The following is a 226,780-nucleotide window of genomic DNA, read 5'->3' on the forward strand; positions in this document are numbered from 1 at the left end:
AGGCGGTGACTCATCACTTTCAACGAAACAAAGGTGACCCAGTTGGGAGCAGAAAAGAGACAATGGATCACGTTCATAAAGTATGTCAGTTCTGGGGATTGATCACTTTTGTCCAAGGACTCTCAAATGTTCCTCTTGTTGTTATTGAGGAACATTTTGCACATGGCGTATGCACAATTAAACTTCTTACCCCAAAATGTCTTCAAGTCCTACCAAGAGCGTTTCAGGAGCAGAGCATCTTCAGAGAGTCTTGGCTGCCCGATGTTGTCGACTTGTGTAGTTCAGCCAGTCTGGGACGCTTCAGGGAGTGGAATTTGGGGGTTATCAAAGTTTTCTATTAGTTGCGATCTTAGCTCAAGTGCTTATTGACCAAAGAACGCAGAATGCAGTTTTTCTCGCGTCTCTGTGGTGGTCTAAATTATAGTTCGACACAGGAAGCAAAAAGTCACTTCTCACACTTTGTCTAACATATACTTAGTTAAACCACTAGTAGTTCCTCAAAGCTGATTGGTCCGGTACCACTGTGATTGGACACAAGTGCGTGATTTGAAGCCTGAAGATGTGTTCTTTGGTTGATCTCCTGAGTCCAGCTGCAGTGTGGCTATAAACTGAAATAAAAATGTCCTTATAGAAATGTTGTGTGTCATTGCACGTGTTGTTGGTCCTTGTACATGCAAGACAAATTAAACACTAAATATTCCTATTGTAGTAATGCCCAAATGATGTGACAATCTAGTCAAACGAAGCATGAAACTGATCATAGGCTGACAAGAAATCCACACATTCAGTTCAAATTAAGTGCCATCCTTTCAAACCAAGCATGAAATTGATTGGCCAGAAATACAGGAAGAGGAAAATAATAATGTAACTCTGATGGCTTCCGTTCTGACAATAACAGCACTTATTACATGAGCTGAAATAATGATAGAGCTTTCAAAACAACAATGTCCATCTCTCTTTTTCAGTCAAAATCACACAACTGATGCAGAAATAATTTAGTTCAGTATGGCAGAATTGTGTGGCATTGTCGTCATAGAAAAACCTAGGTGAAAGTTGGTGATGTCTTTCAATTTGCAGTAAAAAGTGTGAAGGAGATTACAAAACTGACTTAATGTCAGCATATCAAACATTTTCAATATTTTTATATTAACAAAGGCTCAAGTGACTATGTGTAATGTGAATGGTGTCACTCACAAGGACAAACCCACAGAGAGTTATCATCAGACTGCTGTGTCACTCAGTTCTACAGAACGTTTTAGCAACTTTCAGCTCATCGTTTTGGTTTTATAACCCAGAACTTTGATGTTTGGTTGACTCTCATAGCTCTCATCAACCGTGTTACCAGCAGCAACAAAAAAGCTCAAAATATCCACTACCTTTCCAGCACCACACTGCAGAAAGACACAGTGAAGCTAGTGAACTTTGTGGAGCATTTAGCAGCTAAAGAAACATATATTTCCCTCAGGAGTTGGTGGAGACCAAAAACAGAGCTAAAATAGATTGGATATTTATGGTATGACAAATACCCCTGACTAGAGGACAGCACTGGAATTGGGATCCTGTGGGTCCCTTGGGACCCAACGCAAATATCATGGGAGCAGGCGATTTTGACTTTGCAGCGGGCAGGAGCAGGCGGTCAAAAAATAAACAGTGTGTCCTGGGATTGAGCTAGCACCCACCAGAGGGATGGAGACAGAGTCAACAAATGAAGTTGAGAAGAAGAATAAAACGTGAATAAAGCAAGGCAAGTCGGGCATTTGGAGACATTTCTCAGTCGTACTGACACAGAAAAATAACAACTTTTCACCTGTGGGACAGGAAAAGACACAAAATCTCTATTGTAAAGGTGTGAATGATCAGAATGTTTACAGGTGCTGGCGGGATTAAGAAAACAGTCGCGTGCAGGGCTCCACCACTGACCCTCATTGTTGCTCTCATTGTCAGTTACATGTCTGGTGAATTAAAGATAATTCCACAGTTGTTCTGCAAGAGAGCCAAAATCTAAATATAAACACGACAAATGAAGTCTGGTGTGTCTTTTTCTGGTATTTTGGAGAGTTATGATAATGAGTGAGTGCTTCTTTTTCTCACAGGATTGAGAAACAGCTTGTGTTGCCTGTTGCTTAGGTACAGCTGAAACCAGTCCTCATCTCTTTTTTTGTCCTCTTTTATCCTAGCTGTGAGCCTAACATGAAGAGGCCAACAGCAAACAAAATGACTTAAAATTAAGAAGAACCTAATGGGTTTGAAGTATACTGTGTCTGAAGTCGGCCATGCAGTAGAGGAATGGGTTTTGGTTGATGTTAATTAAGCAGGGAAGGGTGAGTGTGTCTTTTTTTGTGTGAACATAAAACATGAACCATTAAAATAAATTTTAATTCTAACTACCCTTCTACACTCTGGTGAAGTGATGGGTTCAATCTAAGAATCAAGTGAAACTGTGAGTGGGTATAAAGCCACCTTGTCTGAATGTAGCTCCAATGCCACTGGTTTCCTTTCATACAGCCCTTGATGAACTATAACTGGAATCTTTTGAAGCATTCCCTTTTCAGTGATCATCCTCATGGCTTGACGTGGGTGGCCTTTTTTAGTCACAGTTAAGCAGCCAACTATGCCAGCACTATTTATGACTATTTCCTTGCGAGGCTTCAAGCATGTATGACGTAACTCCAAACAAAAGCTCGCTCTCATTATTCAGACACAGAGTGGGTTAACACTTTTGCTGTGACGTGGGGCAACCTTGATTAGAACTTCATAAAAAAAAGAAATCGCTTAAAATATTACATACCAAATGTGAGTGGGTGGTTTTTGGTAGGTGTAGCTCAGTGGGGAGAGCAAGTCATTAACATTGCCAAGGTTAGAAATTGGATTCCTGCTGGCGCTCCCAACTGGCTATATTTCTCAGACTTGAAAGAAAACACTGCAACAAGGGTCTCATCTTGATATTATTTCTCATAGAGAAAAACTGGAAGTCAAAACTGTTGTCACCTTTACATTAATGAAGATACTTTATTAAGCCTGGTCACAATCACACAAGTTTCTGGAACCAAGAAAATCCTAATTAGACTGTAATGTAACAAGGATAAAATGTATTAACTTCCTCTTCTTGTCATCATCTTTATTATTATTATATAACTCTTAAATTTCTAATTCTCTCATTTTCATGAAATCAAAGCCCATTTAATACTGTTTGTGGTCTGCATTTTTATGCAATAGCCATTCAATGTATTTGCATTCAGTCTCTCTATTATTTTTGGAGTCCGCCATTCCCGCGCTGGATTCAGATACCTTTAGCTAACTATAGCTTTTTTTAGAACAAAAAGGAGCAGTGAAATTGAGTTAAAGCTGAGCAATAAATCAAATAATTTGAATTTTTAAAACGATGGATTGTAAAATTAAGAATTAAACTACAAATGTTATAATGTGGGGACATACAGCTGCTAACGACTCTGTAAAACAAGCCCTAATTAACTCAAGTCACTCTTTCACAAAACATGTAGAACAGACATTACAGATACAGTGGTGTTTCCCATCGACAAGTATATGGTGTCTTTTGTAATTTATTAATTATATTAATATTAATTATAAATAGGGTGTGGTGTGAAGGCCATATAACCCAAAAAAACGAAAACTACTCTTGTTGTCCACAGCATTAAAACAGATTGTGGTTGGATAATTCTTTGCTGACTTCTTTATCAAAACATAGTGTGCTATAAACAAATACACTAGCTCGTCTTTTGCTGTATTTCTGACAAAGCAGCTGCTCAAGGAGTATCAACCAATCAATTAAGGGGAACAACTTTAACTATATTAAAGGGGGCAGTTGAGCCCCAAACCGAAACCTCTTTTTTCCCCCTCTTACCTGTAGTTAACAGAGTTTTGGAGAAATTGGCTTTAGAGATGTCTGCCTTCTCTCCAATATAATAGAACCAGATGGCATGCATCATGAGCTGATACTCAGGATAATCCAAAAGTGGGCAACTCACACCAAAACAATCTAAATGGATACAGCACACCGGCCATTCTGAAGCGGGTTGGTTGTATCTGGCATTTTTCTTTTTTATGCTCTTATAAATGTGAGGTGGTGGGGAGTGTGTGTGCATGAATGTGTGACTGAGCTTCTCGCAGTTATCTAAAGACCACTCACCGTGATCAGCGCTACAATACACATAGGATCACTTCTCTGTGAAAGACGAGCCACACGGATGCAAAAGTGCAGGACAAACGTGTCAATGAATGAAGGCCTTGTCAAGTACACCGAGTGACAGATTGCACCGAGAACACCATTAACTGCCCAATTCAGAGCTGAATGAGGGATCATTTGCATACAAATAGTGTGCCTATATGAATCAATGATGGATGAGCACACCAATATAGACTCCATTGCTGTTTCCACTTTTTCTCTGCTTGAAGGACGCAGCCTCATGGGAGTCCCAAAGCAGAGAAATCTAAAGGAATTGGCAGATTGATACAAATGTTTATCTGAAAAAGAATATTCTAGTGGTTGAGTTACAGTTCTGTGCGTAGAACCAAAGAGCTACATGTTTCCTGGATAAGTAACTTAATTCATGTTGGGTTTAGCATTTTCAGTTTTTAAGTTCTCTTTTATTTTGACCAGATAAGCTTCTTTGCAAATAAAACATTTCTACATTTAACAAATATGAAAATATTCTCTTTTTGGGCTTCGACTGATTTGTTTTTGCTCAATGATAGAAGAACTATATTTAGAGATTTGTGAATGGAGTATGGTGTCAAAAACCGGGCCATACGGCCATGACAAAAGGAGGCACACAACAAAGCCAATTAACAAATTTTATTTATTAAGGAAAGAATATTTAAACTAAACTAACAGTGGAGTGCATGAGTGGAGAAGTTATGAGTGCTGTGTTGTAGTAAGATGCAGCAACACAATCAAACCCAAAAACCAGATAGTTGTCTCAGAGAGACAGAGACAGAGACAGAGAGAGAGAGAGAGAGAGAGAGAGAGAGAGAGAGAGAGTACTGAGCTAATGTGTGTCTAATTTGGTGACGACCCTCTGCCACGCCCACTTAAAGTACCTGCACAGAAAAACAAGACAAGCCACACAACCAGGAACAGGAAGACAAGGTGGAGTGGGTTGTCACAGCTTACAGGCTAGAACGGACTGTGTTAGGACTACATCCTCTCCTGCTAACTGCTAATCCCAGTGAACATGGCTGGACCAGGACCAAGCTCCGCCTCCTAGATGGATGGACGCCCCTTTGATGGTGGGGAATACAGCACCGAGGTTCAGGCGGGGACAGGAGAGGCACGAAGTGGTAGCGGAGTGAAAGGTCAGGTGGCTGTCTCCGGAGGCCTGAGTGAGGTCAGCCCCGGAGGACATCAGAGGGAAAACCAGAAAATAGTTTCTTCATAAAATATGATCCAGTTTCATCAAAACCAGTGAATGAAGTTAGAAACCTGTGTTTCTGTACAGTAATCAGTGAGGCCTGGCCCCCATAAACATTCCACTACATCAGTGTCTATTGTATTTCCAAGTCGATTAGAAAAATGACAGATGCAGACGGACTTCCCTAGATGAAACCTGTTTATTTTTGTGTTTATGTGGACTTGGTGATGTGTAAATGATAGCAGACTCCATTTCCAAGATAACGTTGGTGAGTGTTGCACACTGTTGGTGCTATAGGGAAGCTGAAGAGAGGCAAGGCACGAATAAACGTCACATAATTTGGATCTTCTCAGAAAGACACTGTCCGGAGTCTTTTACATAGAAATCAGTCCACAGTTTTTTAAGTTATGTTACAATTTGTTCACACAATGGCAATATAAAGTGAACAATACATGCCTCACATAAGTCTCAGCAAGTTGATTTTTTAAATAACAATGGGAACAAATGGCCTCTTGGAATGTGGCAAATCAATCAGAAAATTTCTAGGATGTTTTAAAAAAATGACCACAGTAAACTGCATTGATTCAGTGTGATTGTGTGTCCAATTTTGCATCTATCGTCTATTTGAGTGTGTTGAAATTATATCAACGTATTGTTCTGAGCCCCCCCCAGTCCACTGACATCTGTCTTTACAGGTTGCTCCCTGCTAAATGATTTGGCTTGGACCAAGCAGCGGTGTCCTGGAACTGGATGGCTATCTCATTAATCTGCCGGGTGACTTCGCCACCCCTGTCATTCCTCTCTGGCCCTCAGATAATGGGCTTCTACTATGTCGACCCGCGTGTAATCGCCCAGACTCACAGACCACTAGGATTGCTTTGTTCCCATCATGGCCCTGTAATGCTCTATGCACTGCACATGTCTCACATTTGTCTCCCACATCAGTTAGAATATAGGTCGCTGGTAATGCCTACTGTGAGATGGCATGGAAAAGAAAAGTTTGAATTGACTGTGACCTGTAAAATGGTGGCTTTAGTTGGGGTTACGCTATCTTTTTCAATATTTTGTGTTGTTTCTAATGTGCCAAAGTTAAAGGATCAGTCCAGCATTTGAGGAAACAAAATTAGCTCTTAAAGAACCAAAGAGAAGATTGATATTAATTTCCTTTCTGTGTGTTCTGTAGCCTAGCCTGGTGCCAGACATCTTAATCGCACCCTGATTTAAGTAGGTCTGGTGTTCTGCTCACAACTGAGCCAGTCAGAGCTTTGTAGGAATGCTGATGTTATCTTCCTATGCCAGAGCCAGAAAAATGGCGCCAGAATATTGCCACAAAAATGGTTTTCCACCCACATGACAAAGTCAACTACTGCTACAGCAGCTTCCATGTCAACAAAAAATGATGTTGGTGGGACGCGTACATCACCCACTACTAATTAGACAAAACAGAACAAACCAAACAGAAAGATGGCAACATGAACACATTGTCAGACTGAAATGATAAAGTCAAAGGGAAATCACATCTTAGTCTGTTGAACAGGCTACATGGAGCCTAGCAGAGATAGCCTATCTTAGCACTAAGACTGGAAGCAGGGAGAAAGCTGCATCCGCAATAGAAGAATAAGCCTTCAACTCCATACGCCATAACCCAACTCAATAACCTGTCTTATTTTCATGGCAATTCTGACAAAAGCAAAAAGCAAAAAAAAAAAAAAAAAAACCCCCCACAAAAAACACAGTGGTACCTTAGACTACTAATTTCTATTTGAGTTTGAAAAATAATTTACAATGTCATCATTTTAAATTAATTGAAGTTATTATACAAAGGACCATAAATATAGTTGTAGGTTGTGCTATATTATTCTTAATATTGAGTTTACATGCTTTGAGTTACTGGTCCATCCCTTGTCTAGCGAGTTTGTTGTGGGAACCAAGTATCTCGTGGTGTGTGAGAGAAGTACCAATACACAGCCACAGAAAGTGTTTAATGCTATTAGGGATAGTTACTTTAGGCACCTGTAAAGTGTCTAGTTAAGCTGAGGTTGAAACATAATACTCTGTTTACACTGCAAGCCTTAGCATGATTTATTTCTCAGATCTGATGTTTTTTTGTTTGGCTGCTCACATTATCTGTTAAATATGGCCCATATCAAATTCCAGTGTGAACAGGTCCTGAAGTGAGTCACATATGAGCAAAACAAATCAAATTTGGGCCACAGTAGAGAAATAAATAGTAACAACAGCGTTCTTCCTGCATCCTTCCAGCACGGAGATGGTCTGGAGCTAGTTACCAGCTACTAGTCAGTGAAGTAAATTAAAATAGCCTAACTATTAGTCTACATAATCGCCCAACTATGGACCCTTGGAGCCTTGGGTCTGGAAAGGTAACGTATGCAATCATGTTTATCACTGAATAATCTGAATGCAGCCACATACGTATTAAGGAGTTGCAGCAGATGATTGATTGCAGAATTTCTATTTTCTTTTGTGATTTAAAGTTGTTTGTGGTGGAAAAACATTACCAGCAGTGCCCTGTGCCTGCAAGCCATTAAAGCAATACAACCCTGCGGATTATTCTCTGTGGGTTTGTCACAGTAAGGGACTCCTTTTACATTATACAGATGCATTTGATCAATTGTTTATATAAAAATATTGATTAGTGCAGCTTTAAGATATATTTTTCCTGAGATGTGGCAACACTGCATTCCACACTCCACAAATTTCAGCCTTTAAACCAAGTCCAAAATCCATCAGCTGGTGGAGAACAGAGCTTATTGGTGGACCCAGAGAAATCTTTTGTTTTCTCTCAGCTTTCAGCTGAGGTGGTCTGATAAACACATTACAGCAGACGTTCCCAGCAAAAAAGGAAACATCTAAATTTTCATTAAATTATGGGTGTCTTTCAAGCATCAGACCAAGAGATGTGTCCTCTCTCTCCCTGGGCAGATTTAGAGAACAAAGAGGAGAAAACATAATGGGAGGGAAATCTTGTCTGAAAGCTGTGATTGGTCAGGAGTTTGCTGGGAGATATGAGGGATATCGGAGACATGATGATTCCATTTCAGGTTGAACATGATTCCATTACACTAATTGAGTGTACAGTGTGAGCCTGTGTGTCATCATTCAATGACAATGAATTGTAAGGCATCAGAAAGGCAATGGAGAGTCGTTCTTCATCTTGAAAATGGTTGGCAGGCAAAACAGTGCTTTATACTGGACAGTGGGTGAATCCTGACCTACGGTATACGATAGGACTATGTAACCTCTTTATTAGAGCTAGAAATAGGAGATGGGTTCATAGCCACATCTTCATCTCAAACAGTGGATGTGTGGGGAAATTAATAATAAGACCTTATCAAGCAAAGAGCACCATATTGATTGGTTCGGAGTCTGTAATAGGATTCTCCCATGAGCCCTTGGGTTTCTGGTTGGTTTTGTAGCCAGTGTAGAACAGCTAGACCACTAACTTTTGTAGTCAGTAACAATATTTCATATTTGACATTTCAGTTAAGGCTCTAATCATTGCACTCTGAGTGTGAAAGTTCATTATTGACTTTGAGGACAACTGTTTGAATGTAGTTCAACGGCCTTTACTGGTAAATTCAGTTTGCGTTTACAAATTTTGCAGAATATATTGAACATTTTAAATTTTATGCTATTATGTTGTTGGGTTGTCCATTTGTCCCATCCTCAGCAACGCCTACAAATTTGGCACAAAGATCCACTTGGAGTCAAGGATAAACTGATTGGAATTTGATTTTATTAGATTATAAGTGTGGCACTGGGTGTTTGTGAAGACAGTGTAATATAAGGTGTTTGTGAAGACAGCGTAATATTAGTCCCCCCCCTAATTTTTTGTGGTTATTTTCACTGCTAAGAACAATATGGTCAGCAGAGGGCGCTCTCTGCATTCTACTATGGCATCAGTAGCAATCGCCAGTAGAAAAGAAGAAGTCTTTAGTACATGATGAGTTAAGAGTAAGAATGCAAGCGAAGGAGAGCGCTTCTTAATAATACTGTGTTGTTATATTTCCAACAGGAAATTAAATGTGTTGCACAAGAGTGGGTGTCAAGTCATTCTTGTACGTGTAACATAAGCCATTAGGCAAAACTTCCTACAGCAGATGTCTATCTGACAGTGCTGTAGCTAAATTTAAGGAGGAGATTCCATCAGTGTTTAATTCAATGCCATGTCTGAATATAACTGAATATGAGTCCTATAACAACTTTAGTCCCTCCGAAATTGATAATCTTGTTAATAGTTCTGCAGGCTCACTAAGATCAACATTAGATTCTATTGCTCCTATAAAAAGGAAATTATTAAAACACAGGAGATTAGCACCGTGGTATAACCACCAAACCTGCCAATTGAAGCAAAAAGCAAGGAAATCTGAAAGGAAATGGCGCTCTTCCAAATTATTAGAATATCGCTCAATTTGGCAAGATAATCTTAAAACTTATATAAAGGCCCTCCGTAATGCCAGAGGAGCCTATTATTCAGCACTAGTAGAAGAAAATAAGTACAACCCTAGGTTCCTCTTCAGCACTGTAGCCAGGCTAACAGAGAGCCACAGCTCTATTGAGCCACATATCCCCATAACCTTAAGTAGCAACGACTTTATGAGCTTCTTTTATAATAAAAGTATTACTATTAGAGAGAAAATTTGTCACCAAATGCCCTCAAGAGGTATCACTGGCTCTCCAAGTTCAGGAACTGTAACTAATGTAAAATCAGATATATATTTAGAATGTTTTTCTGCTATAGATCTTCATCAGTTAACTTCAATAATTTCTTCATTAAAGCCATCAACCTGTCTGTTGGACCCGATCCCAACTAGGCTGCTTAAAGAAGTCGTACCCTTTATTGGCACTTCTTTACTGGACACAATTAATCTTTCTTTATTATCAGGCTATGTACCACAGTCCTTTAAAGTAGCTGTAATTAAACCCCTTCTTAAAAAACCCACTCTTGACCCAGGGGTTTTAGCCAACTATAGACCAATTTCTAAATTCCTCTCTAAGATTCCGGAGAAAGTAGTCGCCAAACAGTTGTGTGACTTTCTACATAACAATAGTTTATTTGAGGATTTTCAGTCAGGATTTAGAGTTCATCACAGCTCAGAGACAGCACTGGTTAAAGTTAATAATGACCTTTTGATTGCTTCCGACAATGGACTTGTCTCTGTACTTGTATTATTAGATCTTAGTGCTGCATTTGACACCATTGGCCATAATATTCTTTTACAGAGACTTGAGCATCAAATTGGCATTAAAGGAACCGCACTAAGCTGGTTTAAGTCATACTTATCAGATCGTTCGCAGTTTGTACATGTTAACGATTAATCTTCAGTAAATACTACAGTTAGTCATGGAGTTCCACAAGGTTCTGTACTTGGACCAATACTATTTACTTTATATATGCTTCCTTTAGGCAACATTATTCGGAATCACTCCATTAACTTTCACTGTTATGCAGATGATACGCAGTTATATCTATTGATCAAGCCCAATGAAATTAATCAATTATCTAAATTACAAACATGTCTTAAGGACATCAAATCCTGGATGAGCTGCAATTTTCTGATGTTAAACTCAAAAAAACGAAATTCTTGTACTTGGCCCCAAAAATCTTAGAGACTCACTGTCTAAAGATATAGTTACTCTAGATGGCATTACCTTGGCCTCTAGCACCACTGTCAGGAATCTTGGAGTTATCTTTGATCAGGACATGTCATTTAATTCCCACATAAAGCAAATCTCCAGGACTGCCTTCTTTCATTTACGTAATATTACAAAAATTAGACACATCCTATCACAGACAGATGCAGAAAAAATAATCCATGCATTTGTTACTTCTAGGCTGGATTACTGCAACTCTTTATTATTAGGCTGCCCCATTAAGTCCATTAAGATGCTCCAATTAATTCAAAACGCTGCAGCACGAGTACTGACAGGAACTAGAAAAAGAGATCACATCTCTCCTGTACTAGCTTCTCTGCACTGGCTCCCTGTAAAATTTAGAATAGAATTTAAAATACTCCTCCTCACCTACAAAGCTCTTCATGGTCAGGCGCCTTCATATCTTAAAGAGCTCATAGTACCCTATTACCCCACTAGAACACTTCTTTCTCTGAATGCTGGGCTACTTGTGGTTCCTATAGTCTCAAAACGTAGAACAGGAGCCAGAGCCTTCAGTTACCAAGCTCCTCTCCTGTGGAACCAGCTTCCAGTTGTGTTTCGGGAGGCAGACACCCTCTCCACATTTATGAGTAGGCTTAAGACGTTCCTCTTTGATAAAGCTTATAGTTAGGGCTGGATCAGGTGAGTCCTGAACCATCCCTTAGTTATGCTGCTATAGGCCTAGACTATCGGGGGATTTCCCATGGTGCACTGAGCTCCTCTCTTCCCCTCTCTCTCTGCACTCATTCATGTCCCATTAATGCATGTTACTAACTTCACTTCTTCCCCGGAGTTCTTGTGCTTTCTCATCTCGCAGGTTCTCATGGATCCTGGTGGAGCCTCCTGCCATGGTCCTGCTTGACTGCCATTGCTAATATCATTGACATTATTGTTTTTATTATTATTAATATACAGTTACTATTACTATTATTACTATTGTCACTGCTCATTGTCCCCCATCGTTGCTGTTGTCGTCGTCGTCATCATCTTCTTCATGTTCATCATCATCAGTCACTACTATTAGTGTAGTTGTTGCTACTGTTGTTGCTGTGCAACTGTCTGTCTGTCTGTCTGTCTGTCTGTCTGTCTGTCTCTCTCTCTCTCTCTCTCTCTCTCTCTCTCTCCACCCCAACTAGTCGAGGCAGACAACCACCCTCCTAGAGCCGAAGGATCTGTCCTAGGTTTCTGCCTTTTAACAGGCAAAATATCGATCGTTTTTTGATGTATTGATTCTCAAAAACACTACCAACCGCTAGATAGCCGCGTTGTAAATGCAATCTGAGGGCTGTGATGCTACATGTTACTCTCTTCATTTTATCTCTGTGTAGCATAGAGAGGGCTATAACTGCATTTTCAATCCTGTATTGTATATTGACAGTAAAGCTAAACCTTGAACCTATAACTACATCAGGTCAATTAATGTTCTTTTTAACACCGGTATACTGTCCTAGAATTCCACATTTTGTCAAAAGGCACGTTTGTTAAGTTCAGAACTTTGACCATTAAGACCCATGAGGCCAATCAGTATTGTTTCACATGCTTACTGACGGTGCCAGTTTACATCATCTCTGCAAGGTTCATATTTTATGCACAGTCCAATGGTCATCCAAAATAACTGCTCCCTATTAATTCCAGTGAGGGAGAAAAGTGCATAGTACATCTACATGTTCAACACGATTAAGGATTCATTTTTCATATGAATTGCTCCTAATCTGTGCGACTGCTCTGTTTAACATTAATTGGCTCATTAAATCACTGCCAGCAGGCTGACACCAGTGTGAGATTAATAAGCTACATGTCTGTGGTGTGGAGAAATCCTCACAGCTTCAGTCCAGCTGCAGTTCGGCCGTCTCGAAGGGTCGCAAGATAGATGAGGAGCGCAGGTAAGAACGGCTCTAAATTAAACCAACTTTTAAGCACACTCATCCTCAATTAATCTGAAGGAGAAACGCTGAAAGCATGAGGTCAGAGAAATATTGTTCTTTTCTCCAAATTAAACTCTGGCCTGGGCTAAAAATAGCCAGTAGAGCAAGCACATCAGTCTACAAGGAAGCCAGATTAGCTGCTATATTAGTTGCTGGGTCTCCACTACAGTCACACAAGTGCCTCTGATTGCTTTTGTTTCCTCCCCCGGAAAATTACTAAAAGCCCATAACAGTGAGTAGGAACACTATTACTTTACAGGGCTGCAGAGGTTGAGAGAGAGCACTGCTTCACTATCTTAGTTTAACTGTCACTCTTTCCATACAGAGGATAAAATATTAATATTATGATCCTCATTTACTAAAATCTGTCAAGATTGGGAGTACATTTTAAAATTACATTATAAAGACTGCTTTATTGTATTATTTGCCTTCTGACAGTTGAAACCCTTGTTAACAACAGTTTTCTCAGCTTGAGGAGGCTTTCACATCAGGGACCTAGGCCCGGATCTGAGTATATTTGACCCCAAACTCCAGTTGATTAGTGTGAATGCTTTGTACAGTACCTGGCATAGATCAACAAACCATGCCTGGGTCAACTTTAAAAAGTTGGTCTCGAGCATGGTTTGCATCAATAGACCAAAACACGTAAGTGGCCTGCTATTCAGACCATAAATTCTTACCCTTTGTTAATGATTTCTTGTGATCATCATTCACTTAATGAGCCGGAAAATGAAAGTGAAACTTAAGTTCTGCCTGGCATCATTTCCTTGTGTTACCTTACTCCATAATGTGCACTCCATTCTGTTACTTTAGTAGTATTTATTTAATTTGAACTAAACAGTCATTCACCAGAAACATGAGCATGTTCAATGGTCGCACATGAGGCGGCCGAGCTCTTCCTCTGAACTGCACGAACATGGCTGATAAAGCAGGAAGGCAGGCGAGACAATATATGAAGAACAGTGGGCCTATGGGCATGGGATCTTGTGATCTAACCTGACTGTGCCAGATGGTTTGTTACACAGAACCATCTAGGAAGTTGTCTTTGGAAACTGGAAAAGAGCAGGTACTTTTAAAAAATACTTGGCAGATGATTGGACAATCCACCTGTGCCGTTCTTTGCTCATCTTTCAATAAAGAAATACTCTCCAGTCTCCTCTTTAGCAGATGCCATTGTTGTTTTCAAACAAAAAACACACACCTAGAGTTAACCACACCCGTAGCTTATGCCGTAGCTGCCAGTACTTCCCTATAGGACGCTGACTGGTCTGAACCACTGTGGAAAAAGGGCATACTTGAATCCTGGCATGATGGATTCTTGAGTGATCTCGTGATTTTGTGATCTTGTGAGTCGAGCTGCCTCACAAGTTTAGAACTTAACTACTCTGTAGCCACAACATAAATCAGGTAAAGAACAACATTATTAATGTGAAAGCAGCGGGGGAGTGGAGGGGGGGACAATTGTACTCAGACACGGTATAGAGCAATCGTGCCTGGTGTGTTTGATCATACCGCAGGAGTACCTGCATTTACATTTGGGAAGTTAAAGTTTTAAAGATGTGGGCATTTATGAGGAAAAGAAGGTTGAATGAAAGATGCTGTTGGTTGCATTGTGGGACATGTGAGATGCAGCATTTGACAGTTTGACATTGACATTGACATTCCCTGCTTAGTAAACGCCCTTCAAATTTCACATCCTCACATCATAATGAAAAAAATGTCTTTGTCTCAAAAATGTCTGACTCGAGAGCATTGTTTTTTCCCTCAGACTTGACAAAGCTCCACAGAATAAGAGCCACAGACATTATACATCTGCTTTCGAAAGCTGAGTAGTGCTCTGAGGGGCCGATTATGACAAGTAAACTGATATTATGTAATTTTAGTAGAGGCCCCCCGTTAAATTGTAATGTGACACAGAGGTAAAATAAAGAACTGCTTCTGAGAAAAAACATGGCATCATAACTATGTGGTCATTCCCTGTAAGACATTAGCTCCGTAACGCAGTAGATGCTTTTGTCCATCAGGGATAAACAGCTGCTGACCTGACAGCCAGCACTGCTTCAGTGTCAGTGTCCAGAGGAGAATGTGTTGCGTTTGGTCAGACATCAAGTGTCACTGCGCAGTTAGAGTGGAATCACACTGGTAGAAGCATCACCATCATGATTACTATTGCGCTCATAACCAATCCGTTTACTGTGATTGCATTTGCATATTTCCATAATGGAGGCTGCTTTACAAAAACAAGACCACTGGCCATCCAATGCACGGCAAAAATAATGTGGAATAAAATCCATTCATTTCTAGCTTAGCATGAAGCACAATCATGTTTTTGACAAATACTCAAAATCATCGGAAATGTAGCTCTTCGGCGTCTCGTGGGTGCTTTTAAAATCTTCTTTCTGTGGTTCAGTACTGCATACTGCGTACTTCCAGCATTCCACACAGTATATCAACACATTCCAAATGCATAAATTACCATCAAAACACACATCCTGAGGCAAGGAGGGAAAGTTTGGAAGTGAGAAAATGTGAGCGCCTGTTCTGTACGTCAAACAAGCGTGACATTTGCCATTTCCATTCCAAAAAATACACGAAAAAATGATTACTGGGATAAATGTAAAACTGGGAATAATATGAAAATGTTTAGACATGTATGTGTTCGTTTGTGTTTTTAGTTCAAACGTCGTCTTATACACACACAGCCACTCTACATCCAATGTGACTGGAAGGGTTGTGTCAAAATATTGTAGATTTGTGTCACCTCTGCTCAGGACTTTAAGGTTAAGTGAAGCTCAAGACACACTTCAGGAAAACACAGTGATTTTAATTCTGCTTGAAGCAAAAAGTGTGTGTGATTGTATAAGAGCTTTTAATCAGACAGTGACAAACACTTCCTCTGAGGGTTCTCTGACAATTACAGTACACTGCTAAGCCACTTGGACGTTTAGGCAAAACTCACATTGTGAATTTAATATATGTTTAAGAGTAACTTCCTCACTGCAATGTTATTAATGTGAACAGGTTGCTGCCTGTCCAATCCCAGCGAGACTAATGATTCCTTCAGGTTTAATGACTTCAATTGAGTGTTTAATAGGACTGGGTACTCGATACCTTTCAGGTATGGACCAAAACAACATAGTATCGAGTAGTATCGAAACTGCGCCTGTCAAACGATACCTGCAATCGGTTCTTTTTGTACCCACTACCCAGATCAAGAAAAAAATGACTGTTTCTATGGTTTTGTTTTGTATGGCGGTAAAGCGTGCGCGCCTAATAGTCTGTGGCGGAGTTGGCTGCTCCGCATTCCGAGATTTTGTGTCGTGACCTATCAACACATGGCTAATTTCAATGTTCAAATGAGCCATGTGTTTAATTGCCACAACAGGTGCTCACTCACAGTTGCTACCACCAGGCTGTCAATCAAGCTCTCAGCGACAGTGAACGTAACATTAGCTAGCGTTGGTTGTTGGACTGAAATTCTGAAAATGCTCATACTCATATGTAGATAGGCAAAGTCTATACATCTGAAACAGAAGGTGCTGTATTTTGTTTACCCTTTATATATCCAGATAAAAACATTAAGAACAGTTTCTGTATGATGTTTATTAGTGCTATGTAATCTGAATTTGAAGGGCACGTTGTCATGAGCTGTATCTTGTATATTTATTATTAGCTATGTGGTATTTGTATGCACCTTTATGTAATCTGGTGGAAAAACATTCAAATTTAAAACCAGATCATACCAAACAAATATCTGCTTGCGTGTACCTGTGTATGCAAAGTGTCCTCCTTTTTGATGTGAAGGAAATGGGCACCCTAACACAGAGCAACCGTCAACTTCAGGTAATATATATATATATATATATATATATATGTAATTCTTCGTTGTACATGTTTGTATAGTTATTAAATAAATATTTGAGCACTTTAAAAATTTATTTGTGTAAAAATCTTTTGAATGGGGAGGAGTAGTGACATTTACACGACCGGAAAAAAGTATCGAATGAAGTACTCAATTGGTATCGGTATCGTGTTAAGGGTACTGGTATCGGTACTGGTATCGAAAATGTTTAAACGATACCCAGCCCTAGTGCTTAAAGAGAGAATTCCTGAGATTCAATTCAATTCAATTCAATTTTATTTGTATAGTGCCAATTCATAACAAAAGTGATCTCAGGACACTTTTCAAATAGAGCAGGTCTAGACCGAACTCCTTATAACATTTGATTTAAAGAAGTTTATTTGCATCAGATTTTTAGTCGTGCTAGTGGGGTGTCTCACGGGATGACAATGTTGGGCGGTCCAGAGTAAAATATCTATCTGAAAGATACCTATGTATACGGAAGCCCTAAAGGGCCATGTATTCATACATTTTATTTCCTCCGTTTTCCCGTGATAACGAGTTAATTTTCTCGAGATCTCGAGATAATGAAACTTTGTTTTCCCGCGATAACAATATAATTAATTCGAGATCTCGAGATAATGACTGTGATATGATAACTGCGGTGGCATCTTTTCATATATTTGAGGTACAGTAAAAGCAGGTACAAATGTGGAATTTTATTGTTGAATTTCTCCAAATTGGTACAGTAAAAATGCTTGATATTAAGTATACTTGTATTCTTATATGTGTAGAAGTCAAACATACCATCCATAGCCAGGAATTATCGAGCAATGTGTTTTTACAGTACCTCAAATATGAGAAAATATGCCAAAATTAATTAACTCGTTATCACAGGAAAACGGAGGAAATAAAATGTATGAATACATGGCCCTTTAGGGCTTCCGTATATGTAGATCCATTTGAAAACTATTTGATAGATTGTCACACAATTTGGTACAGTCATCCCTGGTTTTAAAGACCCCCCGACTCTTCACCTTTTATCATTTAGGATCTAGTTTTCTACATTTTCACAGTTATACACTGCTGCTGTTGACTGAACTTTCCATTTTTAACAACTCACCCTAAACTCACTGGGTTTCCATCCAAATGCACATTTTGGCAGAATTTCCAGAAATTCTGATTCCAGAATTGGCAAAATAAAATGCAGATTAATGTGTGTTTCCACCCACAGCTGTTACAGGAAAATTTAAAGTTGGGCTGGTTAAGATAAACAGTGGGTGGTGCTAATTCTCCAGTCTGTGCCATTAAAGGTCCAGTGTGTAACATTTAGGAGGATCTATTAGCATAAATGGAATATTTTATCCATAGGTTTGTTTTCATTAGAGTATGATCAGTTTTCGTTACTTTAGAACGAGATGTTTATATCTACAGCAGTGGCGGTCCTTCCTACAGGCGACATAGGCGCTTGCCTAGGGCGCCACCTAGTGAGGGGCGCCAAATATGCGGCGAGAAAAAAAATATAATTATAATTTTAATGTCTATTTATTTTTTCAATAGTTTTTGCCATCCCTCTATCTACAACAATACTTTGACATAAAAAATAAATTAAACTTAAGTAAAAGAAATGACAATTCTGACATGACCTTTAGCTGTTACATGTCACGGTCACAACATGCTAGCGTGCACACTGCTGTCGGTCGGTCGGCTGTGTGTCGACGGGTTACTATGGTTACAGCTACAATCCAGTAGCATAATGTCATCTTACTAGTAAGCTAACGTTAAGTAGCAATGAGGGTGTGTGACGTCCCACTTCGTTCGGCTAGGTTTGGTCGTTATTAACATGCAGGCGGCCCAATATTGTCATAATAAGACTGTCATAAGACTGGTTCAGACTGCTGGCCTGGGTTGACATTGACTGGCTGGCTATATTTCGAGAAAAACACTGTACAAGTTGATGCTAGCTACAGTATATAGCACTTGGCATCTCATTGTGTGCTATGATATTAAAAACTGGGTGGATGTGAAAAGTCTATTATTACTGTCCATTTCAGTTTTGGATTAGTTTTAACTTTACTGTCAAGTTCAAGTACTGTGAAATACAGTTTTACATCTAACCAGAGTGCAAACTAGTAAAGTGCTGAGTGAGTCAGTGCCTCATATGCAGATGAGGATATCAACATGTGGACTTTATAGACAGAGGTGATAAAGATGTTACATACTGATGGAATATTGTATCAAAACAGTTGAGCATAATAATAATAAATGATATATACAGGTAGAGTATGTTTATGCAGAGAGGTGTGCACATTGAGCTGTGAGCATATGAGACTGAGGCTGTGTCCTGTAACACTCACTACTCCCTATATAGTCCACTATGTGTGACTCCCTATGTAGTGACTAGTAGGGAATGAGTGAGTGATTTCAGACACATCCTAAGTGAATTTATATAAAAAGAATGTCAAAATTAAAATGCTTAGCAACTTTATAATAATATCATTTGAAAAATGGAAATTATTTACACCATGTTGATAATACACTTGTTTGTTATATCATTTTAGATTGACTATTAAAATATTTGGGACCACCTGCAGCTGAATCATCAGACCAGGAACAGCCATGCACCTCAACTGCTCCGGTTTCCTCAGGTGAGTTTAATGTGTCAGTGAATGTTTGTGATGATAAAAATGACTTACGTGAAAATAACAATATGTTGTGCCATGTCTCATCCAGTCAATGTATTTGCTCTTGTGTGTTCTCTCTATGTTTATGGACCTAGAGCCACCAGAAGAGACACAACAAGAGCATGTTGCTCTTCCTGCCACTACTGTTAAAAATATGTTTAAAAGTTTATTTTTTGTATATTTATTATTGAACAGGTTTATTCTTTTGCACATATTGTTATATTGTTTGTATTATCATTGTTTAAATAAATGTGCAATTCTTTGGCCATGAGTTCTTTTCTTGTGGGGATGGGGCGCTATCAGTAAAGCTCGCCTAGGGCACCAAATGGTCTAGGACCGCACCCTGATCTAAAGACTCTGTGGGTTACCCTTCGTGGAGTCTGCCAAGTTCCACCATGTTTCTACAGAAGCTCATAAGGGAAAAACCAAACACTGGCTGCAGACAGGGTTGTTAGCAGTTTTCATGACTCTCCGTAGTTTCTCCTTTGCGCTTGAAAGGGAAGTGTGATGTGTTGCGATCTGCAGCTACACCGCTAGATGCCACTAAATCCTACACACTGGACCTTTAAACCACTGCAGAAGAAGAAGGCACAATGAGATGACATAATTAAGAGCTTCAGTCAAACCTCAAACAAATGAAAATGAATGAAAAAATGTAGAAAAAATGATGGAAATATGACATTTCTAAGCGTAAAAAGTTTTTGAATTTCAACTACAAATGTTTTATATGCAAACTGCAGCTTCTCAGGTAGGAGACAGACTTTTACAAAGTTATTTAACCATTTGGCTGTAGATCCCTCCAATTTACACATCAGCTGACGACATTCAAAAGCTATCTGATAAAGTCACACCTGTCGTTCCTATGCTACCCCCAAAACATTACCACAAAGTATTTTAGCAGAAAGGTGAGGACAGATCTGGCTACTGAAGTACTGGTGTGGCCTGGTTTAGGTAGAATGATATCTAAATGATACATCTGGAAGAAAGAGCAACCACACAAAACTTTTATGATCTGCGGTTCCAACGCTGCAGTTCAGAGATGCTTAGGGTTGTGTCTGCTGTCATAATGACATCAAGATAAAAAGACCCATCTGGAGATGACATGCCTGTGTCGTGTCGAGCTGCAGGTCTAAAGCGCTGGTGTGGAGCTGCTGGCACTGCTGCACACAGCAATTGGACGTGCCTCCTTAAACCTGCTTCAGTAATGTAGCTCCCTTAGTCTCGAGGAGCACAGTGGAAAATCCAAAGTGACTGGAATTATGTAAAGTAACACACTACTGGCTTTTTATAGAAAGGAACCGCCTCCCGTCGGCATGGTAACTGGCCGCCGTAATTGGCCCCCCATTTCTGGTGGTGTGAACCGAGGCATTCCTCCCTTTGCTGTCTTGCGTGCGTGGTTCTGGATAATCGAGGTGGTGACAGAGAGGTGAACGAATTCCACTTTGGCTACACTACAATCAACACACACACACATTTGGCTTTCACCTACTCATTGTTAACAGCAGCCTGTCCTTTATCCTCTCCATCAACTGCTCTGACACTCTTCTGTTTCCATGCAGCTTTAGCATTTGGCCTGCTTGTCTGACGGCATCAGCTGTAAACTACCTGTCTTATCAACCTGTGACATGTTTTTATTCCTCCCTGGAACAACACACAACCTCAAAGTGTCCCAAATTTTAGTTTTTGCCCTCACATGTGACACAGGCGTGATATTTTCTAACCGGCATTAAAATGTAGCCACTGTCCCTTTGTCTGTGTGTTGATCTGGGCCAAATCTTGGAAATCCTCATGTTGAAGTGAGTGACCCACATGTGGCGACTTGTATTTTTCCCACTGTGATTGTAATTTGTTTACGTTGCAATGGCATAAATAAATCTTTATTCACCTGAGACGGCTGTTGTAATTTTGGCTCTACGGAGGACGGTGAGACACATGAATGGGAAGAAAAGACAAACGGCAGTTGGATTGGTATTCGGGGAGATGTATTGGCTCAGTAAAACACAGACTGGAATGTGATGGAGACAAGAGGGAGAAGCTGAGTTACAGAAGCAGATGTAATGTATTCTGTTATTGTCACTTGCCTTTAGAACGCCGCTGTCAGCTCAAATTGTTACCAGATATGGGCTCAACAGGGAATAGTCATGAATAAGGATTTTTATTCTTCTTTACATTGCATGTGTCTAACTTTGATTTAAACAAAGGGAGCCTTCTCTCTCTCTCTCTCTCTCACACACACACACACACAGCGCGGTGACAAGGATCTCTCTTGTACATCATGCACCTGAAAATCTCAGACGACGAAGCTGTCAAAACCCTCACCGTCTCTTTAATCCCATCTGCCAGCAGCTCTACACTCATTCATTACTGTTGATAACTCAACACTGATACGCCATGCAGTCTATCTATTTGCACTGACAAGATAATATGCAGGCAAATGAAGCTTCAGTGTCATTCACCATTTAAAAACAACAGCGTGTGAATTGAGATTTCAGACACTCAAGAATTATTGCGCTCCATCACTGAGAGATGCAGTGTTACTGTGAAAATAATGTAAAACCAAGACTTAAATTTATCATTGATTCTCTGTATTACTCTAATCTATAAAATAAGGGGAGTGCATGGGTGGCATCCATAGGGCAAGGGTGTGAAGCTGTACAAGGACCTGTGTGATATATATCTGAACTTGGCATTCAGCCATTGGATGGGACCAGCGGACCATGGACAGAAGCCAATTTAATTTCTGTATGAAAACAGTACATACTGTGAAGTTCCCTTCAGTCAATGTATAAATGTATAAAAAGTTAAAAAGCAAAAAGTTGTTCATTAGAAAGTACTATGCATGCTATAGACAATACTTTCTTTTTGAGGGCATTATGGTATTGTGCATACAGTTCAAGTACATTCAGTATAGTGCACTTGGAAATATGGACAGATTCTTCCTTTGGCCCTTCTGCAAACGGTAGAGTTCTACCTTGACCTGAAGTCAGAACAGTGGGTGGTTCTGTTCGAGTTCAGCATTATTCCAAACACTATATTGAAGATGGATAAAAAAAGAAACAGAAGGAAAGCCGTGGTGCAGATAAACCCCAACAAAACACCTTAGCAGGCTGCAGCCCACTGCTCGATGATAATACATAGATTCTATGCAGGTGTTAAGCAGGGTTGTCAAAACACTAACTTAACTGTCAAGATTATCTCACACTTCAAATGAAGACCTTCTTCATTTTTCATTATACCGCTAGCTGGTTGTTGAGCTATCACACTGTATCAGATAAGTGAGAGCAGGCATTACAGACATATTGTGACAGCTCGTGTTTTAAATAGTCTTGGCTGTGGTTACAGACAGTGTGACTAAAGAGTCCTGTTACTAATTCAGAAGGTTTTTTACAGTTGATTTTCTGTTGTCAAGTTTGTGGTTGCTTAAAGGTCCAGTGTGTAACAATTAGGAGGATTTACTGGCAAAAAATGAATGTAATATTCATAACTATGTTTTATTAGTATTTAAACGCCTTAATGTAGGAATCATTATGTTTTGATTTCCTTAGAATGAACCGTTTTTATCTTATATAAAGATGCACTGCAGAATGATTTCCTGGGTGTATATGTATATATGTATATAAATAACTATTTATATTCTATTTTATTCTATTTAATTTATCTTGTATGTTATTCTATGAATTTCATTATCTGTTTCTATGTGTGTAACATGAAGGAGCTACAAACTTTCATTTCGTTTTACAGCCTTGTGTTGTATAATGATAAATTGACTTCCTTGATTCCTGGATATGTATATAAAGATTTAATAAAATCACAATATGTGTAGTTGTAATAAACATTAACAGTATCTCAAAATAAAAAATGTGTTGGTCCCTGTGTGACAATTGTAAATAAAGTTTTGTTTGAAAGCTCTTATTTGAAAACGTATATGGACTTTCTCGTTCATATTGAAGGTGATAGGAGGAGGAAGAAACATCAGAGGTACGCATGCTGCTGCCACAGCTCGGCATTTTCCGTTCACATGAGACATTGTGTCGCCACTTTCAGACGCTCTGTTTGCCACTTTGCGCAGGCGCAGTGAGAAAAAAGGCTCATCCTTTGGGGACTCAACTCGTGGCTCTGCCGCAACTGTGTGAGAGCCTGACATCGACCAACCAAAATTCCTCAGAATGTCTGATGCTACACTACATGAGAGGTTCTTATGTACATTCAAAGTTAATGCCTTAGCCCTCATTTGTTTTGAGTTTTGTTTTTTGCAAACATGGGTTTATGTCACTTTCCTCAAGGTGTGAGATAATGGACATCTCTCAGGTTCCTCTTGCCTTTTCATGATTGCCTTATCAGACATTCTGCATGTGAATGAGGAGCTGATGGTGTACAGCAGCAGCAGCTGATGCTTGTTGAACAGAGCTCTGTGATAGAGTCATTTGGAGGTTAGCAGAGACAGCGTGGTCACAGTCGACAAGCTCGTCAAAGGCAGAAATGAACTGTGTTGACAAGCTGCTCGCTGTCTTTCAGACTCTGCTGATTTGGAGGAGAGAGAAGAAAACTGAACACAGCAGTTTAAATTTTTGCCAGCAGCACAGCCAAACTGGAGACTTTATTGATAGAAGAAACAGTTTTCACTCCCACTCCTACTAAACAAAGGTCAAAGGTCAGGGTCAGTTTGATTTGCCTTATTTTTGTTTAGTAATCAGATAATATGTAAACAACCTCAACAAAAATCATTACATGGCTTATGAGCAGCTCTTACAGGTAACAGTGCTACAGGGCCTTCTCAGCTTTGTCCTTTGTCCGTCTTGTTGCTAGGAAACATCCGAATAGATTTTTGACCCTGTTCATCACTTTGTTGCTGTGACCGTCTCTGTATTGTCCAAAATATGTCTGTCTGCCTTCGTTAGGCCTGTCTCAAAGACTTCCTGGATCAGTGAAAACTGATCTTCTCCTAAATTGCTCGGTTAACAACTGTGTGATCATCTGATCAGTTGACCTTCCCTGTACTGATATTCTACGTGCTAGGCTCGTGCATGATTTAAAGACAACCACTTTCTTAAAATGGTAGCAAGGGCTAACATTAGGTTTCATCTTACTAGCTAGCTAACATTTCATGCAGATTAGCTAGCTACAATGTGGTTGTCTTTTCAACACAGATTAGCCTAGCATATAGCATATCTAAGTACAGTGTAGTACTAGGCCTCACACGGGGCACCATTTATGTCGGGCTCTACGACGTAGGATGTTAGAGTGGTCTAACTGTATTGGTTTAATCAATTAATGGTTATCAAAAATTATAATTATCAAAAGATAATAGAGAATGACTTTAATTAATATTAAAGTTCCTCGGGGCACCACCCTTAAATAAGGGAACGATAACCAATAATCGATTGATCAGTCTCATAAAAATTACACTAAACTATTAATTCAGAAGTCAGATTAATAATTAAATGAATAATTACAACCAAAATCATTAATAATAGCCAGAGTGGGAGCTTTGGAGTTCTACATAGAAGAGGTTGGTATCACTCACTCTTGCACGAAATTAAATAGGCCAGCATATGTAAACACAAACATTTATTAACCAGATATAATAAAAGCAAACAGCGGAAAAATACACAATATACAATCTAACTTAAAATAACTAAAGGAGTGTGTGTGTGTGTGTGTGTGTGTGTGTGTGTGTGTGTTTACGGGGGTCATAAAAGGTCCTGTGTCCTCCGACCAGATGTTTCAGAGTGTGAAACACGTGCTGGTGAGAGGCAGAGAGAATGAGAGACGGGAGGTTTTGAATCCCTTTCCACGTGTATGTACCTAGACCGAATATGTGTGATTTTTAGATTAACGGTGTCTTAGAAAGGGAGTAAGTGTATGCAAAGACGATGTCTGTGTGAAGCATTCAAACTAACATCACCTTAGCACTGTCTCAAAGACTACAGTTACTACAGTAACCTCAGTTAATCAAATCAACATCACAATACCACAGTAAGCTGAATAAAACACATCAGCAACATTAACAATAATAAAACAGTCCTTGTTTAGCCGTTAACTCTGTTAGGTTGTCTGTCTATGCCCAGTATGTTACCAACATAGGTGCACATTCTAAGATAACAAGACAATTCTTATTTTCAATAGATCCTCGTAAACGTTACACACTGGACCTTTAAAGCACAATATCAACTGAAATGGCGAAAAGTCAAAGCCTGTGTTACCTGGGACATGTTCTTGTAGAGACAATTAATCTAATTTTAAGACATTTATTATTTTACCTTGTGTTTAAAGCTGCATATTCCCAATAGCAAAGAATAATATACATACATGGCAAACCCACTGGCAGGTATTATTCCAGGATAGAAGCAGTGGGGTTCTAAAGGGCTCTAGGTAAAATGTGTTTAACATAATCTACTTAATGAAGATGCTGTATTCTATTGTGTGCACTGCGCCTGATAGATACTTGTAAGTGTATACCTGTCACACACAAAATTAGTTTTGTTCTGTCACCGTTTAATTAACTCGCCTTTATCTGTGTTTATGTTGTTTGTTTTACTGCAAGGATACAAGTGTTGAACAACAAAGAGGACAACACCCGTATGTTAAACATCCTTTTCTATGTGCAGTAATTTAAAATAATGCGTCCTCACCTGGGGCCAGATGCATAAACGATGCACATGTATTTTCATTTCCCACACATTAACTGGTAATTGGAACATATGGTCAGAGAGTGCACACACTCACGCACACACAGCTCTCTACAAGGCGGTCAGTGTGATAATGGTAAAGTGGAAATGAAAAAAAAAAGTGGAGAAGCCCAATCTCATATGCAGTGCGACACTTTTAGGTCAGTAGACACCTTCAGACAGCTACAATAAAAACAGTCTAAAGTTTAGAATGCACATTTGATATTGATGATAAATCGAGACTTTAGACTGTTGTATGATCAGTGTTACTTTCATCTTGTGTTGATTCTGGCGACCTCTGTAGACAAAAGCGGCACGAGCCATCATCTGCTGTCGTAAGGATCTGGCTAGCGCGTGCATTTGTTTTGGAAAACTATTCTCAATAGCCTGGTGCATGATGGTGATCATTCTTATAATCACAAAAAACTTTGCTGTGCAAATGCAGCTAGCGCTTGCTAATATGTTAGCTAACAACGTAAATTCATATATTGATGGAAAGCCACGTCATATTACATTATATAACCTGGTGGCAGGCTTTTAGAGCGACTGAAGAAATAGCCAATCTTCTTGATGACGGTGTTTCTTATTTTCTTATTTAGGTCATGTAGAGCCGTGGTTCCCAACCTGGGGATCGGGACCCCCACTAGGGGTCACCAAACCTTCAAGGGGGTGTCGCATGTGTATGACAACAAAAAAAAATACACAGTAGGCCTGTATCCCAGCATTTCACAGAACAGGAGCCCTCACTCTCTGATCTATTTGGGTTCGCTGTACAGTCAATCAGTTATTGAACTGAATATAATATGAAATATCCATGAAATATGTCGCTTAGTCGAGGTCATCAGTTTAATCAATGATACAAAAGGGGTCCCTAAAGGAAAAAGGTTGGGAACCAGTGATATAGAAGTATCAGTATTACATTGAGAATGTTTTATAACCAGTTAAAAACGTCTTGTAGGGGCATTAACATATTCAAGGTCTTGTTTTGTGTGACCATAACCCATCACAGATAACTAAGAAAACCAACAAATACTTACATTTGAGGAACATTTGTGAAGCTGTTGTACAGTGGGGGTCAATAGGTGACCATCAATACATTTTTGCCCGAGGGCCACCAAACAAATGAATCTGGTGTCCATCTTGTGATTAATGAATTATTCACAATACCATACTATAAATAGTGTCACCAATGCTGGTGGATAAAATGATGCTTATTTACTGTTCTTTTCACTGAGAAACTGCTGAAGCAGACAGAGGTATTCACATGCTAAGCACATATTCACATCCATAGCTGTGGGAGAGGAAATCAGAACCATTCACATGCAACCACTTCCATTTCACAATGAATGAGATTTGTAAAGCATAAGCATGTGTATGTTATTTCCTGTGAATCTTTACAAAAATCTACTGCAGCAGTACTAAACCAACACTTCCACCTACAAACATCAGCACAAGTTAGGATGGTGACCTTGCTTTCCCTTCCCTCCTCCTCAGTCCACTCCTCTCTAGATTGTTTACCTCCTATCAGCACCTTGCAAAACTCAGTTGTAATCTCACTTTTTTTTTTTCATTTCCTATTTTGCTTGAAGGCTGCTGTGGCATGATGAATGTTGACCTGGAGCAGAGCAATAAAGATGCATGATGCAAATGACACGGCTGTTCCGTTATGTTGTGATGTCTTCATGTCTTTACCTCGTGGCATTTTCCCACTTTGACCCGTTTTTGTAATTCTGCATGTATTCGTTTACAGCTGTACATTAATGTTTTTTTAAAGTAATGAATTGCATTCAGGAAAACAGACACTTTTTCACTCCCAAATCCTTCACTGGGATCACTTGTATGATTTCACAGTTGACCTTGAGGAGTAGGCGTGAGGTGTACGGCAGATCCACCTCGGGGCTTTGCACAGGGCTCCATCATAGTCATGTCCATAATTATGGTAAACATCACTCTCTAGTGTAATATCACAACATGACACTCAGTCACATAAGTATTGTATGTATTATCTTTGCATGATGTATGACCTCCAGCCAGCACATTTTTAATGCTTTCACTGAGGAATCCACCTCTGAAGCCGATACAGCCTCTGTATCACGGTCCAACCAGACCTGTAGTGTGAATGAAGTAGGTGATATTTTGTAGATTTAAAATCTTGACTACTGAGATCCCCAAGTTACCACATCTAATGGGTCAAATCAAATAATTTATGATGAATAATGATAAAGTCACAGCTCTGGTAAGCAAGGCGTAGACCCAAAGGCACTTGCAGAAGTTAAAGTTTACTTAATTCCGAGGTACGCTTTGTAGTTTTTGATTACAAGTAGTGCTACAGGGTAGTGATTTTAAGAGTGGATTTTGCAATTGCATAATAAAGGAAATGTATTGAACATGTTTGGCAGATAACAAAGGTACTCACAATGCATTTTGGTCATAAAGACTGAAAATAAATATTACTTCTTCACAAGAAAATTCAAAACAGCAGCTTTAAAGTCAAACTGAAATCATGAAAGTCATCTCCTTTTGCAGTGAAAAAATGTGTTGCATGATTTTTACATTTATTGCTAACTTTTATTATTGAAAGAAGAGGATAGAGATACATCAGCAATGTTCAATAACCACCAAGCATCTGAGTGGGCAGGTCAGTGTACATATTTTCAGCTAAGCTATCAGGGTCCACAAGACACAGTGAAAACACACTTGTGCTGGTAACTGTAGCTTAAAGGCTAAAGACAGACAGTGTTTTGTTAGCAGTGGTGTTGAAGAATAAGGACTATATCACTTTATAGCTAAACAGATTAGTATTGACATTTGTAGGTAAGTTTTTAAACTTTTACACAGTTGTGCTACAGCTGTGTACTTTCACACCAGTGGGTATTTGTTTTGCAGCTCATCTAGCAAGTCAATAGTATACAGTAAACTCGTATGTGCCCAGTTTAGGTGGACTGTGTTACAAAGTCTGTGGCTTAAAAACTTAATGGATGTTTTTGTCTGCCACCATTTTTCCTCTCTCCAGTGGAGCAGAAGCTTCAGTAGATATTAAAATCACATGCTTCATACTTTGTTTTATTTCCTAAGTATATTTTCATTGCATTTTGTTGCATTTTGCTTTTTTTTCACAGCTACATTTCCACCTCAGCCAAGCGTACAAACTTTTTTGCAAAATTCGGGCTTTAAAAATAAATAATCAAGTGTTTCTACTCAGCCTTTTTTTCATGCAAAAGAAATTTAAAATGTGCATAAAAACAGTGGAGGGAAGCACACTCACTGTCACTATAAACCCAGCCTCTTCTGGCATGCTTTTGGGCAGAATTATTGAGAGATTATCTCCCTGAAACACCAGTCCAAATTTTATTCAGAAACGAGATGTATTCAAACTCTGTTAATGCAACTCTGTCGGTCATTGAATAGTTTTCAGATTTTTTTAAAATTACATTTCCAATTCCTCTTTTGTATTCAGTGATTCCAAACCAAGTTTAATTTTGTATGAAACCCTCTGAGCATTTAAACCTCCATGGGATGCTAAAATATTTAATTCCAAACCAGACTAATACAATTCTTTCATGACCAGCAACCATTAAATATACATGACTTACCTTTGAATGACGTTTTTGAGCAGTTAAATCAATAAATGTAATGAGTAAAGATGATCAAATGTAAAAATGTAAAGTACTTGTGGTCAGAGAGGAAGCCATAGAAAGTTATCAATATCAGTTATAATTTCCATTAACACCAGTACTTCATTCTAACCTACTTAATCTGGGTACGACAGCCCCCCTTTCTATAAGCCTGCAGGGAGACTTGAAGCTTTGGGAACGACAGTCGTTGCTCTTTGTGAATTTTAAAGAAGTTGTTGGGCCCGTGGAATCAATCGACATTTGCAAATGCTTTGATTTAACTTTTTGAAGACAGGGTTACTATTTCTTCTTCTAGTCTTCATTTTCCAAATCAGACTACAACTCAAGAGCTCGGTTTCTACTGTGAGGTTTGGACTGGATTCCACTGAGAACCAACTGACCCAAGTGTAACTACACCCTTTGATCCCGTTAGCTCCCTCCCTCTCAGCAAATGTATGCATCAGAAACCTGCAAAGGACAGCCATTTTAGGGGGGGGGGGGGGACGGTCAATGTGTGGGATAAAGTTGCCAGTAGGCCTGCACAACTTATCAAAATATGAAATAAATTGCAATCTGACCACGTGCAATATCTGATTGCGGAAGCTGCAATTGTTTGATCAAGTTAAAATATTTGACAAAACAGCGTTATAATAAAGTTCTGTAGTTCAGAAGAGATGCCCTGGTCTACATCTTGTTCTCCAGATGGAAAAAAAAAAAGATGCTACTGCTCTAGTAAGCCTGTCACTTTTGATTTAAAATTCTGAGTGATGTCGTACATTTGTACTATGTGTTTATTTCTAACCCTAACACCATGAAACCACTCTAAAGCCAGTGCTTGGTTTGTCCCTTCTAGGCTACTGTAGAAACATGGCGGTCCCGCGGCACCTATATAAACAGCTTATTTTAAGGTAACAAAGACACAACCATTCTTATATTTAGGTGATTATACTCTAATGAAAACATACCTATGAATATTATATTCTATTACTGACAACAGATGTTTCTAAATGTTACACACTGGACCTTAAAATAATGTATGTGTCAATCAAATGTCCTTCAGTCTTACCATACTGGGAGAGCTGAAAATGTGATCTAGTGTCAAGGGGCTGCTGCCTTCTCTCTCTTTCTCAGTTCTGTCTCTCCTTTACTACCTCTTTTTTAACACATTTTAGTTTATTATTATTTTATATTCATTTCTATTCTTTAGTGACAATCTGTGTATCTATAAAAACTCTAGATAGAGTCTGGGTCTGCTCCCCATATCCCCCTGTTCCTATTAAACGTTCACCCAGGCCTCACTTGCCAAAGGTCCTTCATCTTCAGCCCAACCAGAACGAGTGAAGGAAAAATGAAATATATCAGATCTGTGGATTCATTGTGTAAGGAATGAGAAACAACAGTCTGCATGTTGAGATCAACCCTGTACTGTGGATGTCCTGCTGCTCTCCTAAACATAATGGTTGGCCTAAGTCACCACGCGCCTGCTGTAATGTGAGAACAGCGAGTGGAGTAATAGTAGAAGCAGCCAGTGGAACGGAGCGGCTGCTAAATGTTGTGAAGCGAACTGTTAGGGATAATAATGATCTATTGGGCTCGGTCGCCACATGGAAGCTCCAGGTAATGAAGTAGAGAGATTTAAAGAAGACCTTCAGATGACTTCCACAGCAGGAGACACGTTGTAATGGAGCTAGATTGAGTAATAAAATGAAAGCGTGTGCGGTGGCGGGGATGGTGGCATTTGCAGTAGGTGTGTTTGTTGATTGTTCTTCAGAGTAATAGCAGCTACTACACACGAAGCCACAACATACAGTACAGAATCAACACTGCCATTACCTGGGGGGGGTTAAGATTGTCTTTAACTGTCTTCGACCCTTCACGGGGAACTGCAGGTGACTTTTACTGCCTGTATACGGGCTATAAAGAAAAGCAGTGATGATAAAAACAATCATGATTGAAAAAAGGGGGGGAAGCACAATAAAGACAAATGGGGCCAATGCATGCATACATGCATTGGGGGGCACCGGGGGGGAGTTAGAAGAAATGAAATTCAGACTGTTTCGACAAGAAAGGAATGGGAGGGGCATTAATAGATCATGGTAAATATTGTATTTCAAGCATTACTTCATCATGTGCTAGGCCTGAACGATAAATTGTTTTAAAATCGAAATCACATTTTGAAAGTGTGATATGTTGAAATTCCAAGAGTCAGGCCTTTAATTAGAACTTACATAATTAACAGTAGCAAATGAAAGTTTAGGCCAGTGACTGTTGATAACTAACTGTCATTATCTTCAGCTAGTTAATTAATGATAATATTGTGAGTTGGCGAAGCAGCAAAAAGGAAACTTCTAGCTGCTGCTGGTTCATTTGCTCTCTGCATGCCGGTGTCTGGGTTGCCAATTTCGAACTAGTTTCATTTGTGAAATTACAGTTAATATAATGAATATGTTAAAAAATGAATATGCCTTTGAATAATAGGGCGGCATGGTGGTTCACTGGTTAGCACTGTAGCCTCACAGCAAGCCCCGGCTGGGTCAGGGCTAGTATTAGGGCTGCATGATATGGCAAAAACATCATATTGTGATTGTGATCACCGTAGCCTCATGTCAGTTTCAGGCTAGCGAGCAGGTAGCCTGGCAGTTGTCCAGTATGGATGACAGACAGCTTGTAAACACAACTGATTGTCAGAACAATCTTCATTTCAGCTTTTACGTAGTTGCTCTTAATCAGGGCCTCCAGGATTCAGAGTTGAGAAGCTGTCTATTTAAAATGAAACAGGTTTACAGAGAAGATGACTAAAACTTGGTTTTACCCGTGGGAGGACATCAACAGCAAGTGACTGAATTATCATCAATTAACCCATTGTGACTATATACTGATACTTACACATCTTATCTAAAAATGGGGCCTGCCATGAGCTGAGATTTCTGACATAAATGTCACTGCAGCTATAGCGAACAGGATAAAGTGAGGAGTTCAGAAATCGCATCATAGGGCGGTTAGAACCTGGATAGATGGTAATCAGGTTATACACACGCAAGGAGAAATGTTTTTGCTCTAATCGCAAACAAAGTCACACTACAAGGTTAGATAATAGCACAATTATCTTGCCAGAGGAAGCTATACACCTATCGAACAGGTTGCTCTCTCTGACCTCTATGTCCTTGTGGAGAGGACGCATTATAATGGGCCTCGTCCTTCCTGGTGACATTTCAAAGAGCCGCTCTTTTTCTCAGCCGCCCAACAACGTTACCCCATGTTTGCAGTCACTGTTTCAATAGTCATCTTGTCTCTCACTGAATCACAGGTCTAATCAGAGGGTAGACTAGTAGTCGCTAGATAAAGCCAATTGTCGACTAGTCGTTGCTAGTTCATAATATTAATTTAATTATTTATTTCTTTATTGATTTTAACAGCCGCCTGTTAAATGATAACTGAAAAAGCGGTAATGATTGCGAATGTGTGAGAACAACCAGCAAGGAGACGGAGCATTTCATGCAATAACTACAACACAGTGTAACATCACACAAGTTGTCACTGTCACTGACATCCACAACTATTTTTATGTATATATTTCTAATCAACTAGTTCAACCTAATTAAGCATTTCTCAATTAACACATGGAATATGCTGATATTATTCAAGTTTTAGGAGCATTTGTGTCATTGTGAATATGCATCTCATATGGGGTTTTTCTAGCAGTTTGCTTGTTTACGGTCAGCTCTGTGGGTTGTAAATAAACCAACTAGCCAACAAGAACAAGTGCAAAGACATTTCCGTCCAGAAGGAGATACAAACTTGCTTTTAAACAATATAAAAGACTTGGATATCAATCAGTTTTTGCATATGCCCAAATATCTCAATTCCTGAACAAATGAAAGAGGAAGGCTGTGTTCACATGGTTGAACAGGCCCACAACTGGTGGAAAACTCTTCATTTGACACAAAAGGAAAAATGGCTCAAGTGGCTACAGCTGTTGCACCATGGAAGCAACATGACTGCAGTTTGAAAAGGACGTACAGTACGTCATTAACAGTTAACAGTTAATCAACAGTTAGTATGCACAGCTGCATGTAAGCAGGACATTAGAATATTCATTTTCATCAGCAATGTAAACAGCTTAGTAGGAATATTGTCTTTTTCGGAATACGGGCAAAAACAGGAATCTATTTTGTGCATGTAAACGTAGTCAGCATTGAACCACCTGTAATCTGAGTATGAATACTTCAGCAATTTAAAGTGCAGTGTCGTGTTTTTCAGTCTCTGTTAAGAAACAATCAAATGAAATCACGGCTAACAGAGTTTGACTGCAACCCGCAAAACTCAAATTCATATTTTAAGCCACTTTGGGGATTCTCTGGTGCCTCCACTTTCAGATCATCTTTCAGATTATCATTAAAGGATAATTTGGCGAAGAGTAAAAACTGATATTGCTACTAGTTGTCAGCGCAATCCAGATTATTTGCCTGGATGTGCTGTAGTTACTCTTTTCTTACATACGTCAGCTTTTCCATCGTGAGGTAAAGATACAAGTGCATCAGTCTTAAACTCTTTAGAAGTTCTTTCATGTGACATCAAAAATACAAAGATAAGACAGTACAGAGATATTACACTTAAACTGAAAATTGCTCCATTTGAAAGCAAAGGACAGTGAGCTCTTTTCCATTCCTGTGACTGGGAGATCTTCATATGATTATTGCTTTACCACTCTACTCAGTCACGAGCGACCCCTGTGATTCTATCTGCTTCCACTGGTCGCTGATAGAGGTCAACAGAGGTCAGACAGATAAGGTGGTGGCTGAATAAATTTGTCATGAATCTGAATGTTAATCCTGAGACAGTATCTTCTGTTCTGATGAGGGCAGGGAGGTCATTCCCGGAGGAAGGGGGCACTACAAAAAAAGCCTCTGCCCCTCAGTCGTCTTCTGATATGGGATGGGAATATCACAGCCCAAACCCGACAGGACACGACTTGAATTAACTGGTTCAGTCTGGGTCAAACATGCGCTTAGTTCCATGGACAAGATATCATTAAATTAATTTAATTTAATTCAGGTTTTTCTTTTGTTCAGCATTAATGTCCATGTCAAATATTGCAGTAATAATCTGAATCTAACAGCATTTTCCTGAAAGGAAAAACAAATAAAATTTCTTACATTTCTTCAAGCGACATTAATTGATATTTTTATTTGAACAATGGATCAAATAGTTGCTTAGTGGTAAGCTTCCAAATAATTTTTGCAATTTTTTGCAGTTCCCCTCAGTGCTACGGAGCATTTTACTATATTTAAGCTCATTGCCCTCATAGCTGCCAAGTTTAAAAAACTATACTGTTGGTCCATGCATCAGCAAGCTGTTATCTATGAAAAATTCTTGTTCATACCCAACTTCTATCTGTGATCAATGCACAGAAAACATAAATCTCCTGTAACAAATGGTTACTCCACCAAAGAGGATAAACTATTTTAGAAAATGTTTATTAAGAGGTTAGAAATACAGTGGGAATTCTGGCTTTGCTTTAGGCTGATTAAATGCTGTAGTAGGTTGGGCTCGATTTTTTTTTTGGTCACATCAAACCTCTAAGACACAGATGGCTAGAATAAGCCAGAGGAAAAGGTCACTGAGGCATTTGGAGTAACACAGAGACGTGTTATTATTTCAGCAAGGAGGGGAGAAATGAAAAACCAGCATCAATGACAGTATTACTGCTACAAACCCAGCCATTATCTCCATTAAATCCTCCCAGTGTGACCCGCTGTGTGTGCTGGTGGTAACCATGCCAGCCACAGCCAGGAGAAGAGAGAGAACGGTGACATCATCAGACCATTTGCCTTCTGGGAAACCCCAGCTACCCTCTCACCAGATCAATTTTGTTGGCCCCTGGAGGCACGGCTCATTGGGCTCACGATGAGCCCACTCCCACTCTCCTGCCTCTACCCGTCATCATTTACATTTTGATAGGTCTCTGCATGTGATGACTACTGATTTCTATCAAGGTCAAAGCTGCAACACCTGAAAGAAGACAGGAAGAGAAGGAATCAGCGCTGATGGTGAGGGAGGAGGATGGGAGCGGACGCAGACCGAGACGCCGGGTGAATGACTGAAAGGACCGTGACGAGTCCGATTGGATGGGCGACATGGAGAATGAACAGAGACAGAGGAAGATGAAACAGAGGGGCAAACGAGTGGGAGGGAGCGTAGCCACTGAACAATGGGTCCACACTGTGTGCAGTATTGTGCCAAATAATGGCATGTGATTGAGAAAAATACACGGTATAATTGCTGCTTTTGATGACTCAGACGATGGAGACACCGATGCTATGTGAGAGGTGTGTGGGTCGTGATCAGGGATGCTGCTTTCCACTTTGCTCCAGTTAGTGAGACGAGAGAAACACAGCAATTTGAAAAAGTAACACCTACTCAAAACAATAAATAAAACAAAATGATTTGCTAATAACTCATATGGATATTTTGAAGAGAAGACAGATGCAACAAACAGATGTCCTTGGATGATAAAATAATAACACTAACAAATCTGGACTCTGTCACCAATATTGAATAATGATCTTAGTAAAACATTCATTTCATTTGTAAGGGACCAACAATATTCACCTGATTTACATTTGTCACAAATAGCTTGAAACCAATGGTTAGATCCTAGTCTGGTCTTTGAGAAATGAACTTCCGACTGTAAACTTTTGTGGCTGAAGTCTAGCATCAATGGAACAGTTTTTGATCCTCCCCATCCCCTCATCCAATGTTTTATTTTATTTAATTTTTTGGCAATTTTACCTCTATTTGATAGCAGACAGCTTAGAGGCAGACAGGAAATGAGGCATGACAGACAGCATGACACACAACATACTCTGAACAAGGTCCTCGGCTGGAATAGGTTCTGTGGTATACCATCCAGTGATCAGGATATCCCACAAATGAAATGCTTTTCTCTGTTTTATAGAATTGTAAACAGAATCTTTTGGTTTTGGACTGTTGGTCAAACAAAACAAGTGATTTGAAGACGTTGCCTGGCTTCTGGGAAATTGTGATGTTTTGTACACTAAAATACTAACTGATTTATTGTGAAAGTAATCAACAGATTGGCCGATGAATTAAATGAAAATGACTATTATTTGCAGCCAAATTCTTTTCACAAAATCGTTCAAACTGATACATGTAAATGCATCAAGCCTTTCAAGTTTTTATACATTTTGCAAAATAAGCTGTCAGTTACTCCATGACACTCCATTGCAGTACACGCTCGACAGCTAGAGCACCCTGCCCCACAAAACGTCTCTCTTTAAATAATTACCAGTCATCATGTATAAGTTTACATTAATAAAGATAAAATATTCATTTGAATGCACTGATTCAACATCGCACTTATGTATTAATGTAAGCCCAACACACGATGTTAGAGCAATGTGACCTGACTGCATCGATTTGTCACTCTTCCTGTGTGAGTAGCAGACATCCCACTCCCAGTTCAAGTGAATGCTTCATTCGTTCTTGTTCAGTGGGAGAGAGAGCAAGACTGTAGCTGCCAGGCTCTGGACTGAGTGCGAGCCTCAACACGAGTCACTGATGGACGTCCTCAATCTACACAATAATTTCCGCTTATTCATTGGCTGTCCCAGTTCCTGCACCACAACCAGAGGGTGTGAGCAGTATAAGTGGAAAAAGTCAGGGATCTATGTCTTTCATGCTAAGTGAGCACTCGGTACATTCGACATGCTGACGCGGTACATAGAACACTAAAAAGAGCCATTCATTTCACCATCCCTATTCTACAACAAATTAGTAGCTAATGTGACATTTTCTAATGTGTGTTGTTACAGCAGTTTCAAATGTTTGTCAATCAACATTTTATATATTAACGATGACTTAAATGACTACATGAAACACGATGGGTTGCTCGTAAAGATGAGCCCAAAGGAAATTAGCACCTAACTCTGTGGCTCTATTGAGCTTTTTAGCATATTTGAGCTTGTTTTGGTTTTACAACCTGTAAATTTATAGTGATGTTCAGTCTTCCTGTTCTCATGAACTGTGACCTCAAGTTAGCAAATTAAGTTTTTCTCAGGAATTGGTGGAAACCAGAGCAGAGGTAAAAAGAGTAATAATTGAGTTACATTTGCCAGGTGGCTACAGTGAGATGATAATGTTGCTCTGTGTCTGCTGTATATGTAAATAAGCTACAGTTTTCTACCAATAGTCAGCTTTTTGTCTGTCAGCTTGTTTTGGAGTTATTCTGCCTCCTAGTGGCCATAAATCTATTGGCATTTGTAGAATTAAAGTGCAATATAATAAGAACTAATTTAAAAACTAATTTTAAAGCAGAGGAAAATCACAAAAGTTGTAAAATGAGAGAGAGATCTGTTAGTGTCATTGGATAACATTGATATAGAGCGAAAGCACTGGAGGAACTGTCAACAGTCGGAGTGAAAGACATCATTCACATCAGACACACATACAGCCACATGCACCCATACATATGTATCTGCCATCACACCCTTCAGCATGTATGTTATGTTATGATGCACTGATGCCAAGAAACACAGTTGTTGGTGTGTATACTCTCTTAAGGATAACACTCACTGCGATGACCAGCACCATAGCATCTGATGTTCATATGCAATAACAAAATGTATTGATCTGACATGTTACTGTTGTTTACTATCCATCTGTTGTCTTTTATAATTGTAGTAATAATCCCATAAGCACGGTGTAAATTAAACAAGTGTCATCTGCATAGGTGATAACTTATATCTGACGTTATTGATCTACTGAAAGTTACTTTTGCTCTGTAGACAACATGATTTAAAAAGTCTGTGTCTTTTGCTCTACTAAAACGATTTCTTTTTTTTTATTTTTAAGAAGTGAGTGATTTTTTAAAATTAAAAGTGTTGAAGAGTGAGCCATTAAAACCACACCCTGTCCCACTCATATATTTTCCCATAGTACCACATACTCTTGTTTTAATGTTCAGTGGTAGCACAATTTACCAACTTTATACCACAAAAAAGTGCATCACTTTTTCATTTTCACCCCACAGTTCTTCTTTGGCAAATAGCCAGTAAAATGTTCAAACTGCTACAGAAAAGGGCACAAAGGCTTTTTTGCTAGACACAAGACTAGACAGTACAGAGCTTAGGACAAGTCACTGAGCATAAGTGATGGTGATGTGTGGTGTCACCCTCTGTCCTGCTGCATCTCAGACAGATGTCAGATAGAAGTAAAAGCAGGGAACCCAGAGCTGACATCTCTGTTTGTACCCACTCACTTGCACAAGAAACAGACGCAATCTCTGCAGAGATACAGTCCATTTGCTTGTGTACGTGTCTACTTAACATTTCAACTGTTACCTAAAAGGCAAATCATAAAGAATTCTATTTTATTACATGTGTACTTTTACAGTGTCAGTCCAAGTTTAGGATGGGCTGCTGGATAATAAACACAATCCACATCAGAAGACATGGATATAACCATTACAGTTTGTAAGGAAACATAGTTATATTGATTAAATTATTTTCTTGTTTTTCTTTATGTGTGTGTCAAGTGATTAGCAGGAGGGATACTGTAAATTACCCCAACACTGAGGTAAAAAAGTCAAATTAATGCACAATCACAAATAAAAGGTCATTGTGTACAATAATAAAGGATTGTCTTGCTCTTGGGAAGCATACTGTAAGCATATTGTGTTTCTCTTGACTAAGACTTAATATTTATTGACAATTCTCACCAAAATTAGTTCTCTTTTCTCAGGAAAGTACCTGCAGGAACATGTGATTTTTCAAACCAGTCTCACTCCCAAGTCTCACTGTTCAAGCCCTGAACATTAATTAGGGCTGCTGCCAACTAAAGATAAAGTAAGTCATCGGTTAAAGCCAATAGTTGATCGGCGAACGTTTATGATATTCATTTAATTATTTAAATATATATATTTTAACAGTTAAAAGACTCTGAATGTGTCATTACAACCAGCAAGGAGACGGAACATTTAGTTAACATCACACAAGTCTCATTGTTCAAAACACATAAATTCACAAAAACTCACTACAAACTCCTCTTTCATCATGCCTTTCCACTTCCAAACAAACCTGTAAAGAAACCCCCCATTTTCTCTGAGTTGACTTTATATCAGGTTTTGCTTTCATTTCAGTTTAGAAATCATCATATTAGGCCTAAGTAAACCAAAAAACACAATAATTTTTAATGATCCCCCAAAGAGCAAAGATTTTATATTAGTCACATTAAAAACAAGTGTAGTTAACAACTTAATTAAAGCAGTAACAGTTAGTCAATTAAACAGGAGAGCACTCAGTCGGCAACTATTGTGATAATCAATTGTGTGAGTACATTTTCAAGTAAATCATCATCACTATAATTTTCTGTTTCCAGCCTCTTAGATGCAAGAATTTGTTGTTTTTCCAAGTATAATAAATAAATAAATTAAATTGAATATTTGAGAAAGTCACCAAATGCGTCAGAAGCTATGTTTCTGTTTAATTTATTGCAAAACCTTCAACCTTCTTCATCATATACAAATTATACAAAGGAAGTACTACATATTAATACATGAACCTTTTTAAAGGCTATTATAAGTGGGGTTCAGGTGAAACTATATGATTTTATGAATGCACAAATCGAGAGTAATAATCTGCCTAAATAATCTCATACTCTTAACTTGGCATAAGATGTTTGTGCAGTGCTCACATGGCTGAACTACAACATTATGCCCAGCATTTTTACTGCTTCAACTTACACACATTTCCTCATATTGCTTGTACTTGCTTAATTCTTGATGATGGGAGAAACCAGCTCAAATTTAAGTTACAGGCCTCGAGGAAAGTTGGAGTAAAGCTCTTAACAGGTTGTTATAGTTGAAGGTCAGCACTAACAGAAAGTTATATTTTGGCTTGTGTGCCAAAAACTGCTAAACAAGTGAGAATAACTTCAGGGCAATTTATTGCTTTCCTCAAATTAAGTGAGCTGGCACAACAAAGTTTTGAGTTGTCACAACTACAACGTAATAATTTGCTTTAGAAACGTAACATTTGTGTAAAGAAGATGCATTACTTACTTAATTCAGATAAATTACATTAAAACATTTGGAGAAATGCTACATATGAGTACAAATAGTTTGAAGTTAAATTAACTGAATGGAATTGACACAATATTATTATTAACTGTATCATTTACCTTAACAATAAATAATTGAGTTACTTGTATTCAGATCAAATATTTTTTCAAGCATTACATTATTTGATTTGATTAACTTAAATGGTTTAAGGCAATTTGTTTCCTCAAACACAGGTTTTAACAGGTTTTACAGTGAAAATGTACAGCCACACTGTTTCCATTAGTTAACACACGCACATATTATGTGAGAACGAGCTGCACATTCTCTCAGGTTGTCCACGTTGGTTTACTGTGTGTTTATTCTGCTATAGCATCTCCGGCGCCGCTGTTTAATCATTTATCATTCCCTGTTGTACTTGATCGGAGACCCGCAATTATGTTTGTCAGTAGTGAATTTTAATACGAAACCCACTTTCATCTAAATATCTCTTACATAATCCTTTTCATATCCTCTGCTGCTTTGTCCTGAGAGTGTGCCCTGTTGCCATGGTGATCTATGAGGGGATGGATGCTGTTTGAAGGGCAAATGGGGGGCAAAGGCCCAGCCTGAATTAAGAACACAGCTGACTGTATCCCTGTGGAGATCGACCCCGCAGCTCTCCTTCTGTCCTCCCCTTCCTCTCTCTCTCTCTCTCTCTCTCTCTCTTTCTTTCTCTCTCACACACGCACACACACACACACACACACACACACACACACACACACACACACACACTGAGTCGTCCAAAACTACTACTTTCATGGTCCTAAAATAGAGACACCTACTTGGGTGATGGAGAAACAAAAAGGCATCTGAGAGCAGGTTTTCACCAAAGACGAATTACCTCCCTCTTTGGAGAAAAAGGAGGACAGGCAAGATAAGGACGAGGTAAGCCCGGTCATCCCTACCCTCCTCCCTCCCCTGTCCTCCCCCAACTCAACTGAGTCTGAAGCTTCTCGATGGTACGCTCAAACTTAACCTCCACTATGGAAAAATACAGCTAGCTAAGTTTGTCCTGCAAAAATATTCTGCAGTTTTAATAAGTCATCTCCTATCATTTACTCTCAGGTTTTGTTTTCCAACTCAACCATTCTTATTTTTCTATTTTTAGTTTTTTGGTTGGGAAAGTAAAAATTCTGTTAATTAAAGAAGACTTGTGCCACCATTCATGTTTGTGTAACCAAAACAACTGCCATCTGATTGCATGACATTTCATCACTACAACCTGAAATGGATAAAGTTATTTTTCAGGACTTAAAGTTGAAAAAACAAACATCACTCATTTTTATCAAAGTACTGGATATAACAAGCACTGTGACACATTTTCAATTTTGTTCCACTCCCAATGTATGCCAGCTATGTTGACACACTTCAGCCATCCATGACATTAAATTACAGACATCAGAGCCCACAAAATGTTGTTTATGTCCTAGTTGTAATTACTTATAGGCCTTGTTTTTTCCCAGTTGGCAGCTCATATTAATGGTAAATTTGCCGTGACTGGCATGCAGCATTAGTACAGAATAACCTGATTGAAGATCCTGATTGGCTGACAGCAACAGGCAATCAGGATCAATTTAAAGGGCAGTAAAGTACAGTACTGTGCGTAGCCTTTAGCCAGCATCATAACTAAAGGTGCCGATCGTAGTCGGCCGATATTGGCTTTACTTAGTTTGATGGGCGATCTCTCAGCCGGTGTGTGTGAGACAGAAGTGTGTGTGCGTGCAATTCATCGAATTACCATAAACAAATTGCCACACAGTGAAACTTGGGCTTTAAGGGCATAAAAGCCCAAGTTTCGGGGTGTGGGCCTTGGGGCAGTGGCCTGGTTGGCAATCCAGCTTTTGTTCAAACTGCAGTTCTTCAAGTCCCTGCCTGCTAGATTCGGATCATTTGATTGGTCAGAATGGCTACAATATAACCAGGTTACACTGCAAGTCACATTGATAGGTACAGCTTTTCAGTTGAACTGCTTCCCTACTTGCCAAAGAAAAGGCATATCAAACACTGTAAACTGATTACAACTAGGCTTTTATCTGAATGTATTTTTGTGCAACTGCTTTACATTTAACCACTCAAACACAATCAAACATCTTAACTTTAAATCTTTAAACAGGGCACTTTTACAATCTGCAGCAGCATGAAGTACAGCTCAGCTGTGCTGGGGAAGACCGGAAAGAACCAGCCATTAAAAACCATCTGCCATGTTTTATTCTTCTCACACTGACCAGGTGTGTGGGCTCTACTCAAAAAGCTCAGTGTTTACTCAGCAGTCATAAACACCAACTGCTAAGCTGGCGCTGATCCTGATTCTTCTCCTGATCAGATAGTGTTTCCATCAATTGACAAAAACTAAACTTTTTTCAATCCATTTGTAAAAACATTTATACAAATATTATATAAATAATAATGACATAAATATAGATATTATACCAACATTTGAGGCAGCTGGCCAAAATAAAGCCAATTCTATCAAGGCAGCACTTTGAGACGGTAATCCACGCCTTTGTTACCACTCGGCTGGATTACTGTAATGCACTGTATGTGGGGGTTAGTGGGTCCTCCATCGCCCGTCTTCAGATGGTACAGAATGCTGCTGCACGCCTTTTAACTGGCACACGTAAACATGAGCACATTTCCCCCATTTTAGCCTCCCTCCACTGGCTGCCTATTCAATTTAGGATCCATTTTAAAATTATTTTATTTGCTTTTAAATCCCTGAATGGTCTTGCCCCGCCCTACCTCTCTGAGCTTCTACACCCCTATATACCCGTCCGCCCCCTCAGGTCAGATGATCAGCTGCTCCTGAGTGTGCCTAAAACTAAGCGGAAGCTCAGAGGGGACCGTGCCTTTGCTGTGTCTGCTCCTAAATTATGGAATGATCTGCCTCTGCACATTAAACAGGCCTCTTCTCTGTCTGTTTTTAAAACCAGTCTTAAAACCCATCTCTTCTCTGTGGCCTTTGACACCTAGTAAGATGTCGACTTTATTTACTTGATTTATTTTTTGTATTTGTTATTTTTACTTTTTGATTGCTTGTTATTGCATGGTTATTATTTTTATTTATGTCTTTTCATTTTATTGTTGTATTATATGTTATTTTGCGCCTCATGTGAGCTGTTATGTCTTTTATTTATGATGTCTTATTTATTCTCCTGCACAGCACTTTGGTCAACTTTGGTTGTTTTAAAGTGCTTAACAAATAAAATTGGATTGGATTGGATTGGAACATTTGTCCTTATATAAATATTCTATTCTATTCTATAAATTCCTTCTTTATGGGTGTAATTTATGGTCTATTTGTGGCAGGTATACACTCAAATATATTTCAGGCATGGTCAACCATGGGTGTAATAGAGGGGCATTGAAGAATTGAGGCCAGCTGAATGAAATAGTGCAGCATGAAGGACAGCCTAACCTCTGCTCACCATTCTTCAACTAGCACGCTGAGGCTCTGTGTGCAGGTGTGTGAGTTTGAGGTAAAAAGCAGAGTGTACTTCTGTAGTGAGTGTTTGTTTGTGATACAAAGCCGTACTTGGATATGAATGGAAGGCAAGACGAGATTAAGACGGGCTCTAGGTAGGGCCTACTGCACAAATTGAAGTTCACACTGTATCAAAGTGAAATCAATGGCTGCCTCGTCCAGCTTACAGGAAGTAGGCAGTGTGTAAAGGCCTGCCATTGGCTGACTATTTCCTCCGCTTCCGCTCTCTTCCAACACTATTGTAAGGGGCAGATCTAGAGAAATATTCATGGGCTGGCCAGAGGATGTCATGGAGACTATAAGGGAGGGGCAGAAATATATGCTGATTTAATCACAAACAATCACATCTATCAATGTTTGAGCTCCTCAAATAATATTTTAACACAAAAACATTACATTATTAATAAAGAATAGAATATAATAGAAATATCTAAAGGTGGTATTAGAAATCAATACATTGTTTTATTTCCAAATCATCAGACATTTTTCCAAATACATTCTTTTATTTCTTTTATTAATTGGAGTCACAGCTGGGGAGGCCAGGCATATTTTAGGCCACCAATCTAGATTCGCAACTGACTATTTTGCGAGGGTATCGTTGCAGCATCCTGGGTTTAGCACCTCCAAAGACAATTGTGATTGGTTTAAACAAGCCAGTATTTTCCCCCCTATACCAGAAAGATAATGGGTTCAGCAAGACATTTCTCCAGCACTAGCATTGTGCTTAGGTGAGGTGTGGAGATACGTCTGCCGATGTGAGACTAATGCTTTACAGGTGAAAAACGCATTAAAATAGTTAGCAGTAATGTACAATGTACATGTACATTATGTAATGTGTACTGAATGGGCTGCTACATCTTCATGCAGGTACAGGTACAGGTATAGGTGGAGTGAAGTGGTCACAGTAAAACATGTTTCCCTAGATATAAAAAGACTGTCTCGTGTGCTGTAAATGTGAAGGCTTGCCAGCAAACATTATGCCAGATGGCTTCCTCCTGAAGCATAGCTTACCCATATGTCAATCCACAGTAATGTCTCCCATCAGGTCAGCAGAAGGAAGAAAGGTTACGCGCTCAGCCATAGGATTCAACCACTACAAAGCTCCCTGCAGAAGCATTCAGATCTAAGAGACACTGCTAAGATTGATATGGGACATTTGGGTCATTATGGCCTGGATTATGGTATTTTAAGTTATTATGCCCTGTAACACTGAAATGTTATTGAAATGAGACATTTGCAGAAAAAATGGCACCACATATAGAAATATATGATTCATATTAACCTGCCTGTTGTCAGATGAGGTGATGAATGATATTTCTTCCTTTTGAATGACAAATTATGAGGAATGATGCTGTCCTTTAATCTGATTGATCAGCTCAGGTCAAATCTTTGATTGTCTCATTCGTCATTCCTAGCGGCAGACAAGGACGGTCATTTGTCCTGTGTCTTATCTCGATCTCTACCTGTCCCACCTAATCTGCCAGCAGTCATTTGGCTTCAAAATGTCCGATTTACACTGTGAGTATGAGGATGACTGAAAGGACTTTCATTGCCAGATGAAAAGACAGCATTTTCTATGGCTGAAGTTCTGCTGAAAACTCCAAGGGCGAATCTTTGTGCTGGAAGAGAAAATCTCAGCACCTTCGACTAAAGGTTAACAACGCAAATTCAATATGTCACGGTCTCCATGGATTCATTTTTTTTATGAAAAGGACTACAGGCTTTTCATCCAGATAGATTGTCAGTTTGAGTAGAAAAGAACTCAGAAACCCTGTATTTATTGTTATGTGATAAGGCTATTTTATTATTATTATTTTTCGAGTAAGTGAATAAAAAATAATCAAAATATGTGATTTTTGATCTGTAGAAGTCAAGAGAAATTGGACTTGCTGTCTTAAAGAATACTTTTTGGTTGGGTCAAAAGAATGTTGGACTACATCCCGAGGTTGTCGTTCATGGTTAGGTAAAATAACATAAAACTTCTCTAACGGTAAAACCTCTATAAAAAAATAAATCATAGATTAAATAGATGCTGGTTAGGCATTAGGCAATCTGGGGACCCACTGACTATCATCTGATAACATTTTAGCCTGGGCAATGTTTTGGGGCTTCCGGTGGATATAAAGATAGCGGATTCCAGATATCCAGGCCAAGACTCCCTCTTTTGTCTGCCAGTCATTGTTTACAGTCTGATTAGCAACTTGAGACGCCAACAATAAACAGATAACTGCATATGAATGCAGATACATGTTTTAAAAAGCACATAAAACGTTGAATCGTCATCAGATGATAGCCGGGATTGCTCCCAATTCTAGTACTCATTACTTTTTAGATTGCATTTTGGCCAGTGCGATCAATATTCAGTCCTCACCTCTACAATACAACAATATATTTAGTGGCCACATGCACATAATGACTTAACTTGGTTCGTCTGTATAAATGTATCATGTATCAAACTTTGGTGTGGTTAATATATTCAAAACTCTCAAGCTGTTCTCATAAATACATGCAGGGCAGATCTGAAACAGCCTCCATCAAGAGTCCAAAGTCTGATTAACAATAAAAAACCCAAATCTCCATCATTCATTTTTCAGTTGTTCTCAAAAGCCAGGGCAATCTTCGTAGTATTTAGAGTGAAACTGCCTCAGTGGTCGGCAGCTACTTGTGTTTCTGTTTTGTCTTTTTCAAATCCTTCTGAGCACAGTCAACATTGCGTACAGAGAGGTTGGCTTCTCTGCTTTTGAGATGCCACCATTTCAGCACTGCAATTCACCTCTGTGCCTGTTGCCAAGCAACTCCTGACACTTTGAGGATGCGGAGTGAATGCAGGAGCTGCATTTCCACGTTGTTTTGCACAGTGCACCTTAGTTTTTCATGGTGTCCACACACGCTCAAACATGCTCAGCCTATAGAAATCCACCCAATCCAAGTCTGTTTTGGGTGTATTTTCCAGATAATGGATGATTAACTAACTGGAGCTGCTGGAACGTGGACTGTAGAGATGATGCAGCAGTTTTTGAGAGTATCTGCCAACTTCAGTAAACAAAGTATTCATCCAATTTACTTACATCACACATTAACTTGAAATAACATTTGTTTTTCCTGCTTCGGATCCAGGTCCATGTTGGTAAAATACCCACATTTACTGAGCTCTGAGGCTTACAAGTGTCTCACCACTCTTTTATATTAGCAAAGGCCAAACATTCAGGTAGCAGGCTTTTCACGTTAGCTGTCACTTTAGCCGTAGCTAACTAACTAATTCCATAAATAACTTGCCCAGTGACTTTTGTATAGGACTAAAACAATTTCTCAAATAACTCAACAACTAAAAACCACCAGTGTCTGTTGTAAAACCGAACTAGCCTAGCACAATAGCATGATGTCAATGCTTCACTGTGAAAATCTAGTTCGCTAGTTAGCAGCTGCAAGTCATTGATTTTCCATGGAATAAATTCACGAGAGAAAACGTGTTCAATTATCTCACTGAATGCGGCTTCCAGTTCCGCAGCTCCGAAAGTTATTTGGGTTTAGGCTATTTTAATTTAGTTTAATCTGAGTCGTAGCTGCTAACTAGCTAACTTAGCTGTCAGCACCAACTCTGCTGTGAGAGTACAAGGAGCTGCTATAGTTATATGTTCCACAAACTGCGACTTTTATTTCTTTTCTGGGAGCAAACCCAACACAAAGCCTGTTTCAGTAACTATTTTACTGCAACTACAGCCCAAATACTGGATTCATCCATACTGATAATACTACATTTGAGAATTTAAACAGGCCGATATATCATCCACTATATTTCACAACACGTGACATTACCAAACATTTTTGATGAGAATGCTTTAAATGAGATTATTTAAGAATTAGAACAACGGTAGTACTGAACAAGATTTGGACAAACTATGGAATAGTGGTTTAATGTAACAACTCTGTAACATTTCTGTACTGTAATTTCTTGTTACTACTTGTTATAACTGCTACTGCTACTGTATACGACAAAGTATTTTCAACAAGCTAATTATCAGCTGCTATATGGGCTTTATTTGAAACTCCACCTCTATTAGTGTTGCTGCTGCAGTCTTTTCTCTGCATATAAAGTTTCTTGGATAGAGACAAACCAGACATTTGATAGAAAAAGGGAGAGAGACAGACAGTAAATTTCCTGGTGGCCACGCGTGGAATTTAAGGATTTTCTAGAATAGCAGGAGTCTCATTCACCTCTGCCAGTCTACTCTGTTATATTAAAGTTTAAAATATTCCAACATCTTGAGTTGCCCAATTCACATTTGACATGTCTCAAGTCTTACATCTCTTTCCAACTAACCTGCTTCTCTTCTCACTACTCTAAGAGTCATTATATTCTGTCCTTCGTGTTTCTGTGTGTGTCTCTCCCTGCACTATGGGATATCTCCCCACTCTGGAGTCACTTGTTGGCCTGGCACAGCTTCACTCTGTAAAACACGGCTGCCTACGAGCTGCGTGCGTAGTGGCTGTATTTACCCTCTCTGGCAGCTTGATGGATGTAGTGGATGTAGCGCGGGCCTGCTGCAGCTTTAAATACTTCAACTACGTCTGCTTGAGAATTCTGCCGGAAAGGATGGACATGCTCCCTGTATAGTGTGCCTGAGGTGGAGGGGGCATTGGTGTGTGTACTACATTTAGGTTAGCTATAGACACACACAGTTCCTTTAGTGGTTTTTTTTTTTTGCTTTCCCTCTCAAATTCTGTCTGCCTGTGAGCTCAGCTGTGTTCAGACAACTGCACTATGCAAGACTTTAACAAGAGATACAAGGGCCATGTAAAGAAAAGCTCACAGAGAACCTGAAAATGAACAATATTTGTTTACAGTAAATGAAAAGCAATGTCAACCATGTTTATTAGGAAGTTTTTTTTGTTCTCTTCCCAAGCTTTTAAAATACAAGACTTCCAAACTCTTTTTTGATAACAAAGCTTGTGAATGCAAACCTGTTCGGCAGTCAACTTTTGAAGGAATAGTTCAACATTTTGAAAAAAATGCTTATTTACTTGCTCACTGAGATGAGTATGGAGAACTGCAACTGCCAAAATAATTTTAAAATAAATCCATAAATTAATATGCTTTTAAATCCACTATAAATAATATTCAAATAAATGCAGGATTCATTAATTGGTAAAATAAGACATTAATTGATATTTCTGTTTTAATTTGCTTCCGTATTTATTTACCCTTAAGAAGCCTATTAAGTGTGTATGATTGTTAAAAATTATAAAAGAAAAGGAAACAGGAAAACTAATCTCTGACCAATATTAACAGGAAATGATCTGCTCAAAATTCATAAACTTCCTGCAGCTATTGTGTTCATTATTTGGGCTAACTGTCATAATTAGTCAGGGGTCGTCAATTTACTCAATGATAGAAAAGGGTTCCCTTAAGAAAAAAGGTAGGGAACCACTGAGCTAGCCTGCCTCTGTCTGGAGGTAAACAAAAACCTGCCTACGAGCACCTTTAACATGTTGTATCTGACATCCGTATAATTTGTTTAAAATGGCTTCAAATTACTGGCCTTTAGCTTCATATTTAGCCTGGAGTTGTATCAATCTTCTCATCAAACTCCTGCCAAGAAAGAATATGCACATTTCCCAAAACGTCAAACTATTCCTTTATATCTCAGGATTTTCTCCACATTACTGCGATGATGCCAAATGAGGGCAAAACTGTCAAAAAAGGTGAAAAGATCTACCTCAACAAAGTGTTGAATCCTTTAATGTTCAAACACAATATCATTCTTTTGCTGCCTCTTGGGTGCCACCGGTTCTTTGAGGAGAAAGGAGAGAAATCCTCCTCACACTTTCTGCTTTTAAACTTTCCAGGATGGTTTAGTGAGGTTAATAGGGAGGTCACTGACTCCATCCTGGGGGCCACAAAGATACTTTTTAAACTGTCTGACAATGTGTGTGTGTGTGTGTGTGTGGGGGGGGTGTATCAATGTGCAGGGTAAGGATTATGGCAAAAAATGATCACGGTAAAATGTTTCATTTCAGTCGATATTGATAGTTTTTCATGACGTATTCTTTACAACAACCAGGTGAAACAAGGTTGAATTTAGCCACTTTATTTATCAAGGCACACAGGTAATAATTTTAATGTTTTGTCATACAGTATTGTTGCGGAGTAGCTCTCCACCGTGGACTGCCTGTGGATTGACTGACTGCCAGGGAGTATTTGTTATGTGCTTTTAATGGTGGTTTGCATTTAATGCCTTTAAGTGAAAATATAATCATGCTTTTGAAAAATATTCTTATTGCTACTGATGAAGTATTTACTGCCAATATATATGGCTATTGTATTATTTGAATACTTGAGAATGCTATGAAGGAATAGCTTTTACTCTGGTGCACCTGATCCTGTGTGATAATCAATAAAAACAGCTATGTTAAACACTTGGCCACAAAGAGATTTTTATTCCTTAGAGACTAAGAGGTTTTGTGCTGCTTATCAGAATCATTTTTTTTCTTTAGACTGAATTATTGAAAAGCCTCCTCAGTTCTGTGGTCATCTTTTAGACTGGATATTTTGAATTGCCTGTTTCTTTTTGCAGAGAGGTTAAAATTACACTCATGGTTCCTCTTTGCATTGCTGTCCATGTTTAGCAGCTGTCATGATTTTTTAAATTGGCCTGTGAAATTATTTTTGTGATAATCCAAAGGGCATTAAATAGGTTTAATTATCTTAAAAAGCAGGATTTTCTCAACCTGTCATGGAGCATTTCATCCTTCAGGGTTTTTTTGAGAACTTAGTCTTTTCAGGTAGGTCAGAGGTCAAATGTGCGACTAGCTCTTTGTCAAATATTGTATGTTTCACCCTAATATAGTGCCAAAATGATGAATTTATTAGAATTGAATAATGTCACTTTTCCTTCAGTCTCAACCAGACAGAAATACATCTGAAAAGGTCTTGGCCCTGAGGAACACCTTTGTGAAAGAGGTGAGGGAAGCTGACAGATTGAATTTAGGATGTCTCTGTATAAACAAGGCCCGTTTGACCCTGAAGGTAACAAGGCAAATTGTCTGTCTCACTGCGGCAGGCAAGCATGCAGAGCAGAAATGATCAGATCAAGTATTAAATGATTCTGTTGAGAACATCCTTAATGACAAAGATGAAAGGAAGGTCAGTGGTGGGGTCGATTAAGGATTCATTCTGTCAGAGATGCTTGCTGTTATTAAACATGGAGCTGCCATTTCCCTTTCACTTGGCTCAGTTTATAAAACCCAGTGTTTTCTACTGAATGAGTTCGTATTTGTGGTGTTTTGCTGTCAGTCTCACCTCGCTCTCCCACAGCAGCATGCGGGCTGCTGTGCTCCTTCCCTACATCTCTCTCTTCATTAGCTACAGCTATCCCTTCCTGACCCTCTCTTGCTGCTTCAGCTGCCACAGCATCCCTGGTTGAAGTCTGGAAATAATCGAAACAAAGGTTTAGCTTTCCCACGTGTGTTTTCTAGGTTCTAGGTTTTGCTAACACACAAACATTTTTCAATATTCATCTAGATTGAGGGAGAAAACATTCAGCATCAGGGTTAAATAATTAATATTAACTTGCACGAGCAGTCAATATTATCAGCTACGTACAGCGTGCTAACCTCGACAACCCAGCTGCATTCTAACATTAACTTATAGCTGTCCTTAGTAGAAAGGCTCCTTACATGCTAGCTAATAATTTATTTGAAGAGTTCGTTCTCTGACACTGACAGTGTTGTGTTAAGAACATGGATAGACTGAAGGTGCCGATACACTGGATCCGCTGACAGATCCTATTGATATTCTATGGAGAGCAGGAGATCCAGACGTGTGGTGCATGATGGATAAGACGTGACGAGTTGAGAGACCATTCGCTGTATCTGTATTTGCATAAACAAATAAAATAAAGTCCATCCAGCGGCATGCACCAGGCTCACCAGACTAGGCAATGCTGATCATATATGAATCAAGATTCTGTTACGGTATTGTCTATTTCTCGTCTCAAATGTTGTCAGAAACATATTTTATTGTTCTGTATACCTGTAATGTAAGAAAGTTCCCGACAATACAACACCAAGCACCGCCCAGCTTGCAGTTATGTCACCTACCAGCTGGCACGTTCAGTGGTCATAACTTATCAGAGTTAACTTGAATGCATCAGTTTTGTACAAATTTATTCAGAGGTGTTCATGATACTAACCATTCGTAAACTCCAGATTGATTTTTCTTCTTAGATTTGGCCAGCTCTCTGCAAGAAAGCCATCAATAATCCTTCCTCCTGAATTATAATGTTTTATTATTCGTTAGTGTGCACATAGAGGGGAAGGAGGGGGTATTTACAGACAGGTCTACTGTCAATGTGTCTGCGGGGCAAGGAGCGGTTCAATTCAGATTTGATCTACCTGGGCGGGTCTTAATCCGCCCATGTAAAGCCTCTGTATGGGCAACGCTGGAGGCTTGCAGTTACATCAGAAATCTCTTAGCAACTATTTCTGGCATTAGGAAGGTTTAACAGACAGCTGACTGTGTGAAAGATAAGACAAATCTTTCAAGGTATGGGCTTTTTCTCACTTTAGTCTTGGTTATGATGTGGATTTAGGATAAAGATTAGGTTGAGGTTATGGTTGACATGAGATGTGTAGAGGAGAGGGTTTGGTTTGAGATTATGACTAATAATAAATCATCCATACTTCCATTTTTCTCTGCGGTTGATCCAAGTCTGTGCACTGCCAGCAGGCTAACTAGGTACTGAGACCAAGAGAAAAGAAAGACATGGGGCTGCTTTGGTGTGGGCATGTCGTTTCAGGTACCTGTGAGAAAATGAAATGGGATCCACCAAGTCCAGTTTGTGGAACACATGAATGAGTCTAAAGGCTTATCAGACACCAAAAAAAACCCTGCAGCGGTTTATAATATGAGACAAAAGTTATGACAAGAGAATTACAAACTGATCCTGAAAACTAGTATTGGGGACAGATTTTAATGGATCAGAATCAGTTAAAATAAAGCTGATCAAAATCCGATCCTTTCTGTACTGTACTCTGCTGCGTTATGTCCACTTCACCGGCTAGTGTTACAACGTTACCCTACTTTGCGTCTTTCTGGTTGCTGGTATCTATAAACTCATTCTTTTGGTCAGAACCTGAGGCTCATGGTCATAGGTTGGGGTTGGAACGTAGATGGACTGGTAACTCAAGAGCTACAAATGCCTGTTACAGATGACACCACAGCAGTTTGCCTGTTGATCTTGCACTTGTGAACTCTCATGTGATCCAGACCCCAAAATACACAAACTCCTTCACTTGGGACTCACACCCTACCTGGACTGAGTAACCTAATGTTTTTGGGAATACCATAGCCTCAGACTCAGAGATGCTCACTCTCTTCCCGAAATTAACAGCTTAAAATGAGAGTGTAGTTTCGTGGTGAGAGCACATGCAGGCTTGAATGTGAATGTTCTCTACTACTGTATTATGCCACTGATGAGTCACATCCCTCCGACTCCAATTTGGTTGATTGCCATGTTTTCATTTCAACTGAACTGTTACATTCTCCTCTTACAAAGCTGATGACCTCTACTCTCAAGCGGCCCTCTCAACCCCTCTCTGGATAACACATAGTTATGTTTCCCTTCGCGCCTTAAAAGCTGACATTTTGGAGATAGGAGCTTTCTCCCTCGACACCGGCGGGATGTGATGCGTGCCGAGATATTTCTGAGTTACATTCCTACCACTGTCATCCCACTCACACTCAGACGGATGCTTTCAGCTGTGAGCGTGATGCCAGAGATACTCGGCACGCTGGTAATCAAATGATGCTAATGAAACAAAGAGGCCTGCGGCGCCTCAGGCCCAGAACCAGCCCGCCTCAGCTGATAACATAGCCAATCACTTCATGGCACTTTGAGCATGCAGAAGCCCTGCAGCCACGACAAGGACGGGAAATGGACCTGTAGCATTGGCAAAGATTTTAGATCTATTTATTGAATATTAATGTTCTTTTTACTACATTTTTAATAAAGAACAAAGATTAAGACTTTTTCTTCCTTGCCCGCACTGGTTATATTACATATTTTATCATGTTACTGGACTTTTGTGTAGGTGACTTAACTAAATCTAAAACTCAAGTTAAACCAGATGAAGCTATGAATCATCTGTTTGAGGGATCTCATTACGCTGGCTGCCACTGCGGTTCAGCTGATTATCATCCAGAAAGGACAAACACTCTGACAGCCATGCTAAGAAGGAACACAACAGGCAGGAATATACTGTGCTCTATGTGTCCAATTTACCCATAAGAGCACTGTGTATCTACATTGTTATCGGCCACATTTGCTTGGTATTTCTTTAATGAAATCTACAATGAGCTTTTGTTTCTGTGGTGGTCACTTGTCTCCAAAAAGATGACTTAAATGTGCAAACTACACTTTGAGGTTACATCCTCTCTGTCTTCCTCCTTTCCTGTCTAACTTCAACTGTCTTATCTAATAAAGGGGAATAGCCCACTGTCACCCTATATCAAGTTATTTAGTTAGTTACTGAACTAGCCAGCTGAGCTGTAAATCAAAACCTACACTGTATGTAGCTATGGCTTGACTCCCATTAACTCCTGGGCCAAGCTTATATTCTATTAGTTGCCAATTCTTACACTTTAAACTTAAACTGACTAACTGGAAACTGATCAAGCTAAAAGTTTTAACGCAGAGTGTTTACATCTTGTCTTGATTTAATGAGGTGTTAAAAGAGCCTTTTACCTCTGAAAGCTACTTCTCTTATTTAATTACATTTAGAAAATTGTTTCCTCTTTTGACTTAAAATGAACACTTTTCCTGGACAGCAGTGGCAATTACATGACATTGGCATATTGAATTTCCCCTTGAGTCAATTGCATTCAAAACATCATCATTAAGGGGGCTGACTGAGAGTGCAATAGGACCACAACAGGACAAAAAACATGTCTTTTGGTATTTACTTTACTTTTGTGGTAAAACCATTGAAACATACTGTATATCTGTGATACACTAAAATATAATTCAACAGCAACAGGTTAAACAGTATCACATTAAAGATTTATTTTAACCTTAAACCTGTCTTGCGTTTAATTGAGTGCATTTATATATATATATATACACACATGGTATGTATATTTTTTGCTCAACATAAAGTGCCTACTAACTGTGTTTTGACATCATTATAATGTTATCATGGCTCTCAAGACCAGATAGCAGCCAACTAATAAAAATTACAAATACAGGTAAAATTACAAGGACATTAAGCTGTGTGTGTGTGTGTGTGTGTGTGTGTGTGTGTGTGTGTGTGTGTGTGTGTGTGTGTGTGTGTGTGTGCGTGCGTGTGAGTCATCCTGCATGTTCTGTAGGTACAGAGCAGAGGGTGCTGTCTAAAACACCTCTAGCTCTTCACAGAAACCCATGTGACAAATCCAGTAAGAGCTTTGAAGCTGAAATACATCAACAGCAAAAATGTTAACTGGATTACCATCGGCTGACAACCATGAGATGTGTAAGACTGCAGGTGTTAGACCTGGCAGCTGCTTTAGCCACACATATGTTAGTGGTCTTGTGTAGCTGAATACACACAGTGAGGGACTAATGCTGCGGGGTCACAGGTTCAGTTTACACCAGAGACACCAATGTTGTGATGCTTCTCTAAGATGCTTTGTGTGTTCTTAGTATCTGATGTTAGAGTGTGTATGTGCCTATGTGTATGAGCAGTGTAAGTTAAAGTGGGTAATGTAGCTTGATTGGGTTTAACAAAGAAAAAAAGAGGAGGACAAATCGGACAACCAATCAAGAGAGTTAGATTAAAGTTGGCTCGTTATTTTATGTTGGACGCCAAGAAGGGATGGAACCTGAGCTGGCCAACCAGAGCTGCACATCACAATATTTTTAGACGTCTGTAATAGTAGCACAGTCAGGTGCTAATATCTGACAGTAAAACATTGACCATCTGGCCAAAGTTTGATAAGCACCAGTTGGACACATTTTAGCCATCAGAGTCAGAGCCACCCTTAGAGTCATTAGTTTTGGGCGTGTCTTGTCCTCAGAAAGTACTTGTCAGGTGATTGGATGAACTGTCTGTCTATCACCAATCTTTAACTAATAAGATCAACAAACCATATAACTCAGGCAAACTCTTACCATCTTTTCCATCAAGAAAAGCCTTCAGCGCCATTCTTTGGTCTTCTTTCAGTGAAGAAATACTCTTCTGTTTTGATAGAACTGATGCTAGCAGCACCTAGGCTAACCTCTTTAACCTCCGTCATTGTTGTTTTTGAACGAACAGTTGCTTCTCCCACTCACACAGTGTTAAACCAGGGCCATTGCTCACGCCGTAGAACGATAGGTCCGAACCACGGTGTGGACACATGATCTTGTGATTTTGTGATCTCGCTGTATAGCAAGGTTAGAAGTTTGGATCTTCGGTCATTAGGATTCTGAGGCTACTGGACCAGATTTCATGTAAATCCATCCTATATTTTTGAAGGTAGTTAACTCTGGACCTTAGTATTAGACTGACAGGTTGACTAGCAAACCAACCGACATTAGTGTTTTTTTTTAACTCCATGGAAGTTTTATTTGTGGTGAATGGTAGGCATATACATTTTATTTCATAACTATTTATTAGAGGACATTTGTGTTTCTTTTAGCCTTTATCTCATCCACTAAACACCAAGTTTCACTAGGGAGAAAAATGTCAAGTCAGCAATCTTTCCTCCTGCTCACTTGGTCCTTATATCAAGTACAGACATAAAAATGTTGCTGTTAAGTAAAACAGTACGCCTATGCATTTTCTTTCTTAATTGAAACCAAACTTAGGAGAAATCTTAATTAACTTTGGTTACGTAAAAGAAAGTTTTCTCTCACTAGAGGCTAATTTGGTTGCTTGAGGGTGGCGACCCTGTCTGACTGTTCTTTGAGGTAAGCCAGAATGTAAGGAGGCTCAGCGAATGTCACCAGCTGATAACAAGACAGGTGATATTCCTTTTGTTAAGCAGGACCCTGGAGGTCCCCAGTGCTTAACTACATGTGGATTAATAAACTGATAAGCTTAATGAATCCTGACTATCGGAGCAGGTGAAAAGGGGCTAATGGAAGTAATTACCTTGCCTGATCTGTCCGTTGGAGGGCAAACCGGTCCTAATTCAGACAATAAAACAAGGGATAAAACCTACTGTAAGGAATGGAAATTAAATTTGTCATTTGTAAAACATTATCCACATGGACACATTAGCTGCATGGCTAAGAGATCAGTTTATGAGGCACTGAATGGCAATGAGTAATCTGACTTTGAGAACAACAAGGGTCAGGGTTTTTTTGCGCTGTCCTACTTCAACGCTGTTTCCACGACTCTAAGCAAAGGATACAGATAACCACTGACACACACATTACACATTTAGATAACGCGTTGACCGATGGGTTTGCCAATATTTATTTGACCTATTTGAGTGTCACTGGTGCTCATTTTAGATCAATACCGAGCCTCTGTAGGGCCTGTTAAATTGGGTGGCATGGTTGATTAACTCAAACTGTCACTTACAACAAAAGCCTAGCCTATGAATGTGTCTGTGGGCAGTCCCTGTACAATTCAACGCTGAATTATTTTTTCTTCAGGAACCATGTCCTTCACTGCCCTTCAGACTAACTCTAATTGAAACACATGGGTGTAGCTCAGCCGAGCGTTAACGCGCAGACTCCAGGGATTATGCATTTACCTTCACTGGTCGACCGATATCTGAAAGATGTGAGCTGGTGACAGCTTAACACCTCTGACATGAGCAGTGGCTGGTTGAACTAAATGGCTGGAAGGGCACTTTAGTCCCTGAATGGAATGAAATGTGCAGCGTCTCCATACATTATGCATACAAGAGAAATGCACAGCAGTCCCTCCAGTCATATGCCCTGAACTCTGGGACATAGAGTACATAATGTTTTAATTAGACCTTGTGGCCTAAAGTTGCGGCTAATGTCCATACCTACCAATTCTCATAACATCCTTAAAACCTATCAAGGCTTCTTAAAATAATTTACATTAAAGGTCCTATGTGTAACATTTAGGAGGATTTATTGTCAGAAATGGTATATCAATAGGTATGTTTTCATTAGTGTAACCTGAACATAGTAATTGTGTGTTTTTATGATGTTTTTATCTACATACGCCACGGGTCACCTTACATTCTACAGTAGCTCAGAGTGGACAAACCAAACACTAGCTGTAGATTGGATCTTTCACGTTTCACGCCACAGTAGTTTCCCCTACACATTTCCGTCCATTCTCATTCCCAGGTTGTCAAATACAGATGTGAGTTATATTCAGTTAGTTGCAATCGGAAACTTCACTGCTAGATGCCACTAAATCTTACACACTGGTCCTTTAAAGCTGCACTAATTATTTTTACATTTGTAATTGCTCAAATGACTACATATAGTGTGAAATATGCATCTTTCAGCTTGCTGTTTTGAATTGACAGCTGCAACTTTACTGTTTTGGTTTAGTCTCACCACTCTCATGAATTTTGCTTCCAGTTGCAGTGGGCAGCTGTTTTAAGCTGTTTTAGCTATCTCTTACTCATTATTCACTCTCTTCTTTTGATTTTTTATTTCATAACTTGTTCAACAGCTCTGCTCGTCAGCCCCGGACCAAACGAGCCTTGGAGTATCATTAGCCATGCAAACTGCCTCACAGTCACTTATGAAAGAAAACCTGATGGAGCGTCCTTCTAACTGCGGGCGAGTGTTATGGATGACGGGCCAAATGTTACTGCTGAGGGAAATGAACGGCGGGCATGGAGGTATATAATGGGACAGATTGATTACTCTTTGGCTACAACGCAACTAAAAGCACTTGATTCTCAGCTGTGTTAACAGCCCAAGTCGACGGGGTGGAGAGGATGGAGGGGAAACTCAGATGGTTATAAGCAAAGTACAGTACGGAGGGACTGAGGTGGTGATTAGAAGTGTTAAACTCGAAGTCACCAAGTGTGAAATCTCAGTGTATGTAGGACATGATAGGGGTCATTGTTTTATAGCTGTCAGGAATGATTAAGAAAACTACACTTTAGTTAGGTTAGGTAGAACACATTCAAATTACAATGACCTGCTGCTATGCCTGATTTGTGCAGCAGGGAGATGGATGAATATAGTTTCTCCACCGCTGGAGGTCAAACGGTAGTGTTTTATTCACAATGCAGCTCTGCATATTAGAGTCTGAAAAGAAAAATGAGCCAGACTAATGAATGATCCTACAAAACTGTTTTTCTTTTTGCCACGGCAACTAGGCAGCAAAATACGTTTTTGATTACGAAATCCTTTGCATCTGTTTTAGGCATGAAAAACTGCTAACTGACATCAGTTGGTGTTGTTAAACCACAGTTATCTTCACAAAAGGCAGAGCTCTCTGGATGAGTCTAATTTAAGTAGTAGGTGGATAGCTCATTTTTGAATCAAACTGTTCATCCTCTAGTGCCTGCAAAGTCCAATTTTGTGTAATGTTATGGCCTCATCATACTCTAAGTGCAGCGGAAATTGCCCAACAATGAATTACATACTGAGTTGACATTGGAGACACTTTTTTGAGGGCTGTGATACTAATTCAGCCAAAAATTTCTTCCAGGAATTACCCACATGAGAATCTGAATGACATACCTGCTCTCCCCCGCCCTCCTTCCTCTTACACCTAAACTGAGTCTGTAGGTGCTCGTTCTAAAATAGCACAAGTGGTAGTTACATAATGTCTTATCAGGGCTGTGGTCACATGTGACAATCTTTAGAGAGTGTATATTTTGAGTTGTTTGCATTGGTTTGTTAGATTTTGTTTGTTTGCTAGTGTGTTTTTGGTGCTGTCTAAGGTCTGGTGATAAATTTGTTAAACGTCAGACTTTTATGGTTTATACTGTTTTAGCTGTTGCTTTAATATTTCTGGGTGTATTAGCTCATTGGAGGCGACGGTGCAAATCAGTGAGCAGGACTGCTTTATGGCAGTATTGGAGTTCATGATTTCGTATCAATGTGATAAAATACTTCTTTTAGACATTTACTGTAAATGCTACATTTTCAGGATTAACCTAAAACAGACAGTCCTTTTATTCATTGACAATTTCTCAAAGTTCCATAAAATGTAATATATCACAATCTATATCTACATTTGAAATGAGATATGACAGTGTGAAAGAGGATGCTTCCCACATTGGCCAGCCCTAACCGCAGAGCACTGCTACCTGATCTGTGATGCTGAAAGAGAACACAACAGCAACATCTTGTTCCAAACATCATGATCATGAACTACAACCTCTTTAAAAGGTTTAACTGAAAACTACCTTCTGCCAAAGTACACCTGCCAACTGTTTATTCCCAAGTAAGGGGAAGACACAGGTCTGGAAACAGGTGTTGATTATCATGAGTAGCTGGGTTAGAATATTTAGAAACAGACGTAGCTGTCTGGTTTTTTAAATGTCAGGTTTGGGTGTTTTGAACATCAAATGCCATATAGCTTCACTGTAAATCACACAGAAACCATCTGGATGGATAGACTCCGATTAGAATATTAGAGATTTTAGGATATTAGAATATTTGTTGTGTTTTTGGGTGAACTGCACCTTTAAACTCGCACTTCAAAAGCACAATCTCTATCTCCATCTTCTCCATTTTTACCTCTCAACAACATCATCTCCTTTTCTCTTGTTAGCTGGCTAAACACTAATTAGATGTAGCTTGCAAGTTGTTGTTGAAGTTTGTGTTGCATAGCAACAACAGTGATGTAAGGCTCCTCGCAGCCTTTGAGCTTCTGTTCTCTGTGGTTCTAATGATGCTCCCACTTTTGCTTTGTGCTTGAGCAGGAAATAAAGCCTCCGATCAGAACACAGGCTTATCGGTAAATGAGACCCTGCCTCTAAATAGTGTCTATGAATTCATTTTTCATTACCAGGAAACAGGAAGGCTAACTCCCTCCCTCCTCTAATCAGGACTAAAAAAGCAGTGAAAGCCGAGGAATAGTTGCTGTGTATGTATCACATCAGATAAGCACCCAGCAGCGCGTCCCTCGCTGTGCTCTGCTCCCCACCAGCAACAATAGCTGGCTAAAAGACTGCTAAATTGCCCAGTGATTGCTTTTTCGCTCCTCTGTCCTTTTCCATAAATGGGGTGTAAGTGTTCAGTGACACACAGCTCTACCTGACAGCTATGGTCACTCCTCAGGCTCAAACTGGCTTTTTCTCTCTCCTTCCTGTTTTCCTGTTTGCTCAGACAGAAGCTGACAGGGAAAGTAAATGCCAGTTGGGCTAATATGTTAAAAGGTCTCTCTCCCTGTGTCTCCATCCCTTTCAAACTCTTATGTCTCTGTTCATGTTTCTCCTCCTCTGTCGTTGTGTTTAGGGTTCCAATGGACCACGGCTGGACGGCTGGGGAATTCATAAAACTAGGAGGCTTATGCGTTTTTAAGAATAAAAAACGTAGGTATCCATAATGTTCACCCATCAAAATATTGATGTTTGCTCAGATTCATATTCTGCTTTACTTATTCTCTGATCAGATAGTTCCTTATTTCAACAGTAATATGCCAATTTAAGACTTATTTTATTTAGGCAAAGTTCCTATATTTAGAACTTTGTTTTTTTTAAAAAGACTGGTTTTGTAGAGGAAACATATTTTTGGCTAGTAAATCTCAGTTTACTTGCCACTGGCAGATAAGCCAAAGAGACCCTGTGTAGAAGTGTACTCCAGGATGTGTCAGTACACCGTGGCATCGCTGTTGGGTGTGGATACAGGTGAAACACAGAAACAGACTTACAAAGAGATGGCTGTAAAACACTGCTTTTTACTGCTGATTTGAAAAAGACCACTGTACTTAAACATACATTAAACAAAACAATAGATTGTCAGGATCCTTTCAGTGACGTTTGCCAGCTGTAAAACCTACAAATCTTGACAATCTCATACCTTACCACAAAATTTCACAAATACATACTCTACTCACTTCCTCTGCATTTTATTTCCCCATCTTCATGCCACACACACACACACACACACACACACACACACACACACACACACACACACACACACACACACACACACACACACACACACACACACACACCAAAGCCTGACTCAGTGCCAACTGGAATAGGCCCAGATCATGTGAAGGCTTTCTGTGAGGCAAAGTTGCCACTCTCAAAGCGATTATGTTTCATTACAGTGGAAATAGGAGAACAGGGTTTCCTGGCGCCTTAAGATCAATAACCCCACCTGCCCCTCCCCAACATACACTCACACACACACACACACACACACACACACACACACACTACAGCTGCTTTGTTCTCATGTCTGGCTACGTGATAGTTTGTTTAACATTCATAATCTCCTCTGAGATGAGAGGATGATGATTATTATTTATTCTTTGCTGTTTTTTTAATCTGTATTCGTCATTTCTTTTCATTTGCATTACTCATGTATTGATTTAATTTGTGGCTCCTGTGTATCCGTTGTATCGGTGTTGTCATCAGGAGCTGCAGGCATGAATGAGTTGTGTGTGTGGATGGAAGCAGAGTTGCCTGGTTGGTCCAAAGGGCCACAGTGACTCAGGGTTTGTTTAGCAGCTGCTGGTATCTCATTGTTTTTGTACTGATTGTAGGATGTAAACTGTGTTTAATACCAGCATCAATTCACAGTGTAAACACAACACATAATAACATACATGATCTGTTTTTGTACGTCCGGCAAAATAGGTAGGTATACAACATGAGTCATCAGATTTTCAATTTAATTTAATGTTAAGGCATTATATTCTCTACTTATATAATCTATATTTAATTTCCCATAAAAGCTCAATTTGCGAATCTACAGTGTGGATCCATAAGGTGAAAAAGTGGTTAAGTGAGACAATCAGGATAGAAAAACAAGGCACATACTGCAACTCGGCACATGATCAGGCTTCCATTTACTTTATGCTGTTTGGCTGCATTTAAATCACAGGCGTCTGAATTATTCACTGCTCTGGGAAGGGGGGGGGCTTATCTGCTGTAATTAGTGCTGTTCTTTAACCCAGCATAAGGCTCCAACCACTATCGAGCACATTAGAATTTATCTGAGACCGCTTCTGGCAATAATCCAGCAGATAATTAAGAAGAGTAAAAATGGATTCTGTGAATTACAGCTCCCACACCTTTAATTCTATATTAAACATTCATTTTCCAACCCTCTTTGCTCTTTATCTCCTAAACATGAGCTGACTGACTAATAGATGCTGCTGAGCTATGAGTCTCCCAAGTGTATTTCAGGTCAGATTGTTAAAATCTGTAATTCGTGATTAAAGCTCAAAGTGTAAAGGAACACCAATGTGGCATCTGTCATGTCTATAACAGGTTGCTTAAGTGATGTTTTGAAACTTTCATTTGGTATAAGTGCTCATCATCTTTTTCAGTAAGTGAAAACATTACAATAAAGCTGTGTGTGATCTTAATAACATCATCATTATTATTATTATGGGCAATAAGATACACACTAAAACATGTTAACTATGTAGACCATGACTTTTTGTGGGAAAAAACAAAAACATGTCACATTTATATTTCAAAGTTAAAGGACAAATTTAACCTGGCACCTACATTACCCACAATGCAACTCTGATATTTAGGTGTATTATGCTGCTGATGCCTAACAGATATGGACAGGGCTACAGAGGTCTGATAGGCTCACTTCCACTGACTCAAATGAAAATTCTACAGAATTTTCACACAGGTTCCCCTTTAAGCATTTTCCCTTTCATTTCAGTAAAGTCTGTGTTTTCTTTAAATTGCCATCTAGTGGCCATTAGAGGAACTAACTTTAGAGTTGTTGGCAACTGGAAGAGTTATATAAATAAGTAATTTGATGACTTTTAATGACGTATTTGAAAGACAGCGAAACACGTGGTACACAACCTTGTACCAAAGCCTTAATTCAATTCAATTCAATTCAATTTTATTTGTATAGCGCCAATTCATAACAGTTATCTCAGGACACTTTTCAAATAGAGCAGGTCTAGACCGAACTCTTTAAAACATTATTTACAGAGACCCAACAGTACCACCATGAGCAAGCACTTGGTACAAGAGCAAAGAAAAACTGCAGAAACAGGACAGATCCTTTGGCTCTAGGTGGGTGGTTGTCTGCCTCGACCAGTTGGGGTGAAAGAGAGAGAGAGAGAGAGAGAGAGAGAGAGAGAGAGAGAGAGAGAAGACAGACAGACAGACAGACAGGTGCACAGCAATGGCAATCTAGCAGGACCATGGCAGGAGGCTCCACCAGGATCGATAAGAACCTGAGAAAAAAAAACACAAAAACTCCGGGGAAAAAGTGAAGTTAGTAACATGCATTAATGGGACATGAATGAGTGCAGAAGAGAGAGGAAGAGAGGAGCCAGTGCACCATGGGGAATCCCCGATAGTCTAGGCCTATAGCAGCATAACTAAGGGATGGTTCAGGACTCACCTGATCCAGCCCTAACTATAAGCTTTATCAAAGAAGAACGTCTTAAGCCTACTCTTGAATGTGGAGAGGGTGTCGCCTCCAGAACCACAACTGGAAGCTGGTTCCACAGGAGAGGAGCTTGGTAACTGAAGGCTCTGGCTCCTGTTCTACTTTTAGAGACTATAGGAACCACAAGTAGCCCAGCATTCAGAGAACATAGTGTTCTAGAGGGGTAATAGGGTACTATGAGCTCTTTAAGATATGAAGGGGCCTGACCATGAAGAGCTTTATAGGTGAGGAGGAGGATTTTAAATTCTATTCTAAATTTTACAGGGAGCCAGTGCAGAGAAGCTAGTACAGGAGAGATGTGATCTCTTTTTCTAGTTCCTGTCAGTACTTTTATTATGCTTTTTGATCTTAATGGACTTAATGGGGCAGCCTAATAATAAAGAGTTGCAGTAATCCAGCCTAGAAGTAACAAATGCATGGATTATTTCTTCTGCATCTGTCTGTGATAGGATGTGTCTAATTTTTGTAATATTACGTAAATGAAAGAAGGCAGTCCTAGAGGTCTGCTTTATGTGGGAATTGAATGACATGTCCTGATCAAAGATAACTCCTGACAAGATTCCTGACAGTGGTGCTAGAGGCCAAGGAAGTGCCATCTAGAGTAACTATATCTTTAGACAGTGAGTCTTGAAGGTTTTTGGGGCCAAGAACAAGAATTTTGTTTTTTTCTGAGTTTAACATCAGAAAATTGCAGCTCATCCAGGATTTTATGTCCTTAAGACATGTTTGTAATTTAGGTAATTGATTAATTTCATCGGGCTTGATCGATAGATATAACTACGTATCATCTGCATAACAGTGAAAGTTAATGGAGTATTCCTAATAATGTTGCCTAAAGGGAGCATATACAAAGTAAATAGTATTGGTCCAAGTACAGAACCTTGTGGAACCCATGACTAACTGTAGTATTTATTGAAGATTCATCATTAACATGTACAAACTCAACGATCTGATAAATATGACTTAAACCAGCTTAGTGCGGTTCCTTTAATGCCAATTTGATGCTCAAGTCTCTGTAAAAGAATATCATGGTCAATGGTGTCAAATGCAGCACTAAGATCTAATAATACAAGTACAGAGACAAGTCCATTGTCAGAAGCAATCAGAAGGTCATTATTAACTTTAACCAGAGCTGTCTCTGGGCTATGATGAACTCTAAATCCTGACTGAAAATCCTCAAATAAACTATTGTTATGTAGAAAGTCACACAACTCTTTGGCGACTACTTTCTCCAGAATCTTAGAGAGGAAAGGGAGGTTAGAGATTGGTCTATGTCTATGTAATACCTTACAATATTTAAATGTATATAAGGTTATGGGGAAAAGGTAACACCAGCACAGCTGTCTACATGACGGACAGGAGTCACACAATGTCACTTTCACTGACTGAAAATGAAATGTAGGTCAAGCTGAAACAAGCGAATAGCTCAACTACAACCATGTGGTAATGATTGCAGAAAACTCACGGCCACAGAGACAGCGATTTGCTCTCCAAGCAATCTAAAAAGCTCTGGTTGGAAAAAATGTAGTAGTGCCAAATCATAACAGGAGCTACATGGACTACTGGAGGCTGGATAACTACAGTGGCTAACGGTTCCAGCATGGCAGATAAACTACATTTGTTACCTGAAGAGGAACAACTAAACATTCAACACTAAGGGCAGGAGAGGGAGAGAGGGAGAGGGAAGCCATCACTAACTGCTAAGATAAAGCACTGTAGCTAGAAGAACTGAATAGTGTGTATACAACAGTGGCATTAGAAACAAAGCCACAAAGAGGAGAGAGCTACGAGTGCTTCAGAGTTTAAATGTATGGCGGGTAATTACCAGCTGTAATGAAGAATATGACTACATTAACTGGGTTGATCTAGAGCAGCAAAGATACGCTACCAGCAACACAGAAGCACTCAACTGGAAATGATACACGGACCGTAGAGCATCAGAGGGGGTTACATCCTTCGGTCAGGCGACTGCGTAGTTACTGTATGTTATTTGTTGGTTTATAGACATAAAGCGCAAAATTAGATATCTGAATAATTTGGACATATGTGGGTTTTTTTTTTTTTTTTTTGTCCAATTCTCAGAGAAGCACTAAACCTCTGTATACCAAACATTCACTGTGTTCAGACTCTGGTTCCCCCTCATTCTACCTGTTGTGTTGAGTGTCCTGTCAGCCAACACAAATCCAGTCATGCAGAGAACATACCATGCTTTTGAAATCTCTCTGAAAGGACACCAAACTGAAATGACACACAGGATTAAATAAATGACATTGGGCGTGCGGAGTCAATGAACAGGAGCCACATACTACTGATTTTACCAAATTTCATCATGCACTCAATTACAGTTGTCGACTTTGGCGACGGGGAGAGACGCGGATGCCTGGTTGAATTAATATTCATGTGTGGTCCATTACAGGAGCCCCTGTGACAGCTTAATTGCCTGACATGGCTGAGTGTAGAAGAAAGACCAACATGAAATGAATGAGCTTGATAATTTAAAAACAATTCAATTCATTCAGTATAAATGCATGGCGAAAAAATAGCTTAAGTTCGATTTATTTTTATGGCAACCATCCACAGCCGTGCCACTCTGCTCACTCCCATGCATACAGATGAAGAGTCTAGCAGCCATTTTACTTATTTATAATGAAGCACAGGCCATTCTAGGTATTTGCCTTCTCATTTATGTGTGGTGGATTTTAAATGTCTTCTGTTAATTACATGTCAGCTGAGAGTCAGTGACTGCGAGGAGATACGCTGAGAATAGACGCTATCAGACACTTTCAGTGTTCTCTCAGTAATTTGGCGCCTGGATGCACCACAGCACAAATAAACAACAAGAACCAGAGACTCACGGTGTTTAATGTTTTAGGCCAAATCCATTAAGGGGATGTGTGGCTACATTAGGACATTACTGAAGCAGCACTGTGTTTCAAAGTATTGAAACACACAGTGGCTGGTCAATTTTCACAACTGTAGATATACAAGTAAAAAACAAGTTTGTTGCCTTTGAACCCTTTTTAATTGTTTTTAGTGTCAGTTTAATAATAATAACTGAATTCTTATAGAAAATGATCGATAGTCTACACATTCACATGAGTACACTGGCATGTATGGCATTTATTTTTGAATCAGGTTTGTCCGCTAAAAAGTTATAAAAATGTGTGTAAAAACCGTGATGCATGAATGTCATGCATTTAGCATTTTGTATGACATCACCACATAGAGAGATTGTCTGTCAGCACCCCGACTCTGACTGAGTTCCAGCGTCCCTGAATGCAGCCATCATTAATGTTATTAAATTCACCTTTTCCTGCTTTCACATGTCAAAACGTCTGCTGTGAAACAGCTCTAGACTGTAGCATCATACTGTGGCATGTTTATGCTGTGTACTGCTGGGTCTAATATAGACTTTACATTATTGATCATCCATCCTGTGGCTCCTTGGTGATCAGCTGTCTCAATCTATAACTACAGTACATGTAGTAGTAACTGTAATATATTTACACTGGACTGATGACAACCTCCGAGCCAGCTAAAATGGCTTGATTTGTGAGTGAGGTGTTGATGGACATTATTGTCCCACGCACATCAGAAATAAATGAGCTCAGCTGTAAAAGAACAATAGTGACTGCTCAGAAAGAAATCAAAACAGTGAGGGATATTCAGTGCTTGTATTCTCAGTGCAAAAATAGTTTAGGGATACAATTAAGTCACGGGTACAGTAATGTTAGCCTGCATGGCATGCCATTAGTGTACAACTAAGTGTGACACTAAAATAGAGCAGGAAATCTAAGGCTAACACAATCCAATTTTTGTCAGCATGATAGCTCGCAGGCCTGGGTTTGTTAAACTTAAATAAGACTTGATTAAACCAAGCTCACATCTGCCTTGAAAATGTCTGTAGTAACCAATGTGTGCATAATAAGGCAGGCCCTACACACCCATAGTATGTATAGATATTTCTCTTCTCTCCGCCTTTATCATTTTTGTTAATAGTTTAGTTTTCAGGGAGAATTTGATGTGCACTGTGTGAAACTGGCAGTTCTACCTCACAATACAGCAAAGGGAATATTTTTCCATGCGGCAGGATGGAACCAAGCCATTGTTAATGGGATTACTGACACCGGGGCTGTTCCTGCTATGTCAGGTCCAAATGTCTGTTGTGAAAAAGGGAACTGTGTATGTACGTAAAACGAGTAAGAGTAAGGCAGGTCTATTCAGTTCTTATGAGATGGTCAAGTTGCACATTTACAACAAGTGCAATCCAATTAACAACAGTGGACCGACCTGCATCTGTTGCTACCAGATGTTGTTTTGATGTCACCTTGGCTGTATTCAGAGGGCTTATGGTGCGTTAGCGTTCCAGTACAACAAGTGAGAAAACCAACTCTAGCCAGATAGCCGTTGTTAGCAATGCCAGTTGATAACAAGGCTTTACGCTGTATGTTGCAGTCCACAGACAAAAGTTGGACAGACTGATAATGAGACACAAAAGACAGAAGGGCTTATAAACAGTATATTACTACAGCTTTCACTAAGTTGACACACGGAGCAGCCATCTTGGATTTTGAGGTTGGGGTTGGTGAGGTTGTTCCAACTTTCCTAGATGGAAACTTGACTTCAGGGGAATCCCAGTTGAAATTTGGGAACTCTGGAATTCTGACTTCCCAGTTCAAAGGGAATGCACCATTAGTTGGTCTTATTGTTAGTTTGTCCCAGTAGCTAACTACGGTAGTGCCTGCAGCCCAAAAAGCACTCACCATAGACTGCCATTATAAACGAGGTGTCTGTAAAACTATTGACAGGACAACAGCAAACACGGTCAAAACATTTTCTTGTGTTATGAATTTTCAAAGCATGAAATCTATTTGTATGTGTGTAGAATGCTCTCAATGTAAAGTCTAAGGCAGTGGTTCTCTGTAAAATGAAGTTTTGTTTACTCCTCATCCCATGTTGTCTATGTCATTAGTTGTGAGTGGTTCCAGCAAAGAGTCATTTTCCCTTTTTGCTGTTTCATTTTAATAACTTTTGGAGACCTGGCAGGGGAAAGTAGATTGGCTATTGTGACCTGAAAAGCTCTCTACGAATTTGCAGGCTTAAATTGTCAAAATATTAAGTGTGCAAAAATGCCTTTTTGACTCAAATTTGCACATTCAAAATGAGGCCATGCAGCCAGTCTGAACAATAAAATATCAGAGAGTACAACAGCTTCAGAGAGGTCACAGGTTCGCTGGTTGCTGTGCAGGAGCTTCGCTGCGAGAGGAACGCTCGTCAACCCCTGCGAGATCACAAATCCACCGTGCTAAATTTAGTTTGCTGATACGAGTGCCACTCGCAACTCCTGATGCAACGGTGTGCACAGGCTTACCTTAGCTAGACTGGCTCATTAACACGCTGCTGGGTGCACGCAGCCTATGATCTCTCTCTGTGTAATGACACGGAGGCAGCTGAGCTGGATAAGAGGCTTCAGCTGATCAATGAGAATGTCTGACGTGAAATATTTAATACTCCCCTCTCCCTCTGCTCATCATCAGGACTTTGTGGCTCAGCATGCGAGGCGTTTCGCTCCTTCAGTGCGTCGGGAAAATCTGGGTGCCTGAGGATGGTGGAAATTGTCCGGTCTTTCTACTCTATAAACTGTAAATCTTTTACAATTTGGTCAGCCAGTGACCTGACTTGCTGTTTAGCAGAGCCATTAAACAGTGATTTTGGCAGCGGTACAGCAAATACAGTGACAGTGAGAGGAGCTCAGGAGGTTCATGTTTGAATTAGGTAATCATCTGACTGCCGACACACCCATCTTCATTGAACAGACATTTCCCTGATCATAATGGTCTCATTCTGTCTTTGTCCATTTATATCTCATCTGTGTTTATAGTCACAGTGACACCCTGGTCAGCTGCTGGCAGGCTCTGCTCCAGCACAGCAGCACATTTATTTTTTATAGAAGATGTTTTCAGGTATTGTACAACAGCGTGAAAAGAGGTCTTGCACCAGTTGTTTAAAATAGCACAAACGGTTGCTATTGCTCGTAATGACAATGGCTTCTGTGTTCATGTAGGAGACAGGACAGTCAAAAAAGTGCCACCTCCTCTCTCCAAATACACCATTTTTTTCCCACCAGACAATATGGTCAGTGGAGGTTCTGGCTCATCTAAACTTCAGGGCCCACACTGGGGCCAGCTGTTCTCTTAGAGGAGACAATTAAATTGACCCCGAAGTTGAGCGCTCATTTATGCAGTGGCATGCTGCCGGAAAAAAAATGTGGGAAAGCAAAGTCAGACAGGTCATCTAAAGAAATCTAACATATGGTCAGACGCTGTGTTATTTTACCAACAAAGCTAAAAGAGTCGGACTTATGGTACTATTGCACTGTGGTATGACAACAAAGCACATATTAGCCACAGGGTGACATTAAGGCAACACATTTCCATTCACACCAAAAAGACAATGCACATGAGCCTCACACACTGAATACTAAAATACATTAAATCACTGATTTCTTTATGTTCACATCAAAAACTAGCATTGCATGACTTACACACCCATTATCTATCTGCTGGCATACAAAAAACATTCTCAGATTATTAATGTGAGTAGAAAGCCTAGAGTAATAAAGCTTATTACAGCACAGATCAAACAGGCAACACTGAGAAACTGTACCATACACAAGCTACTAACATTCACAAATCATACACTGAATAAATGCAAAATGAGGGATATTCAAAACTGATCCAATGAACTAAAAGGCTTCTAATTGTGTAAACAGCAGTAATGAGGAAACAATGTCCTCCATAATAACATTAACATTCACTGCGCAGCAAGGAGTTACAGTAAATACACGCAGCCATGACGGGACATTTAAGTGTCATACACACACTCCAGCGACCACAGAGGCAGACAGACAGACAGACAGACAGAGAATGTATTTGACTCATGTTATTTGACGCTGCAGTCTGTCTTTTCCTTCATGAAGGCGATATCCATGTCCACTGTTATTCCCGGTGAACTTGCTGCTTTGCTCCTTGGCCGCTTGCTAACTGGAAGCAAGGTAGCTAATGTCATTAGCACCACTAAGGAACAAGCTAGCTAGCATATCAAAGAATATTAACATCACCTGGCCAGTACACTGACTGATACAGCCCTTTTAGCTGAGGGGGGCGCTGTTTCACCAATGTTAAGTAACGCAATTAAACACAAAACCTCTCTCTGTTCTAATTGGTTGTTTTTGAACAGGCCCGGTGGATTGTTGCCAATGCCATTAGGAGCACTAAAACGAGCCAGAGGAACCGGATTTTTTCACACATTATCTGTCTCACGTACTACTGTCAGGATATACTGAAAGATTTGAAAGCGATAATGACAAAAATGTACCTACTGTAGCTTTAAACCTATCACACTTAATGGTAGTTGCAACTAGCTTGCTTACAGTATGTGTCCTTGAGTAATTGCCAGCTCCATCAGTGCTGCTCTGTGGCTGACCACTGACCCCCCCTTGGTGGGCTGCTAAAAGAAAACTCTTTTAGAGATCAATATTGCATACAGTATATACAGATCCAAAACTCCTTCTCTTCCACAGTGGACCTGGATGGTAAAATTCCTGTGTCATTACCAGTGCTGCTGTGAAAAACACTGATGCCTAAAATAATATTATTTTTTTATATTTGGAGCTCAGAGATCAGTGAAATCTTATAAACCTTCAGAAACCAGTAAACAAATATTACGAACATCTTTATTGTAGAGAGAACATTTGCATAGCACTCCCTCCATCCCTCTTCCTGCAGCTAAATAAAGGATGAAACCTGAAAACTATGGAGGAGTACACATCAGTATCCCACATACTTACAGCAGTGAAGTGGAGGACAGGATGGCTGAAGGGCCAGGATGTGTGGACTCTTGTTAGAGAACAATCCTCATCTCATCTCTGCTGTTTTGTTTTTTAATTATTATCTTTTTGTTGTCTCCCAGAGCTGATGCTGGTATTTACAGCCCTTGTGTGTCCCAGCACTTAGCGCACGCTACTACACGCTGCCCTTGTGGTTGTCAATAAGGGGCTCCATGTCAGCATGTGAGTAATTTAGAGCGTTCTTGTGGCTTTTGGAGTACGCACCTGGAACAAAGCCTGTAAACGGAGCCCCCACTCTACCGCCTGACTCACTCTGCCCTCGTCAACTACGCCAATCTCATTACATGGCACTTATCAGGATTGAAATGCCACAGCTTCAGAGCCCAGCTTCTTGCTTACACTCATATAGCATGTAGATTTACACAAAGGCTGATGATCATCAGTGTCAGCTGTGCTTTTATCAAAACATCTGGAGAGGGCATCACTGTGTATCATTAATCTCATATTAATATATTTTTTTTTTAAAATGTCAGGGGTTTGGGGAGTTTTGTGTTTTTGTTTGCAATGGTATTTCAGTTCAGTACTGCAGGTAGTATTTTTTCTCTAGTTGCAAAAAGTATGTGTGTATGGTAAACAACAAATTATACATTAAGAATAATAAAGTCGGTTGGTGGGTTAGTCATCAACCATTAATCAAGATCTACTACAGTACTAACCCAGGTAACATAATATTTCCTGTGGTTATTCATGGCCCCAGGTAGATAATTATTACACTGTGTCCCAATTTCATACCACATAATTGCATGCAATACATAATATGTACCAGTGGTTCTCAACTGGGTCTCTAGAAAAATTGAGAATATGTTAATTTCACTATTGTTTAATTGACTACAAGAATGTATCAGAATGACTATTCTGTTTATAGGTTACACACTCTTCACTGTTAATCTGTCAATCTACAGTCATGGAATAACCTAAACATATAAAACGAATATGAGTCCGCTGTCTGACATAAAGAAAGAACCACTGCTATATACTTATCTTTACACTATATGGTTCTTGAAGTTACTCATAATCAATTTTAGCATTCTACACCGACAGGAAATGTTACAATACATTTGACTGTGCCAACATTAAACAGCAAGACAACACTCTAGGACAATAGTGTAAAAACAGCACACGTACACAACATACTCAAAACCTGCAGTTTGTGTGTGTGTGTTATAGAATGGGGACAGAGCTCTTGCAGTATCGATGACCTTCTGACCTTTCGTCTAGCACCACCATCGGGCCAAACTTTACTGCTCCCTGGGGGGTGGAAGCTTTTGATTTTAATGACCCCATGAGTTTTCATCAGTGAAGCTGTCTTGTCTGCTTTTAAAACTAATGCTACACATAAAAAATACTAAATATACAAAAATACTCTGTAAGTATATATATGTGTGTGTGTATATATATATATAGATATATAGATATATATACACAGACAGTCTGGGTGGAATGTGTGTTCCTTTGTGTTTCACTGAGGGAGAACCAAGAGGTTTAAAACAGCCTCTGATGCAATATTCATGTCACGAATTTGGTATTTTGGATTTTCAGCAGCTGGTACCGTACACCCCACCCCTTCCCCAGGCAGGGAGGAGGAGGGTGGGTGGGTGAAAGAGAGGGAGGGTGAAGGAAAGGAAAGGGGAGGGGGGGTCCTGTCCTGAAAAACACACTCCAAGCTTTGGCTGTTTACATCTCTTTGGCACGTCTGTGGCTGTTTCCATGGCGACGGGAGTAAAGATAGTTGGGATGTGTCAGAGATACAGTGCGCCGAGTGGTGCTGATTGCTGGACGTGAGTTGAAGAATGAACAGGGTACACAGGAAGTGGGAGAGGAGGGCGCCGGCTCTCCATTATCTCAGCCTGAACCTATGGGAGAAATCAACGCCGGCCGCCAGACAAATCTTCTGTTCTTGGGCGCCGGCTGCTCTGTTTGCCTTTTACTCTCACTGGGAGATGATATTTACAGCTGCACTAGGCATGATGCTCAGGTTAAAGCACACCTGTGTTATTAGAGTAAATGATAAAGTGCAGCAACAACAATCACCTCCCCACCACATTCTGCTGTTAGGTATGGCAGAGGTCACTTACAAATCCTACGTATTTCACTTGCACTGTCAGTAGTCATTGTGTATAGTCGTATACATTGTGTTTACATATCGGTAACATTTGAATTTTTCATCCCTAATCCAAATCCGATCTCTCAACAATAGGACCCTCTCTGCCGCTCTGATGTTCCAGCATCTGGTTTGTATCTGTTGCTATGGGTAACACCACCACCCAGTTCCAGTACTCGAATTTGCATTTCTTTAAATAAAAAATTCTGTAATGGCTCCATGTGTCTTTTTTCCCCTGCAGGATGAGCAGACAGGATTTTCAAAAGGACACAGGGTGTGATCAGAATCGTAGCAGGAGCGGGTCATGGTCAGAAATCCTGCAGCTGGCTGGTGGGGAGGTGCAGGACTGAACAAAGAAGCCCAGACAAACCTGTTCATGTCTCATTACAGGAAGATCCAGATAAAGGTGGATTTGGCAGAAAATATAACAGACTCCCGGTTCAACAAGCATTCACGTTCCTATCATTTGGACAATAGAGACAGTCCAACTGGACAGGAGATGGACACTTATGTCTATTAATTGCTAGGATAGCAAATCAGGTCAGCTGGACATGCAAAGCAGGCAAACATAAAATTCATTATTTGTAATGAATTCAGTTTCCAATGTGCAATATGAACTACCCTGCAAGCATGTATAGCAGTGTTGAAGCCAACGCAATGTTGGATATTGACTTGGATTTAAGAATGGAGTGTTCTTTTAAGGGAATAAAGAGATTAACTAGTCTCTTTTTTTCCCTAAAATTACTACCAAATAAAGTTTTTTCTGCATAATATCTTGGGAAATTATTTAAAAAACTTAACTCATAACCATGAGCATAGGTTAGAAATGGCATTTTAGGATTTCTGAGAGTTCAGTTTTTACTGCCATTTGTTGCTCCCAGTGTTCCACAATGCCTGAGATATAAACTCTGCATTAAAGTTCAGTCTTGAACTTGGAAATAATAGTTTGCTATTGGGCCGCATCTCATTGCCTTCACCAGCCAATGGAGTTTGCTCAGTTGTCATCAAATGAGTATGGAACTTTAGTCAAGCTTGTAAAAGCTTGTAAGCTAGCCTTGTGTTAAAGGTCCAGTGTGAAACATTTAGGAAGATCTATTGGCAGAAATGGAATATACTATTAAATATAGGTATGTTTTCATTAGTGTATAATCACCTGAACATTACCTTAGAATGAGTTGTTTTTTTCCAGGTGCCTTTCTATGGAGTCTGCAATGTATCTACAGTAGCCCAGAAGGGACAAACACTGGCTCTAGATAGGCCCTTTTTTTCGTGGGCATCATAGTTTCTGGAAGATGAGTAGTATTCAGTTGGTTGCAATGTGCAACTTCACCATAATTCCACTAAATCCTACACACTGGTCCTTTTAGATAAGTGTTTGTATTTGTGAAAGAGATTTTGGTGTTTTTCAGTAAACCCCAAATCCCTGTTGGGAAAAAAAGAGGTCAGACGAAGCAAAGAAAGAAACAATCAGTTAAAAGATAAATAGTTTATGTGAATCTCTCACATAGCATTTACCTTTACTCTATACACATTGTTTTGAACGTGATATACAGTATGTCATCTTTTTTTTTTTTTTTTTTTTACAATTTGACATAATGGTTCTTTTCAGCATGCACTTTAGAATGCCAACAAAAGGCTCCACAAATACAGACTTCAAACTAGATTTTTCCTCACAGTAAAACATACAAAACATGAACTCGGATCAAAAGCCTGACAGTTTGAGGACACGATGGAGAAGCACAGCATCAGACTACCATGACTTTTACAGGTAAGAGCAATGTACTCAACAGTAAGACACAAAAATACATGGTCTGGATTCAAAAAAATAAACACCTTTTTTTTCAAGTTACAACGTCATCCTAAAAATACACAAAGAACGGTACCCCTTTGTCAATTCAAAGAGTAAAGCAGCGTGTGTACTACACGAGGAGGATTGTGGGTACAGGGTGACACTTGACAGCTAGCCAACAACTGTGCAGGTCGCAACACGTACGTTGCGTCATCTGCCAGTCCTTTCTATCAGCTTTTAGAGCTGCACTTTCACTCTGCTTTCCTTCCGCCTTCTGGTTTTAACGGGCTGCTGAAATCACAGTGTGGATCGGCGCTTTTTGTTTTCGGGTGCTTATTGCAAATCCGATCTGATTGTTTGGGTACATGGGATTGCTACTGTGCAGATGTAGCCATTCTAGAAGTCCCACTTAATAACTTGGTAAACTTCTGCTACACTGTTGCTCCACCCCCACAAGGGGAAAAGTTTGGAAGAATCAAGTTATGCAGTTTTTTTTAGCCACCAGGAGTTATGAGGAATAGTCTGGTAAGAATAATTTGGTTTGTGAAGAGACAAACATCTGCAGCACTAATGCAGGGTACTTGCATGTTGGATGCACAGCAGGGCAGGGCGGAGGGGGGGGGGGGGGGACTTCTACAAAGGCGACTGCATCACAGGGGAACTCTGTCTCGTTCACGTTTGTGCTAAAACTAACTGGATGAGTGACAGCAAGTCCACTCATTGGTATCCGCTGACCTGGCCTTTCAAACTACAGATCTTACCCTGGAGTTTTAGGATACACACACACACACATTAACACACAGCAGAGCAATTAACCTACTGAAAATTACCAAGGGAAACAAAAGCAGAGATGACCATAATGTCACATTTATTCAACTTAGCACGTTTGTCTCTCTATACTGTATATACTGTATGTAGAATTTCATATATGAATACACTCCATTTTTAGAACACAAAGTGCCTCAACTGATACATCTTAATACACTTATTGCGAGGAGGGATACCACAGCAAGAAAAGTGATTGAGTGTCACGGCGCAACTTAGCAACCAACCACCTTGTTACCTGACTCGCCATCAAAAGACAGATGTGTGGACAGAGCCGCGTGGCCCAGATGTGCTGTGTTGTTGTCTTATTTACAGGAGCAATATCTATACAGTAGATAGTCTCTTTTATGGACGTGTCCAGTTTGCTTTGCTCTCTCTTTTTTTTCTCTCCACAGAAAAGCAAAAAGAGAAACCAGGAAAATGTAAATGCTCGTCAAAGTCCTCCCAGGATTTCCTCTTGATCATTGAGTTTCCTGCTCACTGAGCCACTGGCTGGCTGGCTGGCTGTCAGTCATTGGGTTTTTTTTTGCGTGCCTCCTCGTCCATATTGTCCTGCAGGAGTGGCCTTATGGCTCCAAATGGGGTCCTCCCACTGCAGTAGGTCCTCATACTGATGACTTATCCCACCGTCATTCAAATAGGAAAAGAACTGTCTAAATAAAATATAAACACATCTCTAAATATCAGAAATGCATAATCTGTCTCTGTTGAGCATTATTTCAGAAGAACTTGCCATGCACAGTCTGGCTATTTTCAATATAAGCACAGAAAATGAGAACATACAAATCTATGGTGCTCCTTCAGCATATATGCAGATTTAGAAAAGCTCTATTGTATATTGCAGTGCTGTAAATTGGGATGATTCAATAATTTGGAGTACAGACAAAGAGAAATGTTTGCGAGAGCTCTTCTTTTTTAGTTGTTTGACTTTTTGCCGAGCTATGTGTAAGATTCATCTAGCTGTGAGCCAGTTGCTAAGCAACCCTTTGCTACTGGTATAGACATACTGTAGGGATGGGTGAGGCACATCGCTGCATGGTTATGTCTGCTGTCCCACACCTGTTGGTGCACAGAGGCAATTTATGTCTGTCAGGAAATAAACGTGAATGACTGAAATGACAAAGCAAAGGCTGCTTTGGTTTGAATGATTTGATATGAGGACTTCAGGCTCGTCCGTCTGGTTCGGGGATTTGAGAGCAGTTAGTAGCCCTTGGTGATGGCTGTGATGAAGTGTGAACTGTGCAGTAAAAGAGCAAAAGTAGAAAAAGTTGCAAACAACAAACAAATGTGTAAATCATGCAAATTTCCAACCAAATCTGGTGGCAAATGATGCAAAATGCAGTTTTTCTCCGCAGTGATGATATAATTTGTTTACATTTTGTTTTGTTATACTCCGTATTAATGTGGTGATCATCCACTGATTAAAATGCTACAGGCAGCATCTTTAATGGCGCCATCAAGAGTGCATGTTGTCTCTGCAAACACATACAGGTATTATGGAATAGCATCATTGAATAACCCCCCTTTTAGTACACACACACACACACACACACAATAACACAAATTTTAACTCATGACCAAAAAGGGTGAGAGGGGGACGCACTGCAATGTGACCCTCATGCTCGCTCAGATGGTTACCTTTCCACCATGGCGGTGCCTTCCCCCCATGCCATTAAGATAGAACGCTGCTCTCTGCTTGTGTGAAACCAGTAAAGACAACCTCTTTGCAGTTATCTGTGAGTAAACAACCAGAGACACAACAGCACTTTGGTGGCACTCCATCAAAGAAAGAAAAAAAAACATAAAGGAAGTGGGGAGAAAGTTAATCGGGAAAAAATAGCAGCATACATGCAGAGAGAATCGAACACCCGACTGGCATTCTGTGTTTTCAGTCTCCTGGGTGGATTGTTGGTGACAATGGCAAAATAAGACACAATACAAGTCGAGTGTAGCCCCCTAAACCCCAACATAATAACATTAAATTAAAAATACTCAATATATATATAAAGAAATATATATATATATTTCCAATATATTTCCTTAAGCACTCCTCTCTGTCTGCCTCGTCCCTTCTCCCCTCGCCACATTGCTTGCAGACGATGGTTACAGGATGATCCATGCAAAAACATGAGCGGACCCGGCAGCAGGTGAAGACTGACAGACTGTACGTGTGCTTGTGTGAGTCGAAACACAGTCCTGAAAGACAAAATCCTCCGTCCTGTTGCCCATCCCTCCCGCCTCCCAAAACATAAAGTAGCAAACAAAAGACAAAGTCACAGTTGTATGAGGTTAAAATTAAGTGACATCTCTCTTTCTTTCTTTTTTTGGAAGCACATCTTTTTCAAGGTATCTAAATATAGCAACATCTAATATCCCTGATTATCAAGTTGTCCGTTATTAAATGTTATGGCTGCTACTTCTGAAGCCACCAGTCAGAGTTCTTTTATTGCAAGTCTCAAAGTACGACAATATCGAACTAAAGGGAGCTCCAGGTGACACAGGAGAACTGACTAGTTACTTAAGGATGTAAGCCAAGCACATGTACCTTCAAGGAAAAAGGGGAAGTTGCTCAGGTTGCCCAAGCCACTAACATTAGTCTTAGCTACAAAGTTAAGTACTTATCCACTAGTCACAATATCTAGAACAGAGTTCAGATATAATACCAAAGGGAGGTTTGTTTGGGGGTAAGAATGTGGGGTGTTCTGGGCCAAAGTGGCTCAGGGCTGGACGTCTCACAGGATGGAGGGGATAGGGGAGCGAGAGCGCCGCAGCGGGCAGGGCGATCCATAGGGCGAGGTCACAGGAGACAATCTCAGGGCGTTACCAGCCATGCCCGCTATGTTGTTTAAGCTCCGGGATTTCTCATAGCCTTCAGATGAGGGGGCGACAGAGAGGTGGTGGTGGAGGTGGTGGTGGTTGTGCAGGAACAGGACATGAACACACACAGGCAGGCAGGCAGGCAGGCAGGCACGCAGGCACGCAGGCAGGCAACGATCCGAGTCCGAGCCAGCCGAGTGAACCGAGACAAAATAGGAGACAGGAGTGAGACAGAGCAACGGTAACATACTGTATGGTGAGTGCATGCACAGCACATTTCCTGACAATGACAGTAAGGCAGATTGGAGCCTTATGGGCAATTGTTTTGAGCAGCGGCTGCTCCAGAAGGAGAGTTAACCTCAGTGGCTGATTCATCCTCAGTGGGCAGAGCCAAAGAACCATAGTCTTTATGGTGTTAGATGCATTCCAGCTACACTGGAAACTGCAGCTGGAACCCCTAGAGATACAGAGCACCATCCTCCTGATACCTAATAATAAGTTATAAATATGAAGGTTATGTGACAGCTTATGTCTTTTTGGGAAAAAGGTTACAGTTAGCTATTTTATTCCTCGCTCTCAAAGCAAGCTACTTAATTTGAAAACAACATTCATTCAGACTGTAATTATGAGCGGCCGAGTAGGAAAAGTCGGCTGCATCAGCCTTCTAGTTGTAAGTGTGAGTCAAGCTATGACTCATACATCATTCAGCAAAAATGTCAAATCCAAAATTCATTCTAATTCAGTCAATTGAGATAATCAAAAAGGAGGTGTGCACCATTTACTTGTATCTGGTTCCACCCATTAATAAGGGGCACCACTCATAGTGAAACAGATACAAACAAACACAGTCTGGCTCATTTTAGCAGATTTTACTGTAGAAATAGTAATGTTGGATTTTATGGCATGGCTGCCATTTTGCTTCTGGTTTGCTGACACTTTTTTTCACCAAGTGGATGTTGATATGATATCCATATCTCTGAATTACAACTAGGAGGCTGACATACAGTTGTTCCCACTCAGTGGTTTGCAATTACGACACTAGCTGCATTAAAATATCTGTTAATAATACATGTTTGCCATTTAGTTTAGCTGGACTTCCAGAAGCCAGTAAGTTGACATGCTGATGTTCCAACATGATGCACGTGATGCTTATGAATGAATGAAATTATGAAATCACCTCTGTTTCTATAATGCCATATGACTGAAAATGGTTCTCTGGCTCCACCCACTCACTCAACCAATCAGATTGCTTTATACCCTCCTCCACTGTTGAGAAATGCCTGTGTGATTAAAATTCCAGTCTGCCAGAGTTAAGTGTGGAAAACTATTAGTCAAATAAGAGATACTGTTGTTCTTAAAGTGGTAGTGTTGAAAAATAGAATCACACATTAGCAGGCATTCATCTCAAGGCATCATCATTAGTATTTTCTCTCACAAGAAATTGAACGGTAATAAGAATGGTAATAAGTATAAACTGCTCGTTCACATTGAAGCACACAGTTCAAATATAACAGTCATACAGATTAAGACTACCAACATGCACATTATGTATCAAATATAACCTGCTGTTTAAGTGTGTACAGATTCAGGTTGTACCCTGCACATACTGATGATGATGAGGATGATTAAAAAGACTTTAATTATTAATGCTTCAATTATCGGTACAGATTCACACTTTGCCACAGATCAAACTTCTAAAAATGCAGTATGCGATGCACGCTGGCAAATTTGCATTCGGTCACTTGGTGCAAAATAAACAAGCAAGCCAAAGCAGCCAGATCATTAACGGAGCATGCCAATCAGCTGGCGTAAACACTGATGAGGAACAGCTAATGGAAACGTGGCCTCATTACCATACTGCATACGGCACCATTTGTTTCACTGAGGAGAAGGGTGTAAATTAAACGGAGGCTGTTTCAGAACCAGCCGAGCAGGCAGAACAAAGGGTGGTCTGGGCCTATGCCAACAGGTAGCAGGGACTAGAAAGGACCTGATGTTTTATGTATTAGCGACAGTGTGCGGGCAAATGCAACCACCGACTGAAGCAGCGGAGACGAAGGCACAGCTGCTCGGCCGCCTACGTTGGAAAAAATAAGACTGGCGAGGTGCCCCGCTGTGAGCGAGACCACCACAGTGTGCTCGCTAGAGGATCTGGACCACGTGTACAGTGGTTTAACCTGTTAATCTAAAACCTGGCTTGAAAACCATCAGCAAAATATTTAGATTTTCTCCTACAGTGCAGTTGAGAATAACAATAAACATGAATGATGTATGATCTCACTAGAATTCTCACAGAATAGGAGCTGAAATTCAATTTCTCTGATTCACAAAGTGGCACTCTAATGGTATGAGAGCATTGACCAGCCTGCTATAGAGTGAGTACAGTAGTGCTACAAGGCTATAGAGCAATAATGTTGAGAGCAGGACGTTTAGATGTCCTCCTGGAGAGGCAGTTAACTTCTGTTAGAAGGCAATTAGCCGAGGCTTACCGCTTCCACATTACAGTTTAGATTAACACAACATTAAAGCCTCAAGATGCCTGAGATAAAATGGAGGAATTAATCTAAGAAAACATGCTTCAGGCCTCACAGGGAGTCTAAATATTATTTTAGTGTGGTCAACTGAGTGTAACTGACAGTATTGTACAGAAATACTGTCTTTTATGATTTTGCTGCGGGGAACACCTTCTGAATCAGCTACAGTGTGACCTCATTTCCTCTTTGTGAGCTGCGCAACTTTATACATTTTAGTTCATGACCTTTTCGGCCTTTGAAATCACATGGAAGAGCAACAAGGGTTTCTGGTAATGACCTTTAGTTTGGGTCAAAGTGTTTGGAAGGTCAAGCCCTCTCTGAGTCTGACCTTTCCACTGATGCACTGCTGTAAGACTGAAGGTGATGACTGATCATCGGGGCAAAATCTGACAGCAAAATTTGAAGACAAATTTTGTTAATGATGTCCCTCATTGGAAACAATGTAATATAATAATAATAATGTATCAATAAAGCTTTACAGTTCGTAAACTTTGCCAGCAAAGTTTCGACATTGTCCAATCAGAAACAAGAATCATCATGGTCGTGCAACCAGAGCCGCTGGCCATCTCATAATGTATAACTTGGGCCAATTGACTTCTTCATTAATATATACAATTTAAATTCACAGTAACAACATTATATAAAGGGCTTGGAATAGACTGTTTGCTAAACCTTCCCCCAAGCAGCAATTGGTAAATTACAGTTCAGCAACCGCAAGTAGTCACGGCAGGCCTGTCAAGCTTTGCATTTCTCTGCATGCTGAAGTGTTGTGCATGGGGCCCTAGTGAGACTGTTACTGAATATAATATAAATTAAGTGCCTAGAGGGTTGTGTCGGTTTCATCGCAATTCCAAAACAAACATACCAAGATCAAATGTGTAAGGAATGGATTAAATGAACATGTGTGTTTGTCTTAGTTACCTACAGAAGTAACCTAACCCTGCGTTACTTACAAGGCCAAGGGTGTTTTATTTAACTAGCTAATAACATTATCATGTTGGGTTCCAAGTAATATTAGAAAAATCCTCTTTCAGGACTGATACACAAGCACACATGCATGTAGCTATCAAATGTATATTTGAAGGTCCAGTATGTAGGATTTAGTGGGAGCGGGAAGGAGATACTATGGTGGTCACGAAACTTTGCAAACAATGCGAACACTCCCAATCTAGAGTCAATTTTTGATTTGTCCCATCTGGGCTACTGTATAAACATAGTGTTTCTACATTGCGGCATCCATAGAAGAGGAGCTGCTATCTCTGTAGATAAAAACGGCTCACTCTAAGGTAACAAAAAGGTAATTATATACTAATGGAAACAAACCTATGAATATTATATTCCATTTCTATAATAGACCCTCCTAAATGTTACACACTAAACCTTTAACAGCCTTTTCACAGGTCTCTAGTTTATATGCAAGTGAGCCAGAAACCACGGTCTGGCTAGCTACAGGTTATAAAATCTGCCAGTGAGAACTATCACTTCAGCTGACAAATTCAGTTCAATGGTGGCAGAATGAAAATGAGAAGACTGCTTTTATCCAAAGTCAAGGACCCATTTGGGAAATTGTGAGTGGTGAATCCTCATCCATTATCATTGTAAACTGTGTATGTGCTGTGTGAGAACAGAAAGATGGACAGATGCAACCGTTGCAAAGGGGGTGGGGCTTAGTAAAGGGTCAGTAAGGCTCTGACTTTTGTTCTTAAGAAAACTAAGCTTTTAACAAATGCATGAACTTGCGTCTTTTTTTCCTTTGTCTTAATGAAACTATTATATATAAAATATAATATAACAGGTCTGATATGTTAGATACAAACCTACATGTTCAGTAGGCTATATTTGAGTGCCTGATGCAGTGTTAGAAACGACAAGTCAAAATGTTTTATGAGTTGATGGATTAAAATCTATTAGTTGAACCATTTTAATTCCTCCGATTGTGAAATATCAGAAATATCTGCTGGTGTATTATCACCTTTGGAGCAGATCATACACTGGGCTATTTATTTGGGAGCTGTAGATGGGCAATGAACCTGGCAACAGCCAAAAATGTGAGACACAGGGTCAGAAATTTATTCAAGTGTTTCCAGGCAACAAGAAAACATGAATAAATTGTGAAGAAAGCAACAGTTCTGAGTCAGCTGCATGGTCACTATTGCCCCTCAGAATTGCCAAAAAAGTTGTGCTGTGTGTCAGTGCTGAGAGCAGATCCACAGGTTACGTTACCTGAGCTGACTAGGCCTGAACAAACAGCCTTCCCCCCTCCAGGGATGTTGGTGTCCCAGTCACTAAGGATATGGATCAGCTGATGAGGATTTTGACTGATGTCTGTGTTTTTAAGCTCTGACGTGTATTTTCATGGTAAAACATATCTGAAATATGAACTGCTCTGACTGATTATTCAGGCATTCATAGGATATTTCACACATACTGAAAAATAGAGCTAGTGATCACAGGAGATCCCTTTAAGATGAAACCTAACTCAGCCATATATATATGACTAATGAATCAGTCTTAATGCACAATAGCAAGCATGGATTTCAGAATGATTCTCTAAGACAAGAAAATATTGCATGGATTTTGAAGACTTTTATGAAATAACTAACACAATGATCATCCATACTTTGAATTATTTAATGTTGAATTGAAATTGAATTTCCACATGCAGTTACCTGTTTTTCTTAGCCCTCCATCTGCAGAGCAAGTGTAGTCACTAGCAGCAAGCAAGAAGCATGTCCCCCCGCTCCGGTGGTCCTGTTCCCGGGTGCTGGACCTTCGCATGGGGACCCTCTCCTCTGGAGACATGGTCAGGTCACTGCCCCCGCTGCAGTCTGCTGATAGCACTGCGAGAAAACAAACAGGCCAGGTTGGAGATCTGAAATATTTCTACTGGTTCCAGTAATACATTTAAAATACAGTTTCTTTACTTCATACAATTAATACAATTAATAATATTCTCAACGAAAAGGTTTTAAGCTTTGAGCCCTGAGCTTATAAATATAAAAGCCTTAAGCAATGCACTTACAATACCCTTAAAGCTTTAGTAGATACTAAGTAATAAGATAATGTAACAGTTATATATTGGTTTAATCATATCCCTTCCTTCTAAGATACAAGTTGCCGGGGAACTAAACTTACTCCAGTCTGGCTTTCAAACTTTTGCAACTTTAATGTCAGTAACAGTTCTCTGGTCACAGCAAACTTCCTTTGGTCGAGTTAGCTTAAGCTCTTCTTTAGTATAACATTTCCACTATGAATTCAAAAATAACACAAAAGCTCAAGTCAGTGGACATGGCTTTTACTGTGATTTGTGATTATGGGCTATATAAATAAAATTGATTTGATTTGTTCACTGGAGTGTTTAACATTTGATTTGTTTCTTATTGTAAAGAAATCGCCATTGAATGCAGAGGCTACTGAAATCTAATCCTAAAAGATACATCCTGATTTAAAAGGAAAAGTGGCTTTCCTTTATGTGGATACTACTGATGCACAGTGTACCACTCTGGAGAAAACTGATAATGTGTGATTTTAACAGACATCACATTATGCAGTTCTACAAATTAAAAGAAAAAAAAGTGAAAGAAACTAAATGCAAATGTGTTATGTAATTATCTGCTTAAATTAAAACACTTTAAATGATATATTACAATAAAATGTACTATTTCACTGCTTCCAAACAATATGACAGTGTACATTAAATCTACCTGTCACTGCTAAAATATTACATACATACGTTCTCTCTAGGGAACAGTGAATGGGAAATGTACTTCCCAGCGGAATATGCTCAGTGGTATACAGTATAAGCAGACAAAGGGGGTTTGTGGGTGAAGGAATAGGGTTTGTGGGTGACAGGAAAATGACAGTCACAACAAACATCAAAGAGCCTCCAACATAAAAAGCCTGCGCCAAATGTCACAAGCATCATCAGGTCAAAGGTCAGACAGTGTGTGGAGCTCCAGTGGATGAGAAAGACATTGTTTTTTTAGAACAATAAAAATCTGTCTTCCCTTGTGGGACGCCTGCATACACCATAATCAAAGATAAGGATTAGGTTGACACCAGCAATGCATTTATCCTACTAACCAGTATAGCCTGTTCAAAAACAGTTAAAAGGACATAAAAGAGCCACACTGTTGAATTTGGATGACACACTCCATCACTACAATGACATTGTGCATTGTAATGATGGAATATGTCATAAATGACATCAGTGTGGCTCTTTAATGTGTTTTTAATAGTTTTTGGATGACAATGGAGGTCTACAGTGTGACACAAAGGAATAATAGCAGGCTTTGACTACACTGACAGTACTGGTTAGTAGGATTGATTCATTTTTGCTTTTCTTTCACAGAACTGGTTGATAAAAAGGTAAAGATAAAATAACACTAGTATTTTTTTAAGAAGCCTGACCACTGGCTAAGCCCTCTTATTTATTCCTCTCTCATGTCACATATACCGTTTACAATGATAACAGTAGCAGATTTACCATTGATATTCTTTGTTATTTTTGAAACAATGAGTCCTTGATTTGAGACAGGAGTAGACAGAAGCAGGCTGATAGTGTCACAATCAATTTCTATTAGTGGTCAATAGCCAAAAGTTCATTTCTTTGGGTTACCACAAATGTTTTAATTTAAAGGTTTTAAATGTATCTTAGATAATTTAATCTTAGAGTAAATCCACATACACTAGAAGCTGACATGTGACTGGACATACAGTTTTGAACCTTTCACACTGAAACATAAAGCGTGAGGCAATCTAAACAACATTGAAGAGGACTGTAAACTTGCAGACTGTATATTTTAAATGACCTCTAAGGAAATCACACAGGCGACTAAACCAGATTGACTGTTTGTGATTCAGTTGAGGCATGAATTATTCTATACTTATTCAATATAAGATTCTGAAACCTAATAAACAAATAAACTGAAGAGCCCAGAGCGCCCACCTACCCTAAGGAATGTCTGCTCTAGAATTCAATGAAAGTCAGTATAGGGAGGTCAACACTAATTTCCATCAATATCAGATGTGTAAGAGTAAATTACTGACACGGGCCTAGAGGGAAAAACAGCCACCTACGGTTTGAACAACAAATGAACAATCCCTATTGGAAGAAAGACTTGGACACAAGGACTCTGAATTCTTATCAGTATGAGCTATTTCACACAACCATTTACTACTCTCAATACCTTGTATTGCCTTCCTCATCACTGTGGCAACCAGAGATGAGGGCTGCAAGGCAAAAAAGCTCAGTCTTCTGTGAGGGAAGCTGCTGTGGTGCTCTTGAATCTCCAGGGGGAAAAGCATTTCTAGTCTGAGAGGGGGGGATCTGTCAAATGGCCACTGCTTTATGCCTGAGATGAGGTCCCTTATGGATCCTCATTGCTCTCCCTAGATAATTCTGTGTAACCTGAACTGTACTACTAAGGCGTGGTTGCTCATAATCTTCTCTCCCGTATGATCTTACCTGAGCGGTTGCGTTCTAGTACCCTGCTCCCTTTGACGTGGCAAAGGTCACCTTGAGTGCTGTTGCAGGTGGTGTTGAGATCAGCTTTGCAGTAGGTGGGGGACCCTCCCTGCACCACCTGAGGGATGTGTTTCTTCCTCTTCTTGGGCAGTTTCTGCTTGGCCATGGCCAGGGAGTAGTACATCCCAAAGTTATTGACGATAACGGGCACAGGCATGGCTATCGTCAGCACACCAGCCAAGGCGCACAATGCGCCCACAACCATGCCTGACCAGGTCTCTGGATACATGTCGCCATAGCCCAGTGTTGTCATGGTTACCACGGCCCACCAGAAGCCAATCGGGATGTTCTTGAACTTGGTGTGGAGGCTAGCAGTGGGGTCATTGGGCCCAGCGCCGATTCGCTCGGCGTAGTAGATCATGGTTGCAAAAATTAAGACTCCCAATGCCAGGAAGATGATAAGCAGCAGGAATTCATTGGTGCTGGCCCGTAATGTGTGGCCCAACACCCTTAGCCCCACAAAATGACGTGTTAGCTTGAAGATACGCAGGATACGAACAAAGCGCACCACCCTGAGGAAACCCAACACATCCTTGGCAGCCTTCGAAGAAAGGCCACTTAGCCCTACCTCCAAGTAGAAAGGCAAGATAGCCACGAAGTCGATGATGTTGAGAACACTCTTAACAAACTCCAACTTGACTGGGCAGAATGTCACACGCACCAGGAACTCGATGGTGAACCAGAAGACGCAAACGCCCTCCACATAGGTGAGCGCAGGGTCAGTTTCAATCTCATACTGCGGGCCAGAGTCCGGCACGCTGCTGTTCCGCATCAGCTCAGTCTTGTTGATGATAGTGTTGAAAGCTTCATGAGTCTCCAGGCAGAAGGTGGTGATGGAGACCAGGATGAAGAACAACGATGCAAACGCAATAAACTACAGGAGAGGAAAAGAGAAAAAACAGAAAAACATACGTTACATTTCTAATTGTTGGAACCTTGACTGGCTACACTGGATACGTACACTAAGATCAATCAATTAATTTACTCTTGAGGAAGAGAGTGAACTCAGACAAGTTTAATTAACTTGCATCAAACTGAATGGACTCCAGAGAGAGGAGCAATCTATTAGCAAGAGCAACAAATAAACACACACTTCCCCCCTCGCTCCTGGTGGGAATGTAGCACGGGAATGCAGATGCAGTCAGATTTAATTTACTGTTGCTGGTATGTTGGGCAGTTGGCAGTTAAGCAAGAGGAAAGAGCTGAACCCAACCAAGCAAACATAAGACTTCAGGATCAGTGGGGAATTGGGAAAAGGTGCTTATTTTTGCATTGTGTTTATTTTCTGCTTTTGCATTTTGTGGATTTGTGTAAATCTCCTATTGTCTCTTTTAGCATATTAAGTCATGTCACATCTCAATAAACAAGAGAAAAACAATGATTCAGATATATCTTGCGACTGCCAGGCTGGGGACTACATTATTTGAGGCTGTAAAACCAATCTACTCCTTTGGGACAGGGATAGGTGCATACATATAAACCAACACATAATGTAGAACCTGTGCTGTAAATAATTGTGTGTGCAGTTATATGCAGTTAAATGTTTGTCAATAAACACATTTTAGCATGATCATTTAAAGAGCAACTAAAAAGATCAAGTGAGTTATGTGGCCATTCCACAACCTGGCAACCCAATATTTGTTCTTACAAATGTAAATTTGACAACTGTATGGTAGGTTTTGTATAACTCACTAGTTTAAGTGATCTTAGAATTATACATATTTAAGGGCAGCTTTTGACTGAGAGGTAGGTTTTTAAGTGACTTGTTTAAGTAACCAGGTCTCATTCAGCCCACCTCAACTCCACCCACACTCCACGGCCATTTTTCGATTGGCCGGGAGCTGGTGGAGTCCGGACTGCCAAGGTGGCGATGGCTGGAGTCCACCACACTGAGCTCTTCACACTGACTCCTCAGAAACCCATGGGTGACATCAGAGAGACTACGTCCATTTTTATTTATATAGTCTATAGTTTGGTGGGAAATTTGTTGCAAGTCTACTAAACCTTCTTAACAAATGTGCTGATGCACTTCTGCTGGATACAGATTGTTATCGCCATTACTAGCAACATTCTGTCATCTCCAGCACAGTCTGTGAACTTTTTTTGTGCCTCAATATAGAACACAACACAGGTGCTACCATGTTAAATTGGCTCCAAATGAAAGTCGTCCCCATTGTGTCTGAGTAACAGTGTCCAAAGGCAAAGTCAGGCAGATACTTAAATAATCCTCTTGGGGGCTATTTGATAACCCCTTCATTCATATTTTGTGCCGACAGGAAGGAATGCATAGAAATAAGGACCTTTTATTAGGACCCAATAAACTCACCAGCTTTAGGCAAGGAGATGGGGAGAGACAAGGTGATGTCATGGAATATTCAATTCATCAAAATGTTAGTGACATCGAGGGATGTGGACATGAGAGTGTCATTCAGAAAAAACATCCATGATTTTAGAGCGATTACAATGACATTGATAATACAACAATAAAGGTTAATTCTGTAATGCTTTGTAGCTATGTTTTCATTTGTGTATAATGACCTGAAAATAATGAACGTTGTATTTCTGTTACCTTAGAATGAGATGTTTTTATCTACAGAAGGAGCTTCTTCTATGGAGTCCACCATTTTGAACCGCCATGTTTCTACTGAAGCCCAAAACGGATAAACCAAACACTGGCTCTAGATAGGGCCTTTTAGGTTTTTTTGTGAGTTTTGTGGCTACCAGTTTCTCACTTGGAAGGCTGAGCTATATTCAGTTAGTTGCAATCTGCAACTGCACCGCTAGTTGCCATAAATCCTACCGACTGGTCCTTTAATTGCAGAATGCATCAATATAAAGTACTACCACATAAGCCTGTTATTAATAGAAAGTTCTATTCCAAAGAATCATAATTATAGCTTATAACTTTGATCTTTGGTTGGCAAAATGATAGCATGTTGATACACTGCAGCTGAAGCTGTATGGTAACAGTATTAGATGATGAGTCATACACAGATTTTACTAATTTCTTTTTTTTTTTTTTTTTTTACCACTAAACAGATCTTGTTTGGTTTGGCCTTCTTTTGGAAAGTGTTTATGGAACCACCTGTCAGATGCAGAGCATCCAGCTTTTTCCGCTGCCCTGGAAGAGGCTCAGGCTGAATCTGCAAATATCTACGTCTTTCTCCGAGAGCTAGACGGAGCAGATTTCCACACATGCAGCCTACTATGCTCCTTCTCCACCTTCCTCCCACAATCTCTCCACTGGTGTGCTCTGCCTACTGAGCTCTAAAGAAGTCGTTTCACACCCTGCCTTGTTTTTGGATTGCATGACTCACACACTCTCAAAATATCATTGCCACTATTTGGGTCGCCCTGCTCCTGAACTGTGTGCGTGCATTCACTCTAATGCTGTTAGCATGCATTCTTTTCATACATTATACATTATGTCTTTATTGTCTTATAAGTGCACGTGTTTGTCACTGGCAAAAAGCCTTAGCGTATTGCAGAATGACAGTGTGATATTGGTACTCAGCATCATTCAGAAGTTACTCACCACCATCAACTTTCTACATTCAATTCAATGAAATATCTAGTATATGATAACATTGAATGCATTCTTCAGTCTCTCTGCATTAAAAGCCATTTCACAAAACATTGACAAACACCTCTACTTTGGCAAAAGTTTTGTCTTATTTTATAAACACTGAACTTGTAATTTCTGTTGATGTTTCACCCATTTTCCATACATTTGGTTGTAGGCAGCATACAATAGTGGTGTATGTAGTTAGAGCATCACCCAGGTTTTCATGTTTCTAGCTCTAACATGGCTTGTGACTGAACTGCATTGAGTATATTGAGGCTGCTGTTAAGATCTATTTTATAGACTGATTGTAGGTGGAAGCAAACAAGACACTATTTCTGCTGTTGATCTCACTCGTAAACCTGCGCAGTAACACTGTGCAGAACAGTGTACTGTGTGTAAAGGATTAGACTTTTTTTTACCGCTTTTGTAAAGAAATATGAAATTGTGATGATGTAGAACCTGTTACAGAAAACGTAATTAAAAGTAAAAATTATAATAAATAAAGTCATCAAAATGCAAAATCACAAAACCCACGCTGACTGCTTTGTGCTGTTATCAGCTGCTCCAACAATACACATGAAAAACTAAGCAAATTTTCACCTTACTTTATTTCTATTACATACCATGTTCTGTTTAAAACCAGTCTCTCTCTTTTTTTTAAATATCCTGACTAAAATTCTACTTTAACAGTTTCTTGTGTTATAGAAGAAGCTAGCAAGTAACTGGCAAGGGCAGCACTTTCACACTCAAACTGTGAAGGTAGGTAAAAACCATAACCATGCAAAACATCTTTACTTTAACAAACAGTGAATATACTGTATGACATAAATAAATATAAATCATCAGTCTAGTAGAAAACTTTACCTTTTCATTCCAAGGAACTAATGCCGTCAATATTCAAGTTGTATTTACGACTGCAAAGCATGGATTTTTCTGTAAGCGCTGATATTTCCAGGATGGTGCTTACTAATATGAAAGTGCTTCCAAAGTCAGACAAATATGGATGCCTCAGATTTGATGGATAGTGCTATAGTCAATGCAAGGTTTTTAACCCTCACACATCAAACTGTTGTAAAACCGCCTTGAGAATGCTCACAAGTTGTAAACATTGGACTCTTTCCTATCTTTACCATCCATTCTAAATGACGCACATGTGGTTTGTCTAATTACTGACAAGAAACTATGGCTACAACTAACAATTATTTTCATTATGGAAAATTGATAATTTTCTTGAATAATCGATTTGTTGTTTGGTCCTGAAAATGTCAGAAAATGGTGAAAAATGTTGATCACTGGTTCCCAAAGTCCAAGGTTACATCCTTAAATGTTTTGTTTAGTCCGCAACCCAAAGATATTCAAGTTTAGAACACTGACAGGAAAGTTTGGAATTTGTTTTTGTTGCAGGCCGTAATAGGGAGTGTCCCTTTAAAACAATTCATTTTATGTATTTTTAATCAATTACTGAAAAGATTGTTGTATATATTCTTTCCTCTACATTTATAACTTCAAACAATGCATAACATACTGTCTTAGAGGACTTAGTAAAACAAAAGATGTGGACATTTTTTCTGTCTTTTCTTTAAAAAAACATTTGGCGATTAATTAAATAGCTGACATAATATCAATTAATTAACTAACTGCTGCAGCTCTATAAGAAATACAAAAATAATGTACCACCTAACAATGAAATAATCTCAGAAATGCAAGGTGCACTGCTGACAGCTTTGATTAAAGTATTAGAGGTGTTTTAGGGGGGACTTTGCCTTTAACATGCAACCTCCTAATACAGAAATCCTCCTCCTACTGCTCATCTCACTCCTCACTGTGTCTTTATCTCTGCCTCCCTCTCATCGTGACACTGGCTGAAACGAACAGCTGGACTACCTGAGCCGTTTCTTTTTGGCTGCTCGGATGCTGCGCCAACTAATGACAACTGCTGTCTCGTGCTGGGCTGTAATTTTGTTGTGTTCACGTCTGCCGAGTGAGGATACATCATCTCCCCGTTCCACGCCGGCCTGCAACAGCTGAATCATGTCACATGAAACGAGTCAGACGCCAAACGCACATGCATGCACAGTAGACTAACATGCAGCTGCACACCCTCGTTTATAAACACACAACCTCACAAGGTTATTTATGATAGCTATTAAAAATGCAAAGGCGCTGCTCTACCATGTGATTGCAACGGGCACATGCTTCTTCACATCCTGATTTCCAGCACACACACACACCGCATGCTAAATAAGTCTTGTACTTTTATAAATCGCTCTTTGAAGGCAGTGCGGGGCGGATGTAGCACAGACGGTCCATCTCTGAACAATGCAGATCTAATTTAGCCCGAGGACTCGCCCTATTATTCAGCCGTCTTTTTCATTACATTTAAGGCTTTCAGCTTTGGAGTTTCTCGCTCATTGTCACAGCTGATAATGGCCAGGGTGCCTGTTTCGGAGGTCAAACCTGTGACCTTCATGTCTGACTATCAACATGCACTGTGAAGAGCCATGTGCATGCAGGGCTTTATCATAAACAATCATTAAAGAGGCTGATTTCACTGATTACCACATCTATTGTCCATCCAAGAGTATAGGCTCAAACTGCAGTGGGTGTGTGGGTGTGGTTGTGTGTGTGTGTGGGGGGGGGGTTCAGTCCGTTCTTGTCAGGTGTTCTATGTAAGGCCTGGAATGATATCATTTTTTTCCAAGGACCAACCTGTTAATCCTTTCCTGACCTGACTGTGCCAGAGGGTTTGTTACACAGAACCATCTGGGAAGTCGTCATTAGAAACTGTTTAGAAAAGGGCAGGCACTTTACGAAAATACTTGGTATGTGATTAGATGAACCATGTGTGTATCACAGGCAAACTCCAACCAATCAGATCAACAAACAATATAACATAGAAGAGAGAAAAGCCGTCAGTGCTCATGCTGTAGCTGCCAGTAATTGGTCTGAACCACTGTGGTTTGGACACCAGCACATAGCTTGAAGCCTGGGAAGATGGATTCTCGAATCATCTCGTGATCTGGCAAGTCCAGCTGCCTCGTGAGGTTTCCACAACTCAAAATATCTTGTAATCTGTTTAATGAACAGATTGCCATGAAATTTGTTGAGCGTGTTAATTTTCCCAAGATTTCAATGACACCAACCCCTTTGCTAAGGGCAAAGTGTACATTTTTAGCACACTACTGGTGAGAACAACAAAACTGTCAGAACAGGTTTGTTCTGTCCAACACGTTTGTATTGCAGACTGTAATGAACATTCAGTCTCCATGGGCAACTAGCAAGGCATTATACTTGCTTTAAGTGTGACTGAAATATCAAGGCTCTTTTTTTCTCCCCTTACAAGAAACCATTTGCTGTTCATTCTTATTTGCCGTGCACAACAACTGGGTAGATGATTCGCAGTAAACACAATAAACATAAAACCTTCATTTTGTTTTGCCAGTTTCTCTTCCAGCATTATTTCATTGTGCTCGAGTTGAATGTTTTCATATCTGTGCAGCATCATATTAAGCTCAGATTCCTATCAGTCACTCAACACCCACAGGAAGAGCAGGAAGTCTCCTCCAGGAAGGAATCAATCATAAACATGTTTCCTTACACAAGTTATTACCACATCCATGCTGCGTTAGTCCTCGTTAAAACCTGTTCATTTATGTCTGCATTTGTACATTAAGAGCAATGTAAAATCAGAGTCAAATTCCTTGTATGTGTGCACATAACTGGCCAATAAAGTGATTCTGATTCTGATGCTGTGTCAGTCTTCGTTAGTGAGGAAGAATGAAGGCACATGACATCTGTTTCAAAATAACAGGTAAATGTAGAGACAAGTAAATGGCAATAAAGAAGACACAGTGTAACTGGAAATGACAGAAATATTCTTGCAGTTAAATGTTTGTTTCTTTTACAGGCTCTGTGAATTTTTTCAGATGTACTGTACAGACAGAGTGATTTATTAGGATTTAACAGATTCAGTCAGCAGCCCTATCACCACCCCAAACACTGAGTGGATGTGATCGCTGTCACAGTCCTGAAGCAGGGAGGCCTTCCTCATAATCACATCATTTTTCACAAGACGCCTCTGCCACTCCCTGGAACTCTGGCTGTCTATGGCTGAGGGAAGAGACATGAGGAAAATGCCAGATCAAACAGCTTCGATCGCTCGATCCCCCAACGGATTACATCTGCCACTTGGCCTGGAGCCGCCAGAGCCGGCGGGCAAGGGCGCTGACACTGGAGCTATGCAGCCTCAGGTTGTAAACATGTGACTGATGCACCGGCATGGACTTAGCATTAGACATAAATGGAAAGGAAAAAAACTTGGTGGTCTGCAAGTTACAGTGGATGAAGCGGCCTGTCAACGATCAGTGATAAATCAAAGTTGACTAACCTGCAGCCTCCGGTCGGTTCATCTATCCTTTATTTTCTAGAACATACATATTCCACAAATAAATAAAGATGGAATAAACTGGAGTAGATCAAGTAAGCCTATCTTTTTGGACAAAACAAAACATTTGAGGATGTCACCTTAGGCTTTGGGAAACAGTTTCACCATTTTATGGACCAAACAACTAATCAATTATTGAGAAAATGATTGACAGATTAGTTGCAGCTCTACAACTGTTTAATAATATCTAACCTTAAACTAACTTTAACTTGCAACAGACACTGCCACGTGCTGCTGTAAATAATTACTGCAAAGTAAATGTACAATGTGATCCAGTCAGTGTCACCTACTGAGCTGAATCAGACACATCCTGACTCATTAAGTCTCTATCAATGTAGTTACAAGATGATTGTCTAAACAGTCACTCTTTAAATATGTGCCTTTGTTGTGTAAATCGGTGCCTCTGCTTGTTTAAATTTCATAAAAGTTTCATAAGAATTGAACAATTTCTCCCGTTAGTGGAGGCGCTATTTATTTCAGGAGTGCCTTCACATCATCATACGCTGTAGGAGACTCTGCGTTTATCTGATTGCATTTATCTTGGTTTTCCCAGGCTACAAATCCCACTCCAGTCCACAGGGTAGTCGTAATGCACCTGAAGCTGCCAAGTTTTGAAACGTCTGTCTCTGAGATATGTTCATGCCACCCCAGTTCAACAGAAGTGAATGGAATTTTGATTGTGAAGCTCAGCATTTGAAAAAAATCATTAAAGAAGTATAATAGCACAAAGACACAGTGTATGTTGTTGTTTTCATTTTGAACCAAGCCTATAGTTAAACAGTAATAGAGATATTGAGATTCTTAATTGTTAGGGGATGTGTATTTCAGTCAGGGAAATTAGCTGCCAAGCTATAAAGTGATTTGTCATCCTGTGACTGAGAATGAATCTTAAATTGAACCCGACCAGTATTTGAAATATTCTGTGGTGAATCCTGGTAGCTCACTCACTCAGAAAGCTAAAAACAGAACAACCCTCATGGGTCACACATTTTTTCCGTACATCCCTTCATCTGTTGGCACAGCAACATGTTGGATGGGCAAACCTTGGCATCCTCCTACTGAAAAATCCCCCCCACACGCACAACCAGGCAGCCCACCACTCTGCTCAGGCTCTGTTTCAGAAGACGCCCTGCTGGATCGGCCAATCAGAGCGCTCGCTGCCCCCACCTCCTTGGGACTGCCACCATCTGTTTGACACTATGAGCTGATGCTGATCCTGGCCTGAGACCACCATCCACTACCATGCTGCTTCGGCCCTCTGTAAGCCGCTGTGACATCATCAAGCTGAGGGGACCCCGGAGGTGCTAACACAGTCCAAGAGGATCTCAAACACACACACACGTCCACACACTGACATAATTAAACCTGTGGGGTTTGGGGGTTTGAGCTCGTGTGTGGTTTGCCTTCTGTTTCTGCATGATTGCTCAGTTATAATTTCAATCTGGATTTAGGGCTTTTCCACTGTGTACACTCATGAAGTCTGCAGACGTGTTAAACTACACGTCCACATCAACGCATACATCACTGTTCAGTATGCAAAGACAGCCTAAGTGTAATGCTGTGCCCACCTACAGCCTTAGCACCCACATTTTTAGCTCATGTAGATATCACGGTACCTTTTTCAAATACGGTTTTTAGTTGTTACTAATTACTTTAAGTCTAAGGCTTTAAAGCCATTATTCTAACAACTTTTGGGTTGCTTTGGATGGTGTTTATTCTGCTCCAGTATGACAGGGCCTTTGACTTTTTATGGGTTCTTTAATTCATCCTCTAACAGAAGAACTGAGTGACGGAGTGGACTGTTGTAAAAACCCATTCATTAAGGAATTATTAGGCTTTGTAATTGCAGACTCATTAACTTTTCCGGTGACCCCTTATTAATGAATTACTAACAAATACGACCGCAGACTTATTAGAAAGTAAGTATTTAGTAATGGTTCACCAACGTTTAGTTGTGGAGGATTTATCAGCTAATGGGACAGATATTTTTCTCAGGAGAAGCAAACAGAGCTTAAAGGTCGGCTTGCCAAAAACATGACTGTGAATGGATGCTAATGTTGCTCTGTGTGTTCTGGATTTGCAAATAACTGATTGCTAACAACTTAAGATAATGTATGTATAATATATAATATATTAGGGGCCAGCATGTTCTGCTGCCCCCAAGTGGCCAAAAAATAATCAATGAATGCACCTTTCTATAAAGATTTACAAAGTGGTACCAATCTTATCTTCATAATGCAACACACATATCCTAATCTGCATTCTTGTCGGTCAGTATCGAACTTGTATCCAGATAAGGTCTTTCTTCACTGGATATATGTGCAGAAATAAGGATGAACACAACCAGAGCCGTTTTCTGTTTGTGTCTCTCTCTCCCACAGATTCCGAGCTCAGCTCCAGCTGGAAGCAGAGACCCCCGGCAAGAGATATCCCTCCGTCTGTTGCTCTGTGTCTGTCACTCAGTAGTGTTGTGTCTCTTCAAAGCAACCCCCCCCCCTTCCTCAACATCACCACCAACCCACGTTACTGACAACACACCAGGGAGCGACACAGATCACCTACTTAATGACGGGAGCATCTCTCTCTCTTTCTCTATGACTGTCCCTTCTCTCCCTCCCTACCTCTCTTCATGTTGCCTAGTAACCAATGAACCAGGGCTTGTAAACAAAAGTGAAATAGTCTGCACAGCTGATTGTTTATGAGTTTTGGCAACCTGTGATCCCAACAGGTTGAGGTTTTGGCAGCTGGACGGAGTTGGAAAAAAACTGACTCCAAACAGCTTTGCTAACTTTAGCTGAGCATTTTACCCTGACCTAATGATGTTAGGCTCAGCTTTCTGAGCAGCTGGATCTTCTTCATACTAGTAAAACCTCTACAGTGCTAGAGTGAATGAAGGATTTATTGTGATCAAACCAGAGTTGGCGATTGTTGGAACAGTTTCTGTCCACTTTGAATTAAGTTACGTTTGTTACAGAGATATGCAAGGTTAAATTACTGTCTTTGTCTATGGAGTCTGGTGGCATGTGATAGCAATATTAAGGCTGTTTCTGGTTACACAAAGGCCTATTTCCTTACCATAATGTTGTGAGACAATAACAATTTGAGCCTGTCAGAGCACGTACTTTGACAGCGCATTTGTCGCCATAGATTAGCTAATGTTACATGGCAGCCACTGAAGCCTGTTTCATGGCTATTTCCTCATCCATCTCGGTGAATTAAGGGTTTATTTTGACCAAACCAGTGTTGATTGTTGGAAAGACTGTGGAAAGACTAACAAAGATGGTTTTATCTGCTTGGTAAAATTACTGGTTTTGTCTATGGAGTCTGCTCAGCCATAGGAAACATGCTGGTGCTCTAGTGTGGTATCTAGTAGCAAGTGAATTTCATATATATAACCTTTAAACTCTTATCCAAAGTCTTATGTTAACCAAAGACAAATGTGCCTAATGTTGAACTAAACTGCTGTTAAATGTTTGGCTATGTGATTAATTGGCTTTATCTTCTTTTCATCTATCTTCTCTGACAGCCTTGCACTTGAGTGATGTACATATAACTAATAGCCTTCTGCATGAATTGGCAAGCAATGTTTATAGCATATGCAGACAAATTTGGTCCACATACACATAAATACTACTAATGTGTTTACTGAGTATGAAGGAGCATCATACAAATATATAGGAAAAAGTGTAATTACATTTTATATTAACATAATTAAGAAACTTTATTAAGAAACTTTCTTGTAAGGCCACCACTCACCCTGACAACCTCCCTCCAACATGGGTGCGGTAACCAGATAAATTGTTGCCACTGACAGCGTTTATAATTCTCTTCTCTTATCTGGACAAACAAAACAGCGGTATATGAGTCAAGTTTAAAAAAAAATTGCTTCAAACATGCTTAGGTTTGAAGGCACCCTCCTCACACTCACACACACAAAGAAACAGGCTGGTGTCTGTGGTCACACGTGTATGTGCAGCTCCTTCTGTTGTCTTTGTCACCTGCGTGCCTCTTAGACTCTTAGGAGGAGGGGTGATGAAAGCCACACACTCACACACACGCTCCCACACATTTTATTAATAGGTTTAAATGCCTCGGGCAACCACTACATACAGCATCTACACATCACTGTCAGTCACTCAGAATCATTCACCAGTCGCACAGGAAAAAAACATTTTCTCCACCAACAGTGACATCCATATACCAGAATGCAATGCAGCAAGACATGCTGGGTTGAAACTGACTATGGTGATCACAACTGGAGATGGTCTAGTACTCTCTATTTGCTCTTTCACTAACTACTAAATCATAGACAATAAAGAAGTCAATAACAACTTCTTTTTTCTTATTCACTTCGGTGACCTTTGAAGTGTGAATGAAGGGGAAAGTGGCTGACGGGTTCTTATGTTTATTCATGCTGTTTCTTACTGCTGCACTCATTGTGATTCACTCTGGATAGGACAGTCGGCTAAATACACACAATACAAATGAAGTGCACTGAGGAGGTGAGAAAATTATTCTCTTAGTCTATCATCATATCTTGTGCATCATAAAGGCTAACATACATTACGTGGTATCCTCAGATACTTCTGTGGGTTTGAGTAAAGCTCGTATGCAGACTGGTGTTTGAAATGAAGGACCTCCTAAAAGGTCCTGTGGGGCTACAGAACCTTTTGATGATTTAATGGCTATACACACATCCAGTATATCTGCTTAGACATGCTGTGTGATAACGGAGCCAGCCTGTAGGAGGAGAACGGTGCTGGCTGGGAAACAGACATGATGTCTGTATTTGCAAGTTCTGTCACACTGAGCTCCCCATTCTAAAATTAAACAGTGGTTAAATCAACGTTAGCTGAATGGCTCATTTAAAGACCATCGTAGTGCATACATAATTAAACCGCCAAGTAATTGATTTCCATCTCAGCCTTATTCTATAGAGACAAGGCTGGATGATATTTCTTTTATTAAATAAAGCAAGATAAAAATAAAGTGAGTGCCTGGGAGGACAGTGATGAGTCCCAGGGAATATCAGAGACAGGGAAGAATAGGAGACTAGTAATGAATTGCCCTACATTACAATGAAGTCCCCAAACAAAAGCATGTTTTTGTCGTACACAGGGCTGCACTTTTTCTCTTGATCAGCTGCCGCCATGGTAACGGCACCTTTTCCTTTCCTTTTTTTTTGACAGCTCATGATGGTGAATCGCAAAGGGGGAAGAAAAATGGTCGGACGAGGAGAAAATAAGGGAAAAATAAATGGTTGTGCACTTTGGCAGGGAAAAGGGTTTCCCCTCTTTCTCACTCCCCCATCTCCCTTTCTCTGAACATGATGAAAGAATGAGTTTTTTGTTGTTTTTAGTACAGACAGATGACAAAACAAGTGCGGGGTTGGCTGTCACTCACTCAACTCAAAGGATGGGTTTCAATAAATTGTTTTCGTCGCTAATTTAGAATCAACAACTGACAGAGGAGCGGGCGTCGCCGAAAAACACATGCCCGACTCCTAACCAAAGAAAGAACAAAAACACAGAAGCGTTTCCACATGACAGGAGGATTTGCTGTTCCCCTCGTTCTCTCCGTCACTGTCTCTCCAGCTCACACACACATACTTCCTCCCCGTCCTCATTATACAGCTCACTGTGACATGACAGCCAGCTCACTCGGGGAACCCTTCTAAACCCATAGCTTTTGGCAACCAACCAGATGCCTGGACTAAAAATAGCCTATCAAATATTTTCAGGCGTTCTAATTTGAATAATTCATTGTCACTTTAAGTCGGTGAAGTCGGTGTTGGAAGGGGGGGAAGGCTGAGGTACAGACAAATAAATCCCTGCCAGCCACTGTTGCCTTCATTTACTCGGAGACTCGAAGGGTCAACAGAAAGGCAGATTTTAAAATCCTGTTCTCCATCATGCTCTGCTGCAGGGGCTGATACCCAAACAATGTGGTAACCTCCAGCATTGTATGAGACTTGGTTGAATCAATATATATTCATACATGCAGTGTGTACGCAGAACTCACAAATGTTTAGAAATTGGTATGTTAATGCTGTATCTTTGACATTATCATGACATTATTGTTGGGAAGTGGAAAAGGAGAAGGACCTGTGCAGACAATGTGTGGATGCAGGTGCTGGTAATTGCAGGATAAATGGCTTTATAGTCCGTAAAATGAAGCAACAAATGTTTATGGTGACGACCACATCCTTAGCCTATAAAAATACATATGATTGAGGATCTTTGATTATCACTCAGTTTTATCAGGCTCTTGACTGGTTGCTGTTTTTTTTCCAGTAAAGGGGCATTTGACCAATTATACACTTGTGGTTGTACAAAGTGATCTCTGGCCTGAATTACAAACTGGGGGCTTGGAGTTTAAATCGTGGGCATTTACCGGCGGGCAGAAGTTAATCTCTAAAATCTAACAAGCTGCGTGAAAAAGAAGAGCCGGCATCCAGCATTTTTAGAGCTTGCCCCATCATCACATAGTTAAACTGACCAGTAAGTATCATTGGTGTTAACAAGGGAGTGAATTCCACTTGGGGCATGTGTCCTCTTACTGCCCAGCTGCCAAACTTCACATGAGAGATGCTCTGAGTGAATATTGCTCATCTGAGTTGCCCTCAGTGTTACAGTGCACTCACAGAAATTACGCTTTGTCAGAAGTAATGACTGATTTTCAGATTTTTTGGCTGTGGGTTCCAACTTACAGGCAAGGTATAGGGTGTCCTATACCAGCAAATTGAAACAATGAATTTGTTCTTATGAAAACTCAGTAGCGCATTAAGCAAAGTAAAGTTTTCACGTATAAAACTACCATTGCACTGCATTTGGCTTGGGTGTTTGTGGCCTGCAGACAAGACTCAGTGCTGATTAAAGTCCTGTCACCTCCGGATTTGGAGTGTATTTATGTATTCACAGATAATGCCCCTACACTACTACGACACTAGAACTGCTCACAAATCAAATCAAAGATAAAGTAGACAGGACAGAGCTCTTTGTAGTTAAAATGGTATATGGTATAAACAAGTGTAAAGGTTCACTGTTGATGTGGGAATAGTGTCCTGAATTGTTTGTAAGAAAACATTACATCATTCATCAAGTCTCTCTAATCGGTGATTATAGCATTAGCACTGATAATATAGCAGTTTTACTTGGATCTTCTAGCACATTCCATTTTATAATGGAAAGCATCATAACAAGTTTTATCATGATTTGTTATTTGCAAGATGATATAGAGGCAGCAAATAGCATATGCTTTTTTTGGCTGAAGAACGTGTAACAACACTGTGTTAGAGCCCACTTGTGAAACCAAACATACACCGTTGGGTGCTAAACTGCCATATGTGTGTCGCATTTTCAAATTTCAGATGTCTTCTCCATCCTCTGTATGGTGAGTTCAAGCGTCTCCCCCCTGGATGGAGAACCAGATCAAACAAAGACAGCATCTAACATTCTCATTCATGATGAGTCAGCCGATGACGAGCCTTCCATATCTCCATAGTAAATTGGCGGGTGACGATGGTGATGTTGTTTTAACCACTGATGATTGTGTTGGGTGACGATGGCTGGACGTACTCCAGGTTTTATAGTCTGGTGTCACTGATGTAAATGGTGTCATGGGGAGCTTATGGGCTAAATCTTGAGTTGTTTTTTATATACACATATTTTTATCATGTTCGGTACATTTTTGTTATGTTTAATGTTGAAATCTTTGTGTGATATGTGTTTTTGGATATAAGACAAATTTAGGTTGGTCTTTTTTTGGAAAAGAACAACAACTATAAGCAGTAATTGAGCTACATCCAGAAGCATGTCTAAACATTTTGAAATATATGCTCTTGCTTCATTAATAATTAAAGCCAATATTGAGAAGAGGAAGTCGGGTGTCCTTTTAAAAATGAAGACACTAACGTTAAAAATGTCTCTGTGTGTCCCTTGTGTGAGCAAAGTTTTTGGAAACAGAGATGAGAAACATTCCTACTAACGATCAAGAAATGTGTCTAAAATATATTTTTCCTGTCACCACCATGGTCCTGTATAATTAAATTCAAAATATTCCTCAGCTGTTGTCGCCTGTCAAAGTTGGCCTAAAAACATGCCCGGTAGAAAACAAAGAATTTAAGACAAAGATTAAAGTGAGCAGCGGGCAGACAGCATGTGAGCGCTTATCGTAACATCACTCAAAATAAAAGAAAAGCTGTATTCAACCTCTCCAGTCAGACAAAAATACACCCGCTTGAAGATCCCGAGGAGACTGTGATACTAAATATAACCAACACGCCTCTCTCTCTCTCACTGCCTCTCTCTTTCATCTGTTCATCTGCCCATCAATATTTCAGCACTTTGTCTATAGCCCAGGCGTGCCATTGACTCATGAAAGCTCATGTTTATGTGAAGACGTCTACTGTATAGCTCCATAAATATTAGCGATGACGGCTCTGATGTGATCAGTGAGGCTCTAACATAAACTGTGTATCAGCAGGACGTGACGGGGCCGAGCGGAGGGCTGCTGATGGTCTGAGGGGGTTCTGATTTTAGTGGTTAGTGGGCATTTTGGATGGAGCTCTGAAACCAATAAAATGAAGTAAAAGGTTATCAGACGAGTTAAAAACTGAAAACGATTAGTGCAGTGGTTTGTATGTGCATTATTAACAATACCTGTACTGACTGGTGTAGTTTTATGAACAAAGTGAGCCATTGCTTGGTAGTTAGCTAGTTTGGTACCTCAGCTTTTATTTCTAACCAAACTTCAACAGCGTTCAAAATGGAAACATGACAGCCTTAAACAGTGGTACAAACTCACTCGAGTACTGTGTGACAGTGTTAAGCTTGATTTTAGCTGTCAGGGTGCTGACTTCCTCCTGGGCTGACTAGTTGTTTACACCCAACCTGACTCTGCTCTGCTGCTGATACCAGCTCTCATACTCACTGCCTGCGACACTAGTCATACACTCCGAACATCAGCTAATACGCAGAAGAATACCAAAGAATAATTTATGTAACAGAGTAGAGAACAGTAGACCGAGTGCTTGTTAGGCTGTTAGAGGATTCAGACTTCATTCTGGAATAAAACTCTACAGCTTGCAGAAACGCACTTAACTGAAAAAATCAAATAGCTGTAAACTTTGGTCATTTTATGTTGGACTGCATCCGTACCAGTTTAAAACTCTGACATCAACAGAAAGACGGCTCTTATCCCTTCTCTTTCTTAAACGTCACAGTGGGATTGTAGCATCCATCCCTTGCCCCCAAACCGCCCTATTTTCTGAAGAATGTTGCCACTATGCAAATCATCACTAATCTTAATAGTGCAAAAGATGCCATTACACACAGCCATTTCCCACTGAGGACACCGACTGCCCATATATCCAATAAAAGACAGAATCCTTTGATTCCGCGTTAAAATCCCGATCCCAAATCCTCAGAGACTAAATGTGACATTAATCACATTTCAAGGCTGGGACACATCTGAGAGTCCAACATGATAATCTGAACCAGAGGAGGATCAGAAAGACAATGCTCCAATGGAAGACAAGTTGCCTCATTTGACTTAACAGCCTTGATATTTCAGCTGCCCATGACGTGTTTGATTCGGTGTGGCACAAAGCGCTCGGGGCCCGGCCGTCTCTTAAGTTGAGGAAGCACAGTTTGACAACAGGATCAGGAGCTGTTGTGTCGGTGGAGGTGGAGGAAAGCAGACACGCAAGGTGTTTTTTTTATTTTTGCTGAAAACGTGTGAAGAAGAATGGTGTGTGAAGCAGAATGGTTTAGTTATTTCATATTTGTCTAACATGTGTTGTTCTAGGTTGATTCAACACCGACTGCTTCTGTCAGGAAAAATATTGACAAGTTGAACATCCAGGTGGCTCAGAAACACACTGCGGAAATATGACATCCGAGGGTGTTGTTTTTGGCATAAAATCCCATCTCTCACTAGTCTCATAAAAGCAAAACAAACAAAAATAGCACTGGCAGATCATAGCAAGTGTCTCAAGAAATTATGTGAAATATGCAGTAGTCATAAAATGCAAATAATAAAAATAGAGTTTGACTGTCATTGGAGAAGTATGTGTATGAAGCTAACCTGTGCAATTTAAAGGACCAGTGTGTAGGATTTAGGGGCACCTAGCAGTAAAGTTTCCCATTAAAACTAACTGAACACCGCTCACGTCTGTATTTCTGACGACCTGGGAATGAGAACAGGATGTGAAGTGTGTAGTAGGAAGTACACTGACTGAAAATTAAGAAACTGAAGGAAAATGTATATCTAATGACGTAAAAGAAACAAGGAAAGTCACACGCTCATAACCCAAATTTAGAGTTCAGATTTTCTGCTTATCTTGCCTTCTTCGGGATCATAATCACAGAAATATATGGAACATGCAAATGTAAATAAGACACTACTTCTAGAAACAATACTTGAATAATTAGGCCTATTACGGTGGCAGATAAAGGGCTAATGTGCTACTGTATGGAACATGTATACTCATACAGTCCAAATATTGAATGAATTCTATTCACCTCTTCTCAATAAAGTTGAAAAAAAATAGTACAGGTTTCTGGTCTCTCTCTCTCTCTCTCTGGAAAATCAATCGATTCCACTTGGTGTTCCTCCTAGAGGTTGACTAGATATAAAGTGTTTTTCTGTTGCACTTGTTTCTGGCATTTGTTTTTTTATTTGCAGCCCATATCTGCTGCTGTATTTATTTTTGATTATGGTATGTGTTTTTGATTTGGCCTGCCGCTGAGTGAATGTAAATGAGCATTGTCCACCGTAGGCTATGTGTTATTTTAGATATGACACAAAAATTTTCGCATATGTAGCCATTAAATAACTTTTCATCTCTTTTAATACATCTATGAGTGTAGCCAATGCCTTGCATTAGCCTGGGGAACTGGGGGTCTGGATCTTTTGGCAGTAGCAGTCCAGCTCAGTCAGGTCAGGTCTTAAATGACTATGAACCGGGTTGGGGTGCTGCCCTTCTTCTCATTACTCAGTTTGTAAATCCTCAAATCCTTTTCCCCACATTTCCTCCTCGTATCTTAGTCCTTCCCATCTGAGATGCGAGTGGAGGAGGCAAGGAAGGGACATGAGAAGAGAGGAGTCAAGGCATCAGGCATTTAACAAAATCAGACGCACTCGCTTCAGAGCTGTCGTTGCAAAGCACAGCTGCCTCATCCGTCCATTGTCAAGCCTCTTTTATACATCACGGGTGCCAAAAAGACTTCTGTGAAGGACACACCTGTTCATCCTCGGGCGTAGTTCCTCCGGCAAGCCTCCTCCCTCCTTCAGATACATTTTAGGAATTGAGACATCCTTCAAGAAGGCACGCTTCTTTCAACTGATTTTAGGGTCACAGGCGGGAGAGTTAGGGGATTGTGATCTGCAACTACACTAAATCCTACACACTGGACTTTTAAGTCTTGAAATTACCAGAGAGATAGAGAGATTTTACATATAACTTGGACAACAGTAACATTGGCCAACTTTGACCAATGAGAGCATTCACAGGCTGAAACATGCCTAAACACCGGTAAGGTCCTTTATGGCAGAGGAGACCTGAGTCTGAGTGGGACCCTGCTTTTATTAGAAGTTTTCTGGTAAGAAAGTCTTCCTGCCACATGTACACTGTATTTCAAACTTTGTGCCCATTTTACACAATTTTACTGAGTGTGTAGTGTTCTATGTAATGGAAATTTGGAAAAGAACACAATGCATAGTAGTGTATTCATCTTGGTAAAACACAGATTGGAGTGCTTCTACCTCCTGTCATCCATTTGTAGATAAGTGCAGAGGAACATATGATTTGTGTGTGTGTCTGTGCGAATGTGTGTGCCTGCGCGTGTGTCCGTGTGTGTATTTGCCTCCGTGCTGGAGTGTAAAAATTGATGTCAGTATCCGGGGTTTTTTTCTGTTGTGATTAAAAGCCTAGTTGGCAGGCATTTGCTCAGCCCTCCCAAGCTTTCCTGAATACATGAATACATTATTGTCATTTAAAAGAAACAAACATGCAATTAAATGGAGAGTAGGAATAAAAGGGAGAAACAAGCCTAGTCAAACCGCTATACATACCCTCTTTGTGTGTGACCGAGTCCACACACGAAGACTTTGAACACATACACACCACCTCCTGCTGACTTCCGCAGCCATTCCCTTCAATCACAACCTGCTGGAAACAACATGTGCCGTCTCCAATAAATGAGCCTGTTATCTGTCACTTCGCTATTATTTGTGTTCTGACGAGCTTCCTGCTCCACATTTCATCGGCTTAATTTAGCCAAAAGCTGCAGCGAAGTGGGTCACACACAAATAGCTGGTCTGGCAGGGTCCGAGGCAGAGCAGTCTGGGTAAAAAGTTCTCCTCCCTCATCCTGGAGGCATCACCAGACTATTGAAATTCAAAGCCAAAGTGAGCTGTGGATATAAATTATCCCAGTTTGCCGTCTACCAAGTCAGAGGGGGAGAAGGTATTGTTCACCTCCAGGCTCGGATAAATAAACTGTGGGGTGTGACGTCTCGCACAATGGTTCAAGGTCAAAGCTGATGGCTGATGGGCGTGCAGTTTTATGCAATTTACAGTCTGTATTCATGAATTTTAGTGAAATAAAGCAGAGTTAAATTGCTTTCAGGAAATGTGAGACCAATGCATTAACCTAAAATGAGGATTTACATGCAGGGGACATGACTAGAAACAGGAAGAAGTGAGAAAGTGAAGCAGAGGGAGGGGATGTAAGGAGAGTGGAGGTCAGGTGGTGAGGATGGCAGCTGGGTGGTCGGATTACTGATCCATGCAAACTGTAGGAGTTTTTTGTACACTGTAAACTTTTTATATTTATGACTTCTATTAGTTCTAGTTCAAACTGTCTATGATCAAACACCTCTAGGAAAGAAAAAACTTAATCACGTGTTCTAGAGCTTTAGACAGTATCACATGGTCCTCATCAGCTGCTGTTTTCAAGGTCAAAGTGGACTGTGAAGCTTTTTTCATGGAGGGTGAGACGATGTGGTTATACTAAAGGTATAAAAGTGTACTTCATTTTATTTGCTTAAACTGAACAGTTAAAGTTAAAGTTTTGATGTGTTACATAACATGTACCATGTGCAAATTGAGTGTCAGTTTCATGGCGAGGATCAAACCTTTAACTTTCTATGAGATTTACATAAGAAACCCTGGACTCTGTCAAATGGAGTCCCAAATAAAGCAACTGTTACTGTTAGGCAGCACATCTATACTATTACTGCTTTTATTGTTCACGTATTAATAAATAGACGTGCCCTTTTTTCCTGTGGAAGATAGTATGGTTTCTGAGTTATTGTCCGTCCAAATTCATAATGTGAACTTTATTGTTCGGGATTCTAAAAATCTCAAGGCTCAAGCCTGCAGATGCGTTATCATTTTCACAGCGAAGGGTTCAAATCACATGCTATCAGTGATAAAAGAAGCCTGATGAATTGATTCACGTTGAATGGTGGAGCTCTCATTTTGCAAGACAAACTCATCACACTGTGTCTGCTCCATTCACCGATTCCCATCGCAGATCAGCATTATTCAACATCTTCAGGGCCGCGGCTCTCGCTGAGAGACGAGGTAGGGAAAAACCACTGTTGCTATGGCGATGAGGAACGTGTAAGTGGCGGCTGAGGAGGGCTGTGACAAAAGACAAGGCCGGATCCGACAACGCCTGCACCGATCGGCCCTGAGCTGAATGCTGATGTATTTTGACAACACGACGTTCTCGAACCAACATTCAACCAGAGACTCGTACCTGAGACTCTTTACTCTCATTATGTCTGGCAGCGCTCAGTGCCTGTTACGCCAACTAAACGCAGCAAGCATTTACACATTTAGACACTGGATACAGGGTGATATGACAGCCAGCACCAAAGTTAAAGAAAAGACAGCTTTTGCAGTTCATTGGTGCTGCCTTCAGTGCTCTGTGTAAGTCCGTGACAAAACACTGGCAGTGAAGTTCTGAAAACACACGTTGTGAAAATATTGTGCTCATTTGAACTGACACATGCACAGAATTCATATGTCTTTCAGATCTACTTCTGCTGATTTTAGACGGACTGTAAACAACAGCTTGTAAAGGTTTTTAATTTAGTTTGGGAAAGCTCATAGTCACGGCCATTAAAATAAACCCTAATGGCCCGTTTTCAAGAGGAGATCTGAAGCGCCACCTCGGGTGTTACAGTCAGACATGTATGCTCAGCCATCCACCCCGACCTTCTGCTGCTCTGTGGCAGTTTAACAAGATCTCACTAATTCTGCCTTTGCATCTGAGAGATAACACTTACTACTCACTCAACTGCAGGAGGTCAGGAAAATGTAAACATTCACCATTTTCAGTTCTTGGACAGTCCCAATCTGCTGTAGTTTTTCTGGTAATTCTGGAGTTTTGAGGTGAAACTTCAGTCACTGTAAAGGTCCAGTGTGTAGGATTTAGTGCCATCTAGCAGTGTAACTACAGATCGCAGCTCTGTCGTTTCATCCTCACCTTCCAAGCGGAAAGGAGAAACTACGGTGGCTGCAGTTTGTAAAAAATGCGACAAGCCCTATCTGCAGCCAGTGTTTGACTACTGTAGAAACATGGTGGCACAACATGGCTGACTCTGTGGAAGGTCAGCTTATTTTAAGGTAACAAAAACACAACGATTCCTATATTCAGGTCATTATACACTAATGAAAACATACCTATGAATATTATATTCCATTACTGTCAATAGATCTTCCTAAATGTTACACACTCCTCTAAGTCAGACGTCTTTTCACCTGCAATATCACTAAAAACACATTTATTATTCTTTGCTGCTTTCAGCTCCAACACTAAACAAAGTCTTCAGGCTCCATTAAATCACTTTCACCTTCATAAAATTTTGATGTTCTGTTTTGATTATGATGTAAGAAGTCATGGATTCAGAGTTTGTTGATTTAGAATCATAAAAGTATCAAGTTGATAGGTAGGGTACTAGCACTTTCATATTCACATTTGGAGGTCAGCAAAATAATTAATGTTACATTAATGTCATTTTTTCCCCAAAGCATGTGTCATAATACATTTTTTGAGACTGAATAACTTCCACTTTAACATATGCTCCCTTCATCTACTGGAGAAGGCACCTGCCAACTGTTATCAACTTGGAGAGACGTGTTTTAATTGTCAGTGAAAATGTGCTCAGTCTGGCTCTGCCACTACAATAACAGTATCCATAAACCCTTACTTTCTGAGTAGCTGACTGACTCTGAACAAATGTTATCAGGTGTTAAAAAGGAGTGAGAGTTGCAATTGCTTTGATCTGTAGTTTTTTCATGTGGTCCAGTGACACCGGCTAAAAGAAAATGTTCTCCAAAAAAGTGTCCTTTTCCAATCAGTCTGATGAAACTACTCCCAGCAGGACTTCTGTTATTACTTGGCTCCTCCATGTATCTGTCCTCAGCTGGACAGCAGGGAGGCCCCTGCTGAAGTCTGATTGCAGGGCAGAGCTGGCTCCTGTGTAACCCTCTCTCCCTGCTTCAGGCAACTTGAAATTGCAGGTCCCACTTTGCTATTATGCTCAGCAAGATGGACGCCCACGGGCAAACTGTGAGTGAGTATAGCAGCATGCCATATAGAGTAGTCCGGCCAGTGATATAATCCCTCGTGGGATTTACTGTTGACCCACTAAAGGTCACAGAGAATGTAATACAGGCAGGCTATAGAGTGTTATCATTGGCATGAGTTTCAATATTGATGCCTGGGTTAAAATAGTGGAACAACTTCCAACATTTGTGTGCGTGTCGTTTGATATGCCTGACTCCTCGAGCCACACAGTAACATGATGAACATAGGAACACCATACGCAAGCCAAAATAACAAATACACACATCCCATGAAATAAATTTGCAATCTCTCTTCATATATCAAACAAGTGGGGGTCTATTGAGAGGTCAAACCCACACTTCACTGTAAAAGTGCTTTGAGTGGTCGGAAGGCTAGAAAGGCACTATACAAGCACAGGTCCATTTTCCATTTACCATTTACAACCCAAAGAAGACCAGGAAATACACTACCTGGAACAGAAACTAACATAACAATATTTAAAAGCTTTGAAATCAACTTCAGTTTTGTTGCATCTTAGCATAAGATAAGATAACTTCGAACACACCCTGTACGGTTTTCTGGATCAGTCTCGTCTCCTAGGGTTCATTCCTCCTCCAAAATGGTCCCTCCAAACAGATGAAACTCATATTGACCCTCCAACAAACTCCTGGCCTGACAGCAAACAAGCCGACCACCCAAAGTGTCCTAGTAATGGAGCCATATTGGTATCAGTAACACCCAAATTGTAAACCCTTACACTACATATTAGTGAAACAAGTAATCACATTACTGTCACCCAACTCAGTATTGGTTTACTGTCCAACACTGTTTACGACGAAGCTTCTCTTTCAGTGTCATTAAGGGTCCTTTCATACCTCACCTCCAGTAATTTGAAGGTGAAATAACCATGAGTATGAACTGGATTTTGGCTGCGACCACCATCAGTCACATTTCCTCTAAATTGAAATTTGATGTCTCTGCCAAATGGAGGGGCTGATTTTACAAATCTCCTGGGTTTGACAACCTTAACAATGAATAAATTCATGTATGATGGAGCCGTAGTCACACTCCCCTCTCACCTCTACCAGCTCCAGGGACACACACACACACACACACACACACACACACACACACACACACACACACACACACACAGGCAGACAGGGAGCCTAGAAACCTGAATGTTAATGCAAATGAAGGTCAAGGCAGTGTTTTTTTTTTTTTTTTTTCATCAGGCCTGTGCTGGTCTGGGATCTGAGCCTTGTGACTGATGAGTGTCCCGCGGCTAAATGTGAAACACCACCTTTTCAATCTGACACAGCTCGTTTCCTGTGTCACAGGGAAATATAGCATTCAGTTTGTCTCCACCCATGGGAGCTATGTGCAAAATAATTGGCCAAGAGATGAATTATTTATCTGTTGTGGTGTCTACAGGCCTTGTACTGTCGGCACATATAATCATTTTAAGGAATGACAGCGTTTTCCACTGGTTGACCACCATGTGTCCATTCAAGCGCAACAAAACTTCTGATTGTACAGATGGAAATAAATGAATGTGGATGCCTTTCAGCCTGCAATAATCAGAATATATTGCGTACATATTTGGGAGCAAAACGTTGAGACGCCTATCAACGAGAATCACAAATCAAACCAGCTTATTCCGGTGAGATGACCTCCGCTCGACAGTGCCGCTAATCTGTAATACTGTTGGATGTCTGATGCAACAACCAGCAGGTTTTCACAGCCGTTTATTCTTCAAAAGGCATCAAAGTCGTACGTCTGTTGCCACTACAGTAAATCTATTTGTGGCTTGCCTGCTGAATTATTTATATCAGATGTGTATTCTGGTCCTCACTGATCACTCAGGTAACAGTGTCATGTTGAAGCTCTCACTGAGTTGTGGAGGTGCAGAGGTGAATTTTAGACTTTATTTCAAAATCACTATACAGTCAAATATAAATAGAACGGCATCACTTCATGTCTTTGGAAATAATAAGATACTACTTATTATTTCATATTTCACACAATATAATACAATTATAAAGCTTACTTTGTGGCAGTAAGATCATATTGTTGCTCATTCTGTGAATGCTATGAATATGAACGCTTCTCACTCAGTTGATGAAATCCCTGCAGCCATCCAGTATTCATTTTGTCAACAGATATTTTGACGATAAGCATACATACGTCGTTTTATGTCATGACTAAACTGTGACAACAAAAATTACAGTGAAACCTCTGTCCATTATGATCTTAAGAGTAAAGAGCAGACAGCTGGCTCTGATTGGACGGTCAACCTCAGTTAGTCGTATGATCCTAACCCCCTCTTCCCCCGAGGTGTATGAGAGGCAACCCCCGGGCCGGCCCTGGAGGTGCTCACCTGAGCGTTACCACACAAACCCTTCATGAAGCGCTTGGCAGGCTGTGACCTTTCCTATAATTCATCACACATGCGGTGACTGAGGGGCCCTTCACAGGTCGATAATTTGATTACTATAACATCTGTAACATCAATAATGTCAGATGAGATTGTTTTTGTTCAACCAAACATGCAGAGGCCATAAAGGATTGCTGTGTTGTAGATATATACAGAAAAAAAAAAAAAATACAGCATTTAGGCATTCATTTTGTATGCTCTGAAAGCAGTCAGTAACACATTCTCAACCTAGATGACTGACTGAACAGATTAAGTATGCTTACTTCTCATTTGAATTTTAACAGCCAGTAGAAATGTCCTTCAGCAAAATTCATTACAGTATCATGAAAGTGTTACGAAAACATTGCCTAAAATTAAAACAAAAATCCACTGATTAAATCAATATGTTTTAGTCTGAAAATTGTTACTCGTTTAAATTATTGTCAGATGAACACTGCAGCCATCTGAAGGCAGCAAGACACACGTTGATAAATCTGCAGACTCTGGTTTGAGCGTGGTGTCATTACACGTGATTGTCCACTGCCTTTACCTTCATTAAATAATGTGCAAATGACTCCAGGCTCCACAAAATAACCTCACACACCTCTACACACATCAGACTGGTGGGTTATAACTCAATATTCTGCCTGTTTTAATCCTATACGTCCTTTTAAACTTAAAAGAAGACAATTTCAGTGGCTCATGTTTCATTCTTGAAATGCATAATAGGGCAAACACTGCTGGATCACATTTTAAGATATGCTGTGACATTAATGTTGATTATTTGTTTCTATAATGATTGTACTAATTAGCAGTCAAAAAACCCCACACCACCTGCCTTTGGCTGCAGGTTTGTGGTGCATCCAGACAACAATAGGATTTTCTAAAGAAGTCTTAATTTTATAAGCTGTTGTACTGTGATTGGTTAAGCTGTTTCAGAGAGATGAGAGCCCTGATGTGATTGGCTGAGAGCGTATTCATTAGTCCTCCACTCTATATTCCACTTCACCCAGCTCTTTTGCACACACAGTTTGTGCACCCAAGAACAACCACTCTGCACTGGTTGCGCTTAAAATAGGGCCCTTAGTTTATTGTACAGTGGATCTAAATCCAGAATAACGCTTCATGGTTACAACCTATTTATGCTTAGGTGTCATGGCAGTGTGCCAAAAAGCTCTCTGGAATAAAATATACCATTAGTACAATAATTATATTTCTGTCAGAAAGCTGATTAGATACAAACCCTCAGGGAGAAAGAGACAGAATGAGACAGAGATAAAGAGACAGTGAGTGCAAGAGGGAATAGCTTGTGATGCTAAAAGGGAGGCATAAAGAATGGAAGAGTAAAGGAACGACAAGATAACAGAAATTATGAAAGAGGAGGCAGAGAGACGGAGAAAGTTATGATAATGAATGTGGCTACGCGTTGTGGCTCACACTCTGCGATCCAGACCATCCATCGTCCAACCATTCCTCATTAAATAATACAGATAAGATGGAAAAGCTCTCATCGTCCACATCCATTTAGCCAAATCGCACTCTATTGTAGAAAAAATGTGCTTAATGATTCATGAAGCAGTTCCCATTACTATCACACCAACTTCCAGAGACACAGTGAGCAACATGTGTAGAGGAGCAGCTGAACTGTAGCAGCAGCAAAACTCCACCTTTCATTAAGAAAGGGAAAGAAAGAGGACAGCAGGGCTGTGGTTCTGGTGGACAACTGCACACACACTGGACGGCCAGGTCATGGACTTGAATCAAGTGTTGACCTTCCCCTTCTCTGTTGTACTCTGCAAAGACACAGCAGTAACCACTGGTCAGAGGTCACTGCACTTCAAATGTAATGTCACTCAAAGTTTGGGGAGCACTGGTGGCAGCAGTTCATCTGGGGGGTTCTTTACATCATCATACAACATTTGGTGCCTTCTGATTGGTAGACATGTTGGGGTTAAAAAACAGCAGCAAGTGTTCTACACAGTAAATGCACCTTTAATGCCATAAAGGATTGCTGTGTTGTAGTGTGTCTAAAGGCCTTTACACGGCAGGGGCGATTAACTGGAACCTCAATATATTTTGTTTTTATCACGAGTACTTTCATACAGAACACGAATAATAAGCAGCGAAAAAGCTAAAATGCAACCATTTCTAGTATGACACCTATTTTGCTATATTAGGCATAATTAATATTAATGATAGATAACAAGCCCAACTTTCACATTTGGACACATTTTCTTAATTCAAAATGAGAGTGTTTCTGTCAGCAGCTGGAGGTAAATATTAGTTTATCTAGAGGGTGATAGATCTCAGTGGTGAACAGATTTTTTACAGATAAGGTTCTGTTGAGGTTCATGATATCAGTAGCTGACTGGAGGGACAACCCACACAGCTCATTATTTTTAACTACCCCAACATTGCACATACCACCACTGACTGGTCTCTGCCAGAAAATACTGGCAGCCCATATTGCTATGACACTAGTGGGTCACTGACTCCTACTGTGCTGGTCTGGTACTGAACCTGACCTCCCCATGGAGGACAAGGGAAAAAAATAAGGGACTTTCTCCACAGGCATCAATAAAGTTGCATTGTTACGGTTAGAAGAATAACTGTCATTTACAATTAACCAGAGTTTACTACAAATTACAGTGTTGTTGTAAGGGATTGCATTACACAGTATGTCATGTTTGCTCTATCCTTTATACCGTACATTGTGCTAGACTGTATATAATCCGGTGCTACCACACTGTGTATCGGCAAGAATGTGGCGATATGATACATATCACGATTCAGGGGTTATGATTCAATATACTGCAATATACTCCATTACTGTAAGCAAGGCAATATATTGCAATTACATTTTTTTATTATAATTGTCCAATAATAAAATGACAAACCACCATAAAATCTCAGTAAAAAGTTGACTGCGATCTAGAAGTTGGTAGACTAAACACAAAAATCAATAGGGTTTTTAATAATAAATACAATATCACAGAACTAAATATTGCAATACTGAAGTGTATCAATATTTTCTTACATCCCTATCCACTACAACACCAAGGATGGTCGTAAAATTCACCTCCCTGTGGAAAAAAAACCCTTCAATACGCATCTGACAGCCTTATAAAATGAAAGGTAGGATTTGTTGCATAAAAATCTAGAATACTTTTCTCACACAATTACTGTTCTACAGCATTATCAGACAGAGTATAGAGTCAAGTAAAACAATGCCAAAAAAATCCTCATTGACTGACATTAACCTTTTAATGCCAGACAGCTCCGAGACTACAGCAAATTACAATAATGGGAGTTATCATTTACAGTATTAAGCTTACATAATAAGGTTTAGAATTATGATAATCTGGAAAAAGAATGAGCAAATCTGCATCAATTTCACCACAATGTGGCTTCTCATCAAATTAGCGTGTTCGCTCAACCTCAACATGCTGCCAGGCAACCTGCACGGCACAAGCTGACATTTGGGAACAGCCAGTGTTCGGTGTGTTAGCACTCTACCATGCAGACAGTCTGGCACGCACTTGTAGACAGGCACACCCGCCATCACAACCACACACACACACACACACACACACACACACACACACACACACACACACACACACACACACAGACTGGTGTGCAAGCAGACATGCATCCCACAGCTACCCCCACTCACCCCCCTCACTACCCAAACACACACTCTGACACACAGCAGTGATCCGCTTTTGCAGAAACACAGAAGAGCAGCCCCCCAGCGGATACATATCAACGCTAGGCATTATGGGTGAACCTATCTGCCGTTTCAGATCGAGTTATGGCCAATTAGCCTGTAGGGAGTGAGAGGAGACATCACATAAGAAGCTGCCGAGAAGAACAGCACACAGAGGACTGAAGAAGCCCTACAGCAGTGATTATAACAGAGACTACTTCACCACAGCAACAACACACCATAAACTCAAATCCTCAGCTTCTAATCTTAAAACTGGAATTAACAATAAAAATATGACACTCTGCAAAACTAATATAAGATGTCTATTTTGCTTGCTGACTTTTACACCTACATGTAGATCTGATCAAGGTTTACATTTGCTGATCTAAAACAGCCAAACAAGCTGTTAGAGGAGAGTTTCCATTAGACTTTTAGTCCCATACATTCTGAAACCAACCATCTGACAACCACACACTATTCATGTAGTGTTGAGAAAGTATCTCCCTTAAGATCTCTTTTTTTTCACACAGCTACTTCTGTCACTTTACCTGTGTACAGCACTATAAATACCTTCACGGAGAGTCCTTAGCAGATGCAGTTTACTCACGTGTCATGGAGATGGTTCAGTTGTTATCGCTTGGCCCAAGTATGGGACACTCATTCATAACAGCTGGCAGCATAAGGGGGCAAGACCGTAACCACTGTCTGTTCTAGGATGTGCAACAATGATAACAACTGAACCATCTCCATGACGGCAAGGCAAACTATCTGCAGACGAGGGCAAAAGATGCGGCGGAACGTTTTGGAAACTTAAGTGGAGCACGAGATTAGTAAATGCACTGTGTTGTTTTACTTTTTATGTGATAACTACTCTTTGCAGTTAAAATGCAACGAGGTAAACCCATTTGTCTCCTTCAGAGTTCAGGCATTTTTGCTTGAGAATACTTCAGCAGGACAGATACAGTACTTGCCTACACAAAATGTACTGTAGCATGAACCAACCAGCATCGGTGCAGTGTGCAGGGATCCACACACACACACAGTAAGGTGGAGGGGATCTAAACAGCTAGGCTGGATGGATATAAACATCATTTGTTTTCCCTGAAGGTGACTGAGATAAGCAGCGCAGCGATGGATGGATGTGTGGAGTGAGAGGGCAGCCCTGCAGATTGATGTTGTGTTAACATGAAATGAATTGCCAGAGGGAGGGAAACTGTATGGTGTTCTGGGATATGATAAGACATCAAGCAGAGATGGAGGTTGAGGGCGTGTGTGTCAGCGTTTGTACGTGTGTGTGTGGGTACACGTTTGTGAATGAGCAGCTAGGAGAGTGAGTGGCAGCCTGTCGCGTAGTAGTTTAATGGTGGTAACTGAATGCATCTCTGCTGCATTTATGTGGAAGTAAAGAGAGAAAAAGTAGTGACAGAGAGGAGGTAGGCCTAGTTATAAACAGAAAAAGTGAAAGAGGTTCAGAAAGAATGGCAGAAAAAGCAAGAGTATTCTCACATTACCCAGCCTCCATCTGGCATCCTGTAGCTTTCTTTTCTTTTTGTCTTTGACTCTCTCTCCGTCTAATCTTTCTCCCTCTGTCTGACTGTCTCTCTCTTCCTCCAGTGGGTCTGGGTATCACCTTCTGTCATGAAAGCACACACTTCCCTTTCTCCCACTCCCCAACTTCTAAATGAGGCCTGGGATCTGCCAAGGAAACCATCGACATCCATCCCTCCCTCGACTCTCCAACGGGTTTGTGATTTCCAAATTCTCCGCTGCATCAAGGTCACTGCCATCCATGGCAGAGACAGAGAGGAGGGAGAGACAGAGAGTGTGTGTGTGTGTGTGTGTGTGTGTGTGTGTGTGTGTGTGTGTGTGTGTGTGTGTGTGTGTGTGTGTGGCATAGTTATAATGATCGAGAAGATGCAAGACTGAAGAAGATAGACAGGGCTTAACTGGCTTTTACTCATCTATTCTCCTTTAGATCCATCCAGATCCTTTGACTCCAGTGGAAGTAGGGTTAAAGATCCAAATAGCAGTGTATGCACATTTTACTCCACCACAGTTTATTAAACCTTTTTTATAACAAATATCTAAAGTAACCCATCAACAAGACGAAGACCGCTGTGCTGCCAAGATACCATAGAACAACATTTAGAGCCTACAGCCATGCTGGTACCTCTGTGAGGTTGTACTAAAGCACAGCAGTCGTTTTAGCTCAATGGTAACATGCTTACAATGACCATTCTTACATTACCACGTTCGCCATCTTTTGTTTAGCATGTTAGCATGCTTGGACTGGAAAAACAAATAGTTGGCAGGCGACAAATAGTAGGAATCATGGTGTAGTACATATACTAAACCATTCGATCCCCGGCTCCTGTTGCCACATGTCGAAGTATCCTTGAGCAAGATACTGAACCCCAAATTGCTCCCGGTGCCGTGCATCGGTGTGTGAATGTGTGTGAATGTGTATGAATGAGTTAATTTCTGTTCGATGGACTTTGCCATCACTGAGTGAATGTGTGAATGTGAATGTGGCACGTAGTGTAAAAGCGCTTTGAGTGGTCGGAAGACTAGAAAGGTGCTATACAAGGACAGGTCCATTTACCATTTACCATATACTAATGAGCATTAAAGCTAACAATTACCACTATACTTATGGTAGTACTAGTATTGATAATTAGAGGACTTGTGTGAACAGTAATAAAAGTAGTAGCTCTAGCAGTAGGTGCAGTGGTAGTAGAAGTAGTAGTTGTGATAGTAGTGGTAAAAATGAACAGTGCTTTATAGTATTTGTAGCAGTAAGAGGAGTGGTATCAGAGGACTCTTTGCTACAGAAACTGAGTTTGCACCATATATAGCAGTACATAACATGATAAATGACCAGTGACCAATGGACTTTTTCTTCTGTAAATTGTGACCAATGAGGCTGTCTGTCGGTGTGGAGTGGACGCTACGCTTCTCTGCACATGGAGTGAAAAACACCTCACACATCATCCACCTCCACCGCCCCTTGGTTTTCCTCCAATCTTCTTCCAACAGTCAGTTCTTTAAAGGGACCCGAAGGGCGACTGAGGGTTTGTTGTCAAAGTGGCAGATTAACAAAAGAGAAAGGCTTTTCGATTGCCACAAAGACTCCTGTGTTGTTTTAAATGAGTAGCACTGTTGTGCTGCCCTTTAACATTTGACCCACTGTAGGCCTGAATCTCCTGAGGCAGGAGACACTGGTCTGTGACTACGCAGTTCCCCATAGCAACCAGGAGCTATGTTAGCAGGCACAGTAATACACCTCACAAACATTTTAATGTGAACATTTTAATTAATGATGCACTCCTAATGAGGAGAGCTGTGTTTCATCCCTGTGAGAAGTGTTCCAGGTGGCGTGCATGGAGACATTTTCATCATAATACATGTCATGATGCAGAGCTCAATTATGATTGGTTAAGAAAATTTCGAAACGTGCCTTGTCTATCTGCACCAAACTGTACATTCAGGCCTGAAACTCCTTCAACTTTACACATTTTACAGTTTGCAGCCCTTGTAGTTGCAATGAAACTGGATTTTCTATATCGAAATCACTAATATATAGATTCTTTCTTCCTAGTTGCACCAGTGTGCTGATAAAACTGAATATTGTTTCTGTGGAAGCATACTTCCTTCTACACCAGAGCTTGGTGAAAATTGACATGGTGAACAGTAAGTCAGCTTACTGGCGTGAGTCAAGTGAGTTAAAAATCAATAAGGGGTGTACAGTGAGCAAGGCCAACATCCTGAGCTGCCCCTCAGCGTGGAGTCTGACTGCTGCCTTAGAGCTCCAGTAATGGTCACTGCAATTACATTTGTACATTTAATGATGTCAACAGATGTGCATTGTGCAGTTATTTTCCCTTACGTCATTACATTATGAATTTTCCATCTGTATTTATTAGAGAACTGAATCTTAAAGGAATAGTTTAGCATTTTGGGCATATGTTTATTGGCTTTCTTGTCAAGAGTTAGATGAGAAGATTGATACCACTGTTATATCTGTCAGACAGTTAGCTTAGCTTAGCATAAACACTAGATGGTACACTGCAAAAAAGGAATATCAAGAAAGTAAAAAAGCCTTGTTTTCTGATTAGTTAGTTAGTAATTAGTAATGTGATTTTAAGACAACATATCAACAACAATGGTGCATTTTAAGACAACATATCAACAACATAACCGTCTTGTAAACTGGAGTTTTTCATTGTTTTAATAAAATGCAAAAAAAAATAAGAACGCTTCTGGTGCCTCCATTTAAGACAAAGTCACTTATTTTCATTATACTATTTGAAGACATTGTCTCTTATTGTAAGATTTTGGTTGCTAGTTATTAATGTTAGATTAAAGTACAAATTCTTAAATTCAGCTTTAATAAACTGACCAAAATACTTATTTTAAGAAAGCCTATCTTAAATAACTGTTTTGCTTAAAGTTTTAAAATTTTTTCTTGTTTTAAGGCCCATAACAGTCTTTCAGTGACTACATTCTTATGCTAGTTTTAATAATTATAGCCAAGCAAAACTGTCTTACCTCACTGGCAGATGCTTTTGCTCAATACATTTTGATATAGAAATATTAATTAATTGATTAAGAATATTTGGCTTGTTGCTAGAAGGGCTGTTTTCTAGTATAACAGCTAGTAAGAAAAACTACCTAACACTTTATATCTATATTTTTATGGGGGGGGGGGGTCTATCCGTACTATCTCTTAGCCAGCAACTCCCTAGCCTTTATGCTATGCTTATTCTTAATGCTAACGTAGCTAACAGTTTCCTGGATGTAGCTTCAGAAGGCGAAGGAGCGACTTTTCTTGAAGATAAATCCATGGTAAACTAAACATTTAGCTTTGATAGTAGATGTCACTAAAAAGGAGTACTTTCCATTGAGGAAGTAGTAAAGTAGTGTCAGGACACTGTTTCTAGAGAGAGATGTCAATGTCAAGCTCCACAGATAAACCTCCATTGACCTCCAGTGCATTAGAAGAAGATGAGGGCAGATCTGGGCGATATCTCAAAACCTAAACAAACAAAACCAAAAAACGGTACCGTGAATCTGTACCACTAGAGTTAAGTAAGAAAATGTGTATTTCTTTGGTAAACTGGATGAAAATACCCTTTTATGCAACTTCAACTGTAAATTTACTTTCTTGATAGTAGTGTTAAGATTTCCATGGAGTTGGAATAAATTGTTACAGGAAGGAAAGCTGAGCTAGTGGAATACCTGTAAATTGTGGGACAAAAAAGAACATTTTCTGCCGGAGGCTCCTCATACACCGTGGGGACTGAAGGCACTTTATATACACTATTGTGCAATGCTCACAGGCACTATTAGACAGTTGGGAGAGACACGTTCTTATGGTGGAGGATATTTATGTTTTTGTGTTTGGCAGACAATGCCTTAGGGCCATGTGTGACAGGAAAAGATGAAGGAGACCCTGGAAGAAATGGAGAGCCTGGCTCCCCAATCTGGCCTGCAAAATAGTGGGCCCTCTGGTTCCAGTAGATTGGCTTGAGATGACTTGGCACTCCAAACAAAGCTATTTCCGTCTTTCAAGCTCACTTACTTCATCCTAGTGACAAATGACCAGCGTCTGACCTCCTGTGGCAGCCATTTTACACTTTAACTCAATTCATTAATGTTCTAAAAATACCTGCATTCAAACAACAGCACACCTCCAGGGGTGTGAAGGTGGGGAAAACAAAGAAAGCCACGTGAGAACGACGGCTTTGCTGCACAACAAACACCTACAAAAAAAAGGGATTACTGGATATACATCCAGGTCTCACGCTGTGTGAAGCAGGAAAATATAGCCAAACAGGCACTCTCATAGGGATCTTTGGTGTTTAATGCGCCTGTGTGGCCCGGGAAGCAGAGCCACACTGTCTCGTTAAAAAGTGTGCAAAAGCTTTCGTCTCAAAGGAGACTTAAGAACAGTCTGCCAGCAGGATCAATGCCAGGCAGACTTGGAGCAACACGGCCACGCATCTCGTCTTACCCTGCTTAGTGAGGGGATATGTACCATTTCAGTGGGGATTATATGCAAGATAAAGAACACGGGTACAGAATAATGAGAAAAGAAGGTAGTGCAGAGAAGAGAGCACAAACAAACGTCTGCCAGACGAACAGTTCTGCAGGAGTTTATGGGGTAAGATGGGTTTTGAGGAATATGCTACAGACAAAAGCTAATAATGTGCTTACCGATTAAAGAAGAGAGAAATGTCTAAACTGCACTTGCTCATCTGAGAACAGGAAGATTTCAAATGAATCATTACACAAAATGACCATCATTAGCGGTGATTCACTGATTAGGTCATCAAGTGTCCAGCTTTCTGGCATTCACAGATCATTTTCTCATTGAGCAAATACTCCAATGCTGAAGAGGCCGGGAACATATGGGAGCAGTTTGACAAAGAGTGCAAGACAACCTGAAAATGAATATCCTGTTTATGGGAAAAGGTTGTGAATGTAGGCCAAAGTCAGTGAGACACAGAGCGTAGAAAGAACACCAGGAGACTTGCCTAGGCATGAGCTGGTCCCCAGTGTGTCTGTGTTTTCCGCCCCAGTGTTCTTCCTGTTCCTGACTGATCACCCCTGCTTCCTCTACAGGTGAGACTGCCTGCTCCGCTGCTCTCACTAGTACCTGAGCTGGGAATACACGCTGACTGCAGAGTGAAGTGAGTTCTGAGAAATACAACTAAAAAAAAACCATGTGGATATAGCAGGGTATTAGAGAGCAATTCTGCACACAGTCATAAGTGAAACTAACGGAACTAAAGGGGATGGGACACTTCCAGAGCGAGAAAGGTCCTTTCTCCAGCCAGTTTCCTTCTGAACTTCACATCTTCTTCTACTATCCTGACAGCTCTGACAAATCACTTTCCTACAGTGCTACTAATGTCTTGCTTGTGTACCATAATGTATTTACATCTTGCTTTAAATTCCTCCTTTAATGTTCATACCAATTAAAATATCATGCTGGTGGCTTTGCAGGTTTTGGTCCATTAGCTTTAAATCAGGTTTTATTTCCACTACTGCAGTCCAAGTTTCAGAGAACTTCTCTACCTTCCAGACAGGAACTGAAACACAATGAAAAGCAAACTTAAGAGACAATTGTTAGAGATAGGTCAACAAAGACAGTGAGCATGAATATGATTTGTTATTTAAAGCATGTTGTTTTACATATTACACTGAATATTCAGCATAATTGTAAACTTGTAGGGGATTACAGTTCATCATCATCATGAATGAGACCATCAAATGAATATTTATGATGCTTTTACAGTCAGCAGGAATCATTAAAAAGTCAGCAGGAGAGATGTTAGTTCACTAGCAATCAAACTTTTGAAATGGCAAAGATCCGACTGGGAAGTGTGTTTGGAGTCAGTGTGCAAGTGTTACTCTATTCATCGATACAGTATCACTTTGTAAACTGCATTCATGAAATGCTGAAATCGTAAAACTTATTTATATTTAATGGACAGCAAGCACCTGTATTGTCTTGTGAAAATGTAATCCCTGTCTATCACATGTACCTATAACCATGAGACCTTTAATTGTTGAGTTGTTTTCTGTAACTGGTATGGATGAGTTCTCATAACAAACACACTACAGTTTCATTGGAAGAGGGCCATATGCTTTTTAATGTGTCTTAGTGACAGTTATTGGTGGCACCTGAGTTTGAATGGGATTTTTGTCGTCTGTCTGAACAACCACAAAGACTCCATACACTGAATAATCTGCTCTGATGCCAATAACAGACTCTATTGGAGGGGTTTTTACGTTGTGATGTTGTCTGGGGGCGTCAGAATTCCCTTGTGGCATCCCCGCAGTTATTAATACACACACATACAAGCACCCATACACACACAAAAAGAGGACATCCCAGAATTCTTGGAATGCATCCAGCTTCCTCAATCCCAGACAAATTCATCTATCTTTTCATAGCAGTATACATTCTTCTACCATTACGTGGCGACAGGTGCCTGTCCCAAATAAAAATTGATCCCACTGACGAGTAATCATCTTAGGCCCGTGGCTTTGTCTTTGTGACCGCTCAACCCTTCTCCTGCTTTAGTGAGGGTGATGCGTCCCCGGAAACCGTTGAGAGGTAATAATAGACACCATCTTCCTTTTGTTCTTCCCAAGCTCCAGGCCTGTAGTTGGCTACACAGAAAAGTGCTGCCACACCAAGTGGAATCATTTGGGTTCTGTTGCCATTCAAAGTATTTAAACATAGACTTTCCACTTTAACTGATATTGATTCAAGCCTCTTTTATTCTTACAGCTTTGGAAGTTGCAGAAGTTACACACTTTACTTAATGTCTGTTAAAACTTTGCTGCACTTTCATGCAATCATAAAAAGGTCTCAGGGTTGCTCTTAGCAGGTAGTTAATGGGTTAGGAAACATTGGAAATTATTATTAAAATTCTGTTGGATCTTTGTTCTAAACAGCTACTTTATGCCACTACAATCACAAGACGTTTTTTTCACTATTTTTGGACCACCATTTCTCGGATTGTGTTGATGGGTTTTTTCTCAGTTCTTACTGGTTGCCAACACAGGTCAGTAAATAGGCCATTGATTACCTAACACCACTTGACTGTGCCTCTATTGTTTGACCTATAGGAAAATACTGTCTGCAGCACAGGCTAAATGCTGCCAATGTGGGATTAAACATGAAATGACCCTGAATTTAATGGAAAGGCCAGAGGGCGAGTTTAGAAGCTGCTGACAGATAAGGATTCCAGGAATGAGATCGGGGTGAAGAAAGAAGTGTTACTTTGTAGTAGCACTTTGCACTTGGCACAAGTACACAGTGGCTCAGATGTGGTTCAGATCCGAACCCTGTGGCTATCTCTCTCTGTCCCAGTGACAAGAACTCCTTGTACCCCATCCGCTCTCAGGCTTAAACTCCAAATCTATTCTTTCTACTGTACCCTCCTTTAAATAGAAAATCGAACTGAATTGACTCTCGGATAACTCTCGGTCTTTGAAGAGACTTTGGTTTCAAACTGAAATATCCACGACTTGAAATAATGATTATACAGTGGATATTCGTTTACAGAAAGTGGATGACGAAGGTGAGAAAATGATCATATTTTTGGCTTCGAACTCCTAAGAGGTCAAATATCAGGTAAGTGTAGAAGTACAGATCTTGAGCACCAAAAGACAAAAATTGTGATTTTGATGCCTCAATATGATCCGAACCCCAGTCATTGAAAATGTCTACTTTTGGGTACAAATGTCCTTCAGTTACAGATATTAACTCCAAACTTGGGGAAAGTAAAACAAAACAGTGTTTCAAATTTCCTGTAGAGATCTGAAACATAATCTCTGCTTGCCGTCCAACATGCCAGACAGGCTAATTGCAGTGCGCCTCAAGCACTGACGCACTGATATCAGCTCCTGCTTCCACCCATATCTGATAACAAAACAAAACAAGTTGTCCAGAACAGGTGCGTCACTCATTAGTCTCGTCACCAAACGTCTGTCAGACATTTCCAGAGTGCCATGGACGCTGTTATACATTTGGGAGCCACAACTGTCATGGCAGTACAATGCTACGTGACTATTAGTATACGAGCATCAGATTGAGAGGGAACACAAGGATCTGTGGCAGGACAGTAGGTCATTCGATTTGCGCCCTCCTCCATAATCACCTCTATTTGGAGAGGTTAAAAGAAGGGCCCATAAAACATGACCTTTTCCGAAGCTCTAATCGCTCTCCTCGGGGCCAGGCGCCTTCCATTCCCAACATGACAGTTTTACAAGTCCCTTCTGACACCATCGCCTGTGTTCAGGGACACTAAACACGCAGAAGTACAGATGAGCAAGTCAAAGAGAAAAAATGAGGGAGAAGGATGAAAGGCGAGGGGAGGATGCCCTGGCACATGGTCAAAGTCAGTATCAGGAAGATCAAGAAGGACAGAGAGAACAAGACGTTGATAAAATCAACGGTGTTTTAGTTACTTTGGATCTGATCTAGAACAACCAGCACCAACACGTAAAACACACTTTATATAGTCATTTATGGCTGTTTCCTGCATCATCTGGTGAAACTGAGACCTAAATGTATCAACCCTCCTATGTTCCTGGCAGGCTAGCACGTTAGCAGTTGGTTGACTAAAGTCAGACACAAAATAGCTCTGTGAATTGTAACTACATCACCAAGCTACTAGAACCACATATTTGGCAAAGACGTGTAGTTTATTTTCACTGGTTCAGGGACAATTTTTGTAAAAGAGCGTTACAAGTTGAAAGGATTTAGATTTTTCATTTCCCCCTCTCAGGTTTTCACACATGGCAAATTACTATATGTGAATGGATAAAGTGAGGGACAGCTTTATGTTGAAGATTTATTCTTGACCTAGAAAGTTTGTTAAAAAAGAAAAGAATCATAAGGTCTAATTACTTGATTTGTTATTTTGGAGCTTTCAGCCACATCTAAACTGGTTCCATTACATCTGCTAATAAGCAAAGCAAAGACAAACCAAAAGTAAGTGGACAATGACATTGACCTTGGCCAAATCAGACAAATGGTATCTTCCCACCAGGGGTTGATGTAAACACTAAATGTAATGTTGCCGTGGAGACAGTAAGAACTAAAATTTTTGTTATCAGCCAATATTTCTTTACATTTTGGTGAATGAAAATCAGTTTCCATCTGCACTGTAGTCATGGCTGTACAGACAACAATAATTTGGATTACTTTTGTAACTAAATAAAACATCTATACACGATTACTTTGAAATGTATAAAAGGTTGTATTTTTTATATGATTGGATTTATAGATGTTTATCTGCAAAGGAAATAAATTGAATCTAATCTCAATGTCTCTACTTGTCCCCAGGAACTTTTTTCTATAAGAGTTTTTCTTTTTTTGCCGGCAACTGATACTGATACTGGGAGCTTTGGTTTGATCATCTGGTGTATTTAGGAGAGACAGAAACAGATTTAGCAGGTGATACTTGAAACAGAGTGACCCCAAATCAGAGAAAATGGTAAATGGCCCAAAAACTAAGTGTACTAGAGTGAAAAAGAGAAAATGATGAGGTAAATGTCACAGAATGATGAAAGATTGAGGTTGAAATGGAAAGCATGTTGCCTCGAGTCCTAGCTCTACTCCGGCCTAACTGGGTCTGTGGGTCCTCTTTTCTTACATTAGAGAGATGTTCCGATTCATCCCTGCAGCGTTCTCCCTGTCCTCTTGTACTACTTTACCATAACCTTTTAGACCTACTCCCAAAATAAGCTCTTTATAAATAGTTCCCCTCCACACACATACACACACCTGTGACCAAACACACAAAGGCCTATCATACTGTGTGAAGGACATAATGCCCTGAGGAAGAAAACTCACGCTTTGCCACTTATATATACACCTGCTATTACCTATTATGTTCTGTGTTAAATCAAAAGGCAGCACAGGACTTCTACAAACCTGTCAGTCACAATGATTGACAGCTTCCAACAGTGACATGAATGACACTAAAAAGCACATTTCCTCTAAGGAAAAACGGTAATATCTATGCAAATTCACTGGTATTTCGACACACATGAATGATCATATTAACAATAATTGTACTGAGGTCTCACCTCAGCACTGGTAATGTTTTAGCTTAGAGCAAGAATATAACCTACATTTATAATGTATGCACTGACAAGAAAATAGTTGGCGTTGTTTTGCATAACTCAGTATAGCAGGGCTGGCTGTTCTGTGTAAAGTCTCCAAGTTGGAGCATCAACTGGAGTCTCATAAAAAGTAACAATCTACTGAGGGTCAAAACCATTAATGAAACTACAGTAGGAATACACAGATCCAATGAATCTATGTATTAAGCAGCTACTACGCCACTTCCTGCATGTGCTTCACAATAAATTTATTGTAATGTGAATGCAGTGGTAAGCCTTTACTGTGAAACTGGAGGTTTTGACCATGACATTAGTGTTTAGCTGAGATTTATTCTGTAGTTTTTGTAAAAATACACATTTTCTGCCCTTTTTATAAGGTCATTTGGAAATATTGCACAGCTCAAGTATGTTTTAGTACGATATTGACAAATCTTAATGAAAGAGACTTGCTGCATGAACAAAGACTGACATTACAAATGTTTAACAGTGGTGTTCTTGCAACTTTTTAGCAAGTTCAGAAACGCTATAGAGGAGCTACATTGTTTTTCAGGTTTATTTTATGAGAGAAAATAGAGCTATGCACAGGGTAAGTGGTTTTATGAAAACATGCAAAAGTATATCATTATTTAAACTAGAGATTTTAAATTTGGGGAAAAAGCAGGGGTACTGGATTGGTACACACACCAGTGCACACCAATTGATGTGAATGCACAATAACTATAGCAAATGACAATCTGTTGCAGCACTAAAATGACTGCTCTGTCAAGTGCTCTAGGGCTGGCATCTCATTTGTGGAGCTCTGGAGGTCTAACCCTGTCTTAAAACAGTTTCTGGGTAAAGACTATTCCTTTCTGGTCTAGATCCGCTGCCGCCTGCTTGGGTGGGGTTGGGTGTTAAGGGCACTTTGGGCACTTCCCTGTTCCCATTTTCTTCTGAGTAACTTCACATGTCACAACCCATAAACAACTCCATAAAGCACAAATTTTTAAAAAAGCATTTGATTTTTGGATAGTTTTCTCCGAGAAATCTTTGGGGCTAAGTGGCTTACATAAGCAAATGATTTTAAAAAAGGGCCACAGGGTGACAATGTATTGTCTTGACTTCTAATGTGTCTACTCCTCTTGTTGGGTTTGGAGAACCCTGTTGGTCAGTCTGCTCAAAGAAAGTCTACAAGATACTTGAAAATCCGAGTCACAGTCCTTTCCTAGAACTTTGCTACCCTTTGTGCCAACGAACCAGGAATAACTACAGAAACGCCTCCAAAATGCCTGGGTTTATGGGTTCAAGGAGGGAGATGTTTACATGTGACAGCCTGCAGTTTCTCACAGTTGGAAAGCTGAGCATAACAAAATGGGCCAAAGTCAAACTGCACATTGGACTGATACTCAATGATATGCAAAAAGGACAAGAAGTCCATGATTCATTACAGAATCAAAGGTCTGTCTAATTTAACTAGGATATGTGCAAGTTCATGTATACATATGACAGGGTGATTATAATAAACCAAATGTAAAAACAATCAAAATGCTTTACATATGGATGAGACCAAAACTTTGATCGCACCAATGTCATTATTGGAAACTGCACAGAAAACACATTAGCGCCATAATATCCATGCTATCCTGGCCATCACCTCTGGTTTGGTATTAGCTGCTGTGAGAACTTGACAGACCAGACTGAATCCAGAGCAAAAGGAGCCAGTCTGACAGATTCAAACCAAAGGGAACCTGGGATCTGATGCAAACAACTGAGACCATGACTATGGTGACACATCCTCCTGATGTCTGCTGACCTCATGTCTGGTGGAAAAGAAGATTCATTTATTTATTTATTTCCTGTCTTAAAGCAAGAGTAACAAATAATGTGTGCGATCATCCAAAGGGTAATATTGATATTTTTAGATTTAAATTGCTGACAGTCATTGTCATGCTGAAGCATTTAGTGTTTCCCGCAGAATTATATTCTTGTCAAGGTGGAAACACCTCCAAGACAGCCTTTTGACTATAATGGGAACGATAACTGAGTCATACTTTGAGAGTTGGTAAAGCACAGATGGTGAGTCACCCCTCATACTCACTGGTAGGGAAACTCTGGGATAGATTTCACCTTTCAACAAAGAAATATTGGAGAAAAAAACTTTCACTGCATGGTTTGGTTGATTTTGGATAGCCATATCATATCAGTGAAAGGCCAATAGCCAATATTTATTTAAGTAAGGGGTCATTTACAAAGTGGTAGAGTTATTGAGATATAACATACTTAGCTAAATAAAATATCCACTGTTACAAAGGGGAGTAATCCATGAACATTTTATTATTATTCATAACTGCATGACCCAAAGGATTATCTTACATAAGTTCTCAGTAATTCAAAGAAACCACATCATGCAATGTGTCATCCAACCACATCTAAAGGGAAATATGTTTCAGTCACTCTTTGAAGGCATTGAAAGTGTTGAACTTGACTATACACATGGAAAGTGGTCAAGAATGAACAAACCCAAAACCACTTTGTTTGAAGCATAGCGAGGCCTTTACATGATAGCTACTAGCCATTGATCAATATCAGTATCATTTAGATATATTTTGGGGTAATTTATTTAATTTCTTTAAATGTGAATGTTGTTTTAGCTAGCCATAAGGACTGGAACTCTGCAGAGACATGAGGTCTGAACAAAAGTCACATCCTGCTGCCAGGCTAAAGAGTACTCCACATATTTAGCATTGCACTCCTATAACACTATTGGACTCACCATGGACAGTTTAAAAAAGGACCAAATCAATGCAGAACCAGACATATCTATTTTTATTCCATGCATTCCTCTTCCTGGTCAAATCCTGACGCTTCCCACAATGCAAATTGAGCACTGACAACTTGGGCGGAAAATCAGGTATGTTATGCTAATTTAGTCTCAAGCTGACACGAGGAGCAGGCTACAGAGCTCTGGCCACAACAACAGATTTGGGGGTTTTTTTGCTACAAAAGGCTTCATACAACTTTTTTTACACAAGTGCAGTGGCACACGAAGCAGACTTTAATGTGTAAAATTAGTAGAGTTCCCATTTAATTTCCACCTCTGCAAAGAGTTTGACCTTTGGAAAACCAGACATGCATAAAAAAGAGTCCTAATCCAACAGGGACGTGAGGACAGTCAGACCCAATCCAAACAGACCCAAGTATAATTAGAACCGATACAAAGTGAGACTGACCCGACTGGAGAGAAAACACCACCACACAATTAATGAGCAGTTGCAAAAGAAGCAACACATGTAGTGTTTCTTGCACTTCGCAGTCTTGCACTTGCATCCAAAAACATTTTTCTGCTTGTTGTCAAAGGATCCCAAATCTAACAGTGACAAGCCAATATCACATTGTATCACACTGGAAAGTTTTTGTATATTTAAAACACGCAACAGCTCCTTGTAGAGAATAGCACAACTAGTTCTGATGTACTTTTAAAAGGGGGTCTATATGAAATAGTCTTGTTAGACCTTGCCTGTACTGTAGCACCTTTACACTTGGAGTCAAATGTCTACAGTGCCTTTACTTGAGTATTGTTTCAATCATTAATGCTAAGCCACTCTCAAAATATGTGTGTATAAGAGCATCTGCCAAGTGTTGTAAATGTAGTTTGGATCTACTGTAAATGTGTGTGTGCAGTGTATATGCATGCCTGCACGCTTGTTGGTTGCTGCGGGCGGTCGCTGACGTTAGTGTCATCATGTGACGGTGAGCGTGGAGAGCCAGAGCTGCACAGATGGTGTCAAGGCAGGGCTCCTCCAGTGTCACGGCCCCCTTGCCGTCTGCGCTCACAGACAGGGAGCAAAAGATCAAAAGGGAGAGCAGAGACACTTCGCAGGATAGAAACAATGGCTGAACTCACAAACACATCTTCAAAAAAACAGGGCAGTGATATACAATCAGTCGTAGTAAAGATACCATCCTCTGATTTGAAACTGGTCTTTTGGTTAATGAAGGCACAAAGCTGTCGCCAGGATCAACGCAGACAGACACCTGAATATTCTTTCAGATTAAGGCCAGAAAAGGCAATAAACATTCATTCATTCCCAAAGGAAATTAAAGCATGAATATTATGTGATGTAGGCCCCCAAAGATGAAAACAGAAATATAGATGTTGACGGAAGAATTCTGCATTTTATCCTTCAAAGTTTATAAAATCTTGCTTTCCTTCCCTAATGAATGTGCACAGGTTTGAGGATCCTTATTGCAGCTGAAATCACTTGTTTCTAGTGATGAGGAGAAATTATGGAAAGCAATTAATCACAAAGGAGTTTGTGTAGTAAAATATGGTCCTAAGTTTCTTGCAGGGATAAAATTCCCTTCTATACTTCCCTAACACCTGTTTGTGCCAGCGCTCTATCACCCACACAGCCAGGGCATCATCGGTTCTGGCTTTCTCCAGTGTGTCAAAGAAGACATTAGCCATCACCTGGTCATCTGGTCTGTGCTTCCAAAACTGCTGAGGGAATGCTTATGCTGTCTGATGAAGCAGTAATACTCAAACTTGAATCAGGAGAAAAAGCATGCAGATCTGCAAGAACCCCTACTGACCCAAACTAATTTGACCTTTCAAAATGTACACACATTGGTTACATACACTAGCCTATTAGCTGCTCATCTGTTTACTTTATTATTAACAGTCTGTAATGTTACCTTACTGCAGTTGAAAGTTTCAGAAAAAACAACTAGTAAGTGGGACTTTGAGATAAAGGTCCAATACCATGACACAGAAAGTAATGTAACTAATGTCGCTAACATGCAGAAAGGACGAGACGGTTTCCCAGAGGCAGCCCACAGCTCCAGACAGTGATACTCACAACTCTCCTGCTACCATAGCTAACATCACAACAACAGCATGTCTTGGTAAACTAGAAAGTAAGTTGAATGTCAGTGGATAAGTCATTTAACATTACCTGACACACAAATCCTGGCTGGAATGGCTGCAGTAACAGTTAGTGTTGTGTGGCTTGGTCCAATCTACTTGGTTTGCTTCCCATTTAACAGCCAGGGCTGTGTACACACAGCGCACACACAGACCGCAAAGGAGATATTTGTTGAATTTGAAAAAAAAAATGGACTAGGTTAGAATTATATTAACTATAATCACTTACCCCACCTTTGAGATTATTTTGTGAAACATAATTTAAATTATATAAAATATTATTTTTATTATTGTACATAACTGTTCTTACCAGTGAAAAGTATCTGTATCAATGTAGTCATCTGCAATACACTACGACTGTATTGGATTAGAACCAAAATGTGTATCACCCACCACTGAGTCTGAGTCATCGTCTGTAAGACTGTGTCAAAGAAGCAATGCATTCACTCTTGCAGAGTAAAAATATTTTTATTTGGATTATTTTCAACTATTTTCCTCAACACCTTGTTTTCTACTGTAAATGTCATTTACTTCTTGCTGTGTTTATATCAAATGTGCTTTTACTGTCAGAGGAAACTCACAGCAGGAGGAAGCAGACGGGTCTGAAACCTTCCTGTGAACAATCTAACCAGGTGCTGAAAGCTGAAGTGGGGGAGGTGAATGATAGAAGAGGAAGATGGAGCTTCTTCTCCTCTCACTCACATTAAGATTTCGTAGGATTTAGAAAGCCACTTAGACACACTACTGTGTGTGTGGGACCCTCTCTACAACTCCACTAGCCTCCTCCAGCACGCTGCTTAAGTGACTTCTAATAGAAAGAGAGTCATGGTTCGAGGCAGAGCTTGGCAGAGAGTGAATAGTATAATTGCCTGTGTCTGAGGGGGGCGGGAATACGAGGGTGCTACAGAGGAGAGGGTTATATTTACATGCTGGGTTGTGAGCACGAGCAGACACACCACGGCATTTAAATCTGACACTGCAGCCGGCGGTAAACCTGCAGATCTCACGCAGTGCCTGATTGTTTTTACTCCCATAAACGCTTGTTGCATAAATAGTGGAATGATATCGCAGTGCATGGCACATACTTTGCATGTAGTGCCAGCACATTTAGAATGAAGGAGACCATGTGGAGTCTCATATTATTTATTTATGGCATCAAGCTAATGTTTCTGGTGAGTGAGCAGGTAAAGGTTTAGCAAGTTTGACATATTTCCCCAAAAAGAAACACCCGCCAAAGTTTTAAAAATTAAAATTTTCCACCACTACGGGTCTCTCACATCAAAACAATAACAACAGACGTAGTTTGATGACATCATGAAGTAGTGTGGGATCATGGGAGTTGTCGTTTTTATTGATAAACAACCACAACTGTTGTATCTGATGTGACTCAGAAATCGGACGTTTTTTTCACGTTACGTTTTGTAAAGTTTGCCGACGTCCTTCCTCACTTACGTAAACGATGTATCCCACGTTTCCCAGGACGTTATAGTAACTAGAGGCAAGCAAGGAAACGCACTGTCACCTGAATGAAATGAAATTCCTGACTCTGCGCATTACTTTGTGTCTTAATATGAGTCACAACTTGTAGCTTAGTTTCCACAAATATGTCCAAATGGCTTTATCATGGCAAATCTCAGTTCAACTTTAAGGACGTTCAGTAGGGACCAGATCGTGTCATTATTTTTCAATGTGGAAGAGCTATTAGTATTAGTTCTTAAGAGCTTTGTCGATGTGAACCCTATGACCTGGAGCAGTCTAATGAAAAACAGCAAGTGAACTTTCATTTCTGAGCAGTAGCTGTCGAAATATCCCAACGTCCTTGAGCTCCAGTCTCAGTGACTGACACTTGAGTATGGTTTAGTCGAGCAAGAGTTCTGGCTTTTTGCTACCGCAAGCTCAAAGTGTAATCCTCTCAAAGTCAAGCTGTTTACCTCAAAATCAGACCCAGTTCAGCATCTGGGTGAACGTGATATCTGAGGTCATTGAGATAAAAGTCCAGACACACAGTGACTTTGCTCTTTTTCTTTTCACATCAGCTCCCTTTCCTGCTGTCTATCTTTTTTTATCCTCTATCCTTCTCCTCCTTTCTTTTCTCCTTTCCAGTGCTCATAAAATAAGAGAGAGGCTGCTGGTATTTTAAGATGGTGCTTTAGGAAACTAACCCAACACTATGAGTTGACTTTGTTCATGAAATATGTTCCAAATAAAGGCAGCACCTCTGGCTGATGGATCACCAAGGTAACAATAGAGACTATTGTCCGAGAGAACACAGATTTCTGCATTAAAGTCAACACCTAGTGTCAACACTTCTCAGACAGACTGTCTCTAAAACAGTAATGTTGTGATATTAATAATGATATGATGTAATTAATCACGATTTTTTCCTTATTGCTAAAACCAGACTGGTTCAACTGCAGTTAATGCTGCTAGCATTTTAATATGACCATTCATATGACATATGTCAACTCTATCATGGAGATATCAAGTACCTATCTTGTTCAGTCACATGTTGTTGCCAGACTCTTTTTAGTAGCACCTTGCTGTGAAGTTGCAGATTGCAACTCACTCGCTTTACCCTACCCTTCTGTTTTTTTGTTGCAAAGACTACAACTAACTGAACACTGCTCGCATCTGTGAAATGAATATTATGTTCCATTTCGGACAATAGATCCTCCTAAATGTTATACACTGGACCTTAAAATGATTCAGCAGATTTAAAATGCAATAATGTGGTTTTCAGTGTTCTCAATGATGGTCTTCTTTGAGTCCTTTTTCCAACGCCTCATAATTCATTGATGTTAAGACCAACAGTACATGTAATGAAAAACTTCAACAGGTTTCTACAGCACAGAGTCAGGAACTACACTTTCTATTTCAACACTGCACGATGTTGTGCTGTTGTGTCATTTTGATTTATCTCCACTTACTCTCGTTTGAACCGTGCTTTTACCACAATAAACCATTCTCCACAGCTGTGTATGGTGGAATGCCAGTCAAACTGCCCTGAATTGAGTTGTGAATCTTGGTGGTGGATTAAACAGCCATTTAGCTGGGACACATACTGACTTAAAACACTCCTCTTCCCTTCCGACAGCAAGCAGCAGTGGCAATTTAAGATATATCACATGCCAGGAGGCATTAGCGGCTGGCACACAGTGGCATGCATCTGCTCAGACTCTCACCCTCACGGGAGAGTATCCTACCTCGGCACATCAGAGCCTGAGAGAGACACACAGTTGTCCTTGGATAACAGCAGGCGTGCTGCTGAGAGGCTGCATTTCTCGCGCTCGATCAGCGCTGAAGTCAAGCTCTTAAAATGGCTCCTCGGCCTGCGGGAGCAGATGCTTGGTTACCCTCTACGCCGAGCCGATCTGATTCCCACAGAATTCAGGTTAACTGTCACAGAATAGCATTCAAGAAACAGGAGGGAGAGACTGTAAGTGAGCTTCACAATCATGTGTGCCATGAGAAATGATATGTTTGCCTTTATTCATCATTTTAAGCATTTACTTAACCTTTTTATCAAGAGTAACTCAACTTCAAAAAAGCCTGAGTTTCTGGCTTATTCTTATTATAGTAACAGCAGCCTGTTGTGTGGAGGCTAATTGCTGGAGATCAGCACCTTCACAGTTTTCCTATGCTGGGAAAAAAACAACATCACCCCACAAAATAACAACTTTGCAACTGAACACATCTGTCTAGTCTACAGTTAAACATTTTTTGTGTAGGAAGATGATTCACTGATTATAAAACCTTCAGCCAGGTGGGACCAATCAGTGAAATGACCTGCAGCAGCTTGGATCTCTCAGTGGCACATGGTTAGACGTCACTGGGCGAGATGGAGGCATTTGTACCGCAAATGACTCCTAGAGTATTATCAGATTAAATTAATTTTGGAGTCATTTATAGAAAGGGCCCAGGGTAATGTTCTCATCCCAACTAGATTCCACTGAAGATGTGTGAGTCAATAACAAAATTGCTCATGTGGGAGTGAATCAGCATTGTACTTTGACACACTTGCAAAAAAACCTCTCTTCTCTACTTCCCATCACTTTGGATTGGAAAATATTTACACTAAGATTAAGGTACGCTCAAAAGAGCAGTTTTCATAAACTGAAGTAATTCAGTCTACGTGTTTCTCCCACTCATGTTTTGAAATGAATGATTGTACTCGACACCCACAGAGGGTTTTCACCAGCAAAGGCTGATATTAAGGATGATATTCATTTTACAGACTAATATGAGTCATATCTGCACATAAACAGGACAGATGTGGGAGCTAATAAAGAACAGAATCACTATTTGGACAGTTTAATGTTGATCCTAATCTATTAAGAGTCAGAAGATGTCCGAGTGCTCCATCCTGGTCCATTCCAAACAACCTGACTGAACTTCTACCTCACATCAGTAACAGTATCAGTACACACTGCTTTTGTCAATATGTTGTCTAAATTCATATTAGTGCCATATTCTAATCTGGGTGTCTTGCTCCAGTAAGACTGGTCTTGGGGAAGAAGCAGGTCACTTTTTGTCACACATAAACTAATACTGACCCAGTAATTTGAGATATTTCAGTCACTGGTTTGTGGTACTGGCCCACAAAATGTGGACCTGGACTCATACGGACTGTTTATACTCTAAAATAGATATTTTCTCAGGCAAGTATGGTCTGTCTGTCAGTCTGTTGCTCCACCAGACTGAAATATCTTAACAACTGTTGGACAAATTGCCAGGAAATTACTAACTTATGTTAGGATTTATCTCAAAGGACTGGATCCATTAGCATAACCTTGTAACTCAATATTACATCTGTAAGTGGAGGGGATTTTAACTGGGAAGTCATTTTAATATGTAGAGTTATGTATATTTTCTATTTGCTACCTAACACATAATTTCAGGCCTCAAATATAGAGGGTCAGGTGTAAATTGGGAAGGTGTGTCCCCAAATGTATCATTTGTTTGGAGGTTTTAACATAACCATTGCAATATCTTCTTTTTGATAAATTAGTTTAGCACTTAAATACCCACATTTTCCTTATTACAATTTTGCTATTCAAGTGTAAGAAAATAATATAAGCTCAAAAGGTGCCCTCACTAGCTTTTTAGAATTTACAACTGTTGTGAGATGCTCTTAAAAGGGTAAATTAAAGCTGGTCCTTTCATTTGTAAGATTTAGTGGCATCTAGCAGTAAAGTTGCAGATTTTACCCCACTCATTTCATTGACATCCATGCTATTCAAGTTACTTTTTAGAAATCTTATCCAAAATGAAAAATAAACTCTTGTTCCTAAAAAAGGAAGAAAAAGGAAATTCTTCAACATATGTGACTGACCCTGAGTGTCGAGATAGGATACTCTACATTGGCATAAGCATCCACATGTATGACTGATCATTCTGTCATATACAGTATGAGCTCAAATGAACCATAACGTGAGCCTATTACGAATATAATCAATACAGCTTGGACTTTTTTTTAAATCGTATGTTCAACTTTTTATTTGCCATAAAACGTACCTAAATATTTTTATTTACTCAGTTCTGAAGTCAAAGTTACAAATTTTAGCACCATTTGTTTTGGGTTTTTTTCATTTATGACAATTTAACAAGGCTGTTTGCTTGCTGTACTTACATACTAAATTTCAGTATCAGTTTCAAATAAGCATATTAAATTTACAAACTCAACAAGTTATGTTTGTCTTTATGAAACTGAATGAAAGGTTTGACGTTGCTTAGTAATGGATAACGGAGGAATACGTTTCAGAGAGACGTGGAGATTGCTACACAGAGTGGTGTGAATTATTCAGTCCTACTCCGGTTATAAAGGTCAGCTAAAATCATACCCAGATTCACCAGTGTTAGTCAGTGTTGAATTTTTGTGACACTTAGTTTGAGTTGACAAGTGCTGACTGCAGAGTCAGTAGGGAGCTGATATAAATCTGGGGCAGCTGTTAAAAAATGACCAAAGGAGTTAAAATATCTCTGATAGGTGCAAACTTGTAAATGTAAAATATTGTTTATTTTAATGCTCTTAAGGATAAATGAACTCAATATTTCAGTTAAAAGTTGGAATGCTGGCTTAGGCTAGCACAACAATGACTCATAGACAAAATGTTCCTGCACCAAACAAAAAACTACTTTAAATGGTACATCTGCACATCCACAACTTCTTGCAGGTAAAAACTCTCTAAATGTTATTTTTTCCCTGTCCAGAATAATGCAAATCTGTCCTTTCTAAGGGACAATTCAAATGTAGCCAGAGGGAACGGTGTCAAACTGGGAGCCAAACCACCGTACATCCTTCTCTCCTGAGGTAGTTCATTAATGCCACAGCTATGGTGAAGAACTGATCAATGTAGGGAAATGGAGATTCTTAGGAAAAAACGTCCCTGACATCCAATGAAGGGCAGGTGAATAATGAATCATATCCTGCCAGCACTGACATGTCCTGTGGGAACATGAAGGAATTTCTTTTTGATTCCAGTAAAAGACACCTGGGGCTAAACGATGAGAATAATTTACATTGCATGACTACTTTGGAACCTCTAGAGGTGCTGTTTAAGACATGATTTGCTGATTTGCATTAATTTATATGAATTTCTGCAGCAGGCTGTGAGATTGATCAGTGGGCTAAACTGTGAAAAAGTAAAAAAAGTTCTAGCAAGTTATAGATTTTCAACAGACTCAGTTTATACTTAAGGCGTCATAAAATCATTAAATACTAAATGTATGTAAAAGTATTTCTGCTTTTTTTTAACAGATCACACTGGTCATTTGGTCAACCATCTATAAGCGTCTATCACAGGTACACTTCAACCAATCAGATCAGGAAACCATATAATGAAACTGTTCCGACCGATCTTTACTCTTCTTTAAATGAAGAAATACTGTCCAGTTCTGATATAACTGATGCCAGCATCGTCTACACTAACCTCATTAGAAGACGCCGTTGTTGTTTTCAAGGCGATTTACATATATTGTCAGACACACCTAACATTAACCCACCCCCGTAGCTCATGCTGTAAACAGTTGTTCCTCATAGGACACCGATTGGTCCGAACCACTACAAAGTCATTTAGTTCATATGCTGTAGGGCATTTTAGAAGGCAATGATCTATACTGTTGATTAGGTGTGTGAACTTGTTAAGAATTATACTACAGATAAGTTGTGTAAAACAAAACTAACCAGAGTGACTTGATCTTAGAAGGTTTCATTTTCACAATTTCTTGATGAGATTTTCTCAAGACCTCTGTGACCTTAATGAAACAGAGTTCTCCATAATCAAGCTAACTTCTCTATTTACCCACAAGGGGAACCTTCTGTCTGGTAGGAGATCTGGTAGGTTATACTTTGGAAGTCCTGATATTCATTTATCCTGAGAGAGTTGGTGTATTACTTGGCAATAAGAAAGTGGGAGAAAGCCTTTTTGGCCAGATGGATTGGTTCCTGTGTGGCAAGCATTGGGCACATTTGCATAAAGTTCAGTGGATTAAACTTTTGCCCCCCTATTTTCCTACACTGGGTGCTTGATTTGTACTAAAGGTTATCTCATGTGTGATTTCTCACTTCTAATATGAAAAGCACAGAGGAGGAATTGGGCAAATGGCAAATCCTGTTCAGTGGGGATTCTCCATCAGCCACCGTGGATAAGAATGTGGGGTAAATGTCTAATGTCTGCCTCCCTTAAACAGCTTTGAGAGTTGTTGCAAACATACAGTGGGAAGAGAGACATCTCCTCAGGCGTGGGCCCTGTAACCTCTTCCTTCAGAGACAGGACTCTATCTTTGTACCAGCAAACCTCTCGTGGTTATTACTCAAAAGCAAACGCACTCAGGCGTGAATATCCTATTCTGTCTGCAAGCCTGGTAAAGAGGAGGGGGCTGCAGGAGTGGAGTCCCCCAGGAGCCTGAATCCAGTAGAGAATTACTAATAGGATTGGTTCTGCCAGGTCGGTATCAGTGAACCGTAGAAGAAGACTGAGACAGACAAAGACTCCTGAGCTGCACTGCGGGGTTGGGGTCAGCTCTCTTTCACTCCAGTCGGTCCACAGAGCTTTTTTTTTCTCCAAACCATGTGATCCTAGTCTCCTAATATGAATGCAGGCACTGAAGCAAAAGTCCTCACCTGTATTCATAATAAAGTCATCTTTTAGTTAAAATAACCATCTAGAGCTTTAAAACTAGCTGAACGTTATTGTTTATTTTCAAAATGGTCAGTTGTTCAGCAGCCCCTCACTACAGCATGGTTTTCCAAGACTCGGAGGTATAGAGAACCATCTCATGCTTGTATTAAAAATAAATCTGGGGTATATTCTTTATTTAATATGTTCAGCACACACTGTCCTCTGCTGCAGGCCCTGTTCCCCACGTGAAGACTTCAAATTCTTCACTGATTTTTTTTTAGTTACTTCTTAATGTGAGGAATTTAGGTCAGAATGAGATGTCCAAAACAGTGGCAGGCACCTTAATTGCTGCCAATTAAAAAATGTAAGATACATAATGCAGCCAAAATACATTGAGACATGTTAGGGTTGTTAATTGGCTGAATGACTGATTGATTGGTCGATTTTATTTGCTTTTATCAGATATAATGAATTGAAGTCCATATACACAGCCCTGTTTTAGCCTCAACCAACTATCTTGAGCAGCTAAATGCTCCACTATGTTCACCAGCTAGTTTGTCCAACTTTGTCCGTCTGGTGTTGCTGGACAAATACTGTACAGTGGAACTTTTACTTCTGCTGTGGATATGAGGTTGATGAGAGTGCTGAGACTGAACCAATAATGTAAAGTTCTGTTTTTGAAACCAAAACAATGACCTGCATTTTAGCTAAAAGGATAAAATGAGCTGGTGATAATTCTCTGTCATTCATCACTATAAGTGGCTGCTTTCACATTACACATAGTTATTTGACCCTGTGTTAATAGACAAATATTGATTATAGCGGCTTTAAAAATGTACAAAAAGCCACAAGGAACATTTCCAAGTCCAAGCGAGCAGTTGTCATTCTGATGAATAACATAATGGATGTTTGAAGATAGATTTGTCTGCAGCTTAATACCATCTATTTATATGGAAAAGCTTACGAAATGTTTTTTGCATGCTCATTTAGTGCCCACAAAAGGTGTTTAGCATGACTTATGTTAGTCTTTATGAAACCACTGCAGATTTTCATTTTCTTACATTATTACCTTCCCAATAGCACAATTTTAACCTGTTCCCTTGTTCAACAAGTGTCAACAGGGGTCATCTGCATGATTTGCAAATGAATAACCACTTGGTGTATAGATACATACATACAATAGCATTTAGAAAATAAACTCTCGATACAGTATGCTGCATACCACAACCGACTGCACGTCATTGTGTGAAGGGAGTTTGAAGCGAGTGTTCAGCAGAGCATGAAGTCTACCCGACAACATTCTCCGCTTCAAATCAAACAAGCTACAAGTCCCAGAAGGAAAACTCTGAAGCAGGCATAACTGAAAGAAGTTCACAGTTTGTTAAAGGTTCATCGGCAAAGGCAACTGATCATAATAGCTTCTGAAAGAGGAGAAAGTCTCCTCACCACTGTGATTCATACACAGATTTAAGTCTTAGCTCTACACTGGAGTCATTTTTTTAAAATATAATTTTGGGATGGTGTTGATTTTAATCAAATCCCCTCTTATCTTCAACACTAGTAGCTAAAAAAAACAAAACAAGTCCAGGTCATTTTCAAGATCTCTACTTTATGTTGGAATTCATGTGTTTTTGTGCCAAAGGGCGGAGGCAGTGCAGCGACCCTTTGCACAGTTAACTTTTCTTTCCAAGAGCCAACCTCCTGGGAGGTTTCTGTTACTGACTGCAGTCGATATCAGGCTGGCAGAGCCTGCATTACCATATGTCATCATCATCAGCCAGAGAGACCCCTGACAGTTCTGAAACCAGTTACATTAACAGTATTTACAATTACAGTTCCATAGAAAAGTCTGGTCTCCAAGGTACCGTGGATTTTTCGTGTTGTTTCTCTCTGAGCCACATGGTCTTTGACGTACAGTAGACAGCACAAGTCAATGATGAGCACATTTGAATAAGAACAAATAAATACAGAGAAGACAACTTCTTACTGGAGGATTTCATAGATATATATTTTATAGTTGGTTCTGCTCAAAATACTACAACACAAAAAGCATTGATTCCAAAAATTCAACACTCCAAGGCAAATGCATTTAAGAGTTGATATGTTTCATAGTGCTGCTGTCAAGTTATGTCAACAGACAAAGATAGCAAAGAGGGCTTTTGCAGTTGTGGAGTTGCTAATTTTACTCTTCATTTTAATCAGATGACAACATTTGCCAATTAGGTCAATGTCTGAGCCCTGAGACATGATACAGGAAGTTCCTGGGTGCTTTCCATCAACATATAAAAGATGGACGTCATGTCTCCATTTCCTCCCACTGTACAAAAATAAAAATAAAATATCCAGGATACGGCCGCTTCCATCTTTTGCCATTCGGAACCTGTGCAGTAATGACTTGGCCGGACCACAATATTTTATACTTCTGTTCTTTAAAAACAGTTTACAAAATAAACACTCTTTTTTTTTTAACAGCTCAGTAATTTCCTAAATCAGCAGGGCACTGTAGTTTACAGGAAATCTTATTCAAAGAGGAGGAAATTACTTTTTGGAATTTTTTTTTAGCAGCGGCTTAATCCACATTTGGTACTCTAGTGAGAATTTATAGATGCAGGACAGTGTGACGGAGTGAAAATAATATTCTGGATGACAATGGAGCTTTATGGCTTAGAGTCATAAGATATATCCAGCTTTAGATACACACACAATACATGTTAGTAGGACTCATTGTTAGTTTTGGACTTCATTGGATTTGTTTACAATAAGAAAAATATGACACATCACCAACAGACTTACAGTGTGCTTTAAAATAGAGGTATGACATCATTCATTTAGCAAGTTCAGCTAACAAATATAAACATCCAAATTTAAGCAGAACATTTATCAGTAAAGACGGTGAGTTTGGCTCAGATTATACATACTGTAATTTGTCTCTCTTAGACCTTATGTTCCACACTTTTATTGTAGATGTCCAAATTTGTAAGTACTTAAAAAAAAAACTAACCTGTCTTTTGTTGATGTGAAGCACTTTTAAGGTATGTAGAGGTCTTCATGGGTCCACCTGAACATGACTGGGTTCGGATCCACAGTTTATACGGGTCCGGGTCAGAACCCGTTCTATTACTGTTCCAGGCCTGTTTAACAATATGTGTAATACCTGAGTGGATACAAGCTGTATTTTACCATCTTCATGGGCAAGGAGGATGTATTATATGTGTCAAAGCCAGGCCCAGGGGAGAGAGTTACTAACTAGTCCATCCAGGAAGCTCCGATGTTGCAATTGCAACAATTGACACAAATTCAACCAATTCCTGTCAATTCTGCCTAATCTTGCAATTTTGTCCAATCACTGCAACTTTTCCGCAAATTTGACCAATAGGCCTAATTATAGTTTCCTGTGAGTTTCACCAATCATAGCAGTCCCCCATGCAAAATGTAGAGCCATACGTCACCAAACTACTAGTGATTTTATTCTCACTTAAGAAAGTTGCCTTCAATTTTCATTTTTTTTAAAAAGCCTAAAAACATTGCAACATTGCAATTTTTTTTAGAAAGCAACCGTTCATTTCAGGTTCCAATCCCAAAAAGCGCTGCAAAGTCCTGGAGGGACTGGCTAACGTTAAATTAGATAAGAGAAAAGTTTTGTTTTTTGACTTGAATTGCCTCTACTCCCCTTTTCACTTTAAGACCCTCTGTCTGTCTGTCTGTCTGTCTGTCTGTCTGTCTGTCTGTCTCTCAGTCTGTCCACCTGTGCTGTGTCGATTTGTCCTCTAATTGAGCCCTGCTTGCTCAGACGTGACTGCATTAAACATCAGACAAAGTTACCAAGAAAAAGGCGACATCCAGTTCATTACCATGCCTCGTTTTGTAGGGATAGAAAATTGCCACATTTTACAGCTTTGAACGCAATCAAAGCTGTCAAACAGGGTCAGCCCACAACTAGTCACCATTACTACTAAATGACACCTCTTTCTGTATCACGCTTCATCCTCATCTGTGTCAAGGAGTGCTATAAATGTGACCGCTGTTAAATAAGATGGTGTTGAGGATACAGTAAACACCTCTCTGAAAATGTGGCCTGACCATTGCCTGTGATGTCTGGAAGGCTCTGTGGGTGCGTTCCTACCAAATGTGAGTTAATCTAAGCAGTGGGAAAGAGTTTCTTCAAGACTTACTCTCTGGCTTACAGGGAAAAAAGGTTTGAAGGCTGTGCAGCTTATTAGATTGCATCAGCCTTCAGTTGCTAAGTGACTGCATATCAAACCCTAGACAGCGGAGGTAGACAGGAATATTTTTTTTAATCTAAGAGTGTATTAGTGAAACTTCCACATCTCTAGAATCTTCACTTTTCATGATCAAAGAAAAAAAACATTTGTTTTTAGCTTGATGATAAAACAATATACAAAAAAATCTATTTTTAAAAAATCTGTATTTAACCAATTATTTTGAAATCAGCTTTAGGAGGATTTTCATACATTATGATCACCAGAACTGGTGATTTTCACACAACAGAGATATATGTTAAAGGTCCAGTGTGTAACATTTAGGAGGATCTATTGGCAGAAATGGAATTTGCGACCCCCAATGCTCAAACAATTAGACTAGCAAATCACACACAAAGAAATCAGTGCTTATTGGGAAAATCTTGTCAAACACATATGTCCGTGTTAAAAGGTCCAGTGTGTAGGATTTAGTGACATCTAGTGGTGTAGTTGCAGATCGCAACTCCCTCATTTCACCCTATCCTTCCAAGTGCGGAGGAAAGACTATGCTGGCTGCAAATTGTGCAGAAAATGTGAATGCCCCTATGTAGAGCCAGTGTTTAATTTGTCACTTCTGGACTACTGTAAAAGAACGACTTGTGGGTTTTGTGGATAAAAATATCTCATTCTAAGGTAACAAAAACGCTAATGAAAACATATATATATATATTACATTGAATTTCTAACAACAGATCCTCCTAATGTTACACACTGGACCTTTACCAGAATCATAACACAATATTTTCTTACTCAATAAACTGCAATAGCTATAAATTCTGAAGCCATGTGGAAAAAAACTTTTTAGCTATTTAAGAGATTTAAAGAAAATAACGGGTGCTCAATTGGTAAACCCCAAACTTAACCTGCTTTCATTAAATTTACGCTGTGTTTTGTAAGACAGCAACTCAATGGGGGCAGACAGAGAAAGGAACTCAAATCAGCCTGAACGTCTGTTTTATTAATTACCTTTTAATGCTTTAGCGTCAGGGTTGTGCAAATTGTGCCAGACAAAAGAACTTTCCATTGTCCTTGATAAGCGCTCAATCTTTTAGAGTGATTGGATGAGCATTAATTATTCAGCATTCAGCCAAAACAAACGGCACCTCTGTTATAACTCATTGAGCTCAGGGGGCCACATCAGGGCCCCTTCCTGGCAGTTGACGGGCAGCGCACGGAAGACGGGTAGAGCACACCTTTAGCATGCGTGCCATCACATCCATAAATGCATGATACATAACTCTTATCTAACCCATTCCTAAGTGCACTTCTGACTCTGAAGCATATCTATCTACTGTATAATCCAGTATCTGTCAGGGTGTTCTGCTGCTGAGATGGACATCAAAGAACAGGACCTGTCTCCTCCTCTTTGATCCGTTCCAGCTTCAGCAGCACTCCTCACAGTCCTCACTCATGGTGACATCAATGGCTGTTTGCAAATTGAGCAATAAAGCTCGTCCAATTTGGCTAACACTGAGTCATATGCATTTTGTGAAAACCACTACCACATCTTCCATTTTGAGGTGACTGTGACACCGTGAAGTCTCTTCCCACATATTTCCACTACATACACACATTATTTTAACAATTAACTCGGTCTGATGACTGACCCATGCGTGCACCTGTAGAAACCCAGCCTAGATAATGTAGGAAGAAGGTGGGTGAGAGTGAGTTAACAAATAGCACCACTCAAGTCAGCCGCTCTGCTGAATTAACACCTGTAGAAACCTGTAAAAACGAGACAAAGTGGAGCTCTGCCGTCATTGAAAGAAATACATGCACTCATGCTTCAAAATGCTTCATTCATAATCAAATGCATATCATGCCAACTGGTGTCCAACGTTTTAACAAATTTGCAAAACTGAGCTTTCTGAAAGCTTTATTTCTGCCTATTGCATCAAGGACGGAGAGGTCTCCATAGCAATGCTCACCCATAATCCATTACTCTTTTATCCTTTAAGGTATTATCATCCCTCCTGCCTCTCTCCTTTTTATACAGTTAAACTGAAGAAAACACAATAATTTGTGTATCTATAATCAAAAGAGTGGACGTCATAGACTGCTCAAATTCAAAACGATTCCGAGCAAATTGTGATTGAACACCTTTAAAGACATTATTCTTTCTTAAAACAGATTTCTAATTGCCCTATGAATATTCTACAACTATTACAAAGATTGAAAAAGGCCACACAAAGAGAAGGACTCAGTCATAGAGACACCGTTTAAGGTCTCAGAGTGACACTATCATCATGTATGCCAAATCTGGCACTTTAATCTACTGTGTAATAATTTAAAAGTGCCTTTGCAAGAGAGAAAGAATGAGCATGTTCTGCATTTCAGTGGAGAGAGTGCAAGTATGTGTGGGAGAGAACGGGTGAGAGCGACAGACAGATAGCGAGAGCAAGGCCTGATGGGATGCTGTATATAGCTAACAACTGTGATGCAAGGGGTCCAATCATGCATACTGAGCGAGTCTTCATTAACTATCCATCAGGCCTCTCTTTTTCTCTTTTGTATGCACACAAAGACAGATTCTTGCACTTCTACTTTTTGTGAATTAATAAAGTACAATAGTGATGAAACTACATCATATCCTGTTCACAAAAGTTAGCATGAACAAGAATTTCTTTGATGGCTAAACCAAGCAGGAACCACTACAGCTGAGTCAATGTGACTTAAAAGATAATTCCAGTTTATAACAACTTGGGTCATATTTTTCTAGTTTGCTGAGATCCCAGAACATGGCGACATTAAAGTCTGACAGGAAAAGATCAGATATATAACTAACTTTCTTTAGAGGTGAAGCCAAAAGTGAGCACACTCAAACTGTCATTAATAACAAGGAGGTTTTTTTTTTTTACCATAGTTTGGGTAATAATTTGACCATTTAGCTCGTTAATTTATCCAAATAGGTTTGACTTATCTGTGGGTTTGCTAACAACAACAATCTGATTGCCTGACTTTGTGTTTATGTTCTTTACCCCGTCTGTGTTCTTTTAATCAAATCCACTGCACTCCCAGATCAGCCAATAACATGGCCCAAACTATTAATACAAGATTCACTTTGTAATAAAATGGAATTATCCTTAAGCTGCTATTAAGTTCCTTTAAGGCAAGACTGAGTAACTTTAGACTGTATTCTGTCGTTGCCACAAGTGACCAGAAGGGGAAATTTCAGAATAATGGCAGAATAAATTTCCCTTCATTTTTTTCAAAATTCTCTTGAAACAGAATGGGTCCATAAGCAGGAAACAACAGATACGTCTGCTGGTTAGCTACCTTTACTGCTTGATTTACTTTCGTAATAAAATCATTAAAATGTTTATCTGTGACATTTTAATATGTTGTGTAATAGTAGCAGTAGAGATTTATTTAAGGTTTGTTAATTTAGCCAACATTGTCTATCATAAGCTACTGATCATACCAGACCAAGTAAGACTGTAACGTCAAAATACTTGAATGTATAGAATTGAGCAAGGGTGCTTATATTATTATAATTCCACCTTTAATTTGTAAGAGGAAGATTGTATTATTTCTTTTTTCAGAAATGACATCAGGGTGCCCTGATGGCTTGCCTGGGGGAGATGGCGCCCCATGTGCCAAGGCTGAGTCCTTGCTGCAACAGCCATAGGTTTCAAGTCTGGCCTGTGGCCCTTTGCTGCGTGCCGTCCCCTCCCTCTCTCCCCCTGTCCTGTCTATCTTCAGCTGTCCTATCCAATAAAGGCAAAAAGCTAAAGTCTTTAGCTTAATCCATTTTCAGCTTTAATAGCCACTAACTACTGACTTCCAAAATACTATCTCTCAGACTGTGTAATTACAATCTCAATGGTTACCTTTATATTCCATGTACCTAATGTTTTGGTAATTTGGATAATCATTATGCAATTAAGGGAATACAAGCTTCAACAGAAGTATGTTTTGACAGATTTTCTGCATGACTGACAGGTGTTTCAGCCTCTTACAGTCAGTCATGGTGGTCGTTGCTTGCTTGTAACACTTCAGTTCCTCGCAGGCTTCCCCACTATCTGACTGCTATCGGATTTTGTAGCTATAGTAACTTCTCAGAGCACCTATACAATTCCAAACGTGCATACATGCATGGATGATGTCACAGATGTTACATGTACATTTTAAGAAACTAACCAAAGACACTTAAGTGCCCTGCCAGTAAAGAAGACGTCACAGACACCACACTGCACAACTGACAGGTGATAAAACGCAAACTGCAGTGCATGACCACCGCAGTGATGAGTGCTTAGCAACTAATACACCATCAAATGTTGAATAAAGAAGCAGTCATCTCACACCTTTAACACAACCAACACTGTTAATGTGAAAGTCTTTCTCATACCAAGCTCTCTCCTAATTACTATAGCTGCAGCCCTCCACACTACTCCTGTACACTGAGCTATTATAGTCAACCAAAGCAGCACAGGATGATGATTGGCGGGGCAGATTAACGTGACTGGCAGCGGCTACAAACATGCCCAGCGGCGTGCCGTCACCGCCCACGCTCAGGCAGCCATTTGCCCTGCTCTCCTACCCAGCGTCAGGTCTGCTGCTGTTTACACGTCAGACTCTATTTACTCAGCGAGGCCTTGCCGTCTGTTTGCAGCAGATCATCCGCATTTCCTGGCCTCCTACAACCTCAGACTCTGCACAATATGATTCAACAGGGCTTTTGGGTGAGGCAGGTGGGCCCTCGAACACCTGTAGCTCTGGTTAAACAGGAATAAAAAGTGGACTAAAGCACATGACCATGTTGTCACCTCTGATAGTGTAAACAGTTAAACAGACATGCACACATGGATCGGTTGTGTTAGTGATGCTCCAACACCCTTCTTTGCATCGCTGCCTCAAAACTAACAAGCTTGCACACAAGGGGTTACTGAGCAATAAGGGGTTCATGGTCGAGCAGGTTTCTGAAATCAATCAGTTTCACAGACCGGACGGATCTGAATGAAAACAGGCCGTGGTGATGAGCGATGATGTTGCCATGACAACAGGCAGGCTGAGCGTGCAGCCTGGCTTTGGTATCTTCAGGCGTGCGGCAGGCGGCACCCAGACGGTTTGGGTTTTTAACCTCTTAAGTGGAAAAAAGCAAGCTGCAGTCTCAGATGGGATCATGGGAGGATGGGGAGGGTTTGGGGGGGGTGACTACAAAGTCAGGCATCAGCTAAACCTCTGCCTCAGAGCGCAGACATGGGAAATGAAAAAGGTGGTGGGTGTTATTTCTTTATTGTTTTGTTTTTTGTTACCATCCCAATCCAGCAATGGCCAACTACAGAGATATGAGAGGGACAAACAAACAGATTAACACATAGGAGAACACATACACCTACACACACATACATAGAAAACAGCCATATATTCTCTACACAGACATGAGGAAAATCAACCAGAAACTCTCTGTCTGTCTCACACAGACAAGTGAACACACCAACAGCCACTGTTAAAACACACTGCATGCAGATTAAAGAGGCAGCATTGAGAGTGAAGAGAGAACAGGATGGCTACAACAATAGAAACAGCGTGGGGAGCCCAGAGAAACACGCCTGCTACCGCTGACTGCTGGCACATGAACACTCATAGATGAGTTGGTTAAAGGGACAGATGAGACTTTTGTGTTTTTCAGCTTACCTGGAGAAACAAACTCATGAAAGGCTTTCTGACAGCCACAGACAGCTGATCTGTGATCAGTTATTAAGCTGTTAATCAAGCTGCTGTTTGTGGAGACTTGTCATATTAGTTGGGATATACTGTAATTACTGGAAACAAATGAGGCCATAATAAAGAGGATTGCTGCTCTGTCATGCTGTCAAAATTAAGACCACATTTCCCATAAACCCTGTCACTCCTGTTGCAAAGAGGGCCTTTTCTGCTTGCCCTCCCTCCCTGACAGTGTACTACATGTGTTTAATTGAAGAGCAGGTTTCAGCTCTGTTTACTCTGGGAAAACAACACTTTCTTTCATTTTCATTCCATAAAGCATACCTATTTGGTTTTTTGGCAAAGATTTGGGTGAATCAGATTTAAAAACACGATAGATAGCACTGTACAAAGGCAGACCCCACTGTTCTGGTTGCATAAAAAAAAGTTAACTTTTTAAACTCAGATTGTATGCATATAGTGTGTGTTCTTTTACTATGACAGTTTTCCTGAAATTAGATAAAAAATCAAATATATCACCTTGCTTAAAAAAACAAATTTTAAACCCTATATTGTGATCTGTATTGTATTGTGTATCGTGATTCCTGCCAATACACAGCCCTAATACTGTAAACACGGATATAAACAATGCAGGATTCAAACTCTTATGAGGGGGGAAAATGATGATTTTGTTAGATCTGATGGAGAAACAATGTGATTTGGTGAGTAACATAACTTATATTAATTTACAAGAAAACTCCACAGGGCACCTTTAATGTTTCTGTCCTCGTCAAAAGAAGATACTCAGAACTGTAACCCACAGTGGTCAGCGGGAACCACTGACATTAAAAACAAGATATAAATTGGATGGTTTAACTGATGTGCTGCATTCAAAACATGTGGGTTTGGGATGCCCCTGTGGCTTAGGGGTTAAAATTTTGTGAATCGCAATGTCCCTGTTTTGAGTCCGACCTTTGTTGCATCTGTCTCTCTTATCGCCATCTATAGAGCCATGAAATGTTGTCAATAACTCTTTCAACGTACATATGGCATGCAGATACAGTAGGCTTCTCTCTTCAGGAATGTGTTGTTTTCAGTGACATAAACTATTTCTTAATGAAGGACTGTATGAAGTAGGAATGACCCACCTAAATCATTTTGATCTATCACTGTGATTGATTGCCATATATGATCAATATTTAGATGTAAATGATCTATCTATCTTTTTAATTCACCACTATACCACATTTCTGCTGTGAAAGAGCACTCAACAGTTAATACTGCCACCTCTGTGGTGTCAAAGGTTAAGTGTGTAAGAGGACGGAGCTTTCCTCTGGCATGGGTTACCAGGCTGAAATCACACCTTTCATTTCCATGGAGGATAATTCCACATTGCTCTCGCCTAACGCCTTGTCAGGGGGCGGATTAGTGCCCCCGAGGGCCCTCTTTTAGACACACAAACACTTGCTTTCACACCACCTCTCTTTCTCTCACACACATAAACAGAGCCTCTTTCTGTGTATGGGAGTTGTATTAACAAAAAGCCAGCTGGCCTTTAATAACAGAGGAAGCGTTTAGGCATCTCTGCGTGCTGCCACCGTGACACCAAACTGAGGCCTAACAGGGCTGCAGGTGGAGCATCATCGCCATCAGGGAATGTGGCTCGCAATGCAGGCAACAGAGGTTTGAAGGCACTTACAGAAACAGATGCCTCTGTGTGGTACTGGGAAATGTGGCGTGACTTCATCTCTGTGTGTGCATACTGGGTGAGTGTTGGTGCAGGGAGACAGATGTATGCGTGTTGTAAACACAAGCATTCAGCTCCATCAACTCCCTTCTGCCAGCGAAGCATCGCTGAAACTAACTCAATATTTACCTCTGATACATCACTGCTAGTTCCTCTGTCAGCAGGGTAATTGCCAGAAAACATTTCCAAGAAATTACCAATGAAATTTGGTGGAAGAGTACTAGGAACAACAGAGTGACAGGTTATCTACAGTTTCGTTTTAAAAATGGTGGCTGGGTTAGAGGCTGTAAAGTAACTGTAATGTAATGTAACCTCAAATGTAGCTGTGGTGAAATATCATTCTTTCACACATTAAGACAAATCTCAAATTATGCGAGAAGGACGAGAAGTCATATGGGGCAAGGTCAGTGCCAATACCACACACACACACACACACACACACACACACACACACACACACACACACACACACACACACACACACAAAAATGTAGATGGGAGGAGAACCCTGGAACTGGGCGATGGAGGAAACAGTTACATTTGAATTAGATCAACAGGCCAAACTGATCACTGGTGCCAGGCACTGACTCATCACAAGAATTCTGGGAATACTGTAACTCCAGGATAACCGTACATTCGTACAACAATGGGGCACTTTTATTTCCACTGTATTTAGCACTAATGTAGGACAAATGCAGAATAAAGGGGTGAACTATGGTAGCAGCTAGTGGGAAGACAAAGAATTAAAAATATCTGGCACTTTGTACTGCTATTGTTTGACTAACTATGATGATATGATTGTGAAACATTAAAAAACCTTCCCAGAATTTTTGTTGGCACGTAAATAGTCTCTGAAATAGCATTCAAACCATGGCCACACATAGTTTAACAACCCATTTCACAAAGTAGTTCAGGGCTAGATCCTTTCAAAGGAGTGACCCCTACCATGAAGTTAGACTAATACATTGACTAATATCAACTTCTGGGAAGAATTCACAAATAAGCTTATAAGAAGAAAATTTAACTCAAAAGTGTTGTGTGTGATAGCCTGATTAAAAGTCAGATATCAAAACCTTTCCAGGCTTCTGTTGGGTTCAGGCTGCTTTCAGACCATCGGAGTATTTTGCAAAACTACCCAAAGGGTTACGTTTCTACAGGTAGTCAAACATCGTGTGTGCAATTCTGGGAAAAGCTCATCACAGCAGTAATCGTTTTCTCCTAAACAGTATATCAGCACAATACTAAGGGACGCACTACACACTATTCTAACTGGTATGTGCACGTACTTAACACAGTGTGTTGCTGAATCACTTTGCATTTTACTGTGGCTAAAGTAAAGCTCAGGGTCAGGCTAAAGATAGCAGATAGTTAGTTTGCCGTAGTTGGAAGCGCTGAGAAACAGTAAGGTTTACTCCGAACGGCAACAAAGCTCACTCATTAGCATCTCACATCTCATTTGTTTAATCCTTACAGAAATGGTGTATACATATTTTATGAGGATGCAACCTCGAGGTTGCCAGGCAACCAGTGGGGACTCCCTGTTTTCCCTTGTTTACAGTCTTTATGCTAAGCTAAGCTAACGGTCAGACATGAGAGTGGTATTGATTTTTCAACTAACTCTAAGTAAAGTAAATAAGTGTATTTCCCAAAATGCAGAACTATTCCTTTAAATGCTGTTTAGGAGATTTGTGAGGGTGCAAATATAAAGACTACAGTACACAATACACAAAGTTCTTTGTATAGCATATATTAACAAAGAATATCACTGCAAAATATCAGCAACCACAAGTTAAAGTTAAACTACTTTTGGTATATAGGCTGGCCCTTAAGTAGTGAAACTACATTAAACTGCATAAACAGTACAGCAGAAACCTGCTGCAGCGCTGCTCTCTGGGGGTTGAAACGTTCAGCCAACGTCACCTCTGACCACACCCCAATCAGTGACATCACATCGGGTACTTTGCCACTGACAGCAGATATAAAACATCAGCAGGAGTTTTCTTCCTTTTGTGACGAACCCTCATCCGTCAAACCTTAAAAAAGAATTTAAGATTTTAGCTTTAGAGCGTTTTCATCACCAACTGTAACACGTCCGCGTTCATTTTTAGTGGGGATCTAAAATGAAAGGTAATTCAACTTAAGGGACAACTGTTGCAGATGTGCCGCCCTTTTATATGCTGAGATTAAGTCCATTCAACATACTGGAACAGTGTACAGTGAACAACTGACTAACGTCCTGGCCTTAAATATTCAAAAAGACAGAAAAATGTACATGGGTTTGTCGACTGGGATGTCTAATCTCAGTAATGCTTTTGAACTGCACTCCATCAGATAAAGCTTCAAAATTCCAACTCATTTGTCACACACACTTTCCCATTGTGCCTGAGTATAAGAAAAACACTAATGATGATCAAAAAGGAATGACAAAGACGCCACATGTGGCCTCTAAGTTTATATCTCTTCTATTCCCAGCATGAGGCACAGCACTAATTTTGGAAAAGATAAAAGTCCCACACATTTCCTTTGTTTTTCTCAGAAATTTCTGGGAGGCACTTTGGAGCACAAAGGAGCACTGAATGAGATCTAAACGGGTAACTAACACGCTGTGAGTGTTGAAATGACATTTCTAGAGCTGTAACCCAAAAAACAAAACCCTTGCAACAGGAACAACGGAGTAACACAGATATAGGATGCATGGCTGAAATAAACAGCATCAGAGTGCAACAAATGTAGGCTATAGCCTCTGTTTGGCACAAGCCTACACATCTAAAATACACTGCCGCTAAGAATATCCATCCTGTGTTAACACCTTGTTTGCTTATAACAAACAGACTGATCATTTCACCTGTTCCCAAATCAGTGTCACTTTCTGGAAATAGGTCAAAATAAAGCAGACTGCTTTAGTAGAGAAATATAAATATATATATATGTCAATTTATATTCAAACTAAGTGAGAGGTTGGAAAGAAATGATCTCACACACTGCGGAACAGATCCTTTTTAGAGGAAAGCAAGTTTCTGAGACTTTATATCAACTTCTAAATGACTTTCTGTACTCTTTCGGGGAAATGTTGGGTTAAAACACTTGTTTAATGGGCATGTTGTTGGGTGTGTTTCTGTGAATGAGAAGCAGCTGGGGAGTGAGGTGTGAAGTGTTATTGTGTGTGTTTGGAGAGCCCCAGACGCAGCGGTGCGCCCTTACCCTCGCAGCCCTGGAGGAGTAGGGATCCTCGAATAGATTCCAGATCACCGGCTGCCACTTCCTCCACAGGCTGACATTACCGTCGGCAGCCACATCCTCAATGCCGAGCCTCTTCCCTATCTCGTCGTCCTCATCCCCGTTGTCCACGTTGAGCTCGAACACGTCCAGAGCCTCCTCCGCGTCCCGGTGCTGCCGGTATGTCATCCAGCAGCAGGGCTCCACGTCCGTCTCATCGATGCCCCAGAAGGAGAGCTCCTCCTCGAACAGCGGTCCGCACACATCCGCCGGGCAGTGGAGTTTCCCGGTGCGGTAGTAGTTGAGCACGTAGGCGAAGACGCCCGGGTGGCGGTCGAAGAAGTACTCGTTGGTCCGCGCGTTGTACTCGATGAAGCCGGGGACTTGTTGCAGCTGATCCAGCACCGAGTCGATGTCCGAGTCGGAGGCGAGCAGGGCCAGTCGCGTCCCCGGCAGGGTCTTCAGGGTGGTTTTGTAGGTTTCGTGTCTGGTGCCCCCGACGTTGAGGATTATCCTCTCGTTGTCGTCAAACTTGCCCATCGCTCTGTATCAGACATGACTTGATGGAAAGCGGGGGAAGTTGGCGAGTGCAGTCCGGAGGTAACGGCGAGCCCGACGCGCACACACCCACAGTCCTGTTCAGAAAAGCTCCAGGATTTTGGCCGTGGTGCGCAGCATCTCCGATTTCACTCATCCGACGCTTTCGTGGCTATTTAGGGGGCCGAGGAGGATGTCCATCGTTTGTTAAGGGAGTTTCTGGGCAAGGGGAAGTCGTCGATTTGTATCCCACAATCCGCTCAGACAGTCAGCGCTCGGAGTGTTGAATGATCTCAACCGGTGGCTCCAAACAGACTGCGCTGCTGCTGCCGTTGCGCGTCTCCGGCGTCCCTGCCCTCTCCAAGACGCACCACCGCTCGTCAGCGTCGGACTCGTTACTCAAGAATATGTAACGTTCCTTTCAAAAAAAGTAATGCCCGCTCTTTACTCGTCACTCCTTGGGAACAGGCATCCAGTACACACCTTTGTAGTTACACTCAAATGTTGTTGTTTCTTTGTTTTATAAAATCAGAAGTTGGCTTCGGGGAAAATGAATCAGCGCTCATCTCCGGTGTTCTCACAAACCAGAGGGGACTGTTGCATCCTGAGACAGGGTTTTTCTCCTTTAAGCTGCCTCAGTTAAATTGCAACAACCAATCAGAAAACTGATTCTGGGGGCTGAGAAATAATAGGACCGAAAACAGTGCTCATTTTACAGATGATAAACTCTCAACTGACTGACAAGGATACCAACAATAACTGTGATTTAAGCCTTTCCTCCCTCACCAAGTCATTTTAAGACATTTTAAGTATCTTATAGCATCCTTTGTTTTTATCCTTAAATGATTCCAGTGGGTTATGATTACTACCTGGCATTACAGGTCTAAATGGATTCATTTATTCTGATCCAGGCCTATGGGATTCTACATGTGTGTTCAAGAGGAGAGGAACTTTTTCCTCTGAGCTTCACAGAATAAGGCACTGCCTTGTCTTTAGATCCTTAACATCCACTTTCCACATGCATGTATAAACAATCAGCACATGGCTAAGACTAGTTTAATCCCTTCTGTTGCAACATCTAGCTGCTGAATGAGCTTGTAATCCTGACACTAGGTACATGTGAAATATGACCCTCTGACTTTATAGGGCAACAGTCCCGGTGGTGGTGGAATAGAGCTGAAACTAGTTGATTTGTCCATCAATTATTTTGAGAATCAATACAGTTTTTGGGGTATTTTTCAAGCAAAAATGCCCAAAACAGACTGGTTCCAACTTGTGTGAATGTGCCAGTTATCTCATTCTAAATATCTTCAGGGTTTGGGACAAAACAAGCAATGTGAATATGTCAGCTCAAGATTTGGAAAAGTGTTTGTTTTTATTATTTTATTGACATAATGATTAATTAATTAAGGGTGAAAATAAGTGACAGAGTAATTGATAACACAAATAATTAGTTATAATTATAGTAATTATTAACTGTACAAGAGGTAGGGTCAAAAGTAACAATATTAATGTTAATAATTAGTACTCTATAGTTAGAGACAGTAACAGTGCTTTGGCTCTTCACTCTATATGTGTCTCAAAACAATAATGGATACATGAACAAACATTAAATCTAACAAAAACAACAAAACTAAACATAAGAGGAGGAGACTGAGGTGGTGGAGGGAGCTGTCACATGGAGCTGGCATGAAGCTATCAGCATAGTAAAGGTGAAATGTGTCCGGTTATAAAGGCCTCGCTGCACCTGCATGAATAGGATTTGAAAAGGTCCAGTGTGTAACATTTAGGAGGATCTTTTATGGAATATAATATTCACAAGCATATTTTCATCAGTGTATAATCACCTGAACGTAGGAGTTGTTGTGTTTTTGTTACCTTGGAATGGGCCGTGGGTCGCCTACTACAGAGTCCACCATGTGGAACCACCATGTTTTTTACAGTAGCCCAGAACAGACAAACCAAACACTGGCTGTAGACGGGGGTGTTGGTGTTTTTTGCGCATTTCGGACCAACATCGTTTCTCCTTCGCGCTTGTAAACGGAGGGTGAAGCAGTCGCAATCTGCAATTACACCACTAGGTGCCACTAAATCACAGGATCTTTAATGATACAAGTCAGCTGGTTGCCAAGCAGGTGAAGAAGGAGTCACAGATGGTGAAGTTAGAAGGAAGCAGCTGATGAAAGTGAGTTTTCTGTGCTCCGACTGAACTAATGCAATGTTTCATTAACAGTAACAATACTTGAGTTAACAAAATATATTTGAGAGTATGCACAATGTAGGCCTAATATCAAGTGGAATAATAAAAAAACATAATTTGTTTTGCAAACTGCCACGTGGGAAGTTTGACATTGGGTCCCCAATTAAGCCCCCAAAAAAGATCTATGCAAGTGCGACAATATAGAGCCATTCAGAATGTTACTTACTGCATTCCTGTCTGAATGAAGAGGTGATTAAGCGTCATAAATACGCAGATGAACATGAACATGTTAAGCTAGAGCTTCGTTGAACTGGTTGTGGAAGGGAACCCAAAAGTTGTTATGAGAAAGAGAGAGATTCTAAGAAACCTCTGCGCACTTGAAACTGAAAGGTTCTGTGGATAAGAGCAGGGACGCAGCTGTCTACCATAAGGCCCTTCATCTGACAGTCTCCACTCACCACAGCGTACGAGGAGGAAAAAGTGACATCTTTAGGGAATCCAAGCACAGCTCAATCAACGAGGAGACACGGCAGGCAGCTCACCTATAATTACATGCATCATTATTCCCTGATGTAAGGCTGGTTTGTAAAACTGCAACCTCTGAGTAACCTTATTACTCATTACTTGTCTTGATCAAATGCTGAGAAAAATATATTTTTCTGGATTTAAAAATGGAAATAAACAATAAATTAAGTTTTTTGTTACAGTTTTTTTAAATTATAATTTTATTTCAGTATGAATTACATTTATTTCAGTAAGTTATGCTGACATATCTTGGTCAAAATTTTAATAGCTCTTCTGAATAAATTGGGCCTAAACTGGCAGAGGGAACTGGTCTACAGTCCAAATTGGAATAAAGTAAATTCATTTGTCCATCCATTAATTGCCTCACACTAGTGACAGAGACAGAGGAGATTCCCATTTATAGTGACAGCTGTTCACCCATATTGCCAACATAGAGATTTGGAATGTAGATGTAGTACGTGAGATCCAGCTTCAGCTCCAGCCTCAGTCTGTGAATCTGGTTGGTGTCGACACCACGCCCCCTAAAGACAATGTCCTTTGCAGGTCTCTGGTGCTTTTTTATTAATTTGCTGAGAGGGAGGGAGCTAGCAGAATTGAAGGCTGTGATTACACTTTAAAGGTTGTATACTGATGTGTCCTCATCTAAGAGATTGTTTCAACTTTTGAGAAGCCAATACTTGTTTATCCTATTGCACTACTTTGCTAGTTTCTGTTGTGAAAATGTATCAATTGCAAGCTACTGTAGGGGGAGGGGAGAAGGTAAGTTGGTGAAGCAGGACAAGCGGTTTTAGGGTAAGGGTTTATTTACTCAGGTTCCATTAAGCTAAAATGGAACACAATGGAAAGAAGCAGCAACTGCTGTGGCTCCATCAATGTTTCATCCGACCACAAACCCTGTTTGTTCATATGACCAGCAATAATCTTGAGTCCAGCCTTCATACTTGATTGACTCAATCTATTGCATGCAGTCAAACAGGCTGTATTTCTACAGACACAGAGAAGGTACCATCTGTGGTCAATTATAATGTTACAGAACATTATGAGTAATAATCTCATAAAGTGAATTGACAGTTTGGGGTTTCTATGCCACCAGTATTTATAATATACAGTATTGAAAGTTAGATATAGGGAAGGGAGAAGCATGGGACAAATTATTTCTCACTTTTGTTAACATTGCGAGATAAGTCAATTGTAACACTGGTGTTGGTGTTATGCCAAAATGAACTGAATTTGTTGCGAGAGAGAATGATATGCTGTGACTTAACATACAAGAAAACATAACAGCCACCTGAAACATGAGTGCAGAAACAACACTCTCTGCACTCCCCAGGTGCCCTCTTAGTTGTAAGTGGATTTGGCTTTAACTGGAGTGTACCAGCGAGTGGAGTAGTATGATTGTCACTGCACCCGGTGGACCTGCTGTGGAGTCCCTTAAGAAAATAAACCATTCTACATCAATTACATTTCCAGTGTAGTGTCAGGGTCAACCGACCAAGAGGTCAATTTAGTTCATACAGTACATGAACTTTTTGAAGAACATCTACTGTGGTGACATTACTCATTTTCTCACTGCTGCTTCCCATTTCAATTTAAAATAAACCAGCTGGTGAATTTTGAAATTGGGGTGTTGAGGCCTTTTAATGTTTTACTAATGAGGCCATTCATCACAGAAGACAAAGTATTTGGGACTATAGTGGGTCAAGACGGTCCTTGCCTATAAACAGCCATTCTTGCGCTGACCGATCCAGGAAGCAAATAGCATTCAGAGTCCCCCCCCCCCTTCTCCCTCCCTGTAATATCTTCACTAAAAATAGAGCAGCCAGATTGCTGATCTTTATCGGGAACTGGAGAGTAAAAAAAAAAGAAAGTCTATTGGAAAGCCAAGGTCCTTGGCCAGTCCATTTTCCCCAAGTAGAGCCAGGGATCAGTCCCTGGGGGGGCCGAAGGCTAGACAGGCAGCCTTGGCTGGTTTCAGTCCAGGTTCACAATAACATCAATCAGAAATGCAAGAATAGGGTATGATATGATTATGTTCAATGTTTTCTAAGTAGAGGACTTTGAGAAAAGAAAAGCCAGTTCCAATGTCTTATTTCAACCCATATTATAGGAAAAATGATGCTTGATAAAGGAATAATCTAATTTAGGCCACAAAGAGAACAGAATTCTTCATATTCATTATTAGAAGCTGGAATTGATACAGAAAATGCAAAGGCAACGGGACAAAAAAAATTCTGGCCAATAGAATAAAGACAACGAGTAAATGATTGTATCTAGTTTGAGTTTCAGAGAAATAATTGGATGATGATTAATACTATTGAAATGTATTCTTTTCACTGAACTACAGAGCAGTGACCTTGTCAGACAGAGGCAGGGAGAGTTTTCTGGCCTTTCAGTCTGAACTTTCTGTACCGTCCTGCACAGACTGTCTGCTGGGTTTATATCTGATGAAGCACAATACCTCTGCCTCCCTCCCAGAGGTCTGACAACACAATCCTGCTGACTTTGAAGACATCCAGAGAGCAAAAGGACAGTTCTTTGTTTGAAACCTAAAATATAAACTCTGCTATTTCAAAATGCCCCTTCAAATAAAGACAAGAAAATTAAATGCTTACATGTTGAGGTCTTATTTCTATCACAGTAAGAGCGCAACATGGGACCATACAAAGGCCCACTGAGCCCTGTGTACTGTCTTAGTTCCTTTTGAGGTCATATGAGGAAATACTGACATCTTTCTGACAAGTAAGAAAATTAACCGATCATTTCCATCACTACTATTTTCTCATCATGCTTTTAATGTGAAGCAGGAGCAGTAGGACATGTTGGTTAGCATTAGCAGTAGCCTAATACAGCTTTGATTTAACTGAAGGACAGAGAACGACAAACAGTGAGGCTGATAGTAATGAGATAAAATGATTACATGCATTACACGCATCAATGGTGAAAACTACCAAATACAAAATGTATTATACATCGAATGGCTATTGCTAAAAGAATGTCCACCTAAAGCAGCATCTAACACTGGATTTGATTTCATCAAAATTTCAAGTATCATAATTTGAATATGTTAATATGTATGCTTGGAGTGGCAGTAACAGAGTGAAGAGAATGAATTTCTCCAAAATGTAAACCATTGCTTTGTGCAGTCTCACTTTGAAACATCGAGTTCAGCCTTTTGGCCGTCGGCATAACAGTTAGACGGAACCAGTGGAGGTGACGTACTGCGAGTTGAGCTGCTCTCATTGGCTGCACAGTTTCGACTCATTCGTAGCAGGAAACAATGGCATACACAATCTCGTATTACAGCTAAACAGTACACTAAAACATGTTTCTGAACGGATTTTAAGTGAGAAATAATCAACGCAGTAACAGAATCTCGCTTCGTACTGCCTAGTTTGACAGTTTGATTAGTGTCAGTAGTTTAGTGCGTGAAGCTGGACAGACTCCCTGAGAATGACTTATTAATCACAAAGTATACATTCAAAGTATATGCTGTTTTAGGGTTGTTTTTTATTTTACTATAAATGGGACCATACTTTACTAAATGAACATCATGCTATATGGAAGAAGACTGGAACTAGAGATTGAGACCAGAAACTTATTAGGAAACTGTTTACTGAGCTCATAAATCAAGTGAGGAGTCGGTTCATTCTCCATTAGAGTCAATGGGATCGGTGTGATATTGCAGTCCAATGGAGCCGCCCCCTGCTGGCCTTTACATACAATGCAGGTTTTAAGACACTTCAGCATTGGCTTCACTATACAGACCCAGAACTCTGTCCTTTGTCTATACTGTCAATGGTTGCACTGGATGGACTCACTGAGAATGTCAATCACAAGATGGCCAAGCTAATATACCCTACTTTACTGTCTATTTAAGACTTGAAACTAGCAATTGAATCTAAACTCATAAGTTAAGTTACTCAAGTGGAAGTAGGGTCATTTCTCCATAAGACTGAATACTGAATACTATCAGACTTCCTTTTTGCTGCCCATAGAGCTGCCCCCTGTTGGTTATTAGAAACAAGGTTTAAGACACCTTATTGACTTCAGTGACCTGGAAGCTCTGTCCACTACTTATATACTGTCAATGATTTCCCGTAGAGGAATTATTAAAGTATGTCATCTTCTTGCTAGTTAGCACTCTTCTTCCTTTTGCTCATGCGTTTTGACTTTTCTTGGCACACATCACTGCCAGTGTCAACCAGTGGAATATACTCTAGATACAAAGAAAATGGGAACCCACTTCCAAAAGATATTGCCCCATAGGGCTAATAGCAGTCAGAAACGTTTTTGCGACATTAAAACGACGTTTTACTAATCAAAATTAAACAAGTTACACAACTCTTCTCCAATTTCCCTCCTTTAGTCCCCACCACTTACATTTACATTGCCCTGATTAGGACAAGATAACCAAGAACATTTGGGGAATAAAGCGCTCCATCACAGAGGCAATTACTGCAGTGAACAATTACAACCAAGTCGTCAGATTGATCAAAGAGCATGTAAACTGTGACAATAAGCATATAAAGCATGGCTAAGCACCCTTTAAACATTTCAGTCCTTCCACATAAAAACACTTTAACACCCTTGAGGATATTTTCTGGTGTGATTAAAAGTCCAGTGTAGCCCTGAAGGGAGTGGTGGAGGGAATTAGTTGGGTTTTTTTCTAGCAACTCACGCAGTCCCAGCTGCAAACACTTTCAGCTCCATTCACAACCACGGTGTACAATAAAACAACACATTATCCTGCTAACCACAGGCCCTTAGATGGAATTAGAAAGAAATCCCAGTGGAAGAAAATTGAGCTGATTAAATGTTGCTTTCCTAATTGAGAGAGCCAAGCTAATTTGCAATGAATCCCAGATCTTTTTCTTCTGCTGCATGAGAGGAAGCCATTAATAAACTCTGTATGTCTAATTATAAGTTTTGACAAGAGGGGGTGGTTTATTTCACCAGGATACTTTCTCAAGTTCTCAAAAATAGTTACAGTGTGTTGGAATTTATACGGAGGGGAGCTTGTTCTATAGTTTGATGTTAATTGCACATTATTTTTATGATTTCTACACAATCCTTCAATAAATCCATTTATTTCTTATTTTCAATTTAAAGGTCATTTGAAAACTGAGTATTTAATAAATTGATATATGGATATGTAATGATATGCCCTAGCCTCCAGTGTAGCGTTAGAGCTCTTTTACCTGACTGCCTTTGTTGTAACTGTGTTCCTGTGGCGCCATCTGCAGGATACAAAGGGAGCATCAACACTTCCTTCATCTTGAATCCAGTGGAGGGCTCACACACTGTAGCTGACTGTGGATCTGCAGATGCAAACAAGAGGTGTAACACTATCCAGATGGAGTATAGTGACAGTTATTGATAATAGAATTAGACAACATACACCAGGCCAGATAAAAGCAGCATTACAAACATACAGTCTTTTTAAGGCCCCACACACCCTCGTTTTACCCTTACAAGGTGTTTTCACTTACTTTGCCTGATTCAACCTCTTCTCAGGACTGTGCTTGACTGGTGTTGAACATACAAAGGCGGGACAACCATGAGACTGCACAGCATTTTTATCAATTGTCCCACATACTGAGACAATGTCCCACATTTTGATTGGCTCTAGTTTGCCAAAGTCAAACCACTGCATGAGACATGCTTTGCTAAAATCTGTTGTTTTTTATCCAAGGGCAGAATATGATGAAAACTACCACATATAAGAGGAAATGCAGCTACTGCTATAACATTCAAACTGGGTGAAGCTGGTGGAAGGCGACAATCGCACAATACACCATACCTGTTCCAAAGTCATGCAGAGCAACAGTGTCACTTTGTTAGTCGCTTTATTTTCTACTAAGGCGAGCTGAGTTCCCTCACTCATCCCCACATCAAACACAACACTCAATACAGAAATGGAACTATGCATAAATGGGAAGAACATACAAAACATTTACAAAATAAATTAAGGCAAATATTTGTGGTTCTCAAGGTGTGGCAATAACACATTACATGTAAAACTTGTGTGTGGGAACATAGGAAAATATGAAGGCGACCCAGACATCCTGCAGTGTGCAAAGCTCAAATATCTACTCACTGATAAGGCAATGATTTTTGGACTTCACAATAAGAAGAATTCATACTTTGATCTATTATGACAAATTCTATATAACTGGGGCATCTCATTTAGGCAAAAATGATAATCACTACTATCTATGTTGATTTTTTATCACATTTTACATCAACATTTGAGCTACTATTATACACTGCACAGTTAAATGAAATGACTGTGTGCTAATCTGTAACAGGCAGGGACATATAATGTAAAACTGATCATACATACTGCGATTAATGTCTGATGTAACTCTGGTGCAAGAGTGTTTTTTTATTTTTTTAAAAACTCAGGAATTAGGTTGTTGTATTTAGAGTTAGAGTACCGTTATAGTAACTTGATGTCAACAAACAACAGAAAACATGGAAACAACCAGAAAGCCTCCTCACAGTGACCTCTCACAAGGATATCAAATCACAACTTCATACAATTATTGAAATATAAGGCAAAGTGATTCCTCTCTACGATACTGGTATCCAACAAACATGGAAGCATGCAAAATAATGCTGGACTAAAACACAACAGTGGAAAGAGAGATGTCAGTCCATGTGTTTCTGCTTGATCAAATGATTGTCATTTTCCTCTCGAATAAATAAATAAAAACATCATGCAGTCACAATGTGCAGGCAAAGAATCATCAAAATCATGAAAAATAAAATCATGCAGTTACGTTTTGATGTAGAAACATGCCACAACCCCGGGTTCACTCTTCTAGTGTACGTGTATAATATTCTGCAGTCACATCCAGCAACATTAGTGTCAATCCCTTTGTGATAAAAATGAATTAGTATGTGTTAATAAAATAAGAAAGTAACATTACAGCAAGATTTCTATGGGTTTTGTCATGAAATCATTCATCTCAGCAATTTTCTCATACCTAGCAGGGGTAGAGGGTGGCATTAAAGGGTGGCACAGAGTTCAGACAGTGAAAACAATGACAGCACATTTTCTCTACACTAACACACCTGTGGCATTTATCATAGTGGAATAATCACGTCAAAAGACTCTTTTCATTGCAGATTCTCGTCATAGCAGGAAAAGCACTGGTGGAACTAATATTAACAATGGGTTTGTTCCATTCAATTGTCCCAGTAAGACATGTCAGTAAGCCAGTATGCAGGGTACCAGGACCCCAGGACAGCAACACTTGAATGGAATGCAGCCATGTTTGTTATTATTAGTTACATCTGTTGTCCCCCATAAGAAAGGAATGGGAAAGGCTACGAAGCAGCAACAGGTGACACTGACCACTTCCTCCTTCAGTGTAGATTGTACACCTTAAATGTTTGGATTCAGCATTCGAGCACAGAGCTAGTAAAACAAAAACTATATATAGAATAATGTAGAAATTCCATTCCAAAATCAGGCAAGTTTAAAAATGTGATAATAAGTGACAACAGATAAGTAAAGGACATTGTGGGCTATATTTTCAATTCAACACAAAGACTACAGTAAGTAGCCCTACCCTGTGGTTCCTACGTCTCTTCTGTGTTGTTGTGCCCAGTGCAGTGCGTGTGGTCCAAAAGTGAGGGTGGGGTTTGTTTTTTTTTGACAAAGCACTGAGAATGGATGTCTGAGGACCTGGGGCAAGATGCATAAACAATATGTATGCACAAACAACCTTCCCCACACATATCAAAACACAGTGTGTGGTGAGAATGTACAATCATGCACATGTTTCTGTATACAGATCTGTGGGGGATGTTCAGTTAGGGATGAAAATAAGGGGAGGGACAGAATTTTATATTACAGAAACCTCTTTTCTTAACTTTTGGGAACCACGGTTACCAGGGTGAGGACCTTATTTAGGAAAAAAGCTGTTATGCTGTTCCAAACTGTTCCAAAGTCAACGTTCCTGTCCTGACTTAAGATAGCAAAAGTGAATTACATAAACATCCTAACTTCCCACATTCTTAAATAAACATTCCTAACTTCCCACAATCCTAAATAAACATTCCTAACTTTAGGATAACTGTTAAGCTGTTCTAGCGTTCACTTTTCCAAAGGGTAGTGTTGGCTAACTTGTGTAATCCGTACAGCTGCTCTATTATTGTGCATTTGCTTATTTTAAGACAGGATGAATTTGGTATTGCAGAAGCAAATCCTAACTAACCTTATCAATAAGGAATCTTATCTTTGAGATAGGAAGTTTCTGGATCCTCTCATCTGTGTTTTTGTCACACACCACTGTGATTGGCACAGCTGTTAAAATTTTATGAGACAAGTAATGTGACTGACTGAGAGGATGATTAATAATCCCCAAACACCTTTTGCACACAGCACACTGCACCTATACGAGCAATAACAGCAGGAAAACAGAGCCCTATGTGTTTACTGTTTCTTTCCTTATGGGGTAATTGGTTCTTATGAATGCAATGTATATGTTTTGGATGAATATGCACACAGCCTTTTGGAATGAAAGCCTTTCAGGTAATAAATATTCATATTAATTCATTTCTGTACAGTGCAGAAGTCCTGCAGTGAGTTCATTCAGGCCTGTTGCGTCGTCTGAGGCCTGACGCCCTCTGCTCCGCTCCGACCTCCTCAATGTTTGTCTCACATGAGTCCTCTAGTGAAGGCATGAGCTCAGAGTCCTCCAGTCCTTCTTCCTCCTCCTCCTCCTCCTCCTCCTCCTCCTCCTCCTCCTCCTCCTCCTCTTTATCATCCTCCTCCACATTCCCTTCTTGCTCTGCTTCCCCTTCAGATTCCTCCGGTATGAGCTCCTTCATCTCTTCACCTTCGGTTGCAGCTTCAACTTTAGCTTCCAAACTCTTTTGATAGACCTTTTCAGAAGCCTCTGCTGTTCCCGCAGAGCTCAACTTGTCCAACAGAGAAGCTTCCACTGCAGAGGTGTCGTTGGCTCCGAGTGACTCAATGAGGTCGTCCAGATTACGCCCGCAGGATGCCTCTGAAAGTCACAAAACACATGATTATTGAGTGAATGGCATATTTGACGGTTAATCAGTAGTAAAGCTACACGCCTAAGTGTTCTATTAAAAGTTAGTTTTTACATACAGTAAAGTCTCAAAGAAAAGCAGAACACAAACAAATAAACACTTCCTAAGCCCTGGCCCTTTTTGCTCTGTGGTTCAATAACAGTTGAGCAAGCCTCAGTCAGCATCCACTTTTCCTGTAGTTAGACGAGCTATGTGCAAGAAGTGAGAGTATGTTGAAAAGATTTTAGTTCATCAAAGGCATTGGTATGTCGCCTGATAAGTGACAAGAAACAGCTGCACAGAAATGCCAAGCATGATTTGCAGTAACTTAGTAACTTCACATAGTGTGTACCGTCTGTACTGTATATTTCAGGTGTGAAATGTCCAGCATAGTGCCTATTTAGGTTGCAATTCTTAAAAAACAATATTATGGGATGCTTGACTGATTTTTTTTTTTACTGTATCTGCTTCCAAAACCTACAATCAGTCTGGCTGTATACAATCCTGAGTGAAATGTGTTTTGGAAGTATCAATAACCATCCCTATCATATTGTCACAAAAGTATCAAGCATCACAAATGCATATTAGTTTGGAACCTCTCAGTCAATTTTCAATTTGCAACAGGTGTTAACAACCAGTCCGAGCAAACATGTGCAAGAGCGTGAGTAGACAAGGCTGCAGCGGACTAGTGAGTAGATTAGTCTCTGTGTTTGGCGTGCTGGTGCTTAAAGTCACCAACTTCTGTAAGACGAGCTTCAAAGTTCCCAGATCGGGTATTTTCTGACATAGTTTGTATATTGGAACAAAACTGGAAATTATTTGTGTTAACCACAGTCCCTATCTTAGGCATCAAACCAGAAGTATGAAATTGCTAACTCAGTTCTGGGTTTCATTCTTGCAGCACTCTATGGCCAGATGCATCCGCCAGAGCAAAGGAAACATCATGAGTTTGGCAGATTCCTCTGGTTCATACACTCATCTTTTTGCAAATTACACTTCAACCACATTCAAAAGAGCACAATCAATGTGGCTTCTCAAGTTGAATTTCAAATTGTGGTCACTACAACACACGCAACATTGGTACCACACCAACACAGTTTGCCAGCTGTGACTGCAAAACTGAATCTCTTAATATCCAGCTTGCAGTTTGCCCTTGTGGTTTTTTATTAAAAAAATGCACCATCATAGCATTCTGTACTGTATGCGTGTATGCTACTACAGGTTAGTGATGCCTGAGCTCACTGAGACCAACAGTGTGAAAAGTAATTCCTAAAATGGGATTTGAGTAAAAACTGGAATATCGTGCAGTGTGAACACAGTCAAAGACATTCAATCAGCCCACCGTTGATGTTCAGGGGCGGACAGTCCATTCCTCTCTTCTTCATCAGGTACCGGATGGTCTGGAGTTGAGACATGATCTCATTCTTCTGCTCCTGGGCCACAGACTTCACACTGAAGACAAATGAGAGGTGAAAATTACATGAAGATGAAAACAAATTTACCTCAGAGGAGCGTCGATGGTAGGGACAAAAGGTCCTTGTAGTTAACTAAAACTAAACAAAAAAAAAAAAAATAGGCATGAAAAAACATTTGACTTAACGGTAATAAAAATTAAAAATAAACTTTAGAAACAAATTAAAACTAGCTGGTGACATTGTGTACTTACAAAAATTAGAAATATAAACAAAAAGTTTTTAGTTTAAGTCTCTTTGGTCAAATCTGTCAACACAAAAAGCCTGAGGAGGCATTGGTGCATATGTTTATTGAGACTGGAATAACTACATACTGTGAGTCAATGTGTTTGTACTGTAATACCTATTCTGAATCTCTCGCCACCGACATATACTCCCATATTACAGTAAAACTAAACTGATAAAAACTTTTTTAAACAATTTAAACTGACCAGCATTTTCACACCTGCTGTTTGATTTGACCAACAGATGGAGGCCTATCTAAAGGCTGCAAATCTAAATACAACCCTGATCTTGTGCTATCTGGATCAGAATGATCCTATCTGAAAACTCTTTGACAAACCAAGTTCAAACCTAGATTCAGTTTTATTATTTACGGCATTTGAAACATGGGCCTGGGAGGATCACTGCACGTGCACACTGACAGCGATTGTCTCTCACCAGTTAGTGATCGGGTCCAGCTGGGTGAGGATGGAATTGAGCATCCTCTCCGTCTGCGCCAGCCTTTGTTCCAGCTCGTTCAACTGGTTCTCTGCACAAAAATAAACACAGGGAATAATATAGTCCTATCTGAATTACTCACGGTAACCAAATATATGTTTGACCAAGAAACACACAGATATGCAAACAAACCGCAGTGCATGCGACACACACCTGCCTCCACTGACTTTTTGGCCCCTTTTGCAAATTTGTCCTTTTGTGCTTGGTCATCTGCAGACTTGATCTGTGAGTTGGAAAGAACAAAGCGATGTTGCCCATACTGATCACTTTTCAAAGAAAATTCTCTCCATGTAATCTGGTGTTGCAGGTATCTTTATTCACCTTCAAAAACTTGTAGGCAGCAAACACTCCAACTCCGATGGCGTAGAGAGGCATCAGTGTGAACACGTAGCCCTTGTTGCTGTTGGATTTGAACTTGTCGCCCTTCAGCTCTTGCTCCATCAGCTTCTTCATCTGCTGCATGTTCTCAGGGGTCTGAGGTGAGCCGGGGGCGTTCAGGTTGATGGGCTGACCTCTCACTGCACCCGGGCCCGGGCCCGCTGCTACGAATATATCATGAGGACAAACAGACAGGGGACAGATGGTGAGATTTCTGTGAAAAATTAAGCCAGACTGAGGTATCCCGAGGAGGACTCTCAACTCACAATTTGATACAATTCAGGATACTGGGTTCACGACATGATTTTCTTACGATTTTTTAAAAACAAAATTAGATTGAGGACAAGTAATGACTGAAAAGGATTCCTGTATTGATGCTCACTTTCCTGCATTCGCGTATGTGTGACCGTACCAAGATACAGCTACTGACGCGAGTGACTTAGGATGTAGTGTTTGAGCAGAGAGGGAGCAGCAGAGAGTGTCGGTGAACGCGAGCTGTGCAGGAGATAAGTGAGCAGTGTAGTTGTGAGTTTAGCAGTAGATGTACAATGTAGGTTACAGTGTGTAAGGGAATAAAGGCTGCAGCTTCTCAAGACCAAAAGTAAAGCTGCTGTTGCTGCTGGCTGCTGGAATAGCGTCGCTATGATGATCAGCTCCGCCTACATTGATTTCCACTACTATCTGCAGTGGAAAGCAAAGTATATGTACTCAAAGCACCACTTCTGCTTCCAGAACGACAGATGTTTGGTTCAGTGTAAAAAAAAAAACAAAGCCAGTGTAATGGCGAGCATTCTTTAGGGGGCTATTGTGGGAGTAAAAAGGGCTTATGACCATTAGCTGTAACCTCATATTACACTAAGTAGCATTTTCACCATTTGTTCTCTCACTTTAAAAACATTGAACCGCCAACCAAAAATAAATCTGTTACATCTATGAGATAGCGTCAGTACTGAGAGATAAAAAAAAAAAAGGCAGATCAGTGCCTCTCTACTCTTAACCCTCAGGTGGAACTAAATATGAAACCATGTGCTATTTCTTTTACATTTTGTGTTGATTGTGGCAGCCCCTGTGGACAGAAGCAGTAGCGTTTCCACTAACTCCTTTCATTGATGGCAAGGGGAATCTTACCCACTGGAAGGCATTAAGACTAACTATATAGAAACAGCCAATCTTCTCTCTAATGGTCTTGTTTATAACGGTCATATAGAGGTATCAGTATTGAATTCCTAACCAGTTAAAAACTCCTTGTAGTATGTTTAACAAATACATCCACTTGTCCACCCTCTTCCAGTAATGTGCAACTGAATCAGTGCTGAATTTGTTGCACTTGCTGTAGTACTTTTATCTTTGTAGCTATACCGTGTGTGTTCTGAGGGTTTTAATGCACTGGGTGTGGCACTCGAACACAGACTATGGCAACTCCCACCAGTGCATTCATTATCCAATAGATTTAAAATCCTCTTCTACTTCCACAACTACCCAATGACAATTATACACATGTTCTAGATTGACTAAATATGTTGTTTGTCTCATAACACTGTACCATTATGACTCTGATTAAGGCACAGTAGTGTATAATCCCAATTAAAGTGTGCTCCAGCCCTTCCCCTTCAATTACATTATCACTTCACAGTCAATGTGGCTGATAAAAAGAACTGAATCTAAATGCTTTTCCCTTAAAAGTGTGATCCAGTCCAGCTAAAGCCCAATATAACTAACTACACTGATTTTCTGCTGACCCAAACAAACAATGCTGCTCTGCAACTTGAATGGGGTGGCCACTCTGTCCCCTTTCTGTAAGTCTGACATCAGGCAACAGATGACCCACAGCTGACAGCCTGCACCTGGCAGAGAGGAACAGACCCTCTGAGGCAACTGTACAAATACACCGAGCATGCTTTCTGTCTCTCAAACAGGAGGTCAGCTGACTTTGTGAAAGGGGTTCCAACCCAGGGGACACCTTAGGGAGAAAGCTGTGGATGTTCCTGACTTTACGACCCAACATCACCTGAACCGCACCAAGTAGCTTGTTGTACCTTTTATAGATGTACTAGACTGAACATCAGTGCACAATCACACGTCGAGGTATGGTACAAAACCCCTTCTCTCTTCACCCATAAACTGAGAGTGTAGTCTTCTGGGAGGACATGTAATTTGTCGTCAGTGTAAACGGAAGCTAACGTAAAGCGGAGTGACTAGTGCGCTCAAGGCAAAACCAGTTATGTAGGAGCAAGCCCGGGAACCATGTCGCCGTGTGTCGTTCCCCCCCCCTGCGACAACAATGACAGTCCCTACCTTTTCTGGCGTAGCGAGAGTCAAATCTACTGGGAGTTTCCTTCGCCCCGGACCCGCCGCCGACGCCAAACAGCCTGGGCAGGACGACGAACGTGAAGAGCACGGCCGTGAAAGCCAGGGCGACCTGCTGTGATGTTGACAAAACCATCCTCTCGTGAGCACACAGACGGCACGAGACACCCGCCGAAAAGGAGCAACGTCAGCGGCTACAGGATCCGTCTGAGGCGGCGGGAGACAGCGAGGAAGCGGTACGCTGTCAGGCGAATGCACGATGGAAAGAAAGTGATATTGGAGAGCTAAAGACACAGAGTGTTCCGCTCCGAGCAGCTGTGCTCTGCTCCGCTGCAATAACAAGAACAGCACTTCCGGGAAGGAGCTTTTCAGAATAAAAGCGTCATCAGAACAAAACCTCCGGCATTGATTCGCAAAAGTGAGAAACCCTTTGGGACTGGAATTTTGTTTTAGAGGCAGCTTTGAACTGAGCTATTAATTAATAATTTTCATTTTCTATTTCATATAACAAAAAATAAAATCACTAGAAAACAGAAACGGAAAAAAGGCCTGTTTTTTCATATCCGGATGTTGTCATTTACAGGACGGTGCTGTGTAGAAGAAACAGTAGGCTAGTAGACTGCGGTAAAGCCAGCCGTGAGTCCGATCTCCGTGGTGAAAATATGAAATCTGGAGGTATAAATATGGGACTTTTATTCTTAAATTTCTCCAAATTGGCGCAGTAAAAATGCTTGATATTAAGTATACTTGTAGTCTAAGATGTGTAGAAGTGAAATATACCATCCATTGCCCGGACTTATTGAGCAATATGTTTTTACACTTGGAGGTACAAATATGGAAACACTTTAATGTAACATATTTAATTTTAAATGTAGGTTCGCATTATAGCTTACTAGTCTTAATACCTTTATTTTAAAAAACCGGAAGTAAATACGCTGTTTCTCCGCATTTACCATAATGCTGAGAATACTTGTACACTCGAAATTTAAGTGCGGCTGATTTGACCACGGAGATCGGACTCACGGCTGGATTGACCGCAGTCTACTAGTCCACTGTTTCTTCTACACAGCACCGTCCTGTAAATGACAACATCCGGTCTCAGAATATGAAAAAACAGGGTTTTTTCCCGTTTCTGTTTTCTAGTGATTTTATTTTTGTTATATGAAATAGAAAATGAAAATATATAAACAACAATATAATTTAAAAGAAATATATAAAATTTTTTTTTTTTTTTTTTTTAATTTTTTTTTTTTTTTTTTTTTTTTTTTTTTTTTTTTTTTTTTTTTTTTTTTTTTTTTTTTTTTTTTTTTTTTTTTTTTTTTTTTTTTTTTTTTTTTTTTTTTTTTTTTTTTTTTTTTTTTTTTTTTTTTTTTTTTTTTTTTTTTTTTTTTTTTTTTTTTTTTTTTTTTTTTTTTTTTTTTTTTTTTTTTTTTTTTTTTTTTTTTTTTTTTTTTTTTTTTTTTTTTTTTTTTTTTTTTTTTTTTTTTTTTTTTTTTTCTTTCTTTTTTTCCTTATTTTATTTGTTTTTTTTTTATTTTTTTTTTTTTTTTTTATTTTTTTTTTTTTTTTTTTTTTTTTTTTTTTTTTTTTTTTTTTTTTTTCCTTCCCCCCCCCCCCCCCTTCTCCTCTTGCTTTTTTTAGGTAGGTTGGGGGTGTTGGGGGGGGGGTTTTTTTTTTTTTTTTTTTTCCTCCCTTTTTTACCTAACCCACCTTTTTTATTAATAATCACTTTTTCTTTTTTTTTAACTTGGTGTTTATTTTTTTTTTTTTTTTTTTTAGTGAAAAATTTTTTTTAATTTTTTTTTATTTTTTTTTTTTTTTTATTTTTTTTTTTTTTTTTTTTCCAAGAGGGGGGGGGGGTTGAAAGGAAAATTCCCCCCACCCCTAACCTTGGGGTTTGGTTTTTTTTTTTTTTTTTTTTAAAATTGGGGGGAAGGGGGGCCCCCCCCCCCCCCAATTAATTCATCTTTTTTTTGTGGTTGTTGGTGTTATTTTTTTTATTTTTTTAACAATATTTTTTTTTTTCCCCCCCCCAACCCGAAAATTTTTTGGGGACCCAAAACCCGAAGCCAAAGCTACAGTGACCACAGGATGTTCCATAATGTGAACATTGAAACAATTATAGTGGCTTGTTTGCAATTACCAGTGTCCACAGTAAACAAAAATCACCCCAAACTCTAAAAATGGGGGGTGGGGGGGAATTATGTTAAAGTTCCATTTAAAAAAAAAAAAAAAAAAAAAAAAAGCCTCCTACCCACCCAAAAGAAAAGTCCAACAACTGGAAGAGGTAGATGGTGACATAATGCATGTCTTAAGAAATCAAGCAAACAAGTTGGATAGCCTTTTTTTCCTTCAACAAAGAAGAGTCCCTGGAGTCAGAAATGTGTGCAGGTTCGTGTGGATAACAGAGGGAGATTTGTGCACACCATTTAGCAGAACCTGAAGCCAAAGCTACGGTCACCACACATTAAAACTCATCTATGTACATACAACACACTGACAGAGAATTTTCATTTGAATACACACCTGTCCTTTTGCTCTATGGTACATAGCACACAGCCTGACCATGACCACAGGGTGTTCCATAATGTGAACACTGGTAATCGTAAACAAGCCACTATAATTTTTCAATGTTCACAGTAAACAAAAATCACCCCAAACTCTAAAAAAGGGGGGAAATTATGTTATAGTTCCATTTAAAAAAAAAAAAAAAAAAGCCTCCTACCCGCCCAAAAGAAAAGTCCAACAACTGGAAGAGGTAGGTGACATAATGTATGTCTTAAGAAATCAAGCTCGAGAGCCTGGATAGCCAGTTCACTGATAAAGTCTGTTCTTCAGGACTTGGGCTTTTTGGACAGTGCATTGCCTTCAAGCTCCATGACCACCTTCTGCAGCACTTCAAAGGTATACTTGAGTTCAGCAGGGTAGTTTAAGTTCAAAGAATATATTAGGCCAAACAACATGGCAGCAGCTAAGGGAACACTGTCCATATCCTGCATCACAATCTGGGACTCGAGGACAATGCCAATGTCCTCTGGTTTTTCACTGTCATCTCTGTGTTTCCAGACGTATATACCCATAGTGGTTTCCTCAATGGATTCCTGGAGGAGGGATTCATCTGCTGCCTGTACAATACACAAAAAGAATCAAAGTGTGATTACACTACATGCCACGTCCATATAGGGAATACTGCATATCTGTATTGAGTAATTTATTAAGATATCAAATCAAACTTTATTTATATGGCACTTTCATACAGAAAGTAACACAAAGTGGCTCATAGAGGCTGAAAACCACACACATAACACACACTTTGATTTAAGCAATATTACCCAAGAGGGTAGGGACCGAGGCGCTTGCTCCTGAGCGCATCACTGTCATGCTCAAATGACGTTTAAGTACACCCTCTCGGGTAATATTGCGATTATACAACTATTACCAACAAAATAAAATGTATCAAAATATATTCATTTTGATGGACAATTTGCTCTCAAATTTAAAAAGGTTTTGCGAGTGTGCATTCTTTTTACACTCTACAGGAGGTTGATTTAGTTTGATTTTTTTTTTCACGAGTAACAATGTTTCTAAAAAATAAAAATAAGAATCATGGATGGTTATCATGGAGATGGATACAACAACATGAGATGGCGGAATAATATTGTTAGTTTTGAGTCAGGCGTGCTGTTATGCTGATTTGAGCACGTTCTAAATGTCTTGTTGAACAATCAGATTGCTTGGTCGGAACTACTTGTATAGATTAAGATCACTACCATATTATCTTACAAGTTAGCTGACTGTAAAGTAATTACAATGGGTAGATGTTTTAAAGCTTATACAAAATATGAAAGATAACATCAACATACTAAACCTAAGTAATACTTACCACATACTCTCTCAATAGATTCTCTGGGTCCTCGTTCAGGTAAACGCAGAGTGCCTTTATGACACATTCTCTTCCCAGATCCACGTCATCATCCTGAGGCAGAAAAACAGAAGCACAAGTTGTTTTGCTTGAGTTTGTCTGTGTAAGTTTGAGTTTGTCCCCCAGAGAGTATACTTACTTCATCCATGGGTGCAATGATGCCCCCTAGGCGTCTGCCAATCTGTCCTCCTCTGTTTTTAAACATTTTGAGCAGTTTCTCGGAGTGAACATCTAATTGCGATAGAAATCTGGACTGCAGGGGCATTGTTGTGATCCGTTTGAATTCAGCATTTATCTGAAAATGAGAATGATTACAGACAACATGCAATATGGCAGCAATTAATAAAAAATAAAAATAAAAAAACGAACACCAATCAAGTAACCATGACCAACAGTAAGTTAAAATTAAATTAGAACATTTGTACAGGAGCAGAATAATTCAAAAAGTTCCTTGTTTTATTGCTTTATTTTCTAGTTATATTATGTCATGATCATACTTTTTAAAAAAATCATCTATACCCTCCAAATATTTTCCGGCTGAAACTTGGTGACCCTTAAGTGTTCTTAACTTATTTACTTTGTGGATGTTCCTAAAGCCAAAACGTGGCTTGTTCCCATAAACTGCTATAAAAAAATAGTATATATTGATATTTTTTCCGACTTAAACACGCCAGTCTTTTAGAACTACTTCAGCCTGAAATATACATATAAAATATTAATTATATATTTTTTGTTTTTAACCCTTTAAATGCCAGTATGTTTACCATACTGTGCGAGATGTTATGTTAGGATAAACGTGGGATCAAAAAAGTTGTTTTAATGGGTTTCAATGGGGCAGGTTTTGGCGCTAGGAACATTTAAGCCTGGATTTTGATAGCATTGCCATTTTAGGCTTAATTAAGGTACTGAGATTTCAATTTCAATTATTATTTTTTTTTAATTTTCTTGCAAATTTTAGCTATATTCATTCAACACAGCCAAAATGGCTTAAAAAATAAACAACAGGGTGGCTGGAAATATCCCCAAGAACACTTAAGGATTAACAATTGATTTAGTTTGGGAGAGGGTCTGCTAAGCAGCCAGCAGGTAAGTTACATGACTTTGTCAAATTAAGGTAAATCAACAGATAGGAATCATACAGATTTAATTTTAGTTTGTAATGTGTGAGAGAGAGGTGTGAGTGAGTGAGTGAGTGAGAGAGAGAGAGAGAATAAATCACATACCTCGCCTACTTCAAAAAGTGCTGGCCATCTCGTCTGGAAGTCTCTTATCATTGGTGTGTCGCGAACCACTTCCTGTCTCCTATATGCAAATGTCTTTTCCATTTTCATCCTTACTGCTTCCCTGTTGTTCTTCTTCTTAACATCTGAAAGAAGCTCCATTCTCACACTCTCAAGACTCTTCTCAGATTCTCCAGTAGGATAGGGGGACAGTAGTTCACTTCAGACCTTCTTGGTTTTTTAATGCCAAAAGCAGGGCTTGATTTGCCCTCTGGTTTGTGCTTGAGTGAGTTTATTGTCACCTCAGGACATCCAAGCTTTCTTAGGTGAGTGCGGTAGATTGCCAGTTTGTTCTTCAAGCTGCATTTCCATCCAGCATATCCAGAGAGGGAGCCTTTCTCAGTCAGGCAAGGATGCTTTGAGATTAGAGCCTCTCCAACTGTGTTAAAGTCTTTGTCAGAAACATAAAGTTTGTACTTAATTTCTTGCACTAGGCCCTCAAGAATGTTCGACTTCAGTTTAGGATCAGGAATAAACAATGTACCCTTTTCCCTGTAAGCTGCATTGCCCAGCGCAAGTTTCAACTCGGCATCATAACTAAACTGAGGAACACGAAAGATGCTCGGCCAAGATGACCGAGAGCCGGATGACTCTGACTCCGGTGAAGAGAGTATGTCAGTGTCAACACATCCACTGGACAGGGATGAGGATTCATTAAGGGAGTGATGGGCAGCTGAGGTGGGAAGGATATTAGCACACTGAGGAGTTGAGGAATCTGTCATGGCAATCACTCTAATTGTCCCTCTATCCTGTACTTCATCCATTGAAGTGAGGTTCATGAAGTCATTTCCAAATAGTGCATCCATAAACTGAAGTCTGAAGTCATAGTCAAGTCCACATTGTCTTTGTACCTCACTAACAAGTTCATTAACAGATCCTGGGAGTCCATTTTGAAAAGTCATCCTTTGGCTGCTGTTGTCACCCAGGATGACTTTGAGAAGTGTCGGGGCATTCATCCTTCTACGTCTCAGTCTGTAAAAAGAAGGAAAGTGACAAAAAGAAAAAAAGATTAATGCTTATTGTTTTATGTCAAGTATTTTACTTGTGTCAATACACTAATTGATGCAACATGATGTTAGGTTTCTCATTTTCAGTTTACCACTTGGCCTTGAAGAAGGCCTTGGAGAATTGATTCTAGTCCCACTTTCATTTTGTAATTTGCCCAACTACTACCTGATAAAATCCATCTGTACTAGCTTAAAGTTCATCCTGAAAACTAGAAAGAGGTGGAAACAAATGAGAAGCCTAGGATGTGACCCACAAAAATCAGTGCATGCAATACAGTATGACCTATAATGGATATACAAAGAGATTTCAGAGAAACTCCCATGGGCAACAAAGCACAAAAAAATACAGTCTGAATGTGAAGAGAAAATAGATGTGATGATACACATGCAGGCAGATTGACAGACTCCAAAGACAAATGTCTTGTGACAAAATAACAAAACATACAACTCAGCATGCACATTACCATATCACCAAATATACGTGTGTAAAAAAAGAGCAATTACTTTGGACTGAAAATATCTTATTGCAATTAACTGTTCAGTCCTACTATTAATCACCATTTTGGTGGTTAACCAACCTTTATGATAATCTGCCTTTTTAAGGTTACCATATGACTTGATCCAACAGTGTAAGAGGCCAGTGGATAAGGGTCAGTGAGTTCACTGAGTGCCACAAGTTTTACTTCTCTGGATGGTGACAAGCTTAGCTCAAAGGCTCTGTAGTGTTCAGTGTACCACCCACACAGCACTTTCACAATGAGGAACAACATCTCATTTATTACACACATCTGACTAATTTCAGCAAACTCTGGTAATCCACCTACTGATCCATGGGCAACTATCATGCCATTGCTGTAGGCTATGCCATTGCTTGATGCATTCTTAGCAAGATGCACTTCAGATGTGCTAGGGCATTTTAGCTTTATAGCCTCAGCTACTTCCTCCTTCAGTACATCAACTGGAACTGTGGAGACAGTAGATACATCTAGGCAAGATTTACCATAAGACGGTGAGTTTAGGTGAAATGCAATCATCATTTGATGTTTTGAAGCCAAAGTCAGTGGTACATTCTTAAAGCAACTTGTGTGTTTAACAATGTTCTTAAAGAAACTATGTTTGGCTTCAAATCTCATTGTCCAAACTGTGACTAGAGGGCCAAAACACCTTATCATCTGCGGGTAGTGTTCTACATAGTGGTGTTTGGGTAGAAGTCTGACACCAGGGAACAGGTCTTGGTACCTCTGTCTGTGCTCAACAATTTTGCTTTCAAGGTATGAGATGGATTCATCTGTATGCACAGGAGCAACAACTAACTGCACAATATCTTTTAAATCCATCAACACAAGCCATGCTGGCTCATTTTCTGGGACAAGGGGACCTATCACAAATGGGAGCAGCCTCAGTAGGCTCCAGTTTTCATGAGCGTTGCCACCGATAGTTTTCCGACCCAAGAAACTTTGTGGTACAATATGTGGCTTGTTTGTTTTGTCGGACCATTTATAGGGGAAAGTCAGTATAGCTCTATTTAGTTCATCTAATGTAAATAACTTCTTTGATATCATTAATGCCAAGCAGTGGGCCAGCTCAACAGGCACAATGCCCTCAAATATATCATGAGCAACATCAGGCGGAAAACCGGAGACAACATGGAAATGAGACAGAGTTTTGGTAAAAATGCACTCTCTCTTAACTCCAAAGCAATGTGTACCCTTCTCACAAGATGATTTTACATGATCTGCATGGCCAGCTCTAGTTCTAAGGCTGAAAGCACCGGTAGCAACACACTGATTCCTGAAATCACAACTCTTTGCTGTGCAAAAGCGACAAACGTAATCACCAGAAAAATTTTCTATGAACCCTGCAATACCATGCGCGCCCAGGTTGTCAGCCACAATACTCAGTACTGTACCTTTAAGAGACTTACCTAATAAAGGCACATACACACCATAGTCCTCGAGAATTTTAATATCTTGAAGAAGGGGTTCCAAGACTGTTTCATAACCATATGTTTTTACATCAACACTTTTGCAAAGCACTGCAAGATAAATAGATGATAAAGATGAGTGGGAGCCTGGTGGCAGGTTACCTAGTATCCAGTAAACACCACAAAGCTTGTGTTTTTTCCTAGAGGTGCCTAGGGGATTGCAGGTCTCAAAATCATCCACATACAGACGCAGTGTTATCCGTAACTCCTCTGCATTTAGGAAGCTGTTTGCGTTAAAATGCAAACCATCTTCAGGGGACCTGAATTCAAGAGATGGGTCAAGTTCAGTGTCCTGCTGTCCTCTATGATTTTCAATTATCTTATCAACAATGGCCTTATTATTTAAAATTTGTTGCAAAGATTTCAACAGTGGGACATACTGAAAGGTGTGTTTCTTTTTATGATCAAGTATGTAAGTAACTGGTTCCACAACACAGAATTTTTCCTTATAAAATTGTTTACGTTGATATGAAGTACTAAGAGGGCCGCCTTTTTCAATTGCTTTTGGAACAGGGTTAGATGAGCATACTGCTGTGGTGATTTCTGTAACTACAGAGTCATCAACTTGTATTTTGTGATGCTTAAGGATATCTGTCACAACACTTCTAGATACTGTGACTGATGCTATGTTTATCAAGTAGTAAAGTTCTTGCAAAAAATCATCAATTGCTGTACCTGGCACGTGGACTAAATATTCCAACTTTAGTAAGGCTGCTGCAAGCTGCTGCTCAATTGCACTTGGAAGTGCATTGTGTTGATCTCGTGAAGAATCAGAAACTTCCTCTAACACACACTCCTCATCCTGGCTATCAGCAAACAAATCATCTAATGGTGGAGATGCTATTGTAGTTGTTTTTACAATACCTGGTAGAAAATCAGATAATGTGTGAGGTGTGTGCCGGCGACTCTTATGAGACTTAAAGGTTCCATAAATACTTGTTTGAAAACTACAGCCAACGAACATGCAACCTATATTTTCATTTTTCTTCAGATGTGTGTTGATATGAACAAAAAACTCCCTTTCATTAGCTAAATTTTTGCATGCACATAAGTGACAGCTGAAAATGGACAACTCTTTTCGTGTCTGATTATCTTGTGTGGAATGCACTCTACTTTGATGGATGATTAAAGCATTCCATGTCTTAAATGTACAGGGACATTTAGAATACGTACATGGATAATTTATGGTGCGTCCAAAATGTGGGTGTTTGAGTTTATAATGGTGAAGTAATTCAGACCTACTTTGCACAGCGACTGAACACCCTTTACACTGCCACATTCACTAGAGAAAGAGAGACAAACAAATGGAAGTTCAACTCACTGACACACATCCTACAGAAATAGAGCAAATCATAATTTAAAACCATAATTATATATTATAAATAACCATAATTTAAAAATGCATAATCTTGCCAGTTTATTAGGGAACACTCTTATGTTAAACCAATGCAGTCTAATCCAGAAATCAATAAATCTTACCATCATAAAAGTTAAAGCAATATAGTTTAGTAATTGTTGAAAAAATTACAAAAAATTACAATCACAGCCATTTTATGTGGTTTAATTGTGGTGCCGTTAAATTATTTTGTGAAATCCTGACAGACTAATTATTAGAAACACTTCTCCAAAATAGTTTCAACAAAAAAATAAACATTACACCCTTAAAGACAGTAGGATTTACAGCAATTATCATTACAATATTTTTGAAAATAATATCATCATAATCATGAGAAATCCATTCATTCTTGTTTAAACACATCCAGTAAACCAACAAAAGCAAGTGAATAGTAATACTCACCACTACTACAGAGCCTTTGACACAGCACCCAGAGACATACCTTATATCAAATATTGGTCTTGGATGGAGGATATCTACACAGAAAAAAATAAATAAATGTTAAAAAGAGCTATAGTTGATAATGAACTAAAGGCAGTGTTTCCAACAGGTTTTCAGGAGGCTAGGGGTGCGAGGTGGGGGGGGGGGCGGGGTGCGATCGCGGTGTATTAAATGTTTATCACCATTACAGCGCAACCTGTCCATGTGCCCGTGTTTGTGTGTGTAAGTGCGTGAGCCTACGCGCGCGAGAGGTGCAGCGAAGGAGGGGCTGACAGAGAGATATGAGAGACGGTATATTTTTTTTTCCCTGTGACAGACTGTGGCGGACCCATACGAGTTAATTAATGGAAAACACTGAAAGCCTAGCAACAACGACAGCTGAGAATATTACTGTCAAATATTGGTATTGCCCTCCTTATAAATTTTTTTTAAAATCGCAGGCCATGTCTGCTCTGATACAAGTCAGTGATCCTAAAATGTGTGTTTCTCATCTACAATACACATTCTACATCTCGGAGGCAACGTCTATCCAAACTCGGAAAGGCGAGTGAGAGTCGGGTAGCATGTTGCTGCGGGAGAAGCAGGTCTATGGAGCTGTGCGCAGTGGACGTGCACGAAAGAACAAGCATGTCTTACCGAAAGAAAAAACAAAGCAAAAAAATAAATAAATCAATCAATAAATACTCAAAAATCGAGTGTGTTTCTTATTAAGTAGTAGGCTCCCCAAAAGTCACGGACTGTATATAAAAAAAAAAACATTAACAACATTACTTTTTTCCCCCAAAGGGGTTAATTTGAACGGACCATAATCACCTCCATAATGGGAACAGCTGAACATGACGTTAAAGTACACTGCTGAACCTCAGCATGGCAGAATTGATACTAAGATACCTACTTTAATATCGCCTAGTCGGTTTTCCTCCATTTCGTTACAGCAGCCATGTTTCACCAAAGCCAATGTCAGAGTTACCCATCCCCCCACACTCGTTAACTTGTTTAATACCTCCGACAGGTGCCAATTTGAAAAGAGAATAGACCTAGGCCTATGTTCTATGAATTTCCCCATACAAACTAGTTGCCGTGCACACATTACGTTAACAGACATAAAAACTAATAAAGATAAAGATATAAAGATAAAGATATTCAATGAGGGCAGGCATGACCGCTACCATTAGCAACCAGTGAATGACCGCAAACGTTAGCATGAAGACTGACTTGGATTTACTCGACATTACCGGCAAATAAAAAGCCAAACCTTTTCAAATCTTGATTATAAACACGCTGCTTCTAACACTGGCTCATATTTGACAAGTTTTATTACCTTTATGTGTCCTGAGAAGCCCAAATCCATAGAAAATATCACAGCGAGGACAATGGCCTTAGTTTTCAACGTTTCTGTGCCCCCCCCCTGGGGGGGGGTTTTTTTTTTAAAAAAAATTTTTTTTTTTTTTTTTTTTAAAAATGGGGGAATTTTGGTGTTTTAATTTCCCCAATATTGAAATGCTTTCTAATGATTTTATTTTTGTTATGGATGAAATATAAAATGAAAATATGTAGCATATACAAAATGCATACTTGTAAATTGAACAACCCTCCTTCTTCCATTTTTCAGTGTAGGCTATAAATATAGGGTTATGAATATACAGTACAGGTATAATGTAATCTTAACAATGTGTTTATAAGAAAGGATATATATGTATAATTGCACAGTACAGGTATTAAAAAAGAGCCAAAAACTGTATGTGTCTGTACAAGGACTGAGAGAGATTGTTTCTGGTATTCTGTATTCTTCTAAAGGGCAGAGGAACAAACATGCAATTGCTGGGGAGAGTTGGACCCTTGAGGGTTGTCCGGAAGCTGTGGGCTCTGTTAATGTCCTCTAATGTTGGAAGTTGGTTGAGTGGTTTTGACCACACTCAGTGCTCTGTGCAATATGAGTGCCATTTTGTTTTGAAATATTTTAGTATCTTGGAGCCTTGACTACTTTTGCTGCAAGAAGGCCAAGTTAATATACCAAGTCCTTTAATAGATCATGTGAAATCTAAAGTAATGCGACCACAGAGGAACTTAAAACTTCAGACATTTTCCACCTCATCTCCACTGATGAGGTCATGGTGGTGACCTCATCAGGTCATGGTGGATGTGTTGTTTTAGTTTTCATGTTGTTGGGGGCCAGGCTGTGAGCAGAGCACCACCGTGGGTTCTGATCGGACTCTCTGTGGGCTGGCTCACTGTCGGTAAAGATTCAAGTATAATCTGCAAACATTTTGTGAAATATGTATTTGTTATCTTGCCGAGAGCTAGATGTAAAGATCGGTCTATTAAATATGAAGCTACAGGAGATGGTAGGAAACAGCTTGGTGAGCTCTGTCCAAAGGTAAGAAGAATGTTGCTACTAGCTCAACAATGAACACTCCTGGTGTCATTTATCAGACACCAGGAGTGCCATGCCAGCATGCATAGAATATAATATACATATAGCATTGGTTCAATATAATGGGCGATGCATGGAGGAGTGACATGCACGTGCCAGTCACTATTCATTTACATACTGACCAAAATGAGCCAGCAGCCCGTGCATGAAAATATTCTGGACGTATCTTTTCCTGATATATTTTATCAGTATTTGCATGAAATTCTGTAAAAACTAGAGTGTGAGCACAGCTAGTTGTGGCCTGGCTGGGAGCAGTGACTTCGGGGAGTCTTGCCCTCACTGTGAGGCCTGTGCGACCAGCAGACACTCCATAAAGTCTGGAGAAGAATTTATTGACCCATATGTGGAAAATAAATTCCCCAATTTATTTCGAAGTAATGGGGCAAATGTTTTTTACCCTAATAGTCTGTGATTTGGGTCTGGGTCTTAATATCTTTCCACATGTGGCTGGTATTTTTGTGACATCATTTAGCCTTTCTGTTACCTTTCTCCAGGTTTGACTTGAGCATCCAGTCAGTTCCTGTGCCTCTGTTCTGCATCTTGCATGATCACACAAAAAGAAAAAACATGCCACAACTTTACTGTGGCACACATTTGTGCCTTTTTCTCTAAGTGTCACTTTTGTTCATTACGGCAGAGGGCCTGCAATTATTGTTTTGCAAATGAATGGCTGGGGAAAAGTGTGAACCTGGTGATCTAGCCTCAGAGTGCCTCAACTACCTGTAGCACATGCATGTTGTTGTTATGCAAACTAAATGGTATTCTCCATTTTATTATAACACCAATAAGTCTGTGTTTCTGGCGGGTGTGATGACTATATAAAGAAGATATTCTAAATATATTTTACAAATGAGCTATAAGCGTTTATTTTGAATGCTACATACCCAAACGTCCGGGACTACTGGCTTGACTCATCTCTGGTAGTAAAACAGCAAGGAACAAATGCAACTGGCCCCTGCCTTCTTTTTTCTACATTCTGTTTTTATACTGAAACTCGGAATTTCCCACAAGAGTTGGGCGTGGTTCACACTTCACTTTATCAGCAACATGCAGCAGAAGAGGCTGACACATGTGAACTTATTTCATAAGACTGGGGGGGTGCTGCAAACTGTGACAAATGCTCTGAAAACCAGATGAGAGAGTGCAAAGACTAAAGCAGCTGAGAGGTTGGTAGATTTAGTCAACCACATATTATTAGATTATTAAATATTATTAAATCTAAAATATTTCAGAAGATTTCATACAGGATCTGATCCATGCCTAAAGAAAGAGGGTAAGTTGATGTTCATTTCACACGTGTTTTACCATTATGTTCCCATCTTTCTGTCTTCAGTGTAGCTCCAGTGCTGAAATCAGCAGAACATATATAGAACATAAATACATTTTGTCAGGAAGTAAAAGTAACAACAGAATGTGAACCAAGTAATTGGTTTATTTTGTTCTACAAGACCCAAAAGTTCACATAAAGTTCACATTCACCAGTCTTTGTATAATATTAATGAACATACATGTGATCGACCAGCAAGAGCATATTTGAGTGTGTGATGGAGGGGCTGATTCTTTATTGATTCTCTTATTATTGAAAGAGTTCCATGTTGCTTCTATTCTCTACGGTGACGGCAACCTGCTGCCTAACCCTGTACTCAAACAGGATGCTGCCGATTTCCTGAGCTACAACGGCTCTGTGCTTCATACAATAATGGCTGAAGTTTGCAGCAGATTCCAGTTACCCAACCTCAGAATTGTTTCTGAGGTTTTGTGAGTTTATGAGCATCCCAAAGGCTTTAAATGTGTGTTTTTGAAAATTTAAATTCATGCACAAAATCCAAAATTTTTTACTTCAGGCAAACAATTTTTTTTTATTTTCTCCATATTAATGATCGCAATGATCCTACCCTGATCAACAAAGCAACGTTATCCCAACACTGGCATACGTTTGGGGGGCGCTATATGGTTTAAAGTATTGGTCTTAATTATTTTCTTCTTGTCATACTTTTTGGCTGACATCACGTCAGGGTGCTGTGTTGTTGTGTACATGTTGCACAGATGTGTGTTGGTTCAGTCAACCGCCAGTTCAATTCAAAATATGTTCTCGCGAGTATGGTCAACACCCAAGCCCAACTGCCCGCAAGAAATACAGTAAACTCAACTTTAAGGGCATGCCTATTCAGCACTGTTCTACTACAGTGGCCTCCATTTGACTTGTAAGGAGAACTCCTACAAGCTTCTAAATCACATCCATAATTTCTTGTCAAACTGATGCCTCCACTGTTAAGTGTTCAACATGCTCACGTACTCCACTCTCAAGTACTCAGTTGCTCTGTGTGGGGCTTGCATATCTGCTCCACTGGACGCTTTGTTCATTTAGGGGAAATGAGGAATTTCCTGAATATCAAGGGAAGTGGACAGTGTATGCAGTTAAGGGGACAGCTTTCCATGTTGGAATATTTTGTTGTCGTGCGTTTGAAACTATGTAAGTACTGATTATTTAAGACATCTCCTGTTTGAATCTTATGTTTAATGTTTTACACATTTATGGTGTATACCGGCACACTGTAACAGCTAATATTCAACCCCCTACCATGATTCTGCAGTTCTCTTTAGGGCAGGTGCTGGTTAAATGGGGCTGATGTCAGATATATATCAGATATTGTTAACTTATTACAGTTGTCAACATGGTGGATTAGGCAGATTCAAAGGCCTGGACCCAGTCAGTGTGTATATTTTATCATTATTTAACTTATTTATGTGCAGTTGGTTGTTGCATTTAGCATGTTTGCCACATTATTAGTGTCTTGAATCACATGTTGCTGAATATTACTCTTATGTATGAAATCTGTAACTTCTCAGTTATTCCTATGTTCTCTATAGAACTTCATATTGCCGCTTTGCTTGGGACACGGGAGTGGATTTTCACTACCGTCCCTAAAAATACGCCTGACTTCCCGGAAGAATTACTATTCATTCCGCCCCGTCCTGTTCCTGTTTTGTTTTAGGGATTGGTAGTCTTTAGGCAATGCAATGATTTTGATTTGGTGTTCCCACCGTACTTTTCTTAGATTACTTCTTACTCTATTGTCATCAATCCATCATCAATTATCATGAAACCACAGTCCACACGCGTCATGCAGTGGTCAAGTGGCTACAACCAACTAGCCATCAAAGCGGATGGTAAACATTACAACAAACAACTATGGGTGCCTTGTTAGCTCAGTTGGTAGAGCTGGCGACCCATGTACTGAGACTGAGTCCTTGCTGCAGGGGCCCAGGGTTTAAATGTGGGTAGCCAAAATATCAGAAACACCCCTAAAACTCTCAACAGCATCTAAACCACAACTACAAACAGCATCTACAACAGGTAGTTCCTAGTAGTCAAAAGAGGTCTACAATGCAGCCCATGTTAGGTAATCGTACAGGATGAAACTAGATAATTATTGTTGCCGGATGTTGAGTTTTTGTAGGGGTTCTGGTTGTTCCTCATTGTACACTGTGCACCACTGAAGCAACTCTGGTCTCAATGTCAGCCTGCCTTTGCATTGCATATAAGCTGCAATACTGTTTGTGGCCAGAGGATGGCAGTAGCAGGCCATATTGGGGTGTGCATTTTCTTTGCCCGATAACAGTTGGAAACCGAATGTCTCCCGTGAGATATCAGCATTTGGTTCAGTCCTTTTTGATCATTCTTGTAATAGAGCTTATTCCTAGTGAAGTTATACTTGAGAAAAGACAAGGGCGTTGTTTTAGAACACATTCCTTAAAGGAAAGTTAAAAAACTACAAACAAGTCTCTCCCCTCTACCCATAACTACAGCTACATACAAACACATCACACTGTGTGTAGGGGGCACCAATGATCATTAATCATAGTAATCACAATCTAATAGACAGGGCGTAGCAGGGATGTGCACAGACATTTTGGGGGACAGGGGCTCAAGCTAAAAAAGGGGCACGCACCCCACCTACAAATTATCCATTCCCAACCCGATGTTGCCTCACTGTTCCAACACTTCAAATCACAATTTTGACATGTTATCATGAAATGTATTCATCGTTCTATTGTTTGGACCAGTTCAGTCACAGCAGATCAGTGGTTTCTTCTAGAGAGGAAAATGATGAAGGATACATACATTTGATGGCATCCAAACAGATGATGTACAAGAGCCTGGCTGATTTTAAGAGAGAACAATTCACCAATGCGAGATAAGGAGTAAATTTCTGAGCTGGAATGAAAAAAATAGACCTTTTCTGTGTGGATTATGTGTTTCTTTTGAACAAACGTGACTATACAAAGGTACTTAGTTGTGCTGTGCTTTCCCATCTCACGTCAGCATTGTAAACAATGGAGTTTGAGCACTTTCTACTGCACAATGTAATGCAATTAATTACTTTAAATGCATTTTCTGTTCTACTAATTGTTTTCACATAAAGCCCTACATATATGCCAATACCTGTCTGTGCATAGTATTACAATCAGCAGGTGATCCAAATTAATTACTCACATGTTTATCATTGGGTCTCTCAAATTAAGCCTAGATTGGAAAATCGAGTCAAAAAATCAAAAGAAAGTCCACTGCAATCAGATTTAAGCAAAACAAGTTACAATCATGTTTCTGCCTCTATAACACTTCATCGCAGCCTTTCTCTGTTGGAAATGAAAACACCATGCTTCAGGGGCTCTGAACCTGTTCGAAAGGAGGGCGCAGGCAGTTGCTCCGTGCCGTTTTTGGATGAAGACTGATGATGTTTTCAACTGTATAAACTTCTAATTACATCCGGTGGCATTTGATTGAATTGAAGCATGCACTCTGGATAACGCGTGCGTCATTGCACCGCTTTGAAAATGCTTCCTCCAAGAGATAGAACGCCAGAACGGCCCTGCTGCTTCCTCTCCTTCAAGTGGCTGTTTAAGTGAACTTAAGAGATGGCTATCATACATCCTACAGGCACCTGGGAGCACAGTACTGGCAAACCCTTGATCCAACCCAGTACAGACTCAAACGGAAACATTATTTTTGATATATTTTGGCGTTTCTACTGTCGGGAGAATACGTGTTTAAAATATACACACTAAAGAAGATGAGCTTGCGCTTTTGGAGAGGTGTGTGCGCACGTTGATTGCCATAATAATACCAATGCTGGACAGAGCCACCGATATTCATAACAAATACACCAAGCCGAGCCACTCCACCCGGAACTGGAGAGTTCACTTCAGACCACAAAAGCTTGATGAGTACATGCCACGTGTGATAACAGATGTCTCTTTGCAGGAAATGACATACGATACTGTGTACATAAAATGTGTGTGGAAATACAGCTGGTCTCAAGAAATGGTTAAAAGTGTAAACAGGCACAAACATGACAGCTGGCGTGTTGTCAGCAGACACCTTACAAACCAACACTAACTGAAGAAGTTTAACACATGAGTGCAGGGTCAGAGCGGGTCAACTTACAACCCAGGATACTAGACAGTATTAAAGGGCGGGCGGGCCAAGTGACGAAACAGAAACTTACAGGAAAATTCCACTGTCTGTCCCCCAGAGAAAGAAAGAGAGAGAGATTTCGTGAGATTAATGAAAAGTTATTGACCAAAGAAAAAAAAAACAGTTTGGAAATATTCGTCTCTATTTATCTTAGATCTTCCCACTGCAGGGGAGAAAGAGAGCAGTGCTGTTACGCACGGCCGTTCACTGCGTTTACCGTCAACAAATCCTCTGAAAACGGATTATTAATCCATTAATACTGATTTGTTCTCCCTCGAGGCTTGTATTGAAATCAGTGAAATAATTTAAATAGATAAATATAATGTTAGCCCCTACTACTGTTAGACGTCAAGAGGCACCCCATAGACACCCCAGAGAGGCTCAAATACTTGATGAAATTTAGCCCGCAGTTATATCTGTTCAGATGTTTTTAAAGGACAACAATAACCTTTAAAAAAATGTTTTCACAACCACGCTTTTCTAAATGTATGTTCATCTCATGTTTCTTGTTATGACTTTATTGTAGGAGGTACTGCCTCCCTGACCACATGTCTAATGATGAGGAATTTAATGGCAACCTTTCATAACAGTTATATCACTGGATAAACTGGTTTGCATTTGGTAGGGTGTGGCGGAGGAGGATTCGTTTCCATTCCCAATGTTCTGTAAGGCAGATACAGAGTAGACCTTGTTGCTTTATTTGACTCCAATTACTGCATGAGACACTGTGCGGAGACAGAGCCTGACATCTTCTCTTTGGATAAAACAACATCTTTCTTTCTGGAGGTGAGTCAGGTGTTTTAGCTTGTTAAATGTGAAATGAATGAGAGGGGAATCATGTCATTTTATTTAGATCATTTACGTTTTAATTTATTGTTTCAGGCAGGAAAAATTATTTCCCGGGAGTGTAGTTGCAGTTGATGAATTGAACTCATAAACACTCTGTAAGCACACACACACACACACACACACACACACACACACACACACACACACACACACCACCTTTTAAATGTAAGTCTCGTTAATGGAGGAGTGTATGTGTGTTAGTGACATGGCTCTTTAAAGTAGCACATACTGATATTGATATATATCAAGCACTGATAACAGGTTGGAGTCATGGTTGGGTTCAGTTAAGGGAAACTAGTTGTTAAGAATATTTTAGTTAACTGAAATATAAATAAATATTTTTTTTAACTGAAACAAGCAAACAGGCTCTGGCAGTTGAGTGAAACTAAACTATACTGAAAAAAAAATTAAATATATAAGACTACACTAAGTCTGGCGGAAACACATATTGACAACTACCCACTACTGGAAACGTTAGAACTATTTCAGCAGCTACCCACAGGATTTTGGAAAATGTAGTACTACTTGTTTCACTGTATGTCTCCAACACTGACAGTTGTAGATAGTGACTGATGAGACCATGCATAGATTTTACACTATTGTATACATTACAATACTTATATAACTATACTTAATAATCAGAATGACATCATTTGTGGATTCTGATTTCAGACTGCAACACTTGTTTCTCTCTCTGACAAAAGAGTGAGCGTGCCTTTTAAACACACTTGGTTAATACCTACTTGGCTATACCTGCCTCTGCCTGAGACCAATCCCAGCAGACAACAATTCAAGCTCACACTGTAAATAATTTTCCTGTAAAATAACAGTAAAGAGCTGGCAGCAGGGACGCCAGCAATATACAGTTTTTAACGGTATTCATCCGTAAAATGATTTTACAGTAGTAGACTGTAAACAAGAAATACGGTATATTTCTGTTATTCTATAATTTACGGTAAAGAGCTGGCAGCGGGAACGCCAGCAATATACTGTAATTCTAAGGTATTCATACTGTAAATTGACTTTACAGTAGTAGTCTGTAAACCAGAAATACAGTATACTTCTGTATTCAAACTGTTAAATGATTTCACAGTCTAATACAGTAAAAAAATAAAATAAATGCAGCATATTTCTATGATTATTTGGAAATTACAATAATATTCTGTTTAACTTGTTACTTTAACTTCTCAGTTTACTGTAGACAGACACAGTAGATAATATAATAACAAAGTTTAGCAGTTTCCTAAAATATTAGTCTTAATTGCAATCAATATTAGAACTTCATTATTCTCAGGGCTCTCAGACAATTGCTTCAGCACTTTTTGTGAATATTGTGCAAAATAAGCAATAAAAATTTAAAAAATGGAAAAAAAGAAAATAAACCCTGTTGGACGACACTGAGAAGAGATTTCGAGTAGCAAACAGAAACAGCCTAGTAGTGTCTGCTTTAGACTATGGCGATAAACTTAACTTTATTCTTAAATTGCTTGTCAGAGCATAACCTGCTTGTCAGGGCATGACCTATAGCTGACTTTTTGGGCCAATGTCAATATTATTTAATATTGCCTTCAACACATAAGTTTGAACACTTGTTCAATAATACAATGGGTCTAAGAAAAAGACCAACGCAACAAATACAGAGGAAATAAGAGTTTAACCTTTCCTGTGAGGTATGCTTATGTTCTTGCATAAGATTTTAGTTTTAAAATACAATCTCAGAATTTACTGCAATAAACTGCTGCCAGCAAAAATATACAACAGTAAGAGAAGTTTGAAACACATAAAACTACTTAAAATAGTCCTGTGAGTTAGATTAAAATTTCCTCAAAACTCAACTTACATTATAAGATTTACATTATGTAATCTGCAATGCATTTTCTGCTGTCTGTGAAAATGCAGAATATGCAAAATTGACAACATTTACAAATGTAAGAACATTTTCAAAAAGTGCATTAAGGCCATTTCGAAACTATTACAGTAGAGTTAGAACATTTTGACAATATGCATCAATAACATGGATCAAAAACAACATTTAGGGAAGAAAACTTTAATAGGCACCTGTGCCAATGCAAGCTTGCGACTTGCAGTTAACTTCTTAAAATAGTCTGTGAGGTAGGTTTTTGTTTTTACGTCTTAAAATAGTCTGTGAGGTAGGTTTGTGTTTTTACGTCTTAGTTAGTTCCGGTGGGAGTCTGGGTTGGTGTGAACGGCCCTGATTCAAATCTTGTGGATCCAGGAGAGATGACCATCAGTTTGTTAGTCCCTGTTCCTCTGTAGCATTATTCCAGTGTTGCCACTGTTAAACAATAACAAACAAATATTATACAATCAGGAATGTACAATATACCCTCCAAGCTAATGCTTATAAAGCTAATAATACCAGTTCTCTTGTGGCTTAATGTGGCAATGCCAGACTGTCAAAACAACACATGAACAAACCGAACTAGCTGAATTCCGTTAGCTCATTGTAAAACACACTTCATTAAAAGTCACATACAAAATAAAACTCACCAAAACTATCTCTAGGCGATGTTCCAAAAATCCTATGGTTTGGTTGAAATAAATCGTTAACCACCGGGCAAGATATAATTATTCCAGTAGTCTAATGCTATTTTCCATCTGCCGATGTTGGCCTCACGTTAAGAGGTGCTGCTCCTCGGATGCAGACCAAGATTAAACAAAGAAAATAAGATTTTAATTAACTTACCGTTTAATTTTGTAGATGCAAGACCGGAATGATGGTGATGAAGACCTGTGATATATCCGCTAAACTGTGCATCCTGCTGTCCTCTTCTGGAAAATTTCCAAAAAATACTGTAGTGTCCTGTAATTTAAAACATCAGGATACTGTTTACGGCCTCGGTCCTGTTGCTCCAAGTTAAGAAGCCCACAATGCATTGCTAACTACAGTACTACGCTGTTAAACATGAAAACAGTATTTTAGTGTTGAAAATTGGCTGTAAATTTACAGAAATTGCTTACAGTGCACATTCAGATTGCACATTAGACAAGTAACGCCTCAGTCATATTATATGACTTAGAGTCAAGTAACACTTAGCTGTAGGGGGAAACCTGAGCACCTATAGGAAATACACACAGTCATGGAAATAACATGCAAACTCAGTACAGACTCTACAGAAAGAGTACTACACAACTTGCTGATGCTAATTTATCCATTTGAGTTGTCATTTCTGAAGTTTGAAGTTACTCTACTAGTTAAAAATTGACTTGAAACTAAGATTTTATTCACTTTTACGCATCTTATCTCCATAACTGTGTAACTCACCTCCCATCTGCCTTTGATGCTTTCCAACTCTCACTGTGTTAGATATTGCAGTATATAAGCAGTTAAACCCTGGATATCACAGCGCAGTATGGTTTATCACAAATGACACATTTTATATCCACCTTCTGATAAGCAAAATTCTGCTAGGGGGCCATCAGTCTACAGGCTCAGGCTGCAGCAAGTCTCAAAAGCTAGTCATTCATAGTCATAATCAACATTTAAATTCAATATTATAATAGTCAGTGTCAATCCAGTGCTTTGAGAGACTAGATAATCAGTCTTATTTTAAAATAATCTGTGTCTATGAGGTGTACCGTCATGCCCATATTATCCTGACTGGTTCCCAGAGAGTTTCATTTGGTGCTCGCGCATATGAACCCAGCACGTTCGACCAGTTACATTTTGCGAGCTGCTGTTAGTAAACCCTGCTGCCTGTTGGTGTTTATCAAACGTAATACAATAGTTGTAATAAGTAATGAATAGCTGCACTGTCAGCTGTTAATGAGACAGACAGCGGAGAGAGAGCTCCAAGCTGCACATCAACTTAACATTACTGTTATTTACTGGCTTCACACTGGGGGAGAACACGACTTCACCTGATTTCTCTTCCCAATCTCATGGTTCCCCATTCACTATCATTGTACTTCATCCTCTCATCAAAGTTGTAAACACTGACACCCGCTTTTACATGAGGCAGGGTCCTACATTTTTTAAAAATCCTTCCCACTGTAAAAGATTTTTTTTAGCCTTTAAAACTTTTTTCATCACGATAACAGCAACCTGACTCTGTTTGACCTGAATGGAATGGAACCTTGTATCATTGGTAACACTTCTTCAGTGAAGGAAGAATGGAGCTAGCTGACTGTACTTGATTTTCATCCAGCAAATAGCCAAAATGACAGGTAGTGGGTCCTCTAATGTGTCATGTTAAACCTGTTTAACCACCATGTTTCTACAGTAGCCCACAATGGACAGACCAAACACTGGCTCTGGTGTTTTTCATACATTTTGTAGCTGTGGCTTCCAGTATACAAAGAACAAAGAACAAAAAACAATATAATTTTCCCTGTCACAATATAAGCAAACAATTTATCAAATTTCAAAACTATGTAGGAATTGCGGTGCTCAGAAATGGGCAGAAATATGATTGACAGTGGCTTCCAACCTGGTGGTCGGGGCTGCCACAGGGGGTAGATGAAGATTAACATGAGGCATTGAAACATTGTTATTTTGATCAGAAATGAAATAAAAAATTAAATTTCTGGGTTGCCCTGGTCATCCCCTCTCCTTCCCCCTTTCCTGTCACTGTTCTGGGAAATACTGCTGTAAAGCACTGCTAAGAATCTTGTGGTCAATATCACTTTACCTCTAAGTAGATTATGTTAAACAAAGATTAGGAGGTTATGGTCAAGTGATCTTGTTTCAGAAGTGCAAACTTAAAACCGTGCTTAAAATAAAAAAATGTTTTGGTCTGTTGTCAAATTTTAGGTAAAAATGACCCCTCAAAGTGCGCAGGTGTTGCTGGCACTGAATGCTGAAGCAGTCGGCTCACTTAAAGAGGGAGTCAATTTCAAGAAGAACCCAGAGGACGGTAAATGTTACATCATATACAAGAACAAAGATGGCCTTAAAGCATGCAAGAACCAATGCAAACACCAAGGAGGGTTATTCATCAAAGACATCGAGGACTTGGATGGCAGGTGAGGTCATTCTGCCAGAAAAAGTACCAGTATCATGCTGTGTCAACAAACTGTTTTATTCCAGCTGACAGGCTGCTCTGTTCTCACAGGACTGTTAAATGTACCAAACACAACTGGAAGCTAAATGTGTCAACAATGAAGTACGTGAATCCACCAGACTGCTTTTTGCAGGATGAGCTTGGTAAGTTCTGCCCCTATTTCTTTTGTTTTTTTTCTGACTGTTCAGTTAGTCTGCCCTGGTCTAATTCATTTTTTTCAGATACAGATGAAAGAGTCCTGACACTCCTCCTCACTTTTTAACCCTATCCCTTACCCTCACCTGCTCTCAATTATATCATACTGTGGTTGTCATTGTGTGCATTGAGCAGAGGTTAACAAAAGACCAAACCAAATGTTGGCTGCCTGCGGAAATATTGGCCAAGCCAGAGACATTCGAGGCTACTCAGATTTTTGGCTTCGATAAGGAAGACAGAACAATTTGTACAAATTATAAATGATCCCAACAGACATAATAGCCTATATAATGTAATTACAAATATGTGGACAACTCTCTTTTTCTGGCAGATCTTTCTCTCACTGTAGCTTGGTTTCTCCTTTTACCTTCACTTTTTAGCTACAAAGGTTCATGGATACAGAATGACCACCCAGTTTGTAGATAAAAACAGCTCATTTTTTAGGTAACAAAAAACACGATTCTTATTTTCAGGTGATTATACACTGATAAAAACAAAGTTTTGCATATGATATTCAATTTCATCCAATAGATCCCCCTAAACAGTACACACTGGACCTTTAAGTATTATTTATTAAGAGTTTAACACTCCAGAACTCAGGGAGTCTGCTACATCAGGAATATGTCCTACGAACTGTCCTCTGATGACATGTTGCATATGAAAGGGCTCATCAGGAGCGTTTTAGCACTTTTCAGCATGTTGTTTTGGTTTACATCCCAATTGCAATGTTTCGGTTCACTCTGATGGCCCTCATCGGTCATTTCCAGTAGTAGCCTGCTTTGTTCAATGAAAAATGAATAAAAAATTGAATGAAAACACTACTTGCTCAGCACTAAACAGCAAACACAGTTAGAGACCAGCTGTCAGCAGCTAAAGGAGAGTTCCCAAATGATCCCAAATGAATGCTAATGTTACTCTCTAACTGCTGGATGTATAATAAAAAAAATTATAATATCAACTTAAAATGTGATAATAAGAAAATCAGTGTCAATGCAGGTTTCAATATTGCTACATCCTGATTAGTGCACAGAAATAAGAAGTCATCACCTTTTTGCAGCTAAAGGTAAAGTGTACCAGTACACGGGTATTAATTAACTGTACTTTCACGGAAGGTTTCTGGGAGGTGTTCGCAAACACTGTCATTAATGCAAACTGAAACGAGGACCCGTTCTATTGACTTTTCACTGATCCGTGAGGGGAAAAAAAGAGTTGGTTTCTATTTTTTTTGGCATCGCTTCAAAGCTGAAAGCTGTTTGACTGCTGATGTCATGACTCTACCTGATTACTGAAGCATCATTTAATATAAAAACATGTGTGTATGACCTAACAAACAACGAGTAAATGTAGAAATAGATGAGTAAATGCATACAAAACGATTCAAGGCAGAAAACAAATCTAAATATATGAAACATTTCTTCTCTTTTTCAATTGAGGCCACAATTCAACTCACAGCCAGATATCCTGTTGTGCAAAATCAGTAAACTGTGATGCTTACAGGATGATATAAATGGTCGTGCCAGGAGGAGATAACCTTATTTCCCACTGTTAGATGCTGCTATTGTCAACACAATGTTTGTAAAAGGAATGCCCAGCTTCAAAGTCGTAACTCAAAATTAAATCCCTCTCACGATCTATAACTTAAAGCATTTGTGAGAAAGTTTGCATTCTTGATTAATTCTGTAAAACTGTGAGTAAAGCTCAACAAGAGTGGAGCTGTGAGTCAAAGTAACATTACCATGGTAGTTTATCTCTTAAGACAATGTAAATGCCTTCTGCATATCCAGATGAGCATGTATGTTATGTGGCACACAGATGTAGAGATTATGGATGACGGGGGGCTTCAGTTGGTCGAGTTGAACCCCATCGACCCCTGGCTGGCTGACCCTCGAGAGCCTCTGGAGCTCCAGAAAGGAGAAGTCAAAGTATGTATCCTGCTGTTCACACAGTCTACTCTTTACACCACACCCCACATTAATAACACTTTAATTCTTACATCAAAATCTATAGAAATACAGAGTTTAGAAAACGTTCAAGTTAAAATTTGGACACGTTTTAATTTAGTCTTGTGGAGACATTTAAGGATTGCAGCAGAAAACACAAACAGCTATTAAAAACTGTGAAATTGTGTAATGAAATTGTATAAAATTATCTCCTTTTTTACTTAAATGCTCATTTATGTTTAATGCAGAGTGTCAACACAATAACAGCCATATGACATACATTATCATTATTGTGTTCTGTAAAAAGACAAACAATTGTTTGCTTTCCCTAAAAAATCCTCCACAGTGATGGTTCTATGTGTCTTCTCTTGGACAGTAGCCAGCTCTGTTCACAGTTTATAAGCGTTGTCAGATCTGTCTATTGCGACACAACCGAATCATCAAGGTAATAATGTGACATCTGACACCTGTAAAATTCTGAACTTCCCTCCCAGGTAACGTACTTAACCCACGCCTGCATGGAGCTGCAGCTGGGACAGAGGCGGTTCATGTTCGACCCGTGGTTAAAGGGTCCTGCATTTGCCAGGGGCTGGTGGCTTTTCCACGAGCCTCCAGCAGACTCCCTGGACAGACTGTGTGCAGCAGATCTCATCTACATCAGCCATATGCACTCTGACCACCTCAGGTAAACTCTGTAGATGTTGTTAAGTAGATACTTTTCCTTTTAATAATAACCCGTCATCCACGTCACAGTAGAGATTTTCTAATGCCATTTTTCCCTTCCCAATTCCCGGTTATGTTCCATTTCTGCCAATAGATCGTCCTAAATGTTACATGCTGGATCTTTAAATAAGGCTTCAATGGCAAAACAACTTTTAAATACCATTACTGGTGCAACTTGTCTGAACATAACACTTAGTCATTACTGGCCCCACTCCCTGTCACGTACCAGGTGCCAAATGTCTCTCATACATAACTGCTACAGGATTTATTCTCACCTTTCTTTGTTCAGCTTTGTTATCCTTTTTTTTTTTTATCTCTCTCTTGACATCAGAACGGTTTGGGGGGAGTGGGTTTCCGAAGCTATTTGACCATCTGACAAGCACACCTGCATAAGCATTCTGGCAGCATTACTTCTATTTTTGCGCCCACACACCACAACTAAGATAGTCAATGTATTTTTAAAGATCAGAAGAATGATGAATCATGGAAAAAAACACGAGCCAAACAATGACAATGAGCTGCTACTGTAAAAAAAAATTACAAAAAGACATTACGCCTTATATACCTAATATTTGCCTCCATTATATATTAATTAATATAAGAATTACGATAAATCAAAACTATATATATATGTTTTTGTGTTTTCCTTTATATCTGTAACATTTCCTGTCAAATGCGGAAGTGCATTGTATTCAGCACAGAAAACAAGTCTTTCAAAAATCTCTTGATCTTGTAAGGAGATGTCAAGTCATAATTATATCTAATAGGCATGCAGTGGGCGCGGTAAATCCAGGTTCAAACTTGTCATGGCTTAGGAATATCATTCACTCATAGCTTAGGATGTATAATGCCTTGTAGGGATCTAACCTGTCCTGTTCTTTTCTAGTTACCCCACACTGAAAGACTTGTCAAAGAGGAGGCCAGATGTCCCCATTTATGTTGGTGACACACTGAGACCTGTCTTTTGGTTAGTAAATGAATGGAGTTCAGTTAAATCCATTAAATTTATCATTTAAAAAATATTTTTATTGTGTTCTAAGTAAGTGTTACTCTGTTATTTGTGTGTCCCTCTCTCTCTGTCTTGATGCAACAGGTATTTGGAGCAAAGCCAAGTCAAGCTGACCAACATCAATGTTGTTCCCTTTGGTGTCTGGCAAGATGTAAGTTACTGCTATCTGGTCCAAGGACAGGTTTTTTTTTTTATTCATTTTATGCAATATATGGTCTAGAACCACCATATATAGCCAAATAAATCCTGGATTATATCAAAGCTTAAGCACAGAGGCAATGTTGAAATTATGTCTGCAGACACAGCAGCCATTTCGACATGAAATAGTAGGGTAAACACAGGTGTAACCAATGATACTAAAAAAGGCTATGTTCCATTTAGTGTAGCCGAGCACTCTGACTCTAAGTGCGAAGTACATTAATTGTCAATCATTTTTCTAATGAGCACCACATGACCCTGTAAAAAAGTGAAACTATAGTAAATAAAGGTCAAATAAATGTACTGTTTGAATTATATTTCATTTCTAATTAGTATACTATGATCTTGTAAAATGGTGTCTGATAGATTATCAGGATATCCTATTTTGTTTTAAATTATAATATCATTTTGTATTTAGTACCTGAGTATGGTATATTTTGGGTCTAATACGGCATTATATGCGGTTTGAATAAGATGTTCACTTACTGTCTAATAAAGGATATAATTTCCAATTTGGGTCTACACTGATATAAATTAGGCTTTTTACATCCTATTAATGTACCCTAAGGTATAGTGCCAATTCTGCTACCACGATAATAACTATAATGTATTTAGTGGCTACCCTGTCCCTTGGTTTATATCAGATTGACGAACACCTGAGATTCATGATCCTGATGGATGGCGTACATCCCGAAATGGACACCTGCATCATCGTTGAATATAAAGGTACATACTTTTCAATGACTTTTCATATTTTAAATTAATATATATTATTGTAATATTTAAATTTTTTTTTACCAACACTAGAGTTGCAGAGTAAAAAACATACATATTTGCAGGCCACATGATCCTGAATACTGTGGACTGCACCAGGCCAAACGGGGGAAGGCTACCAGAGAATGTGGACTTAATGTTGAGTGACTTTGCCGGGGGGGCATCTGGATTCCCCATGACCTTCTCCGGAGGGAAATACAGTGGTGAGGCTCACTTCAGTGGTTAAGCATTTCATCTCACTGCACACCACAGTATAGTTAAGTTTAAATATTTTTATATACATCGCAATTTATCCTAAATGTAATAATTTAGTCTATCCATGTTGGTCCTTTTATTTTCCCTTTCGACTGGAACTACTGAAAGATAAAGTTATACCCTCATGAAAAATTTTAGGTTTGTCACAAAATTTGTCTTAAAAGTTCAGCTTACCTACATTACAGGTTTAATATTAGATAGATAGATAGAAAGATAGATAGATACTTTATAATCCCGAGGGAAATTCAAGTATCCAGTAGCATACAAAATACAAAACATACATTAAACATTAGACTAAAATTAAAATCCCTAACCTTAAGAATAGAATTAAAAATAAAATAGAAGATAAAATATAAAGTACTATATATATATAAAATTAACAGTAGCTACAGTAAACAGTGCAAATGGAAGTAAAACAAATGGATGTGCAAATACAGGTAGAGAATTGGTATTCCAAACAATGGCGTTAATATTTCAAAGTTAGGGAGCAATATAAAGATCTGACATCTTTTTTTAATACACATTTGATGTGTACCACACTGCTGATGTAAAGATGATGGTATATGACTGTACCCAGATTCCTGGAAGGAAGAGTTTATCAAGAATGAAAGGAAGAAGCTGCTGAATTACAAATCTCAGCTGGTGAAGTCCCTGCAGCCCAGGATCTACTGCCCCTTCGCTGGATATTTTGTGGAGGCTCATCCATCAGACAGGTAGAGTATGTATATATATGTGTATATACACAGATTATCTTGTAGAATAATCAACAATGTGAACAAAAAGTAACTATTGTATGTGTAAAAACCTGGCTCAGTGGTTCTCTTGTGTCCTTCCAAAAGTGAATGTTTGTCTCCATTGTGTGTACAGATACATCAAGGATACAAACATTAAAAACAGTGCAGAGGACCTCAATGCGCTCATCAATAAGATCGCACCAGAAATCAAGACATGGACACCCAAGCCAGGCTCTGTGCTGGACCTCGGCCTCGCTCTGAGAGACCCCACTAACAGGTTGACAACACACCCGAGCACTGTGTGTGTGTGTTTGTGTGTTTTATCTCATGTCTGACTGTGGCAAAGAAAAAATGACTCAGTCAGTACTTTACAACTAGATACATTCCAGTACATATGTCAGCACAAGACAGTCTGTTTAGTTTTGGACATCATTTCTATTGGTTATAATAACGCCCTATACAGACCTGCTGAGATATGGGAGCGCGTTAACATGAGCAGCCAGGTGATCAGACAGGTTGTAAACAAGCCTTACGTTTATCCAGATAATCTAAATCAATTAATAGTGGTGAAACTAGAACAAGCAACATTTTCAAGAACAATGCTGTTTCTTTACTGCCAGGATGCCAAATTTTTCTTGGGACATGCAATATAATGACTGAAGCCATTCATTGCTTATTTAAAGCTCCAGTGTGCAACATTCAGGACATATTATACATGGGTATGTGTATAATCACCTAAAAATAAGAATAAGCTGTGTTTTTCTTACCTCAGAATGAGACGTTTTTATCTATACAGGCAGCGTTTCCTCCTTTACCCCGTTGAAGCCATGTTTCTACAGTAGCCCAGAACAGACAAACCAAACACTGGCTAGATAAGGTCTTTCGCTTTTGTCACAGGTTTCACAGCCACCGTAGTTTCCCATAAACAGTTGGAAGAGTAGCAGTATTCAAAAGGTTGCAATCTGGAACTTCATCGCTAGACTGAATGCAACAGCATACTGGTCATGTAGGATCCTTAAATATCTTTCTTGTTTTAAAATGAGTCAGTCAGAGACAGCATTTTCAAACCAACTCACGGAGCAAGCTAACTACAGCTGGTGAAATCTGCCAGCGACAGTTCATTATAACCAAAAACAATCGACAGCTGCTGGCTACGAATAAGAAGCTGCTTTTTTCTACCTTTCAGTCCCTACAGGAAGTTGCGATGATGCACTCACTACAATGAACCAAATTCAACCAATCCCTGTGAGTTCTGTGTGACCTTGCAATTTTGCCCAATCACCACAACTTTTCTGCAAATTTAATCATTTTAACATTGTAGCTTCCCATAAGTTTCACGAATCATAGTGGTCCCATGCGCAAAACGTTGGGCCATACATCACAACTACTAGTGGTTTTATTCTTGCTGGAACAAGTTCCCTCAAATCTCAATTTTTTTTTTTGTTTTTACAGTTTTCAGTGTAAGACATTTTAGGCCACAACAATCCAAAAACTTGACAGAGGTAGCAACAGTAACTAAAGTGTGCTGAGTTTAGCAAAGGGTCGTGGTGAGTATGTTATTATTACCAATAGGAATGATGGCCAAAATACAAAAAAGATCAAAATTGTAATAAAATAAAATGATCCTTTAAAGTGCACATATGAAGTTCCTATTTTATGTGAATACTTATGTGTAATTCCTTTACTACACTACCAAACATAGTGAGGCCATCACCAGTCCCCCAGGCAGTGCAAAAATCTACAAGGACAGTTGGGATTTCGACTTATATGTGGATGAACTGAACAGCGCCATCAGCTGTGAGATATTTAAACATCAAAGCTGGATCCAGTTTTATTACACCTGGGCAGGCTTTCAAAACTACAACCTTGTTATTCGGGTAAATATACTTTACCTCTGTTCTTCCGCAACATCTATGGCAGATGCTCTTCCTTTGCATAAACCTTTCTGGGCACTGTAGCATATTAATAACCTCTGGCAGCACATTTGGTTCTGGTGCTTTGTTCTACTTAAGAGTAATCACACTGAAGAGTCCTGGCTTGATAGTCAGTGCAGTGATAAGATGTAAGTGCAACATCCTGGGAGCAGTTAGCTTCTAGCATTCTCCAAGGTGTGCTCATGTAAGTGATGTAGTGACAGCGCAAAGCACTGACCTCTGGACAGTGGCAGCCTAATTAGCTAACTTTAAATACCAATGTGGGGATACTGAATGGTAGATCTGCTACTGAACTCAGATCAGTGTAATGTGTGATGCTGACAGCACTATAGCTACATGAAGTGCCTTATTTTTGCAGTGATAATTTGAGTCTAGTCTCTTTAATAGCACCACCTATGGCTGTACATAAGCAGCGGTGATGTGCTCACAGTGACAGTACCAACACGATGTTAGGCAGGTATAATGTTTACCATGTTTACCATCTTAGCTTAGTGCATTAACATGCTAACATTTACTAATTAACACTAAACAGTATTTGACAAATTGAAATTCTGAACCAAAGTTAAAAGAATTCATCCACTGGAGATGCGTGTACAAACTTCCAAAACAATCTAATAGTTGTAGAGCGGTTTCATTCTGGACCAAAGTATTGGACCAACTGAACACCACCGCTATCCCTACAGCCATGCTGCTAGCATTGCAAGGACATGTAGAGGTTATATCATGTATGTTTTTAATCTTAGATTTTAATTGACTCTGCTCTATGTCCTCCTCCCCTCTTCCCTTTCCTGCCAGCTTTCAGTGGTCCTCCCCAGCTGCTCTCTCTCTCTCTAAAGCCGCAGTCTGTCCCCCTGGGTAATGAGCTTATTTTAAACTGAAAACTGGTCCTATTGGCTGACCCGCTCTTCCTTTCTTTCTGTTTGCAACTTCAAACTTGATGTCTGTTTGATAAAATGCAAATGTCCCAACATGTATGTTCAAGATGATTGAGACAGATGACAACTTTGAACCCCTTACTGATGGCTACGACTACTTTGTGGACTTTGTGGATCTGTCGTTCCCCACCAAGAGGCCTGACAGAGAGCACTCCTACATAGAGGTGAGGCATTTTAAAGACTAACTAACAACACACAGCAGCATAATAGAGGTGTGGGAAGTGCATACAAAATCCCTGTTATTGTAGCTGACAGGGTCAAAGCTGACACCTATGTACAAAGAAATTCCGATGTACAAGCAAACGTACAGGAATATGAATCATAAAAAAGGTTTGAAGTACAAGGTGTGTCTGTCTATGGAAGTGTCTTGCTGAACAGCAGTCAGTGGCAGTTCCAGCAAACACCGGATTACACAAGCAAGCATTTCACTATTTAGTGGAAGGCTGGACTTATTTAAACATCTGTACCATTCACTTTTATGAGTCTGAAATATTCTTTGTACTTGAAATGAAGATACCCTTTCGCCTTATGACTCACTGCATTATACACATGAACAGGTACTGTATAGACTGGCGCACTAACCCAGACGTTTCTTGGCTCCCTCCCTAAAGATTAAAAACAGGATTGGGGTGATGAGATACGTGGTGCTGCACGGCCATCTCTGGGATGACCTGTACATCGGCTTCCAGAACCGCATAAGCAGAGACCCGGACATCTACCACCACAAGTACACACACTTTATCTCATATAACAAAACCAATAATGACTGTTGTTTAGTTCTGTATATGACAATAAAGACTTTGAATCCTTTCCTCAGTGAGAAAACAGACATTTGATAGGGGCCACTCATTATTTTTGTGCGTGGTTTGGTTGTACAGAATACAAAAATGAAGCATGTGTATTCAGTACATACGTCAGTATTTTGAACACAGGCACACTTTTTAGAAGAGTACTTCAGAACTTTTTTTACATTTTTGAAAGAAAAACAGCATTCATTTCCTCATAGCTTTCACAATGCAGCAGGGCAAATCCACACTTACTGGGAAGCAACGATAAAGGCACATGTAAATATTTGCTGCTTGTTTTAGTTCTAGCCCAATCAGACTCAGTGGTGCATAACTTGAATGCTGGTAAAACATATTTATTTTTGCTTTATCGCTTTCTCTTCAACTGACATTTTGACCTCTTTCAACTGTTAATGCAATAACTCAGTGGTTTCACTTTAACGGAGACTCCCACTGCCTTTATATTATAGTTTAACAGAGTTTATCTGGTGTCATTGCTCCTCAGCTGACACTTTCAGGTCCATTTATAACTCATTGACAATTTCAGTTCCACAATGCTTAAAGTGTAACTAAACCCCTGATAACCTCTGCTAGATCCCTCCCTCCCAGCAAATTAAAAAAATACAGCAGAGATAATACATACAGGGCACATTAATGTTGTGTGTTGATTCGCTCATTGTTTAATAAGTGTGCCACAACACCGGCCACGCTTTCCATGGCTCTAAAACAGAGCGGAGGAGTTTGATAGACAGACAGACAGACAGACAGACAGACAGACAGGCAAAGCACGCCATTTAGTTCGGTTTCTTAGCCTGCCTGCTTTTCGTGGCTGTAAATAGAACTTTTGGCCCTAATTCCTTTTTCCCACCATTGTAGCGATCCACACGTCTATGGGTCCACACAGAAGACAAATGACAGGGAAGCAAAGGGGCAGACAGACATCTACCACCACAAGTACACACACTTTATCTCATATAACAAAACCAATAATGACTTGTTTAGTTCTGTATATGACAATAAAGACTTTGAATCCTTTCCTCAGTGAGAAAACAGACATTTGATAGGGGCCACTCATTATTTTTGTGCGTGGTTTGGTTGTACAGAATACAAAAATGAAGCATGTGTATTCAGTACATACGTCAGTATTTTGAACACAGGCACACTTTTTAGAAGAGTACTTCAGAACTTTTTTACATTTTTGAAAGAAAAACAGCATTCATTTCCTCATAGCTTTCACAATGCAGCAGGGCAAATCCACACTTACTGGGAAGCAACGATAAAGGCATATGTAAATATTTGCTGCTTGTTTTAGTTCTAGCCCAATCAGACTCAGTGGTGCATAACTTGAATGCTGGTAAAACATATTTATTTTTGCTTTATCGCTTTCTCTTCAACTGACATTTTGACCTCTTTCAACTGTTAATGCAATAACTCAGTGGTTTCACTTTAACGGAGACTCCCACTGCCTTTATATTATAGTTTAACAGAGTTTATCTGGTGTCATTGCTCCTCAGCTGACACTTTCAGGTCCATTTATAACTCATTGACGATTTCAGTTCCACAATGCTTAAAGTGTAACTAAACCCCTGATAACCTCTGCTAGATCCCTCCCTCCCAGCAAATTTAAAAAATACAGCAGAGATAATACATACAGGGCGCATTAATGTTGTGTGTTGATTCGCTCATTGTTTAATAAGTGTGCCACAACACCGGCCACGCTTTCCATGGCTCTGAAACAGAGCGGAGGAGTTTGATAGACAGACAGACAGACAGGCAAAGCACGCCATTTAGTTCGGTTTCTTAGCCTGCCTGCTTTTCGTGGCTGTAAATAGAACTTTTGGCCCTAATTCCTTTTTCCCACCATTGTAGCGATCCACACGTCTATGGGTCCACACAGAAGACAAATGACAGGGAAGCAAAGGGGCAGACAGACAGAGAGTGTCTATGATATTTTGCAAATTATGCAAAGACCTTCGCATTTATAAAAACAAATATCTCAGTGAGTTATTTGTTAACTCTTTGCATTGATTTACATTCACAGAGATCAGATGATAATGTTGATACCTGATACGAGGCTCTGTAAAAGCTTTAAAGGTACAAGGAGTCTCTTTATTTCTCTGTAGTTAACAAATGTTAAGCTTCATTGTTTTACCATGTGAAGTGTGATTATTGAAGGGGTGTGTATAAGAAGCAGAAATAGAAATAACACTTATATAAGTTGCATACTGGACCAGGATTTGTGGTTCATACTATTGGAAATATTTTGTAATACATCATGTTTTCTTCGGAGGCGTGTTACACTAATGATACAGGTTTTTGTCGGATCAGATTTTGCTATATCAGTTTTTATAATATGGAACACAGTACTGAGAGATGGAAGCACAATGGACACAACAGTGTTGCTTTTATTCATTATGATGAACAGTTATTGTAAATGTCCTAAACTTAAATATGCCCTGTTGATCTCCAGGTTCTGGAACCACTTCCAGATAGAGCTACCAGTTCGGCGGCCAGATTGGGACCAGTTCCTGCAGCAGCAGCAGCCGACTTCAGTCCAGGAGACTGACACACCAACAGAGGAGCCAGACATATGGAGCTACTGTTTAGTGTTATGAAATGCGTCACAGGAGTGTGAAGAATGCATTTCAACTTCTAAATTTTATTTAGATTAGATTGTACTATGATAAAACAAGTAAATAGTGAAAGAGAAAGAGGAGCTAAGACCAAAACACTATTATACAACGTAAAGAGTGGTTTCATTTAATGAAGGAAATTTAAAGTGCAATTGGCTGCTTTGGGTAGTTGCAGAGAAGAACATACGTAGAAGTTAAATAATCTTGCTTAGTTATCACTGATTTTATTGCACTGTGTTACCTTACAACAATAAGTGAGATCCAATGGCTGCTTGCAACAGCTAAAGCTGAAGTTAAACTTGTATGGTCCATCCAGTACAACAGTTAACAAAACTCCAAAACTTGTACGTATGTACTTTGCAATCGTCACCTGTTCACCTTCTATATTAGTGTAAAATCGGGGCATCAATAAAATCCGGTGTCCTTCAGAGTACAGTATTTATAGCATCGTGGCAATCTCAGACCTTTGATGATTGCATTAACTATTGTAAGGATGTCTCACACAATGGCTACTACTACTAATACTTCTATGTACAATACTACTTCTTCTACTATAATGCTTTATTTGGTTGGAAGTTATGGTGCAGGGTCCAAATTAATCAGGCTACTGATACACATTTCTGTAACACTGAAATAAATATTTTTATATGTATTTGATACAATCCAAAAAGTGTACTTAATACATTCTATCAAAGACACCCATTTGTCAGTGAGTGTAAGACTAAGAGTATGAATTCAAAATAGAATCACTTTATACTGTTATTCAATACCACATTAGTTGTGTATTCATCATTACTCAATTATCATTAATAATCACTGGCTGCACTGTCAAATAATTCCTTATGGAGTACGTAACAGCTTGGCCAAAGCTTGTGAATGTGTGACCACAGAAAATGTGAATTTTGTAGGCTGGTCCAGGTGACCTAATGCAATATCAGTACAGTTGACCACTGCAGCCTGTTCTACACTGTAAACATCTCCTGTTGTTGTTATTTATTTCTGGTTGAAGTACTAGTAGTGCTAGTATTGTAAAAGACTGGGATGACTATAATGTGCTACTAGGAGCCACTCCACTGGTTCCCTTACTACATCCATTGCTAGTTTCTTTGCAAATGAATGTAATATAATGTAAATTATGCTGGAATATAGTTTATTCAGTAATACATTTCTTTAAAGTTACATTTATTGTGTGGGCTTTTTTTGTTCGTTTTTTGGCCACTTTGGGACAGTGGAGCAAGCTGTAAATGCAACACTGACATATAGTAAGGTTAATATGGTGAACATGTTAGCCAACAGTTGTTTTATTATTAATCCAGCAGACACAGACCAAAATTAGTATTAATTTGGAGTTATGTTTCTGGTTAATATTTATTGAAATATCTGTCTCTTTAACAGCTAAATGCTCTTGGGAGCACGGTAGCTCACCTGGTAAAGCATGCACCCCATGCAGGTTGAGTCCTTACTGCAGCAGCCAAGGTTCGATTCCAACCTGCAGCCCTTTGCTGCGTATCATCCCTCTCGCGAAATAATCGGTTATCCCATCGGTTATAACTATTAATTATTGGTTATTGTATTGGCTCAAAAAAATCCATATTGTATATCCCTATTAATTATTCATATGTTTTAATTAGTGCTGTCAGTTAAACGCATTATTAACGGTGTTAACGCAAACCCTTTTTAACGGCGTAAATTTTTTTATCGCAAGATTAATGCCTAGCACACTTTCTAGTTTTTTTCACATGCTGTTGCAACAACTAGTAACGTTAGAAAAACTACAACACCACACCGGATCTAGCTAGACAGGTGTCGTGCCAATGTAGGTATCCCCGACAGAGAGTGTTTCCCCTGGCCGCGGGAGCGCGCATTCATTCAGCGAAGGCGGAGAAACAGTGGTGCGCTTGCTTTGACCCAAGTAAATTAAAACTAACAACAATTGCATTGTTTAATTTAATGTTCTGGTGTTGTAATTATCTAAGAGGTTTTGCAACATGGCCCACCCATCAAAATAAATGCTTTTATTCTTTTGTACGTCGTAACGTCGTACTACGTAGATGAAGCTTGACCATCAAATGATTTATTTTATGTGTACTTTAGATACTACTCTACAACCTCTGGGATTATGAACAAGTTTCTTCTCTTCTAGCCAAAGATATTGGGGGGGAAACATATTATTTCAGACTGTTTACCTGTCTGCCAGAATTTGTATCCCCCCCCTCAAAATGGACAGATGAAGCCTGACCATCAAATTATTTATTTTATGTGTACTTCAGATACTACTCTACAACCTCTGGGATTATGAACAAGTTTCTTCTCTTCTAGCCAAAGATATGGGAGGAAACATATTATTTCAGACTGTTTACCTGTCTGCCAGAATTTGTATCCCCGCCTCAAAACGGACAGATGAAGCCTGACCATTGTGGTGTCTGAAGGCCTATAAATTTAAGTTACATTTTGTTATAAGTTCAATTGATATTTTTGTCAACATATGCAGTGTTAGAAGGACATAAGGTTCAACGTCGTAATTCTTACTATGAAATGTTTAGTTTAGGGGCCTCCTCGAAGCCCCTTGGACCTTTACCTTCTGACATAAATATTTCAGTACATCTGATAGCCAAACCAGATGTTTCTTTACTATTTTCATGAATAAACAATAGACCTATATAAAGCCTATGTTCGACGCATATAGACAGAATTGTTAATTTGGCTGGATGCTCTCCATATTGATGCTGAACTTTTTGTAATAAACCTTTATATACAATCAAGACGTTGTCAGTGGACTCTTCAACACATCTTCACATCATCGCTACTTAATATACAATAAGAATTTGGTGTCACGAACTCCGGACGTGCTGTGACCTGCTGCCTCACTGACGGCTTCAACATACTGACACCCGCATCAAAAGCCGGCAAATAGGGTGAGCATTTTCTCACGAATTGGGCGCTGGTTCGTTCGTTGAGGCTGTGTGTGTGTGTGCTGTCTGGTCACACCGTGAAGGACCTGGTGTGTGTGTGTGTGCCATGCTGTGTTGATGTTTGGAGTGATGTTTCGTTCTAAATTGTGTTGCGTTGCAGACAACGCAACAGGGGGGAGTGTGAGTGTAATAAGGAAAGATAGAGGAAAAGAAAAATAGGAAATTAAGGTAAAGGATAAGGAATAGATGTAGAATAGCCTAATTAGTAACGAGAAGGTGAGCTAAAGAACTATGCAAGATTAATGGAGACTGGGCCCTCAACTCCTTAACGGTAAGACGTGTAAATTAGACACTGCGTGAAAGTAGGCTTTAAGGAATAGTCGAATTGGATTAAAGGAAAAAGAGAGTGACAACCCTGGGCCCAGGGAAATTTGGCTTGAATAAAATAAGGAAATAAGAGGAAAAAAGGATTAGGACGCCGCTGATTTGGACAAAAGCCCTCAAGGAGGCGATTTTAGATGGGCCAAAAATCCTTGAAAGTCACTAGGTGAATTTCAGATCAGTTCAAGGAACTGGAGGTGTAGAATAAAAATTCAATTGTAAGTTCCCACTCAATACATTTGTTGACGAACGGTGTCTGAAGCAGTCTCTCATTGAATATCTACACCTCAAGGTAGCAAAAATTTAGAAAGGAAAAAAGATAAAAGAATAAGGATAAAGGAGCGGCAGAAGAATGCTTTAGGAATAGTATGAATGAATTGACTTAGAGGATTAAGAGTTGAATGCTGTTTGTGTTTCTGGGATGGTGTTGAATTTGCTGTGTGTTTTGTGACTTTACTATGCATTTTTGCTGCTGGATAACTAGTTATCATGTGTGTATGAGAGACAGAGCTTGTGTGTGTGTGTGTGTGTGTGTGTGTGTGGAGAGCGCTGTGTCTGCTGTATTCCAGCTGTGTGTGATAGGCTGTGCAGAGGTTGACATACGTGACTCATGTCATGATAAGATTTTATATTAGATATACGTATATATGTTTTGGTTGAGAACAGGAGATTTAGTTATTTTTAAGGAAAGATATTCTGTTCATTACTGTTAAAAAAGTATGAGCTTCTTTTGAGAGGACGTTTTTGTTAAATTAAAAAAAAAAATTTATGAGCCTTTTTCGGAAGGACGTTTTTGAGTTTGTTGAGATTCATGAGTCTCTTTTGAGAGAACTTTTTTAATCTGTTAAAGACTCATGAGCTTGAGGAGGACATTTTGTTGAGTTTGTTAAATCTATGAGTCTCTTTCGAGAGAACTTTTCAATTTGTTAAATCTATGAGTCTCCGTTGAGAGAACGTTTTCATACTTGTTAAAACTCATGAGCCTCTAGAAGGACGTTATGATTTTGTAGAGAAGTGGAGAGATTAATGAGGAGTGAAAGGGGGGTGCTGTAACCGCTCAGCTAGGGTGTTGCTAACCGCAGCTCTGTCCATTTCAAAATCTCATTGGCAAATGAACTGCGCATGTGTGGAATTTTAGGAATTTAGGATTACAAAGACATATTATATTATAAACACATTTCTTAATTTGGGGTTAATAGAGGGCATCCATCTGCTTGTGTATGTCTAAAATATTTCATATTGTGGTCATTTAACAAGGGACTTGGCAACGGACTGATCAATAATGTATTTGATTAATTAATGAAGTATTATTACTTGGTTTAAATAGTGTTGAGAGTTGCACATTGGAGTTTTTGTTTGTGCATGGTTGTTTTGATTAGAGTTGCGTTGGAGATTCAGTATTGAGATTATTCTGTAAATTAAGGTGATTGGGTGATAATTAGGCGATTGTTTGCTGCGAATAGGACCACACTGGGTGATAGTTGTTCCCTTGTGGCAGTGTGTGATCTTTTGAGTTTTATGCAGGCTTGAATTTTCTCTAATATGTAGGATATTTGTTCACCTTTTTGACTATTTGGTTAATATGATATGTGGGTTTTGGTGTTGTAGTTTTGCTAATTAACAAGTCTTTTGATTACTCTGAAGTTGACGAATTTCTTTCACTTTTCTTTATTGGATGTGGTAAAATTGCGGCCTATCAACAATTTGGTAGAATTTAATTAATTTAATTTAATTAATAAATACAAATAAATAAATAAATTAGAATTTAAAAAGAAAATTTAAAAAGAGAGGGAAAGATAAGCTAAATATATTTAAGTATTCTTAGTTTAATAATTAGTTTTAATCTAATAACAATAATTTACAATAAGAGAATATAAAAAGTCGATACAATGTCGAAAAAGGACATTAAAATTCTGAAAGTAATTACTCCTGCTGATATAGTACAAAAGAATAATCCTCTAGTTAATGGTATCGCAAAGTTATCGGGAAAATGACATAAGCGTTGGCCTGACATTGAACAACCATGGCCAGTGGAAGGGACTGTCAACCCAGATGTAATTAAAATAATGCTTAATAAATAAGTGCTTGTGTCCACGTATGAGGGACAGAAAACAAAAGATGTGAAAGTAACAGAAAAACTAATGGCGGAAATCAATACACCTTTCTCACATACGGATCCAGCAAAGAAACCCCCACCTTGTGAGGAGGAGGTGAAGTTTAAGGACATTTATCCTCAGCTCTGAGCCTCAGCCATCCTCATGGGCGGCTGTGGCTCAGAGGCAGAGCGGGTCGTTTTCCTAAATCGGAAGGTTGTGGGTTCGATCCCCCTGGTGCCACATGTCGAAGTGTCCTTGAGCAAGATACTGAACCCCAAATTGCTCCCGATGCCGTGCATCGGTGTGTGAATGTGTATGAATGTTAGTTTCTGTTCGATGGACTTTGCCATCACTGAGTGAATGTGTGTGAAAGGGTGAATGTGGCACGTAGTGTAAAAGCGCTTTGAGTGGTCGGAAGACTAGAAAGGCGCTATACAAGTACAGGACCATTTACCATTTAGCTTCCAGTGATCAGTCAGATAGAGTCAGGAGGGCGATTACTGCATCAGAGATGAAGATGACCGAATAATAGAAATAGGACAAGCGGAAACAACTATAAAGATGAATCCAAGCTCCAAAAGTACGAAGAAAATGACACGCCTGGAAACCAAGGGTAGACTGAGGATTAGGAAGATGGAATTTGAAGATGATGATGATCAAAGTGATTCAAAGGAGATCATGGGTGGATATGACCCTGTGGTCAGACGGAAGCTGGCCAGAGCGAAAAGAAGAGGTGATGAAAGATGGAAGAAAAAGGACACAGGAGATTATACCTCTGACGAAAGTGAAAATGGAGACAGCGATGGAGATTTGGAGAGTAAAGGTGCTTCAGGTTTGAGAGGATTTTATCCTGCGACGTTTAGCACCAGAATAGAAGAGGTTGAAAGAGGCATAGACCGATGCTTTTCGTACTTGAATAAGTCATCTAAACCAGAAGAAATAAGAGAATTGGAAGACCAGTTAGAGAAGCTGAAGATGCAGAGGGAAAAATTGCGGAAAAAAGAGTCCCAAAAATTGGACGGGAGGTATACCTTGCGTCCAAGAAAAGGGAAGACACTTGAGAAAATGTTTCCAGTGATCATCCGAGGACAGAATTTGGAGTACAAGCCTTGGCAGAGTACAGATATGTCAGATATACTTGAGAAGTTGCCTACTCTTCAAGATGGAGCACATCCTTGGATTTCAAAGCTGGAAGAAATTACAGTGGGAACACAGTCTGCCATAGGAGATATTAAGAGACTTTTGGCTAATCTCCTTGGGGTTCCGGCTATGGAAGAAATTCTACAGAAAGCTGGACTTAATCGATATGTGGGGACTGCTGTGAATGATCCTGAGTTGTTTGCTGTAAGTAGAGGTCGAATGTGGAGAGCGCTGAGAGATACGTTTCCAACAAATGTGCATCCTGACAACATTCTTATTGCGCCACTGGGACAGGAAGAAAATCCGAGAGCTTATGTGTCGAGAGTTCATCAGGTGTGGAGAAATGTTACCGGAAATGACCCGGATTTGAGTCAAATGGAGCAGTCAATTTTGCGAGCCAAACTGCAGAAGGGGCTGTCCTTACCAGTAAGGAGCAAACTGGCAGAGGTAGTTGGACTTGGAAGCATGGCAAAAGGTGTCTATACGGATCATATAGCCCATCAAGTGGAGCTATATAGGAAAAAGGAACATAACCAGAAAGAGCAGGACCAAGAGACCCTCAGAAAACTCAATCAAATACAACTGGTGGACAATAAGACGAAGGAGAAGAAGCAGGCTCTGGTTATGCAGAATCAGTTTCAACCAAATCAACAGTCACCACCACAACTGCAGCCAAACGAGGTCCAACCCCAATTGTCCCAGCCACCACTAGTGGTTCCAGTTGTTTCATACCCACAGCCAGTTTCTGGACAAACACAGATTTGGAGAGGAAGAGGACGAGGAAATTTAGGAAGAGGAAGAGGAGGAAGATTTAATCCATACTTTCAGCAATCTCCAGAAGTATGTTATAATTGTGGAAAGGTTGGTCACTTTGCCCGTGAGTGCAACAATCCAGGAGGAAATTTCAGAGGAGGATTCAGGGGCCAGGAGTCAGGATTCTAGAGGTGCCCAGAAGATCCGAAAGGGGGGTGTCAGCTGGTAGTATCAGGGCCGGAGAGAGAGCCAACAATTGAGGTGAAAGTAAACAACCGACCATTGGAAGTGATGGCGGAGTGGAGCTGCTTTCACCTGTATTCGGCCTGAAGATGCTATACATCTCCCCATGTCTAATCAATTGATTCGGACAATCGGGTTTGAGGGAGTGAAACAGCTGATTCCTCTCATGGAACCAATTGAGCTCTGCTATAAAAACCAGAAGACTACAATACCCATATTGGTATCAGAACATACAGCTATTGCATTGTTGGGAAGAGATGCTTTGTGTAGATTGAATTGTACAATAAAGTGTACACAAGACGGCTGTCTGGTGGAAGTGCCAAAAGATATGGTTCACCAATTATTGATGACAGAGACTGAAGCTTCTTCAGTATTTTGGATTGGAAATCTCAGTGCAGATTTTTTGGAGCCAACTAAGTTGTGGGAGAAATTTATTGTGGCAAACATGCCTGATGCGAAGCTTCCGGAATATCCATTTCATTGTACGCTCAAGTATTTCAAGAATGCTGCTCAATTGAATTCAGAGGAATGGTTGAGTCATCAACCAAAGCAAGTTCAGCTTAGTTCATGCTGCATAATTTTGGGACCACAAGGAGCAGCTATGAAGATAAACACAGACGATTATTTGGATAAAGAATTTGATATTGAGAAGAGTGTGCCACATGTAACCTTATTGGTGTCTGAAGAATATGAACAGAAGCATATAGTAGAAATGATGACAGAACCAGAGGAAGCTGTTTTTGTACCGGTAAAAGAGAATCTTGAAATTTGAGTGAAGATCAGCGATTTATTAAGATTATGATTTCGGCTCAAGGACAAGGACAGCCAGAAGCTGTACGGATGACACATGAATCAATTTGCAGTGCCAAGATGGATTCAGACTCTATGAAAGAGGAAATGCTGCGACAAGTTCCTGAATGTTTGTGGTCTCAACACAGTACTGATATTGGACTTGTGAAAAGTTGAAGCTAGATCTCCTTGGAAGAACCAGTATCGATTGAAAGATGAAGCAATCCAAAGGATCGAACCACAAATTGAAGGACTTTTGAAAGCAGGTGTTTTGAAGATAACGCAAGATCCTCAGAGTAACACGCCTTTGTTGCCTGTGAAGAAGCCAGATGAGACTTATTGTATGGTACATGATTTGAGAGCAGTAAATGAAGTGGTAACTGATTTTCCAGCAGAAGTGCTGGATCCGCATACCTTGTTAGCCCAAATTCCTCCTGATGCGACACATTTCACAGTGTTAGATTTGTGTGGTGCATTTTTTAGTGTTACACTTAGTGTAGAAAGTCAGGGTTTATTTGGGTTCACATATAAGGGACAGTCCTATGAGAACAGGTGATTGCCACAAGGGTTCAAATATAGTCCTCACATTTTCAATAAAGTATTGAAGGACGATTTGGCAGGGATAGATCAGATATTACAAAGCACTGTTGTTCAATATGTAGATGACATCATCATTTGTTCACCAGATGAGGAAACATGTCATAAGGACTCAATTAAATTGCTACAGATACTGGCAGAGAAGGGGCATAAGGCCTCTCAGAAGAAGCTGCTATATTGCCAGGAGAAGGTCGTTTATTTGGGTCAGACGATAATGCATGGACACAGAAGCATTTCTGATAGTCAATTGGAGGCTATTCACAAGGTTCCAAAGCCTAGAACTGTCAGAGAGATGATGACATTTCTTGGTAATGCTGGTTATTCTTCAGCTTGGGTTGAGAATTATGCTAGTTTAACGGGGCCTTTGAGAGCTATGATTAAAGATTTGGGAGGACATTTTTTTGAGTTTGTTAAATCTATCAGTCTCTTTCGAGAGAACTTTTCAATTTGTTAAATCTATGAGTCTCCGTTGAGAGAACGTTTTCATACTTGTTAAAACTCATGAGCCTCTAGAAGGACGTTATGATTTTGTAGAGAAGTGGAGAGATTAATGAGGAGTGAAAGGGGGGTGCTGTAACCGCTCAGCTTGGGTGTTGCTAACCGCAGCTCTGTCCATTTCGAAATCACATTGGCAAATGAACTGCGCATGTGTGGAATTTTAGGAATTTAGGATTACACAGACATATAGTCACTCTCATGCCTGCATAGAGGTGCATATTGATGATGTGCGATATGAAGTTGTAATTTGGTGCTTAAAGGAGGAAAACATTTGTTTTAGATATAAATGACCTATGTGTTGGCAGATAATGTGCATAGATGATATTAAATTACTTATTGTATGGTTAAAATGACTTAGTGGGTACATAAAAGGCTAAATTCTTGTCTGTTTTCTTTTGTTCTCCTGTGGTTTGAGAGACGAGAAAGAGGAGACGGAGAGAGAGGAGGTGCTGGCCAGTGCGTCACATGGATTGAGGCCTGCTGGCGAAAGCGTGTGCTTTCTATGTACCATCTAGTAAACAGAGCAGAACTGTGATGGTGAGAGATCAGCTTTTGCCTGGAAATGTGACTACAGTTTGCGGTGATAAGGCATATATATTTCTACCCTATGGGTGGATAGGATGTTGTTACATGGCGACGTTGAAGCTCCCGTATGAGGTTTTTACTATCCAGAGGGGAGAAGCACCTGATAAGGCTCAATCTGATCATATTTCTGGAAATAGGGTGAAAAGGGACAGGGCACAATTTCATAATTTGGAATCCTACCATTGGAGGATAAGTCTAGGAGAGAAGTGGGCTATAGGATTATTCCCATGGTATGGTGTGACATTTTTGGCAGATCACATTGATAACATTACCTACACTTTGCAGGGTTTTGCGAATGAAACTATACGAGGGTTTAAATATTTGTCAAATACTCAAAGGAGTCACAGACTGACGTTGTTGAAACATGACATGGCTCTTGACTATATTTTAGCCAAACAAGGTGGCCTATGTGTGGCTTTGAACTTGACCGGGGATGCTTGTTATACTTTGATTCCCGATAGTTCTGATAATATCACTAGTGTTATAGATGCATTGAGGAATATAAGGGATGCGTTTGGTCGGTCGGAAGGAGCTGGATGGTCTGCAAATGCTTGGTTGCAGGATAAATTAGGACCAGTGGGAGCAGTGTTGGTTCAGATTCTATTAGCGGTTCTTTTATCACTGTGTGTGATGTTTTGTTTTCTGTTGACTTTTGCGATGGCTATGATATTGAGAAGAGTTGGAGTTGTGATGCCTGGAGAACACACTCAGATGCCTTTGTTAAATATGACTGATGTAGAGGGAGATGAGGAAGTAATGCTAGAAGGTGAATTGATGGAGAAATATCCATTTTGAATATCTAATTGTGTTATAATCTTCACATTTATTTTGATATTGTTTTGGTATTTAGTGGTTTCTTATTAGCCAAAGGGGGAAATGGAATGTGATTCATAATTTTATATTAATTTGTATTTGATGTTTTAATTTTCATGTTTTGTTTTTGCAAAAGATACTGGTTGGTGTTTTCTTTTCTTCCAGAGCATATTGGGGGAATGTGCGGAAGGGATTCAGATACTCAAATATGGACAATAAGAATGGACTGGAGAATTCTGAACAAGGATATGGTGATAAAATGTTCAGATTCGACACATCATCGACACTACACTGAAAGTCGACACTGCTGAGTCTTCTCTGATATATACATATTTGCATGAGTAATACTTAATTTGTATCATATTCTTTTTGCATTAACTGTTTGGAGATTGATGTTTTTTGTTATCAGGTAAATATATGGGGACCTCAAATGTTTTTCTTTTTTTGTTGATGCTTAGGGATATTGGGGTCTAGGCAGGGACAGGTCCATTGGAAGGTACGATGGGTCAACCAGCCTGACTTTGGACATTGTTTTGATTTTATTTCCTGAGGTTTTCACATGTATATGCTTAAACCATATCTCTAAATAAATTAAGATTCCTCTTTTTAATTGATCTGGAGTACTATGTGTACCCCCTGAGGCAGAGGGGCCGTGACAGAATTTTCCTGTCTAGATTGTTTGATGGATACTTTGGAAAGAAAGCTGCCGCACAGGTTTTTCGCTCTCGCACTCCATAAAGTTGCTGTATTGTTAAGGTTATGCTGCGAGAAGCATGTGTAGGAGGAATTGTTATTTTTGTCATAATTTTAAACATGTATGTTTTACTCTTTTGTTTTTCGAGACTTTATTAGTCTCGAAGGGGGGAAATATGTGGTGTCTGAAGGCCTATAAATTTAAGTTACATTTTGTTATAGGTTCAAGTGATATTTTTGTCAACAATATGCAGTGTTAGAAGGACATGAGGTTCAACGTCGTAATTCTTACTATGAAATGTTTAGGTTAGGGGCCTCCTTGAAGCCCCTTGGACCTTTACCTTCTGACATAAATATTTCAGTACATCTGATAACCAAACCAGATGTTTCTTTACTATTTTTGTGAATAAACAATAGACCCATATAAAGCCTATGTTCAACGCATATAGACAGAGTTGTTCATTTGGCTGGATGCTCTCCAAGCTCCGTGGTGCTTGTATTGATGCTGAACTTTTTGTAATAAACCTTTATATACAATCAAGACGTGTCAGCGGACTTCTCTTCAACACATCTTCACATCATCACTACTTAATATACAACACCATCAAATGATTTATTTTATGTGTACTTCAGATACTACTCTACAACCTCTGGGATTATGAACAAGTTTCTTCTCTTCTAGCCAAAGATATTGGGGGGAAACATATTATTTCAGACTGTTTACCTGTCTGCCAGAATTTGTATCCCCGCCTCAAAAGGGACAGATGAAGCCTCATGATCCCAGCAATTACTTATGCAAATTTGGCGAGGTCAAGAAGGTGTGAAGAGGAGTCAGTAAAGTGCGCAGTGAAAAAAAAAAGCTTAAGCTGATAGATAATGGACCCAAAAGACTACACACTGATTGTGAATTACAAACTTAAAAATGAATACCCGGAGAATTTATCTAAGAAAGATACATTTATTCTTCAGAGAAAAGCGTCTTTGTACATCGTTGAAGGTAAGATAAGACAAGCAACAACAAAACATTCACAACACAAAGGAGATCCTGATTATTTACTGTTAATGGATAGCACCAACACTCGTTTTTTTTGGCCTTTCTTGGATCCAATTAATCCGCAAAATGTCCAATTTATGAACATATTAAAACATGCTTTTTGACCTTTACATACACTCAACAAAGAAGTCATTGACTGTCATTGACACTGCTCACATTGTCATGCAATACAATATTGCATTTGAGACAGTATATTATGTTATAATAAACAGTGAGTTGTAAATTGTCAGACCGTTAAGTAAATGTATCTGAAGCGACTTCCCTACCAATTAGCCACTCTGCTGGGTGGGGGATAGGACTCGTTTTTAACACGTTATTAAAACAATGGCTCCTACAGTATTAATAACACGCTGTAAAAGTACCCACTTCATTATAACTAAGTTGTTAAAGCATTTAGTGCTTTAATCTTTTAATAATGCAATGCAACTTATTGGATCATGATTATGTTGTATGTATCTGAAACGTAGCCAAGTTGTCAAATAAATGGAGTGGGGTGGAAAGTACAAGTACCTTACAAAAATAACATGAGTAAATTTAGCTACTTAGTATATTCAATACTTCTTGCTGGTTCTATAATGTGTTAGAGAGATGTGATAGTAGCATGATTATTGCAAGAACAAATGTCTTGGCATCAATAGTATATAGATGTAATGTATATCATATCTTGCAAATCCAACTGTTTAGGTGCTCCATTTAGGAGGAGAGCTATACTACTGGCGATATAAAGGCACAGCCAGAACCATAAAGACGAAAGTGGTCTGTGGTGCCGATGAAGCCAGTACAATATTTAAAGATTTCCATAATAGCCCTATTGGGGCACACACTGGCCTGACCAGAACACGAGAAAGCATCTCCAAAAGATTCTACTGGCCAGGGATGTCTGTAGACATCAATAAGTGGGTAAGTCCACAATATGTCCAAACCATATATAATTATTCTATGATGAGGCTTATAATGAAACTTTTTCCTTTTTTTTTCTTTAAAAAAAAAAAAAATATTTACCCTGGTATTTACATTACATGTGTTCATTGATAAGTTGCCTTTGACTTTTACATAACATGTCATCATCAGGTTTCCCAATGTACATCATGCCAGACTGGCAGGGTGTCATTAAAAAAGCCTGCTGAATATACTCCAATAAAGGTTAGTTCATCCAAACTGCAAAAAATGTATGCAAATGTTACAAGACTTGTGCTTGATTTAAAATAAAGTTTTCAAAAAGATGCACTGACTGCCTTTTATATCACATATTTTGATAGTTTAGAAATCTCTCAAATGTAAATTTATAAACTATGAATTATAAAGTAAGTAGTGTTTCTGGAAGTAAACTATTTTAATGGGAAAATCTCTTTCGATGTAAGGTTTCTCAGCCATTTGAACTGGTCGGGATGGACCTCATTGGCAAACTGTCCTGCACCCAAAATGGACATCAGTACATCTGTGTCATGGTCGACTACTTCACAAAATGGCCACAGGCTTACCCGTTGAAAACAAAGTCAGCCAAAGAAGTCACAGAATGTATTGTGAAATTTGTTCACCAATTCGAAGCCCCCAAAAGGATTTTGACTGACCAGGGGAAAGAGTTCGTCAATGCCGTAAGTACTTCAGTCATAGGCAGAAATTGGCTACATGTTGTTGATATAATACATACTCTTTTTATAAAGCTCTTTTAATTATTTTCTTGTAGTGTTTCAATTAACCCTTTATCGGGCGAGGAACCATATATGGTCACTTCATTATGACGGTTTTAATTACACTTCTATGGCATATTTTGGTGGGGGGTTTTTTATGGGTGATATACTAATATACACTTTAATGTTATGGCTTTCTTTCACAAATAATTCAAAGTGGGCTTGATCTTGATTTGCTTATGACTTATTTATTACATATTTTCATAGTATATTGATATGGCATATTTCTTTTGCAGCAGCTGTCTGCTCAGTCCTTCTATGGGAAGAGGAGGTCTTGTTGTGCCAGCCCACGTAGATATCATTGACTTTGATTTTCAGACAAAAACTGACTTTTTCAAAAAAATAAAAACAGAAAAAATGTCTTCTTATATCCACCAATAACACTCCAGGGTTGAAATTTTAAATTTCCAAGTATTTCAATGAGTGCCCTATAAAGGGTTAAGATAGCACCTTATTTTCGTGACATCTTGTTAATTTAGTTCTGGCAATATGTGTGAAACATGACAATAGTGTGTTTCACGTATGGTTTCAGATAAACAATGGAGTGTGCAAAATATTTAACATTAACAGAAGCCTCTGATCACCTTACCATCCTCAAACGAATGGATTGATCGAGCGGCTGAATGGAACCATTCAGAGGTGAATCCTTTGTTATAATACACAAAGATTTGATAGTTGTCATTTAATGCATTTGTTTATATTACTTTTTAAAAAGTGTGCATTTTCACCTAAAAGTCATATGGAGTAATACAATTTGGAAATATTATTCTAATCACATGTATCAATATTTCGAAATGTCCTTTATTCTCAGAGCCCTGAGCAAATTAGTTGGCGTGCATCCAGATAAATGGGATGACTATCTGGATGCGGTGATGTTTGGTCTGCGAACCAAAAAACAAATGACCACAAAATACTTTCCCTATTTTATGATGTTTGGGAGAGAGGCCTGGTATCCAACACAGGTTCCTGAACACTAAGAGGTTGGTTTGTTGTCTATCAAGACGTAGTAATAATACAGGTGCAAAACTCAGATTTATGTAAGTGTTTAATTATAACAGCAAATGTGTTTGTTCAAAGCTTGACAGCACTGTGGACGACGTAGTGGCTCAGGAGGACCTGTCACAGGACATTAAAAGACAGGACCTGGAACTTGTTAAGGAAAGTATTGTTGAAGGACAAGAAAAGGGGCCAAAATAAACTCTAGGTAAGTTAAACATAAAAGGACAAATGTTACAGAATAGGGCGAAAAAATTCCAGAGATATTAATGAAATTGAAAATGAGTTACACTTTTTATTGTCCTCTGTATCACATATCACATGAGTTACGTCAGTAATTAGGTGTAAGAACAGAGACTGCCCTGCAGGAATATTTAAAGAGGGCTTGGAGTAAACAAACAAAAACAACAAATATGTGATTGTCATTAATTAATTAATTTATTTATTTATTCATTCATTCTAGTGGCAAAACACCTGTCTTCAAAGTCAGGGACAAAGTTTGGAGACAGAATATTAGGAGCCAACAGAGGAAGGGGGGAAGTTGGACGCCAATTTTTTGGGACCATACCAAATTGTGGCAATCCAGGGGAAAAGTGTTGATCTTGTGGATCACAAAGGGGCAGTCTTCCCCCAAATTAACTGTGATCATTTGAAGCTCTATAAAAAGCAGGTAAAAGCTTCAGTGGTTGCTCCATCATCCCCATCCCCTGCAGCCCCATCACCTGCCGCACCACTGTCAGCTGCAGCCCCATCCCCT

The 226,780-nt window shown here is 39.7% G+C and overlaps 4 protein-coding genes across 20 annotated transcripts; 1 reads left to right on the plus strand and 3 right to left on the minus strand.

The window, feature by feature from the left end:
• Positions 1-76,386: 76,386 nt before the first annotated feature.
• Positions 76,387-158,810, minus strand: kcnc2 (potassium voltage-gated channel, Shaw-related subfamily, member 2). Of its 6 annotated transcripts, none has more exons than XM_051393162.1 (5): positions 157,650-158,810; positions 88,348-89,281; positions 85,550-85,720; positions 79,168-79,263; positions 76,387-78,182 (listed from the first exon to the last, which is right to left on the minus strand). In XM_051393162.1, the coding sequence occupies exons 1-4, from the start codon at positions 158,202-158,204 to the stop codon at positions 79,202-79,204; spliced, it is 1,722 nt and encodes a 573-aa protein (XP_051249122.1). In that variant the 5' UTR covers positions 158,205-158,810; the 3' UTR covers positions 76,387-78,182; positions 79,168-79,201. The 6 variants fall into 6 exon arrangements, with proteins under 6 accessions (XP_051249122.1, XP_051249125.1, XP_051249123.1 ...); XM_051393165.1 differs by adding an exon at positions 80,316-80,398 and having other exon boundaries at positions 76,387-79,264; XM_051393163.1 differs by lacking the exon at positions 79,168-79,263 and adding an exon at positions 85,104-85,165.
• A 7,945-nt stretch (positions 158,811-166,755) lies between these two features.
• Positions 166,756-188,237, minus strand: ccdc107 (coiled-coil domain containing 107). 4 transcript variants are annotated; one of them, XM_051393168.1, is made up of 7 exons: positions 188,200-188,237; positions 187,800-187,854; positions 172,488-172,708; positions 172,320-172,389; positions 172,107-172,197; positions 171,317-171,426; positions 166,756-169,946 (listed from the first exon to the last, which is right to left on the minus strand). In XM_051393168.1, the coding sequence occupies exons 2-7, from the start codon at positions 187,852-187,854 to the stop codon at positions 169,525-169,527; spliced, it is 969 nt and encodes a 322-aa protein (XP_051249128.1). In that variant the 5' UTR covers positions 188,200-188,237; the 3' UTR covers positions 166,756-169,524. The 4 variants fall into 4 exon arrangements, with proteins under 4 accessions (XP_051249128.1, XP_051249129.1, XP_051249127.1 ...); XM_051393169.1 differs by lacking the exon at positions 188,200-188,237 and having other exon boundaries at positions 187,800-187,869; XM_051393167.1 differs by lacking the exons at positions 187,800-187,854; positions 188,200-188,237 and adding an exon at positions 174,840-175,297 and having other exon boundaries at positions 172,488-172,705.
• Positions 177,531-186,244, minus strand: LOC127359268 (uncharacterized). Of its 4 annotated transcripts, XR_007882631.1 has the most exons (7): positions 186,203-186,244; positions 184,843-184,916; positions 184,287-184,326; positions 179,997-181,025; positions 178,913-179,068; positions 178,735-178,827; positions 177,531-177,976 (listed from the first exon to the last, which is right to left on the minus strand). XR_007882631.1 is itself a non-coding variant. In XM_051393171.1 (5 exons), exons 2-5 carry the CDS (start codon positions 180,153-180,155, stop codon positions 177,686-177,688), a joined length of 699 nt encoding a protein of 232 aa, XP_051249131.1. In that variant the 5' UTR covers positions 180,156-181,025; positions 182,985-184,208; the 3' UTR covers positions 177,531-177,685. The 4 variants fall into 4 exon arrangements, 1 of the variants encoding a protein (XP_051249131.1); XR_007882630.1 differs by lacking the exons at positions 184,287-184,326; positions 184,843-184,916; positions 186,203-186,244 and adding an exon at positions 183,147-184,210; XR_007882629.1 differs by lacking the exons at positions 184,287-184,326; positions 184,843-184,916; positions 186,203-186,244 and adding an exon at positions 182,985-184,210.
• Positions 188,238-188,366: 129 nt separating the features above from the next.
• cmah (cytidine monophospho-N-acetylneuraminic acid hydroxylase) lies at positions 188,367-211,961 on the plus strand. Of its 6 annotated transcripts, XM_051393155.1 has the most exons (16): positions 193,452-193,580; positions 193,677-193,738; positions 198,418-198,629; positions 198,719-198,810; positions 200,675-200,784; positions 201,297-201,487; positions 202,412-202,492; positions 202,619-202,685; positions 203,377-203,458; positions 203,572-203,709; positions 204,339-204,474; positions 204,629-204,772; positions 206,198-206,372; positions 207,412-207,528; positions 207,976-208,091; positions 210,620-211,961. In XM_051393155.1, exons 3-16 carry the CDS (start codon positions 198,424-198,426, stop codon positions 210,762-210,764), a joined length of 1,800 nt encoding a protein of 599 aa, XP_051249115.1. In that variant the 5' UTR covers positions 193,452-193,580; positions 193,677-193,738; positions 198,418-198,423; the 3' UTR covers positions 210,765-211,961. The 6 variants fall into 6 exon arrangements, with proteins under 6 accessions (XP_051249117.1, XP_051249114.1, XP_051249116.1 ...); XM_051393157.1 differs by lacking the exons at positions 193,452-193,580; positions 193,677-193,738 and adding an exon at positions 188,367-188,481; XM_051393154.1 differs by lacking the exons at positions 193,452-193,580; positions 193,677-193,738 and adding an exon at positions 188,423-188,588.
• The last annotated feature ends 14,819 nt before the right edge of the window (positions 211,962-226,780 follow it).

The sequence above is a fragment of the Dicentrarchus labrax genome, unplaced genomic scaffold (genome assembly GCF_905237075.1).
Source record: "Dicentrarchus labrax unplaced genomic scaffold, dlabrax2021, whole genome shotgun sequence".
NCBI lineage: Eukaryota > Metazoa > Chordata > Actinopteri > Moronidae > Dicentrarchus > Dicentrarchus labrax.

Bases quoted from the DNA above. Each gene is read 5' to 3' on its own strand.
- kcnc2 (XM_051393165.1), bottom strand. From the start codon at position 158,204: ATGGGCAAGTTTGACGACAACGAGAGGATAATCCTCAACGTCGGGGGC. The intron at 89,282-157,649 runs GTAAGGGCGCAC...CCTCTCCTGTAG, and splicing joins ACTCCTCCAGGGCTGCGAGG to TTTATTGCGTTTGCATCGTT. The intron at 85,721-88,347 runs GTAAGATCATAC...GTTTTCTCGCAG, and splicing joins ACTAGAACGCAACCGCTCAG to TGCTATCAGCAGACTGCAGC.
- ccdc107 (XM_051393166.1), bottom strand. From the start codon at position 174,987: ATGGTTTTGTCAACATCACAGCAGGTCGCCCTGGCTTTCACGGCCGTG. The intron at 172,709-174,839 runs GTAGGGACTGTC...ATATATTCGTAG, and splicing joins CTCTCGCTACGCCAGAAAAG to CAGCGGGCCCGGGCCCGGGT. The intron at 171,427-172,106 runs GTGAGAGACAAT...ATTTGTCTTCAG, and splicing joins CTGGACCCGATCACTAACTG to TGTGAAGTCTGTGGCCCAGG.
- LOC127359268 (XM_051393171.1), bottom strand. From the start codon at position 180,155: ATGGAGCTTCTTTCAGATGTTAAGAAGAAGAACAACAGGGAAGCAGTA. The intron at 179,069-179,996 runs GTATGTGATTTA...TCTCATTTTCAG, and splicing joins CACTTTTTGAAGTAGGCGAG to ATAAATGCTGAATTCAAACG. The intron at 178,828-178,912 runs GTAAGTATACTC...TTTCTGCCTCAG, and splicing joins TCATTGCACCCATGGATGAA to GATGATGACGTGGATCTGGG.
- cmah (XM_051393153.1), top strand. From the start codon at position 193,512: ATGAGACACTGTGCGGAGACAGAGCCTGACATCTTCTCTTTGGATAAA. The intron at 202,686-203,376 runs GTAAGTTACTGC...GGTTTATATCAG, and splicing joins CCTTTGGTGTCTGGCAAGAT to ATTGACGAACACCTGAGATT. The intron at 207,529-207,975 runs GTGAGGCATTTT...CCCTCCCTAAAG, and splicing joins GAGAGCACTCCTACATAGAG to ATTAAAAACAGGATTGGGGT.